At 44.5% G+C, this 274747-nt stretch overlaps 5 protein-coding genes across 9 annotated transcripts; 1 reads left to right on the top strand and 4 right to left on the bottom strand.

The window, feature by feature from the left end:
- Nucleotides 1-1853: 1853 nt before the first annotated feature.
- On the bottom strand, nt 1854-13599 carry LOC136167452 (solute carrier family 22 member 14-like). The gene is made up of 10 exons (XM_065935021.1): nt 13087-13599; nt 12274-12377; nt 11924-12078; nt 10796-10964; nt 7450-7570; nt 7078-7175; nt 6611-6825; nt 4825-4933; nt 4002-4205; nt 1854-2022 (listed from the first exon to the last, which is right to left on the bottom strand). Exons 1-10 carry the CDS (start codon nt 13597-13599, stop codon nt 1854-1856), a joined length of 1857 nt encoding a protein of 618 aa, XP_065791093.1.
- A 28596-nt stretch (nt 13600-42195) lies between these two features.
- OXSR1 (oxidative stress responsive kinase 1) lies at nt 42196-130252 on the bottom strand. Of its 4 annotated transcripts, XM_065933007.1 has the most exons (19): nt 129892-130251; nt 121757-121909; nt 111500-111612; nt 104663-104771; nt 97010-97151; nt 84722-84777; nt 75758-75867; nt 72916-73017; nt 70299-70432; nt 64669-64717; nt 63973-64038; nt 59212-59334; nt 55419-55454; nt 52559-52705; nt 50880-50944; nt 48611-48663; nt 46833-46901; nt 45308-45372; nt 42196-44904 (listed from the first exon to the last, which is right to left on the bottom strand). In XM_065933007.1, exons 3-19 carry the CDS (start codon nt 111512-111514, stop codon nt 44830-44832), a joined length of 1416 nt encoding a protein of 471 aa, XP_065789079.1. In that variant the 5' UTR covers nt 111515-111612; nt 121757-121909; nt 129892-130251; the 3' UTR covers nt 42196-44829. The 4 variants fall into 4 exon arrangements, with proteins under 4 accessions (XP_065789079.1, XP_065789077.1, XP_065789078.1 ...); XM_065933005.1 differs by lacking the exon at nt 121757-121909 and having other exon boundaries at nt 129892-130252; XM_065933006.1 differs by lacking the exons at nt 121757-121909; nt 129892-130251 and adding an exon at nt 120622-120661.
- A 22291-nt stretch (nt 130253-152543) lies between these two features.
- MYD88 (MYD88 innate immune signal transduction adaptor) lies at nt 152544-157359 on the bottom strand. Its single transcript, XM_065935241.1, has 5 exons — nt 156941-157359; nt 155414-155548; nt 154886-155066; nt 154624-154715; nt 152544-154353 (listed from the first exon to the last, which is right to left on the bottom strand). The coding sequence occupies exons 1-5, from the start codon at nt 157266-157268 to the stop codon at nt 154199-154201; spliced, it is 891 nt and encodes a 296-aa protein (XP_065791313.1). The 5' UTR covers nt 157269-157359; the 3' UTR covers nt 152544-154198.
- A 2265-nt stretch (nt 157360-159624) lies between these two features.
- On the top strand, nt 159625-184194 carry ACAA1 (acetyl-CoA acyltransferase 1). Of its 2 annotated transcripts, XR_010662943.1 has the most exons (13): nt 159625-159898; nt 160099-160192; nt 161154-161211; nt 178118-178197; nt 178497-178539; nt 180186-180284; nt 181056-181136; nt 182378-182568; nt 182719-182898; nt 183187-183242; nt 183352-183497; nt 183717-183895; nt 184057-184194. XR_010662943.1 is itself a non-coding variant. In XM_065933004.1 (12 exons), exons 1-12 carry the CDS (start codon nt 159728-159730, stop codon nt 183790-183792), a joined length of 1275 nt encoding a protein of 424 aa, XP_065789076.1. In that variant the 5' UTR covers nt 159626-159727; the 3' UTR covers nt 183793-184030. The 2 variants fall into 2 exon arrangements, 1 of the variants encoding a protein (XP_065789076.1); XM_065933004.1 differs by lacking the exon at nt 184057-184194 and having other exon boundaries at nt 159626-159898; nt 183717-184030.
- A 38-nt stretch (nt 184195-184232) lies between these two features.
- DLEC1 (DLEC1 cilia and flagella associated protein) lies at nt 184233-273071 on the bottom strand. The gene is made up of 38 exons (XM_065933003.1): nt 273048-273071; nt 267848-268309; nt 266697-266847; nt 252596-252706; nt 250368-250561; nt 249943-250163; nt 248437-248515; nt 225167-225254; nt 224485-224658; nt 223913-224049; nt 222079-222171; nt 220292-220382; nt 219497-219659; nt 218418-218610; nt 217590-217648; nt 216843-217011; nt 216515-216608; nt 216191-216321; nt 215923-216081; nt 212916-213055; nt 195658-195811; nt 195094-195204; nt 194050-194180; nt 193430-193621; nt 192440-192510; nt 191832-191983; nt 190009-190127; nt 189449-189519; nt 188547-188749; nt 188354-188461; nt 188131-188256; nt 187958-188052; nt 187729-187813; nt 187415-187624; nt 185698-185859; nt 184829-184982; nt 184464-184587; nt 184233-184377 (listed from the first exon to the last, which is right to left on the bottom strand). The coding sequence occupies exons 2-38, from the start codon at nt 268241-268243 to the stop codon at nt 184251-184253; spliced, it is 5238 nt and encodes a 1745-aa protein (XP_065789075.1). The 5' UTR covers nt 268244-268309; nt 273048-273071; the 3' UTR covers nt 184233-184250.
- Nucleotides 273072-274747: the final 1676 nt, after the last annotated feature.

The following is a 274747-nucleotide window of genomic DNA, read 5'->3' as shown; positions in this document are numbered from 1 at the left end:
AGGTAAAGAATCTGCCTGCAATGTAGGAGGCACGGATTCGACCCCTGGGTCGGGAAGATTCCCTGGAGAAGGAAATGATAATGCCCTGCAGTGTTCTTGCCTGAGAAATCTTACACAGAGGAGCCTGGTGGGCTACAGTCTACAGGGTCACAAAAGAGTCAGACACTACTTAACAACTAAACAACAACAATAACAGATAACTAGGTCCTGTCTGCAAGTGATTGACAAGCCCTGGCCACCTAAGGAATATTTGAGTGAGGCAGGGGTGTTCTAGATCTTCTGCCAGTCACATCTGTGGCCACCAACTCTTTCGACTCTGCCCCATCAGCGTCCAGACCCATGTCTTCCTCCTGTTCCCTGCTGCACTGGCTGAATCCTTCCAGCAAAGTAACGTGAGATGAGGCATTGAAACAGAGGAAATGTGTGGGCCATCACAGCTCACAGACAGGCCTCTCCCAGAAGGAGGAAGGGAGGCCTTTAAAATATCCTGTTGTCCTGTAAGCAGAAACTTTGTGAGATCTTTTTTCCCGGGCCTTTCAAACCCCTCTTTGGAGGCAATCCTGGGAAACTGGGTAAAGAACAGAGAAATCAGAAAATGATATCTTTATACATTTAGAAGGGATAAACAACAAGGCTCTAGTGTATAGCAGAGGAAAGTACATCCAACATCCTGGGATAAACCATAATGGAGAAAAACATTAAAAAAAAAAAAGAATTTGTATATGTGTATAACTGAGTTACTTTGCTGTACGGCAGAAATTAGCACCACATTGTACATAAATCAACTATACTTCAATTAGAAAAAAAGGAAAATGGTATTTTAAGATGGAGTTCTGGACACCAGCTTCTTACTGTCCTGAAGTTTGGGTGCCCTGCTGCCCTGCACTCCAGCCCCTGCCTGGGAGACCCTGAGGTTCCATGAAAACACTCCTTCCTTCCCACAGAATCTCTGGGGAGTTAGCACCTCCCTGCAAACTGATAATGATCTTCCAAATAAACTCTCCCAGGGAGGAGAGAGAGAGGAGCCCAGGGCCTGTCCCAAATGTTTCTAGGTCTGACCAGTGGATAAGGAATCCTGGGCCCCGCCTGGGGGAGCTCCTACAGTGACTGGGAAGGCAGACTCACCTCCAGGGCAGCCAGGACCGTGAGCTGGGGTTTGAGGATTATCCTAAGGGTGGTGGAGGTCAGAGGTCAGTCGGGATGGACTCATCAGGGAAGACACAGCCCTCCCCCCTCCGTGGGATGAGAGTGAGACAGGTAATCCCAGGAGGTGCTTATTTGGGAAAAGCAAAGGAAAGACGGCGTGAGAAAGCCTTGTGCCATGGCACAAAAGGGAGGCTTTCTCATTATTCCTTTACCCCTCCCTTGACAGGTGCACACACAGGGGCAGGCCTGCGGAATCTGTCCCCAGCCTGTACCTGAAGCAGGAAGCCCACCCACACCAGTGGACACCTAAGCTAAAGGATGTGGGCAGCATGGAGGTGAGTGGTACCCTTTCCCACTCCTGGCCCTCACAGACAAGACCCACCCCCACATCCCAATCAGATGACTCCTTGCTATCTCCAGAGGTCAGCAGAGACATTAAGGACCGCTCTCCTCCAGGCTTAGGCCCCTGGAGGCCCCTGTGTCCTCTGGACATAGTGAATTTTGACCTAGTCATCTCAAGTAAAACATGGTACCTTTATTGGAATGAATCATATGCTAGCTCCCTGAGAGGTGGGGCCATGTCTAAATCTCCAGGGCTGGCCTTGGAGCAGGACTGACCCTGCCGCCCAAGTTGGAATAGGCCTAGAATTCACAGCCCCATATCCAGCCCCTCAGCTCCCACCCGAGATCATCCGAAGGCCTGGTCCTCAGTCCTCCTCTCTGTCTATTTTTTCATCTTTAGATTGCAAAGATGGGCCGGAGAGACTATCTTGGTCCATGCTCGTCAACCTGGAGTTGAGAATGGTGTTCTTGGCCACTTCCTCCGTTATGTCGTCACTTAACATGTCCTCATTCGAGAGTTCCTCGCTTATGCTCCTGAAGAAACCATTGGAGAAAAAGTCTGAGCTGCATCCTTTTGGGAGCTGAGAAAACAGACCAGGCCTGGCTCTGCATTCCTGAGAGGCGGGGCTTTCCCATGCCTTGGTGGGTCCCCAGCCAAGCTTCTCCATGAGCCTAGGAGGGGTCCTCGCCTCCAGAATCAGGCCTGTTATGTCTCCCAACCCTAGTCAGACCCTTCACTCTTCTGCATCTTTGGGATGCTGTTTACCATCTTTATCACTGGCATTTACTGAGCACTTGCCTTGTGCCACTGTGCCAACCACTCTATTATTTATTTATTGAATTTTGTTTTTTGGCCTCACCACATGGCTTGTGGGATTTTAGTTCCCCGACCAGGGATGGAAGCCCAGGTCCTTGGCAGTGAGATCACAGGGTCCTAACTACTGGAATGGCAGGGAATTCCCGGCAACCACTTCATTCGGGTTTAACTTTCCCAATTTCTATGAGAGAGGAAGGCAAGGTTCTGTGTCTTTACCTCTCCATGCCTCAGTTTCCTCATCTGTAAAATGAGGGACAGTGACAGGACCTACCTGTCACTACTGCATGTGGTGATTTTTAGGACAAAGGTGGAAAGGCATGCAACTAGAACAGGCCCTAACACATGGGAAATGCTCCATACACGTTACCTCTTGTTATTATTACGTTATCATCCCATGTTGCAAATACTGAATCTCAGAGGTAGTAGGTAACCTCCCTACGCACATGCTAGCAAACGTTATCAGGGACAGAGATCCAGGCTCTCTGGCTCCGGAACCTGTGCTTTTAGTTACCGTTCTAATTAACTAAACACTACTATGTCCCTCTGCTGCATGCCACTCCCCCTCTCTACAACAGACCAAATGCCTATTCATCCTTCAAAGCCCTACTCAAATACCCCTTCTTCTGGGAAGCCTGCCCCAAATCCCTAAACTAGAGTTCCTCCCTCCTGGGGTTCCTATAGGTCCTGTATATTCCTGTGTCAGAGTCCATTGGTGAAAACTGTTTGCATATCTGTCTCCCTTGCTCAAGCCCAGGAACTCTTACCTTTGACAGCCCAGCTCTGGTACCATGCCTAGCTCAGAGGCTGTCAATGAGAGTTTGATAAAGGAGGCGGGAAGTAGGACGATGGTGGGGAGGTGAACTGAGGAGGCCAATGGCAGAGGCCCCTATGCTCTGAGCAGAGGGCACTGGAGGACATCAAGCAGCCTCTGCCCCTCTCTGTTGCTCAGGTCCAGGGAGAGAGTTGTGGGCTCTGCTGGCCTAAATCCGAGAAGGAGTGTTTCTACCAATCCTGACAAGCCTTTTCCAGGGCACTTAAGAGACCAGAGACCAGAGAGCCCATGAAACAAGTTGGGTGGAGCCCATTTCCCAAGCGGGGTCCTGGGCTACTGGGGCCAAGAGGCCAGAGTCATAAATCAAGACTGGGTCCCTTTGGTGACTTCCCTGGCTGTCCACAGGTTAAGAATCCACACTTCCACTGCAGGGTGCATGGGTTCAATGCCTGGTCAGCGAACTAAGATCATCCATGCTGTGCAGTGGTATGGTCAAAAAAAAAAAAAATCATAATAAAAGACTGGGTCCTTTTTGAGGAACTGAGAGTTCAGAAGGGAATGGAGAAGTACTCAGGAAGCTGATTCCAAGCCAGTCCCCTGTGCCCTGGGAAGGGAGGAAGCCCAGAGCATCGCCACGGGCATCACCCCAGTGTAGGCAGGCATCAGGGGCTGCGGAAAGAAGGTCTGGCCCACGCTGGGTCAGGAGAGCCAGACAGAATGGGAGCTGGCAGAGGCTGGGCTGGACCAAGGCAGGTGGCAGCATCCAGGAGAGCGAGGGAGTCTGCTGTGAGTAGAGAGTAGCCTTTGTGTCATAGGCCTTCTGGCAGCGGGGTGGCGATGGATAGTGTCTGACATGCTCTCATGGCCTACGGCTTAAAAACCAGGCCCTGTTCTGGCCAGAGTCTAGCAGCCACACACACCTACCTTGACTGTGGGGTAATGTGCTCCAGGGTATCAGGCAGGGGCTGATCTTGCTTTTCTGGCAAATTGGAGCAGTAGAACAAAGCCACGGAAGCCGAGAGGGAGCAGAGAATGATGGGTAGGATGTCAATGTTCTGGTGGATGAGTGTCACAGAAAAGATGCCTCCAGCCGCCCAGATCAGAGACACTAGACCCAGACCTGTTGCCCTGGAAGGGGAGGTGAGAGTTCATTTGGAGGCTTTTTGGGCCCAGCGACTGGACTGGTGGGAAAAGCAGCTTCCCCAAATCCCAAATTCCACACCCTCATCACCCTGCCCAACTCACTGTGCAACCTTGGAGAATTTAGTTCCTTGTTATTGCAAAGGTAGGTAGTAATTTTTTATGGAGCCAGGAGTGGGAGAATTATAAGACTCAAACACCATAGTATGGGTGTGTGAGGGTGGGTGGGGAGGGGGATACTGCAGCCATCATCAAGGGCTCCTCTGGAGAAGGGCCTGAACCCCAGAGTGGCCCAGACACAGTTTAGACAGTCAGTGGCAGTCAGGGACTGGAGTCAGACAGCCTAGGTCCAAGTCCCACTTGTGCCATCTGCTATCTCTGACCTTGAGCCAGTGCCCTTACCGCTCTGATTTCATGTCTGAATTAGGGGTGATGATGGTGTGAGGGGGACATTTTGGGTGAGAGTTAAATGGAGTAACCCATGTAAATTGCTTAGCAGCATGCCTGTCACCAGATGAATGCCCAACCTCAGCTGCTGTTATTCATCCTATTATTGCCCACCCCCAACCACACCCCGCCCCCACCATCATCCACCAGGCCCCCCTACCTGATGATGGTGGGGAGGAGTTCAGAAGTGTAGATGTAGAACATGGTGATGGAGGCGGCCAGGTTGAACTCTCCAAGCAGGGTTATCAAGATCACGAGGGATTTCAACTCTGGCCAGACAATGCAGCCACCTGAGTCTGCGGCCACCCTCCCGTTGGGGCAGGCGGGGGAGGCCTGCCCACTGGCCCTCCCTCAATCCCCCTCAGAAGGCATCTGGACAGTCCACCCCTACCACCTGGTCAGCTGGTCAGCAGACTCAGAGGAGGGTCAGTCTGCTAGAGGGAATAAGTACATCCGCTGGGAGAGTTGGTCAGTGGAGTGGGACCCCTGTGGGCTCTCAGGCCATCACCTACTGTGTGGACTCAGCTCTTGCATCCCTTCCTCCAGGCTCTCTGTGATCTTCCACATGTTCACCCAGATCCAGCGTCCCCCGCCCCACCGCCTGCTCCTTCTGGAGCATCCATTCAGCCCCAGGCCAGCATCTCGTGTGCCAGGCTGCCTGCTCAGGGCTCTCCCCACTTCTCCTTCATTCTCTGCCAGGTAGAGAGGGGCAAGGGGGCATTTAGTCCATGGGGCCTGAATGGCTAGACATTCCAGAATGCCCAACTCTGGGGAGCCAGATTATACATTGGAAGAGGCAGAAATGATCTCGGGAAACCCCATTCCTCAGGTCTAGGGGAGTTGAAACCCCCAGCTCACTGATCTGGGGCCAGGAGTTCCAGCTCCTCCCCTACTAGCCTCTGCGGGACCCTGCTCTAGGCCTCCTCCCCGTGCCCAACTCCGGGCCTGGCTTCACTTGGCTCTGGGATGAAATTGGAGACCTAGTTTTATTTACTGGGGATTTTCCTCCTAGTTTGTCTGGTTTCAGACAGCTCTGCTTAACTCCTTATAGACCCACATTTTAAAAAAGCCACTGAACAATGGAAACTGAATAATGGCTTTGTTTCTTCCATTTTGTTTTAGCCAGTCAACACTGCAAACAGCAGGAGAGGGAGAGAAAGGGTCCGGGTCAAGACACACAAAATTGCAGCCCCCAGGGAGAGTGAGGGAGCTCCATGAGGCAGATCCTGGACATAGCCTCCCCAACCCTGGCCCCAGAGGCTGAGGGGGCTCCTGTGGCAGCCATTCTGACCAGGTGAGTGAACGCTGACATCTTAATGTCCATATCCTCAGCCCTGCCACATTCTTCCAGCCTTGTGACCTGGGGCATATGCATCGTTCTAGGACTCTTTGCAATTTTGAAAATATTGAGAGTCCCCCCTCCCGTCTCCTTCCCTGGCTCTGAATTGACAGGTCATGGGGCACAGGACCCCCTTGAGAATGAGTGGCCTCCATGCAAGTATTGTTCCTGAGAGTTTGGCCCGGTGTTAGGCTCAATCTGCACTACACAGCTGAGTTTTTCCTGGTGAGGCTACAGATGACACAGGGCTGGGGTAGCAGTTGAAGACTGCCTCTGTTCACAGTTAATTATTGATGTGGGCAGGACTCGAGGGGAAGAAGGCTGCCCGCTCTCCTGCCCAAGGACGATTCCTCTGAACAGCACCTCTTCCCCTCCCAGGGCCCTGGGACCTTCCAGTGCCTTGTCCTGGGAGGCCCCTCTTCACCCAAGAGGGCAGTGCTCTAGAGAATGGTCCCTTCTCAGGAAGTGCTAGGGCCACTATAGGGCTGGCGGGCTGTGGATACAAGAGGCTGGATAGGGGCAGGAGGCACGAGGTAGGGATTCGAGGAAGCTAGAAGGTTGGGGGGTGCCATCAGGGAGGCGGAAAGAGAGGTTGTGGAGGCTGTACCTGATGGGAGCATAAGGCTAAGGAAGCACATGATGGCTCCTTGGAACAAAGTCATAATCAGGGTTCCTTTCCTCTTAAACTGCTCGAGGAGAAAGATGCAGCAGAGCCGGGCGGGCACCTCCATCATGCCAGGAATCACTTGTGAGAGGTAGATGTCCACGCCCAATTCCTTTATCTTGAAGCCCAGAGTGTAATAGTTGCAACCGATAGCAAACCTGGAATTCATTACCGGAAGAGAGAGACTCTCCGAGAAAGGCACACAGAAAGCCAGGAATGAAGACAGGCAGAGGAGAGCGTGGCAGGGTGGCCGTGGAGGACAGGGACAAACATGGAGATCTGGGTTCTGCGGGCTGCACCAGGGTTCTCAGGCCTTGCGCCCCCCACTGGCCGCCCAACATCTATTTTCTCCCTGGATCCCTGAACTGCAAGCCCATTTGCAGTCCCCACCGCCAGCCCAGGGTACTCACCATATGGTGCACATCACCAAGGTCAACTTGCGGAGGTACCTGTTGCTATAGAAGTCCAGGATAGAGGCCGAAGCCACCTTCTTTCCAGGCAGTTGCAACTACAGGACAAGCAGGACCAGCCACATGCAGGGCCAAGACCCCAGCTTGCTCCCCGCCAGCAGGACTCACGAGGTCCCCTGCCCTCTGCCTCCCAGGACCAGCCTGGCTTCTGGCTTTTCCCTGGCAGGGTTCCATTTTGCTGTCACTATTCTCCTCGAGCAGTGGGCTGGGGACATCCTCTGGGCCGAGGTCCCACCTGAAAGGATGAGGAGGGAAGAGGCCCCTACGTAGCCCCCCTCCCCGGGCCCCAACTCCAGGCCAGAGGTCTCTTACCTTATCCAGCAGACTTAAGGGAATGGTCTTTTTGTTCACAGCAGCTGCATAGCACAGCATTTGCTTGGCCTCCTCCAGCTTCCCTTTCATTATCAGCCACCGCGGGGACTCTGGGAGAATCCTGCATGGCCCATTCCTCTCTTACCCATCACACCAAGATGCCCCGCAGACCCGAGTTGGCCCCGTCCCAGCCTCAGCTGTGGACATTCCATTCCAGCATGAGGTGACTCAGATGTTGGAGGCTTTGAAGGTGACCATCATCCTCGGACTTCCATGCCCACCCCTGCCCAAGCCATTCGCAGTATCCACCACTGCCCAGTGACACCCCGGCCACTGGCTGCTTCTGCAGCACAGCTTCTGTCCCCCTCAGCCACCTCTAACAGCTATTTTCTACCTTCGGGGTTGTCCCCACCTGACATACTGAGGACATGTCCCTCTGCGTCCACATCCTCTGTTAGAGCCTCGTTCTCGTAGTTGGGGATTCTCCTGTTTCCTATCTCCTAATAGCCTGGAGAGTATGGGAGGCAGGACCCCAGTTTTGGCCGCAGGGCCCAGCCCCTTCCTGGGTGAATGGAACTCTCTACTCCAGCCCACTTCCTTCTGGTCACATCTCCCATTGCCTTTGACCTCAAAATAACCCTAGGTCCTTGGTTCTTCCTAACCCTTCCAAGTTGAAGAAGCTACACAGCTTAACATTTAAAGCACTTCTTAAGTGTCCTTATTTTATCAGTCTGTTAATCCTCTGCCCAAACCCAGATCTAGTATGACTATTCCCATTTTATTCTCAGCCTCAGGGCCTAGTGGCTTGCCCAAACTCAGAGGCAGAGCTAGTATGAACCCCAGTCCCCTGGAAAGGCACTCTTAACAAAACCTTGCCATCAGCCCCTGCTGAGTTTTTGTAACTGTTCCTCTTCCTGCCCCAGTCTGGACTCTGTGGCTGGTCACTGTACACACACACCCAGGACTCTAGAGACAACTTCATCCCCTCTGCCTGCCCCTGCTCCTGTTCCCCCTCCAGCCCCCCAAGGGGCCAGCAAGCAGTTACCCTGTTATCCTCCTCCATTCTAAGGCTACAATACTGTCCTCAAGTCATTAAACTGGGATGTCTCCAGAAAGATGGGAGATTGACCACATGCCTACTAAAAAAGAGGAGTGAGGGACTTCCTTGGTGGTCCAGTAGCTAAAATTCCATGCTCCCAATGCTTGGGTTTGAACCCTCGTAAGGGAACTAGTTGCTCAGTCATGTCCAAATCTTTATGAGCCCATGGACTACAGCCATGGGATTCTCCAGGCAAGAATACCAAAGTGGTTGCCATTTCCTTCTACAGGGGATCTTCTGGACCCAGGGATCGAGCCTGATCCCACATGCTGCAACTAAGAGTTTGCATGCCTCAAGGAAAAGGGAAGATCCCGCATGCTGCAACTAAGATCTGGCACAATCAAATAAATTAATAATAATTTTTTTTTAAAAGGAGTGAAAAAAGATACCAACCCTCACGTAGGAGAGATGGGAAGAAAGATTTGGCAAGCACATGAAGCCCAGAGTGGATGGGGTGGGCCGACTGGGTAGGCAACGCCCCCGCCGCACAGCTGGAGTAGCGGGGGGTCAGAGAACCTCACTCCTGGCTTCCGAGGACCCTGGAGACTCCAGTTCTCGGATGTGGAGTAGTTGGCACTGAAAGCATAGGAGAGGCTGAAACTAAGGAGGACTCCATGAGGACCCTGGGTGTGGAAACCTTTCTGTGTCCCCCGTTTCTTGTTTGTAGGGAACAGACTCCAACCTCCATAAGTGTCCCTGAATTCCAATGGACTAATTAGGGAAGGAGCAGCCAAGAAACAGCAGTGCAGATGTGGGGCAGGATCCTGGCTCAGCCTCAAGGGATACACATACCAATATCTTTTGAGTTCTTCATAAAGCCCCCAATAAATGGAAGCTGTCAGCATTCTTCATTCCAAAGAAGACTACCTAAGGCCCAATTAAAGGAACCAGAGAAGCTCATCAAAAGATTACTTGAGGACGTCCTTGGTGGTCCTGTGGCTAAGACTCTGTACTCCCAATGCAGGGGGCTGGGTTTGACTCTTGGTCAGGGATCTCACATGCCACAAGTAAAAAGATCCCATGTGCTGCCACAGATTTGGCACAAATACATAAAACAAACATGTGTGTGTGTGTGTGTGTGTGTGTGTGTGTGTGTGTGTTAATATTACCTGAAACCAGATTAGAGGAGTATAGGTCCTGCACATACCCTAATCTTATCAGCAACTCCGCCCTTGAACCATTACTATAAAACTCCTCGTTGAATCCTCTCGGGTTGGGACACAGTTTCTGGGGCAGGAGCCTGCTTGTCCCCCATTTTGTCTGGCAAAGCAATAAGGCTTATTCTTTTCTGTTTCACTCAAAACTGTGTCTCTAAGATTTGATTTGGCATTGGTGCACAGAGGCTGAGTTTTCAGCATCAAGGCTGAGGAACAAGGAAAATGAAATGAAAAAAATGAAATCAGAGAAAAAGGAAGAATCTAATATAGTGTGGAACTTTTTTACCTGAAATTTCAGCTGAATTCCTAAAGCTGGTAAAAATGTCTGATAACCTCACCTTGTAAAGAGAGGTGTTACCACCTTCAGGATAGCACTTATTATTTAAAAAAAAAACAAAAAACAAAAAAACCATGGCCCGGTGGCCATCTTCCTTTGCCAACTAGAAGGGCTAGAAATTTCCTGTTCGTGGAAGTGAGAGAGTCTTGAATCTCTTCCCCTCCCCATGTTGCTCATCTACTCATGAAAGACACAGTCTTCAAGTCATCTACTCAAGGCTGATGAAAGGCACAGTCTTGGAGAAAGGGAGTCTGTCCTTACATTCTGTGGCAAGATGATCATTGCTTCACCCAGCACTGCCAAACCCTTAACACGGTGATTTCAATTTACTCCCTCTCTGCCTTCTCTTCTGTGCCTCTACTTTTGCCACCTGGATGACTCTCTTTTTTTCAGTGCCTCCTCACTCCTCAACCTCCTCTGGCTCCACAGAAGCCACCTCAAGGTCACCAAGACCAACAGATGCTTCTCACCTTTCTTGCCTTCAACTCTGACCATTCCCTAATCCTTAAACTCTTGCCTTTCAACATTTTTTTCTTCTGGTTTTCTGACCACCTCTCTGACATCTCTTTGAGGATCTCCTCTGATGGCACTAATGCTGTGGTTCCAGAGGCTCTGCCCTTGGAGAGCCTTCTCATCTCATACACTTTCTCCCAGGGAAAATCCCATGCACTCCAACCTTCACGGACTCCCCATCCTCCTAGTCTCCAGCCCATCAGACCCATCCTTGTGTACGTCCTGTATTTGTTTGCTCACCAGATATAGCAGATGAGGGGGAATACAGGTGTTCCGCCCACCAGAAACATTAGCCGCCAGTGGGGAAGGCTGTAGGCAAGTCCTGTCAGGAAAACGACTCCCATGGAAAAAAAGCAGTGTCCCAGGATGAAGGCGTGGGCCCGGTGCATGCCCATTAGCCACTCAGTGACTATGCAGAGGACAAAATCATAATCAGCTCAGGGTTTACAAGGCTGCCCTCACACCCAGCCTTCTGAGATGCCCCAGCTCTGCTCAGAGACTGGCATTCTTCTGCCTGCTTGGGATCTGGGTCCAGAGACAGCACCTCAAAGCCACAGAGAGTGCCTCAGTGTGCCCAGGGCACATTGCAGGCCCCTCGCCTGAGCTCCCAACCACAGAGGTAGCCTCCACTTTGTTCTCAACCTGGCAGTTCCCCCTGAACACCTCCGGCCTGACCACACACCTATTACCGAGAAGGCCTGGTCCTGGGCACAGGACTTCACATGTGGCCTGACACACGCAAGGTGTCACTGTCCTTGTCTTGGCTGTTAGCATATCACTGCTTTGGCCACTTAGAGCTCAGCCTCTGTGGAGGACCCAGTTCCCTCTGGCTGGGACTCTGGAAATTTCCCAGTGAGAAGTAGGAGCGGAGTTCCCCAGCAGGTCTCATACAAGACCATGGCAGCAATAAATGTATGGGTGCATGGGAGTTTTGCATCACAGGTTGGGGGGTGGGGTGGGGCAGAAATCCCAGCTTTCTCACGTAACTACCGTGTGACTCTGAGCAAGTTGGTTAACTTCCCAAGGTTCAAATATCTTCCTCAGCTAAAGGAATAACAGAATAGCCCCTGCTGAATAGACAGTTGCCAGGATGAAAGGAGTCAGTACGTGCTAACTAGCTACCTGGGCTTTCTTAAGAGTTGAATAAGCATAAGCCATGTAGGTGAAGCAAGGAGTGTGAAGGGGGAGATGTGCGGGGTACCAGGGGGATGATGGTACAAGGGCAATGTGGGCACGGACTTCCTGGCATCCCTAAGCCTCCACTGGCTGCCAGGTTGGGCCACAACCCCAACTGTCCGGTGGGTTCCCAGCAGGTGCGCGCCGGCCCCGCCCCGCCCCCAGCGCCCCGCCCCCAGCGCCCCGCCTCACGCAAAGCCGAGCTGCCGATGGCGTATCCCATCACGGCCTGGGACACACAAAAGCGGAAGAATATATACTGGTTAAAGCTGCTGACAAAGGCTGTCCCGAAGCCGAAGATGGCCAGCTCCAGCAGCGACAGCAGGATGGTGGGGTAGCGGCCCAACCTGCAGGAGTGGAAGGGCGCTTGCGCCGAGACCATCTCTGCGGGTGGCCTCACTCCACACCCAGGACCAGATCCTGAGCCGTCCACCCGCCTCTGGAGTGCCCCTACCCTTGTGTCCCTTAGTTTGAGACTCATTGGCTCTGAATGGCCACGAAGAAGAAGGAGGGATGTCCCAGGGCCCAAAGGAAAGACTTACTTGTCAGTTATGAACCCGAAGATGACAGCCCCCGTCAAGAGCCCAGCCAAGAACACGGTATACGCGATTTCGTTGCTTGTTTCGTTGCCACACACCAAGTCAAACTGCGGGTTATATGCAGGGATTGGCCACAGGCCTCCACCCAGGGCCTTCTAGGTCCAGAGACTGAGCCTCCACCCAGGGTGGGCTATTAGGAAAAAGGGGCCAGGGACAATGGCAGGTAACTTGTGTGCAGCAGGCGTCATCTGTGTTACCTCTGCATCCCACCTACATCTAGCAGACTCGAGGAATTAGGCCTGGGGAGAGAGACTGGAGACACAGGCCAAGGAAGGGGATAGATGGACAGGTAACTGAGCGAAGGCCAGAAACGCCAAAGACTCTTTCCCAAATACAGACGCTAGGCTCCTGGCTAGAGAATCAGATTGGGCAGGCCTATGCTGTGAAAGGGCCAGGTAAGAAATTGTTAGGCTGAGAAGTTGTTAAGAGGTACCAGATCAAAGCTGTTCTTTCCCCAGTTCTCTAACTTTTGTGATTTCAGAAGGTGGAGCCACAACTCCAGCAGTTTCCTGGACGGATGGCAAACACGGCCACCTGCCCCTACCCCCAGCCCACTCTAGCTTCCTGGCTAAGATCGGTAAGCCTAGGACTGGGCAGAAGGAATCCTGTTCCTGCCCTGGCCGTGCCTCTGCTGGGTGACCTCGGGCCGAATGCTTTACCTTCGTGGGTCTCAGTTTCCCCCCCACTGTTCAGTGAGGGTGAAGGCACATCTCTGGGGACCCGGGGTAGCTTCAGGCAACTCAGGACAAGGCATACCTCATTTATCAGTGACCGCCTCTTGCTCTCAGGATAGATCCACCCATTTTGACATGAGTCTGTGTTATTGAGGTCAAATTGGATGATAGAATCCAGATCCCAGTCCACAGGCACATACATGAGGCAAGTCAGGAAACTGCCATTGGGTGCACGGGGCAGGGTCAGATTCATCTGCTCAGCCTCTGACAGGTTTCTGTCCACTGCCAGTATCCAGCTGGTGTTGCAATAGGGCTTTTGGGGTGCGAACATGAAGATATCAGCAAACATGAAGAAGGAGGACAAGAAGTTGGGAATGAAGCTGAGGGCCACCAGCCTCCGCTGGAATGTGCCAAACTCCCCCACCACATCCATGATGTTGGCTAATTTATCATCCTGGGCATCTATGGCCCTCAATCTCTGTAATAGCATATCCAGAGAACAGCAACGGGGGCTTTCTGCGCCATCCTGTTGGTGGAGGTTCCTGGGATGAGGATGGGATGTGAACTCTATCTTGAAGCTCTTTTTCTTTGCCATCTCTGCAAAGAAAGGATGCAGCTCAGTCTTCACTGCCACCACTTTTCAGAACATCAGAGACCAATGTGGGAGCCACTGGCCAGAAAGTGGCCTCTCTGGCTTGCAAACAGTTTGGATCCCAACCTCAATGGCATCTGTAGTTCCCTCCTCTGTTTTTGAACTTTCTTAATTTGTCCCCCATTGTCCCACCCATTGCTGACATGTAGAGTACTTAAGATTTTTTAGTGTGTTAGAAAATGCTCTGTTATCATCAATTCTGTTATCATGAATAGCTAAGACCTGAGGAGCTCGCCTGCAACTTCCCCACAGTAGAAACTTTGTTTACACACACAAACACACACACACACACACACACACGCACACACACACACACACACACAAGCCGAAGCACCACCAGTCTTGCAAAAGATAGAGGTCTCCGGGGATCATTGCTTTAAAAAAAAAAAAATGGCTTAGAAGTGGCCGTGAACTGAGGCCAAGGTGGGTGGCGAGAAGCCTTGGCTGCAGAGGTGGGGAACCAGGAACGGTGCCATGGGGTGCCAAAATGGTAGGGTATTGGACAGCAGTAGCGTGCCAAGCTGGAAAGGCAGGCAAAGGGCAAGAGTGAGGTAGCAAAACTGACTGTAGGGATATTACCTTGGAACAGCAGCAAGGGAGTGGGGGGACCTAAGCTTAAAGCTCTGTTTTGAGCAGAAACCCTCAGCAGGGCTGAAGAGATCTTGGGTTGGGGGACCACTTGGCTATCAGCAAATGTAGGTGCAAGTCTACTCAGATGGAAAGTTTCTCCAAGCTAAGCTGGCAAGGCTCTCACAGATTAAGATCAAGTCAAGGACTCGAAACAAATATTATCAAATCCTTGAGACGTTAAGTCATTCTGAGAGTAGGAGATGGAAATTACAATTACGGAGAAGGACCTACAATCAGAGGCAAATAGCAGATACCTTTGGAGTGAAGACACAACTTCTAAAGTTAAAAACTACTGAATAACAAGTTGTTGTTCAAATAAACACCCTAAAGGGAATATTAAAGAGATTCAACACAAAGATGAATGAGACAACAGAAGAGGACTTCCCTGGTGGTACAGTGGTTAAGAATCTGCCTGTCAGTGCAGGAGACACAGGTTCAATCCCTGGTCTGCAAAGACTGCACATGCCGTGGAGAAACTAAGCCCGTGTACAATTATTGAGCCTGTGCTCTAGAGCAAGAGAAGCCACAGCAAGGAAAAACCTGTGCACTGCAACTAGAGAGTAGTTCTGCTCTCTGTAACTAGAGATGCCTGTGCAGCAACGAAGATCCAGTGCAGCCAAAAAAGTAAATTAAAAAAACAAAAAAGAAGATAGACGATCTAACATGCATCCAGTTGTAGGCTCAGTGGGAGAAACAGAGAAGTGATATTTAAGGAGATAAAAGCAACCATTTTCTAAAACTTGAAAAACACAAATCCTTAGACTCAGGAAACAGCACATCCCACTCAGGATAAATATAAGAGAAATCCACTGTAACACAGCTGCAGAACACCAGTGACAAAGAAAAGATCTTCAAAAACATCTAGAGAGAAAATAGCTCAGTTCAGTCGCTCAGTTGTGTCCGACTCTTTGCGACCCCATGGACTGCAGCATGACAGGCCTCCCTGTCCATCACCAACTCCCGGAGCTTGCTCAAACTCATCTCCATCGAGTCAGTGATGCCACCCAGTCATCTCATCCTCTGTCGTCCTCTTCTCCTCCTGCCTTCAATCTTTCGCAGCATCAGGGTCTTTTCAAATGAGTCAGTTCTTCGCATCAGGTGGCCAAAGTATTGGAGTTTCAGCTTCAGCATCAGTCCTTCCAGTGACTATTCAGGACTGATTTCCTTTAGGATGGACTGGTTGGATCTCCTTGCTGTCCAAGGGACACTCAAGAGTCTTCTCCAACACCACAGTTCAAAAGCATCAATTCTTCGGCGTTTAGCTTTCTTTATAGTCCAACTCTCACATCCATACGTGACTACAGGAAAAACAATAGCTTTAACTAGACAGACCTTTGTTGGCAAAGTAATGTCTCTGCTTTTTAATATGCTTTCCAGGTTGGTCATAGCTTTTCTTCCAAGGAGCAAGCGTCTTCTAATTTCATGGCTGCAGTCACCATCTGTAGTGATTTTGGAGTCCTCCAAAATAAAGTCTGTCACTGTTTCCATTGTTTTGCCATCTATTTGCTATGAGGTGATGGGACTAGATGCCATGATCTTAGTTTTCTGAATGTTGAGTTTTAAGCCAACTTTTTCACTCTCGTCTTTCACTTTCATCAAGAGGCTCTTTAGTTCTTCTTCACTTTATGCCATAAGGGTGGTCATCTGCGCATGTGAGGTTATTGATATTTCTCCCAGCAAATCACTTCAGTATTCTTGCCTTGAGAACCCCATGAACTGTATGAAAAGGCAAAAAGATATGACACTGAAAGATGAACTCCCCAAATTGGTAGGTGTCCAATATGCTACTGGAGACGAGTGGAGAAATAACTCCAGAAAGAATGAAGAGATGGAGCCAGAGCAAAAATAGCACCCAGCTGTGGATGTGACTGGTGATGGAAGTAAAGTCCGATGCTGTAAAGAAGAATATTGCATAGGAACCTGGAATGTTAAGTCAATGAATCAAGGTAAATTGGAAGTGGTCAAACAAGAGATGGCAAGGGTGAACATTGACCTTTTAGGAATCAGTGAACTAAAATGGACTGGAATGGGTGAATTTAACTCAGATGACCATTATATCTAGTACTGTGGGCAAGAATCCCTTAGAAGAAACGGAGTAGCCCTTATAGCCAACAACAGAAAGACAACACATCATGAACAAACGCAGTCTTCTGTTAAGAAACAAAAGTTGTGGACAATATATTGGGAGAATTTTTTTTACTTTCTTTTTTGGAGGAATTTTATACTAAAACTGACCAAATCCTTTTTGTGTAAGATAAGACATTTGAACCATTGAGATCCAAGTTGTGATTTGAAGCTTGTTATATTTTTCTCCTTTTTTCCCAGCCTACTCTCCCAGCTTCATTTGTAGTTACAGTATTCCATCTACAGAGGGTTGTGGTCACCCTGGGTTACCTAACAAAACACTATGAAGTTTCATGTTTACATTTCTGCTCTTCTTCTTAGCTGCTGAACTTATGTATATCTGCCTGTTACATTTTTATAAGGGTGAAATGTTACCACTACTTTAATTACTGTTATAGAGAGCTTTATAATGTTGAAGAATCACTGTTTATGATTTTTGACTCTTCTTTTCTTTAAAAGAAACACAAGTTGTTAAGCAACCAAGGAAACCAGGAAGAGTGAAGAGTATCTTCAACATGTTGACAGGAAATAACAGCCAACCTAAAACTGCTTACTCAACAAAATTATCTGTCAAGAAGTAGAGTAAAATACAGTTATAGTCAAATGTTGAGGCAGCAACACATCTGATGGCACTTCTAAAGGATAAGGAGGAGGATATGCTAAATAAAACAAAATATGTATAAAATGCAAAATCCTTAAATAATACAAAAGTCAAGCAAATGGTTTTGGTGGAAATTGCCAGGCAGCCTAGTGGTTAAGACTCTTGAGTGTTCACAACCAAGAACCTGGGTTCAATCCCTGATCTGGGAACTAACATCCTGAAAGCTGTGTAGCATGGCCAAAAAAAGAGAATAGTTTGGAGCAGGGATATACAGTGTAGTGAAAAAGGAGTTCAGAAACTGTGTAAAAGAGGAACTCATTAATAAATGGGTCTTAAACCATTGGAAAAAAAAAAACACAAAGGATTAGGAGGAAGAAAATTATGTCAGGACAACCTGAGATGCAGTGTTAAGCAATCAGATATTCATTGCATTAAATAGTAAAAGCTCTGTTCAATTGTGGAATTAAAAAAACAAGATAAAATGGTGGGTAGCAAAATATATATGTTAGGATAGGTATGATCAGAACCTAGGTTATCTTAAAATCTTTCTATTGTTCAAGGTAAAGGAGAAAGATGCCAACATTTCAAAGTTATTTTTTTTTTTTTTGGCTGTGCTGCCTGGCTTGCAGGATCTTAGTTCCCCAACCAGGAATCAAACACGTGTTCCCTGTAGTGGAATCGCAGCGTCTTAACCACTGGACTGCCAGGGAAGTGCCTCAAAGTTACATTTGCATTTGATAAAAAATTTTAAGGATGACCACTATAATAGTGTAGCTAGGAAATAGTAGTGTAAAAAGATAGACTAAAAAAAAAAAAACACTTAAAAAAAAAAGAAAAATAAATAAAAAGATAGACTAAAGGAACAAACAAAACCCAAACAGTTCAGAAAAAGCGAAGAAAAGAAAAAAGAAATGTAGAAAAAGTGGATTTCAATAAATGTGACTGGAAGAATGAATCAAAGTACATTGATTATCACCAGTTAGTAATGCAGAGCCATGGGTTCCATGGGTTCGATCGCTGGTTGGGAAACTAGGATCCCACATGCCACAAGAGAAGCCCTCAAGGGCTATAACAAAGACCCCGCATGATGCAACTAAGAACTGACACAGCCAAATAAGTAAATAATGAAAACCACAAAGTCCAAAAAGAACGGTCATTTAAAAATATATATATAGTTGGTTTCAGCTTTCTAAAAATCAAATTAATATGCTGTTTTTAAACAGGGCAGCCAATATTTCCCCATTCTCCCAGAACATGCCCATTTTCTGTCTTTTATGCTTCTGTAATAAATCATAGTGCCCCCTTTCCCTCCCACAGGTGTCTTTACTTTGATGACAAATGGTCACTCTGCAAAAGTGAGAGTCGCTCAGTTGTGTCCCCATGGACTGTAGTCCTTCATGATCCTCTGTCCATGGAATTCTGCAGGCAGGAATACTGGAATGAGTAGCTGTTCCCAACCCAGGGGATCTTCCCAACCCAGGGATCGAACCTGGGTCTCCTGCATTGCAGGTGGATTCTTTGCCAGCTGAGCTACAAGGAAAGCCCACTCTATAAGAAGGTACACTTAAAGCATACAGTCATGAAAGGCTGAGAGTTAAAGGATGTAAAAGTTATATTAGGCCAACGGTAATCAAAAGAAATATAACTTAGCTATACTATTACAAACAAACCCATAAAGTATCATTTAGAATAGAGAGATTCATTATCTAAAGACAAAAGATTCAGTATACCAAAAAATTAAATATATATGAACCCAATAAATGTCTTCAAATATATAAAACAATAATGAGTATAACTCACAGGAGAAACTGACAGCTCCAATATCATATGGAGAAATTTTAATGTACCTTTTTCAAGGTGTCAAAAACTTGGCAAAAAAAAAAGAAACAAAAAAACTTGGCAAAGACATAGATTAATAATATAACAAGCTTAAATTAATGACCATTTATACAATTCTGCATCTAACAACTAGAGAATACATATTTTTCTCAAGCCTACTCAGAGCATTTGCAAAACTTTATCATGCACTAGGCAATAAAGCAAGCCTCGACAGATTTCAAAAAATCAGTTCAGTCGCTCAGCTGTGTTCCACTCTTTGTGACCCCATGGACTGCAGCATGACAGGCTTCCCTGTCCATCACCAATTCGTGGAGCTTGCTCAAACTCATGTGCATCAAGTCGGTGATGCCATCCAACCATCTCATCCTCTGTCGTCCCCTTCTCCTCCTGCCTTCAATCTTTCGCAGCATCAGGGTCTTTTCCAATGAGTCAGCTCTTTGCATCAGGTGGCCAAAGTATTGGAGCTTCAGCTTCAGCATCAGTCCTTCCACTGAATATTCAGGACTGACCTCCTTTAGGATGGACTGGTTTGATCTTGCTGTCCAAGGGATGCTCAAGAGTCTTCTCCAACACCACAGTTCAAAAGCATCAATTCTTCAGCACTCAGTTTTCTTTATAGTCCAACTCTCACATTCATACATGACTACAGGAAAAACCATAGCTTTGACTAGACAGACCTTTGTTGGCAAAGTAATGTCTCTGCTTTTTAGTATGCTTTCCAGGTTGTCATAGCTTTTCTTCCAAGGAGCAAGCGGTCTTCTAATTTCATGACTGCAGTCACCATCTGCACTGAGTTTGGAGCCCAAAAAAATAAAGTCTGACACTGTTTCCATTGTTTTGCCAGCTATTTGCTATGAAGTGATGGGACCAGATGCCATGATCTTAGTTTCCTGAATGTTGAGTTTTAAGCCAACTTTTTCACTCTCGTCTTTCACTTTCATCAAGAGGCTCTTTAGTTCTTCTTCACTTTATGCCATAAGGGTGGTGTCATCTGCATATCTGAGATTATTGATAATTCACCCAGCAATCTTGATTCCAGCTTGTGCTTCATCCAGTCCAGCATTTCACATGATGTACTCTGCATGTAAGTTAAATAAGCACAATGACAATATACAGTTTTGATGTACTCCTTTCCCGATTTGGAACCAGTCTGTTGTTCCATGTCCAGTTCTATCTGTTGCTTCTTGACCTGCATACAGATTTCTCAGGAGCAGGTCAGGTGGTCTGGGATTCCCATCTCTTTAAGAATTTTCCACAGTTTGTTGTGATCTACAGAGTCAGTGGCGTTGGCTTAATCAATAAAGCAGAAGTAGATGTTTTTCTGAAATTCTCTTGCTTTTTCTATGATCCAACAGACATTGGCAATTTGATCTCTGGTTCCTCTGCCTTTTCTAAATCCAGCTTGAACATCTGGAAGTTCATAGTTCACGTACCGTTGAAGCCTGGCTTGGAGAATTCTCAGCATTACTTAGCTAGCGTGTGAGATGAGTGCAATTGTGCAGTCATTTGAACATTCTTTGGCATTGCCCTTCTTTGGGATTGGAATGAAAACTGACCTTTTCCAGTCATGTGGCCACTGCTGAGTTTTCCAAATTTGCTGGCATATTGAATGCAGCACTTTAACAGCATCATCTTTTAGGATATGAAATAACTCACCTGGAATTCCATCACCTCCACTAGCTTTGTTCATAGTGATGCTTCCTAAGGCCCACTTGACTTTACATTCCAGGATGTCTGGCTCTAGGTGAGTGATCACACCATCGTGATTATCTGGGTCGTGAAGATCTTTTTTGTACAGTTCTTCTGTGTATTCTTGCTACCTCTTCTTAATATCTTCTGCTTCTGTTAGGTTCCTACCATTTCAGTCCTTTATTGAGCCCATCTTTGCATAAAATGTTCCTTTGGTATCTCTAATTTTCTTGAAGAGATCTCTAGTCTTTCCCATTCTATTGTTTTCCTCTATTTCTTTGCACTGGTCACTGAGGAAGGCTTTCTTATCTCTCCTTGCTATTCTTTGGAACTCTGCATTCAAATATGCATATCTTTCCTTTTCCCTTTTGCTTCTCTTCTTTTCTCAGCTATTTGTAAGGCCTCCTCAGACAGCCATTTTGCCTTTTTGCATTTCTTTTTCTTGGGGATGGTCTTGATCACTGTCCCCTGTACAATGTCATGAACCTCTGCCTGTTCTTCAGGCAGTTTATCATATCTAATCCCTTAAGTCTACTTGGCACTTCCACTGTATAATCGTAAGGGATTTGATTTAGGTCATACCTGAATCATCTAGTGGTTTTCACTACTTTCTTCAATTTAAGTCTGAATTTGGCAAGAAGGAGTTCATGATCTGAGCCACCGTCAGCTCCTGGCCTTGTTTTTGCTCACTGTATAGAGCTTCTACATCTTTTCAAAGAATGGGCATCATATAGATCTTTTTTTTTCTTCTTCTTTTTGGCTAGCTGTGTAGCATGCGGGATCATCCTGACCAGGATCAGGGATTGAACCCAGGTCCCCTGCAGTGGGAGAGTGGAGTCTTAACCACTGGATCACTAGGGAAGTCCTAGACCGATCTTCTTTTTTTTTAATTAGTTGGAGGCTAATTACTTTACAATATTGTAGTGGTTTTTGTCATACATTGACATGAATCAGCCATGGATTTACATGTGTTCCCCATCCCGATCCCCCCTCCCACCTCCCTCTCTACCCGATCCCTCTAGGTCTTCCCAGTGCACCAGGCCCGAGCACTTGTCTCATGCATCCCACCTGGGCTGGTGATCTGTTTCACCATAGATAATATACATGCTTTGATGCTGTTCTCTCAAAACATCCCACCCTCACCTCCTCCCACAGGGTCCAAAAGTCTGTTCTGTACATCTGTGTCTCTTTTTCTGTTTTGCATATAGGGTTATCGTTACCATCTTTCTAAATTCCACATATATGTGTTAGTATGCTGTAATGGTCTATCTTTCTGGCTTACTTCACTCTGTATAATGAGCTCCAGTTTCATCCATCTCATTAGAACTGATTCAAATGAATTCTTTTTAATGGCTGAGTAATATTCCATGGTGTATATGTACCACAGCTTCCTTATCCATTCATCTGCTGATGGGCATCTAGGTTGCTTCCATGTCCTGGCTATTATAAACAGTGCTGAGATGAACATTGGGGTGCACGTGCCTAGACCTATGTTCTGACTGTTGTTGTTTTAGTCACTAAATCGTGTCTGACTCTCTGCGACCCCATGGACTGTAGCCCTCCAGGCTTCTCTGTCCATGGATTTCCCAGGCAAGAATACTCAAATGGGTAGGCATTTCCTTCTCCACGGTCTCTTCCTGACCCAGGGATCAAACCTGCCTCTCCTGCATTGGCAGGCAGATTTTTTACTGTTGAACCACCAGGGAAGTCCCATCTTCTGACTATGATGTAATTAAATTAGAAATCACTAACAAACAGTTAATTTAAAATATATATTTCATACAGGTGTAATAAAGTTACATTAATCCATCACAGTCTGCATTCCATCCTGGATGCCTCCAGCTTTTAAATAATTTTTTAAAAATTTGTATATGGTATAGCTCATTCTTTGGGCATAAAGTTCTATGGGTTTTGACAAATGTGTGGAGTCATGTATCCACCATGAGTATCAGACAGACGTCTCACTGCCCTAAAAGAATCTGTTCTCCACTTATTAAACCCTCCTCTCTCCTCTGAAACCCCTCGCAACCACTGATCTTTTTTACGGTATATCTTGCTTTTCCTGCAGTGTCATAGATGTGGAATTATAGCATATATAGCCTTTACAGACTGGCTTCTTTCACTCAGCAGTATGCACTGAAGGGTCATTTACACCTTTTCATGGCCTAATAGCTTGTTGGTTTTTTTTTTTTTTTAATCAGTGAATATTATTTTTCAGTATACACATGTACTACAGTTTGCTTTTTCATTCATGTATTATTGAGGGATATCTCAGTTGTTTCCAGTGTTTGGCAGTTGTGAATAAAGCTGCTATAAATACTTGCATGCAGGTTTTTCTGTGGACATAATTTTCAAATAGGTTGTGTAAATACCTAGGAACACAAATGTTGGGTCATATGGTAAAACTGTGTTTAGCTTTGTAAGAAATTGGAAACTGTTCCAATGTGGCTGTACTATTTTGCACTCCTACCAGCAATGAATGAAAATTCTTGCTGTACTGCATTCTTGCCTGATAATTGTTTATGGGACTTTAGCCATAATAATAGATGTGTTCTTTTTTTCATTCTTTTAAACTGCAATTCCCTAATGACAAATAGGGCTTGCCTGGTGGCGCTAGTGGTGAAGAACCTGCCTGCCAGTGGGTCAGTAAGATCCCCTGGAGGAGGGCATGGCAACACACTCCAGTATTCTTGCCTGGAGAATCCCATGGACAGAGGAGCCTGGCATCCTGGCATAGCAAAGAATCGGGCATGATGGAAACAACTTAGCACGCATGCACAATGTCAAATAATGTTGAGCATCTTTTCATATGCTTATTTGCCACCATGTATCTTTTTTGCCCATTAAAAAACATTGGGATGGTTACTTCCTCATTGTTGAGCTTTGGGCTATTTGTATATTTTGTATACAAACCTTTTATTAGATATGTTTTGCAAATATTTTCTCCAGCCTGTGGCTTGCCTTTTTATTCTCTTAACAGCATCTTTTGCAGAGCAGAAGTTTGTTTTAATAAAGTCCAACTTATCGTTTTTTTTCTTTCATAGATTTTGCTTTTGCTGTTGTATCTAGTAATTCACTGCCAAACCTTTTAGATTTTCTCCTAGTTTGTCTTCTAGAAGTTTTATATAGTTTTGTGTCTATGACCATTTGGAGTTAACTTTTGTAAAGAGTACAAGATCTGTGTTTACATTAATATTTTTTACACTGTATTTTTGCATATGGTCATCCAGTTATTCCAATACCATTGTTGAAAAGACCATCCTTTCTCCACTGGATTGCCCTTTTCCCTTAACCAGTTAACTATATTTATGCAGGCCTATTTCTGGACTTGTCTGTTCTCTTCATGTTTCTGTGTATCTATTCTTTTGCCAATACCATGTATTTTAATTATGGAAAATTTTACAGGAAGTCTTAAAATCAGGTCTTAAAAGCCTCCAACTTTGTTCTTTCTTATTACTGTGTTGAACTGAATATCTATTAAAAGGTCTTTTGTCTTTCCATCTGAACGTTAGAATCAGTTTGCTGATATCTGCAAAATAGCTTGCTGTGCTTTTGATTGAGATTATATTGAATCTATATATTAGTTTGGGAAGAACTGATATCTTAACAATGTTTTCTAATCTAACAGAGTCTTCTAACCCATGAACATGTAATATACATATATTTTCTAAAATTTTATGAATACATATTTTAAGTTAATAAAAACTTTGAATATCTCAGAAGTCAAAGAAGAGATAATGAAAAATTTTATAATATGAAAAAGTTGAGTGATAATAACACAAATGCTTATAAGTGAAAATTATAAAACTTTATACCATTCATATCAAACTTATGGGTGATATAAAAAGTGATACTCTGGAAAATTTATAGTTTTAACTTGCTTTATAATAGAAAATCAGAAAGAGTGAAAATTAAAGAACTCTCATCATAAGAGAAAATAGAAAAGAACAAACCCAAATAAAGGAAAAAGATTATAAAGTTAAGACAGAAATGGAAACAGTGAACAAAAACAGCCAGATATGGAAACACTGTGTCCATCAATGGATGAATGGATACAGATAACATGGTGTATTTCATTTCACACAATGAAATACTACTTAGCCATGAGAAAAAAGGGAAATCCTGTCATTTGTGACAACATGGATGAATCTCAGGGGCATTAACACTAGTCAACAGATAGAGAAGGACAAATAACGCAGGGTTATCACTTATATGTAGAATTTTTTTTTTAAAAAGAGTCAGACTAGTGAAAACAAAGTCAAAGTGATTTCTGGGAGTGGGAGAAAAGAAAGAGGTTGGTAAAAGAATAATTACTTTCTACTATAAGATGAATAGGTCTGAGGATATAATGTAAAAACATGTGACTATAGTGGATAACACTAGATTGCATAACTGAAATCTGCTAAGACAGCAGAACATAAATTTCTCACGAAAAATCATAATAAATAAATAGGTAATGGATGTATGAACTAGCTAGATGGAGTCCTTTATACACACACACACACACACACACACATATTTATTTCTGAGTTTTCCATCCTGTTCCATTGATTTATATTTCTATTTTTGTGCCAATATCATACTGTTCTGATGACTGTAGCTTGGTAGTACAGCCTGAAGTCAGGAAGTCTGATTCCTCTAGTTCCATTTTTCATTTTCAAGATTGCTTTGGCTATTTGGTGGGGTCTTTTGTGTCTCCATACAAATTTTGAGATATTTTTGTTCTAGTTCTGTGAAAAATGCCATTGGTAATTTGATAGGGATTATATTGAATCTGTAGCTTGCCTTGGGTAGTATACTCATTTTGACAATACTGATTCTTCCAATCCATGAACATGGTATATCTTTCCATCTGTTTATGTCTTCTTCAATTTTTTTCATCAGCATCTTATAGTTTTCAGAGTACAGGTCTTTTGTCTCCTTAGATAGGTTTATTCCTATTTTATTCTTTTTGATGCAATGGTAAATGGAATTGCTTCTTAAATTTCTCAAGACTTAGTGACTGAAGGGCAACAACAAGCAAATATACTTGATAGCCCTTGGGCCACAACTAATGAGCCCCTGGGCTGCAACTACTGAAGTCCATGTGCCTAGAGCCTGTGCTCCACAAGAGAGGCCACTCACAGTGAGAATCCCACACTGCAATTAGAGAGTAGCCCCCATTCTCCACAACTACACAAAGCCCATACATAGCAATAACAACCCAGCAGAGTCAAATATAAATAAATACAATAATTTTTTAAAAACCTTTAAATTATAAATTTGACTACTCAAAAATGAAAATCGTGAAGTTAAAAAAAAAAAATCACACAACTGGGAGAATATATAACAAACATGCATCAGTGGGGGGGATAAAAGGATCAAGAATGTGTAAAGAGGCCACAAATCAATAATAAGACAATAGAAAAATGGCCAAAAGACATGAATGGGCTTTTCAATAAGAGAAAATTTAAACAAACATATGAAGAGATGCTCAATCTCTTTAATAACAAGGGAAATGCAAATCAAGACCATAATTTACACTTTGCTTGAGAAAATTTAAGAAGTCTGACAATACCCAATATCCATCTTTCTTACATTTCAGGCAGGAGTATTCATGGTTCCATTTTGGGAAACAATTTGGCATTGTCTCGTAGAGCTGAATATCCTCACACCTTGAGTGTGTGTGTGTTGTGTCCAACTCTTTATGACCCCATGGACTGTAGCCCTTCAGGTTCCTCTGTCCATGGGATTTCCCAGCAAGAATACTGGAATGGGTTGCTATTTCCTCCTCCAGGGGATCTTCCCCACCCAGGGATCAAACCCGTGTCTCCCGCGTCTCCTATACTGGCAGGCGGATTCTTTACTGCAGAGCCACCAGGGAAGCCCCAGCCTCACACCTTATGACCCAGCTATTCTATTCCCACTTGTATAGTCTGGGTAAACATTTGTACGCATGATCCAAGAAGAGTATCAAAACATTCTTGACAACACATTCCAAATATGAGAGGTGGGGGCAAAGAGCCCAAAAGCCCCATCAAGAGAGGAATGGATAAACTGTCATGTATTTCTCTAATGGCATGCAATACAGCAGTGAAAATGAGTAAGCTTCAGTTATATCTCTCAAGATTTGACCAGCCATTGCTGGATTTGTAGATACAAGGCACCATTAGCCAAGGAACTGTGGGCAGTCTCAAGAGGCTGGAAGAGGCAAGGAACTACATTCCCCACTAGAGCCTCCAGAAAGGAATACAGCCCTGTGACACCTAATTTTAGCCAAGTAAGGCCTATTTTGGCCTTCTGACTTGCAAGACTATAATACATCTGTGTTGTTGAAAGCCAGTAAGCTTGTGGCAATCTGTCACAACAGCAACAGAAAACCAGCAGAGTATGTACGTGTGTAAGGCTGGAGAGGGTGTCACGCGATAGAGGAGACTTCCTAGGGAGAGAGGGAAAGGGGAGTGAAGGAGGGAGGGACGGAGAGAAGCTTTGTTTTGCTCACAAAGATTTGGTTTGGGGCCTGGAGCCAGCTTCTCTGGTAGAGTGCCCTTTGGTGTCCCCCGAGCATCACCTGAATGCCCAAGAGGGGCCTGACAGTCTGCAAGAACCTGAAGCACTTGTTCCCAAAGGTCTCCCACCAGGCAGATAGGCCCCAGCAACTGGTTCCCAATATAAAAAGAGGAAACTGAGGCCTGGGACAGGGAGGTACAGCCAGGAGCAGCCCCCTTTCTGAGGGCAGGAAATGGCCAGATGCCACATCTTAGAACTCACGTTTTCTGGGAGGGCAGCCTGCTCCTTCCACAGACTTCCCACAGTCGAACAGGGTCCAGCAGGCTCCTATCAACATCTATACTGAGAATGCAGCCCCACAATTGCTGGGTGCCATCATAATCGAAACCCTCCACACCCTCCCGGCCCTTCCTCCCTAGAGACAGGACCACAAGCCAAAGCCAGGGCCCACTTGACCACAGTTCAGGCCCAGTCAGACCCTCGGAAGCGGAACCCTTTGGTTCCACGGTGTCCAGGGAGCAGTGTCACAATGGGGTGGGGAGGTCCCAAGGTTGGGTAGGATGAGGGGGAGCAGCATTCTACCACTGGTGCACACCTGGCCATAGGCTCCAGGGGCAGAAGGCGCAAGGCAGACTGGGAAAATCTCCACACGAGCCAGCCCCATGCCTTCATGCAGACTGTGCCCAACACCCAGAGCACCGGCCTCCCCCATGATGGCTCCACCCCCATTGTGGGAAATCCTCCCATCCTTCCAGGCACCACTTGCTAACCCCCAATCCCCAGGCCTAAGCAGAAAGAATGGAGAGGAAAGGCAGGGGAGGAACAGACCCTCCCCTCAGCTGCTCCCAGATCCCCACCCAGGGGAGGAGGGAGTGTAGGTTAAAGTTTTCTTGGTGGCAAATTTGAGGACTGGTCATAGGATGTTTTTTTCTTTCTTTGAGAGGAGGATGAGAAGCTATCTGGTAGGGGGTAAGAGGAAGTGGAACAAGCAGAGTAGACCTGAGAAATAGCCACCAGTGAGAACTGGAAAACAAGCTGACTTGAAAAGCTGGTAGGAATACAAGGTGCTGCTAAAGACTCAGGAGGTGCTGGTGACTGGATTCAGAGAAGAGATTGTCACAAGTATGATGCTCTGTAGCCGTGACCAGCTCTTGGGGTGTAAGCAGAAAGAAGGCAGACAGTTGGGCTAATGTGCTGCTATGGTTGTGCTAGTTGGACTGTCTTGTAAGGGAGGCCAGCCTAAGAGGTACTATGTGGGGATCCACAGGGAGGGGGCAGGAGATGAAGGAGGGTTCCAAGGAGTCATTTGCCAGCATGTTGTTCATACTAAGGAGCATCGCAGAGGTCCTGGGGTGATCACTGAGAACCCCTGAATATTCTTGAAGAAAGCCTAATTTTAGGAGCCTCCCAGGGCCACTGACTGATGATTAATCACTGCAAGTCCCAAAAGAACCAACACTAGTGGCCACCACATAAGAAGACTTCTGCCCCCTTCCCTTACCCTGCCCGGGCTCTGCAAGAGCCAGAGCTGCAGAGAATGAAAGGAAAGAGGGGCCTAGAGAGGGACAGAACCACGTCCTGCCTCTCCCCGCCACTGGTCCTGAGTGAAGGGCAGGTGAAAGAGAAGCTCTGAAGGGAAGGCAACCCTGAAGCTTTGATTCTGATGCAATCAGTCTCCTCTCAGATAGATCAAATGTCCTGTGGGTCCCACCTTATCCATTCAGGCCTGGTCCAGCCACTGGAGGAACCGCAAACTTCCCTTTGTCCACCTGCCTGAATGGGTCCATGACTTCAAGGTCTGGGAGAGGCCCTACTCGGCTGTCTTGCTCTGGGCTTGACTATGTTTTCAGGACAGGGGGAATCCCAGATGGAGGGAATCTGAGGAGCCATATCCCCAAAGAGTGTCAGAGGACAAGTTAAACCCAACACACACACAAGACTCTTAATTCAGAACAGGGTGCTGGGGGTGGGGCTTTGGGGATGAGCATGGCTTTGAAAGGAGGGAGGTCCATCTCGGATGCTTCTGAGATTGGGCCAGGCAGTGGGTGGCTGGCCCTGGGGCCAGCTCATGGGATATTGCCTCCGTTAGCAAGGTTGGTGGCGCTCACAGGTCCAGCCATTTACAGGGGAGTGTTTAGGCAGCTCTCTGATGTTGCCAGTCTAGCTTTGGAGACACAGTCACAGAGCTAAGTGCTGCTCTAAAGGCCACCCCTGGGCTGGAGATACTTTCCAAGGCCTCCAAATCCTTTTCTGAGAGCACTGCCTTCAGAGAGCTGGAGGAAGCAGAAGGTCATCATTGGCTATCTAGAAACTGATTCCATGCCTCGCCACCTCCTCCCCAATGTATGGGAATCGTGAAGGCTCCCTCTGCAACAATGGACAAGTGGTAAAGCAGAGACCTGGCCTTCAAGGACAGGGGCCACTGATGTGAGGTCCTGGGCTTCAGAGAGAGCAAACACCTCATTGTGGTCAGGATTCTTGCTCCAGGTCATCGACAGTGTCCTTCAGGGTCTGGCAGCAGGGCAGAGTAAGCTGGCCCCAATGGGGTGGCTGCCGTAGACGAGCACGAACAGGGACGTGTGATACTTGCCCAGCAGGATCATGAGTGGCATGAGGATGCCCCTGATCCTTGAGAAGATGCTCACCAGCCCCATGCCCATCTGCCTGTGGGAAGGCCAGCAGAAGCTGAGTCGACCTGGCCTCCCCTGGGTCCACCCCAGCTCCTCCCACAGTTCCACCCCAGCTCACGTCCTTGGAAAGCCCCGATGTCTCGTCTGGTCTCCCCAGGTGTGCAGGGTCTCCAGGCTTCCTCAAGTCCACGCAGCCTCCCTGCCCCATCAACCTGCACTTCTCCTAGTCCTAATGTGTGGCCCGCTTCTCCCACCTCCAGGCCTTTCTGCTTGCCGGCTGCACTCCTGCCCACCTATCCAGTCTCCAATCAAAGGCGGCACCTCCTGACCACCCCCTACTCCCACTGGAGACTTCCTTCTGAGCCATTCATCAAACCTGGACTCACACTGTATTTAGTCCTGACAAGGCCAGGCTATGGCCCCTGGTGTATCTGCCCTCCACTGCCCTCTGCACTCCCCTGACCTCAGCCAGCTCTGGACTCCATCCAGCCCTGCTGCCCCAGAGGCAGTCCTGTAAGTTCTATAAGTTCTGTGGGGAACAGCAGGGAGGGTGGAGGCGGGACGGTCAAAATGAGGGTATCAGGAACAGAGGAGCCAGGGTTGCACCTGCCACCCTTGCCTGATGGCAGTGGGGAAGAGCTCAGCAGAGTTCACATAGAAGATGGTAAATCCAGCCCCAAGGCAAACTTCCCCACCAGAGCCAGCACAAGCACCGCAGGCAGATATGGTGGAGGCTGCCCGTCAGCCACATGGAGAGTGGCCAGACCCGCCCCCTGGGCCCTGTCTCTGCCCTCCCAAACTCCTCACCCCGTGTGCACCCAAGCCCCAGACAAGTCCTCACTCCTGAAAAGGAAACAAGGGGTCTCGGTAGCACGGGGGTGTGGGCAGAGGTCCTGGTATTTGCTGGGACGAAGATGATGGTGATACACACGAGGCCACCCAGAACCAGAATCCCCGACTGACTCTACCTGCGACCCATCCATTCCGTTATAAAGATGCTGCAGTAGCATGCAGGCACCTCGACTGCTCCAAAGATTAACTGTGTTAAGTAGATATTCAGGCCAAAGTCCCCCAACTTGAGGCCCAGGCCATAGAATACCAGGCTGTCCACAAACCCAAAGAGTTCCAGAGTCCTCTCAGTGCCAGGGGATGAGACCCCAGCACACTCAGAAAGAGAGACTGCCTTGGCCAGGAGTCACAACAGGAGACAGAAGCACAGCCAGCAAGAGACCCAGTGGTACCCAGACAGCCACCACCCACAGGGAGCTGGCAGCCTTTTAGTTTAGGCCTCAGGGAGGGCTGTGGGCCCTGAGTCCACTCACCAGATGTAGAAGAGAATCAGGGTCTCCTTCCGGAGCTGGGGGTGTTGAAACAGATCTAGGGCATTCCCTGCGGGGCTGGTCTTCTCTGGGGCCAGCTGGGAGGGATGTGCAGAATGAGGGGCCAGGCAGGCCAGTCTGTGTGGTCCCATCAGGCAGGGCTGGCCCAGTGCTGCAAGTATCTGGCTCAGGAGCTCGGAGGAGAGTTTGCGCCTGTTGACCAAGGCTACTTTCTGGATCAGTTGTTTGGCCTCCTCTCCCCTCCCCCAGGTAAGGAGCCACCGTGCAGATTCTGGAGGGCCCTGTGGGTCAGGAATGGCTGTGACCTCGGGGCCTGCACTTCCCCGCTGTCCTAGCACACACACACCCTAAGGCCTCATAGGCTCCTTCTCCCAGACACCTCTCTGGCACCACCAGCCAAGAGGTAGTTTGCCTGGGAAATATCTCCTCACCAGAAGTAGAAGAGCAGAAAGACAGGTGCAGTACCAGCAATCTGGAAGAGTCTTCAGTTCCGGATGCCTTAGGCAAGTCCTGCAAGAGCCATCTGCCCCAGGGAGAAGGCGCACTGTGCCAGGACCACAGCCTGGATCCTCCACGAGGGCGCCACCCACCATGTAACTGGAAACGGGCAGAGGCTGAGGCTGGGCCGGACCCCACCCTATCACTCCCTGCCATCGTGAGATGCCACCAGGTCAGGGGCTGTGGTCCTGGTCCAGTTCAGGGCGTGTCAGTGCCACCACATTAGGTGCACGGAGCTGAGGCACTGTGGGAGTGTGGCCACGCAGGCCCCATGGCCTTGCTCTGCAGCTGATGGCTTCAGGGCCCAGATACTCACGTAGGGTGACGTTGCTGAAGGTATATCCAGTGATGGCTGCGGCCACAGAAAAGCATAGGACCATGTAGAGCTCAAAGCTGGGCACAAAGGCTGCGCTCACGCCGAGGATGGCGAAGAGGAGCAGCTGCACCAGGAGAGTGGCCGTGTGGCCAATCCTGGGGTTGCAAAGGGGCAGGCCGAGGAGTGAATCTATCTGAGGGGAAAGAGGAAGGGAGACCCAGCCCCAAGCCCTTTGCTGGGTGCTCTGTCTGTGGGAGGGTGCATGGCCCCAGCCGGGAGTCCCATTGCAGGCGGACAGGGCCTTACCTGGAGTCTGGTGAGAGGGGCCCTGGGGAGAACTAGACCCTGGGCCAGAATCCAAGAGCATGCTGGGTCGGGCGAACTGGTCAAGGTTCTTAGCAGTTGCAGAGGGGCCTGAAGATGAGCGCCCCAGTGAGGAGCCCAGCCACATACACCGACTGGGAGGTTTCCTTCAGATGCTTCCAACCACAGACCATGTTAAAATGAGGTGGACACAGGCAGATGTGAGCTCAGGGGTAGCTGAGGCAAGTCCTTTTATCAGCTAGCCCACGCGTGACAAACCTCTCAGGACAGAAGTGGGGCAGGGTCCCACACTGTGGATCAAGGTACCCCAGGGCAGCAGCTTTGTGAACTCAGAGTGCCCGACACGATTCTTAGAAGTGAAAGAGGGAATAGTGACAGTCAACATCTGTTTCATATCAGACTGCCAGCTCCAGATGGTTCACGCAATTCTTTTCAGTGATCTGTGTGAGGTTGTGTTTTTGGCAAGTGCTGTGGAAAAAGCAAGAACCATGTGAAACTCACAGGGTTCAAGGACTGAGGTGTGTGGTTCCCAATATATCCTATTAGGAAGTAACTGCACTTACTTGAGGATGAAATTTAAATGTTTTCTTTTGATTTGTGTATATATATATATATATACTCTGTTTTTTAAACATCTACTGAGTTGTTAGTACATAAATTTTTTTTTTTTTAGTACATAAATTCTTAAGTTGTTCTGTTTCTGTTTTATTTTTGCTGTTGGTGGTCTTTTTTTTACCCCACTGCATGGCATGAGGTATTTGATCCTTCAACCAAGGATCAAACTGGAAGTGCAGAGTCTTAACCACTGGACCGCCAGGGAAGTTCCTCTTCTTCAGTTGTTTGGATAAAATTACTTATTATATGAAACTTCTAGGTACTTTCTTTGGCCTGGAGATACCATATAAAATTATCAACCTACTATGGATGCACGGTTTAGGAACCCCTGACAATCACTAACTGCTTCTTCCTGACAAATGGGGCCTTTTCCCTGTAACCATGGCACTGCTGTGACCTGCTTGGGCCTTTCAGACTTTTCCCAACTGACTGCAAAATCCCCCTGAAACTCCCATCATTCTTGGGCAATCAGAATCCTAGGGAGCCCTCACACATCCCTTGAGGAAAGAGATTAGGATGCAGGAACATGAAACCTGTACACACACACACACACGGCAATGGGAGGGGAGACAGCCCACCTGGAGACTCACAGAACCTGACAATCCAGGTTCTGGATTGTCTGGAAATCCAAGTGAAGAACGTATGGGTGTCCATACAAACCAAGTACACATGTCCACAGCAACGTGCACACACAGCAATGGCATGTGACTGACCCCCGTCTGTGGGCCTCTCAAGGAAGTTCTGTGCCCCCTGCACACCTCTCAGCTCCACACACGAGTGTGTGCAGGCAGATGATGGCAGGTGAGCTCTCCTTCAAAGCTCATGGAGACAGCTTCACAATATTAATGCTTGCTGAGTGCTTACTCTGGATTGGGTACTATGCCAAGCATTTCACATGCATCATCTCACGTAATTCTAGCAACAATCCTTGACTTACTATATATAGGTTCAGCAGCTAGTCCTAGGTCCTAGAGTTGGACAGCTGGATGGCAGTGAGTTCAGACATCTTTGCTGCCCTGGACAGGGAGTGAAACTAAGGGAAAGCTAAGGTAATGTTTCCTGAGTGAAAGGATGAGTGAATGAATGAAAGAAGGAACCAATCAATACCTTCAGTTAGCTGAGAAGCCAATCTCCATGAGTTACCTAATCTTTAGCCAAAAATTAACCAATTCAGGAGATAATATTTTGCTCCTACATCTGTCTTGAAGGACGACTGTTACTTTTGTAAGAGTTTTAAGTGATCATCAAATGATGAATGGATTGCTTCTGAGAATGACGTGTGGCAGGACCGGGTGCTTGGAACTTGTTGTTCCACCCAGTTCTATCCAGTTTACTTTTTGTCTAGCCATCACAGATTGCCTCTGTAGTTAGATATTGTATAAAATAAAAAATTATGAATAACGGTCTGCTTAGTCATTCATTCTGTGTGACTTTGTTAGCTGATCCTCTGGTGTCTTGGATTTCCCATGTACATATGAAGATGAAACAGATTCCTTAGTACCACCTGGTAGGATAAAAGTAATTAACACGTACAACATAGGTAGGAAAGTGGCTCTGGTAAGTCAGTTCAGCTGAGGCTGTACCAACACAGCTTCGTGAGGCCCATGAAGCACACAGCTCAGGTCACATAGGCATCTCAGATACAAGGGGCCTTCGTGCTCTGAAGACGCGAGTGCCAAGCCTTGGGGCTCCACCACGGCTGCCTTCTCTGCTCAGTGGACACCATTCCTTAATCCTATCTTATCAAATTCTCTAACTCCCACGTGGGCTTATTATTCCCTCTGTTTCGCAGAAGAGAGAGGCCTGGAGAGGTGCCAAGACCAACCCCAGTTCACGTGCTGGTGTCATTTTGCAGACGGAACAGAGACGAAGAGGGCTCCAACTTGGGACACCAGGTGTCAACCTCCCCAGCCCTAATGCCGACGGTGGACAGTTCTGTCTGGGGCCTGCCACGGTGGACTGCAGAATCCCACCCCATTTCTTGGAGCACAACCCATCAAGTCTCAATTCGACTGTTCCAAACCATCAATGGCTCCCACTGGTCTCTGGAAGAAAGTCCCAACTCCTTGGCACTGGTATCTGAGACTCTAAGAGTTGGTTCTTGTCTCTTCCCAGTCCTCCGTGTATGTCAGCACTGCTCATACAGGCCGGGTGCTTTCATGCTCCAGACCCTAGAAACGGCTATTCTCTCTGCTTCGCGCGCCTTCCTTCTGTGGCTCCAGGACAGACCACACTGTTTTTGCTATTCATTGACGGTCCAGTGACCTCCGTGTTCAGAGGTTTGTGTGGACAGGGCTGGGAGTCATTTTTTTTTTTTTTTACCAAGGATGGGTACCCAGGAAACGTTGGACAGGTAGGCTGAGAAGGAGAAATGTACTCTGTCATTCATGAGCACACAATTCATAAGGAAATGTATTTTTTTTTCCTTCTCAAATCTGGATTATCTGTATTTCACTTTGCATGTGAAGTTGCCAGTTATAAATGAAACTTGGGATATTAGCTCAGAGAGGTCCCCAGATTCAGCGTAGCTTGTAGTGTAGCTTCTAGCCCTGCTTGTAGACTGGAAGCCAAGATGGACACCTCACACAAGGTAGCTCCACTCTGGAACCGAGTTTGGGGTTGTCATGTAGTTCGGGCCACAAAGTACCAAAAGCGTACATTCATTGGGAGTTGCAATCCTTGGGAGGGTGGGTCCGTGGAAGCATGTCAGGGAAGGGCCAGAGGGCCAAGGTCCAACACCAGGGTAGCAAAGACTAAGTTGGTGACTGAGGAGAGAGAGGCCCTTAGTCCTTGAGAACATCCCCTTCGTCCCATAAAACCTGCCTACCCCAAGCCCAGGCAAACCCAAGTTCCTGACACATCACCGTTTTCGTGTCACCAGGCCTTTCTTTTTCTATTCTCTGTCTACAGAGGCTTTCTCCTTTTCCCTGTTAACCTTCTTCTGGCCCCTGGGCACCCAGCTCACACACCAACTCCTTCAGGGAGCTGCCTGCCCATTCTCTCCCCAGGAAGAAGCGAATTCTAGCCTCAGAGTTCATTGAGCCTTTGTCCCTCTACTAGGAGTCCAGGTCTTCTCAGAGGTGAACAGGGTGCCTCTGTTCTGACTGTGCCTCACATACTGAGAACTCAGGAGCTGTTGGTTGGATAATAATTCCATGAACAGTCCAGCAAAGGCTGTGAACAAGAGCTAGGGTTGGCTCTGAGCACTCTGGAAGTCTGCCTGGGTTATAAGGATGGTGACACTTGGCTAGATGGGCAGAGGGTTTATGAGCACCTGTAGAGGTAGACACAGCGTCTAAGGATGAAGAAGATCAGATCTACCATCGGTGAGACACTGGGGAGATGAAGGAAGGGGCACTGAGGATCAGACAAACCCAGGCTGGGCTACATCCAGGGGCTAGCAGAGTTCAAGGTGACCTACTCCCCCTGTGGGGTGGATTGAGCGGGAAGATGAGGAAGAAGGCAGGACGACATACCCTCAGGCTGCTGGATACCCTGAATGAGAGTCCCAGGTTCACTGTGAAGTATGTGTGTTGCCCTTGCCAAGTCATCTCCCTATTCTGTGCTCCGCTCTACTGTCTGAGAAGCAAGCCTTCTTGCTCTGAGATGGCTGGAGTGGAAAAGTCTTTCTACTGATCTGCTGGGGCCCCTCCTAAGAGAACAGTGTTAGCACAAGCAATTGCTCAGATATGTGCAGGACAAGTCCTAGAGTTCTGCATGGCCTCCACCATCTCAGAGGCAAGAAGGCAGGCAGGAAGAGATTTAGAAAGAAAGGCTGAACGCAGGGAGTCCAAGGCAAGCAAGCAGGAAGGTAGACGAGTGGGCAGGGAAGGGGTAGGACTGCAAGATTAGTTAAACAAGGAAGATGGGTAAGTGGGCAGACACACAGGGAATGGGCTGAAAGACAAAGGCAAATAGGAAGGCAGATGCAAACCTAGGAAAGAGAAAGGCATGAGAACAGTTGGACAGGAGAGACAGGAAAGAAGGCCATGGGGCAGACGGGCAAAGGGACAGATAAAAACAGAGAGATGAATGGACAGATGGACAAATACCCCAGACAAAGGGAATGGATGGAGAGGTAGATGGGCCGACAGGCAGAGGACAGAAAGCAAAGCAGGCATGACAATGGTCATTCAGGCCTGGGGCGAAGGGACAGCTTCAGAGGCAGTCACACCAGAGACGGAGGGCAGAGCGGTGGGCAGAGCAGCTGACTGACTCAAAACACTTAGAAAGTCAGACTGATGTGCGGCCTTACCTCATTCTCTACGGACAAGGGCCTGCCTTCGGGATAGACTCAGCCCGCCTCACAAAGCTGTGTCTCATTGAAGCTGTGGCTGAGGATGTCCTCCAGGCTGACACCATCAGGGGACAACTGGAACATGAGGCAGGGCTCGGGACTGCCTGCAGCATCCAGGAGCAAGCTCAGGGCCAGGTGCTCAGCCGCGCTCAGATTCAGAGTCTGATTCCTGACCCAGGTCACTGAACAATAGTGGGCCTTGTCCAGGACCATGAAGACCTGGGTGAACATGTAGAAGGCAGTCAGGAAGCTGGGCACACTCAGCAGTATCAGCAGCTGCACCTGGAAGTGACCAAAGCTGCCCAGTTCAGCCAAGACCTGGGCAAAGGGAGCCATGGTCACTGGTCAGCAGCTCCTTAGCCGGGGCTACCAGCTAGCTTTGCAGCTCACTTGGGGTAATGGTGGCGGCTGCGCTAATGTTTAATCCAGCCTTGTGTGGCTCCACCTGTCACACCTCTGCTCCTGAGCTCAGGTCCAGGAATGACAGAATAGGATGAAAAAAACAGTCCACTCTGACTTGGAGGATCTGAGGATGTTTTCCGGACTGTGTGACAAGGAACTTCTCAGGTCTCGTACAAAGCAGCGAGCTCTAGTCAGATATTACGGTGTACAAGGACCACCCTCCTCCTAGCTGCAACATCTGCTACAATTCACACCAGTACAAACCCCTCCCATTATGGAAGAATCCAAATTCTGAGAGTAATTTCAACGCTACAAGGCAGTTGCTACTATACTTGACAGAGGGGGATATGTCAGCAGAGCAAGCAAGGACCCAGACTGCATGTTAACTCGGCCAAGAGTCCAACCAACCTGGTCTCATGACCCTGACCTTACTGTCTCCTGCAGTGGTGGTAGGCAAGAGTAGTAGTCAACCCAAGAGCAGTATTAAGGCCAGCAGACCCACCAAGGGCATACATGCCTTTTCCTTCAGCAACACAGCTAACACGTGCACCCTCATCTCTATCTAATTAAGGAAGAAACCATTAACACACTCCCACAATAAAAAGCAAATGCAAGCGGCCCCAGAGTAGACCCAACCACCCCGGGTAATCTCGGTGAGTACCGAAGGACAGAGGGCAAAACCCCACCCCAGCTGGGGGAGCCCCCATCTGGGGGTCATTCCTATAACCTTGCTGGAGTCAAGGTTAGGAGGGGGCACAGCGTGGGAGGTGGCAGGTCAGGATTCTTAACAGGAACCTCCCACAGATGAACGCCCCTTTCTTTCTACCCTGAGGGTCTTACTGCAGGTAGACCCAGGGCTTGGAAGGCATCTAATTATGGGAGGATCAGAATGATGGGGCAAAATAGACCATTAGGGGAAAATACATGCTTGGGTGTCACACTCACACTCACCTACTTGTTTGTGTAGCCCTCAGAAAGTCTTTTGTGTTTTGATTTTAAATTATTTTAAGAAAAGAGATGAGCAGAGGTGCAGGGGTGAAGGGAATGTGAGGCAGTAAGGTTGTGCAGAGCAGCCCTGGCTATCATGGGCCTGTACCTGCGGCCTGTGATTCAGTCAGTATGAAGGCAGGGTCCAGGCAGGGCAGACGCTGGAGGGCAGACGCAAGAGTCCACAACCCTGCACAAGAGGACACGTCTCTCTGCCCCCTCCTCCACCCTCAACTCCCCGCCAGGCTCCCCACTGTCGCCAGCCCCACCTCTGCTCCCTCACCTAGCTCCCTTGCAAGTTCTTGTCCTCAGCACAGCCTTGAATGAATTGCCCAGAAAGCAGATGCTACCAGCTGCCACTACTCACTTCGGGGCTCAGCCTTTGTAGGGAACTGAGGTGGAGACAGGAGCAGCCTGTGCTCAGTCGTCATCTCCTCTTTGATCAGGGAAAGGGTTCTGTGGTCCTTTCAGCTCTAAGGCTCCAAAGAGACTGGAGTTAGGAGGTAGGAGTTTGGGCTTCACCAGCGATTCACTGTGATCCGCCGCCTGCCCCTTCTAGCCCCCTGGCCTCAATTTCTGCATCTGTGTAAAAGGAAAGTTCGAACTAGATGTTCTCTAAGGATTATTCCATTTCCTGGTGTACGATTCTAAAATAGAGACAGATAAATGATGAGGAGACTCTGACAGAAGAGTGAGACTCAACCAGAGACTTTCCACAGTTGTTAACTACAGGTGCCCAAACTCCATTGGTTTCACTGCACTCCCAGTTCCCCTTTATTTGTTCTCTTAACCCTGCCCCTCTCCCACCCCAAGCAGTCTGCCAAAGGCTCCCCATGATGCTCCAAAGCCCACAACAGGGCAGTCCTCCCAGGAACGCTGCGGCCTCGCTGGCCTGGGAGGATGAGCCCCCAGGTAGCGTATGTGCTGCTCTCTGGCGTCTCCAGCAGTCTGGCCACCCTCACTGTCTTCTGGGAGGCTGTGGGGTAGGGCAGGACTGCTTCTAGCCCTTAAGGGAGAACCTGCAGCCTGCCTCTCTCCTCTTCCTCTCCTTGCACCTGTCTTTAGTCAATGGCACTGCTAAGACCAAAGAGAAGAGTGTTCTGATCACTGGAGCAGTGTAACTTGAATGGATACAGTCACTGGCAATCATCTGCCCGTAGGGTAGAGGGTGGTGTTTGTACATATGGTGCAGGGAGGGGAAAGTACTCCCCAGACATCACCTATAGGGATGCACTGGAGGGTGTCTCAAATCTCTTCCAAATTTGAGAATGACTCTGAATATTTATTTGGCTGCGCCATGTCTTACTTGCAGCACACAGGAGCTTTGGTTGCAGCATGTGGGATCTAGGTCCCTGACCAGGGATTGAACCCGGGCCCCTTGCACTAGGAGCTCGGAGTTTTAGCTACTAGACCACCAGGGAACTGCTAAGAACAACTCTAGTAAATAAAAACATGTGGTAGGAGTTTTGGTTTCTTGTCCAGAATGTAAACAGCTTAGCAGTTGTCACTTTGTTCTAGCAGGTAGAAAGCTGGACAAACCGAAAAATCAACAAATCTTCTTAGACCCATCAGGTCACAGGGCAAACTGCTCTCCCTCAAATTGGAGCCAGAAAGTTCAATACAGAGAATTATAACTTCTTGGAGCAGAAATCCACAAACTCAGACTTCCACAGCAATCAGTACCACAGTGAGAAAATCTGACTGTAACTGACAGACTGCTTGGAGGCCCAGGGTGGGTAAGTGTCTGAGGACAGTCAACACAGTATTTGAGAAGAGAGGTGCAGGACTGAGAACACCCGACTTCACTGTGTGGCAAGGCAAAAAGATCACACACAGAGATCAGCAGAACAGAACAGAGAGCCCAGAAAACACCGATCCAACTGATCTTTGACAAAAGAACAATGGCAATACAATGGAGTAAAGATGGTCTTTTCAGCAAATGGTGCTGGGATAACTAGACACAATAAAGTGAGTCTGTTTTCTAGTATGAAAGCTGTATTTATACTACAGTCTCGTAAGTGTGCAATAGTATTCTAAAAAAAATATACATACCTTTATTTAAAAGTACTTTAGGGACTTTCCTGGTGGTCTAGTGGTTAAGTCTTTGCCTTCCAATGCAGGGGGTGTGGGTTTGATCCCTGGTCGGGAAGGTAAGATCTCACAGGCCTTGAGGCCAAAAAAAATCCAAAACATAGAACAGAAGCTATATTGTAACAAATTCAATAAAGACGTTAAAAAAATGATCCTCATTAAAAAAAAAAAATCTTAAAAAAAGTGGGCAAAGGACCTAACAGACACCTCATCGAAGAATATACACAGATGGCAGAGGGGCATATGAAAAGACTCTCACACACTGTCATCAGAGCCCAAACCTAAAACCGTGACAACGCCAAGTGCCCGTGAACACAGGCATCAGAAGAGACTCTCATTCCCTCGTGGGAATGCAACATGGCATAGCCACTTTGGATGGTAGGCGGTCTCCTACAAAAAGACTACTTTTACCACAGAATCTGCCAGGGGGCTCCTTTATTTACTCAACCGAGCTGGACTCATACCCACATATTAACAAAAACATGCACAAAGATGCTTAGAGCAGTTTTATTCATAACTGTCAAAACTTGCACATAGCAAGTGAATGGATTAATAAACCGTGGCATATCCAGACATGGAATACTAGCCATCAAGCCACAAAAAGGAATGGAGAGACCTTAAGTGCATATAACTCTGTGAAAAAAGCCTGTTCTGAAAAGCCTGCATACTTTTAGGACAGTGAGACTATTCTCTGTGAGATCATAATAATGGGTACATATCATTATCCATTTGTCCAAACCCATAAAATATACAACAGCAAGTGAACTCGAAGGTATACTATCGACTCTGGGTGATAATAAAGAACGGATGTAAGTTTATCAATTCAATACATGTACCACTCTGAGGCAGGATGTTGACAGTGGGAGAGGCTGTGCCTGCCTGGGGCCAGGGGGTATATGGAAACTGGATACTTTCGGCTCAATTTTTCTGTGACATTAAACTACCCTGAAAGATAAAAGCCTACTTCAAAAAAACAAAATCACAAAATGTGCAGGGTAGGTGAGCTGATCCACAGGAGGAATCCATGAACTGTGGCCCTGAGCACAGCTACTACGAATAGGCAGAGGGGAGGAGCCTGGCTTCTGGACAAGACCTGATCTCGCTAAAGATGATGGGCAAGTGGAGAGGCCGTGTACTCTCGCCCCTGCCCTGAGCCCCCACACACCATGGTCACTCTTGAGTAGTCAGCACCTCCTCCTCTGTCTCCACACAACCCGTTTACCTTAAACGGAAATTCAATCAGCTATGATACCGTCAATTCCCAAGGTCCCAGGACCTGAGCCCTGAATTACCAGGACCTACCCCAAAGCAGTCCTGTCAAGGCTCAAAGATCACCTGTGGGGCAGGAGTTACTTACCCAGCAGGTGAAGAAGGGCTGAGAAATGGGAACAAGTTCAGCCTTGCTCGGAACTTTCCAAAAGAACTTCCCAAGGACTTGAATCTGGTATTTTTAGCCGGCCCAACAGCATGGGCAGAGGTAAACAGAAAAGGTCAGTGAGAGGAGTTCATGATGCCACCCTAACAAATTTACCTGGGCAGATTGTTCTCTTTGGGGATTTCAGCTTCCCCATTTGTACAATGGCTTTACATTGTTTATTAATACACCTTTTCACTTCCTGCTGCTCCCATCAACAGTCACCAAAGTGAAGCATCCTTACACCACCACAGACAATTTATTCTTTATTGATTAAAAATGAATGAAACATGCAGCAAAGTACAAAGTCAAAAAAAAAAAAGGGGAGGGGAGGTCAAATATTTTACATCTTCCATAATCTAGCATGTCATAAGGAGGAACCTCCATTTATTGATACACCACTATTCTGTCCTCCAGATTATTAAGAGTGTCAGCTGGCTCTAGGATTTGGTTCACAACTTAAGCAAAAAATCCCAAACAGATCCATGAATCATTTAGAAAGACCATACGTTTTACAAATAGCATTGGCACATGTTACCTTGTGCTAAGTTAGTCCCCCCAGGACCCAGGAGAGCCTAGGGGTCTAGGGAGAGAGGTGTATCGTGGACCACCACTCCCAGGAAGGAGCGAGATTGCTCACTAGGTCACGTGCTGTCTCACCTGCGAAGTTTCTGTTCACTCATTTTTTTTCAGCATCACTGCACATGCCAGCAAAGGGAGTCCACCATACATCATGCAGCAGAAGAAGTAACACTGTCCTGGGGCTTGGTGTCTGGCTCCTAATTCCCAGCAGGTCAAAAGATGAATGGAAAAGCAAGAGAAAGCCCCAGCCCACTTCAGTTCAAAAGTCATGCCTGTCCCACTGCAGCTCACAGGTAATGGCCAGCAGGAGAAACTCAACAAGGAGACGGGCTGCTGCTTACTTCTAGCCTGGGCTTTTGATCACCTCCAAAAAAAGCTAGAACAGAGTGATGCCGCTACCCTCTGGATTCAGAAATAAGCAGACTATGAAGGGCTTACTTGAAACGAAAATACAGACTCTAAGGTTAAGCCCCTAGTCTTGTGCCAAAGGGGACACTACATCTTTTCCATAAACTTATTCCTACCTTCCTGTCCTTTCCCCCTCAACACTCTTCTAAGAAAAGAAAAAAGAAAAGCTAAATATCTGTCCATCAAGCTGATCAATCTTCTGTCTCCAGGCTCAACAGGCTCCCTCCTTTTACCAATCCTGACAGGACTCTGGCATCTGATCCTCTGATCTATTTTCCTCCCAACCCTCTCATCCCAAACCATCCCCTCCCTTCCTCTCCAACACCCACCCCTTTCCCAACATGCCTTTGTATCCAGGGCCGGTGAAGAAAGCCCAAGATTAAAACTACGAGCTCAGAATGAAATTAAAACTGTAACAAGTCAGTTGTGGGGAAAGCTTTCAGAGGTGCTCCAAGAAAAAACTAGGTAAAGCAATCTTGTTATTCACAGACCAACAAAGATGAAAAGGGATCAACTGATTCTGTAAGAGGCAGCTCTCCCCTTTCACTGGGGCCAAAGCCCATCTTTTTGTGTTGTTTTAAGGCCAGATTGAGGATCTCTTTCTTTTGTAAAACTTGTTAGGGCTAATCTGCAGTTAGATAAAGGCTGACTGTGAAACAGTAGGAAAAAAAAAAATCAACCCCACTGGTGATTCACATATTGCATTATGAGTGCTCTTTTTTAAACCTAAAGAATAATTTATATTATTTCTGTAGAAAATCAAATGAACACTGTCTACTCATAAATCCTAAAAGTCACGGCACATGTGGTTTCACGTTCCATCTTGGGTCAGGTTCAGCACACAGAAGTGTGGACCCCCTCCTAAGGATCAGTGCAGGAGAAGGGGCAGAAGGCAGGCCTCTTTGGCCTAGGGCGAGTCTCCTTTATTGCTGTAGAAATCTCAGCTTTGCATTTCCTCATGACTCGGAGGCCAGGCAAATTGATTTTCACGGGAGGATCAAGGAGCAGTTTTTCTTCAGTTGTTTAAGATCTGAAATAAATACTTCCACACTGATATGAGTTATGATTTTTTTCCTGTTCAAAACACCACTGCTGGGGTAACTCTTGTTTATAAGCCGTTACGTGATTTTTTTCCCTAAAAACAGTCCAAAGTTCCGCTTTGAAGGGTCCGATGGCTGAAGTTCGATTACAGTCAGATGTTTTGCACCAGCTGAAGTTAAGGCGAGCAACCCTTTCTGGAGCAAGTAATGAAGAGGGGTGCCTGAGAGCAGCTTCAGCAAAACGCTTAGAAACATCATCAACAAAACAAGAACACAGTTTAGGTTGCCTCCTTCTGAGGCTGTGCTTTTTCCTAACGAAGGTTGCTAGAATTCATATCAGATACAAAAAAAAAAAAAAAAAAAAATCACTAAACTAAATTCTCTGGGCTCCAGCTGAACAATCAACTTTTAATTGCTACTTCAGTGGTAAAGAGATATCCCAAGATGCCCACATCCCGTCTGGTGTGGGAGAAGAAGCAGGATGAGGAAGCCCAATAGAGCTGCTACTTTCCACCCAGCGCCATCACTGGAGTAAGGCAAGATGAGCTGATAGACCTCCCTCCTGGGCCTTGAGGCACCCGGGCCACTTCTCAGATGGAGGAAGACAGGGGATGCGTGCAGTAAGTTTACTAACGGAACTCTTTAAAAGGGATGCTGGCCACTGGTGATCCAACTTTTCTTTCCCTGTGGGAAAAAGCAGGGATGATGGCAGGAAAAACATAAAAGAAAGACCTCTAAAGCTCCTAGCTGGGAGGTTTGTTGCTGGGTTCTTTGGCAGTAGTGGGTTTAGGCCAACAGAAGCAACAGAGACACGCATGTGTGGAATCTCCTTCAGCTGCCTCTTCCAGGGCTGTGTTTTAGCTGATGCTGAGCTGGGCAAATCCTATTAGTTTACCATCATCAGGAATATCTGAGCTTTCGACACCAGATGCCTAAGAACCAAACAAAATGAGAAGCTGTGGTTATTCACAAATAAAACTGTAGGTAATAATTACAACTGACATGGGGATTGTGAGAGAGGGCAGTTGGGGAAAGGTCTCTGGGATACAAACAGGAGGCAAATAAAGGTGCAGGTGGACTCTAGGTACAAAGGTGGAGTCAGACTGACAATCTCTTTTGAGAATAAACAGTTGAGGGCCTCGGGTAGGAGGCTTCCTGGGAGGGAGAGGGGAAGCGAGGCCAATGAAGAGAGACATCAGCCCAGGGCATGGGGAGGCTAAACAAACAATCACCAGCCTTGATTATTCTCATCACTCAGGGAATATGGAAGCTGGTCTGCAGAGGCTGCTGGTGTGGAAAAGTGAGATAGTTTAACAAGAAGGAAGGCATGAATACCAGTTTAAAGGTGACAGATCGATTTGACTGGGGTTCTTCCACAATCTTCTGCAAATTAGCTGCCACTATAATCATAAAAACAGAGAAAGTAATGACAAGTTACGTAAATCCACATTTCAACTATATGTTAACAACTCAAATGGTAGTTCAGAATCTCCTACATATAATCAAAATGCTTGCATTTAGGGAGCAAAATGCTCCCTAAACAAGAGGTGTTTTAAAATACAAGTCCAAGTAGCACAAATAAATCTTACCATTGTCAAATTAACTTTCTTTAAGATGCCGTATTAACTAAGGAACGACACTCCAGTTAAAGAGGTAGGACTTGCCTATTCATGGGCCAGAAGGCCCTAGAATGGGAATCAGCCAATTATGTGTAAAAATGACAGAGACACGTGTACCCCAATGTTCATCACAGCACTGTTTATAACAGTCAGGACATGGACGCAAGCTAGATGTCCACTGGCAGATGAATGGATAAGAAAGCTGTGGTACATATATACAAAGGAATATTACTCAGCTATTAAAAAGAATGCATTTGAATCAGTTCTAATGAGGTGGATGAAATTGGAGCCTATTATACAGAGTGAAATAAGTCAGAAAGAAAAACACCAATACAGTATATTAACAACATATATATGGAATTTAGAAAGATGGTAACGATGACCCTATATGTGAGACAGCAAAAGAGATGTAAAGAACAGACTTTTGGACTCTGTGGGAGAAAGCGAGGGTGGGATGATTCGAGAGAACAGCACTAAAACATGTTTATTATCATATGTGAAACAGACGGCCAGTCCAGGTTCAATGCACGAGACAGGGTGCTCAGGACTGGTGCACTGGGATGACCTAGAGGGATGGGATGGGATGGGGAGGGAGGTGGGAGGGGGTTCAGGATGGGGAACACATGTACACCCATGGCTGATTCATGTCAATGTATGGCAAAAACCACTACAATACTGTAAAGTAGTTAGCCTCCAATTAAAATAAATAAATTAATTAATTTAAAAAAATGACAGAGACTATTCATGGTTCACAAAGCCTAAACTATTTACTATCTGGCCCTTTAAAAGTCTGCTGACTTGTCCTACACCATGGTCTTTTCCTTCAGAAACATGTACCTGTGGCCTGACTGGGCCTGTTTTTACTTCCTGCTTTTTTTTAAGGACTATATCTGTAATGATTTTTTTCTTACCTCTTGGCTGCCCAAGGAGAGCTCATCCTCCAAAATGGATTAGATATGGCCAAGCTTACTCTAACTTGTGACTTCTGTCATTATTTCTATGATCTCCCAGAGACCTGGGTGAGCTTTCACTCACTATCACTGGGGGTAACAAAGCAAATTCAGAAGTGAGATTTTTCTTTTTTGTTAAGAAAGGAGCTACCCCCAACATCTATTTCAACAAAGCCAAGAACCATTCCTAGAACCATTCGACCTACTCAGTAGAATCAAGGCCTGATTTTCTAGATCCTAAGGATATAGGCAAAGAGACAAGGGCACAAGGGCAGAGTACAAAGTAGTTACCTATGACTAAATCCCTTCCATCGACGAGGCCAGCAGAAATGAGTTCCTGAGAGACACCCTCTGCTGTATCTGCAAAGACAAAGAAGAAAATGCTCCATTTTCTTGTGTATGCAAGTTCCTGCTAACTTCCAAAGCAGGTGCCGGCACGGCCAGACTAAAGCTAGCTGCTAAACCCACAGACCCAAGGTGGTGGTGGGGGGAGGCCTTTTTCCACACAGAGGTTTTTCCTACCACCAGGATTACCTCAAGTGAGGGACTATCAGAGGTCGAGCTAGAGGACGGAACTTGGATCAATCAACCAGAAGGCAAGTATGAGCTCAGTGTAAAGATAACATTCTAAATGACGGCATAGCTTAGATGGGGTCTTGCCTTTGTCAGAAGAGTGCCTGACAGTGATGCTGCAGAAGAAACTACTAGTCTGAGGGAAACCCCGGACCCAGCCCTGTGAGCTTGGGGATGTGACGATGTGTGTGTAACATTTCCTGGGATAATAACACAGAATGATTTAGTTCCAATTAAATCTTTTTTTTTTGGTCACACTTCAAGGTTTGTGGGATCTTATTCCCCTGACCAGGGACTGAATGTGTGCCCTTGAGAGTAAAACTGTTGAATCTGAACCACTGGATCACCAGGGTATTCCCCTCAATTAAACCTTAAGAAAACAAATTTTAATCACTTTTCTTTGGGGATCACACTCCTGTTTTTTTTTTTTTTTTTGGTCGTCCTTCTTTTTTTTTTCCCCCTAAAATCATTTTCTTCTGTATTCTGGTAGGCTTTCCTTCACATCCAGTCATTCGAGGTTGTACTATCTGGGTACATATAGTCTATGGGCATACAACTAAAAAACTAAGAAGATGAGGCAAGAGCACCATCAATTAACCTCATCTCTAACTGACTCCTTCCCAAGGCCTGAATACCAAGGCCCTCAGAGGGAATGAGAGGGCCTCTGGGGAGGGGCGTGCACACACTGTGCCGATGACCAGTGATGTGAGTGAGTACCTTAAAGAGCGACTCTGCCTGGCTTTAAGGCAGAAATCAGATACATCCTGTACATGTGCACTGTTCTCGTGTTCTCAGCACTTCAATGAGCTGCTCGTGAGACCGAGGCAGCGGGAAGACTACACATGGCACACAGGACAGACGCCCGATAGCTGTGAGCCATTTCGCAAATACGGATTCTAGTAACAAAGGCCAGAAAGAAAATAATAAACCTGGTCCCTGGGAGAGGTTCACCGACAGAAACTACGCGTGACGGGGCTCGGCTTCAGCTGGGAGGCAGGGGACTGGAAGCCTTGCTGTTTCCTTACCATCAAGGAGTACAAACATGCTCAGTAATAAGAGCCAGAATTCGGCACAGTGGCAGATCCAGCTACACCTCTTCTCAGCTGTGGGCACTGTAACCAGTTACTTCACTCTCTCTAAACCTTGATTTCATCATCTATGCAATGCGGACAATAATCTTTCCTTAGGGGCCATTTTGAAAATTTAATGAAATGCTGCTTAGCACAACATCTGCCATAGTAAACTGGAGCTATATTTGCTACCGCTTGTATTATACTATATTTTCTAAATGAGGTAGTTGTTAAAAAAAAAAAAAACAACAACAAAAAACTTCGTTTTTACTTTATTCACATGTACCCTCAACCTTTAGGCCAGGAACATTTGTATCACCCTTTAAGAAGAAAATATACCTAAAGGACAGAAACTTCACACACATTTTCTTCAAATGACAAATCAGCAGTTATTTTATTTTCAATGTTTTGATTTTGATGCCTCACCTCTCCCAGGAGTAAACTCAAATCGAATATCATTTAGTTCTTTTTTTGAATTCCTATGAAAAAAAAACAAAATGTGTAAAATAAATTTCTGAATTTATACATTCAGAGTCTGACTACATATATCAGGAAAACTATGCCAAGAGAAAGATCTTTCTGTCCAAAAGACCAGATGATCTGTCCTAATGAGCTCACACTGAGGGCTCAGAGCAAACAACTCAGGGTGATCATTTATTAATAACTGTCCTACAACTCTTTTAATCTATGTCCTTCACTGGCCAACATATGCCCATTCTCATCCTTACACCCAACAAGACGACCATATTAAACTAAGAGGAATATATGAAAGAGCACTGGGAGGTGTGACTAAAATGACAGAGGCGGCTCTTTTCCTCCTTATCTCCACTCCTACCCCCCGCCCAACCCCTCCGCCGAGGATAGTACCTTGCCCACCACTGGGGATCAGTCTGAGCAGACTCACAGAATGAAATACATGATGCGCCCTCAATTCCACAGGGGTTCAGAGGAGAAGGATAAAGAATATACAGATTGGGATAAAGAGGAGAAACTTTAGAAATACTAGTAGTTTTGTTAGATAGGATGTAATGGACAGGAAGGCTTTGGGAAGGGAGAGGAGATGGGGACAGGAATGGGGTCCATACTGGCCGGAGAGTTAATAAAAGGCTTCAGAGATTAAAATGTGACTGATGAGGGATAGTAACAGTGATTGCTCACCACACAAAGTACTGAGATTAACCAAGCTCCCTGGAGGTTCTGCTTAAAGATGGAAAATTAGAATACCATCCATAAAGGCAGATGTGCCTGATTACTTAGGACTCAAATCCATTTTATCTAAATAATGTAGAGGGCTTAGGTCTATCTGACACATGCTTGATGTTACTGAAATTGTGCTTAAAATACAGCTCCCCAAATCCAACACAACCTGCCCAACAGGGATTTTCTCCCTCACACCGCCTCTCTGCACTTGTCTACATGGACTTATACTTCACTGCATATCTATTACTAAAACTTGCTTTTAGCTATGCTAAGTACATAATAAAAATCAACTTCCAACACAGACTTGATTATTGCATTTCATTTTCTCCTTTTTCAGTGTCTTAGCGCAACAGCTTATAGTGCTGTACTTACTCTGCTTAATATGTAATTGTTCACCCTATTCTTTCTGAAAGCTGAATAAAATTAAGGTCAAGTGTTCAGTATCACTTTTGTGATGTGACTGTCATGCCAAATACAAACACCTTCAAAGATAACAATATGCTAAACTGAACTTCAAAGTCTTCATCAATGAGACTAAGACTCTAGCCTCCTCTTCCATAAACAAGTCTGGAACACAGTCCATTAAAAACCACCCTTCAAAAAGCTAACTGCATCACTTACAACCGTTCTCTCCCTGTCTGAAGCGTATGTCAAGTAACATTTCATACTCTATATTAACTGATCTAAGATTTTTAAAACAAAATTTTTAAAACAGACAAGTAGTATTCTTTGTACACAGTTAAAACAGGATGAAATTACCAAGACACTGTATGATTCAGAACGATGTGGGTTCAGATATACAGAATAGGCTTCTATAAAGAAAAGGTAGCCAAGTCTGCTTTCTTCACGTTCACGACATAATTTCATTGCTCTTAGTGGTAAAATCAAAATATTTTCCAAAGGGACAATTACAGAGTTTGGGACTGACATGGACACACTGCTATATTTAAAGCGGATAATCAACAAGGACTTACTGCATAGCACAGCGAACTCTGCTCAATGTTATGTAGCAGCCTGGATGGGAGAGGGTGGTTTGGGGGAAGAGCGCTTATATGTATACAAATGGTGGAGTCCCTTTGCTATTCATCTGAAATTATCACAACATTGTTAATTGGCTATATACCCCAATACAAAATAAAAAGTTCAAAAAAAATAAATAAAAATCTGAATTTTAACCACCTCTCCAAAAAATAAATAATTAGTTAAAAAAAAACCCAGAACATTCCCCAAATAGGTCCGGCCGCCTCCTCTCTAATTATGGTCATACTGAGATGACTAGGAATTCACATGTGGAAAGAGGAATGGGTCAATGGTAATTCAGGTCCTCACACTACTGCTATTATATCTGAGGGAAATAATACAGCTGAGAGCAAACACACAGAGTTCTATCCAGTAACTCTCAGGCATGCACTACGAAAAGGAGGAATAACTTCTGAAGAGAAATCAGCACATTCAGAGTATTCAGAAAAGAACAACAACAAAATGTCTTACTTACCGTAATCTTAGTACTAGACTGATTGGGACCTTGGTTTCTTGTGAACCTGCTCCTGAAGACAGAGCCTGAAAAGCATTGAAAAGTATAAAGTCACTGCCTGGAGTATTAAGTGTGGTGGTGACTGATGCTCGTCTAGAGATGAATCATCCACTTGGCAGCAATTTTCTTCACCTCCAGGTGTGGGCATCCTAGTCCCCAGGACTCCCTCCTGCAGGAGGACAAGCACCCTAAGGCAGCAGCAGTAGCTGAATGTCAGTCTGAGTCAAACACAAATGGAAAGATCACTGTCAAACTACATGAAATGCCATACACAGTCACATTTCAATTTTGCGTTTTCTAGAACTCTGTTCCCCTCTACAAGAGTGAAGAAGAAGACACTGGGTTTTTCCCTTGAAAAAACCCGCCACTGGCCATACATCTGTAGTAAGGTCTGAACTGGCTGCTGCTCAGGAAACCACCCAACCTGGAGGTTCCAGATCTTCAATCCTCTGAAAACCACAGAGCTGTCCCTTGCTTACTGGAGGACATACATTCTATTTAGGCTGTTTATAAAATGAATCCAATCTCATCAGTTTTCATAAGATGACTGTCTCCTTTCCCATATGATGGGCAGAAATGAAAAACTTAGGCAAAGAAAAGGTTAAATGTAGTCAGGACTCTGACTAACTGGAAACACTCAGATAGTGGTCTCCAAAGGCAGAGCACTGCTGGGATGCAGGTGAAAACATCTGAACTTCTATTTTTATTTCTTCCTACCTGAATTTTAGGAAAAAACAAAATAAAAGCACTGCTCCTATTTAACAAACGCGTAGACTCTGAACTCTTCCTCTCCCCACGGAGCACAGTCACATGCTGCAGACAGTACTGCGACTTCCCAAGGGAAGAGTGGTGGCTACATGGCAGGGGCGGGGGCAGTCCTCAGGGGCCCTCACCCCTCGGCACGCTCAGCGCCTTCTGGTTTAATAGAGGTCACGTGTGCCTGACTGGGTGGGCTCATAGATCACTTTACGACATGTTACTAAAATCACCCCCCACAAAACTTACAGGTACCTTAAAACGAGCAATGCAGGAAAACCATGGTTTGGAGGTAGTATTACAAAGATGACAGGAGAGCTAACAGCGCTCCCTAGTGGCAGCTGCATTCTGAACTTAAGCATCATCAGGATGCAATAAAAAGCTGACAAGACAGGGAAGCCCTTCTCGCTCGGTCCACTGTCCAAGCAGCGGACACTGTTACGGGAGGGTCTCACTGGGACAGTGAGTACACGTGTCTCGCCCAGCCTCCTGCAGCACTCCTGGAGCTCTCGAGGTGGTCCCTCAGGTGCCTAGTTGGCACACCCCGTGAGCAGCTCCCTTTGGGGGTGGGGGCAGGCACTGAGATCAGAAGAGAGGAAGGAGGCTGACAAGAAATTTCCATGCCCCAAACCTTTGCTGTTTGGGATATTGTCATCATTAACTTATTTTGGTGCTCAAAAAAAAAAAAACAAAAAAAAAACCCGTGTGATCTTTGTTAAACTCTCTTATCTGCATACATGTAAAACTGTGAGAACAGAATTTCTAACTTGTTTCAAAATCTACCAGGACATCATCCTTAGCGCACAAGGTGGTGTTCCACGCTAGCCTCCGCCTTCTTCTCCACCCAGAAGGCCAACCACGGAAGAAAGCGGTCCCTGCTGTACCTGAGCTGCTATCGCTGGCTCCGCAGTGGGTGGCAGGGAGACTTGAGTGGGCTGCGCAGCCGTCGGCCCTGCTGCCTGAGGTAGATGAGCAGAGATCTGTTCTGGAACTTGGAGTAAAGTACCCACAGGATCAGTTGTGGAAAACAGCTGTAACAATAACACAAGCAGTGCTGCATAAGCTGAGAGGAGAGGGAGGTAGGCCTGCTGACGGTCAAGCAGTGTTAGGAGGGGCGACCTTTTCAAAGTAGTTCTTGTGTAGCAAACTGGCCCATCTCTGCAACCTCAGTACACCTCTTTCAAATGGAAGTCAAATACGTCTATGTTTTTCTGCTTTTAAGAACTTTTGAGGTGTAAGTTTATGTCCCACTAAATCCACCTATTTAAGTATACAACTCAATGGTTTTTAGAAAATTTATACTTGTATAAATATCTCTACAATCAGGTTTCAGCACTTCTATCAACTCAAAAAAATTCTGTGTCCATTTAGAGTGAACTCCTACTCCCACATCTAGCCTTAGGCAACCACTGATCTACTTTCAGCCTCTATCAATTTGTCTTTTGTGGACATATCATATAGACCAAATCCTACAATATGCACTCTTTTTGTGTCTGGCTTTTTAGCACAGTTTTTTTTATCAGTCATGTTGTAGCAAGTACCAGTAGTCCATTTTTTTTTCCTTCTTCAGAACAGTAATTCTTTGTATCATATTTATTTTTAACTATATCTATGCCATCTCCTTTGCCCAGCAAAGCAGCACCTACAATATACAGACTTAAGTATATACTATGAAATTCTAGAAGCGACACTTTCCTATATTTGGGACTCTCCTTTACTTATAAAGAAAGAAAATCAACCAGTGGTTCCTTAACATATCTGAAATGCATTTCAAAATGAATGTGAAGCTTTATAACATTAAACATTATTTTGCATGTTTGAAAATTTCACAAATTTTAGTTATGTAACTTTGGGAAAAAAGATCAATGTTAAACACAAAATCAAGTTAAACATATTCAAAATTATAAGTTAGTAGGGAAAACAGTATCAATGCAATGGCCAAAATTTAGAGTTAAAAGAAAAAAATTAAAAGGGCAATGAGAGATCTAATAGCTGTTATAAGCAAAATCAAGGACACAAGGACGTATTAAAATTTTGTGTTCGCTGCGCTTCACAGAGAGGAAACCAAGTTACCTACTGGTTTTAATTTTTGATAGAAGAATAGAACTTTAAGATTAGTTTTGAAAATGCCAATTATTATTAATATGGGCTTCTCTGGTGGCTCAGATGGTAAAGAATCTGCCTCCAATGCAGGAGACCTGTGTTCAATTCCTGGGTCGGGAAGATCCCCTGGAAAAGAGAATGATAACCCACTCCAGTATTCTTGCTTGGCAGGCTATAGTCCATAGGGTCTCAAAGAGTCAGACACGACTGAGTGACTAACACTTTATTAATATGGAAGGACTTTTGCTGAAGCTGAAGTTCCAATACTTTGGCCACCTGATGCAAAGAGTACATCATGAGAAACGTTGAGCTGGATGAAGAACAAGCTGAAGTCAAGATTGCCAGGAGAAATATCAATAACCTCAGATATGCAGATGACACCACCCTTATGGCAGTAAGTGAAGAAGAACTAAAGAACCTCTTGATGAAAGTGAAAAAGGAGTGAAAAGGTGGGCTTAAAGCTCAAAATTCAGAAAACTAAGATCATGGCATCTGGTCCCATCACTTCATGGCAAACAGATGGGGAAACAGTGGCTGATTTTATTTTTTGGGGTTCCAAAATCACTGCAGATGGTGACTGCAACCATGAAATTAAAAGATGCTTACTCCTTGGAAGGAAAGTTATGACCAACCTAGAAAGTATATTAAAAAGCAGAGACATTATTTTGTCAACAAAAGTTCATCTAGTCAAGGCTATGGTTTTTCCAGTAGTCATGTATGGATGTGAGAGTTGGACTATAAAGAAAGTTGAGCACAGAAGAATTTATGCTTTTGAACTGTGGTGTTAGAGAAGACTCTTGAGAGTCCCTTGGACTGCAAGGAGATCCAACCAATCCATACTAAAGGAGATCAGTCCTGGGTATGCACTGGAAGGACTGATGTTGAAAGTGAAACTCCAATACTTTCACCACCAGATGTGAAGAGCTGACTCATTAGAAAACACCCTGATGCTGGGAAAGATTGAGGGCAGGAGGAACAGGGGATGACAGAGGATGAGAATGGGTGGATGGCATCACCGACTCAGTGGACATGAGTTTGGGTGGCCAGTAGTTGGTGAAGGACAGGGAGGCCTGGCGTGCTGCGGTTCATGGGGTTGCCAAGAGTCAGACAGGACTGAGAGACTGAACTGAACTGATGCAAAGAGCCCACTCATTGGAAAAGACCCTGATGCTGGGAAAGACTGAAGGCAAAAAGACCAGCAGAGGATGAGATGGTTAGATTGCATCACTAACTCAGTGGACATGAGTCTGAACAAACAGCTGGAGATGGTGGAGGGCAGGGAAATCTGGTGTGCTGCAGTCCCTGGGGTCGCAAAGAGTCTGACATGACTTAGGACTGAACAACAACAGGCTCCTCTGTCCATGGAATTTTCCAAGCGAGAATACTGGAGTGGCTTGCTGTTTCCTCCTGAGCCTAGCAGGCCACAGTCCTTGGAGTAGCAAAGTGTCACACTTGACTGAGTAAGCAGTAAGCATAAGGCAGGTCAGCCTAACAGGAGTCTGTTTAGTAGGATTTCCTATCACACCATTTGACTAGTATAAATTCCCATTCCTATTTAAACACATACAAAAAATGTGCTTAACATTAAAACCAAAACAAAAGCACATATACTTTAATGATTCAACAATCACAACTACTTACCTCAGAATTTGTTAATGATTCTTTCACTCTGGGAGACTAAAAGAAATACAAAAAAAGGAGGCTTGTTAACTGAAAACTCAGGTTACTTGTAGTCAGTTCCAAAACTGCACGGAATGGTGAAATGCAAGTCAACTCCATTTCATTCTGATCCATAATTAAATCATCGGTAACTCTAGTGAGTTTTCTGGAAAAAGAAAACTAAAATGATATGACCGTATTCTTTGTCCAGCTAGCCTGTAATGTATCAATATTAAGAGTTCAGAACTTGAAGTTTATAAGCAAACATAAAGGGACTATCAGGTAGTAGGGAGGTAACATTCTTCAAAGTACAATTCTTTCTACTAGTCATCAACATATTACATGTGTAATTTCTCACATTAAATGTAAACATTCAAGCTAATTATCCAATATATTCTTAAAGCAGAGTAATTCTGATTATGGACTTCAGTAAAGAAAACTTGAGCCAAAACTGAAAATTCTAATTATAATCTGCCATATGAAAATTTAAAGTTAAATTGATTTAGTAAATCATAAGTTACCAGTAATTCTGGATACAAGCACTGGAAAATTAAAAAAACAACAACATATCACTAAACAAATTCAATTTATGGTAAATTCTACCAAGTGTGAATGTGGATTAAGGTCAATTTATAGGTTTTTAAATTTTTCATTACCATTTTACTAATGAGAATCAAGGTTCATGCAATACCTAAGGTATCACACAGCAAGTATATGCCAACAAAAAAAAACCTTAAAAAAAAAACAACTTTGTTTGGAAATAATTAACTTACAGAAAAACTGCTAAAATAAGAATAATACAAAGAACACTGCCATACTCTTTACCCAGACTCATCCAATATTAACCTTTCTCCTTATGTGCTTTATTAGTGTTCACTTTCTTTCTTTTTATATATGTTTAATCAATCCTGTATCATTTGAGAATAAGTTGTATATAATCACGGCTCTTTACAACTGAATAGTTGTGTACTTAAGAATAGGAATATTCTATTACACAACTTCACTCTACTAAAATTATCAATTTCAGTAAATTTAACAATAATAGTTTAATTAACTACCCATAATCCAGCTTTCCAATGACTCGCTACTATCCTTTAGGGCCTTTGTTTTTCTAGTGTAAGATTCTGTCTAGGACCATGTGCTGCAGTCAGTCATCACGTCTCTCTAGATTTTATCTGCACATGATCATTTCCCCTGCCTAGTACATATTCTGAATAGACTGCTCCTATGGGTCGCAAAGAGTCGGACACGGCTGAGCGACTGAACTGAACTGAATTTGTGCTCTGATGTTTCTTCATGATTCAAACTGAAATGAATTCTACATAGTGATTATCTTCTTATGGTATCGTGTTTTAGAGAATCTCATGTATCCTGTGACCCTCATTAGTGATGTTAATTTTAATCATTGAGTCAAGGCATCTTGATTTTTCAGGTAGGGCAGTAGCTATTTTCCCCCTTGCAACTAATAGGCAATCTATGGAGAGATACTAGAAGACCATGTAAATAAATAGCCTGTTTATCATAGATTTCCCATTTATTTAGCACCCACTGATGATCTTTATGATGGCTGTAAAATGATGAATTTCCCCATGCACTCCTAGATTTACCACCACTGGCAGTTTATTGTAATGAAAAATCATCCTTTGCTCCCCATTTATTTATATATCTATGTATTATTTGTATAGGCCTGTTGACTCCTACTCTTTTAATGATTTATAATTATTTCTACACTTAATGATTTTGATGGTTAAATTCTCCCTACTTTGGCTAGTGGGAGCTCCTTCAACTTGGCTCTTATATTATTAAAAATAAAAAACCTTTTCTGTCACAACAAGATATCCCAGATTTATCTTATATTTTCTCTGTGTAAGCCCTGGAATCAGCCATTTCTCCAGTGAGCCTTTGTTTTTTAGTAGGGCATGGCATTTGAAACCAAGAGCTGAGCAAAAAGTGTGCTTACTCTTACTGTTTTTCTGACATTCTGCATACTCGTAATCTTTGATTAGATGCCAGACACTGAATTTCACCTTGTTGCATGATGCTAATTTTGTATTTCTATAAATCTTGAAGCTTTGCTCTGGAATACAGTTAAGCTACTGGAAACAGTTTAATCCTTCTGGATCCTGCTTTGATGAGTTTTAGTTGGGTCTGGAGCAGTGTTCAGTCTAGGTTAATATATTATACCCCATTACTGAGAACTCTACAGAATGTCCTGTGAATTTTAAATTTCTCCAGTCTGGCTGCTGTTTCTGGCTGTGTGAGTGCTGGGCACTGTTCTCCACATGGGTAGTTTTTTCACATACGGTAATCGATAACTATTCTGCTAAAGACTCAAAAGGGAAGCTCTAAGCTTTTTTCTCTGGATAACTCTCTCCTTCCTGGCACTCTATCAAATTTTATATGATTTCATTTTTTACTTTTATTTACTCAACTTGGGAAAACACTTTTCAAGCCACAATGAAAAGAATAATCAATCAAATAAAAGTGCCCCCAAACTGACCTGGATGTTAGAATCAGCAGAGAAGGACATTAAAATAATTATATTACATAACTTCAAAAAGTTAAGGTGAGACACGGAAGATGCAAAAGCAAACACCAAACTTTAAGTATCTAACAACCAAACCAAACACCAAATCACAACTCTAGCATTATGTCTGAGTTGAAAAAGAGATTGCATGGCGTTAGTAGCAGATTAACACTGCAGAAAGAAAGAAGGATGAACAGGCTAGCAATAGAAACTAGCAAAATGAAACTGAGGAAAAAAGAATTTTTAAAAAATGAAAAGATCAATGAGCAGTCAGACAACTTTAAGCCTAATATACATGTTATCTGACTCTCCAAGGTGGAAGGACAGAAAAAACTATTTGAAAATATGATAGCTGAGAAATTTCCAAACTTAAAAAACAGTGTAAACCCAAAGATTCAAGAAGCTCAATAAACCCTAAATATGAAATGTGGGAAAAAAAAAAAATCTAGGTATATCATAATCAAATTGCTCAAAAACATTCATAAAGAAAATAATCTTAAAATCAGTCAAAGTTAAAAGAAATGTGACTTGTAAATGAATAAGGTAAGTAAACAAGCAGATTTCACACTGGAAACAATGCGAACAAGAAAACTTTGGAACAAATTCTTTAAAATACAGGCCCATGTCATTTTATTGCCACTATGCTTTCTTTACTGTACTTTGTAGATATCATAGTTTGTTTATTTACAAATCGAAGATTTGTGGCAACCCTGAATTGAGCAAGTCTATCAGTGCCATTTTTCAAATGTTATTTGCTCATTTCCTGTCTTGGTGTCTATTTCCAGCAAAAACTAACACACTCACACTATCCAGGATATACAAAATGAAAATAAGGTACACTACTACTCTTCAGATAGAAGGTTAACAAATTTTAGGGACTAAGTGTCAACTGTTAGGCTTTCAAATTCACTAATCCTTTCTTTAAAAATGTCTCATCAGCCATTAATCCAATCCAGTGTACTTTCATCTCAGACATTACAGTTCTCATTTCTCAATTTAGGTCATTTTTATACACCCTAAATATTATCACAGTAAAACTGATACTGCAGTCCCTCTCTCCATGGAGATTTACTTGGGCTCCTGTTGTTAATAAGGTGTTCAAAATATTCTGTCTGTATTTTTTTTTGGTCTGTATTTTTTAATATTTTAGCTGGTTAAGCTGAACAGAACCACAGAATATAGTATTATCTCAGAGGCTTCAGACAGTAAAACAGAACTCTATAAAGCATATAGTTTAACAAAACATACCCTGAGTTGTGAAATTGCTGCTTTTCCTTCCTCACTTTCTTCATCAAACTCATCATCACTCCACTCCCAGCCACCATCTTCTGTCTTATGAAGACGGCCACTGGAACCTGGTACTCTCCGAACCTGCTCATTAGGAAGAGAGACATGGACTGAGCTAGTGTTTGACACTTATGGTACAGAAAAGTCAATCATATTTCTCTATCCTTCTATTACTTCAACACAGTAAGCAGATAACAATTTTCCCCATAAATAAGCTTTCCCATGTAAAGTCACATCCACCACCCTTCACTTGCTCTCTGGTCCTCATCTCCACTGTTTGTCTTTACTCACAACCACCGACTTTCCCTGTACTTTGATAGTCTGAGCCTGCACACCATCCAAATCCCTCTTATGTGAAGTCAGATGAAATCTGAGTAATGGCTTCATATCTTCAGACATCAAGAAAAAAATCAGGGCAGTTTAAGCGCCAAATAAATACATTCAGGATAAAGAAGATCATGGGTTTTGGGTTTTTTTTTTCGATTTTAACTTTTAAAATCACAATTATACTTGCCAGTTCAAGAGTGACAGCTGTGCAAATGTTAAGAAAAAGAGCAGTGCCCTAACTTTCATCTTCTTCCCCACAGGCAACCACTTTCAATTCATTTTAGTTTAGTCTTTTAGAATGTATATATATTCATCTCTCTGAGTAATCTGTTCTTATTATTACCCCTTGATTTTCTGGTTTTAGAAATTATCTATTGACTTCTTGCTACAGAAGATGAGAATTTAACCCTATTACTAATTCCCTACTCTTTTTTCAAGATACATTGTAATTTTGGGTAAATCAATTATTATTATTATTATTATTTTTTAGTTTAAAAATACCACATTTTAACACTTCTGAGTATTAAATGAAATTAACATTGGTTAAAGTACCTGGCAAATAGAAAGCACCTAATAAATGTTTGTTGATTCTCAAACTGAATGTCTTTGCAAATAAAAATGACAAATGCATCTATATGTAACTAATTTAAAACAAACAAATATAAATTATTTCACAGATCCTTTTAATGAACAGTGTTTCATCCTTAAGACACCAGTTCTTTAACCATTATCAAGATTGCTTTCAAAATACTTTAAGGCTCTGAAATAGATGCATGCATAATTTCAATACAATTAAATAAAATGAAACTACTCTAAATGACAGAAGTATATAAAATAAATAAGATCACCTTTATAACCTGGATAATGCATAGTAATTTAAACAATAAACCAGAATTTGTAAAATTCAACATGTACTTCTATATAACGGGCCTAACAATGCTTTTAAACTGATTGAGGCCAGTTTTCAAACAACTACTTAGGTCAAACTGTATTCCACACGGAAGATGTTGGCTTATTTTCAAGTTTGCCTTTCTTTGCAAAATTCAGTTTGTTTTCTAAAGTCAACATGTTTGGACTATATTAGACATTTAATTAACAACTTTAGAATTTTAAACTTTCACATAAAAAGCTTTATGAGGTGGTCCTCACTTTAGAAAACCTTTAAGAATATCACCCGTGTTAAAGTTTTCACAGTTACAAAAATGAGGGTTATTGCTGATGACAGGTCTTTCTCTAAAGAACTTCTCACTGTGGTGTACTCTATATGTACACCCAAGAAAACTTCCAATATGTCTTCTGGATAATAATTATGGTAAACTGGAAAACCCCAAAGGGAGGCTTTTCTATATGTATGAGAACAATATTTCCAACAAGAAGCCCCTTCATATAAATATATGAAGAATCACAAATTGATATATTTATGCAAAGGAAAATTATAAAATGCTTCATGATAGGCCTATATGAAACATTTTCTTACAGATTCTGAAAATATATCAACAATCATCTTATGTATGATCTTAGCATCCCCTCACTTTTTTTAAGAATGCCATCATTTTTGTTTCACTAGCAAGAGGGCTCTATCATGGCCATAAACGTTACTGACAATAAATATTTTCTGGTTTGTGTCTGTTTATTTCTGAGGGTGAATGACAAAAGGAAAACATTCTCCTTTCTCTCCCTCTCCCTGATAAATGGGTAAATCAAATGTTTATATAACATGATTATATAAACTATACAGTTGAACCATATATATTACAATTACTTTTCTTTCCTGCAGAACTTTTTATTTCCCGTGGAGTTAATATTTGCTTTCTTTCTTTAAAAAAAAGTTATTTATTTTTGGATGTGCTGGGTCTTCGTTGCTGCATGTGGCCTTTCTCAAATTGCAGCGAGGAGGGGGGATATTCTCTAGCTGCAGTGTGTGGACTTCTGATTCGGAGCACAGGTTCCAAAGTGTGGGCTGAGTAGTTGCAGCACATGAGCTTAGTTGCTCCATGGCATGTGGAATCTTCCTGGACCAAGGATCAAACCCTTGTTCCTTGCATTGGTAGTAGAGTCTTAACCACTGGACCACTAGGGAAGTCCTGCTTATTTCTTACTTGTCATATTTATCCCCAGATTCTCTCCCTGATTCCCTCCTCTGGTCATATTCATATACATTAGGTATTCATCAGTGTCATCTTCTTGAGGAAGCCTCTCACCAGAGCCCTGCGATCTGTTCCATCAGACTGACACCAGGTTTGATACCTCAGATCTCACTCTATCAACCAGAGGACTGTGCTTCCTCAATCACATGACTTTCCTATTCTTACTTTAAGCACTTACTCTACTATTAGCATGGTGTATTTACGAAAGCCATGCATTTCTGAACATAATTTGATTCCATTCCTACACTCCACTTAATAGTTTGCCTGGTAAAAAAAGAAAACACTTCTGGGTTAGAAAACATTTCTTTTTCCCTAATGTTCAACATAAAGCTCCATTGTGATGTGGCTTTCACAGATGCTACTGAGGTTCTTATGACTGTTGATTCTATCTGTAACTTTCCCCATTCTCTGGAAGGCTACAGGATCTTTTCACCTCCAGTATTCCGAGCTGACGCAATGAACATGAACTTGGGCAAACTTCAGGAGATGGTGAGGGACAGGGAGGCCTAGCATGCTGCAGTCCATGGGGTCGTAAAGAGCTGGACATGACTGGGCAATTGAACAACAGCAACAGCATTCTGAGCTACCATGGGAATGTGCTTTAGCATTGGTCTATTTCCATTCATTGTGCTGGGTACTTGAGCTCTTTCAAACTGGAAATACATGAAATTTTTCTTGAATAATTTTTCGTGATATCTTTTCTTCTGTTTTTCTCAGTTTTCCTTTTCTGGAACTCCTTTTACTTAAACATTGAGCCTTCTCAAATAACCCTCTAATGTTCTCATCTTTTCTGTCTCTTGGCTTTTTGGCTCTATTTTCTGGAAAATTTCCTCAACTTTACCCTAAAATCTTTGTAATGAATTTTTCCATTTTTTCTATAATGTTTTCAATTCTCAAGAGCTTTTTGTTGGTGGTAGTGCCATTCTTTAAATGCTTCTTTTCTTAAATTAACAGCTAAGACATAATTCATATAACATTGATCCATTTAAGGTATTACAATCCAATGATTTTCAGTATGTTCAGAGTTGAAAAACCATCTCTACAATCACATTTCAATCATTTTCATCACTCCCTCCACTTCCCACAAAACATCCCATACCCATTAGCAGTCCTACCCATTCCCTTACAATCTGCTCAAGTCCCAGGCAATCAATAATCTACTTTCTGTCCCTGTACGTTTGCTTGTTCTGGATATTTCACATAAGCAGAATCACAGAATATGTCTTTCAGTTAGCATAGTGTTTTAAAGGTACATCCATGTTATGCCATGTATCAGTACTTCACTCCTTCTTACTGCTGAATAATATTCCATTGTATAGGTTCATGACATTTTCTATATCCATTTATTAGTAGATGGGCATTCAGTTTGTTTTCACACTTTAGCTACGAATAAAACTTCCATGAACATTCATGCACGTATTTTTTTTTTTTACTTTGTTAGCTCATCCAGTTCTACTACACTTTATTATTTTTTTTTTTCATTTATTTTTATTGGTTGGAGGCTAATTACTTCACAACACTTCAGTGGGTTTTGTCATACATTGACATGAATCAGCCATGGAGTTACATGTATTCCCCATCCCGATCCCCCCTCCCACCTCCCTCTCCACCAGATCCCTCTGGGTCTTCCCAGTGCACCAGGCCCGAGCACTTGTCTCATGCATCCCACCTGGGCTGGTGATCTGTTTCACTATAGATAATATTCATGCACATATTTTTCTGTGTACAAGTTTTCAATTCACTTGGGTATGGCTAGGACTAGACTTGCTGGGTCATACAGCAACTTTGTTCAGTCTTTTGAGAAACTGCCACAAAAGTGACCACACCATCTTCCATTTCCATCAGTAATGTGTGAGGATTCCAATTTCTCCACATCTTTATCAATACTTGTTATGGTCTGTCTTTTTTGTTATAGTTATTCAGGTGGGTGTGAAGTGGTGTCTTCATTGTTTCTGTATGGTGGAAAGAAACTTCCCAACTTCCCAACTCACTTTGGTAGTTGCAAACAGTGATTTAACACAACTTAGAATTAATTAATTATGTACCATCCTTTTTCATTCCAGTTGAAAGCGGAGTACTACTGAGGCATAGACTATTGCTAAAAGAATATATCAAGCATGCTAAAGAAAAGACTGAAAGAAAATGAGTAATATTCATACTGTTAACATAGTATTAGTCAAATACACTTTCAAAATGCAAAAGTAAAACTTATAATTTCTCAGAAAAACTGAGTTAAATCCACATTTACCTTTTTAGCTCTTTCAGAAATGGTTGGTGCTCTCTGCAATATTTTTTCTTGAAGAAATTCTTTATTCTGGAGAGGAAAAATAAGTTTTCTTTTCATAAGAAGTTTTTACTGAACAAAAAAATTGACACAGAAATATTCACCACAATTAATGTGATACAGTAACTGTTTTTATAACGTTTGAGAAAAGCTTCTATTCTTTCATTCTGAAGATCCTTTATTATACTACTACCATGACTTTATAAATTGAGACAAAGCTTTAATGTATTGTATGAACCACCATCTATGAAAAGTTTGCTTTAACATACGTCCTTTGGGATTGTGGTCCCACATTTCCCAACTACAATAACATCCTATTTATCCCAAATCTTTGGGAAATGAGATGTTTACAAATTCAGTAATAAATCCTGAAATGAGAGTTCAGTATATTTCACAGGATTTTCCACAGATTTTATTTATAGTGGTAATATTCATTTTTCCTGTTTTAAGTTTTACCTGACACTTAAATTAACTTATAGAAAAATATATTTAACTTAAATATGAAAGACTGTCTAAATAATGGCCCCAGCAATTATTTGATCTACCATCACCCTTCCAAAAATAATCATCTGAAGGTAATGCAACCTCTGAATAGTAAACCTAATGTAGGTGTTTGAGGAAGATCATGTGAATACATGAAACCAAGTTAGAATGTCCTACCTTGGCTTTTTGGAAAAACTTGTGCCTTAACAGTTCTGCTGCTGTTGGTCTAAAACCAGAAAAGAAAGTTTTTATAGTTAATTGAAGTGGAATGTGGGTTTTCATCTTCAAAAATGAAAACATGATTTCTTGAGCATCAATATAAAAACTCAGAGCACTCCACTGTCCTTAACCTGCTAAAAACGAAAAAGGAAAAGCTCAGTACAAGGCATTGAATAGAATTTAAAAACTCAAATAGAAATTTTCTGGTAACAATGATTGTAGGCTCTTGCAAAAATTCATTAGTGAAATGTTTCTTTTAGAAGCATAATTTCTTAATGGCTTTCAATATATTTGCTATTTAATATTATTTCCCATGAAGTTGGCTTTATCTACTTTAAAGAAACAAAAAAATATATATTTAAACTGACAAATCGAGAACTGTGCTTCTTGCCACATAATTACCTGTCTCAACTTACGTAATTACATATTCTTAAAAAATAATTTCACAATTTCCTTTAAAAAACTGAAGATTCTAAGAGTAATATATAGTTTCCAAATTTAATCTAAACTTAGTTTTTAACTTAACTGTGCACAGTCTTACTTCATTTGAGTAAAGGCATTGTTGTTAACTTCACAAACTAGTATGAGAATAAAGAATAAACAATGCTACACTTAAGAAATTGGACCTAACTGACGCCACATACCTACTATGCAACGCTGAACAAGTCACTTCTTTAAGGTTCAGTATTACCTGGCTAAATCCCTAAAAGCAGTGATTTTTTTTTTTTTTTTTTTTTAATTTTTTTATTTTTCAGTGGGTTTTGTTATACATTGATGTGAATCAGCCACAGAGTTACACGAATTCCCCATCCCGGTCTCCCATCCCACCTCCCTCTCCACCCGATTCCTCTGGATCTTCCCAGCCCAACAGGCCCGAGCACTTGACTCATGCCTCCCACCTGGGCTGGTGGTCTGTTTCACCACAGAAAATATACATGCTGTTCTTTCGAAACATCCCACCCTCCCCTTCTCCCACAGAGTTCAAAAGTCTGTTCTGTACTTCTGCGTCTCTTCTTCTGCCCTGCATATAGGGCCATTGTTACCATCTTTCTAAATTCCGTATATATGTGTTAGTATACTGTAATGTTCTTTATCTTTCTGGCTCACCTCACTCTGTATAATGGGCTCCAGTTTCATCCATCTCATTAGAACTGATTCAAATGAATTCTTTTTAACGGCTGAGTAATATTCCATGGTGTATATGTACCATAGCTTCCTTATCCATTCATCTGCTGATGGGCATCTAGGTTGATTCCATGTCCTGGCTATTATAAACAGTGCTGCGATGAACATTGGGGTGCACGTGTCTCTTTCAGATCTAGATTCCTCAGTGTGTATGCCCAGAAGTGGTATTGCTGGGTCATATGGCAGTTCTATTTCCAGTTTTTTAAGAAATCTCCACACTGTTTTCCATAGTGGCTGTACTAGTTTGCATTCCCACCAACAGTGTAAGAGGGTTCCCTTTTCTCCACACCCTCTCCAGCATTTATTGCTTGTAGACTTTTGGATAGCAGCCATCCTGACTGGCGTGTAATGGTACCTCATTGTGGTTTTGATTTGCATTTCTCTGATGATGAGTGATGTGGAGCATCTTTTCATGTGTTTGTTAGCCATCTGTATGTCTTCTTTGGAGAAATGTCTGTTTAGTTCTTTGGCCCATTTTTTGATTGGGTCATTTATTTTTCTGGAATTGAGCTTCAGGAGTTGCTTGTATATTTTTGAGATTAATCCTTTGTCTGTTTCCTCATTTGCTATTATTTTCTCCCAATCTGAGGGCTGTCTTTTCACCTTACTTATAGTTTCCTTTGTTGTGCAAAAGCTTTTAATTTTCATTAGGTCCCATTTGTTTATTTTTGCTTTTATTTCCAATATTCTGGGAGGTGGGTCATAGAAGATCTTGCTGTGATTTATGTCAGAGAGTGTTTTGCCTATGTTCTCCTCTAGGAGTTTTATAGTTTCTGGTCTTACGTTTAGATCTTTAATCCATTTTGAGTTTATTTTTGTGTATGGTGTTAGAAAGTGTTCTAGTTTCATTCTTTTACAAGTGGCTGACCAGTTTTCCCAGCACCACTTGTTACACCACATTAACAAATTGGAAGATAAAAACCATATGATTATCTCAATAGATGCAGAGAAAGCCTTTGACAAAATTCAACACTCATTTATGATTAAAACTCTCCAGAAAGCAGGAATAGAAGGAACATACCTCAACATAATAAAAGCTATATATGACAAACCCACAGCAAGCATCACCCTCAATGGTGAAAAATTGAAAGCATTTCCTCTGAAATCAGGAACAAGACAAGGATGCCCACTCTCACCACTACTATTCAACATAGTGTTGGAAGTTTTGGCCACAGCAATCAGAGCAGAAAAAGACGTAAAAGGAATCCAGATAGGAAAAGAAGAAGTGAAACTCTCGCTGTTTGCAGATGACATGATCCTCTACATAGAAAACCCTAAAGACTCTTCCAGAAAATTACTAGAGCTAATCAATGAATATAGTAAAGTTGCAGGATATAAAATTAACACACAGAAATCCCTTGCATTCCTATATACTAACAATGAAAAAACAGAAAGGGAAATTAAGGAAACAATACCATTCACCATTGCAACAAAAAGAATAAAATACTTAGGAGTATATCTACCTAAAGAAACAAAAGACCTATACACAGAAAACTATAAAACATTGATGAAAGAAATCAAAGAGGACACAAACAGATGGAGAAACATACCATGTTCATGGATTGGAAGAATCAATATTGTCAAAATGGCTATTCTACCCAAAGCAATCTATAGATTCAATGCAATCCCTATCAAGCTACCAACGGTATTTTTCACAGAACTAGAACAAATAATTTCACAATTTGTATGGAAATACAAAAAACCTCGAATAGCCAAAGTAATCTTGAGAAAGAAGAATGGAACTGGAGGAATCAACCTGCCTGACCTCAGACTCTACTACAAAGCCACAGTCATCAAGACAGTATGGTACTGGCACAAAGACAGAAATATAGATCAATGGAACAGAATAGAAAGCCCAGAGATAAATCCACGAACCTATGGACACCTTATCTTTGACAAAGGAGGCAAGGATATACAATGGAAAAAAGCAGTGATTCTTAAACACTGCTGTGCATTATAATATCTGGGAGTTAAAAAAAAGTCCTTTCGACTAAAGAGATGAGGGTCATAATCTAGCTATGTAAGAACAAGAGAGCAGGTAGCCTAGGTTTTGTATCGCCCTCCTGGAATTCAGTTGGCATACCAGATGGGAACTGTTACACAAGAGAGAAATAAACTATCTTATAAATATAAAAAATCTCAGGCTGTTCCCTGTAACAGACAGCAGAATCTGTGGGGGCAAACTAGGATACAGTTTTTAAAGCTCTCGAGGTGACACCAAAATGCACTCAAGCTCGAGAACCAGGGCCTCAGAGGATTCTCATAGAAATTAAAAGAGAAAATAAATGTGGAAGGGCTATGCAAACTCAAAGTAGACATTACCATTCCTACTTTTTCATTCAGTCACAATTTCAGTATGTTTACCAGTTCGTACAACACTGTTTCTTATTTGTTCCCTTCTTATGGGCTCATTTCCTTCTTTCTAAAATACACTTCAGAGGAGTTCTTTAAGTGATAAAACATGACTGGAAAACTCAATTTTTGACTGAAAATTATTTCATGCTTACTGGTGAATGATAGTTTGACTAGATTTAGAGAATTAGAGAATTCTGGGTTAACAGTTATTTTCTCTCAGCATTGTTCCACTAAAGCGTCTGATCTTAACTGTTGTTGTTGGCTAAGTGGTTTGTCCATCTGCCTGCTATTCGTCAATTAGGTAATCTGTTCTCTCAGGCCGCATTTAAGACCTTCTCTTTGTATTTGTGTCCATTAGATTCATGACAATGTATACAAGTGGAAAAAGACGGATACTGCTTGGAATCTAGGACAATAATTCCTTAGCCTGAAAATACAGATATTTCATCAATTCAGAACATTCTTGGCCATTATTTTTTCGAACGTTGCTTCCGGTCCACAGTGTGGTGTTTCACTGTGTGTTCTGTAATTCTGGATTGTGATCTCTTCAGTGCAAGAATTGCAGGGACCTGGGTTTTGGAAGTAGTCTAACAGTGCAGTTTCTGATTGCTTCTGCCAGAAACAAAACTGGCTTAGTAATAACTGTTTTACTTTCTAATCCTGTGGATCCCTGGATAATATGTGTATAAATTCAGACTGTAAACCTGCAGCGTGTCCAAGTCAGAGGGCTTGATTATTCAGGAAAGATTTCTGTTGTGTTTCTGTTATAACAGATTTTTATTGTTGTTGTTCTTTGATCTATCCTTTCACTCAGGATGCAGACTTACGAATGTTCTAGCTTTAAGCAGAAATCTTAGCTCAAAATCCCCATATGGGTGGGCCCTATATCTCATTTTTAGTCCCCACTTGGAAGTTAAAAATCCAAACCAGTAGGTTATTAGAATGAATAGTGTCATACTGAAGGCAGCGACAGGATTAGTTTATAATAGTTCTTGGATTTACAGCTTCCTTATTAATTCTGGCATCTGAAGACCTCCCTTTATTACAGCTCATCTCTATTCTTGTTATTTAAGTTTGATAGATTTATCCAGAATTTCTAGCTGTTTGTAACAGAATTCTGTTATTTCAGTCAACTAATTTGGCAGAAGTAAGTGTTCCCTATGTTTTAATACCACTGTATTAAGAAAGAGGAAAAAAGTTCTAAAACCACAGGCTTGAACTTTGCTGCCAATTTTTCTTACCCTTTCCAATATTTCCAACAGTAAATTTTGAAGCCCATTAAATATACTAAAGACATGATCAAGGAAGTTAATTCAAACCTTTTAGTTTTGTTGAGCTTTAGAAAAGTCAAAATTAAAAATCTTTTAGTACTACGAAACTGAGTGGTCTACATACCACGTGAAACAGAAAAATATGATAGAGTGAGAACAGGGCCCAAGGTTAGGAATCAGGAGTTTTGACTGACCTCAAAGATAAAAGATTATATGCAATAATCTTTAACTTCTATACTTCTGTTTAATTCACAGATACACACATTAGATGATCACGTTTCTTTAACTCACCTGCCATTCAATATTTCTAGTGTTAACAATAAGCTATTTGATTTTTTGCTCTACTTAACTAAAATACCTTTCCAATAAGGAAGAAAGTATGACTATTTGACATTAAATATAGTATTTGCTATTTCCCTTGTTAATAAAATCGTAAAGAGCATTAAGATACTGGTTTACTTATAACTCTTAAATGCAAATTAAAAATAAGCCCTCCCACTAACATTGCAGCTCATTAACAAATACATTTATAACTCTAAGAAATTAACCAAGAAATAGCTTAACTATTTAGGGTGCACTGTATACTAAAAAGAAGGGAGAAAATAAATAATTCACTCATTTTCAATTTAGTATAATGGTCAGTGTAAATTTTTTCTAATGTTTAAGTTTAGTTCTTTTGAATTCTCTGCATACATATGTATGTATGCATGTGATTCTTAGCCTTTCCCAATGGTTTATATATTATATGAAGAGGATAAGTTTTATCTCATATTTTACCTTTTTTCTGGATCTTTTTGAAGGCACAATGAAATCATTTTTCTAAATGATTTTCCGTATTTTTTCAGCATTTCTTTATCTTGAACACCAGTTTCCAAAGAAGGAGGATCATTTTGCAGTGTCAGCATTAAAACCTGTGAGAATTTTCAACATAATGTAAACTTCTGAAGATTCAATAATCAAATATTGTGGCCACAATTTTTCAATACAGACAACCTCCAAACATCGAAGCAGATTTTATTATCTCAAAGTTCACATCTAGATCAGCTGTTTGGAGACTAGAGCTATTTAGGTGTTTTCCTGATAAATAATACCCTATAGACAGTTGGCTTCCCAGGCAACGTGCCTGCAAAGGCACAACTCTGTCAGCACTGTACTGTATGCACTTTAGTTGAAATCCTTCCTTCATGCCTTCTGTCCAATTCTTACACCAGCAAACTAAAAAAAAAAAAAAAAAAACCCATGGCAAAATTAAAGAGTGTGACCTTGCTAACTTTACCTATTCATAGCTCTATTTCAACTTGACCCCTTGTAACTTGGCCTTCTCTTCCCAGAACTCCTCAAAAATTTATCACAGCAATCACTGATGATGTACTAGTTAACAAAGCTATAACCTTTTTCGTTTGCATCCTTCCGACCTTCCCTGCAGCAATTGTCCATCCTGAATCTCTTCTTTCTTTGACTTACATGGCAACACACTATCTTGATGCACAGAGACGTAAGTAACAAAGGTCCTATTAATATGAGGCAATTTGGGGTGATTTTCTATACTGTTTGACTTTTCAATAAAGCATAACCCATTTTTCTAAGCACAAAGTCAAAACCAAAATTAAAAGGTTATAGTCAGAATTGTTATTTGCCATTCAGATTTAATTTATATTTACTAAAAGGGGATTACTAAGGTTGCAAGTATTTCTCATTTTGAGCAAATAGGTTAACATGTGTATGTCTGGCTACAACTTCAGGAGTCACTGCCTACAATAATATAAAGTAAACCTCATCTTTCTCTCTGACCTCCTTTCAAAAATAAGCCATTTCTTGGGCCTCAAAATAGCCTCCCACCTTACAGTTATAAAGAGTAATCCTTTTCAAAACCTTGTGAATATTCATTTACACCTAGCAGTCTTGACCTCTGGGAAAAAAACCAAGGCCTTAAAGTATCACTAACCTTTCACCCATCAAACATATAGGTTAAAAAATATATACACACGTTTTGAATATGGACATACAGAGAGGTTTTTCATATTATCCTTACTGATTTTGTCTCTCTCTACGTTCTTAGTGCCTTAAAGGGGACAGAGTAACATTTTAAAGGTTCTAAAATGCTCCAAGAACATAAATACATGAATATCACTATGACAAAAATTTACAATGGTGCTCACCATTTTAAACAATCATAAGGCATTTTGTAAAGCGGGCAAGCAAAACTATAAACAACGGCTAGAGCTACAAATAGACAGAATTCATGTGCATATTCTCACTTAGGGGTCACACAGATGAAAATGGTTGCCAACAGTACTGGCAGGACCATCTTGAAACACAAAAAACTCATTTATTACTAATGTTGGCAACATTAGGATTAATAACTACCATTTCGGGTAACTATTCCCTCAGGATGGGGGCTTCCCAGGTGGCGTTAGTGGTAGAGAACCTGCCAATGAAGGAGACACGAGAGACACAGGTTTGATCCCTGGGTCGGAAAGATCCCCTGGAGTAGGAAATGGCAACCCGCTCCAGTATTCTTGCCTGGATAATCCTACAGACAGAGGAGCCTGGTGTGCTACAGTCCATAGGGTCATAAAGAGTCAGACACGACTGAGCAACTGAGCCCACACACACACACACACACACACACACACACACACACACACTTCTTCAGGATGTAACAGGTCTTTAAATAAAAGATGCTTCAAGTCTTACCACAAAGCAAACTTCTATTCAATAACAAAGAAAACAATACATATGTATGGCACATGAACAATCTGCATGGATCTAACATATAAAAAGCACTTAAAAACAGTGGCTGACACAGATGAGTGCTCAATGAATGTCAGCAATAATTACTGTTAACATGGAACTCTTCCAACAACCTTAAGAGGTAGAAATGATCATCATCCCCACTGAGGCTGCTCTACACAGGTGACTGTGGGGGAACACACACTAAAAGGAGACAGATTAGATCCGAACATCAAACTAGCTACATAGTCAGGAGACGGTGGGTCATCGAATAAGAAGGTCAGCTACAATGTAAAGCTACCCAGTGTAACATACCAAATATCTAAGAGATTCTAACTGCTAAAGAAGTTAGAAGGAATGCAGGGCAGAATACGATGGATAAGAATGTCAAGTGATCCCACAAACACAAGAGCTCCAGATATGTGTGTTATTTACATGCAAATGGAGAACAAAATGCTAATATGAATGGCTGAGTTAGTGTAAATGAGAACAATTACTATTTTTATAAACTCTTACATTCATATAGTGCTTTTTAATACAAAAATACTTGTTCATATACTAATAAATCTACATAATTCTAAAAAAAGAATGTCAAATGAGGTAACCCTCTGAAAGAGAACTGAGACATGAGCTGGGATAGTATTGTGAATATAAGCCTTACCTTCATTGGCGGATACTTATGATAAGGAGCTGCCCCTGTGGCCAGTTCAATGGCTGTGATCCCAAAACTCCAGATGTCAGCTTTGAAATCATAACCACGAACCTGTACAGAACAGAGAGATGTACAAGATTACTTTTACCACCCAGGAGCACTTTCAAGATAGCTTCTAATATGTATCAAGAACCACAGACTTTAAGCTGATAAAATATAATCTAAAGTAGGCAAAAGCTAAATTTACTTGCTAAGAGGAAAAAAGAAAAAACTGAATGAATGTCTAGCATCAACGGGGAAATGGTTAAGTACTGTATATTCACTTAGAGAAACATCATACATTCAACTAAAAGCAATATTAATGAATCCTATATGAAAATATGGAAAACCACTTTATGATATAATATGAGAAAGCACTTAAGAAAGACGATTATTAAATTCTTCAGAAGTTTTGATACTATTACAAACAGGTATACAATCTATTAAAGAAAAAATTAGAAAGACCTAAAACAAAAATAAAAGTTTGACAGTCTTTTGTTTTCCAAATTTCCTATGTTACAATATTATTTTATCACCTTAATTTTTGGGGTGAAAAAAATTACATGGGTAAGAATATTTTTAAAGTTGCTAGTGTGAATATGTTGCCAAATTTCTCTCCTTTATACTGTCACTAGCATGTTATAAAATTAAATATTTTAATTTTCTATCCTAAGCAATATAGGAGGAGAAACAGGATTTGGGAGTGTGTGGTTTGAAACCTAAAATTAAAGCTCCATATTACATACTGCCTCAACATGGGGTAAACAGAAGGACCTGCAATGACCTAAGTGAAAGTTTCTTACCCCACTGTCCTCCCAAGGAGAATGTGCCCTAGGCCCCAAGCCCTGCTTATCAAATGATCAGGTGCAGTTCCTATTTATTCCTGAGTAGTAGGTTTCTGCTCCCTGCCAGCCCTCAGAAAACAAGCCAATCACACCTTCACAAGGAAACCAAAGGGCACATCGCTTTCTTGACACTACAAAGCCTGTCTCCTGGAGCGACTGTTCATTCCCTTCCTCAGTGCAAACCCATAAGGCATGCAGTGTCCTCTGCCTCCAGACACATGTACAAGCAAATAATAAATTGCAGCCAAGCTCATCAGGCCTGGTGTCAGGTACCTGCATGTTCAGTCATCTCCATAACCCTAGTGTGGGAAGTCCTGACCCACACTAGGGTCAATACAGGCATTGTAACAGAGTGAAAAGTAGATTCAGTTCTACATACAGAGTCTGACATAAGACGTTAATGTAAAACATCTACAGGGAGTTGGAATACCTACCCAATAGCTTAAAAAACAAGACTCGACTGGATATAATTCATAAATAATGAACAATGAACAGGTGGGAAGTAGAGACAGAAACAGCAAGTATGTGTAGTCAGAGAAGAGTCAGAGAGGAGGTGCTGGGATGCAGCATTGCTTAGCAGTAGAAGGGAAGCCAGGGAGAAGTCAGAGAAATGGTCTAATAAGCAGGAGAAGGAGGAAGCTAAAGATGCCAGTCAGAATGGCTGCTATCAAAAAGTCTACAAACAATACATGCTAGAGAGGGTGCGGAGAAAAGGGAACCCTCTTACACTGTTGGTGGGAATGCAAACTAGTACAGCCACTATGGAGAACAGTGGCTTAAACAGTGGAGATTCCTTAAAAAACTGGAAATAGAACTGCCATATGACCCAGCAATACCACTTCTGGGCATACACACCGAGGAAACCCGATCTGAAAGAGACCCGCATACCCCAATGTTCATCACAGCACTGTTTATAATAGCCAGGACATGGAAGCAACCTAGATGCCCATCAGCAGACGAATGGATAAGAAAGCTGTGGTACATATACACAACAGAATATTACTCAGCCATTAAAAAGAATACATTTGAATCAGTTCTAATGAGGTGAATGAAACTGGAGCCTATTATACAGAGTGAAGTAAGTCAGAAAGAAAAACACCAATACGGTATACTAACGCATATATATGGAATTTAGAAAGATGCTAACGATGACCCTATATGTGAGACAGCAAAAGAGACACAGATATAAAGAACAGTCTTTTGGACTCTGTAGGAGAAGGCGAGGGTGGGATGATTTGAGAGAATAGCATTGTAACATGTATATTACCATATGTGAAACAGATCGCCAGTCCAGGTTCAATGCATGAGGCAGGGTGCTCAGGGCTGGTACACTGGGACGACTCAGAGGGATGGGATGGGGAGGGAGGTGGGAGGGGGGTTCAGGATGGGGAACACATGTACACCCACAGCTGATTCATGTCATGTATAGCAAAAACCACTACAATATTGTAAAGCAATTAGCCTCCAATTAAAAAAAAAAAAAAGATGTGAGCAAAGGGGGAACAGCTTCAAATGCCACAAGGAGAATAAAACAAGGAGCAAAATATGAGCACTGGATTCTAGAATTAGCAGAGTTTCCTTCCATAAAGTGATGGGATGAGTGACATAAACTGTAGTCTGTTTGACACAACCAGGAAATAGGGATATGGGGAAAACTAGTCCTTCAAGAGCCATGTGTAAAAAGATCAGGTCATTTAACTTGTACTAAGGATATCACCATTAAATCAGTCTTAATTATACTATTCCTTAGGTTGCCTTTGTATAAATCTTGAGATTAACATGTCCTTTGCTAAGTTCTAGAGTTTGGGGTTTGTTTATTTTTAAGCATGATGCCAAGTCTTAGACAAGGAACAGAGGCATGTTTCCCAAAGGTAACCTAGCAGACCACTCAAAAGCAAACACTACTCAGTTTTTTTAATTTTGTAAAAAAACCCCAAATCGCTGTAAAAAGACAAAAGACCCAGTACCTGTTCCATAACTTCAGGCGCCATCCAGCAAGGGGTTCCAACAAAGGTTTTTCTCACTTTATTTCGAGTAATGTCACCACCAGTTGCTAAAAAAGCACTAACTCCAAAGTCTAAAACAGAATATAACCACAAGGGATTAAAAGTACAGTAACTAACATAAATATATAGGAAAATAATATAATGTAGTTATGGTCCTACGTACATAGTATGACCTTTTCTCGTTTTTCTGCTGAACTTCTTGACTAAATTAACACATAGCTTAATGGGTTCCTCATTCTATTCCTCTCTACCTCCACACATCATCTCAGATTTTCCTCCTTGCTCCAATCCATTCTTTTCATCTTCCCAAACTAAAACTCTATATCCATTAAACAATAACTCTCATTGTCCCTTTTCCTCAGACCCTGGCAACAACCATTTTACTTTCTGTCTCTAGTGGAACCATACATAATTATCTTTTTATAATGGAGTTATTTCACTTATCACAAGATCTTCAAGGTTCATTCATGTCAAAGCATGTGTCAGAATTTCCTTCCTTTGGAGGCTGAATAATATTTTATTGTATGGACATACCACATTTTGTGTATACATTCATCCACTGATGGACACTTAAATTGCTTCCATATTTTAGCCATGGTAAGTAATGCTGCTATGAAAATGCGTGTACAAATAGCTGTTTCAATAACTGCTTTAGGTTCTTTGGGGTTATATATTCAGAAGTGGAATTGCTGGATCATACAGAATTTTTATTTTTAACTGATTTAAGGAATTGCCCTGCTGTTTTCCACAAGAACTCTACCATTTTATGTTCCTATAAACAGTGAACAATGATTCTGATTTCTCCACATCCTTGCTATTTTGCATTTTTTTGATAACAGCTACCCTAATGGGTATGTTATTATCTCCTTCTAGTTTTGACTTGTATATTTTCCCTGATGATTAGTGATACTGAGCATCTTTTCATGTGCTTTCTGAACATTTGCATATCTTCTTTGGAGAAATGTCTATTCAAATCAATTTTAAAATTGATTTTGTTGTTGCCGTTGAATTTGAGGAGTTCTCTGTATATTCTGGATATTTTAAGTTTCTTGTCAGATACATGATTTGTAAATATTTCCTCCCATTCTGTGGGTTGCCTTTTTCATCTGTGGATAATGTCTTTAAGTGCATAAATTTTTAAAATTTTCATGAAATTCAATCTATTGTTTTGTCTTCTGTTGCCTATGCCTTTGGTGTCATATCTAAAAATCACTACCAAATCCAATGTCATAAAACATGTGCCCTGTTTTCTTCTAGAGTTTCATTGTTTTAGGTCTTTATATTAGAGTCCATTTTCAGTTAATTTTTGAATATTATGTTAGATAAGGGTCCAAATTCATTCTTTTGCATTGGGATATTTAGTTTTCCCAGAACCATCTATTGAAAAGACTCCTTTCCCCACTGAATGGCCTTGACACCCCTGTTAAAAATCATTTGATCATATTATACGAGGGTTTATTTTGGGGCTTTCTATTCTATTCCACTGGTCTTTATGCCAATTTTTATACCAACAACATACTGTTTCTATTACTATTGCTTTGCAATAAGTTTTGAAACCAGGAAGTGTGAATCCTCCTACTTTGTTCACTTTTTAAAGACTATTTTGGCTACTTGAGGTTCCTTAAGCTTACAATATGCATTTTAGGATTTTTTTTCTATTTCTGCCAAAAAAAAAAAGTTACTGAGGTTTTGACAGGCATTGCACTGAATCTGTAGATTACTTTGGGTAGTACTAACTTTTTTAAACAATGATAAGTCTTCTAATCCATGAACAGGGGGGATGTGTTTCTAGTTATTTACATCCTCTTTAATTTCTTTCAGCAATGTTTTATAGTTTTCATTGTACAAGTATTTCACCTCCTTGGTTATGTTAACTTCTAGGTATTTTAATTATTTTTGATGCTACTTGTATACAGAATTGCTTGTATTGTTCATTGTTAGGGTAGAAAATGAACTGATTTTTAAGTGCTGACTTTTTATCCTACTTTGCAAAGTTCATTTATTAGTTCAAGCAGCTTTTTGTTTTTTTATGTAATGTTATGCTTAGGATTTTCTGCATGTAAGATCATAGAATCTGCAGAGATAAGTTTACTTCTTTCTTTTCAGTCTGAATGTCTTTTATTATTTTTCTTGCTCAACTGTTCAATTTAGAACTTCCAGTACTAACACATTCTTCCCCTGTTCCTGAACTCAGAGGAAGAGCTTTCAAGTCTTTCATCACTGAGTATGATATTCATGGTAGGTTTTTCATATGTAGCTTTTACTATCCTGAGGAAGTTTCCTTCTGTTCCTACTTTGTTGCATGTTTCTATTATGAAAGAGTGTTGTGGTGGTGGTTTAAGTCCTGCCTGACTTTTGCGACCCCATGGACTGTAGTCTGCCAGGCTTCTCTGTCCATAGGATTCTTCAGGCAGAAATACTGGAGCAGGTTGCCATTTCCTTCTCCAGGGGATCTTCCCAACCCAGGGATCAAACCTGGGTCTCCTGCACTGCAGGCAGATTCTTCACCAACTGACTACAAGGGAAGCCCATGAAAGGGTGTTAAATTTTCTCATATGTTTGCTCTGCACTGAGATGATCATGTGGGTTTTCTTTTTCTCTTTGTTCTGGTAATCTCACGTGTAACACACTGATTTTCACATGTTGAACCACTCTTGCATTCCAAAGAAATCCTACTTGGTCATGGTGTATCATCCATTTAACATGCTACTGAATTTGATTTGCTACTAGTATTTTGCTGGAAATATTTACATCAATGTTTATAATAGATACTGGTCCATAGTATTATTTTCTTGGGTTAGTATCTCTGCCTGACTTTGGGAATAGAGTAATTTTGGACTCAATAAAATGAGTTAGAAAGTGTTTCTTCCTTTTCAAATTTTTGGAAAACTTTGAGGAAGGCTGTTAATAGTTCTTCTTTAAATGTCTGACAGAATTTACCAGTTAAACCACCGAGTCCAGGGCTTTTCTCTGTGAGAAAATTTTTGATTATTGATTCAATCTTCTTACAAGCTATATATAGGTCATTTAAGATTTTCTATTTATTCATGATTTCATCTTGTTAGGTTTTATGTTTCAAAAAATTTGCCCATCTAGGTTATTCAATTTGCTGGAGTAGAATTGTTCATAATACATCTTATAATCCTTTTAATTTTGGTAGAATTGGTAGCAATATCCACACTTTTGGTTCTGATTTTAGTAATTTGAATCTTCTTTTGCTTTTTTCTTAGTTTACCTAGCTAAAGGTATGTCAGTTTTTTCAACTTTCAGTTTCATCAATTTCTTCTATTGCTCTTCTTTCTCTATATCCTTTTCTCAACTCTAAATTTTGTTATTTCTTTCCTTCTGCTAGCTGAGGGTTCAGTTTCTTCTTTTCTGATTCCTTAAGCTGTGAAGTTAGGTTGTTGATTTGCTAGCTTTCTTTTTTTAAAATAAAGAATCTAAAGCTACAAATTTGCCCCTTAGCAACGCTTTCACTGTGTTCCATGAGTTCTGGTATGGTTGTGATTTTGTTTTCATTCATCTCTAAGTATTTTCTAGTTTCCTGTGTGATGTCTTCCTTCATCCATTGGTTGTCAAAATCTATTTGTCAATCTATTTTTGTTTAGTTTCCACAAATTTGTGAATTTTCAAGTCTTCTGTGGTTGGTTTCTAGCTTTACCTCAGTGTAATAAGAGAAAATACTTTATATGATTATCACTTAATCTGTGGCCTAAAAAATGGTCTATCCTAGAAAATGACCCTTGGACACTTCAGAAGAATGTGTATGCTCTTCTTACTGGGTAGAGTGCTTTGAATATGCCTGTTACATCTAGTTAGTCAATGAGTTGTTTAAGTCTTCTATTTCCTTACATTCTGTCTGTTCTACCCATTATTAAGACTGGAGTACTAAAGTCTCCAACTATTACTATAGAACTCTCTACAGTTCCTTTTAGTGTTCCAGAGCTATCTATAGTACCCTTCAGTTCTGTTACTTTTTGCTTCATATATTTTGCTGGTATGTTAATATGTGCATGAATGTTTGTAACTGTTTATCTACTTATTATATCTATTTAACCTTTTATTAATACATAATTTATTTCTTTGTCTCTTACAACCTTTTAAATATAAAGTCTATTTTGTCTGATATTAGAGTAGCCACCCTGTTCTCTCTGGTCACTATTTGCTTAGAATATATTTTCCCATCCTTTTGCTTCTAATCTATTTGTATCTTTGGATCTAAAGTGAGTTGATTATAGACAGCATATAGTTGGATCATGTTTTAAACCATTCTTTTAATTGGACAGTTAATCTATTTACATTTAAAGCAATTATTGATAAAGAGGGACTAACTTCTATCATTGTGCTATTTTTTTCATATGATTTAAAGCTTTTGGGGGGCTTCCCAGGAGGTGCTGGTGTTAAAGAACTGCCCTGCTAATGCAGGAGCCATAAGAGACATGGGTTCGATCCCTGAGTCAGGAAGATCCCCTGGAGGAGGGCAGAGCAACCCATTCCAGTATTCTTTTTTCTATTTAATGTATTTGTTTATTTGTCTGTATTGGGTCTTACTTGCTCCTGGGCTCCTCCAGTTGCTGTACATGGGCTGGAGGCATATGTGATCTTAGTTCCCCGACCAAGGATCGAACCTACATCCGTTGCATTGGAAGTTGGATTCTTAACCCCTGGACCACCAGGGAAGTCCCCACTCCAGTATTCTTGCCTGGAGAATCCCATGGACAGAGAAGCCTGGTGGGCTACAGTACACAGGGTAACAAAGAGACAAGACTAGAAGCAACTTAGCATGCATGTTAAGTTGCTACATGCAACTTAAAAACAAAACAGCAAAAAAATTTGTTCCTCATTTCCTATATTACTTATTTTGTACTTAACTTTTTGTTGCAAAATGCTTAAAATTTTTCCTCATTTTAAAAAATTTATATTCTATAGCTATTTTCTTTGTGGTTACCAAGGGGGTTACACTTACCACGCTGATGTTTTAACACTCTAATTTGCATTTACACCAGCTTAACTTCAATAACATACAAAAACTTTTTTCTTTACAGCACTATTCTCATCTCTTCAGGTTGTTGTTATCACAGAATTACATCCTCACAAACTGTGTGCTCAAAAACATAAACTAATCATTCCTTTAAATGCCTTAGTCTCTTAAATTATGTAGCAAAGAAGATGTGGTGTTACAAACCAGTGCTATTGTAATATCAAGTTTTAGACCAATAACTGTTTTCTGTAATGTGTTAGTCTCTTAAATTATGTAGAAAACAAAAAGTGCAGTTACAAACCACTGTTACAATAATAGTAGTTTTTTTAACATACCCACATATTTACCTTAATTGAGTTCTTTATTTCTTCATACTGCTTGGAGTTATTATCTAGGGTCTTCTCATTTTACCTTGTACAACTCCCTTGAATATTTCCTGCAGGGCAAGTCTAGTGGAAATATATTCCCTCAACTTTTATCTGGAAATGTCTTAATTTTTCCTTCACTTTTAAAAGCATCCTTGGTTGACACTTTTTTTCCGGAACTTTGAATACATTGTCCCTTTGCCTTCTGGCCTCCAAAGTTTCTGATGAGAAGTCTGCTGACAACCTTATTTAGGACACCTTGTATGTGATGAGTCACTTGTCTCTTGCTGTTTTTACGATTCTTTTTCTTTGTCTTTCTTAAGTTTGATTATAATGTGTCTCTGTGAGTCTCTCAGAGTTGACGTTAGCAAATCACTGAGCTTCTCAGATGTTTATATTGACGTTTTTCATTAAGTTTAAGATGTTTTCATCCATTATTTCTTCAATTATTCTCTCTGCCCCTTTCTTCTCCATCGAGGCCTCACATAATGTGGATGTTGGTCTGCTTAATGATATCCAAACAGACCCATCAGGCTCTATTCACTTTGTTCAATCATTTTCCTTTCTTTTCCTTGGAGAAGGAAATGGCAACCCATAAGTCTGTTCCTTAGACCTGATAATTTCCATATTCAAGATCATCAATTATTACTTCAACTAGACCAAATCTGCATTTAAATCCTTCTAATAAGTTTTTCATTTCACAATTCAAGTTATTGTACTTTTTCGCTCTAGAATTTCTTTCTTATTTCTTTTTAAGTCTTCTCTCCTTATTGATATTTAGATTTTATTAACAATTGTTGTTTCAAGTTTTTCCATATCTTTTAACTCTCTCAACATCTTTAAGATGGTTGTTTTAAAGTCTTTGTCTAATATATCTGCCATCAAGCCTTTTTCAGTGATGGTTTCCTTTCAATAGATCATACTTTCCTGTTTCACTGAATATCTTGTGATTTTTTCTTGCTGTTGTTAATGAAGATGGACATTTGAATCTAATAATGTGCTAACTCTGGAAACCAGATTCTTCCCTTCCCTGGGATTTACTGTTTTTTATTATTGTTTTGTTTTTTGGGGTTGCTGTAGGCTGTGTCTGTGTCTGGCCTGAGATGTAAACTTAAGGGCTTCTCAGATCTTTTCTGCACCTTTTCCTGAGAACAAACATTCACTTTTCAATTTTCCCTGCAAATGTTGTTTTTGTTTTGGTTTTGTGGCCACATCACATGGCTTGTGGGATCTTAATTCCCTGATGAGGGATGGAATCTAGTGCCTTGGCAGTGGAAGTGCAGAAGCCTAACAACTGGACCCACAGGAAAGTCCTGTAGTTATTTTCTATTGTCTTTAAGGTTTGGCTTCAAAAAGAGGAAGAGGAGAGAAATGAAGGAAGGAAAAAAATGCAATGGCCTGTTCAAGTGCCCTGGAAATCATGTGGAAAGGAGGAGCTGTAACAACAATGGCTGCCTGTCTCTTTGTCTGCATCTCTGTGATCAGAAGCTGCAACTAGTAACCAGAGCAGATGCTAGGATATTTAAAGGACAGGATTCTTTCTGCCCACCATAGCTCCTGCAAGTTGTGTGCAAGTTGCTCCAAAAACATATGCATAGCTGCCTGCCATGTGGCTGATGGGTAAGAAATCAGCAGCTCTGAAACCGACAAAAATTAACTGCAATTTACCTTCCAAGTCTTGTTCTAAAAGTTTCAAGCAATCAATAGAATGCAGAATTCCAAAATAGTTACACTAGACAGATTCTGCCAATTCTACTGTTGTCTAGGTGGGGAGAAGATTCTTGGTGCTTTCTACTCTACCATTTTCCTAGAATTCTTTCTTTTTTGTTCCTTACCATTTGATTTTGCCTCTCCACCCAATACAGCATTAATTGTGCCTGGTTTTGAACTTATGTAAATGGAATCACAAGCTACATATTCTATTTCGACCAGCTTCATTCACCCTGTGTTTTTATAATTTATTTAATGCTTCTGTATACAGCTGGAGTTTCATTCATTTCCATCACTATGTAGTATCAAGCTCAAGTGCGTGTGTGCTCAGTTGTGTCCGACTCTTCGTGAGCTCATGGACGGTAGCCCTCCAGGCTCCTCTGTCCCTGGGATTTTCCTGGCAAGAATATTGGAGTGGGTTTGCCACTTCCTCCTCTAGGGAATCTTCCCAACCCAGGGATCGGATCGAACCCACGTCTCTGGTGTTTCCTGCATTGGCAGGCAGATTCTTTGCTACTGAGCCACCAGCAAAGCCCATTATATAGTATTCTAAAGTATAAATTAACTACAATTTTCTTATACATCCTACTAACAAAAGGCTTGGTAATGTTCCAAACCTTCCATGCTTATTAGCACTATGGCACACTGAGGTATGAGTTTCTCTACACCATACATGTAGAAGCTAAAGTCTCTGGGTATGCGTATCTTCAACTTATTAAAATGTTCCTACTAGTTTATATTCTCACTATCAAAAGATGAGATTATCTCTTGCTTTACGTCCACACTGATAACCAGTACTGTCAGATATGTTTGCTACGTCAGTCAACATAACGTGATTTCCCAATGTTATTTTATTGCGCATTAATTGCTAACTAGTTGAGGTTGTACACCTTTTTACTATATTTATGTTTTGATGTCTTCATTTGAGGTTATTTGACTTTTGCTTAATTAGTTCTTTGTATATTCTAAATTTGAGCTCCTTGTCAAGTTATTCATTGTGCAAATATCTTATCTACTCTGTGGTATTGCTTTTTTACTTATTAATGGTGACAAACTTTTCTTCTTTTAATGAACAATAGTTGCTAATTTTACAGGAGTTAAATTTATCAATCTTTTTCTTTATGTTAGAACATGATATGGCTTAGTTAAAATATTCCCTTACCTGAAGACATGAAGATGTGTGCCTAAATTTTCTTCTAAAGCTGAAGAAATAATTCAAGGTTTGGGTAGTTATCTTCCTCCTGTCAAACACCTGACTGTTCCAGCAGTATGGGACCAAGCTGAGATTTTCTCAGATGATCTGCTTGCTCAACAGTCCTGCAGTTCAGCCATTCTGGAGTCTCACCCTGGGGGAGGGGGCATTTCACCAAGATACCAACACTGGAAGGCCTTGGACTCTAACTATTATCTCTTCAACTCTGAGTCTACCAAAAGTACACTTCCACCTCTCAGATGTGTCTTCCTAACTGGCAAATAACCCATTTCTCCCAGAAGAGAAGTATAACGTCCCTAAAGCATATTTTTTTTTTTTTCATTTCCTAAAGCACATTTATTAAACACAATGAAACTTCTTGACTACTTCTCCTTTAGAGGAAAGTTAAAGAATTGTATAAGAACCCACAGAAGATGACTCTAACGGGAGTTAGGAATAGATAACCATAGTAAGTTGTGGTTAGAAAATGCCTAAGACTGAAAATGAAGGATGAGTAGTGGAAGATACCTTGAGTCAGCAGGGATGTATCAACATAGTATGTGTGACCAGAGATGGTCCAGGGTACAGAAGAGAAAACTGACTAAGAAAACATAGAAGATAAGTAATGCTGTTCTATCAGCCATTAACCTAAAATAAAAAGAAATACTAATCAGTACCTGCAATCTGTACCGAGCCATCTTCTCCAAGAAGAATATTGCCAGCTTTCACATCTCTGTAAGGAAAAAAAAATACTTATTAAAAAACACTTATTCTTTGGAGTTACATAATTTAAGAAGTTCAATATATTCACCACAACACTGGTAATATTTAAATGCTTTAATGCAAAATTGCATTAAAGAGTATTAGGGCAAATAGCAGAATTTTTAAAATTGTCGTCACTTGTACTAAAATCCAAACACGGTAAATAGAAAGCTATGGTACCATATAGCTTTTACGAGTAAATCTGGAAAAACTCAAGATTATTAAATATTTGACTGAGATAACAGGGGCCAAAGAATGTGACCCTCACTCTCACCTTATCTACTTTTTAAAACACACTGATTTTTCTACACTTTATGAACAAAATTTTAAAATGATCAGTATGTGGCTGATAATAGGGACTATTCTATGCTTGTAGCATAAAGATATAAATTGTTCAAACTTATCTATATTCTTATTAGTAACTAAAACAACTCAAATAATACATAAATACATTTCTGTTATAAAAACCTAAACATCACTGAAAAGGTCAAAATCCCTTTTGACCACTGTTCTCAGGTCTAATATTCTCTACAAAGTTTCCAACCATTATCAGTCTAGTTAATAGAATATGTTCCTGCGACATATCTGGGCTTTTCTTCCAACATAAATGATATTGTACTATCCATTCAAATCTATAGCATGTTTTTCTCATGCAATCATGTGTCAGCAGAATCTGCAAAATTTACATTCCTCAAATCCTATGAGTAATCCATTTCTTTGATAATCTAGAAAAACTCTCACAAGGCACACAGAATGTACAAGGGGGGTGTCTATAGCACTGTCTGAAGTAACAAATCAAAAATGGTAACAATCTAGAAAGTCAACAGAAGCAGAAAGGTTAAATTAAATCTGTTACATCCATGAATTTATTAAAGTCAATCAACATGTTATGACTTCAAATGTCCTCTAACACATAATACATACTGCCAGTGAATACTTCAAATAGGATAGTGCATTTTGTATGCCACCATTAGTTACACACACAGAGGCATGAACACATCTTTCCATACACACCAAAAGGAGAGCAATGAATTTAGTTTTTTTAAAGGAGAGGAGTAGGACCAGAGTCAAGGGGAACAGTGTTTGACTGTCCTGTGGGAGTGGACTCACCTATTTATTTCATAATTAAAAATAAATATAATAGACAAACACAAGAGAGCCAGAACTTGAAGCTAAACCGAAAGAAAAGTGAGGCTAAGTCATGGAAGAAGGCCATTATTTGTCAGGAAAAGGAACCAGTGAAAGGACAACACATCATCTCTTCCCTGCCCTTCCCATCTTCTTTTCCCCATCCTTAGATAACCATTCCTTGGTAAATAATGAACAACAGTTTCACAAATGTTATGTAGCTGCATCACCATACCAAGAGTACATAACACTTTTCCTGAATATATACTGAAGCATAAAGAAATCATGTTACTCAGTATTTTTTAATGCTTATAAATGCAAGGAATTTATAGGACTTCTTCCCAGAGGCTGGCTTACAGTAAAGGCTGGCTCACTTTGTCCTACAAACTTAAAGTCTACACAATGAACAGGAGAGAACTGAGGATATTTCCTTCCTGTGGTGACAAAGACCATTCAACTAAGCCAACCATGAACCTTCAACTCCTTTTTCTGAATGACATCTAAAACTTAATGGAAAAAAACATACAGTTTAGTCACTTCCTCCTCTGTTTTTGCAGCAGGTTACAACATATAGTGTTAGTACAGAAGCTGATCCTCTTACAACTACATGAGAAGTTGCTGAAGAACTCAATGTCAACCATTCTACAGATGTTCATCATTTGAAGCAACTGAAAAGGTGAAAAAGCTTGATAAGCAGGTGCCTTACGAGCTGACCGCAAATCAAAAAAATCATCGTTTTGAAGTGTTGTCTTCTCTTACTCTACCCAACAACGAACCATTTCTTGATCAGACTGTGACATGACAAAAAGTAGGTCTTATACAACAACCAGAGCTGATCAGTTCAGTGGCTGAACTGAGGAGAAGCCCCAAATTACTCCCCAAAGCAAAACCTGTAACAAAAAAAGGTCATGGTGGCTGTCTGCTGGTCTGACGCACTACAGCTTTCTGAATCCTGGTGAAATGATTACATTTGAGATGCACTGAAAGATGCAATGCCTGCAGCCTGCATTGGTCAACAGAGTAGGCCCAATCTGCTCCATGACAATGCCCAATTGCATACTGCACAACCAACACCTCAAAAGTTGAATGAACTGGGCTACGAAGTTTTGCCTTATGTGCCATATTCACCTGACCTCTCGCCAACCAACTACTACTTCTTCAAGCCATCTTGATAATCTTCTGCAGGGAAAATGCTTCCACAACCAGCAGGAGGCAGAAACTGCTTTCCAAGAGTCCATGGAATCCCAAAGCACAGATTTTTATGTTAAAGGAATAAACAAACTTATTTCTGTTGGCAAAAATGTGTTGATTGTAATGGTTCCTATTTTGATTAATAAAGATGTGGGAGTGAAGTTGTGAAGTTGCTCTGTGGTGTCCCACTCTTTGCGACCCCATGGACTGTAACCCACCAGGCTCCTCTGTCCATGGGATTTTCCAGGCAAGAGTACTGGAGTGGGTTGCCATTTACTTCTCCAGGGAATTTTCCTGACGCAGGGATCGAAACCGGGTCTCCCCACATTGTAGGCAGACACCTTTACCATCTGAGCCACCAGGGGAGATAGGCATGTGTAGGATGTGTGGGAGCCTAATTACAGTGATTTAAAATGCATGGTCTAAAAAATAAATAAATAAATAAATAAATAAATAAAATTCATGGTCTGAAATGACAATTATATTTGCACCAACCTAATAGTGCATAGAGGGCATCTCTCATCTACTCATCAAATAGATTTAAATAACTAAAAAAAAAAGACAACCTGCTTTACATCAACTTATGGAGATAAATGAATCACTAAATCCATCCATCCATCCAACTAAACACTAAAATAAAACTTGGTTATCTCTGAAGAGATGTGGAGTAGCAAATCAATCAATCCAACTACATACCAAAACAAAATCAACTGTTCCCTCCTGCTATCCCAGCTCCCAACTGCCACCTCTTAACTCTGTTCCAAATATCAGACTTATAAACTAGTATGCTGTAACAAAATAAGACAACTAACTATCCATCTACATAGGAGACCAGTTAAACTACGACATACTATATAAACAAAATACTACAAATACTAACAAACATATGTGGTAATATGTTTATTTTGGCATAAATCTCTCTGAAAGGAATCACAAGAAAATGGCAAGAAGTAGTTCCTTCTAGAGCAGGATACTAGAAGTTCAGTGGAGGAAGGAGACTCTTTTTAAAAATGCTTTATTTTTTAGAACAATTTTAGATTTACATAAAAATTGAGAAGATGGTGCAGAGGAGCTCCCATACAGCTGTCAGCTAGTTTCCCCTATTATTAACACTGCACATTAGTATGTTCTTTTGCCATATTAGTCAATCAGTACTGATGCACTGCTATTAATAGGATGTCCTTCTAATGGAATTTGTATGATGTTTTCCTCGTGATTCGATTGGTGTTAAGAGTTTGGGGAAGGAAAACCAGTGAAGTGTCATTTTCATCACATTGTGTCTAGAGTACACAGCATTACCATGAGTTAGCACCACTGATCCTGAGAAGGCCTGCTTTTTTATCCTTTACCGTTCTGTACCATTTGAACTTTTAAGCCATGCATTGGCATTGTTACTGTTGTTCAGTCACCTAGTCATGTCTGACTCTTTGCAGTCCCATGAACTGCAGCACGCCAGGCTTCCCTGTCCATCATCAACTCCTGGAGCTTGCTCAAACTCATGTCCATTGAGTCAGTGATGCCATCCAACCATCTCACCCTCTGTCATTCCCTTCAATCTTCCCCAGCATCAGGGTCTCTTCCAATGAGTCAGCTCTTCCCAACAGGTGGTCAAAGTATTGAAAATTCAGCATTAGTCCTTGCAGTGAATATTCAGGGTTGATCTCCTTTATGATTGACAGGTTTGATTTCTGTGCAGTCCAAGAGACTCTCAAGAGTCTTCTCCAGCACCACAATTCAAAAGCATAAATTCTTTGGTGCTCAATCTTCCTTATGGTGCCTCTCACATCCATATATGACTAATGGAAAAACCACGGCTTTGACTATACAGATCTTTGTCAGCAATGTCTCTGCTTTTTATTTTTAATACACTGTCTAGTTTGTCAAAACTTTTCTTCCAAGGAGCAAGTGTCTTTTAATTTCGTGGCTGTAGTCACCGTTTACAGAGATTTTGGAGCCCAAGAAAATAAAATCTGTCACTGTTTCCACTTTTCCCCCTTCTATTTCCCATAAAGTGATGGGATTGAATGCCATAGTTTTCTGAATGTTGAGTTTTAAGCCAGCTTTTTCACTCTCCTCTTTCACTTTTATCAAGATGTCCTTCAGTTCCTCTTCACTTTCTGTCAACAGGGTGGTGTCATTTGCATTTTTGAGGTTACTGATATTTCTCTCAGCAATCTTGATTCCAGCTTGTGATTCATCCAGTCCCAAATTTTGCATGACATACTCTGCATATACATTAAATAAGCAGAGCAATAATATACAGCCTTGATGTACTCCTTTCTCAATTCTGAACCAGTCTGTTGTTCAATGTCTGGTTCTAACTGCTACTTCTTGCCTTGCATACAGGTTTCTCAGGAGACAGGTAAGGTGGTCTGATATTCCCATCTCTTTAAGAAATTTCCATAGTTTGTTGTGATCCACACAGTGAAAGGTTTTAGTGCAGTCAATGAAGCAGAAGTGGATGTTTTGTAATTCCCTTGCTTTTTCTGAGATTCAAAGGATGCTGACAATTTGTCTCTGGATCCTCTGCCTTTTCTAAATCCAGAAAATCCTTTTCTAAACCGTACATCTGTAAGTTCTCGGTTCATGTACTGCTGAAGCATAGTTTGAAGGATTTTGAGCATTACTTTGCTAGCATGTGAAATGAGCACAATTGTACAGTAGTTTGAACATTCTTTAACATTGCCTTTCTTTGGGATTGGAATGAAAACTGACCTTTTCTAGTCCTTTGGCCACTACCAAATTTGCTGACATACTGAGTGCAGCACTTTCACAGCATCATCTTTTAGGATCTGAAACGGTTCAACTGGAATTCCATCACCTCCACAGGCTTTGCTCTTAGTAATGCTTCCTAAAGCCCATTTGACTTCACATTCCAGAATGTCTGGCTCTAGGTGAGTGATCACACCATCCTGGTTATCCTGGTCATTAAGACCTTTTCTGTATAGTTCTTCTGTGTATTCTTGCCACCTCTCCTTAATTGCCTCTGCTTCTGTTAGGTCCTTATCATTTCTGTCCTTTATTGTGCCCATCTTTGCATGAAATGTTCCTTCAGTTTCTCTAATTTTCTTGAAGAGATCTCTAGTCTTTCCCATTATACCGTTTTCCTCTATTTCTTTCACTGTTCATTTAAGAAGGCTTTCTTATCTCTCCTTGCTATTTTCTGGAACTCTGCATTCAATTGGGTATAACTTTCCCTTTCTCCTTTGCTCTCTGCTTCTCTTCTTTTCTCAGCTATTTGTAAGGCCTCCTCACACAACCATTTTGCCTTTGTTTTTCTTACAAATGGCTTTGGTCATCACTTTCTGTATAGTGTTACGAACCTCTGTCCACAGTTCTTCAGGCGCTCTGTCTATCAGATCTATCTATTCATCATCAGCTCCACTGTATAATGGTAAGGGATTTGATTTAGGTCATATCTGAATGGCCTAGTGGTTTTCCCTACTTTCTTAAATTTAAGTCTGAATTTTGCAATAGGGAGCTCATGATCTGAGCCATGGTCAACTCCCAGTCTTGTTTTTGCTGACTGCATACAGCTTCTTCATCTTCAGTTGCAAGGAATATAATCAATCTGATTTTGGTGTTGCCATTTGGTGATGTCCATGTGTAAAGTCATCTCTTGTATTGTTGTAAGAGGGTGTTTGCTATGACCAGTGTATTGTCTTGGCAAAACTATTAGCCTTTGCCCTGCTTTATTTTGTACTCCAAAGCCAAACTTGCCTGTTACTCCAGGTTACTCCAGAAATTATTTCTTAATTTCCTACTTTTGCATTCCAGTCCCCTATGATGAAAAGGACATCAAAGGACATCCCCTATGATGAAATGAACAGAAGGTTTTCATAGAACTATTCAACTTTATCTTCTTCAGCATTAGTGGCTGGGGCATAGAGTTGGATTACTGTGATACTGAATGGTTTGTCTTGGAAAGGAACCAAGGTCATTCTGTCGCTTTTGAGATTGCACCTAACTACTGCATTTCGAACTCTTTTGTTGACTGTGATGGCTACTCCATTTCTTCTAAGGGATTCTTGCCCACCATAGTAGATATAATGGTTATCTGAGTTAAATATTGGTGTTACCCATTCAAAAGCTGTTTTCTGAGCTTCTGTCTTTTTAAAAAGCATTTACTTATTTTGTTGTGTCAGGTCTTGGTGTGGCAGGCAGCTCTTTCACTGTGACACACGCATGTTCTAGTCGTGGAGCACACGCACCAGAGCACACATGTAGACTCAGCAGTTGTGGTGCATGGGCTTCGTTGCTCTGAGGCATGTGGGAGTTTAGTTCTCTGACCAAGGACTGAACTTGAGTCCCTGCATTGCAAGGCAGATTTTTAATCACTGGACCACCAGAACAGTCCCTAAGCTTTTGTCTTAAGTGAAGAAACAGCAATCTCTTATCAGCAGAACCTATACTTTGGATGACTACTTTTACTGATCAATTAAGATAATAAATTTATGTTTCCCTCGTCAGACCAAAAATTGCAATCTATAGAACAGCTTCCAAGAGTAAAACTAGAGGAATACCATGAAGTTAAATGGTTCACTGGATAATTAAATACCAGTCTGTCCTCACACACAACAGGACAAATTGAACTTTGAAGGAAAAGATTTGTAACTAAGTATCTGGAAATCAATATAACAGTCTTTTTTTTTTAAACCTCATCTCAAAGAATATCAAGCAACCCACCAGCCCCCAGTTATATCCTCCAACCACTCTTAAATAGCAAGAACAGTAAGTTCTGTTTTTCATAGCTTGATGCCATTTCTCACATGTCACTATTACACCAAAGTTGCAAATTCCTTTTAAAATTAAACTTAAAAGTACAGAACAAGTTTCTCCCCATTACATTTTCGTGACTCAACAAACAGCATGCCATGTGCTACATGCTAAGTCACTTCAGTCATGTCTGACTCTTTGTAACCCTGTGGACTGGAGCCCACCAGGCTCCTTTGCCCGTGAGATTCTCCAAGCAAGAATACTGGAGTGTGTTGCCATTTCCTCCTCCAGTGGATCGTCCCAACCCAGGGATTGAACCCGTGTCTCTTACTGCCAGCTGCACTGGCAGGCTGCACTGGCAGGCTGGTTCTTCACCACTAATGCCACCTGGGAAGTCCAATAATAGGCACAGTTCAAGAGAAGAAATGAATCATAACAAAGCTGAAAAATACACTACATTTATGCATCTTAAACTGACTAAACATCTACCATTTCTGTTAAAGCTAACCCCTTTAAATAGGAAAAAATATTTGGGTACATAGATACAGAGAGAAAAGTGTAACTCTAATTTAGAGACCTGTTCACTCTAGTAGAAACCTCTAAAGCTTCGGGGGTCAAGGAGAAAACACAGTAGAGACAGTAGAGTAAAATTTTACACAGTAGAGTAAAATTATTTGACCTAATCCACCAGACTGATACAAATCTATCTGAAATAACAATTAGATTCTAAAGATATGGGAAGTAACAAAATCTACTGAAAACATCGATGTCTGCTTCCCAGTAAAACAACTTTCTCCTAACTTTCTCCTACTGAAGTCTCAGTGCAGCTCAGCTCAAGTGTAAGCAGGGTTTTTAGCCTTGGCTGCATACAAGGATCTCTGGGGAAACTTTCAAAAGTCCCAATGCCAAGGCCTCATCACAAATCACTTAAATGAATTTCTGGCAGTGAATCTAGTAATCAGTACTTAGTAAACTTTCCCAGGTTATTCCAATATGAAGCCAATGTTGAGGACCTCTGATTTAATGTATAAGAGAATTTCTATTGCAACAACACGGCAAACAGATTTTCATCACTTACTACACAGGCCTTGGCCCTAAGACACACCATTCCTCTGTGCCAAACACAAAGAAAAATGCTGGATAAATTAGGGGAGAATACTGTCACATAACTCAATATGAAATAAAAAACAGAAATCTTCAAGCTTCAGAAATGAAAAGGACAAGAGTAGAGCCGTCAGCCTTGGAGGGCTTCCCAGGTGGTGCAGTGGTAAAAAGTCTGCCAGCCAAGGCAGGAGATACAAGAGACAGGTATGACCCTTGGGTCGGGAAGATCACCTGGAGAAGGAAATGGCAACCCCTCCAATGCTCTTGCTTAGGAAATCCCATGGACACAGGAGTGTGGCGGGCTATAGTTCATAGCGTAGCAAAAGAATTGGATACGACTTAGCAACTAAAATGCAACAACACTGAGATGATCAAGATTTTATCATTCATTGTGTTAAAGTGGTATACTATACTCATTGACTTGAATATGCTGGACCATCCCTGCATCTTTAGAATGAAGCCCAGTTAATCATGGTGCATGATCCTTTTAATGTATTGCTGATTTTGGTTTGCTAATGTTTTGTTGAGGACCTTTGCATATAGGTTTACCTTGTAATTTTCTTATAGAGTCTTCGTCTGGCTTTGCTATGGTGGCCTTGTAAAATGAGTTTGTAATGTTTTCTTTTCTTCTAGTTTTTGGAAGAATGTGAGAAGGATTATATAAGTTCCTATTTAAATGTTTGGTAAAACTCACCAGTGAAATTATTGGTCCTTGACTTTTGTTAGGGAGTTTTTGATTACTGCTTTGATCTCCTTAGTAGTAACTGGTCTGTTTAGATTTTCTGTTTCTTCATGATTCAGTCTTGGTAGATTCTGCGTTTCTAGGAATTTACCCATTTCTTCTGCTACCATTTGTTGGTATATACCTGTTCATAGTAGTCTCTTAACGATCTCATATTTTTGTGGTGTCAGCTGCAATGTTTCCTCTTTAACTTCTGAATTGGAGTCCTCTCTTTCTCTTGGTGAGTCTAGCTAACAATCTGTCTTTTTAAGAAACCAGTTCTTCAGACTTTTGGAATCGGTGGGAGAAGGCGAGGGTGGGATGTTTCGAGAGAACAGCATGTATATTATCTATAGTGAAACAGATCACCAGCCCAGGTTGGATGCATGAGACAAGTGCTCAGGCCTGGTGCACTGGGAAGACCCAGAGGAATCGGGTGGAGAGGGAGATGGGAGGGGGGATCAGGATGGGGAATACATGTAACTCCATGGCTGATCCATGTCAATGTATGACAAAACCCACTGCAATGTTGTGAAGTAATTAGCCTCCAACTAATAAGAATAAATGGAAAAAACAAAAAAAAGAAACCAGTTCTTAGTTTCACTGATCTTTTCAACTGTCTTTTTAGTCTGTTATTTCATATATTTTCACTCTTGATGTTTTTATTTAATTTCCTTCTGCTAACTCTGGGCTTAGTCTGTTCTTTTTGTAGTTCCTTAAAAGTAAGTGATTTTAAAGATATCTATCTATCTATATATATTAGGTATACACATATCTCTTGTATTCTTCCACTCTTTCTGCCTTTGATTTTAATTGAGCATTTTATGTAATTCTATTTTTCTCTCCTCTCTTAGCATATTCTTTTTTTCCTTTTTTAGTGGTCTTCCCAAGAGTCTGCTCTATACATTTACAATGAATTCAAGCCCACTTTCATATAGTACTATACCACTTCCCTGAGTTTTCTTTTAATCTCATATATCCTGGAATGGGTATTATAATCTTGCAACCCAGAACTGTCAACAAGTACAGATCAAAAAAAAAAAAAAAAAAAGCTCTAAGCCTGCTCTCTGTGGCCAAAGAGGCACCAAACCTAGCAGGGACCTCATCCCTGATTACATAGCTGGACTATAGAGTCACAGGCTGACCAATTAGGCCAGAACCAGAGGTGCCAATCAAGATCAGACAGGAAATTTCACTTATTGTCCAATCTACATCTAGTGTAGACAGGTCCATGCTGCCTATACCAGCACCACTGACAGGCCCAGTCAATACCTCCCATTCTTCCACCCAGCAGCTGAGAGTGACCCAGGTCTGGTACCTTTTGCTCCTCTACACAGTGGCAATAGATGACCGAGACCCAGTGTTTCCCAACTCCTCACCCAGTAGCAAAAGGTGACCTAGAAAATGTGCCTTTCAAGTCCACAGGCAATACCAGAGAATGAACGGGAGCCCAACTAGCATCACGTGGCAGCCCACAAGATGAGCCAAAGGAAGTGTTCACAGACTCACAGGCACAGCCACTCTCTCCCACCTTCCACCTAGCAGCAGCAGGCCGGGCAAGTGCACTCTACTCCCATGGGTGGCATCAGCAGGAATCGAGAAGAGAGCCTCTAGTGCTACATACACAAAACAAACCAGAACACCACTGCAAGGGCTCTCAAAATCAGGGAAATTGCCTGTTAAAATATATTACTTCAATATATCATTATCTCAATAGGATCAAAAGTCTTCTAACATAATATCCAAAATATCCATGATACAATTTTTAAAAAGTATTCAATATACCAAGAACCAGAAAAAATTCAAAGGAAAAGACATCTAAGGGACTTTCCTGACAGTTCAGCGGTTAGGACTCTGTGCTCCGAATGCAGGGGGCACAGGTTCAATCCCTGGTGGGGAACTAAGCCCCTGCATGCCACATGTCATGGCCAAAAAGAAACAGGAACAGAAAGACTAATATCAACATGAAGAAGAATCAGATGTTGGGACCATTTCACAAGAATTTTAAATCAGCCATCATAAAAATGCTTCTAACATGCAATTTTAAATTCTCAAATGAAAAACAGAAAATCTCAGCAAAAAAACAAAAAATGTAAAAAGAACCAGATAAAAATTATATAACTGAAAACCTACACTAACAGAAATAAAAGCTCCAGAAATGGGTTCCAGAGTAGAATAGAAAGGACAGAGGATAGAATCAGCACACTTAAAAGCAAATCAAGAACATTTACTCAATTTGAACACAGAAAAAAAATAGGCTGAAAACCAAGCCAGAAGGATTATGGTACAATACAGGTTCAACAACAAAAGATCTAACATTTCCACCATTAGAGTCCCAGAAAAAACTTACCAAAATTGGTGAGGGCAAAAACCTAGATTGAAGAAATTTGGGAACCCCAAACTAGATAGACCTAAAGAAATCCACACTAAGACACATCATAATTAAACTTCTGAAAACCAAAGATAAAGAAAGCTTTTTTTTTTGCTAGGCCGTGCAGCATGGGGGGATCTTAGTTCCCAAACTAGATACTGAACCTGTGCCTTCTGCATTGAGAGCACAGTCTTAAACCACTGAACCACCAGGAAGTCCCACAAAGAAACAATCTTGAAAACAGCCAGAGAAAAGCAACTTATTTGTACCAATTCACATGACGGATTTCTCATCTGCAACCATGATGGCCAGAATTAAGTAACATATCTTTCAAGTGCTGAAAGAAAAGAAATGTAAACTACAAATTCTTATATCCAGGGAAACTATCCTCAAGAAATGATGGGGAAATAAACATAACTTCAAATGAAGGAAAACCAAAACCAAGGACTAAACAAATTTGTACTAACAGAATCTATCACCATTTGTACAGATAGCAATTCTTGTTATCCGTACACAGGGACTGAATAGATATAAAGAGCCAGAAATACTTGAGCCATGAAATGCTACATGGCTCTTCAAATGTTATTTTATTTAAAAAAATAACATTGGTTAATTTTAAAAGTTATTTTACAAAAGCTTTTAATAATTTCAAAAAACACCCAATATATAAAACAAATTAGAAAGGAATATTCCAAACTGTTATCAGTTGATTAAGGCAATTGACTCCTGGTAGGAAATTAGAAATTTATTTTTGGAGTTTCCAATTTGACTAGAGCATTTGTTATTTTTTAAATGTTTACTAGCTGTGTAACCACAGTGTATTGGAACTAATAATATAATACCAAGAGCCCTGCTAACACTCAGAGATTATGAGTAACTGCGCCAAAGAACAAGGAATAGCCTCAATGAAATGAAACACTACTAACTACTGCTGCACTTATCCAAAAGAGAGGAGTGCTATCTTTTACGTACCTGTGAATTTGTCCATTTTTATGCAGGTATTCCAAACCCTCCAGCACTTCTTTGAGTATTGTGGCAATGGTAGCTTCATCCAGGACTCCATTTTTATGTTCCCCCTTTGCCACAATGTGTTTAATAATATCTAGAACAGAACCTGAAAAGAGAAGAAACAGTTTTCCGTAATATTTTAACTCATTCAATATAATTCAGAGCCATTTAAAAATCAAAACACATGTAATTCTTCTCATAAACTTAGCTGTGTAGGAAAGGAAGGAAAAAATAGCAATATAAAGAAATATAAAAGTTTAAAATTAATAATATATTAATTCTACTCTAAAACAGAAAGCAACTTGCTAATATCCAAATAGAAGTGTTACACCAGCATCTTCTTGAGACATCTAATGAGAATTTGAAAAAGGTAATAGAGGATTTTTAAAATCACCTCTGAAGAATCCCTAGGTAAACCATATCTGTCAATAACACTCTAGCAAAAGATCTAACAAACCAATTTAGGTTTCTAACATCAGATTAGAGTATGCAACATTGTTTAAATAAAGATATAAAACACAACTGAAATGCAGGTCAAATGTCACATGTGTATGCAAACTAATTTAAAGGTTAAAATTATATTTCAGGTTAATAAGTAATAGAAATAAAACAGGTAAAGCAAAAAAATTATGCAAGGAATAAAAGTGGCAGTTCTCTTTAAATAAAAGCCTAGATGTATTATCAATCTCAGTCTTCCCAGGATGGGAAATGATACTCCTACTAAAAATCAGAGGGAGGGAAAAAACATCAACATAATAATTAAGGGCTTCCCCGTGACTCAGCTGGTAAAGAATCTGCCTGCAACGTGGGAGACCTGGGTTCAATCCCTGGGTTGAGAAGATTCCCTGGGGGAGGGCATGGCAACCCACTCCAGTATTCTTGCCTGGAAAATCCCCATGGACAGAGGAGTCTGGCAGGCTACAGTCCTTAGCGTCGCAAAGAGTCAGACAGGACTGAACAACTAAGCACATAATAATTAGAATCACAGAATGTTATCTACCATTAAAAAAAAAAAAGCTTGCTAGAGATCAGTAGGATTTCTGGCAGTACAATGGCCCATAAAGATCAGAGAACCAAAACAAAATAATCTCCAATATTAAAAATTGTGCCAAGGAGTCTGGAATATAACATAAAGTACACTGAAAAGACTGAATGTCCATTTCTTGGCAAAAGTTTCTATTGAAAACTTGCCCTGGTGGGTGTTTTTTATTGCACACACTTAAAAAGAAAAAAATATATTTCCAATAGAGGGAAAGAAGTGGTCTAGATGGAATCCTTGAAAACATGAGAGAACTGAACACATTTACTTCAGCTCCCACTGGAAATCCACTAACTTGATAAGCCTGATAAAAAGGGCATAAATACAGAATAAAAAAGAAAACAAGATAACAGAAGAGATACATCATTAATTTTCTGAAAGAGAGAAAGCAGAAAAAGTAACTTTGAGTATGCAGAGGGGGAAAACTGGAAACTTCAGTGCCTGCAGAGGAGGTGTATCAGTTAGGAAAACATAGATCCCTTCCCTTGAGTTCCAGAAAGGCTCAGAACACAAACACCTTAGACCACATATAAGGATGTGAGGAGGTACTGATGGAAAGGTTTGAACATGGGAAAACTGGTTGAAAGCTCCCAGATCCCACCCTCCCCATCCTAGAAAGCAAGGCAACTACCACGCCCCACCTCTAGCAGGAGACAGGCTGTTTCTTCTCTGTAAACAAATAATGGGAGACTTCAGATTCTTGGTAACTTTTTAAAGATTTTCTCCCTCTTTATTTCTGGGATTCATAAGACTATGATCCACAAAGAGGGGAACTAAGGAATAAGTTTTGTTCTGTTTAGTTTAACCAATCACACACTGACCCCCAGAGCAAAGTGACTATACCAACTGGCCAGGTATTTCATTCTTCTGAGAAATCCAGGCCACACCAAGAACTGTTCAGTAAGAAAACATATATATAAATGCCAACTGAATTAAATGTCTGTAAAGAATATCTAAAATAAGGAATGCAAAGGGAAAAACTCCTACTAGGAATTAAAATCACAATTTTTTCATTCAATAGTTAAGCCATATTATATGAGATCTTGAACTAGGTGCCACAGAGTATGTGTCCAGATCCCCAGAGCATGACTGCTGACTTTCAGGGACCTTCTAGTCTGGTAGATCAAAGAAATGGGGCAACAAAGACCCTGGGGCACATCAAAGTCACCAGATACACATTTTAAATGAGTCTGAAGCAGGAACTCCTTTTCAAAAATCTTAGATTTCTATTAATTTCACATCACCCAGTGATTAAAAGGGAAATTAAAGCAATGCACATTCCCAGATTATGCCCAGAATGGATATACCAAACAAGGCTATATAAGAAGCCCCTTCTTCCCTGGGATAACTTGTCTTTTCAGTTTTAGTTTCCCAACAATATGATTTTTATACGTGAGGGATGATCATGCCACTAAGATCTACATCCTTAACTGACAAATATTGGTCCTGGAAGGTTCCCCCTTCTTTCCAATATGATATCCTCAGCATCTTGCAGCATCTTACACAATGCCTACGATCCTCCCTCTTGAAATATAGAAATTATATATAATTCTTCATATAAACTAAGAGAAAGATGAAGGTATAAGCAAAAGAAAACTAACACTGGATGATTCAAATTAATATTTAAAGAAAAGGAACAATGAAGAAAGCCTATATCAGCATATAGAATACTATGTCCTTGGGCATAATCTGGAAGTGTTCTGGAGGGATAATCTCTTCTCAAACTTTAATACATTAAGAAATTACTTAGCAAACTAGCTAAAAATGCTGATTGCCAGATCTTATAGATTGCCATTCAAGAGATCTGATGTAGGGCCCAAGAAGTTGCACTTTAACAACCTAGACTGTCCACTGAAACCCAAGAATTTTTTAAAGTAAAAGCAAGTAAATTAAATAATGTAAAACAAGAGGGATTTGGTACAAATTTTTTAATAAAGCAAAAAATTAAACTGTAGATCATCTACTCCCCAAACTATCTCACGTCTGCCTTCACAGTCCATGGCACAGAACATTTTAAAAAAAGTGAAAAATTTTTACTGTCCAAGAAAATCATTACTAAACATTAAAATGATATTGAAAAAGTGGTGAAGCAGTTGCTAGTTCAAGACATTTGTTAAATCTGACAATTATAGCTCAATCAAATTAATCACTCAGTCAACATGTTTATTTCCTCAGTTTATTTTTATGGGAAAACACTCTAAGTCCAAAATTAATTCACCCATTTTAGTTACCAGTATTTTTACCAAGATTTAATCAATCTTTAGCCACTGGGTGCTGCTAATGTCTTCCTAAACCATATAAGTTTTAAAAGGAGCCAAAATTTGCTTGCTCTGAGTATTCCATTTCCGATCAGCAGACATACCCTCACTGTTGCTTGACCATCCAAAACTGGTCACTCACAATACCATGTATTTTTTACCTGGGTCATGCTCAGGGTCAAAGAAGTCCCATACTTTTTCTCTCTCAGAAGATGACAAAGATGAGAGCATTCTTAAATCACAAAGTAATTCACTAAGACAGTGAATTTAAATTAGATTTCTGCATTTCTATAGTTCCTCCCTTTAAAGCCTACAGATTCTTCTTTATCTTTTCCTTTCAGAAGCTTTCTTAATTACTTTGATTTCTAAAAATCCTATATTGCAGTTTGGTGCTAATAAATGGTAGAAATAGCTATTTAGATAGAAAGTGGTTCTAATTTCTAAAGATTAACCTTCTATACTAATAAATTTCAACATTCAACATGAGTTCCAACTATTTAATTAATAAAAGATAAGAATATCATAGGTATAAGAAAGCATTACAAAATAATTATAATAGGCACATTTCAACTTATTTTAACCATGATGTCCTCCTGGTCCATGGGCTTAAGAGTGCCAGTTGCAGTTCCATTTTAAAATTTAATTAGATTATTAAATTCTATATCAGTACAATGTTGCTAAGTCAAAAATATGCGTTTTAAACACTTTGGTTGGAAAAGTTAGTGTGAAAGGAAAAGTTAATATGAAAGAATGTAGCCTATACATATTTGTGTTAACTCTGGCTGTTTACATTTTTAAATTATTCAGATAGAGCCCCTGCTTCTCAATGGTCCCCACCTCTCACTCTCTCTGCTCTAGCTGTGATTTCCGTATCAGATCCCAAGACACACCACTCTCCTCCATCTTGCCTCCACGCACCATCAGTACAGCGTTCCCTCTATCGGGGTCTTTCTCCCATTTTTCCCCTGATACCACCTCCACATCCATGTCACCCAGCTAATTATTACCTATTCTTCCAGTCTTCTGAAAAACATCACCTCCTGAAGGTGGTCTCTATCCCATCACAGCCATTCTCCCTCAATAATTAGGTTCTCCTGATATTTGTTCCCATGATACCTGATACTTCTTCATGGCACTCTACACACTTATAATTATTTAATTACAACTTTTTCTTATAAGACCCATAAGAGTAAGGAACTGACTGACTGATTCACCAATGTATTGGTAATCAATAAGTATTTGATGAAAGGCATTTTAACTGCGCTATCTTGACAGTTCCCTCCTATTTAAAAAAAGGTTTTTTTGTCATGCTTAGTTCTATTTTTTGTTTTCTACATATTGCTTAATGTATCTCTTCAGTTTAAATGTGTTCACTTTAAAACTACAAAAGATTACACTTTCCTAAAAAAGATGCAAAATTTTTAATATTTTTAAAGTAAACATTTAGATGCAAGATTATGTTGACTCACAAAATTAAAAGTAATTTTTAAAAGAATTAATGCTTGGAACATATTTGAAAATTATTGTCCAGGAAATTTGCTGAGTGCTATGCTGGAAAAACTGGGCACCATCCCAGGAAACTTAAGACCTGGAAGAACAGAAAGGTACATTTCAAAGACATCCCACCCAGCTACATATATCACATCCTGCCTTGTGATCAGGACATATACTCACTGAGAGAGGAATGGGAATTCTTTAAAAACAAACCCCAAAAAAATTTTTAAGGCATTCTGCTTATAAGTAGCAGAAAGGATGGACTGACACACAGCTATGGATGAGAGAATCAAGTAGACAATTTATTCCTATTCATCAGAGGACTTTTTAGCAAAACATTAAAAACTCTGTATTACACATTTTGCAAATTACATATAAAGAAAATTATGCTATAGGTGATCAATAACGAAAGACACAGTATTACCTAATATTCCCATATCTGTCCATACTGAAAGAACCATGCTTGACCACCATCTTGAAAGGTGGTTGGTGTTAGCAAGGCTTCCAACCATCATATGAACAGGGCCTTATCAAAGCAATCCAGTTTCTCCAGTGTGTCACTAATGGGATTGAAAGAAAAAGGTGATTCTGGCTACACTGAAAAGCATCAAATAAAAGGGATCATTATTATCAATGACTAAAATTTCTTCTGCACCTACTACATGTCAGCACAGTGGTGGATGCTTTACACAGTCATCTCACTTTCTCCTCCCCAAAACCCTGAAATGCAGGAAAGGCATCCCATTTAACAGACAAGTAAATAGGTTCAAAGAGTTTGCCTAGGGGCATAACCACCAAGTAGAAAATCTAGAACTTAATTCTAAAGCCTACAGAATTTTCTTTAAAGCTTCTCTGGGGCAGTAAGGTGTTCAATGAGTAATGGTATTTAAATAACAAACATGGATTCTCTTTCCTGTAATCCTACACTACAACCGAAAATGGAAAATAATGCTCCCATGTTAAATATGTATGCAAACAAACAGCAAAGTGATGGGAAAGTTGGGCAGCTCCATCACTCACTTGTCCTATCTCGCCACATCATTCAAATCCATGATGTAGCAAAATGTCCAATTTAGTACATGGCATGGACTTCTGGGTAACCATAACAAAATTTTCAATCTATACATACCAAGGGTCCACTGTTTGCAATTAGCAATACTTACATTTTATTCTAAGGACTAAAGCAGAAATAATTGTATACACAATAGTGCAGGATACAGTACATAATTATGTTAATATGGGGGACCAAGATTTTCTGTGTGAGAGAAAAGAGATTCGAGTATAATTTTTAAAGTTTTAAAGGTCTGCAATGTTAAATCTGAATTGGAAATACTAATGTCAAATTATGATTTAATATCCTATATATCCAAGCTCTTCCAAACAGAAGCAGGGACAAAATAGTAGCAGTACTCAGATATCCAAGTTATGCTTTCTGAATACCACTCCCCATAAAAAGGATCAGGGCTCCTTAGAATGTTGGCTGATTCTGAGAAGAGGAACATATATGTGAACCATTTATACTGAACCAAAAATCAAGGTTATCAAAGATTGATGGATCATGTCAAAAGGACACCACAGTACGTTTGAAGAGACTTCCACTAACAAAATTTTGAATAACCTGAGCATCAAAAAAAAAAAAAAAAAAAAAAGAGTGTAACCGATTGAAAGGCACTGAATATGTGAAAAAAAAATCCTTGAGTTTATATAGTAATACTTCAAAAAAGAAAGCATCACTCAATGGGAAAAAAGAAAAAAAAATCACTGGCAGTGATAATTAAACTAATTCTTTACTGTGAAAATTGATCCTTAAAAAAACATATTTATCCTGTCTAAAGTGACTGCCCGCAATGCGGGAGACCCAGGTTCGATCCCTGAGTTGGGAAGATCCCTTGGAGAAGGAAATGGCAACCCACTCCAGTACTCTTGCCTGGAAAATCCCATGGACAGAGGACCCTGGTAGACTACAGTCCATGGGGTCACAAAGAGTCAGACACAACACAACTCAGCGACTTCACTTTCTTAAGTAGGAATTACAGTACAGAATAATCAAAAAGTCCCAGTTAATATGGGAAAGTTCCTTTCCAGCGAAGAATGCCACTTTATAAATGTTAATTAAAAAAAAGAAAAAATTACCATTCTGCAACTTCTGACAAAATAATTGATTCAAACAAGGACTGTTAATGGATATTAGAAATCATTAGATCAAAGACTTGGGGAACTGGATACTCACAGTGCCAAAGTATCATCCCAAAGACTACTTGCTAGCCGCAAAGGGAAATAAAGCCAACTTTTCCATGGAGAGACCTGGCTGTCATAATCTTCAGCAATCAAAATCAACATCACTATTTAAGAAACAACCAGACAGCAACTACTACTTCTTGACGTGATGCAATATGAAGTACACAGCACCACCTACAAAATACTCTGTCCAAATAACCCTTTAGGTCTAATTTTTAATTTGTAGGAAACAGAGGAATATAAATCAAGTTAAACATCACCAGGAAGAAATAACCAGAAAAATCCAGAATGTGGAACATCCTACAAGATAGACCCTTCAAACCAGACCTTTCATAAGTTTGTGAAATGGAAGAAAGGAAATAGGAGGGAACCATCCTAAATTAAGAGAAATTGAAGAAGCGTGACAACCAAATGCAACATGTAAAACCTGTCTCACCTTGTACACTAGTATTGTTAGATACTGTAATCCCAGTATCTCCTCAAATGCATGTCCATGAAAGCCAAACCAAAGAAAACATTTGTATTTACTTTCCAAACCATGAAAATTTCATTGTACAATGAAAGTGCATTTCATTGTACTCTACTCACCTCCACTTAACAGCTTCATGACTAGCCACAGCTCATCTTTTACCACAAAAGATGTGTAGTAAGACACAATATTAGGATGATGGCACTGACTCATGGCTTGAATTTCTTTCTACAAAGAAGAGAAAACATGGTAATTCATTATATGCAAGCCTAAAACAATACTAGAATTTACTGAATCCAAATTTGGGAATTCCAAAGACTATGTCACAACCTTTTTAGGATTTTCGTGGTTCTGATCTCTTCAAGAATGGTTAAACCAAAAAACCACTTTGTTTCCCTCAGTTCATTCTGATTCCTACTCCTTTCACTCATTAAACCAGTAATCTCTGAAACCAGAAATGTACCATTTATCACACCTTGGCACAGTACCACAGAGGCCTCCAGTGGGACACATTTTTTACTTCAAGGTGTCCCTGAAGAAATCTTGGGAAATCAGGTTTTACAGTCACAGAGAATAATTACTAATAAACAAAGAGTGGATTTTTTGTTTGGCCCTTTCTTCCCCCAAATAGCTTCATCTCATTTTTGTGAAATGATTAACAGTTCTCACTTTAAAGAGGCCATAAGCTAAATCAAAAGTAGAAACCTGAGCCCAAAGTCTAAGCTTATACTATTCTCAATTAATGAATTTAAACTGGATTTGGTGTGATAAGATGCTTATAAAAGTCCTGTGGTGCTTATCTTTCCTGTGTGATTATCTTTCCATCATTCTCACTGCCTCCACTGAAACTACCCTCAACACACCCCAGTCCTACGATAATAACTTCAAGAGAGCCATGTTGCTTCTAATCATGATTCAGCCTTAATAACTTCAAGATCCAGCCATAATATAACTTCAAGTGACCCATGCTGCTTCTAATTATGCACATTTAACCCTACTGTTCCCTCTGCCTAAAGTACACTTCCCTCATTTTCATCCAGCTAAAAAGACCAAATCACTCTGCCAATCTCAGCCAAAATACCACTTCCACCCAGCTTCCCAGCTTTAGTGACGTGTCCCTTCTCTTGGCTTCTAAGCTCCATGCACATCTTACATTATAATTATAGCACATATGTATGGATAGAAAATTGGATGCTTATTTGCCTGTCCTCCCCTGTGAAACTGAGAACTTCAACCAAGCAAGTACTTAAAAGAGGATTCCTACACATGGTGGGAATTATCATACCATACTGTAGTTGCCTGTTTATTTTTCTGCATCCCTCACAAAACTGTAAGCTCAATGAGAGATCAGACTCTGTATTACTAGCACTTATCATTGTGCTTGGCACACAGTCTACCCTCAATAAATATCTGCTGAATGAATGAAATCCTACAGCGCTTTATGCAGCTTTTTACTTATTGATGTACTTGACCTATACCCTTGGTATTTGTCCAGTAAGATCAACTGTGTAAAAGTTGCTCCAAATCCCTGATTCATAAGCAGTGTTCAACGAAAGGTATTCCTTCTCTTCTCATCTTCCCTACTCGAATGTAGGTCCTTTTATGGCAAGGACTTCGTTGTGTGCATTTTTCTACCCACTAGGTTACCAGCACAATCTTCTGTACTAAAAGCTAAGTAAATACAAAGGATAAGGAAGAGGAACTAAAGTAATAAACACCTGCCTATTGGCACAGTTATATAGGACTTGAATAGATAAGATATGTACACATAAGAGAGAATGTACAGGACAGCATATACATGCCGAATGAGGTAAATGTTACCAGAATTCCAGAGGAAAGAACAGTTAAGGCAAGAAGTCTTCACAGAGTGGGCGGGAACTACGTTTGTGTTTTACAAGATGTGGGATTTTATAGCAGTACAAGGTACAAAGCACATAAAATTACAGAAAAGAAGAAAAGGATGAAATATGCAAGACAGACTTTAGACACAGGAGTAAACCTGTCTAAACACAGGTCATGCTTTCAACAGAAATTTACCAAGTGCCTACCTTATGCCAGGTGCAGTACTAGTATAATGATGAACCTTCATGAAACTTACGGTCTGGTGAAGAAGTTAGACAAATACTAATTTACAATACATATGAATAAGGTCTGATAGGAGAAGTACTAAATACTATACGATTTCACTGAAGAGGTGAATTGTCCAAAATTAGGAGTGACAATCGGGGAAAGATTCCTATAAAAAGTTTTACTACACTGACATTACAACCCTGTTGCGTGCTTAAGCGTTCAGTTGTGTCCAATTCTTTGCGACCCCATGGACCAAAGCCCACCAGGCTCCTCTGTCCATGGAATTTCCCAGGGAAGAACACTTGAGTGGGTTGCCATTTCCTACTCCAGGGGATCGCCCAACTCAGGGATGGAACCCACCTCTTCTGCACTGCAGGAGGATTCTTCACCACTGAGCCATAGGAAAGGTCAACAATTAAATAGGGAAAATAAATATGTTTTTATGGGTTTTCATTGTTTAATTACCTGGGACCATATCGTAAGACCCAGGTAATTGTAACTGTGTTCAAGAATTTAGGATTCAACACATACCCCAATGTTTACTGTAGCCAGGACATAGAAGCAACATAGCTGTCCACTGACAGATGGATAAAGAAATTGTGGTAGGCCTTCCCTGGTGGTCCAGTGGTTAAGAACTTGCCTTCCAATGCAGGGGACATGAGTTTGATCCCTGGTCAGGGAACTAAAATGCCACATGCCACAGGGTAATTAAGCCTGCACACTGCAACAAAGATCCCACGTGCCTCATTCTGACTCAAATTTCACAGCAGCTTCCTCAACACTCATAAGTGCTTCTACTCCTAGTCATGAAAATGCCTTCCTGACAGTCCTATATGTCTGGAGTACCAGACCTTTGTCTGGAATTTTTAGTGCTCCACCTCAGACTTTCAAAAGCCATGTTTTCCTGACCATTGTTCACTCCTTTTTAACTCATTCATCTTGATTTCTATTCTTTGCCCTCTGGCTTTCTTTTTCCATTTTTTAAAATTTATTTATTTCTTAATTGAAGGTAATTGCTTTCCAGAATTTTGTTGCTTTCTGTCAGATATCAACAAGAATCAGTCATAGGTATACGTATGTCCCCTCCCTCTTGAACCTCCCTCCCATCCCACCCTCTAGATTGTCACAGAGCCCATCTGAGTTCCCCGAGTCACCCAGCAGATTCCCATTGGCTATCTATTTTACCTACAGCATTGTAAGTTTTCATGTTACTCTCTCCATACATCTCACCCTCTCCATCTCCCCCAACCCCCCACCACGTCTTTAAGTCTGTTCTCTAGGTCTGTTTCTCCATTGCTGCCCTGCAAATAAATTCTTCAGTGCCATCTTTCTAGATTCCATATATATGTGTTAGTACATGATATTTATCTTTCTCTGACTTACTTCACACTGTATAACAGGCTCCAGGTTCGTCCACCTCATTAGAACTGACTCAAATGCATTCCTTTTCATGGCTGAGTAATATTCCATTGTATATATGTACCACAGATTCTTTATCCATTCATCTGTTGATGAACACTAGGTTGCATCCATGTTCTAACTACTGTAAATAGTGTTGCAATCCCCCTGGTTTTCTAATTACTCCAACATAGTTGATTTTCCTTCACTTCACATTACTGAGTCACTCCCCAAGTAATGTTAATTTATCCATTCATTCATTCATTCAGAGTGAACAGTCTCTGCCATCAAGAAGTGCTCATCCTAGAACTAACAACTTTTCCATCTATAAAATTTTGACAGAATTTGTGTCTTTCTTTACATTGTTATTCCCTCAATTTAGAGTCTCAATATCTCTTTGTGCAGTCCAGTGTTCCTCAACCTATGAGATCCAACTCATATGGGTCATGAAACAAACTTAGCAGATCACATTAAAAAATAGACAAAAACAGGATAAAAAATCATAGTGCATTCCACATAATATAATTAAGAACTGTTTTATGAAAACGCCTCAGTTACATTAATATATATATTTTATCAACACATTTATAACGTTATTAGATAATATGCTATCCTTTGCTGATTTTAAAGCCCTACCCAGCAGGGTCTCCCTCTGTGCCTCTTCCAAGTCTTCCCAGCCCAGGTGGCCCAGGACACAAACATCTCCACAGAGGCCTCCACCTTCATAACAGGGAGTTCACATCCACCTTGCACTTCAGCATAGCACTCAAACTTTTCCGAGGCATTGTCACACTCTGCCTTCTACAGCAGACAAGGACCTTAACTCTTCAACAAGATGGTGAGCTTTAAGATAGAAGACATTTTAAGCCTCTTAATGGTCCCCTCAGATGTTTGTCCAATGAAACTGGTCCAAGCATTTAACGAGGAGAGAAAAATCTCAATCACCTGCATTCTATGCTTTTCCTAGAGCCTGTGAGTAAAATCTCTGGAGAAAATAGATGCAGTACTATCTGACAGCTGATTTTGTGATCACACTTTTTGCAAAGGTTGTTAGACAAGAAAACATTTTGACAAGAGAAAGGAGCAATATACCGCCTCCTCACTGGTAACTGTCACACACAATACACACCTGGAATTGGTTTACATCAGTATTCTCTGGAGAACCCAGAGCATCCTTTCTGCATTATAATGAAGGCAGTTTTGAAAAAAAAATCTTACAACCACAACATCAAAAGTTGAGTATGGTGAGCTGATAATTTTTTTAAAAGATAAATTGAAGGCCTTTGTACCTTTTAGATACAGAACCATTGGCACTTAGATCTCAAGTCCTAACACTACCACAAATACCACAAATCAGGCATTCTTTATATTTTTGATACTTGTTCAGGGTTGAGTGGAATCCTACCTTCATATGCACCAATTATTTTAAAGTCACTTTAAATCACTTTCCCCCATCTTTATTATTTGTTGATTTGCAAATACTATATATGCAATGTAAAGAGTTCTGGAATATGTGGGCAAATTTTATAAAGGTCTAACCAAATTTCTTTCCTTTCACTAAGCTATATCAAATTTGCATTCCTCTAAAAGTAAGGCCCTAGTGTAATAACACCAATATTACTTTCAAGAATGTCAAATGATATTTGAGAAGAGATGCTCTTTACACTTTTGAACTAAAATTTAATCATTTTATTAGTATTTTATGAAGTTAAAAAAAATAGTAGACTTGAGTCATAAAAACCTGATTTTTTAGTCCAGACTCTGTTGCTTATCATGATTTAATTCCCTCATCTACGGAGTGGAGCAACTACCTATCTCGGAGATGTTTCTGAGGTTAAGGTACACTTTAACGCCTAGTACTGAAAAGGTGTTTGCTATTACTGTTATATGAACTTAGTCAAGTTATTAAACTTTGAGCCTTAGTTGCTTTAGTCATAAAGTAGTAAATAAAAAGACTTTCATTCCTCTTTATACCATCCTTATGGATTATGAGGAGAAGGCAATGGCACCCCACTCCAGTACTCTTGCCTGGAAAATCCCATGGATGGAGGAGCCTGGTAGGCTGCAGTCCATGGGGTTGCTAAGAGTCAGACACGACTGAAAAGTAACTGGCAAATGATAGGAATTCATCTTTTCAAATTCAACTGTTAATACATGGATTAAAAATGCTGTTTTTCTTTAATAAGAATGAGTTTACAGTTCAGGCATCTTTTATGATCCCTGCAGTTCACATGTCCAAGTGGTGCTCCAAGGTCCTTGCTGGCAGCTGCAAACCCAAGTTCACCACATAATGTTTCAGTCAGCATCTCCTTCCAAGTATGTGTTCTCTCACCAAACGACTCAAGATCACTCTAGCAACCCAATTCTTCAGCTTCTGCATATGCATTACCAATTCCTGAAGAAATACATCTGCCCCATCTGCTGAAAATTTAATATATAATTATATTATCTCTTTATCACAGTTATACTACAAATTAAACCCAATCTGGGACAATGGAAAAGAATTCTAGACTGACAAATCATCCCAGTCCTAGTTTCTGCTCTTTCTACTATAAGTGTGCATGATCTTAGAGAAATTATTTAACAATTTAACAATATTAATTCACATTTGAGGGGTAGTTTATGGTTTTCCAGTACTGTACCATTTAATCTTCAAGAAAAACCTGAGGTATACAAAGCAGAAGCAGATAAATATACTTCCATTTTAAGCCAAAGAAGTTGAGGATTTGAAAAATCAAATGATGCGGAAAAACTATCTTATTTCGCTTGCTGATACTTACTACACACTTAAAACTACTCTAGGTGTCATGGAGTATAAAAGAACTGCCAAACAATCCCTGTGTTGATGGTTCTTAATACTGCAGAAACCTCATACAGCTGTAGATTCTCGGGGCCCCCTTTCTTCTCCCTGACTCTTGGAGGAGCCAGTGCTGCCAATGATGCTCTCAATCTGCATCAACGGTAAGAATGCAGATTGGTCCCACGTTCCTACAAGACCAAAGCCTTTTAAAGGATGCTCTATTTGACCCAGGAATCACAACTGCATGATACTATTTTAAAGAGAGAAAGAAGTAAGCAAGCATTGTTTATAACAATAAAGAGAACACAAAAATCACTCAATACCAGAGAACAGGTTAGATGAAATATTCAACAGAACACTACATACATATTGAAAACTATATTCATATTTATAGACATGGAATTCTATGATAAATTTCTTAAAGACAAGAACAAGTATATGACATTATCATCATAAAAATACAAAGATGACTAAAAAAAAATGTGTACTTATAGCACATTTAGTGTCAATCTCAGAATGAGAGAATTGTAACTGATTTTCTTCCTCTTTAGTTACTAGGATTTTATAAATTTTACAATAAGCAATATTTATTAATGAAGAAATCACAAGTTTATTTTTAAAAAAATAAAAAACTTCAAGTTATTTCCCACTCTAACATGAATATACAAGAAATATGAGAAGTGCATACCAGGAGTTCATCCATGCTAGTCTGACATTTCTCAAGGTTTATTCGTTTGATTGCCACCTTCTCCTTTTTAGGGGCACAATACGCTGCTTGGACCACAGCCGTTGCTCCACTCCCTAAAGATAAATAAATAAAACTAGTAAATAAAAAGACGCAGTGATTAAAACAAGACATTTCTGACTCCTACACAATTTAAGGGCACACAATTTAAACAAAAGAATAATTCTTAACTTGTTCAGACAACACTCAACAACAGATGCAGAGAAACACTCTGAAAAGTAAGGTGTCAGTAAAAGCAAAAGCCTTGACCATTCATAGAACTATCAATAAATACCAGCACACATACACCGAAATAAAAATTGTTAGACTTCTAGAAGTTCTAGAATATTATAGTATAGGCTCACATTTCCCCGCTCTTCTCTTCTAAATACAACTAAATATCGTAGAAGTAATTCAACAGACAATCATAAAGATAATCTGAAACAGACAGAGAGGTAGAAAGTAGACAGAATAGCTAAGGACCCTCAGTATGTGCGGAAAAGCATCACTGTGAGCTCCCTGGGTTTTTCTTTTATCTCCTACCTATCCACGAGTGGACACCAGAAGAGCCTGCCTCCTGGAACCACCAATCAGGATAGAAAGACAAATAAACAAACAAATGCGAAACATCCTTTCTGGACAAAGTACTGTGAAAGGGGAAGCTCAGTAGTGATCTATCTAGAAGATAGATTTCTCAATCCCCATCGGGACAACCCAGCCAGGCCGCAGCAGCAGCAGCAGCAGCGTCTGCACCCCACATCCAGAGAAGAGAAGACCAGATGCACCAAAGGGACAGCTAGTTCCCTGCCCCACACCCGGGGTGGGGGGTGGGGGGTTGGGGGAACTGAACAGACAGACACCCATCGGTCAGTCCAGGTAACACCTGTAGAGATTAAACAGGAGTCCCTGCAGGGCCAGAAGAATAACGCAGAGGAGAACAACACTGCCAGAACTCTGAAAACTCAATTATCACAGGAATTACAGAGCTCACAAAAGTAGGCCAGGACTTACACGCTAAGCCCAAGCAGAGTAACTGCCTACTAAAATAGAAATTTTAAATAAGATCAGAAGTCTCCTAACATTAATATCCTAAACGTCCAAAATATAATTTAAAAAAAGAAAATCACATTGTCACAACAAGAGCCAGGAAAAACACACTTGAATGAGAAGACAATCACACTGATGCAAACACCAAAATGAATCACTAGTTGGAATTTCTGACAAGAATTTTAAGCAGCCATCACAAAAATGCTTCAATAAACAGTTAAGAATTATCTGAAAACAAATTTTAAAAATATAAAAATGTCAACAAAGTTTTTCTTTTTAAGTACCAACTGGAAATTACACAACTGAAACATATAATTTCCAAAATTTAAGAAAAAGAAATCTTGCTGGAGAAAGCTCAATAGAAAAATAAAGATAACATAGGATAAATTTAGTGAACTTGAGGATAAAGTCAATAGTTTTACTCAATTTAAAACAGAGAGACTAAAAAAAAAAAAAAAAGAACAGAGCCTCAGGGAGAAATGGGATAACAGTAAAACCTCTAAAATCCCTGTGGTAGGCAGAATAATTAACCAACCCCCTCTCCAAAAATAACCACATTCTAATCCTTGAGACTCATAAATGCTAACATAAATGGTAAAGACTTTGCAAATGTTATTAAATTAAAATAAGGGTGGAAAGATTATCCCAGATCATCTATCTATCTAGGTGAGCCCAATGTGATCACAAGGGTCTTTATAGAAGAGGCACAGGAGTGTCAAGTCAGAGAAGGTGAAGCAACGAAAGCAAAAGTCAGAGAAATGGGACCATAAGCCAAGGAGCAAGTACTAATACATGCAACAACATGAATGAGCACTGAAAACACACTATGTGATATAAAGCCATCACAAAAAACCATATATTCTATGACTCTATATCTATGAAATGTCCAGAACAGGCAAATCCATAGACACAGAAAACAGATTAGTGGTTACCAAAGGCTAGGAGAAGAGGAGAATGGGAGGTTACTGCTTAATGGGTACAATTTCTTTCTGGGGTGAGGAAAATGATCTGAAATAAAACAATGAAAATGAATGCAAAACACTGCAAATATACTTAAAAAAAAAAAAAAGAAAAAAAAACATTAAATTTTATACATAGAAATGGTTCAGTCAGTTCAGTCGCTCAGTCATTTCCTACTCTTTGCGACCCCATGGACTGCAGCATGCCAGGCTTCCCTGTCTATCACCAACTCCTGGAGCTTGCGCAAACTCATGTCCATCGAGTCAGTGATGCCATCCAACCATCTTATCCTCTGTCATCCCCTTCTCCTCCTGCCTTCAATCTTTCCCCAAGTCAGGGTCTTTTCCAGTGACTCAGTTCTTCGCATCAGGTGGCCAAACTATTGGAGTTTGAGCTTCAGCATCAGTGCTTCCAACGAATATTCAGGACTGATCTCCTTTAGGATGGACTGATTGGATCTCCTTGCAGTCCAAGGGACTCTCAAGAATCTTCTCCAACACCACAGTTCAAAAGCATCAATTCTTCGGCACTCAGCTGTCTTTACAGTCCAACTCTCACATCCATACATGACTACTGGAAAAACCATAGCTTTGACTAGATGGACTTTTGTTGGCAAAGTAATGTCTCTGCTTTTTAATATGCTGTCTAGGTTGGTCATAGCTTTTCTTCCAAGGAGCAAGTGTCTTTTAATTTCATGGCTGCAGTCACCATCTTCAGTGATTTTGGAGCCCAAGAAAATAAAGCCTGTCACTGTTTCCACTGACCTGATGCAATGACCTTTGTTTTTTTGAATGCTGAGTTTTAAGCCAGCTTTTTCACTCTCCTCTTTCACTTTCATCAAAAGGCTCTTTAGTTCTTCTTCACTTTCTCCTATAAGGGTGGTATCATCTGCATATCTGAGGTTATTGATATTTCTCCTGGCAATCTTAATTCCACCTTGGGCTTCATCCAGCCCGGCATTTCACATGATGTACTCTGCATGTAAGTTAAAAAAGCCGGGTGACAATAAACAGTCTTGACGTACTCCTTTCCCAATTTGGAATTCTGTTGTTCCATGTCCGGTTCTAGCTGTTGCTTCTTGACCTGCATACAGATTTCTCAGGAGGCAGGTCAGGTGGTCTGGGATTCCCATCTCTTGAAGAATTTTTCCAGAGTTTGTTGTGATCCACACAGTCAAAAGCTTTCGCGTAGTCAATAAAGCAGATGTAGATGTTTGCCTGGAACTCTCTTGCTTTTTCAATGATCCAATAGATGATGGCAATTTGATATCTGATTCCCCTGACTTTTCTATTTTTTTTTTTTAATTAAGTTATTTATCTTAATTAGTCCCCTGCCTTTTCTAAATCCAGCCTGAACTCCTGGAAGTTCATGGTTCACATACTGTTAAAACCTGGCTTGGAGAATTTTGAGCATTACTTTGCTAGCATGTGAGATGAGTGCAATTGTGCAGTAGTTTGAACATTCTTTGGCATTGACTTTCTTTGGGATTGGAATAAAAATTGACCTTTTCCAATCCTGTGGCCACTGCTGAGTTTACCAAATTTGCTGGCATATTGAGTGCAGTACTTTCACAGCATCATCTTTTAGGATTTGAAATAGCTCACCAGAAATTCCATCACCTCCACTAGCTGTGTTCATAGTGATGCTTCCTAAGGCCCACTTGACTTCACATTCCAGGATATCTGGCTGTAGGTGAGTGATCACACCATCGTGGTTATCTGTATCCTGATCTTTTTTGTATAGTTCTTCTGTGTACTCTTGCCACCTCTTCTTAATATCTTCTGCTTCTATTAGGTTCATACCATTTCTGTCCTTTATTGTGCCCATCTTTGCATGAAATGTTCCCTTGGTATCTCTTATTTTCTTGAAGAGATCTCTATTCTTTCCCATTCTGTTATTTTCCTCTATTTCTTTGCATTGATCACATGGAAGGCCTTCTTATCTCTTCTTGCTATTCTTTGGAACTCTGCATTCAGATGGGTTTATCTTTCCTTTTCTCCTTTGCCTTTTGCTTCTCTTCTTTTCTCAGCTATTTGTAAGATATCCTCAGACAACCATTTTGCCTTTGCATTTCTTTTTCTCAGGGATGGTCTTGATCACTGCCTCCTGTACAATGTCATGAACCACCATCCATAGTTCTTCAGGCACTCTATCAGATCTAATCCCTTGAATCTATTTGTCACTTCCACTGTATAATCATAAGGGATTTCATTTAGCTCATACCAGAATGGTCTACTGGTTTTCCCTACTTTCTTAAACTTAAGTCTGAATTTTGCAAGAAGGAGCTCATGATTTGAGCTACAGTCAGTGCCAAGTCTTATTTTTGCTGACTGTATAGTTTCTCTATCTTTGGCTGCCAAGAATATAATCAATCTAATTTCAGTACTGACCACCTGGTGATGTCCATGTGTAGAGTCGTCTCTTGTGTTGTTGGAAGAAGGTGTTTGCAATGACCAGTGAGTTTTCTTGGCAAAACTCTGTTAGCCTTTACCCTGCTTTATTTTGTATTCCAAGGCCAAACTTGTCTGTTACTTCAAGTATCTCTTGATTTCCTACTTTTGCATTCCTGCCCCCTATGATGAAAAGGACATCTTTTTTTGGTGTTAGTTCTGGAAGGTCTTGTAGGTCTTCACAGAACCGTTCAACTTCACCTTCTTCAGCATTAGTGGTTGGGGGATAGACTTGGATTACTGGGATATTAAATGGTTTGCCTTGGAAATGAACAAAGATCATTCTGTCATTTTTGAGATTGCACCCAAGTACTGCATTTCTGACTCTTTTGTTGACTATAAGAGCTACTCCATTTCTTCTAAGGGATTCTTGCCCACAGTAGTAGATATAATGGTCATTTGAAGTAAAATGGTTAGTTTTATGTTATGTGACATATCTTGATCTCTTTTAAAAAGGGAATACTACTAACAACTTTAACTCATAATTCAACAACTTAGAAAAAAATAGAAGCAGGAATATTTTCCAGCTCATTTAATGAAACCAGTAATACAAACACCAAAACTATACAAAGACGTCACAAGAAATAAAAAAAACCTACAAATACCTCTTGTGAATTTAGCTGTAAAATCCTTAACAAAATATCAGCTAATTGAAACCAGCAACAGAGTAGTATGTATTCCAGGTATACTACTTTGGTGTAATATTAAAAAGAAACAAAAAGCAAATAGTGTAATACACTACATCAACAGGCTGAAGAAGAAAAGTCATAAGATCATATCAATTCATGCAAAAAACATTTTTTAAAAATCCAAGAGCATTCATGATTTAAAAAAAAAAAACCTCTCAGTAAACAAGAAATAGAGGGTAACTTCTTCAACCTCATAAAGAACTTCTACAGAAAAAAGTTACAGCTAACATCATACTGATGAAAGACTGGCTTCCCTTTAAGATTGAGAAAAAGGCAAGGATGTTCATTCTTATTACTCTTTTTCAATATATCACTGGAAGTCCTGGACAACACAATAAAGTATGAAAAAGAAATAAAAGGCATCCAGATTAGATTGGGTTTCCCTGATGGCTCAGATGGTAAAGAATCTGCCTGCAATGCAGGAGACCCAAGTTCAATCCCTGGGTCAGGAAGATCACATGGAGAAGGAAATGGCAACCCACTCTAGTATTCTTGCCTGGAGAATTCCATGGACGGAGGAGTCTGGAGAGTCCCAGTCCATGAGGTCACAAAGAGTTGGATACAACTGAGTGACTAACACTTTCACTTTCAGATGAGAAAAAAATAAATCTGATACTGTTTGTAGAGGTCATGACTGTCCACATAAGAAAAGCTTCTAGAACTAATAAGAGAGCTTAGCAAGGCTGCAAGATAAAAGATCAACCCACAAAAATCAACTGCATTTCTAGATACTAATAACAAAGTAGAAACCAAAGTCTTAAAACACAGTATCATTTACAAGTTCCCCCAAAACGAAACAAGAACAAGATCTGTATGCCGAAAATCATAAAATATAAAAGAAAACAAAAAAGACCTAAATAATTGGAGAGATACCATGTTTGTGAATTAGAAAAATCAATGAAGTAAAGATGTCAGTACTCTCCTAATTGACTTCAAACAGGTTTAGTGAAATTCCTATTAAAATCCTCACAAGGTATTTTGTACACATAGACAAACTTATTCCAAGGTTTATTTTTTTTTTTTCATTTTAAAATGTATATAAAAAAGGCAGGCCCTCAAATAATTAACAGAATAGTAAAGAAGATGAATGAAGCTGAAGGATACATACAACCCAATTTAAAGACATATTATATAGTTACAGTAATCAAGACAGTATGGCATAAGAAGAGGGACAGATACACAGACACACATACACATCAGAATAGAGAACCCAGAAATAGACTCACACAAATGTAACACAGTGATTTTTGACAAAGGTACAACAGCAATTCAACAGAGATAGGATAACCTAACAGAATGGCTAAAGTAAAATTTCTAAAAATTTTTAATTAATTTATTTTTGGCTGTGCTGGATCTTCACTGCTGCTCAGGCTTTTCTCTAGTTGCAGCAAGTAAAGATCCCCTTCCAGGGGGTCTCCCCGACCCAGGGATCAAACCCAGGTCTCTCATATCTCCTGCATTGGCACACAGGTTCTTCACCACCTCAACTTTACATTTTCTTTACTATTCTGCGCACACTGGTGCACAGACTTCTCACTGCAGTGGCTTCTCTTGTTGTGGAGCATGGGCTCTAGGGCATTTGGGCTTCAGCAGCTGTGGCACGTGGGCTTAGTAGTTACAGCTCCCAGGCTCTAGATCACAGGTTCAGCAGTTGTGGCATATCAGCTTAGTTGCTCTGCAGCACGTGGGATCTTCCTAGATTAGCGATCGAACCTGATCAGGAATCAGGTATTTCCTGCATTGGCAGGTGAATTCTTTACCAGGGAGGCCCTAAAAAAAATTTTTTTTAAGTGATAATACCAAAAGCTGATGATGACATGGTAAAACAGCATTATTATACATTGTAGGTGGAAATATAAAATATGGTATAGCCACTCTGGAAAATAGTTGGATCATTTCTTTTAAAACTAAAAAAAAAAAAAAAGAAAGAAATGAATTTGTACAACTTGGCATTTATATGCCTGGTATTTATCTGAGAGAAATTAAAACATGTTCACACAGAAACTTGCATATAAATATTCACAGCAGCTTTACTCATAATAGCTAAAAACTGGAAACTACCCAAATATCCTTTAAAAGGATAATGGTTAAACATATGGTACATCCACACAGAGGAATACCACTCAGTAATAAAAATGAACAAACTGTTGATATGCACAATTACTTGGATGACCTCAAGGGCATTACACTGAGAGAAAAAAGCCAATCTCAAAGTTACATATTTTACAACTCAGTTTACATGACACTCTTGAAATAACAAAAATATCAGCAATGAAGAATAGATTAGTGGTTGTCAGGGATAAGGGATGTGGGTAGACAGGTTGTGCGTGCGTGCCTGCTTCCATTGTGTCTGACCCTTTGCGATCCTATGGACTGTAGCCTGCCAGGCTCCTCTGTCCATGAGGATTCTCCAGGCAAGAACAATGGAGTGGGTTGCCACTTCCTCCTCCAGGGGATCTTCCAACCCAGGGACTGAACCCAGGTCTCTCATGTCTCCTGCATTGGTATGCAGGTTCTTTACCACTAGCGCCACCTGGGAAGCCTGGGTAGACAGGTTAGGACGGCTATAAAGGGGTAGCCTGAGGGACTGTGTGGTGGAATACAGTTCTGTATCTTGAATTTAGTGGCAGTTACACAACCATGAAAAAGTGAAAGTGAAGTCGCTCAGTCGTCTCCAACTCTTTGCAACCCCGTGGACTGTACCTCACCAGGCTCCTCCGTCCATGGGATTCTCCAGGCAAGAATACTGGAGTGGGTTGCCATTTCCTTCTCCAGGGGATCTTTCCGAGCCAGGAATTGAACCCAGGTCTCCCACATTGCAGGCAGACGCTTTAACCTGAGCCGCCAGGGAAGCCCAGTAAGGTAGCATCCTATACACACACCCTTTTCCCTTAACAGTATCCAGTGCGACCCCATGGACTGTAGTCCATGGGATTCTCCAGGCCAGAATACTGGAGTGGGTAGCGTTCCCTTCTCCAGGGGATCTTTCCAACCCAGGGATCGAACCCTTGTCTCCCACATGGCAGGCAGATTATTCACCAGCTGAGTCACCAGGGAAGCCCAACCATACATCTGTAATAGAAGTGCACAGAACCATACACACATGCACACAAATGAGTACAGTACACATATAGTTAGCTATGAGTAAGTTCCACAGATAGCTAAAAAAAAACCCTGCCTAAGCTTCAATCCATCTGTTAATCTTAATAATCTTCATACTCCATTTGCACAATATCACTCCTCAGATACTAAACCACAGCCACTACTTGATACTGTACTTCCTGACAGTGCAACACTTTAATTTACTTTCCATATCCCAGATGCAATTTAGTTTATCCCCATCTCCATGCCTCTGGGCAAGCCATCCACCTTGTTCCCTATATATTAACCCACACCTCCCCCTCCTTTTAAAGAAAGCACAATTCAAAACTCACCTAACTTCAGGAAGCTCCATGGAAAACACACTTAGATTCAAACTTTAGCTCCACTACCATTAGCACAGTAACTCTGGGATCTCTATATGCTTGAAAATACTAGTGATAAAGAACCCGCCTGCCTGCAGATTCAGGAAATGTAAGAGACGCAGGTTCGATCCCTGGGAGGGGAAGATCCCCTGGAGAAGGCAAGGCAACCCCCTCCAGTATTCTTGCCTAGAGAAGCCCGTTGACAGAGGAGTCTGGTGGGCTCCAGTCCATCGGGTTGCAAAGAGTCGGACACGACTGAAGTGACTTAGCAAGCATCAAGTGAAGCAATGTTCAATCAATGTCATTATTGTTCATTTATTTACCTATTATCTTAGATGTTTAACTGTCAAAAAACATAGCTGTGCCCCCCAAGAATTTGGCATAATGAAGGTTTATTATGCTTCTAAAGTATGTGAATGTTTATCAAAATATGTGAGGATAAATTATCCTCACCAACTCCCCATCTTCACCCATACCATTTAAATTGTAGCTTTTTCCCATGTTTTAATCACCAGTTCTCCTGCACATACAGTCTTGGACAGAGATGAACTGTAAACAATAAAAAGAAAAAAATGTGCAAATCATTAAACCTTTCCTCCTTCCTCTCTATTCTCTCATCTTCTTTCCAAATAAAAAGGTAATTTCACCAAAATGTTGACAAAAGAGGGTATAGGGAAGAAAAATATTGAAAGCATGTTGCATTTTATATGATACATTCTACTCAAATTTGTATTTTCTTAATGTAAGTACTGCGCGATACATATTTTCTCTTTCTCTTCTTTAGAGCAGGTTCCTTCATGAGGAATTTTTCAATCCTTAAGTCTACTTACTGGATATCAACCATCATTTTTTCTTAAACAGAATCAAATTAGAAACCATCAGGACACACTGCACATGTGCGTGCTTAGTCGCCCGGTTGTATCCAACTCTTGGCGACCCCATGAACTGTAGCCTGCCTGGCTCCTCTGTCAATGGGGATTCTCCAGGCAAGAATACTGGAGTGGGTTGCCATGCCCTCCTCCAGGGAATCTTCCCAAACCAGGATCAAATACAGGTCTCCCACAGTGCAGGCGGATTCTTTACCATCTGAGCCACCAGGGAAGCCCAAGAATACTGGAGTGCATAGCCTCTCTGTTCTCCACGGGATCTTCCCAACCCACGAACTGAACAGGGATCCCCTGCATTGCAGGCGGATTTTTTATCAGCAGAGCTACCAGGGAAGTCCATATTGCACATAGTAAAAGTAAATATTATCTATCAACTATATTTCAATAAAATTAAAATGCAAATATCATCTTGTAAAATTTTTATCTCAGTGTAAATACACACGCAAATATGTAAATGGTATCTGTTAGGAATGGTTTAGCCAAAGTGTGACAGTTACTGTTCTAATGCCCTCAAATAAGCACTGGCCTAATATGAAGAATAATATGGTGGAAAATAATTGTAAAACAATGTAAGACCATTTCCAATAAAGCATCTTAATTCAGAAGTTCACTATTTTTATATATTGTCCATCCTCCATACACCAACCCCCAGGTCCCCTCTCTTCCACTCTTCTGTCCTCTTTGAGCTGATTCTTTAACTGCTGTATTAGTGTATATTACATACCAGAATGGATCAAAGTGCAAAGTCATGACTGAGCTTTCTTCTGAAATCCTTCAAACTGGGTGATGTTATCCCTTGAGACAGAAAAGGAGCTGCCCAAAGGCATGAGGGGAACTAAAAAAATTTACTTCCAGTCTCTCTCCACTTAACTAGATCCTGAAATAAAGAGTAAGCAAAAATATGGATTTATTCCTACCTGTGAGGAAAAAATAAGTCAAATGAACCAAATCAACTGCAGATATTTTTCCCCCAAAATTCTGACCAACCATCACTATAACAGATAGGTATTATAAAGATTTTAAGTATTTTTTAGTAAGGGTTTACACAGCCACTAAAGAGTTAGTCCAGGCTGGTCGTTCAGAAAGATGACTAAGGCGTTTTCACCTGAACCATGGAAAGCACAAGAATAAACAATTTTGTAAACCTTTTTCTCAATCAGCCTTCTTGTCAGAGTCATAGTGAAAATTAAAACTCCTTTACAGAAACACCTGTAAGGGCAGTCATTATCATAAAAATCATGCTTGTTCTCCATACAAAGATGAAAATAAAGTCGCTTTGCCATATGCTCTGAGTAATTATTCAAGCAGCCTGATGGTTTTACAATGAATCATCTCTCTTGTTTACTCTGGTGATCTCTATCTCAATGGATAGTAACCCCATCTTTCCGGATGCTCCTGCCAAAAAATCTTGGATACTTCTCACATCTAATCCAAAGGCGTATCTCTAACTTCAAAATGCATTATACCAGCATCTGACCGCTTCTCATCATCTCCATTACTACCTCTCTCCCTGGGATAACCTCCCCTTCTACCCCCATACCCTCACAACACTATTTTCCACCTAGCAGCCTAGGTAATCCTTTTAAAACTTTACGTGAAGCAAAAGCCAGGACTTGCTAGGCTTCATACCATCTGATAGCCAGGACCATCCATTCCTACCACTTTACTCTCCCGATCCCTTCAACCTTGTTTCCCTCTGCTCCAGCCACCCCTGTCTCTTTACTCCTTAGTCACATAAGCATGTTCCTTCTCCAAGACCTTTGCTCCTGCTGTTCCCTCTGCTTGGAACAAACTTCCTGCAGATAACCACAACACTCACTTCTCCACCTCCTTCAAGTCTTTCCACAAATGCCATCTTCTCAGGAAGGCTTTCCTTGACCTACTTAAAACTCATCTCTCTCCCCAGGGGTTCCTATCCCTTCCCCTACTTTTATTTGTTCTTCATCATCACCAGATTATAAAGTCCATAAAAGAAGGGATTTCTGTCTGCTTTGCTGCTGTTATCTCTAGCATCCAAAATAGTGTCTAACACACAAAAGGAAGTAAATATTTGGTGAATGGATTAGTCAATCGAGTAGTAGCATACATTTTCAAGAAAAAAAAAATCTGCTCACTTGAGGCAGAACAAACACAAAAATATCATAAAAATCATGCTTGTTCTCCATACAAAGATTTCATGGGCGTTACTTCATTATTACCGTCATAAGCATTGGTTAACATTTATTGAGCTCTTACTTTGTGTGGCAAATGCTACGTTGAGCACTGTTTACTTGCATTTTTTTTTCATCTAATTCTCACAATAATTCCATGAGTTAGGTATTATTGATTTTACAAAGCAAGGCAAACAAAGGCAAGACAGGTCATTAATTACTGAGGGGCACAGAAGGGCCTAGAAACCTGAACTACATGATGTTTCAACACCATGCTCTTGACTGGTGGGCAACTGTCTCTTCAGATTAAAGCTAACATTTATTAACTGATTATTATGTGTCAGGTTAAATTATTTACTTGCAATGTCTTATTTATTTTAATTTTAAAAACCAAAAACAAAAAACACGAGGCCAACATTTTTAATTGCCTATCCAACATATAATTTTCTCTTCTTTAAAAACAGAACTTTGACCTATTTTGTCTGAAGTAATAATGTGCTGGATAAAAAGCGTCATTTCATTTGCAAATGGCCAAATGACACAGTTCTGCCCAATAAAATGGAAATGTAAGTCACTGAGTAAGGCTTCCAGGAAAGAAAGCCCTTTGAAAGGGAACCACCTGAGTTGTCACGTGACTGTCCTTTCGCCATATTCTTCTGGGCTGGAACACAGGCACAAGGCTAGAGGTGGAACAACTATCTTGCAACTCTGAGAATGCGAGTCACGTGCTAAGTGAAGAGGAGTGAAAAAGCAGGAGTCTGGGTGCCTCATGGCACCCAGGCTGCCACCTCAGTTTTCCTGTCATACAAAGGAGTCAAAAGAGTATTTTACTAAGCCACTATTATTTGTTTTCCATTACAGAGAGTCAAGTGCAATCCCTATTTGATACAACCCTATGAGGTTGTTGGCCCAATGTGGCTTCCTGAAAATGTTACCATAGCGAAGTCTTCCAATCAAGGGAGAAAATACACTAACCATTAAACATCACTGTATCAACAGAACATTATGTCTTTCACATTAATAGAGGAGCTACGGGTGGGATCCTGCAATCTGTACTTGGTAACTGATACTTTAGACATCAAAGGTGTAGCTAGTGAACCACTGATGAAAATTTAAATGTCGGGGATAGAGTAGAGAATAAACTTAGTGGGATGCCTTCACCAAAGTATCAAAGATTGGTGACTCACACCTTACTAAAAACAGATCTTAAAGAACAATTTTCTAAACCTAGGCTGAGGTAAACACTAAATATTTATTGAGGTTTTTCAAAATGCATGATAACAAAAGCAACATGGCAAAGCCTTTGTCAGACTGATTTCCCACTTTGCCAATACACTGTACTGTGGGCAATATAGGGCCTTACACAGCTGAACTACCATGTCCAGAACAAATCCCCAAAGCCATCTGAACTTGAATGAGATCTGGAAGTAAGAAAAAAAAAGATTCAGTGATGTTCCAAAAAACATTACAACAGATTCAAAATACTACAAGATTACAAGTGTTAGAAGACTTCAAATCATGTAGTATTTCACATTTTATGGCAGTACCAAAAAGTAGGAAATGGAAGGAGAAAAAAACAAAGGGATAACAATCATCAGTATGTAGTAATAAATACGAGCTAAAAGCTTCCTATAAACAATTACACTTGTAATTCCATACAACCGCCCCAGTGACAAATGTACCATTATCCCCATTTTACAGACAAAAACCTGAAACTAAAACTAATAAATTGCCCAAGATCAGATGGGTAGCAAGAGGTAAAGCCAGGATTTGAATCCCAGGTCAGTCTAACCCCAAAGTTCATACCCTTACAGTTGCTTCAACACACATCAAGTACAGCAGAACGCCTGGTCAGGAATTCTAACACAACAGTAGCGACTAGGAAGGAGTGCAAAACACTGAAAAGATAAATGATTACTGTGAGATTAATACTGCATCTTTTACAAGTAATCATACTTAAAGAACTTCAAACCCTTGCCAAAACATGCTTAAGATAATAGAATCTTTTAAAAGGAAGTTCTTTGAATTCCCAACCTATACTTTTTTATTATGTTCTAGGAAGGGAATTTTCTTTTCTCTATAGGATTCTGCTAGAAAATGAGGGAACAAAACAACATGAGACACTAACCCCACAAATACAGTTCTAAGAAACACATGTAAAAAAAAATTATAGTTCAAATAAATATACATTTTGATAAGAAAGGAGACACCATTATATTATTCCCTTAAAATAGAATCTTTGAAAACAGATATTCAAAAGATTTCCTCAAGTCTTTTTTTCCAGACTTTGATTATTTGTTTCCTGAAAAAAAGAGAGTATAATCTGGAGAAATTACAAAAATCCATTTTGAAAACTACTTAGAGCTTATTACAAAATACTGTATTTCAAACATTTCAGCATGGAAGCAAAGTTAGAATAACTGTACAGTGTTTTATTGGCCCCTGCTGCTTGTGCTAAGCTGTAGTTCAAGGAAAAACTTTTTTTCCTCCCTTTTGAGAAGATGAAGTGAGACACAGTGTATGAAGAGTGGAGTAGTGGAAGTACATTAGGAACTTCTAGGAACTTATTAACAAGAAATAAATCATTTAAAAAATGACAAAACAGGATACGCAAAAGAGAATAAATCTAACTAAAAGGGTTATCTACAAAAAATCTGCTCCAGTTTTTTTTCCCCCATTGTAAGGATATTTCCTCTAAGGTGGGATGATGACCACCATCTTTCAGTTACTTCCAAAAATCAATCAAAATGCAGATGCAAGGACAAGAATCCTGGATTAGGCAATAGTTGGACACCAGTACTGACTGTGCCCATAACTAGTTCTGACTTTGGACAAGTCATTTTACCTTTCTATGTCTGTGTCTTTGGGATTCCCAGGTGGCTCAATGGTTAAAGACTCTGCCTGCCAATGCAGGAGATGCACGTTCAATTCCTGTATCTCCTGCACTTATAATATCTCTAAGTCTTCCACTGTGGCTCACACTGTAACAAATCTGCCTGCAATGTGGGAGACCTGGTTTGATCTGTGGGTTGGGAAGATCCCCTGGAGAAGAAAATGGCAATCCACTCCAGTATTCTTGCCTGGAGAACCGCATGGACAGAGGAGCCTGGGGGGCTACAGTCCCTGGGGTCACACGACTGAGTGAGCATGCATGCACGTGTCTTCATCTGTAAAACCTTACCTCATGCCTTACAAAAAACTCAACTCAAAATACATCAGGGGACTAAATTTAAGGGCTAAAACTATAATACTTAAAAGAAAACATAGGAAAAAAATGTTTGTGATGTTGGGCTAGTTAAGATTTCTTAGATACAAGACCCAAAGCACAATCAATAAAAGCAAAAATCAATAATCTCTACCAAAATTCAAAACTTTCATGCTTTAGCAGACACCATTAAGAAAATGATAAAATTGAGAGGTGGGGAGGGAATGCTGTAATAAGGGAATTCCCTGGTGGTCCAGTGGTTAGCACTTGGCTCTTTCACTGTCATGGGCCACTTTCGATCTCTGGTCAGAGAACTAAGATCCAGCAAGTCCTGACTCCCTGCTGTCCCACCTTGCCAGAGAAATGAAAAGACAGAGTAAATATTTGAAATCGCGTATCAGGTGAAGGACTCATATTCAGAATGAATAGACACCTAACACTCACACTCGCCTCTATAATTTAGTGAGAAGAGAACAACCCAGTGGACAACCCAAGTGGGAAAAAGATTGGAATACACATTTCACCAAAGAAGAGATACGAAAAGCTAATAAATAAGCACATGAAAAGATGCTCTCCATCATTAGTCATTAAGGAAATGCAAAACAAAAATCACAATCAGATATACTTCCCATCCACTAGGATGACTTTAATCAAAAAGACAGACAACAAATGCTGGCAAAGATGCAGAGAAACAGGAACCCTCATTCATGGCCGAAGAGAATGTAAAATGGCACAGTCACTTTGAAAAATTTGTTCCTTAAAAAGTTAAACATATAATAAATCTACCATGTGACCCAGCAATTCCACTCAATAAAAATGTAACATGTTCACCTGAAGATTTGATACAAAATGCTCACAGCAATATTATTCAAAATAGGCAAAAGGCGGGAGCAATGCAGTGACCATCAAGTGTTATCCAATAAAAAGGAATAAGGTACTAATACAGGCAGCAATATGGATGAACCTCAGAAAACATTACTCCAAGCAAAAGAAACCAAACACAAAAGATCACATATTATATGATCATATTTATGGGAAAATGTCCAGGAAAGACAAATCTATAGAGACAGAAAGTAGATTTGTGGTTGCCTTCGGCAGGGGGTGGGAACAGGGAGTGACTGCAAATGGACATGAGACATCTTTTTGGAATGATGGAAATGTTCTAAAATTGGATTGTGGTGATGACTGAACAACTCTGTAAATTTACTAAAAAAAAAAAAGAAACCCCAAAAAACTATAGTACTGTACAGTTAAAACAGGTGGATTTTATGATATATAAGTTGTTTTTAAAAATGAAAAAATTTTATTCTATGTGAATGAAGCAAAACACAAAACACTATATATTATACAATCCCATTTACATGACATGTCCAGAAAAGGCAAATCTATGGAGTTGGAAAGGTTTGAGAATGCCTGAAACTGGAGGTAGGAACAGGGATTAACTGTAAATAGGCATGAGGGTTCTCACTGGGGTGATGAAAATATTCTAAAATTGGATTATACTGATTGGTGCACCACAATAAATTTACTAAAATCTTTTAATTTTACACTTTAAAATGGGTTAATTTTATACTAAAAAAAAAAATGGGTGAAATTATATCTCAGAGTAAAGTTGTTTTTAAAAGTAAGGTGGTCAAATCACATGAGAGTTCTTAACTTTTGGAGTGAGAAGATGACTAACCCTATCCCAGAGGGCTGAGCCTCCCTTTTGCTCACTCGCAGACACCCTATTGGTCTGAGAATAGCAAATCAACAAGTTTCTAAAGCGCTACACCCTTGTGCCACCTTAATACCAAAAGCATTAACAGCCACAATGCTACTCTCCACCCTAGAAAGACGTACACCTTACCAGAAAGGTAAAGCAAAATTCCTCTTCTAAAATGATGAGACCCCTTTTCCTTGCTTTTTTAGACATCATTTTGGAGTCTCCCACTTAATTCCTTTTTTCAATATGAAATTCTGATGGAGGTACTCAGAAGCAATCTTTAGAATGAACCAGTACAGATCAAAGATGCAGCATGTACTAAGAACCAGATCCATGAAGCAACTTAAGGAAAAAGACTGGATGTCTTCACATAAATCTTACCCCAGATTTGTTTTGATACAAGAAGCAAGAGGGGGAAAAAAAAAAAAAGAAAGAAAGAAAGAAATGTGACAAAGTTTCTCTCAACACTGACACAATGCAATAAACAGTCACTCCCCCCAACCCCCAAAACAGCTAAGGAGTTTTCAGCCACTCTTTGTTATAAAACTAATTTAGGACAGGATGCTGATCTAGCAAAGCAGACAATCTTCTTCCTCCAATACACAGGGGTCTGCTGATGTGCGTTGGATCGAGCTTCTGTTTAGCTAAACCCACTCCCTTTTGATTTCTAAGATCACTAGATTATTGTTGTCCAACAAATACTCCCCTTATCCCCAGTCCCCACCCTCCCCCAATCACTGTGCCTCTCTGAGAATTACAATTCATGTTTGTGCAAGCTTTGATCTCTGCCAGCTGGTATTCCCAGACCCCCTTCAAATCCATTCCACACATAACAGCCAGACCCATAGGATCGTATCATGTCTCTGCTTGGAACCCTCCAATAACACTTAAAATTTCCTAGGCTGAGAAGGTCCCTAAAATCTGGCTCCTCTCTTACCTTTCTAAGCTTACCAGTCTTCTTTCGGGTCCTAAAACACATCAAGCTTTTCCCCTTCTCTGGGGCCTTTGCATTTCCTCATCTCTCAGTAAGGAACAATCTTCCCTTTGCCCTCAAGACTCTTTTTCATCCTTCAGCGCTCAACTTCCATGTTGACACCTCAGAAAAAGCATCTTCCTTGAAATGGCCCCAACTAGGTCTCCACGTTATTCTCTCTCAGAACATCTTGCTTGTTTCCTGGCTAGCACCTGCCAAAACCTGTAATTCTTTTTATTTGCCTACTTATTTAATGTCTACCTCCCTGGCTGGCAAGTCAATTCCAAGCAGTCGTAAGTTGGTCTACGTCGCTCAGTGTCGTACCTGCAGCTTCATCTGGAGAGGCTCCCCAGTTCCGCCCAAGCAATGCCTGGCACTTCCCGGGGGGGTTCTCACGCGGATGCAGAACTGAACAGAAGCACCTTAACCTATCACCCCATAAATAGATGACCGAGCCCCCAACTGCAATACCCCATTCCTCGCAACGCCTTGTAAAGGCCTGTCCCACATCTTCACTTTTCTTTTTTCTCTCAGACACATCTGTGGCTCAGGTTCAAACATCTGTCGCCACACAAATCTCTGACGAGCCTCTCAGACCCCACCCCACCTCGCCGCACCGGCACGCCTCTCAAAATCCCCTCCACGCCTTGCAGGATCTGCACAAACCCCGAGCCTCACCCACGCGCCCTACCAACCCCCGGGCCACTCGAGCGCCCACGAATATCTGGGAGTCCTGCGCTCCCCGAGCTCCCGCGGGACCCCACGTTCCGGCGTGTCACCCGCCGCGCAGCGCGGCGCCTCCCCCTTCCGCAGCGCCAGCTCTCACCTATCACCTCCTGCAGCTCGTAATCGTCCCTGTTGATGGACCAGGGCAGGGCACTGGAGTCCTCGGTCATGACGGCGGCACGACACTCGGTCTTCCCGCAAACTCACTGACCTCTCTTTTCTCCTCGCCGCGCCTCTCCCCACCCCCAACCGCTGCCGCCGCGCCCCCACCAACCGCCTCGCGAACAGCCACGGGTCGGACGGCGCCTGGCGCTGGGTGGCCGCGCGGCAGAGCGGTGGGGGGCTCGAAGCACCCGCGAACCTCGCCTCTTTGCTCCTCTGCGGCCGGCACTCCCCTCCCTGGCCCAGGTCCCGGCTTCGGCCTCCACGGCAGCAGCGACAAGAGCTTCGCCTGGGCCCAGCCCCTCTGTCCCGCCCTCCACCTCAGCCCCACGCACTGGCCAAACTTTCCCTTCTCCCTCCACCTGCCGACACGCAGCGCGCTGACGTCACCGCGTCGGGCATGCCCCCCACCTCGGCCCCGCCTCCAGCTGCCATTCCAAGTGTGGCTGGATAAGCAGCGAGCAAGAAGGAAGCCCAAGGAAGACGAATTTGATATTGGAAGGAAAGAAATACTTTGAAAGGAGTTCAGCAAGGGCATCGGAAAGCCATAAAAGAGCCCAAAGTAGCAGAGGTAGTAGCCACACTAAACATGGCGACCAAAGGGCAACCTAGTGGAGGGGGCGGAGCCACTTCTGGCGGCGAGGGCACGTTGCCGTCTCCGTCGTCGCATTCATTGGCTTATTTGAGAAGGAATCAGAACGGCAGTAAGTGGATGTGGACGTCAGTCATAAATTAGTCCCGCCTCCACGCGCTCGGCGCGCTGTTCCGCGACAAGGCTCCGGTCCCTCAAGATCACGGGTACGCTACTCGCTTTGCACCGTTCTCCCAAGTGACGTCGTCACGTAACTGTCACACCCCCGAGACGTGCGAACGGCTCCGCAGGGTGTGGAGAAACCCGAGGGAGCAGCTGGGTGGGGTACCCTTGCGGTGTGGACGACTGCCAACTGGAATAAAAGGTCTCGGTCCACGGGACAGAGTGGAACCGGAAGCTCGCATCGTGACGACACTTTTTTCTAGGCGGAAGTTAATCCTACAGCGCCCGGCTCGGCCTTCCCTGTAACTTTACTGGATAGGGAAGGTGTTCTATCCGTTCTCAGCTTTGGAGCTCAAATGATCACCTGTCTTGGGGCATTGGAAGGTTGCCGTTTTTTCCCTGAGGCAACTGGGGCCATTAAGCTAGTGCTATTTGGCTCAGCAGATTTGAGGTCTTGTCAAAGACCTTGGCTTTTGTGTGACGTCATTGAACTTCAGTTTTTCTCAGGTTGTCCACTTAGTTCCTTTGGGGAAGTCAGTAAGATGAAACTGAAAGCCTTTGGTAAAATGGAGTGAGGAGTAGCCACGTGGATTGGGCTAGGTTTGAAAGTCTTCTCAGTTGGATGTCTTTCAGATCAATAGTAGTCATCATGAAAGACATCTTCACCCAAGCCCTTTCAGGCACCGGAAGCCCTATGCAGGAAATCCAGCGACCACGAAGCCAAAGCAGTCAGCTAGGAGCTGCGGCCACCAAGTTAGCACGTTTCCACATTCTTGGTGGGGTTAGAGAATGTTTCAGGAGGGGATCCTGAAAAGCTAATGTGATATAAAACAGGTGTAAATTGAGAGGCTAGAATATCCCAGTCACAGAGAAGTGCCAGAGTTTCCAAGTTTGAAAGCATAGCACAGGCATTACTGTAAAGATTGGTTTCAGCCGTTGACTACTGACAGCTTTATTGCCGTGTGTTGCGTTTTTCTTTTTGCAGGGTGAAGGGTGGGGGTCAGATCTATCAGGAGCTAAATATGATGATAAAGATTAGAGGTCTCAAGATTTGTACAATAGAAAGATCCATAAACTAGAGATTCTTAACTTGGGTTTATTGGCCTTGTGAACCATGAACAGCCTTCAGGTTTGTGGGGGTTTTGTGTTTTTGCACGCCTTTAAATTGTATGCAGAATAGTATATACTTCAGGGAGAAATTTGACCACCTTTTCCCCTTCTCTTTTTCCCCAGTGAAAAGGAGCTACTGACTTAAAAGTGAAAATCCAAGATGTTTATTGACCCACATTCTTGGTGATCGGGGTACTTATACATTGGTTGATGGGTTGTTTTCTACTTCTTCCAAAGTAGAAAGCTTGATGGTTTAGTTGAGCCAGAACCTGCTCGGCAGATCTGGTCATTTTATTTCCTCTATCTCCTGGACTTTCTCCATGTGGCCTGTTAGTTGTTAAGATCTCATGTTTTTAATGAGCAAGGAATGGGTGGCTGTTTGGGGCCAGAATCTCAGCGTATGAAGTATGTTCCATGTGAGAACACTTAGCATAAACACTGGGTGTAGAGTGGTAAACAAGGTGACTTCGTTCCTGTTGTCATGGAGTAGAGTCTAGGAGAGAAAAGGCAATGTGTGCTGTGTGCTCAGTCACTCTGCCTTGTCTGACTCTTTGTGACCCAGTGGACTGTAACCCACCAGGCTCCTCTGTTCATGGGATTTCCCCGGCAAGAATACTGAAGTGGGTTGCCATTTCCTCCTCCAGGGGATCTTTCCCACCCAGGGATTGAACCCATATCTCCTGCATTGGCAGGCGGATTCTTGACCACTGAGCCACCAGGAAAGCCCTGTAGACGGCATCAAGTACAGTGTGTAAAATCAGTTGAGAGTCACTGTCTGGGCTGAGAAGCTGGGAGGGAAATTATATTCATACTTCCTCTTCTTTCTCTGTTGTCTTTAAGCGGTTTACCTGCATCGTCCTTTGCTTTTAGCACCAGCAGGGTAGAGGAAAAAGGACTAATTTCAAGACTAGTGATGCCTTGAAGTGGTAATTACAGCTTTAATAGTTCAAGTTTTATAGACTTCTTAAATGAAAGAGAGTTGAAATCTATAAATGAATGTGTACCATATGTGAAAAACCTGAATGTAAAGAAAAGCACAGATTTAGGTCTCCTAAGTTGATTTTCTTAGCAGTTCCATATCAGTGTCAGGACCAACTATAAACTCCTTGAATCTTTCTCTCCCCTTTCCCCCCTCTCTCCATTATCACACGTCACATGTAGTATAAAGTCATCTCTTGTAAGAGGACATTTCATCCATTCCTCACATAGATGTGCTTCCCACCTCTGCACCTAGAATAGTCCCTGCACAGACACATATTCGGGCATGGTGTTGATTAAATCAATGGAGTTCATGAGTAGAGAAAATATGAACAAGCTAGGAGTCTGGAGCCTGGGGAGAATCTGACATCTCGGCAAATCCAGGAAAGGGACCAAGGGCATACATATTGGACTATGGTGACAGAGTCTCAGAGCCTGGAAAAAAATAGGTAAGTAAGAGGTTATAGTAGGGGGGAAAATCAGTCCATGCAGAAAGTAGAGTCTCAACATCAAACTGAATTCTGAGCCAGAGAGTAACTTCATGTTCGCCCAGGCTGGCACCATGACAGCTTGATGAACTCAAGCTGAATTCAGCAAAAGATGGGAAATATGTGACTGAGCTGCAGCAGGTTCCTAGGTACCTACTACTTTTGTAACATGATCTCTTAAAGGTGGAATGTGTCTAGAAGCCTTCATTAGAATGTTTATTGTAGTGTTATTGTAATAGGAAAAAACTGGAAACAACCTCGAATGAAGATATTTATTGATAGAGGAATGATAATTGCTTGAGTATATTATGTGAAGGGCTTCCCAGGTGGCACAGTGGTAAAGAATCCACCTGCCAATGCAGGAGATGCCAGAAACATGGGTTCAATCCTTGGGTTGGGAAGATCCCCTGGAGTAGGAAATGGCAACCTGCTTTAATAATTCTTGCCTGGGAAATTCCATGGACAGAGGAGCCTGGTGGGCTGCAGTCCACGGGCTCACAAAGAGTCAGACAACATAGTGACTGAGCACATATTATGGGGAACATCTCAGGATAAACAAGAAGCTCGTGTGCTAATGCTAGCTGAAGTAACAACCCCGAACTAAACTAAACTGGCTGGTTTAACCCAGAAGCTTACTTCTGACACACATAGTCCAGGACGTGTGTCCGTGGTCCCTTTGGTCCAAGTGGACAGTTTGCCTCCTTCAGGCTTGTAGCACCACCATCTTCTAGCGTCTGCAGAGAGTCTTCCTCCGGACCCTCTGCATTCAGCCAGCTGGTTATCTGAGAGGGAGAACACCACAGAAGCTGGCCAACTCTGGAAGTTGTGTTTGTTGTTTCTTCCCAGGTTGTGTTGGTCAAACCCGGTTGACTAACCACAAGTGAAATCAAGGAAACCAGGACATGGCCTCTCCTGTGCCCAGGAGGAAGCAGTGGGATTAGTCAGTATCTAGCCAATCTCTGCTACAACTAGTAGCTTTGGTTGCCGCCAGACCAGAGCTGCTGACACGTAGAAGGGATGTTCTCTTCTGCACATTTTGAATTTTGTAAATCCAAATATTACTTGTTCAAAAGAAGTTAAGGGAGGACTGGCAAAACTATGAGTCATCCATGCTGTGAAATATTACATAGCAGTTAGAAAGAATGCAGTAGGTCTATACATACTGGAGTGGAATGATCTATAATCCAGGTAAACAAGTTGTAGATAAATTTCTGCATTGACTTAGTTTGGGGGAGGATAACAAATTACCACAGAGTGGGTGGCTTAAATAAAATTCCTTTCTCACAGTTCTGGGGTCTGGGAAATCAAAGATGAGGCTGCTGGCAGATCTGATGTCTAGCGAAACCCTGCTTCCTGATTTGTAGACAGCCATCTCCTCATTGTATTGCATACGGCAGAGGCAGGAGCAAGCTCTCGTCTCCACTTAGGAGGGCACTGATCTCATTCATGAGCATTCCACCTTCGTGACCTATTTACCTCCCCAAAGCTCCACCTCCTAATATTACCACATTGAGGGTTAGGATTTCAACATATGAATTTGGGGCAGACACATTCAGTCTGTAATTTACATGTATATAAATATATGGAATAAGATCTGGGAGATGCATGTAAGTTATAGACTGAATGTTTGTGTCACCCCCAAATTCAAATTTGGCTTTAAAATTTTACCTGTCTGGTGAAAGTGAAACGATATCTCAGTTTTAATTTGCATTTTCTTAATTATTAACCAGGCTGGGCGTTATGTTCATGGGTCTCCAGAATACTTTCATGAAACAGACCTTAATGAATTGCTTTAGAGAATTACATTGCTGGTGTTACACAATATTATGTTGTTTTCTCCTTGCAGTTCAAACAATATACACAAAGCAGTACATATTTGATGATAGAAACAAACTAATAGAAGTGTACATACACGAGTGATCACACTGGCAAAGAAGTCAAAAGTAGGCACAATTGAATACAAAACAGTTTCAGGGAAACAAAACAGTTTAGCTTGGTGACTAGGGAAAAGGAAAGGGATGCAGTTAGGATGCGGTACCCAAGACTTCCAGGATTCGTTTACTGTGCTGTTTCTTAACTTGGTGATGAGAACAACAGTGCTCATCAACTATCCCTAGATGTCTGTGTGTCCTTTTAAAGTATGTTTCATAATTTCAAAGTTTGGTTTCTCATGGCTCAGATAATAATAATATACGTGGTACTCGACGATCTGCCCACCCCTTCTTTGGAGCTGAAGGAGACGTCCGACACTCTTCTCAGTCTGGTTTCACTGTACCTCCCTTTGTTCAGGCCCTTCCTCCTTCCAGGAATGCCACCTTTGTTCTGCTCCACCCATCCAGGTCTTACTGGTCTGCCAGGTTCAGCTGATGGTCAGCCCTCCCTTCCCCCCTACTCAGATCACTTTTTCTGAGATTGTTCCAGGCCTGAGGGAAGTCATGTGCATTTATTACCTCACCCAGACCATTTCTGGGCACTTAACCTGTACTGCCAGGTAACCATAGATTTCTCTTTTTGTGAATATTCTGTATTTCAAATTGGGTGGTAGATCACCCATGAGGAGTGGGGGATACCCTATCTCGCCAATAGAAGTAAAGGATTTGTGTGGAGTTTTGACCTTGGTAGTGGCGGTGGATTGCCCACCTTAAGCCTTGCCAGCATGATGACAGTCTAGAAATGTATAAACAGCTGCATTTCTTGCCTTTTTAGGAAAATTTTCAAAAATATATGTACCATTCAATACTCCACCTTAGGCAGGAGTTTCAGAATCTCTGAGTCACAGCTGTAGTCACAACATTGAAAAATATAAGTATCTCTCACTAAGCTCAGGAACTGAATAATCAGATTTATCTTCTAATAATTTGGTGTCTCGTGTTCTCTGAACTTAGGACAGCATGGTTCATCAAATTAACATAAATTCAGATAAGCCTAAGAAAACATTCATCACAACAGTTAAACTGCCTGTAATGTGCCAGATAGTGTGCTAAAGGATTATAAATGTATCCTTCATGTAGTCAGTAAAATAGCTTTGTGAGGTGTCTATGCCAGTTTTACAAATGAGGAAATGAACTCAGAAAGGCTAAGAAGCTTGCCTCCAGATATTCCTGGAAATGCTTAGCACAGAACCTGGCTTGTAAATGCTCAGTAAGTGATAGCTGTTTCTCCTCAGTTGGTGGGACTAGAGTGAGAAAGCTTTATGGAACGTGGGGTTGAGCAACAGTTCCAGCAGGTCTGCTTGCTCAGGAAAAACAGGTTTCAGTCACCATCATGTGATGTCATTCATATCATAGCATGACCTGATTTATTTTTTTTTAATCTTTTTTTAAATTTTTTTAATCTTTTAAAAATATATATTTTGTTCATTTATTTTTGGCTGTGCGGGGTCTTCGCTGCTGTGTGGACTTTCTCTAGTTGTGGTGATCCAGGGCTACTCTCTAGTTGCAGTGCATGGGCTTCTCATTGCAGTGGCTTCTCTTGTTGAGGAGCACAGGCTCTTGGGCTCGCAGACTCAGTAGTTGCAGCTCCCAGGCTCAGGAGGACAGGCTCAAGTGTTGTGGCACACAGGCTTAGTTACCCCATGGCATGTAGGATCTTCCCGCATCAAGGATTGAACCCGTGTCCCCTGCATTAACAGTTGGATTCTTTGCCACTGAACCACCAGGGAAGCCCCAGCACTACCTAATTCCTTGTTGCAATGTCTGGGGAAGGAAATAAAGGCTTTCTCTTTGATTCTCAGTGGATTGTGAAGCTTTGTTTGCCTGTAACATCCAACCTGAATGAGAGAATTTGGGGTTCAGACATACCAAAAGTGGAGCTCTGTATGACTGAACGTTGAGTCGGAAATTTCAGGACATCAAGAAATGGGGACAAAAGCACCCTATCAGGTATAGTGCGCATACATTTATGGACGGTTCTCCATGTGCTCAGCTGTGAGCAGTCGGCCAGAAAATGGGACTGTCCTCCGTCATCCGGGGGGCCTGGGCCTCAGGACTGATGTTAGTTCCCCGGTGAATGGCGGCAGACGGTAACAGAAGACGGGCTCTCTCCTGAGCGGAATCTAAGCTCTGTCCACGCCATCCAGCAGACAGGAGGTTTTATCAGATTCTTCTGCTTCAGTCTTTTGGGGGAGGTGACTTGTTCTCACTTAGTGTTAACTCACCCAAATCCGAGAGGGAAAAAAATAATTAAAAGATTTGGTTGCTTTGTGGTAACCGTTGTGGAATAGTTGGTGCTGTAACGGGCCTTCTTATGCATTTGACAAACGCTGGGACACGGCCTGAAAGCAGGAAAACAAAGAAGAACTGCCTGTTGCACAAGCACCAAGTTTGTCGTCAGAATGAAAAGCTGTTGCATCTGGGAAGAAAAAAAACCTTTCTCAATATGGAGTTGGGTAATTTCACCTGGTAACGTACGTACACATGGTGTGTTATTCACGTTTCACCTGGCAGGGAGACCCAGGAAAGAAGCAAATTTGGAGTGTGAAGGACTCCTTGGAAGGTCCTGGTAAAGCTTGTGCATGTGTATGGGCATATTCAAACATGGCATTCTACATTAAGTATAAGTTACCAGTCTGTAGGAAATATATGACCAGGAGCTGAGTGTGCCCACAAACTGCCTAGGGAAAAGGAATGGATCTTAGGACCACAGCCCCTGGATATAGAAAGGCTAGGGAAGGAATTTGCACTGTGAAGATTTAAGAGAGATGGGCAGACTTGAAGGCCACAGAGTAGAACATGCAACTGGCATGTTGGTACAAAGCATCCCAGCAAAAGGGTCTTAATTTTTCAGCAGAGGGACTTCGCTGGCAGTCCAGTGGTTAAGACTCTGCACCTCCACTGCAGGGGGTGTGGGTTTGATCCCTTGTCAGGAAACTAAGATCCCACATGCCGTGTGGTGTGGCCAAAACTTAAAAAAACAAATTTTTTTTTTAACATAAAATTCGAGGGATGGATTGTTAATATAATTGTCCCTGGAAGGGCCCAAATTCACAGTTTTCCTGCAGCCCTTATGTCAAAAGCTGTTTCTTACTTGCTCAGATCGTGGTTTTCCTTGTATACTGTAGGAGTGAAAACTCCCCTACCTGTGATGTCCAGACCATGAGGGGAAAAAGGAAGAGGAAATAAAAGTAGCACTGCCTGCAGGTATGTGAACAAGAGAAATGGGAGAGCAGGCAGGCAGGCGTGCTCCAGGGCCCTCATTTCTGCCGTCCATTCTCCCCAGCACCCCCCACCCTCAATCTTGAATGGGGGAAACGGTAGAAACATCTAAGACAGACAGGGCAACTATGAAGAATTCAGAATGTCAGAGGCTTGTGGGCTGCTTCCCCAGGTAAGACTTGGGGGAGGCTGCAAGCCGCCAAGAGAAGCCTTCCACTTGGTTTTGCATCATGTCCAGTATACTGTAGGAACGATAATGTAGCAGTGACAGAGGGCAGAGCCTAGGCCGTGAAAACCAGGATACCATATGCAGTCCCTCACAGCTTGTACTTGGTCCACAGGGAATCAGAAGCTTCCCTGTGCCCCATGACAGCACTTGGAAGTGCGTAGAGGTTGGTGTAGAGACTGGACGTGAAAAGGCCTGCAGAGGGGAGGATTTTATGGCTAAAGGCAAGTGGTTGCTACCATGGACTTCAGCTCTGAGGGCTGGCATCTCATTCTAGAGGCCAGATGAGGTGCACTGCATCCAGGTAAGTATAGCAGTTCAGGAAGGAGGCCAGGTGTTTCATGGCAGAACTAGAAGACCTCACAGGAACCCAGAGCAACACTTTCCTTCTACCGTGAGTTCACATTTGAACCTCTGATTTCCTGAGCTCCAAGACCTTAGTTGTTTTTTTTGAAAAGCTATGTATTTTATATCAGACTATAGCCAATTAGCAATGTTGCAATAGTTTCAGGTAAAACCACAAAGGAACCCAGCTATACATCTACATGTATCCATTCTCTCCCAAACCCCACTCCCATCCAGGATGCCACATAACACTGAGCAAAGTTCCCGGAGCTATACAGTAGGTCCTTGTTGGTTATCCATTTTAAATACAATGTGTGTATTCGATCCCATACTCCCTACCTCTTCTCCGCTGGCAACCATAAGTTCATTCTCTAAGTCTGTGAGTCTGTGTTTGTTTGTAAATAGGTTCATTTGTATGCTTTCTTTTTAGATTTCACATATAAGGGATATCATATGATAGTTCTCCTCTGTCTCCCAGATCTTCTTGGTAAGGTGAACGGGGGAAGAGAAAGAGACCCAAGAAACAACATTTACTTAAGAGAGACCAAGTTACTCTAAAACATACTGTTTGAACCAAATCATCTAATACTCACCAGCAAGCCTAAATCTCCCCTTGCCACCTAGCAGGATAGGGGCTTATAGGAAAGATTAGAGTACAGAAAACAAACCACGTTGTCTTCACACCTTGCAGTTACAGTGTGAGTTAATACGCATCCCTGCATAGGAAGTGTCCAGTTAAGGCCAGCCTTTTGGTGGAGCACATAGACCCTCACAGCCAGCATGGGGGCAGGAAAGGGGAGCCTTTGTCCAGGAGCAGTAGTGATTTGAAGCAGTTCATGGGCCTAGTGTTCATCTGAAAAGTGGGCATGCCCCACAGCAGAGCAAGGAGGAGACCATCAGTGGGCATGTTGGGACTGTGGTTGGCTGAGCGCAGCAGTGGGCTCGCAACAAACCTGTTTTGTCACTTAGGACCCCTTGGTTGCCAGTGACAGAAAACCCAAACTGCATTAAGGATGCTAGCATTCCTACTGTAACAGTAGCCAAAGTAGAAATCTACTTCTCTTATACATAAAGGTCGAGTATAGACAATTTTGAGCTGATAGTTCAACCCAATAATCAAGACCCCAGGCCCTTCTTATGCTGTGTCTGCTATCCTCAACATGGAGCTTCTAAGGGATTTCCCTGGTGGTCCATTGGTTAAGACTGAGCTCCCAATGCAGGGGGCCCGGGTTCAATTCCTGGTCAGGGAACTAGACCCTACATGCCTCAACTAAGACCTGGTGCAGCCAAATATTTTAAAACAAAACAGAGCTTCTAACTTCCACCACTGCACCCACATTCCTGCAGCATGAAGTGGAGGGAAAGTAGAGGGCACACAATTTTGTTAAGGTCGTGAATTATAAGCTGCGTATATCACTTTCTCTTTTTTTAAATATTTTATTGAAGTATAGTTGATTTTCAGTGTTGTGTTAGTTTCTGATGTATGGCTAAGTGATTCAGTTTATATATATATATATATATGCTTATTCTTTTTCATATATTTTTCTGTTACAGTTTATTATAGGGTATTGAATATAGTTTTTTGTGTTATACAATAGGACCTGGTTGTTTATCGGTCCTGTATATAATAGTTTGCATCTGCTAATCCCAAACTCAGTGTCTTCCTCATATATGTGAGCAACTCAATTCCAGAATCATATTTTAAGGCCATTGCTGATACCAATTATGGTACTTATTCAGTCCCAAAAGGAAGTAAAGGGCATGCTCAAAGTGGATTATTTGAGGAGAGTTTAATAAAGGAGCTGTTTTGCTAAGGCATGGACTGGGAAACCAAAAGGAATGTGCAATAGTCCTCTGTTGTCAGCCTCAGGAAACCAACCATCCCGAGGCCTGAAGGAGCAAGGACGCAGAGGGCTGCTGGAATCAGAGAGGGTAGGTAAAGGAGAGATCTACCTGAAAATAGCTGTGGCCTATGGTAGAAAGAAGTCAGCCCTCAGCAGCCCCACAAGAAAGGAGGCAAGGGAATAAATATCCCGACCTTATTATTTCCTGTGCTTCCACCTTCTACTTGTGCTGACAATTAGCCAATCCCAACAGAAAACCAGAAGGTAAGGGGAGCCTATTGATATAATTCTTGAAGATCAATATCCAGGGGCACAGAGCCTTGCAAAAAACAAGGGGAGGAGAAAACAGATAATAACTATCTAGAACACAATCCAAACTAGTTTAAACAAGCAATTTCCCAAAGATCAAACCAGTCAATCCTAAAGGAAGTAAATCCTGAATATTCACTGGAAGGACTGATGCTCAAGCTCCAACACTTTGGCTACCTGATGTGAAGAGCCAACTCATTGGAAAAGACACTGATGCTGGGAAAGATTGAAGACAAAAGAAGAAGGGGGCGGCAGAGGATGAGATGGTTAGATAACATCACTGACTCAACGGACTTACATTTAAGCAAACTCCAGGAGATTGTGAAGGGCAGAGGAGCCTGGCATGCTGTAGTCCATGGAATTACAAGAGAGTCGGACACGACTTAGTGACTGAACAACATATCTGAAAAGTCAACGGTAAGACTTATAGCAGGGGCTCAAAAGAGGCCATCAGTTTTTTCCCTCCATTCACAGGCTTCTTATAAGGGCAGGATCTCCCATCATGCTCCACGATGGCTCTAGAACTTACCTTTTTCATTCAAGGACAGTGGGATTTATTGAAGAATTCATTGGATCTCATTGAATCTGGTTGAAACATTTGGCATGCCTGAATGAACTGTGATGCTCAGCATCAAGGAGAGGTGTTGCTTGGTTTAGATCTGTGTCTGGAACTGGTGTTGGAAATCACGAAGCAAAATCACAGCACGGAGCCTAAATAAAGAGAAGCAATGTTGATGTTAGGTAATAAAAACACAGAGTACCCTATATCTCTCTTCCCAGATGTACCTAAGAATCACCTGTAGAATTTTATGAATTATGCCTGCAGTGGTGCCTGAGATTCCTTATTTCTAGCAAATAAGGATGCTGCTGGTATGATGCTGCCAGTCCAGGGACCACATTTTAAGTAGCGAGATTCTACAGCTGCACTGTATAATGGTGTAGCCACTGACCCTGTGTAGCTGTTGAGCACTATAAATGCGGCTGGTCTAACTGATATGTGCTGTAAGTGTAAAACACACACTGGATTTTAAAGACTTAATATGAAAAAAGACACCTAAAATGTCATCAACAGTCTTTATACAGATTCCATGTTGAAATGATATTTTAGATAGATTGGGTTAAATAAAATGTTAAAATTAATGTCACCTGTTTCTTTTTGCTTTTTTAGCATGGCTACTAGAAATTATAAAAATACATATGTGGTTCACCTAGTTCTGTTGAATAACGCTACGTTTGTTATCCAACTCGTGAAGGCGGTAATTCTCAAAAGTAGGTGAAGTTGGGGTTCTTCAAACATTTTCACTGATGATACTCAAGTCAGAAGAGCCTCATAAGGCAGAGACCTCATGAGAGTTAACCTCGTGGGCCTTTGGACTTGGTGCACCCTCCGGATCTTGTGACCTCAGGGTTAGGAATTTGCAGATTCAACTGGTGCATAAGTGCTTAGGACACAGGGACACTAGAATGGGCGAGGCAGGGTTTGATCTGAGGAAACAGGAAATTCTGGGGATCCCAGAATCTCTCCTGTGGCCAGCAGTTACTCCTTCTCTCAATTTTGTTTGTGCACTTGCCTAAAGCAGAAATGATCAGCTTGCTTATCAACTTCTCAGATCTATCCTGCACTGTAGCCTCTAAGCTAATCTTCTCTACCCTCTGGGTTTACCAGTCCTTTCCTGCTCAGACACATGTACCCTGTTACAGCCTGCATTTCAGGGGCTCCATACTGAACCTGGAGGGCTCTTATCCTATCAGCATACTCGCCCCTAGATGTGCCCCTCACTTTTCCCGTCTGTCTGTATCATTCCCTTACTGCTTGGATCTCCTCCTCTGCCTGGTCTCTACTCCACCAGTTTCGCCGCTTTTCAAAGCCAGCTTCAAGGTCATCTGCCTCTTACAGAGGCCTGTCTTCGGGTCTTACAGGACACATTGCCTTTGGCACAAGTCAGCATCTGTGCTATGGAAGGCTGTGTGGTCTGATTCTTGAGTTATCTGGGTTTTCCTGCATTTGTGTCTTGATTCATTGCCTGGGCTTTAAGTTCCCTGAGGCCAGAGCCCTGGGTAGTTTCTGTTTATATTCTGCTTTTGACCTGGACCAAGATAGTAAGCAGGTCCTCAAAAACAAAATTTGGCTCATTTTCTCAACACAGAATGCTGATTGAAAATCCACAGATTTTTACATATGCATAAATATATGTTGCCAGTGATCATTTTTATATTGAAAATAGTTCTTTTTAAAAAGCACAACGGTAGCTAGATGCTGATGAGGATGTGGAAAAAAAGAGAAAACTTGTGCAATGCTAGAAAAGTAAACTGGTGCAACCACTATGGAGAACAGTAAGGAGGTTCCTCAAAAGATTAAAAATATAACTGCCATATGGTCCAGCAGTTCCACTTCTGGGTATATATCCAAAGCAAATGAAACACTCTGTCAAATAGATACCTGCACCCCCATGCTTTTATAGCAGCATTATTTGTGTCAGGCGAGTGTATGCTCCTTTGTTCTTTGTCTCATCACAACAAAGATTTGGAGTGACGGACATTAAAGCCCTCGTCACGCCACAGCTGTTGGGTCTTGGACAGACCATGTTATAGCTCTTAGACAAATCAGTGTTATAGTTTTATTTTATTTAGAAGATAGCAGGAGAATCCATCTTCAAAGAAGAGAAGAGAGTGGAGTAGCACACCAGCGTGTGGGGTGGGGGGTAGAGAGAGAGAAACAGAGAGAGAAAAAGAGGGTACGCACGCGTGGGAGAGAGAGAGAGAGAGAAAACCCTTTGGCTCCTCTTTTTATGTTTTTTCTTCCCCCTGGGCCTGTCCTATGCAAATTGGGCTGAGGCAGGAGCGCTCTTCTACCTGAAGTCCTCACTCCGGTCCTCAGACCTTCCTTTGACCTTCCTCTGTTCTATTTTCGAGGGCTTTTCCCTTCCTTGTCTTTTAGCCACCGCCATTTTGGACTCCTTTTCCCTATTCTAACTACCTAACATTCCCCCCTCAAGAGGTGGGAGGCCCAATTCTTTGGGAATAAGGGCGTTGAGGTCTTTCTGGCTACTTCCTGCTGAACTGGGACGGCGAGGGGCATTGGGCCTCCCCTCTTGCTAGTCTCAGGCCTCGGAGTCCTTATAGCAGTGTCCATCTAAGGGTGACTGATGTTTTCCGTGGCCAGCTGTAGTTTTGTATCTTTGGTGAACTGGCACTGCATGTTGTAGCTTGTTGACCTGAGCAGAGACAAAACAGGTTAGACAATTGATAATGCATGGAACAATCATAAGCAGCATCAGTATGGTGTGACAAGGACTAGTAGGGACATTAGCCAATTCTAAATTCACATCGCCAGGGTGGCTCAAGTCTCTCCTTGTTCAGAGATCAGAAGATCTATCTCCTGTCTGTTTTGGAGTATTATTTGCAACAACCAAGATGTGAAAAAAAGTGTCCATCAATGGCTGTATGAGTGTGTTTATGTGTGGTGTATATATGTGTGTGTGTGTGTGTGTGTGTGTGTGTGTATACACACACGTTTCATCCATTAAAGTGCTTCTGTGGTGGCTCAGATGGTAAAGAATCTTCCTGCAATGCAGGAGATCTGGGTTTGATCCCTGGATTGGGAAGATCCCCTGGAGAAGAGAATGGCTACCCACTCCAATATTCTTACCTGGAAAATTCCATGAACAGAGGAGCCTGGTGGGCTACAGGGGGTGGCAACAAGTCAGACACTAACTGAGTGTTAGACACTCAGACAGTGAGTGACTAACACTGTCATCCATTAAAAAAGAAGGAAATTCTGCCATTTGGGACAACATGAATGGACCTTGAGGGCATTATGCTAAGGGAAATAAGTCAGACAGAAAAAGATAATTTATGATCTCAATTATTTGTGGAATCTAAACAAAACTAGACTCATAGAAACAGAGATCAGATTTGTGGTTACCAGAGGTGAATGTCGAGGGGAGGGGGAATTAAAGTGTTTACAATGTACAGACTTCCAGTTATAAGATAAATAGCTACTGAGGTTAAAATATATAGCATGATGACTGTAGTTAGCAGTTATGTGTGATATACAAAAAAGTTAAAACAGAGTGTATGCTAAGAGTTCTCTTTACAAAAAAAAAATACTTCTCTTTTGATCTATACAAAATGATGGATATTAACTAAAGTTACTGTTGTAATCATTTCACAAAATATATACAGGTCAAATGTACACCTTAAGCTTACATAGTGCTATATGTCAGTTATACCTTAATAAAACTGGGGTGGGGAGGACAAGATGGAAAGTTAAGCTTTAGGCATTGCATAAACACCCAGGAGCCTTTGTTTTTTACTTCATTTTTATGTTAAAATTTTTCAAGTTTTTTATCTTGAGATAATTATAGACTCACAGGAAGTTGCAAGAATAGCACAGAGAAGTTTCTGAACCCTTCACACAATTTCCCCCAGTGGATACATCTTATGTAACTAGAGTCCAGTATCAAAACCAGGAACTCGACATTGGTATAATGTGTGTATGTGCAGTACTTTGCCATTTTATTATGTGCAGGTCTGTGTAACCACCAGTACAATCAAGATATAGTACTATTAAACACCTTAAAACCTCCCTTTGCTACTTTATAACACACCCGTCCCCTTCCCCTGCAACTATCCCTGACTCCTGACAACCACTAATTGATTCTCCATCTCATTCATTTCCAGTAGAATTTCATTTTGATTTATTGAGAGTTTTTGGAGCATCTCTCTTCGTGTAGATATTTAGGTGTGGCACTGTATATATATATATATATGTATATATATATATATATATATATAACTTACCTCAGTTCTGCTTGGGTTGACCCGACCAGTTTCAGTGAGGGGTAGGAACCTTTCTTTAAGTCCATTTACTCTCCCCGGTTTATAACTGTCTCAAATATTTTCTCTATACAAATCGAGGTCTTCCCTGGTGGTCCATGGTTAAGACCCTGCGCTTCCACTGCAGAGGGCATGGTTTCCATCCCTGGTTGGGGAAGTTCCACATGCCATGCAGAGTGACAAAAAAGGAAAAAAAAATAATAAAAGATTGAGAATCACAACAGATGATATGTGAATACTCAAGATAGAGGACGCTAGACCGGACCTAGTGGGCTTTGATCTTTTTAGGAAAGAGGAAATAGAAAGGACCACAGAGTCCCTCCTCCCAGGCAGCAGTCACTTCATTTCTCCCTTTTGTTTGAGCAGATGTAAATACTTGAAATAGAGATAACCACAGTGCTTATCAACTTCTGTAATCTGCCCTGCACACAACTACTAACCTTTTGCTTAAACCATCAGATATGATTTAGAAAACTGAAGAGGAAACGGAAAACCTTGTATTAAAATATTTTTATTGTTTTGTTCTTCCTTCTTGGTAGTCCAAGATTCCTTTTCCGATCATTTATTTTTTGCTTCATAAACTTCTGTTAGCTATTTTTTAAGAGTAGAACTGCTGATGACAAATTCTTGCAGTTTTTCTTCATCTCAGCATGTCTTAATTTCCTCTTCATTCCTGATTTTCTCTGCATATAGGATTTTGAGTTGACAGTTCTTTTCTTTCAGCACTTGGAAAATGTTGTGCCACTTCCTCTGACTTCCTTGGTTGCTGATGAGAAATTTGACCTCATTCAATTTTTTTTTCCCCCATTATAGGGAAGTTGTCATTTCTCTAGCTACTTTCAAGATCTTTTCTTTGTCTCTAGTTTTCAGAAGTTTAACTACAATGTGTTTTGACATGGATTTCTTTGGGTTATCCTGTTTGGGATTTTATCAGCTTCTTGAATCTATAAGTTTATGTCCTTGCCATATTTGTAAAATTTTAGCCATACTTATTTGAGTATTTTTTTAAGCTCCACTTTCTTTCTCCTCTACTTTTGAGACTGCAATGACATAAATACTAGATATTTTCTTTAGTGGCACAGATTCCTGAGAGTGTGAATTTTTTTTGTCTGTTATCTCTTGTTCAGATTAGGTGATTTCTATTATTCTTTTTTTAAAAATTTATTTATTTTTTAATTGAAGGACAATTGCTTTCAGAATTTTGTTGTTTTCTGTCAAACCTCGACAAGAATCAGCCATAGTTCATTTTATTATAGAATTCATCTAGTAAGATTTTTACTTCAGTGGGTTTTTTTTCAGTTTTAAAATTTCAATTTAGTCCTTCATCTGTTTTGTCTCTTTGCTGAGATGCTTTTCATTTGTTTGAAGTATGTCTAACAGCTCACTGAAGCATTTTCACACTGGCTGCTTAAAAATCATTGTCAGATAATTTTAACATCTGTGTCATCTTGGTGTTAATGGCTGTTGGTTATCCTTTCTTGCTTAAGTTGAAATTTTCCTGGTTCTCAGTATAAAGAGTGACTTTCAGTTCTGGACATTTCGAGTATTGTGAGACTCTGGATAGATACTTAAATCTTCTGTTTTAATAGGCTCTCTCTGTCACCAGACCGATGCTGTCAGATAGAGGTCAAAGTTCAGGTTCCCAGCCCGGCCTCTGTTGACGCCCTAGGAAGCAGGGAGGTAAGCCTGTGAGCTTAGACTCTCAGCTGTCTTACCCTGTGCAACCCTGCGATCTGCAGCCCGCCAGGCTCCTCTGTCCATGGGATTCTCCAGGCAAGAATACTGGGGTGGGTTGCCATTTCCTTCTCCAGGGGATCTTTCCCACCCGACCCAGGGACTGAACCCAAGTCTCCTGCCTTGGCAGGTGATTTTGTTACCACTGAGCCCCCTGGGAAGCCGGCGGGGAGGTAGAGTTGGTGCCTAATTACTGCTGGGCCAGTGCAGGAGTGCAGGCTGTCCGCTCCGCCTGTGGGCAGACCACTCCGGTGGAGGGCAGGATGCCTTGCTAAGCGCTGCCCTGATGGCTTGCACCCCCGGCGGAGGAGGACGTTGCTGCCGGCCGTGATGCCGACCCTGCCGGCCAGGCCTCCTGAGCGCTCCCTGCAGACAGGAGCGGGGGCCCAGGCTCCTGGCTTGCCTCGACTGCAGGGTGCCGGTGGTATTACCTGCAGTTTTTCCTGTGGTTTGGCTGGAGTAGAGTATTAGTATCTGAAAGTATTCTTTCTTGTTAGGGTGCCCCTTCCTGGCTAGAAAGAGCAGGACTTCTTCCTTTTTTTTTTTCTGTCTGTACCCATTTGTTTCTAGGTTACTAGCTTCTCCGGTGCTCAGTCTGAGATATTCCAAGCAAAAAGAAAGACCTGGGAATCACCGCCAGGTCTTCCTCTGAGTCCCAAGGCCACTAGCCTGTTTACCCTCTCTGTCCTTTGAAGTCTTTATTTATTTATTTATATATTTCTATCTTGGGGAAGGAAATGGCAACCCACTCCAGTATTCTTGCCTGGAGGATTCCGTGTGCACAGAGGAGCCTGGCGGGCGGTAGTTCATGGAGTCGCAAAGAGCTGGACTTGACTGAGTAACTGACACGTTCACTTTCTTTCTAGTTATCTATCTATATCTCCCAGGGGGGGTTAAGCTGTACTTAACAGAGGGACAGAGGAGAGGTGTGTTTATTCCATATCTGGTACTTCCCCGGCACCAGAGTCCCCAGGGACTTATAGACCCTCTCACCTGGTGATCAGCAGCCAACGGGGACAATGTTCATCTGAAATAATGTCGACTCCCTCCTCCCGCGCCTCCCTGCCTGCCCCGTGGCTCTGCCTGTGTTCTGCTCTGTGATTCTGAATTCACCCTCCGGAATTTGAGATCCTTCCAGCCTGGTTTGAACAGGCATTCTCCAGTTTTCTACCACTTGCCAGTTCCTGGCCCGAGCACTCAGAATTCCCTGTCAGCCAGAGGCCCACAAAGGCTGCTTCTTGAGGGCAGGAACGCTATCTGTGCCTCCCAGGCTGGAGACTTTATCCCCTTGCAGGGCGACTGCTGCGCAGCCATGTCGCATCTCCCTTTTTCCAGGATCAGTAATCTGGTCCTTCTGTTGCAAATGTCATGGAGTTCCTGAGAATCTCTTTTAAGTTAAGGAGAAATATTTTATTTTTGAGTTGAAGAAAATATTTTCAGTGTGTTTATATTAAGACTCAAAACTAGTGAGTAATTTTTATTATTATTATTTTTTTTAGTGAGTAATTTTTTAAAAGTCAACCATCCAAGATGAGATTTTCAGATGTCTGGTAATATATTATCAAACTTTTCCTCCACTTCCCCACCGAGGCAGGAAACAATTATTTTCTTTTCTGTTTCAGTCATTCTTGATGAATGATTTTGAAATACCCACCTTAGGGAGATGCAGGAAGACAGACTTTTGTGCAGGTGGAGTAGCAGTGATTCTTGTATTTTTTAACTTTAAACATTTTTTTTTAATTATGAAAAATTTTAGACACATGAGCAGAGAGAAGAAATGCACCTCCAGTTTAATAACTGCTATATGGTCACATTTGCTTCATATAACCTTTGTTCTTTTTTCTAGCTTAATTATTTAAAGGCGAATCCAAGACACTACTCATTTCATAACAACATGCTTCAGAATTAGACTTTAACAAAGTGCTCATTTCCTTTATGTAACCACAATGCTATATCACATCTAAAACAAAGAGTGATAATTCTTTAGCATCATCTAGTACCCAGATTTCCCCAGTTGTCTCTTTTGTTAGTGATAAAATATCCATAACATAAAATTTACCACAGTAATCAATTTTTAAGTATATTGTTCAATATGCTTTTTTTGGGGGGGGAGGTTGTCATATATTTGTACAACCATCTCCAGAACACTTCATTGTGCAAAACTGAAACTCTGTACCCATTAAACAACTCTTTTTTTTCAAATAATATTTGAAATTGCCTTTTAAGAAAATTGAAATATAGTTAATTTACCATGTTGTATTAGTTTCAAGTATAGTGAGGTGATTCAGTTTTATGTGTGTGTGTTTATTCTTTTCAGATTCTTTAAACAACAACCCTTCATTCTCTCCTTCCCACAGGCCCTGGAAACCACCATTCTATTTTCTATCTCTAAGAACTTGGCTGGTCTAGATACCTTATATAGGTGGAATTATATAGCATTTGTCTTTTTGCAACTGGCTCATTTCACTTAGCATCATGTCCTCATATTGTAGCATGTGTCAGAATGTCATTCCTTTTAAGAATGAATACTATTCTGTTATATGTATATAACCACCTTTTGTTTATCCATTCATCTGTCAGGGGATACCTGACTTGCTTACTCATTTTAGCTGTTGTGAATAATGCTCCTATGAATATGGGTGTACACATGTCTCTGATATTAGCACCCTGCTTTCAATTCATTGGGGTTTATACACAGAAGTGGAATTGCTGAATCATATGGTATTTCTATTTTTAATTTTTTTGGAAATTGGCATACCACAGCAACTGTACCATTTTACATTCCTGTCAACAGTGCACAAAGGTTCCAATTTCTCTACATCTTCATCAACTCTTGGTATTTTCTGAGTTTTTAATAGTAGCCATCCTAATGGGAATTAAATGGTATTTCATTGTGGTTTTGAATTGCATTTCCCTAATGATAGCATCTTTTCATGTATTTTTTTTAGTCACTTGTATATCTTCTTTGGAGAAATGTCTATTCAAGACCCTTGGTCATTTTTTTTTTTAATGTGATAGTTTTGTTGCAGCTTTTTAAACTATTTTTTAAAACTTATTTTTGACTGTGCTGAGTCTTCGTTGCTGTGTGTAGGCTATTCCCTAGTTGCAGGGAGTGGGGGCTCCTCTCTAGTAGCGGTGCTCGGGCTTCTCATTGCGGTAGCCTCTCTTGTTGCAGAGTGCAGGCTCTCAGAGCACAGGCTTCAGTAGTTACAGCTCGTGGACTCTAGGGCATGCAGGCTCAGTAGTTGTGGCGCGAAGGCCTTGCTGCCTCGTGGCATGAGGGATCTTCCCAGATCAGGGCTCGAACCTATGTCCCCCTTCATTGGCAGGTGGACTCCCAACCACTGCACCACCAGAGATGCCCCCTTGCTCATTTTTTAATTGGGCTGTTTTCTTTTTTTGTTGTTAAGAGTTCTCATATATTCTATATATTGTCCTCTATCACCCCAAAACATCTTTTTCTTTTTTAAGTGTTTATTTATTTGGCTGCTGTGCCAGGCCTTGGTTGTGGTCCGCAGGATCTTTTTAGTTGCGTCAATGCAAGATTACAGTGTGCGGCATGTGGGATCTATTAATAGTTCCCTGACCAGGAATCAAACCTGGGGCTCCCTGCATTGGGAGGATGGAGTCTTAGCTCTTGATTCTGTGAAGAATCAAGCTTTTGATTCTGTCGGAACCCAGGTCCATTGTCATGTAGATTTGTAATCTTGTGTTTAATCTCTGCTGCTGCCTTCCAAAGCTTGCGTTGGATAATTGCAGCAGTGAAGTTTCTCTTTTGAAAAAAGAGGATTTCTCTGCCAAAAGTTCTTAGAGGACTAAGCCAAAAGTGAGAAGAGGAAGCTTTCTCAGTATCTGGGAACCTGCCTGTGGGGAGGTGGGCACTGGAGGAAGGTGGGAGGGGTGTGAGCATCAGATGAGAGTGAGGGGAGCACATTCGGGTCACCGTCATGACCGGAGAGAACTGGGGCTTTCCCCATGATGTAACGTGTTACCCAGAAGCCCCCTGCCATGACCAGGAGCAGACCCAGAGATTGTCCTCCCCACACCCCACAGTCGTGGGGATACCAGGCAGATCCCGGGGGCCCTGCTGGGACCACACTGAGGCTGTGTTCCCAAGTGGCCACTAGAGAGGAAGTTCTGGCCTTGGGGCTGCTCTGAACACAGGGGGCGTTTCTAGGAGTGCTGATGGCACAGGGGCCAGGCTGGGATGCCTCCAGCATCCACAAGGCTCGGGAGCCAGGATAGGGTAACAGAGACCAGGGAGAGAAAAGCTGAGGCCGCTGGTAATCTCTGGGCACTCTGAAAGATCACCGGGCTCATCTCTGGGATTAAGATTATGGGTGGTTTTTTTTTTTTCTTTATATTTTCCAATTTTTCTCAAGGGAACAGTAAAAAAGTGGTGCATTCTATTTAAAAACAGATCAACTCCTTTAGGATTAACAAAGACATGCCCCAGGATGGCCACTCTTAACAACTGAGTTTTCCAAGGATCTGTGATCTAGAATGGGGATCTTATTCAGACTCTCCTTGGAGCCTGGAAGAGCAGCCCTGTCCCACCCACACACGTGGCTGATTCCCCGGAAGGCCAAGCTTGGCAGAGGCAAGCAGTGTCCCCAGCATCAGGAGCTGAACTGCTGTTTCTAACTTTGTCTGCAGCCCTGGTGAGGCCTGGGGGAGGAGCCCCAGCCTTCAGGAAGCCCCTGCCAGACCCACTTGAACCTCCCCAAGGGACCAGTTTTTCATACCCGGAAGAGTCTTATCCCAGGTTACTGCTTCCATACTCTTTCCAGACACAAATGAAACCTGCTGCTCCCAAAGTAGAGACTCTTTATTATAAACCTAGGATACAGAAGGGGGCAATTACAAACGGAAGCCTTTCTCAGCTCTCGTTGACCTTCTCACAATGAATAGAAACAGGTTTGAAAGATAACCTTTTTGAAATTGTTGTAAAATATTCCCCAATATAAAAGGGGATAGGCACCTGGTAGCTAGGTGCTTCCTGAAAATCATGCAGAGTGGGGTCTCCAGACCCTCCTGAGACCCTGAGGAAAGGTGCTTTGCCCCCAGCCCTCAGTGAAGGTACAGCAGAGAAGACATACATTTGCTTTTAGATTTAGGGCTCTGGGTTCCATCCTGGGACAGAAACCTGAGACCATGACAGCGTCTCCTTGAAGGAGAGGTGAAGAGAAAAGAACAGACAAATCTCCCAAGGAGAGAAAAACAGCTGTCGCAGCTAACCTGTTGTGTGAGTTCAACAGCTCTTTTCCTTGCTCTGTGCTTCACTGAAGGTGTAAATGCTGGTACAGTGGGTCCTTTCCAGAATCTGGTTCCCGTGAAAAAGGAAAACAGAAAAAGAATACAAGAGTGTCCCATCTTGGTCCGGGGTTAGGATCCCCTTGTGGTGGGACTATCCCACCAGCTGTTTCTGGGAGCTGTACCTAGGGAAATGTGTGCATGAAGATGCCTGTATGTATGTGCGTGAGGGTGCCAGCGCATGTATCCATGTGTCTAGGCGTGTGAGCTTGTATGCGTCCATGTGCCCACAAGCTTCAGGGTAGGAGGCTCTTGTGTGGTCCCTGTAAACTAGTTCCAGCAATTTGGTAAGGCAGTTAAGCAATAGAAGACTGGTGGGAAAGTTCTCTCTGTGAGTGCGCCCAGGAAAGAAACACTTCCTGCCCACACCACCATGATGACCTAGCCCCCGAAACCAAACTTGATGGAGAGGCCAGAAGTCAGGATCCTGTATCGTGCAGGGCAGAGCTTGAGAACCACAGGCACTCAACAGGTGGAAGTGAAAGGCAGCCCCAGAAGCGCAGGCCAGACTCTTGGGGACTTACCACATTGAAGGTGGGCAGAGGCTGGGAGGAGTCAAAAAGGCAGATGAGAGGTGGACCCTTGGGGGATCAGGCTCAACGCAGGATCCCCCTGTGCAGGGCCAGCCTGCTTTGCCATCTGTCCCCTGGTGCAGGGGGAAGTGGGGTGTGAGGTGTGGGGCCCCGGAGCACTGTGGAAACAGATGCGCAGCAGCATCCTGGTCCCAGCAGTGGCCAGCTGGCTCTCAACCAGGAGACTCAAAACAGTGCTTCACCATTTCCCACAATGATTCAAACACAGCGACTGCCTGTTCCCCCCACCCTGCTTAGTTCTCAGGCAGAGAAACTGAGGCCCAAGACGGATGGAGGACTCAGAGCTGGCGCTTCTGGGCTTCCGCTGAGTCGCAGCTGCCTCTGGTTTCCACCATCCTGGCTGATGATCCAGCAAGTGGGCGCGCCACATGTTCTATGCAGGACATGAGAGGTGCTGTCCAGATATGGACCATGGCTGCGGCTGTGTCCATGGAGCAGGCATGTCCAGGGATTGAGAGGCCAGCGGAGCACAGATCCCCCCTACAACCGCAGGTGGAGGCAGGGGTAGAAGGACATGTACAGGCACACAGAGGCACGCACTCCCGGGGGTTCGGGCAGTTCAGGGCATGGACAGGGCCTTGGCGAGGCGAGTCCAGAACCAGTTCTGGGTGCAGGGATTTGTATAGTCACAGACTGTGATGAAGCGCAGGATGCTGGGGAACTCTTTCTTCATCGGCTTGTACTTGATGGGGATCAGTCGCTTCTGGTGGGCACCTGCAAGCCAGAGGGGGCAGAGCTTGCTCCAGGCTCCCCGCCATCACGGGGCTGCACCAGTCCTCCAGTCAGGGGTTAACAACAGCTCTTTCCCAACAAGCACCCCCGGTGCCTACTCACCCACACAAAGGGCACTCTTGTGCACACGCACTTAGGTGTGGAGAGACCTGCCTGAGTTCCCTGATGCTACATCCATGGCCCTTGGGGAGGGAAATCTGGCATCTTGAGGCCCTGCCCACTGCTCTGTGGCAAGGGCAGGGCTGAGCTCACCTGGAGAGAGGCTGAGTGCAAACTTAGTCTGGAAGTCACATTCCTTGCTTTGCAGGTATTCGTCGGAGACAACCACCACCATCCGACGGCACCTAGGGGAGAGTGGGCAGGCTACAGGCACTGTGGTGACCCACCCGGGGACAGCCTTGGGAGGATCCCACTGTGCCAGGCTAGACAGGGGCTGGCCGGGAGGACCCCAGCATGGGGATGCCTGGCAGGGCTTTGCACACCCACCCACTTGCCCTGCAGCCACATAGCCAACCTCTTCTCAATGAGTTCACTGGCGATGGACCAGACACAGGTGCCAGGCAGGACGTCACGGTCAGACACACACAACTTCAGCCGATAGTTTGTCTGTTCCAGCTGCCGGATCATCTCGTGGACAAACTCAATATCGCTGGGGCAGTAGCAGATGAAGGCATCAAAACACTCAGGCTTTTGCCCTGGGTGCAGAGCACAAAGGGGATGGTCAGAGCCCTCCAGGAAGGCTGGGGATGAGCCCAGTCAGGTGCCCCCAGCCTAAGCGACCCTGGTCCTGGAGCCTACACAATCGAACAATGAGTACCTCCTCTCCACCCCAGGCCAAGCCCTATGTTAGCCGTGAGCTAGATACATCACTTCTCATACTTGTAATCAGAGGTTGGACTATTACTATTCCCATTTCTTAGGAAGCTGAAGCTCAGAGAGATTAAGTGACTTGCCCAAGGTGCCACAACCCATCTGCTACCAACACTCATGTTCTTAACACCACAATGTCCTATGGCCCAGAGGGGCAGGACTGGGCCCTTACCCAGGGGGTCATCGCGAATGGTGATGCCTGTCATGTCATTTATCCGAGGGATGCTGCTGTCTATACAGTCCACCTGTAACGGCTTCTCAGATGCCTCCTGCTGCTGCTTCAGAATATACTTTTGGCAATCCTCCTCTGTAGGGAAGAGACAAGGTGTCGCCAGCTCCCCAAGGGTACCCCATGCCTTTACTCACAGTCAGGACCCAGCCCCGGCCCCACCTTCCTGGCTGTGTTGTACTCCAGGGCTTCTCCAGCCCACTGGAGCCATCCACAGTTCAACAGCTCTGAAAAGGAGAGCTCCCACCTGGCTCTGGCCATCCTAAAAGGATGTCACTGATGTTCTGGTTATGAGAGAAGCCATCAAGGTCAGGCTTGTGCCTCTGACCCATTTCCTGCCCCCACCCCACCCCTGCCTCTTAAGGCTCCTGAGAATTAAACCCAAGGTGTCCTTCTAGGATTCACTGCTGATAGGAGCAGAGCATGAAAGAAGCGCTCAAGAGACCTGGTGTTTCCATGGAATATTACTCAGCCATTAAAAAGAATTCATTTGAATCAGTTCTAATGAGATGGATGAAACTGGAGCCCATTATACAGAGTGAAGTAAGCCAGAAAGATAAAGAACATTACAGTATACTAACACATATATATGGAATTTAGATAGATGGTAGCGATAACCCTATATGCAAAACAGAAAAAGAGACACAGAAGTACAGAACAGACTTTTGAACTCTGGGGGAGAACGTGAGGGTGGGATGTTTTGAAAGAACAGCATGTATATTATCTATGGTGAAACAGACCACCAGCCCAGGTGGGACGCATGAGTCAAGTGCTCGGGCCTGGTGCACTGGGAGGACCCTGAGGAGTCGGGTGGAGAGGGAGGTGGGAGGGGGGATAGGGATGGGGAATACGTGTAACTCTATGGCTGATTCATGTCAATGTATGACAAAACCCACTGAAATGTTGTGAAGTGATTGGCCTCCAACTAATAAAATAATATTAAAAAAAAAAAAGAGACCTGGTGTTTATATGCAGCAAAGGGCAGCAGCCCCAACCAAAGAAGATATGCCTGTCCGTGGGCCACTGTCCCCGTGCCCCTGCAAGTATACTGTGTGTCAGACAGTGGCAGTACCCGGTGCATTTTCTAGGGGCCTGAGATTTCCAAGACTGTCAGCTTTCAGCCCCTTCCCTACCTATTGCTCTACTTGAAGCAGTCCCAAGCCCCCCAGAGAGGACCCGGATTCTGACTCCTGGTGAAAGCTTTGGTCTTAGTGGTTTCCTTCTGCCTTTCGGGGCCTTCGCCTCCCTTCTCCAGCCGCTGTCATCCCCGGTATTGAAAGAGGGAACTAGTCTTGCGCGGTTTCCCCTCTGCGGGCTGTCTCCAATGTCTCCCCTGCTACCCCCAAAGTACCCCGCCACCCCGCCGCCTCCAAGGAGGGATGGGTCCCTCCGAGGAGGGACCAGTGAGGCTCAGGTCCTTCATCCCCCGCTCCCACGTCGGATGTGAGGCCGGAAAGGGAGCTTCCTCACCGATGCTGGGTCCCAGGTCCATCAGCACGTCTTCGCGGCCGAGCTTGGCGAGCAGCTCGAGTAGACGGCCCACTGAGGCGCCCGGACGTCTCTGCCAGTCGTCCAGCAGCCTGCTCGTGGGGTCGGCGTACTTCTCCAGCTGCTGGATCTCCAAGTACTCGAAGTCCATCGCCTCCGCCAGCACGGTCCAGTCGGCCGCCACCGGCGCCCGCACGTTTAGGAAGAGCGACAGGCGGCGCCGCACTCGCATGTTGAGCGCTGCCAGGGGCAGGGAGGACATGGAAGGGGCCGGGAGCGCGGACCCCGCGCCGCGGACTCCTTCGGCCATGGCGGGCTACCCCGGGAGCCGCCGCGCAGTCGAGTCGCGTTGTGGGCCTGCGCTTCCTCCTTCCCCTTCGTCCACCCCGCCCACCTGGTCCCGCCCCGCCGGTCTCTCTTTCCGAGAAGCACCGCCCTGCCCTACAATCAGGAGCCCCAGTAGATGTGCGGAGGCGGGGGGCGCCCCATCATTGCCTTTGAGATCTCGGGGATCCGGGGATGTGGGGACCCGCAACCTGCCTTTTGAGGTGTTCTGAGCTCCACCTATCTGTCCACTAGGGTCTGGCGCGGCAGTGGGACGATGACCTTACTTCCGTGTTTATAGGAGAGACGGGACTTAATCTTTGGGAAGTGGGGGAGTTACCTTCTTTCCACTGGGGATCTGAGGGGTTCAGGCGGTGCTGCGCTCGAGGATGGCGGGGAGGGGGCACAGGAACATGCCTCGGTTCTGCCTCCCTCCACCCCCCGCAATTTGGGGGCGCACTCCTGCCCATAGGACTTTGGGGATTCCCTGGCTGTACACATGGAGATGGAGCAGGGAAGGGGCATATTTGCCTTCTGGCGCCAGAGGCATGCCACAGCCATGCCCTTCAAAAGTGGGGAGCACAACCCCTCCCTCCGAGTTTGAGGGTAACAAGACACCCCGACCTTAGGTGTCTGAGAAGAATCCCAGTATCACCCTCTGGGGTCTAGGGGAAAACATTGACATTGGGAGTCAAGCGGGCACCTAGCTTCGCTCTTTAGGAGTCAGGGGATACCTCCTGACCTGGGAGCTTTGGTTCATTCACTCATTCAGTAGGTATTTGTTGATCATCTATTAAGTGTCAAGTATATTTCAAGCACCTCGGATACAAAGTCTTTCCCTGCCTTGGTGGAGCCCCCAATCTAGTGGGGTTCATGAATGAACCAGTTCAGTTCAGTCGCTCAGTTGTGTCCGACTCTTTGCGACCCCATGAATCGCAGCACACCAGGCCTCCCTGTGCATCACCAACTCCCGGAGTTTACTCAAACCCATGTCCATCAAGTCGGTGATGCCATCCGACCATCTCATCCCCTGTCGTCCCCTTCTCCTCCTGCCCCCAATCCCTCCCAGCATCAGGGTCTTTTCCAATGAGTCAACTCTTCGCATGAGGTGGCCAAAGTTCTGGAGTTTCAGCTTCAGCATCAGTCCTTCCAATGATCACCCAGGACTGATCTCCTTTAGGATGGACTGGTTGGATCTCCTTGCAGTCCAAGGGACTCTGAAGAGTCTTCTCCAACACCACAGTTCAAAAGCATCAATTTTTTGGTGCTCAGCTTTCTTCACAGTCCAGCTCTCACATCCATACATGACCACTGGAAAAACCATAGCCTTGACCAGACAGACTTTTGTTGGCAAAGTAATGTCTCTGCTTTTCAATATGCTAAGTTGGTAATAACTTTCCTTCCAAGGAGTAAGCGTCTTTTAATTTCATGGCTGCAGTCACCATCCGCAGTGATTTTGGAGCCCAGAAAAATAAAGTCTGACACTGTTTCCACTGTCTCCCCATCTATTTCTCATGAGGTGATGGGACCAGATGCCATGATCTTAGTTTTCTGAATGTTAAGCTTTAAGTCAACTTTTTCACTCTCCTCTTTCACTTTCATCTAGTGGGGTAGGTGGGCACTAATCCCAAATTGACTGTAAAATTTGTTTTTTAAAAATGTAAATGTCTGTATATGTCTCTTTCTCCAGATAAGGGAGTCCTGTCACATCTCGGCAACTCTGTACAATCCATTCTCCTGCCACCCCAGAATCCCAAATTCCCTCAGTCTTCTCGAAAGACTTCCCAGGCGAGCCCAAGCGCGTCAAGGTAGGCTGTGGGGCACCTCGGAATTATCTTGGTCTCCCAGCCTGGGGGAGACATCAGAGAAGGTGAGGAAGGGAGAAGAGGAATAAGAGGCCTCGGCGCCTCTTTCCCAGGTAAGAAACTGTAGGCAGCGCTCCTGACAAACCCGCCATCTGTTTGGTGGTGGGCAGTGGGCAGGGTTGTAGGGAAAGGGACCCCCGGCAATGGTGAAATTTTCTTCAAGAAACGAAAGGTGCCCCTGCAAACACGCCTGGGGGTTGGCAGTAGGCGGGGCTGCAAGTGGAAAGGATTCCTGTTGGCGTTTCTGGGCGAGGCTTCAGAAAACTCCACCTCCCGGTTGGCAGGCCTAGGCTACTGTAGGCGGGGCTTTGAGTGAAAAAACCCTCTGGTGGCTAACTTTGGGAAGCTCGGCTTGCGGCTTGGGGCGGGACCTCAGGCAGGCTCGCCAACCAGAGGTTGGCTGAGGCGGGGAGATGGGCGGGACTTTTAGAGGGACAGGCCAGTCAAACCACTAGGTCTGTGGGTGGGACTTAGATTTCGGTGGGTCAGAGGTAAGGTTCAGCGCCTGCGTGGGCCACGGTCTGTCGGTTGCTGCCCTCTCTTCCTGGCTGGTTGAGGGTTTACCTGGCCGAGCTGCGCGATGCGGAGGCTGCAGGTGGTGCTGGGTCACCTGAAGGGCCGGCCCGCTTCGGACCCGGAGCCGCAGGCCTCCCCGTGTTTAGGCCTTGCGCGGCGGGCGTCCGCAGAGGATGTCGTGGTGGTGCACGGGCGGCGCACGGCCATTGGCCGGTCGGGCCGCGGCGGCTTCAAGGTGAGGCACCTGGGCTCGAGAGCCAGGTGTGAGATGGAGGCCCGGGGTGGGCTGGGTTCTGGCTCCTCTGTTCGTTTCCCTTCGGCGTCGGTGGCGGCTCTGCGCCCGAGCTGTGACCGCTCTGTCCCTTTGGGGGAGGGCGAGGCTTTGGGAGCTGGGGTCCCGACCCGGGATCCTAGCGGTCGCTCTTTCGGCTGTAGGATACCACCCCCGACGAGCTTCTCTCCGCCGTCATGACCGCGGTTCTCCAGGACGTCAAGCTGAACCCGGCCCAGCTGGGAGATATCTGCGTGGGTGAGTGCATTACCCTGGCCCTGCTCGATCCTCGCCTTCCCATCCCGTCAAAGCCCTCCTCAAACACCGCTCTTCATTCAGGCGCTTTCCAGGCGTCTTCAGTGAGGGGAATGGCGACGGACTGCACGCAGATAAGTGTAATCGTCTCTTAGGGCTATAGACTCCACCACCCCTCCCACCCCCGCGTCCAGGCACTTTTTGTGCCGGCTCCAAGCACATTCTTCTTATTAAGTATGATAGGAAGTAGGAATCGCAAGGGACAAACATCTCCACCCTAGAGTCTTGGTGCCGGGGTTTGAAAACACCCTAAGAGACTGGAGACTGGGTTTCTCTACATATCCTGATGTACTGTCTATGCCAGGGTAGAACGGAAGGAGCATCGAAAAACCATCCAAGTCCAGCTTTGCAGTTAAAAATAGACAAACTGCCTGGGGGATTTGCAGCAGAGCTTGGACCCGAATCTAGGGCCCCTTGACCTTCAGTCTAATCTTCCCCCACCTCTGTTCCCTCTGCGGAACCTAACATTATATGGTAAGAGGCTCATCACAGAGGTGCCACCCCTAGGTGGGGGATCACTGTTCAACCCCTGGAGTGAAGTAGGTGGAGGCCACTCAGGGAGGTGTGCATTTTCAGAAGCACTTTCCTAACTGACAGGACTGCCTCCTTTGACTTCAAGCTTTGCACTACATTCTTCTTTCCGTGTTACCTTTAAAGGCAGGCGACCTGTCCAGAGTGTGCTGATTTGGAAAAGCAGGGTGCATGGGCAGGGGGTCGTGGACCTCTCAGGGACTGGATCTAGTGTCTGACCAGGATACACTGCTGTGTAACTGGCTCAGCCTGCTCCAGACCTTGACATCCCAGTGGTTCTGAAGGAGGATTTGGAATGCCCCCTCTCTGGTCATCACAGCCGTACCTTAGTGCCCAGAGCACCGCCTGGCACTGACTACAGCTTTGTCCACAGGGAATGTGCTTCAGCCTGGGGCCGGAGCGGTCATGGCCCGAATCGCCCAGTTTCTGAGGTAAACTTTTCTAGTTCTTGCTCTGCGTTGGTTATTCAGACTCTTGCTTGGGCTCCGGCCCCAGAGAACTCAGCCTGCTGGTGGGAGAAGATCAGGGTCTGGTGGACTCCAGACACAGCCAGGATGCTTGGCACCCAGTTTTTCTGGATACTAACTTTCCCCTACTTTGAAAGGAGGGTGTGTTTACTGGTGCAGATCCAGGACAAATAGCCTTTGGGCCTGGAGCAGAAAGTTTGCTGTGGCCCAGTCTTTCTTAAGCCTAAGTCAGCTTTTTGCTTTGGCTTTTGTGTCAACTCTGCCCTTTTGTCAGGTAAATATTCAGGTTGGCTCACTGAAGAGAGACTCTGAGCTTTCGACATGCTAGTTGAGCAAGCTGGCATCTCCAAAGCAGAGCCCATCCACAGAGACTTGGGCATGGGCCAGAACCCAGGGGTTGCCCAGAAGGTATTCACCGTGGTGCATTGCCCTGGTGAATTGCCCTTTACCCCTTGTCCTAGGATGGGGGAGGAGCTTTAAATTATTTTCATGTGTAGATTTAAGAACCACTTAGCTCTCTAATGCCAGTTACACGGAGAAGCAATAATAGGAACATGAACTAGTGAAGGAACAGGAAAAATGAGAAAAGATGTGGAGACTAGGAGACATTCAGACTGCTTAGCCTAGAGTTCAGAAGATTCCTTGATCTGGCTCCAGATTTGCCTTCCAGTCTTATCTACATGCTGCTGCTTCTTTAAGCCACCCTGTCTGCCCACTTCTTTCCCTAAGCTGGTCAGTCTGTCCCCATGCAGTACTGTCCCTGCCGCCCTTCTCCTCGATGGTTAAACTCTGCCCAAACAGTGTCACCATTTTCACCAGACTTCCCTGAGCACCCAGGCTTAGCAAGAGGGCCCCTTCTTTTCCAGTCGGCTGGCTACATGCTTCCTTTTGATGGGCTTTGCTGTCTTGCTCTGTTGCTATAGATGCGGCTAGTTAATTCACTTTCTGTAAGTAGTCGGGCATCCTCTCGGACGCTGTATTATAAAGCATGTCAGCATCCCTCACACTGAGTCGGTGTTTACTGAACACTGGGTGGATTGGGTGAAGGGGCAATAACTAAGTAGTAGGGTGTTAGGGCACCTGGGAAGGGTAAACAGGCTCCAGGTGCCTAGGACATTCTCCACCCAAGAGGGTCTCAGCAAAACCTGGCCTGGACACCAGTCCAGAGGTTCCCAGCTCTGGTTACACACTGGAATCAGCAGGGTACTTTCACCCCGAGGTTCTGAGTCCATAGGTCTCAGGACTTTGTGCCCATGGCCAACTCAGATTACACTGGCAGAGGTGGCTCCACCAGCTTCTAGGGCTGAAACCAGTGTGAAAGCCTGGGGGAACCCACCAGAAGGAGGGATGTTAGAATACCTAGTACCTGTCAGGGTTCTTTGTCCAGCGGGAACAGGCTTTCCACAGAGAATTGTGGCAACATAAAGGCTGAGAGTAGGGATGGTTTCTGACCTCATATTTTAGACATTCTGTTTTTTAAATTGAAGCATAGTTGATTTACAATGTTGTATTTCTACTGTATAGCGAAATGATTCAGTTACACACACACACACACACACACACACACATTCTTTTTTAAAAAATATCCTTTTCCACTATGGTTTATCACAGGATAGTGAATATAGTTCCCTGTGCTATATGGTAGGACCTTGTTGTTTATCCATTTTTATATAATAGTTTAGATCTGTCAACCCCGAACTCCCATGCCATCCTTCCCCTAATCACCGCCCCCACACAAGTCTGTTTTCTGTGAGTCCATTTCTGTTTTGTAGATGAGCTCATTTGTGTCATATTTTAGATTCCACATGTGAGTGATATCGTATATTTGACTTCTTTGACTGACTTCACTCTGTGACAGTCTCTCTCTAGGTCCATCCGTGTCGCTGCATATGGCGTTATTTCATTCTTTTTATGGCCGAGCAGTATTCCACTGTATATACCTACCACATTGTCTCTATACACTCCTCTGTTGATGGACCTTTCCATTGCTCCCATGTCTTGGCTAAAATGGTGCTGCAGTGCACACTGGGATACATGTATCTTTCTGAATTATAGTTTTGAATGGATATAGGCCCAGGAGTGGGATTGCTCAATCACATGGCAAGGCTGTTTTTAGCTTTTTGAGTACCCTCCATACTGTTTTCCCTGGTGGCTGTACCAGGGTACATTCCCACGAACAATGTAGGAGGGTTCTGTTTTCTGCACGCCCTATCCAGGATTTGTTATTTGTAGACTCTTAAATTTTAATGTTTTATTTTATACTGGAGTACAGTTGATTTACAATGTTGTGCTCGTTTTGGGTATATAGCAAAGTTATTCAGTTATAAATATATTCATTCTTTTCCCATATTATTGAGTCACATTCCCTGTGCTATATAGTAGGTCCTTGATGATGTATTTATTTTATATATAGCAGTGTGTATATGTTAATCCCAAACTCCTAATTTATCCCTCCCCCCACCTTTCCCCTTTGGTAACCATAAATTTGTTTTCTAAGTATGTTTCTGTTTTGTAAATAGGTTCATTTGTATCACTTTTTTAGATTCCATATTTAAGTGATATCATATATTTGTCTTTCTCTGTCTGACTGACTTAGTATGATCATCTCTAGGTCTGTCCATGCTGCTGCAAATGGGATTATTTTGTTCTTTTTTGTGGCTGAATAGTATTCCATCATATATATGTACCACATCTTCACCCACTCCTCTGATAATGGACATTTTGGTGGCCTCCATGTCTTGGCTAAATGTAAATAGTGCTGCAGTCAACACTGGAGTACATGTATATCTTTTTTGAGTTATGGCTTTCTCCAAATATATGCCCAGGAGTGGGATTGCCAGATCATATGTTAGCTCTATGTTTAGTTTCTAAGAAACCACCATCCTGTTTTCCATGGTGGTTGTACCAACTTACATTCCTGTCAGCAGCATAGGAGGGTTTGCTTTTCTTCCTGTCCTCTCCAGCATTTATTGTCTGTAGACTTTTTGATGATGGCCACTGTGACTAGTGTGAAATAATACCTCATTGTAGTTTTGATTTACATTATTCTATAATGAGTATTGAGGTTGAGCATCCTTTCATGTGCCTCTTGGCCATCTGTACGTCTTCTCTGGAGAAATGTTTATTTAGATCTTCTGCCCATTTTTTGATTGGGTTGTTTGTTTTTTTATACTGAACTGCACGGAGCTGTTTTTGTATTTTGAAGATAAATCTCTTACTGGTCACTTTGCAAATATTTTCAGCCATTCTGTGGGTTATCTTTCATTTTGTTTATGGTTTCCTTTGCTGTGCAAAAGCTTTTAAGTTTAATTTGGTCTCTCTCTCTTTTTTCTTTCTTTTTTTTTTTTCTTCTTTTTACTTTGGGAAGTGAATCAAAGAAAGATATTGCTGCGATCTATGTCAGAGAGTATTCTGCCTATATTTTCCTCTAAGAGTTCTGTAGCATCTGGCCTTACAATTAGGTCTTTAATCCATTTGTGTTTATTTTTGTGTATGGTGCTAAACAATGTTCTAATTTCATTTTTTTATTAATACATTGAGCTGTTCAGTTTTCCAAGAACCATATATTGAAGAGTCTATCTTTTCTCCATTGTACATTCTTGCCTCCTTTGTCCTAGATTAGTTGACCATAGGTATGTGGGTTTATCTCTGGATTTTCTATCCTATTCCATTGATTTGTATTTCTGTTTTTGTGCCAGTACCAAAACTGTTTTGATTATTATAGTTTTGTAGTATAGTCTGAAGTCAGGGAGCCTGATTCCTCCAGCCCCATTTTTCTATTTTTTAAAAAAAATCATTTTGTAGCTGGTGATACACCACACGTTTATGTATTTGTTTGGCTGTACTGGGTCTTAGTTGTGGCATGTGGGATCTTTAGTTGCACCATGTGAACTCTCAGTCATGGCAGGCAGAATCTAGTGCCCTGACCAGGAGTCACACCTAGGACCCCTGCACTGGGTCTAGGTTCATTTTTTTTTTCTCAAGATAGCTTTGGCTATTCAGGATCTTTTGTACTTTCATGCAAATCGTAAATTTTTTTTTCTCATTTGTGAAAAATGCCATTGGTAATTTGATAGGGTTTGCATTGAATATGTAAATTGCTTTGGGTAGTATAGTCATTTTGATAATATTGAGTCTTATAATCCCAAAACATGGTGTATCTCTCTTCTGTCTGTGTTATCTTGAATTTCTTTCATCAGCATCTCATAGTCTTCTAAGTACAGTATAGGTCTTTTGCCTCCTTAGGTATTTTATTCTTTTTGATGTGATGGTAAATGGGATTATTTCCTTAATTTCTCTTTCTGATTTTTCATTGTTAGTATATAGGAATGCAAAAGATTTCTGTGTATTAATTATGTATCCTGCAACCTTACTGATTCATTGATGAGCTCTAATAGTTTTCCAGTAGAGTCTTTAGGATTTTCTGTGTATAGTATCAAGTCATCTGCAAACAGTGATAGTTTTACTTCTTCTTTTCCAACTTGGATTCCTTTTATTTCTTTTTCTTCTGTGATTACGTGGCTAGAGCTTCCAAAACTATGTTGAATAAAAGTGGCAAGAGTGAGCTACTTATTTTGTTCCTGATCTTAGAGAAAATTCATTCTGTTTTTCCACTGTTGAGAATGATGTTAGCTGTGGGTTTGTCATATATGGCCTTTATTATGTTGAAGTAGGTTCCACCAAGCCTACTTTTTGGAGAGTTTTTATCATAAATGGGTGTTGAATTTTCTCAAAAGCTTTTTTGGATCTATCAAGATGATCATAATGGTTTTTATTCTTCAGATTGTTAATGTGGTGTGTCACATTGATTGGTTTGCATATATTGAAGAATCCTTTGCATCCCTGGGATAAATTCCATTTAATCGTGGATTTATGATCCTTTTAATGTGTTGGTGAATTTGGTTTGCTAGTATTTTGTTAAGGACTTTTGTGTCTGTGTTCATCAGTGATGTTGGCTTATAATTTTCTTTCCTTTTTTCTTTAAATATTCTCTCTAATTTATTCTTTTTTTAAAAAATTTATTTATTATTGGACTTCCCTGCTGATCCAGTGGTTAAGAATCTGCCACCAGTGTAGGGGACACAGGTTCAATCCCTGATTCGGGAGGATTCCCTATGTTGCAGAGGAGCTAAGCCTGAACGCTGCAAGTATTGAACCCAGGTGTCTAAAGCCAGTGCTCTGCAACAAGAGAAGCCACGGCAGTGAGAGACCTGCGTGCCGCAACTAGGAAAAGCCCCAGCGCAGCAACAGAGACCCAGCACAGCCCAGAATAAATTAATTAAACAATTTAAAGATAAATCATAAATGTTTAAAGAATTTTAGTTTTGGCTGCACTGTGTCTTCATTGCTGCATGCAGGCTTCTCTTTGGTTGTAGTGAGCAGGAGCTGCTCTTCATCGTGGTGGTGTGTGGGCTTCAGTAGTTGCGACTTGCAGATTCCAGAGAGAGGGCTCAGTAGGCGTGGCCCACGGGCTTAGTTGCCCCACGGCATGCAGAATCTTCCCGAACCAGGGATCAAACCCGTGTCCCCTGCATTGGCAGGTGGGTTGATTTTTAACCATTGGACCACCAGCGAATTCCTGTAATTTTCTTTTTGTGGTATTTGTCTGGTTTTAGTATCAGGGTGATGGTGGTCTCATTAGAATAAGCTTGGGAGTGTTCCTTCCTCTGTAATTTTTTGCAAGAGTTTCAGAAGGATAGCTGCTAACTCTTAATGTTTGATAGAATTCACCTGTGAAGAATTCACTTCTGTTTGTTGGAAGTTTTTTAATCACAGTTTCAATTTCAGTACTTGTAATTGGTCTGTTTGTATTTCTCATTTCTCCCTGGTTCAATTGGAAGGTAGTACCTTTCTAAGAATTTGTCCATTTCTCCTAGGTTGTCCATTTTATTGGTGTAAAATTGCTTGTAGTAGTCTGTTATGATCTTTTGTATTTCTTTGATATCAGCTGTAACTTTTTTCATTTCTAATTTTATTGATTGGAGCCGTCTCCCTTTTTTTCTGAGTCTAGCTAAAGGTTTATCAATTTTATCAACTTTGTTTATCTTTAAAGAATCAGCTGCCACTCTCATTGATCTTTCATATTGCTTTCTTCATCTCTATTTCTCCTCTGATGTTTATGATTTCTTTCCTTTTACTAAGTTTGTGTTTTATTTGCTTTTCTTTCTCTAGGTGCTTTAGGCATAAGGTTAGGTTGTTTATTTGAGATTTTTCATGTTTTCTGAGATAAGACTATCACTGTAAACTTCCCTCTTATAAGTGCTTTTGCTGCATTGCATAGGTTTTGGATTGCTGTGTATTGACTTATTTGTTTCTAGGTATTTTTAAAATTTCTTTCTTGATCTTTTCAGTTATCTGTTGGTTGTTTAGTAACATGTTGTTTAGCCTCCATGCATTTGTTTTTTTACAGTTTTTCCCTGTATTTGATTTCTAATATCATAGAATGTGGCTGGAAAAGATGCTTGATATGATTTCAATTTTCTTAAATTTACCAAGGCTTGATTCGTGGCCCCAGATGTGATTTGTCCTAGATAATGTCCCTTGTGCACTTGAGAATAAAGTATATTCTGCTGTTTTGGGACGGAATGCTCTATAAATATCAATTAAGTCCATCTGGTCTAATGTATCATTTAAAGCTTATGTTTCCTTACTGATTTTCTATCTGGATCATCTGTCCCATTGGTGTAAGTGGATGTTAAAGTCCCCTACTGTTATTGTATTACTATCGATTTCCCCCCTTTTTTCTTAAAATTAAACTTTTTATTTTGAGATAGTATATTTGAGATAATCATATGCAGTTTTAACAAAGAATACAGAGATCCTCATGTACTTTTTTCCTAGCTTCTCCCAGTGGGAACATCTTGAAAAACTATTGTACAGTTTTCCAACCATGATATTGACATTGATACCATCAAATTACAGAACATTTCCATAGAACATTTCCATTATCATGAGGACCGTTTTATAGCCACACCCACTTCCCTTCTCACTCCTCTGCTTCCTGATCCTGGCAACCACTAACCTCTTCTCTATTTCTGTAATTTTATTTCAAGAAAGGTATATAAAGGGGACCACACCGATTGTAGCCTTTTGGAATTGGTTTTTTTCACTCAGCATAATTCTTTGTAGCTTTCATTCCGATTGTTCTTTAAGCCTGTTCCATAAGTTCCATAAGCCTGTTCCTTTTCATTGCTGAGTAATATTCCATGTTGCACGGGTAGGGCCCACCCTCCCCAGGGCTGCTGGACTGGGTACAGAGGTTAAGAGGGAACCTGGCCTTATCTTGAGGGCCTACTGTGAGCTAGTTTGTGTCCAGCACACAGCTGGAGCTTTTAAGAAGTGGTATTGATGCATTTCCTATCTCTCTCTGCCTCTAACAGTCCTTCTTGGAAGTAGAACATGTGAAGTACCATAGTTGTAGAGTTTGGAGCAAAATGAATTTTGTGAACACTCTTCTCATTGCAAACAGACATCTTTGACACAGTCTGGGAAACTTGAACATGGACTAAATATTAGATTATTTAAGGGTTATTGTTATTTTTTGTTCGGTGTGACATTGGCATGGCAGTTATATAAAAACAATGTCGTTCGTTGGCTTGGCAGGTTGAATGGGTTACTAGTGAGAGGACATTGCATCTGGGATTTGCTTTAAGCCCTCCAGCCTTGGGAAAGATGTGGGAGGGGTAGAAAGGAAGCTCTATTGACCAATGTTGACAATAGTGGAAGCTGGGTGATTCGTATGTGGGAGTTCATTATATTATTCTCTCTACTTCTGTGTGTGTCAGGACATTTCCATAAAAAAAGGCCTTTGAGTGTGCAGTGTCACTGAACCCACATTCCACAACTGGAGAAGGGTGATCTTGTCTTATTGCAGTGTCTGGTCTGTGGCTCCCGGTGGTTCGTTTGAAGCCAGTATTTAGCAGTTGTACGCCAGGAGACTCCTGGCTGGAACCAGTGTTGTGGAATCTCTAGCTGTGAATTGTATCAGCCTTGGTCATCCTGTCCTAGTGCTCTCTGCTTTGCATGTATAATTCTGTTCTTGAGGTGCCACCAATCTCTGCGGAAAAACTGTTTGGGGCTTCACGTAAGAATTGTTGCCCAGTCTGGGGTCGGTTCTGACTCCATCCCACGCCACCGGCCGTGTGACTTGCAGCAAGTCCCATCGCCTCTCTGGGCCTCAGCTGCATGGCTGTAAGAATGAAGAAACTGGCTGTGGTTTCCTGAGGGTTCAGAGTGGCAGGCAGGAGGCCTGGTGTGGCAGGGTACCCTCCATATCCTGTCTGGCTTTGGATTGGGCCATATGGGGAGGAGGGTGAGGGTGGAAGTGCTTTGGCTGACTTGACCTACCACAGCAGTTTCTGTTTCTTGACAGCCTGCATATGAGAAAGCTGAGGCTCAGAGAGGTTAAGTAACTTGGCCAAGGCTTCACAGTAGTGGCAGTGATGGAGGGGAAGTTCGAACCTGAGACTCTCTGGTACCATGCCTGCACCACGATGCCTCTCACAAGCAGGGTCAAGAGGACCCTCAGGAATTATAGGGAGGGTTTGTCCTCCTGTGAGAGGTGGTAAGCTCCCCAACTGTGTGAGTGTGCAATCTGGTGATGGACTGTCCCCAGGGTCGGGTCAGGCTGAGGCTGCCCAGCCCCTGGCAGGCCCCTCCCACCCATGACCGAGATGAGCATGCTGGCACCTCAGTTTTCACTGTCATGGCTGTTAGCATTTGCTTTAAACATTGAAGTCGTCCTGTGTTGGGTGCATATATATTTACATTGTTGTGTCTTCTTCTTGGATTGATCCCTAGATTATTATATAGTGTCTTTCCTTGTCTCTTGTACCAGTCTGTGCTTAAAAGTCTAGTTACGATATTAGATACTCTGATATGAGTATTGCTACTCCAGCTTTCTTTTGATTTCCATTTGCATGGAATATCTTTTTCCACTTCCTCACTTTCAGACTGTATGTGTCCCTAGGTCTGAAATGCGTCTCTTACAGAGTCTTGTTTTTTTATCCATTCAGCCACTCTGTGTCTTTTGGTTGGAGCATTTAAATCATTTACATTTGAGGTAATTATCCATATGTGTGTTCCTATTGCCGTTTTCTTTTTTAAAATATTTTTTATTTATTTTCGGCTACCTCAGGTCTTCGTTTTGGCAAATGGAATCTTCATTGTGAAATGAGGGCTTCTCTCCAGTTGTGGTGCATGGGCTTAGTTGCCCTGTGGGATCTTAGTTCCCTGGTCAGGGATCACACCCACATCCCCTGCGTTGGAAGGTGAATTCTCAAGCGCTGGGCCACCAGGGAAGTTCCGCGTCCCCACCTTATTGCCGGTTTTTGTAATAGTTTTTGTTGGTCTTCCTTTGTTCTGTTCTCTTCTCTGGTGGTTTGATGACTATCTTTAGTGTTGTGTTTGGGTTGCTTTTTCTGTGTGTGAATCTATTGTAGTTTTGGTTTGCAGTTCCCATGAGGTTTCGATATAGTGATCTATATATGTACAAAGTTAAGTTGCTGGTTCTTAATTTCAAATGTAGTTCCCATTTCCTTCAGTTGTACTCTCTTCTCATGATTGCTGATTTTTTAAAATTTATTTATTTGGCAGTGTCGGTCCTAGTTGTGGCATGTGGGATTTTTTGTTGTGGTGCTCAGGCTCCATAGCTGGGGTGCGTGGGCCTAGTCGCTCCATGGCATGTGGGATCTTAGTTCCGGGACCACAGATTGAACTCACATCCCCTGAACTGCAAGGCGGATCTCCAGCCACTGGACCATCATGGTTGCTGGTTTTGACATCCTACTTGTGTGTGGACGATTTCTTATTACTTTGTTTGCTTTTATTGGAGAGCTTTCCCATTTTTTAAATTTTCTTGTTAGGGAGTTAGTTGGTTTTGTGGTGCTGAATTCTCTTAGCTTTTGCTTGTCTGTAAAGCTTTTGATTTCTCCATTGAATCTGAATGAAAACCTTGCTGGGTATTCTTGATTGTGGGATTTTCCTTTTCATCACTTTAAATAGATTGAGCCACTCTCTTCTGATCTGCACTGTTTCTGCTGAAATAACCTTAAAGCCGTTGATAGCCTTGTGGGGATTCCTTTTGTATGTTATTTGTTTCTTTTTTAAATTTATTTTTTACTGTGTTGGGCGCTGAGTCTTCATTGCTGCGTGTGGGCTTTCTCTATTTGAGGCAAGTGGGGGCTACTCTCCAGTTGCGGCGTGCAGGCTTCTCTTTCTGTGGAGCACGGGCTCTAGGCTACGGGCTTCAGTAGTTGTGGCACACAGCTTTAGTTGCTCCGCAGCATGTGGGGTCTTCCCAGACCAGGAATGGAAACCGTGTCCCCTGCACTGGCAGGCGGATTCCCAATCACTGGACCCCTGGGAAGCCCAGGCAGCCTGTCTTCTGATGGGCGGCTGGGGCTGTGTTCCTAGAGTTGGCTGTTTGGCCTGAGGCTTTCCAGCACCGGAGCCTGCAGGTTGTTGGGTGGGCCCTGGTCTTGGTGCCTAAATGGGGACCTCCAGGGGAGCTCACACCAATCACTATTCCCTGGAGCCGCCACTATCGTTGTGCTTGCCTGAATCTCAGCCGGCGGGCTGCAGCCGGCCTGCGCCTCCCCCCAGGAGACCCTCTAAGGCCGCTCGGTGGGCCTTGCCCAGGTTCCTGTAAAGGGGCTGCTTTAAGCTGGGCCCCAGTGCTCATGAAACCGGCTGTGCGCCCTAACGGGGGGTCTCTGTTCCCCCAGCCCCGTGGAGCTCCTGCCCTCAAGCCCTGCTGACCTTCAAGGCTAAATGATCTGGGGGCTCTTCCTTCTAAGGCCGGCCCCTCAGATGGTCTTGGAGGGCTCTTTTATGTGGGAACATCCTGTGTAGTCTGCATGTGTTTAATATTTGTTGGTGCGAGAACTCTCTTTATAGTGTGTCTGCCACGTCTTTCCTTGGTGTGTGCTGGCCACTGTCCCCTCTGATAGGAGGTGTGACTGGCCTGTCAGGGCGGGGTCTGCCCCCAAGTGTTGAGCAGAGGCCCTCAGATCACTTCCTTAGCTGTGTTTGTGATATGCAGTATGAGGTAAGCGGGGCTGGAGCACTCCCACTCAGAGAGAAACCACTAAGGATTCCTATTCCAGAGCTGGTCACTGTGGGTGTGCTCTCTTGTCACCTTTCTCAGATGCCACCATGGCACCTCTCTCAGCCCCATCGTAACTGTGGGAACGCCACAGCTGGCCCTGGTGTCTCTCAGGCGTTGTTTTCACCAGGCCACCAGCATCCATCCACTGAAGTCAGGGCCCAGGTTGCAGTAATTATGGATCTGGACTCCCTGGGGGTGCCATGGAGCAGCTCAGACTCTGCCCTGGCCCCACCTCAGCGTGTGCATGTCCACAAAGTTCTCAGCTGCAAAAGCTAGACCTGTCTGGGCTGCAGGGGATGTTCTGCAGGCACTGAGTTCACAAAGCCCATTGTTGTTCAGCTGCTCAGGCATGTCCAACTCTTTGCGACCCCATGGACTGCACCACACCAGGCTTTCCTGTCCTCCACTATCTCTCAGAGTTTGCTCAAACTCATGTCCATTGAATTGGTGATGCCGTCCAACCATCTCATCCTCTGTCGTCCCCTTCTCCTCCTTCCCTCAATCTTTCCTAGCATCATGGTCTTTTCCAATGAGTCTGCTCTTTTCCAATGAGTCTTTTCCAGACTCCAGTGAGTCTGCTCTTCCCATCAGGTGGCCAAAGTATTGGAGCTTCATCTTCAGCATCAACCCTTCTAATGAGTATTCAGAGTTGATTTCCTTTAGGATTGACTGGTTTAATCTCCTTGTTGTCCAAGAGACTCTCTCAAGAATCTTCTCCAGTACCACAGTTTAAAAGCATCAAGAAGCCCAGCCTTCTTTATTGTCCAACTCTCACATCTGTACATGACTACTGGGAAAACCATAGCTTTGATCATATGGATCTTTGTCGACAAAGTGATATCGACACTTTGTCTCTGCTTTTTAATATGTTGTCTAGGTTTGTCATAGCTTTTCTTCCAAGGAGTAAATGTGTTTTAATTTCATGGCTACATTCACTGTCTGTACTGATTTCAGAGCCCAGAAAATAAAGTCTGTCACTGTTTGCATTTTTTCCTCTATCTTATTTGCCATGAAGTGATGGGTTTGAATGCCATAATCTTATTTTTTTAAATGTTGAGTTTTAAGCCAGCTTTTTCACTCTCCTCTTTCACCTTCATCAGGAGGCTCTTTAGTTCCTCTTTGCTTTCTGCAATAAGGGTGGTGTTGTCTGCATATCTGAGGTTATTGATATTTCTCCCGGCAATCTTGATTCCAGCTTGAGCTTCATCCAGCCCGGCCTTTCGCATGATGTACTCTGCATATAAGTTAAATAATCCCATCGTGGGGTGTAATCTGCTGTTGATGCAGCTCGGAGGAGAGATTGCAGCTCTTCCTTAATTGCACAGCCTCTGAGGCTCAGCTGTGGTTTCAGCCCCACCTCTACATGTGGGTCACTCTCTGTTCCCTGCTCCCAAGTCTGCCCCAGAGCACATTGGCCCACTCTGGCCAGGAGGGGCGTGAGAGCCTGTCCTGGCTGGAGCCCTTCCGGGTATCTAGGAAGGTAGGGTCGCCCCTTGGGAGAAAGGCTCAATGGCGGCCCCACCCTTTGCACATCACTCAGCAACAGGGCTTTGCTTGCATAGTGGTCCCGGCTTCCTCCATGAGCATTCTCGGTTGCAGAGAGCCTCACTCCTGCCACCTCAGGCTGTCTCCTGGCAGCCAACGGCAGTCTTCTCCCTAGGTCTGCTTTCCAAACCCCAAGTTCCAGCAGCCAGCCCCTGTGTGCACCAGTGGACGCATCTCAGGCTGGGGCGCAGAGGGCTGTGGCCGGACCGTCTGTGCAGGTCTGTCTGTCCTGCCTGCAGCTTGCTGTGTTCTCCCCCGAGTTTCCGAAGCCCCTCTTCTGCCCAGCTGATCTCCCTGCCAGTGAGGGGGCTTTGCCACATGCAGGAATCTTCTCTCCTTCAGCTCCGCCCTCGGGGGTGTAGGTCCCATCCCACTTCCTCTTCCTTTTCCCTTCTTTCTTTCTTCCTACCTGGTTATGTGGGGATGTGCTATCTTGCCTCTCATCCATGTGTCTTTCTGAATTTGAGTTTGTCTGGATGTGCACCAAGCAGCGGGATTCTTGGATCAGATGGCAACTGTATTTTCAGCTTTTTGAGGCACCTCCATACTGTGTTCCATAGTAGCTACACCAACTTACATTCCCACCAACATTGTACATCCTCTGTAGCATTTGTTATTTGTAGACCTTCAAACGATGCTCATTCTAACTGGTGTGAAGTGATACTTCATTATACTTCTGACTTGCATTTCTCTAATAATTAGTGATGTGGAGCATCTTCTCCTGGGCCTGTTGGCCCTCTGTCATACTTTAGACATTTCTTTTGTACTGGTTCTCTGTCCTGGCCACAGGCCCCCTTCTCTGTTCTTTAGGGCAACAGTCCCCAATCCTTTCGGCACCAGGGACCGGATTTGTGGAAGCCAGTTTTTCCACGAACTGGTGTGTGTGGGGGATGGTTTTGGGATCATTCAAGCACATTAAATTTACAGTACACACTTTATTTCTATTGTTATTACACTGTGATGTATAATGAGATGATTATATAACTCACTATAATGCAGAATCAGTGGGAGCCCTGAGCTTGTTTTCTTACAGCTAGACAGTCCCATCTGGGCGTGGTGGGAAAAAAGTGTGTTACTTATATCCAATCTACTCCATAATCTCATTTAGGTTGCTGTCACTGCAAAAAAACCCTGCTTCATAAAGATTGGATGTTGGGAATGGAAGCAGGTTTTTCCGTGCTTTTGTGGAAACCTCAGGATGTTCCGCCTTGATTTGAATCCAGAAAGTGTGGAGATTTGAAATTGTCTGAAGCATAACTTTTAAGGCCACCATTGTTTTCAGTCTAAAGCAGTTGATCCTCTTCTAGCACAATTTTCCTAGCTTATTCACAAATGGGTTGTGGATCCATTCCTTCCCAGTTCGGGGGTCTTTTGTGGTTGGGAAGTAATGCTCAGACTCTGTTGAAAGGTGAGATAGGTGATCATGCAATAGCTGAAAGAAAGAAGGCCCTAGCTCAGTCTGTTTCAAAATCTCTGCTAATGTTTGAAAAGTATCAAAAATCCCAATGTTCACTCATTGCCCGCATAACCCCGGTTTGACTTTAAATGCAGCCACTTTATCTGCTACCTTGAACACAGTTGTCATTCTACCCTGAAATGACAGATCGAATTAGTTGAGTAGGTTAAATACATCACTCAAAGTAGGCAAGTTTCGTGATCCATTCTGCATCACTGAAATGTGGTGACTTTTCCTAAGAGAAATTTCTGGAGCGGCTCTTGTAACTCTGGCCAGTGATCTTGTGTATAAGACATGTGTACTCTGAGTCCCTCTCCTCAGAGAGTTATGTGAACAGACATGAGTTGTGGGCAAGTACTTTAATGTGGCTGATAACTTAATCCCATCCTGCAGAACACTGTTAAGTTCAGGTGACTCTTTCAGATAGCCAGCATTTCCCTATGGATGATGCAGCGTGTAGACTCACATTCAGAAGCGAACTCTTTGACTTGAGTAGTGAAACCAGAAAGTCATCCAGCCATGGCAGCTACTGCATTCATGCATATATTGACACAAAAAGACCAATTCAGTTTTCCTGATAGGTAATCATTCAGAGATTTGAATTGTTCTGCAACTGTGGTGTGGTTGGCAACAAAAGGGCACATAACATATCCTCACACACATCCTCCTAAAAAATAGATTGCGCAGACAAGCACTTTGCCTTGTTGTCCAATTCGATAGACTCACCAACCGGGACTATGGACCACGGTGAGTCATTTATCCTAACAGCTGTGCTGGGCTCTCCTGGCGGCTCAGATGGTAAAGAATCTGCCTGCAATGTGGGAGACCTGGGTTCAATCCCTGGGTTAGGAAGATTCCCTGCGGGAGGGCATGGCAACCCACTCCAGTATACTTGCCTGGAAAATCCCCATGGACAGAGGAGCCTGGCGGGCTGCAGTCTGTGGGTTTGCAAAGAGGCAGACACGGCTGAGCGAGTAAGCACAGCACACAGCACAACATCCTCTAGTAATGTTTTCATCAGTTTGTCTCGTTGTGGCGCTGTCTGAAAGAGGAACACGTGCCACCATTTAAACGGCAGCCTCTCTCTAAAAGTTCACATCAGATGTCAGGCAGCATCAACTCGTCACCAATAGTGAAGGGCTTCTTAACTTTAGCTATAAGGTTAGCCACTACGAATGATGCTTGCAGTACAGGTCCATTTGATGAAGTGAGTGGTAGCCTTCAGTGATTGCTTCTGTTCTTCATGTTCGAGTTTTTTTCTTTGTTAAAATGCCAAAGGCTTGTCTGTCTGTCTGTACTCTTGGTTGCGCTGGATCTTCATTGTTGCACCCAGGCTTTCTCTAGTTGTGGCGAACAGGGGCTCCTCTGTTGTGGAACAGGGGCTCCAGGCACATGGGCTTCAGTAGTTGTTGTGGCGCACGGGCTTAGCTGCTCTGAGGCATGTGGGATATTCCTGGGCCAGAAATCAAACCTGTGTTCCCTGCGTTGTCAGGCGGATTCCTACCCACGGTACCACCAGGGAAGTCCCAAAGGCTTGTCTTTTAATGCAGGGTGCTTGGTCTCCATGTGGTGAAGCGGTTTTGAAGGTTTTTTTTAGCTTTGTTGGATAGCTGGTCACCGTATTTACAAAGCAGGCTTGGAAAATGTGAGTCACTTGTAATGAACCTGTAATTTAAGTAGGACTCTTGGTATTTTCTTTTAAATGCAGCTTTCTTTTTTGTTGGAAGTCTTAAGCATCTTCTGCTGTCTCATCATTGGGTCTTCCCACCTTTTAAAGAAGCCCTCCAGCGACATTTGTTTTCTACTGATTTTGGCTAGGGTTAGCTTGTGGGCTTATGAAAGCTGAGACAGGTGCATAGTGTGGGAAAGAGGCCCAGACGGAAGTGGTCAATAAAATAATGGGCGAGTCACAGGTGGACTGAAGTGTCAGATTTTGACTTAAAGCCTGCCACTAGATGCAACTTAACTGTCGCTTGCCACTCACTGATAGGGTTCTGATATGAATCTGCAGTTGATTAGTAATGGTCTCTGTGTGGTCAGACCTCTCTGCTAATGACAGATGTGTATTTGCAGCCACTCCCCACCCTAGCTAGCCTCACTGCCTGGCTCCACCTCGGATTGTCAGCCATTAGAGTCTTAGTAGGCGCGCACAGCCTAGATCCCTCGCATGCCCGCTTCACAGAAGGGTTTGAGCTCCTGTGAGAATCTAAGGCGGCCACTGATCTGACAGGAGGCAGAGCTCAGGCGGTAGTGCAAGCGATGGGGAGCGGCTGTAAATACAGATGGGTTTGAGTGAATATGGCACTCGCTTGCCAGCCTGCCACCCACCTCCTGCTGTGTGGCCCGATTCCTAACAGGCCAGGGACCAGTACCGATCCATGGTCTGAGGGTTGGAGACCCCGGCTCTAGGAGAAAGAGGGATGTACAGTTTTCACTTTTGAACCTTCAAAGGCAAGACAAGGCCCAGCCAGCCTTCTCTTGCCTTCAGACTGTGCTTGGCCCTGGTTGAGGAGGATCACTGGATGGAAGGGCATGTGCTTGCGGGACCCTGGGGGGTAAGCGCCTGCAGAGATGGGTGCGAACAGTGTGAATCGCCTGGAGTGCGGGCAGGGCCGCCTGTTGGTTCTCCTGGTTTTTCTGTCCGCCCTCCCCCAGCTCCCCCACAAAGGGGCGGTCAGGCTGGCCAGGAGCCCAGGCCTGCTTTCCCTGAGAGCCGGGCAGAGAGAGGCGGGCTGACTTTCCCGTCTTGCTTTCTGTTTCAGTGACATCCCGGAGACTGTGCCTTTGTCAACTGTCAATAGACAGTGTTCGTCGGGGCTCCAGGCGGTGGCCAGCATAGCTGGTAAGTTGTGACTGGGTGGGCACCCATGGCTGCCACCTGGCCTCGGTCCTGGCTCCATGGGCTCGGGTCAGCAGAGTGCCTGCCTGTGGGGCAAGCAGTAATTCCTGAGGACTGTGCCCACAGAAAGCGTGGAGGAGAGCCCCCCACTGCAGCCCCCCAGACTTTTCTGAGCACTCCTGGGTCTCCATCTCCGAGGATGTGGCTGAGTCCCCCTTAGAGACCAGGTGGGGAAGAGGCTCCTCTGTTCCCAAGACAGATGGACTCTGGGGAAGGATGTTTATAAAATGCTTTTGTTGCAGGTGGCATCAGAAATGGGTCTTATGACATTGGCATGGCTTGTGGGTAAGAATTTCTTTCTGCCGGAGCTTATTAACCAACTTGTAACAATGAAACTAATGTTCCTCTCCTGAATTCTCAGAGGCTATGATTTCATGCTTCTCCCTGCAGCCCTTTCAGGCAGCTGGCTGCGAGTTGGTTCCTACAAATTCTGCTTAGAATCAGCCCCCAGCTCTGGCTGTTTGGGAACCGGGCACACCTCTCAGCACCAGAGGAAAGTGGCTTTGAAGAGCTTTCTTGGAAATCTGTCAGGCTGGAGATGTGGGCAAGCATTTTGAGAAAACACAGCACAGGTTTCTCGTCTGTGGCAACCCTTGTTGATTCGTGATGGTTGCTGAGAGTGGAAAAAGTAGTTTTGGTTCCCAAAAGCCCAGGACAGCTGCCTGCTCTAGGACTAGCTTGTTCATTTAACAGGCTTTCTGTCCCCCGCCCTGTCCAGGGTAGAAACTTCTGCTGCCTCCTGGGCTCTGAGGGACATGGTCAGGTCTGTGGTGGTCTGGCCCCCGTCAGCTGTGACTCCTATTCAGCTGCAGCAGACGGAGCCCCGGTGTACTGGGCGGCACTCCGGGGAGGGGAGGCTGGGAGCGCAGGCCGCTTCGGGACTTCGGCAGGCTTGGGGGGCCGGCAGCCCCAGGATCCTGACCCGCTCCCTCTGCCTCTCACTTCCTCTTCAGAGCATTTTTTAATCGGAGCCCTGCCAGGCCATCTCGGAGCTGTGCCAGTTGGCACTGGCTGTCCAGCCCCATGTCAGCAATCGTAGATGAACCCAGAGACCACACCGCAGGGACTTTGGCCGGGCAAAGGCCACTGGCCAGGCTGCCCCCGGGCTTCTCGCTCTCTCACTGGAGGATGGATGGGGGTGTGTGTGGACTGAGGAGAAGGTTGGAGCCTTCATGGGTTTCTGATGGGGAATCTGAGTCCTCAAGCAGGTGAAAGACCAAATTACAGGGTTTAAGGATTTGGGCCAGGACAGTCCCCCATGTCACAGACTGACTGTTCCCCAGACTTTGCTCATGACGAGTGACTCACGATATTGTAGGTGGCAGTGGGCTCTGGAGCCCGACTACCTAAATTTGGTCCCCACTGACAAGTTAACTCGGCTTCTCTGGGTCTGGCATTGCTCACAGCGCTCTAATACTTGGGAGGATTTTTCAAATAGTGCTGGGCGCATGAAAAGTGTGCAAAGTTATGTGTTACCGCCCTTTGAAGCCTTATATTCTGCCACCTCCTGGAAGCCCTTTGTGACCACACTAACCCAAGAGCTCAGCCTTCCCCTCGGCTCCTAGCACCTCCTCCTCCAAACAGGTTGGCTTGCTCTTTGACATGTGGTTTTTAGAATATTATTGGTCTTGTCTCTCTTCCGGATTTGTGGCCCCTGAGGGCAGGGCCTGGGCTTGTTAAAATGTTTCCCCTACTGTGGCCAGCACTAGGCCACTTTCCTTGGGCTGGCTGAAGGAGCAGTTGTCTCAGGGGAGTGAGGCCCTGCCCGGGTGTGTGGGCTGTGCGGTGGTCCGGGGGTTGGGGTGGAGGCGGGGCTCGGCAGCCCTGCACCCCCAGCTGTCTGGCCAGCCCGGGGCGCCCTGGCTGTTTCCCAGCGCTTGCCGGCACCGAGCTGTCTGTGGGGAGCCTGCTAATCACCTCTTGCTCCTCAGGGTGGAGTCCATGTCCCTGGCTGACAGAGGGAACCCTGGAAATATTACTTCACGCCTGGTGGAGAAGGAGAAGGCCAGAGACTGCCTGATTCCTATGGGGTGAGTACCTGCCTCAGCTCCCTGCCTGGCCCGGAGCAGGCTTGGATCAGGAGCTTGGATCCCCTTGTAGCCCCCCGCCTCAGGCCTGGCTTGCTCTGCAGGGCCTCTGGGGCTGGGACTTCCTGAGGCCCCCAGTGCACTCTGCGCCCCTGGGTTTCCAGGCATGGCCCAGCCTATCACTCCCACCCTAAGGGGCTCAGTCACACAAGGCCTGATGGCAACTGCACCCCAAAACCTTGGCCTCAAAAGTTGAGGAAGCAGGAGGCATTTGCCCACCGGCCACGCCGGTGAGGGCACTGGGCCCCGACAGTGCAGCCTCAAAGACGCCGCCGCCGCAGAGCCGCTGAGCACTGCAGCCAGGGCCACCCCGGGGCCGTGGGCAGGGAGTCCTGGCTCCGCAGGGCGTGTGAGGGGACGCGCGGCTGCCTCCACAGCGGGGACCATCTCTGAGGGAAGCCTGGGCCAAAGGCCCCGCTGGGGCTCTGGGATGCGGGGAAGCTGCAGCTCCAGGGAGCAGAAAGCTGGGGGTGGCCTTCCCACGGGGACCCAGGAGTCCTCAGGAGAGTAGTTTCCCTTGAGGCGCAGAAGCTGGCCAGGCCGGGTGGCACCCCACCCACGCCCTCCTGGGTGCTGGTCTCTGGTGGACACGCGTGGAGTCCCAGCTACGGTGCCTCCTGCCTGTGCCCCTGGCGTCACTGGGACGCAGGTCTCCCCGCCATGTCTGCAGCCCCGGGCTGCACACAGACTCAGCGTTCCCCGCCCGTGTTCCAGGATAACCTCAGAGAACGTGGCTAAGCGGTTTGGCATTTCACGGGAGAAGCAGGATACCTTTGCACTGGCTTCCCAGCAAAAGTGAGTGCTGTCTGGTGTGAGATGCTGAAAGGGCTGGAGTGTGAGCGTTTGAGGCTGTTCTAAGTGGGCTTCCCAGGTGGCGCTAGTGGTAAGGGACCTGCCTGCCAATGCAGGAGACATGAGAGACACGGGTTCGATCTCTGGGTCAGGAAGATCCCCTGGAGGAGGAAGTGGCAACCCACTTCAGTATTCTTGCCTAGAGAATCCTATGGACAGAGGAGCCTGGCAGGCTACAGTCCGTGGGCTTGCAGAATCAGACATAACTGAAGCCATTTAGCACGTAAGTGGTGTCAGATGGAGCCGCCCTAGGCTACTGCTGGGCAGCAAGTAGTTTCCCAGCCTCTCCCTCCCAGGAGGGGAGGTGGACCAGGGAGGGCGCCACTGCACCCTCAGCACCACATCCCGTTATGGCCTGTTTACTGAGTGTCTTTCCCCCTGGTGAAGTGAACGGGCTGTGGAGGGAGTGGTCTCCAGCCAGGTGGGCCTCTCTGAGGCGGTGGTTCTTAGCCACTTGGGTTCAAGCTCTGATCAGAGAGTCGGGTAAAAGCTGTGGCTTCTTCCCCTGGGAATGCCCCTGGGCTTTTGCATATGATTGCAACAATCACCCTAAAATGCCGTGTGCTTTTACACTGTTTAAATACTAAGGTTTATCCAGTAGTTTAGTGTATGTCATTTTTATTATTTTTAAAATATTTATTTGGCTGTGCTGGGTTTCAGTTGTGGTATGTGGGATGTACTGACCAGGGATCGAACCTGGGCCCCCTGCAACCTGGGTCCCCTGGGATCACGGAGTTGTAGCAGCTGGACCACAGGGAAGTCCCTATGTCATTATAAATATGTGGAAACACAAGAAACAGATGGGATTGGGCTGGTGGGAGGGAACAGAAAAGTCGACAGAAGCCAGCACCAATATTCCTGGGGCTCCAGCCTCAGGTTGGCTTAATCCCTCTCGGGTGCAGGGCTCAGAGGGGAGCCCCCTGCTCAAACCTTCCCCTTGAGGATCTGATAAGGCTGATGACCAGAAAGGTCCTGTGAGGCCCTGGGCTCCCACTCCCCGGGCAGGAGGGGGACCCACAGCAGGCCCTCTGCATACTCCCTTTCAGCAAGTATGTCCCCGCATGTAGCTGCCTGAGATTGCACGTCTGTCCCAAAGGGCAGGGGGCGGGAGCCTCAGGGAGGTTACCCCAGGAAGGAAGGTAACCCCACGGGAACCTGAGCCTGGCTGTCCACGGTGCTGGCAGGGCAGCCAGAGCCCAGAGCCAGGGCTGTTTCCAGGCTGAGATCGTGCCTGTCACCACCACGATCCGTGACGACAAGGGCACAGAGCAGAGCGTCACCGTGGCCCAGGATGAGGGCATCCGCCCTGGCACCACCATGGAGGGCCTGGCCAAGCTGAAGCCCGCCTTTAAGAACGGGGGCTCTACCACAGCTGGTGAGACGGGGCTGGGGGTGGCGGAGGAAGGGGCTGCTCTAGCTGGATGTTCTCCCCTGGGTGCTGGGGTTACCAGGCAGGTGGATGGGGAAGGTGTGGACCACCTCAGCGTGGCCCCCAGGCACCCCCAACCCTGTGCTTTGCCTCCAGGAAACTCGAGCCAGGTGAGTGATGGGGCCGCTGCCATCCTGCTGGCCAGGAGGTCCAAGGCAGAAGAGTTGGGCCTTCCTATCCTGGGGGTCCTGAGGTCCTATGCGGTGGTCGGGGTTCCACCTGACGTCATGGGCATTGGCCCTGCCTACGCCATCCCGGTCGCTTTGCAGAAAGCAGGTAAGACAGCTCCTTCACCCCCGAGATTCAGACCCAGTTCCTGCTGCTCGTGCTGCTGCCTGAGGCAGGTGGGGGACAGGAGCCTGGGGTGGGCCTGCGGGTGCTGCAGAATGCAGGCGGCTGAAGACCAGCACCCCGACCCCCAGCTGGGCTCCACGCACCCATCTTGAACAAAGGCAGCCCCAGCAGGCAGACTACAGGCCATGGATGGGGCAGGGCCCTGGGGAGACTGAGGATCCCGCGAAGGGGGCTGCTGGCTCAGCTCAGGTCTTTCCCCCGGGCCTGCAGGGCTGACGGCGGATGATGTGGACATCTTTGAGATCAACGAGGCCTTTGCCAGTCAGGTGAGCCTTTGTTTTGCAGCGTGGCCTGGGGTCCCCAGTTGGAGCCAGGGGGCTTAGGGGCAAAGGGGACCAGAGAGGGGTCCGCAGCCGAAGCTTCACCTCCCCCCAGGCTGTGTACTGTGTGGAGAAGCTGAAACTCCCCCCTGAGAAGGTGAACCCCCTGGGGGGTGCAGTGGCCTTGGGCCACCCGCTGGGCTGCACGGGGGCTCGACAGGTCATCACGCTGCTCAACGAGCTGAAGCGCCGCGGGAAGAGGTGAGGCTGGCCCTGTGGGGATGCTGGGGGAGGTATACGTACCCCCGCATGCTCCAAGCTGAGGAGACGGGATCCTGGCCTGCAGCAGGCATCTGTCACCCCATGTGTGCACCTGGGGGGCAGGCTGGGGCCCACACAGGCCCTGGTGCACCCAGCTCAGCCTTCCTGGCGCGAGCTTGGTGGCCGTGCCTCCCCCCCACCGTATGTCTCCTTCCCTAGGGCCTATGGGGTGGTGTCCATGTGCATCGGCACTGGCATGGGAGCCGCCGCTGTCTTTGAATACCCCGGAAACTGAAGCGGCCCACATCGGAGGCGCCGCACGGGAGGGATGGCAAGTCAAGACCCCTGAGCTGATGTGAACACACACAATGTGAACAGCTGCCCCAGCACAGGAGCAGGTGAGGGGGCAGGCCCCTCCAGCTAAGACACAGAACGCTGGTCTGGGTCACCCAGCCCGCAAGGCCACCACGTGATCCCCGGGGGAAGGCGCTGTGGATGAAGAGTGCGGCAGACACAGTAAACGTGCGCTCTTACCTCGGTGCCTGTGGTTCTTCTGCAGGGCCAGTTCTCACTAGGCTGGTCCCGCCTCTGCTCACCTGAACACTGACTGCCCTGGTCTCCACCCGGGGGGACCTACCCTTGGATGAGCCCTGAGGACACAAGCGCAGGCCTGGAGGGGTCCCTCCATCCCAGGAGCTGTTCAGAGGCCCAGTAAACCACTCCCGAGCTCTGGGCCGTGTTTATTTCCGGGACTCAGAGCTGGTGCTGGGGGGAAGCGTATCTCTCGTCATACGAGCCGCGGCCCCGGAGCCGCAGGGCGCACGGCTTCTCTCCGAGCACGCCCTCCACCACCAGCGTGGACTCGTACAAGTCACAGCTCCTGTGGGAGGCCGGGGCTCACGTCAGGAGGGGCCCTAGGCCCCGGGCTCTGGGGGGCCGCGCCAACCAGGCAGAGGGGGGCCATACCTGGCGGTGAAGGAAACGTGGAGGGTGACGGAGGTGGGGGGCGCGTTGACCGGTCGTGCCTCCAGCAGCCCGCTGCTTGGGGAGACCTTGAAGGCCACGGGGTCCCTATCTGGCTCCTGCTGGCCTGCAGGATGGGGAGGACACGCAGGCGGCTCCACGCACCGCCTGCAGCACTGACCCCCGCCTCCTGGTGCCTCTGCTCCCGCCCACCACCCCGGGGGGGAACCCCCTGGGGGACCACTAAGGATGGGGTAAGTGGCCGACAGCGCAGCAATTCCCAGGTGGTCCGGCCCATCAGGACAGGGCCACAGGCCCCTTCCTGGGGGTCTCGATCTAGCGGAGTTGGGGAGGAGGGCCTAACACACCTGTCAGCACGGCCCAGTAGCTTCGGCAGCTGCTCAGGTTCATGAGGTAAACCTCCCGGGCCTGGCCCTGGTTCACGAAGCAGGTGCCGAAGTCCACCCAGCTGGTGGAGAGCTGCAGCTCGGGCACGGCCACCACGGCCCGCAGGGGCACCACCTGGGGACAGAGCCAGCCACCCAGGGGAGCAGCAGGGACACGGGACCCTGGACCCTGCCCGCCCTCCGCACAGCAGCTTCTGAGGAGCCCACAGGCTGCGCCGCCGCTGGAGGGAGGGGGCCGCGTGTCACCTGGGGGCTGCTGGGGGGGTTCCAGCAGCAAAGGGCCCAGGGAGGTGCCGGCTGCTCCCTTCTCCCCTGATCCAGCACCGTGGTTTCCGCGCCCTGGCCCGGTCACCTCCCTGCCTACCCGTCCCCCTTATCCAGTCCTCTGCTCCTCTTGGGCTCCCGGCCCTCTCACCTTTCCCCCCGGCCTCTCCCCTCAGAAGCTTGCGGGGCTGGGGTGTGGACCTTGTCATAGCCCACAGAACGAGGCCCATGGCTTTCTCACCTGGTGCACACATAGTCCCAGACAAGCCCCAGAGGCGTCCTCAACTGCTTACTGTCGGCATTGTCAGGCCATTCCCTGGGCCTGGTCCCCTTCTTTCTCCATTAAGCAATGTGCAGGCTTCACATGCCACCTCCTCCAGGAAGCCTCCCCTGGTTTTCCACCCTCCAGCACCCCACCTGGCTCTGAGCTCCTGAGGCCGATAAGGAGGGAGATGACGCCATCTCTCCATGTGCCAGATGATCGGGGTCGGTCCTCTGCTGACTCCACCTGAGCAGAGCTCAGCCCGGTGCCCCTCTCTACCGCGTGAGCCAGGCTGGGGACTCACCTGGGAGGTCTGGTTGCTGTACGCCAGCAGCAGGTTCTGTGTGAACACCATCTGCTTCTCTCCACTCGGGCTCTGCTGAATGTCCACTCCGGGCAGCATCTGGTCAGCCGGGAGCTTCTGATAGGACAGCAGCTCCAGGGAGAGCGAGAAGGACACGTTCACCTGAGCAGATTGTGTGCGAGCTGTCACCTCAGGCTGCTGGAGGCGGGCAGCAGCCTGCCCCCCTCTCCCCACCCCGGGGCTCCGTCCTTCCCTCCCACAGACCCTGCGGGCTCAGCCCGGTCCCCGCTCAGCCTGTGACCCAGCACGGCCTGCAGGCCCTGCTCCGTGCCCAGCAGCCGTCAGGAGCGGAAGGACCCGGGGAGTGCAGCTGTCCTCCCCTCGGGTGACTGGGGCTGTGTGCAAGCCCGCAGGCCCAGGGCAGGCCTGTGTCTGTCCTGAGGGCAGTGCGGAGCCCCAGCTGTTTCAAGCATGGGACACGGAGTCAGCTCAGCCTTGCTCGGGTCACCCTGGTGGCCGTGGGGAGAGGGCTGAGGTATCACTGAGGCCTCACGCGAGGGGCCTTGGACACATGGCTCCCAAACCCAGGTCTGTGGGCCTAGCTCCACAAGCTTACCCAAGGGACCTGTTAGGAATACAGACTCCTAGGCCCCGGCCCTGGCCTTCTCATCTCTGGAGGTGGGGCTGGGGAACAGTGTGCCTTATGTTTGTGGAAAGACGGTGGTGAAACCCTGCAAGAGGGCAGGTGAGCGGGGAGGGTCTGTGCCACGGGGAGGTGCTCTCAGGACCAGGACGTGGGCAGAGGGGGTGAGGGCAGGCTGGTGTGTCCAGGGCTCCTGAGTGTGTGTGGGCTCTGATGGCGTATCAGAGAGACCCCTGATACGCGTGGAGACCCCTGTGCAGAAGGTGTGCTGGGCGGTGTGTGTGGGAGAGTGACTGTGTGTGTGTGTGGGGGGGGGCGGTAGGGGTGTGTGTGTGTGTGAGAGACAGTGGGAGTGTGTGTGTGTGAATGTGTGGGGGATGGTTGCGTGTGACAGGTGTGTGTGTGGGGGAGTGAGGAAGTGTGTGGGATGGTGGGGGGTGTGGGGGGATGGCGGGGGTGTGTATGTGTGTGGGGAACAGTGGGTGTGTGTGTGGGGGGGGACGGTGGGGGTATGTTTGTGGGTGTGGGATGGTGGGTGTGTGTGTGGGGGACAGTGGGTGTGTGGGGATGTGCAGGTGCAGGACTGTGTGTGTGGGTGTGGGACGGTGGGGGTGTGTATGTGTGTGTGGGAGACGGTGGGAGTGTATGTGTAGGGGGGACGGTAGGGGTGTATGTGTGTGTGGGACGGTGTGGGTGTGGGACAGTGTGTGTATGGATGTGGGACAGTGCGTATGTGTGTGGGATGGTGGGGGTGCGTCTGTGTGTGTGGGACAGTGGAGGGGTGTGTGGGGGGGATGGCGGGGGTGTGTATGTGTGTGGGGGACAGTGGGGGTGTGGGTGTGGGACAGTGGGTGTGTGTGCACGTACTGGATGGTGTCCTGTCTCCCTGTCTGCCTGTCTGTCTTGGGAGCTGGCGCCTGAGTGTGTAGGCACGGCGGGCCTGGATGCCAGCGATGTCTGGGTCTGAGTGCAGCCCTGGGAGGCGCTGCGTGGCCGTGCTGTCTGTACACACACATGCGGGAACGTGAGAGCAGGGTGCCCCCCGGGGCGGGGACCGCAGACGCCGCCACTGACCAGCATGTTCTCCTGTGGGTGGAGCACCAGCTGCCTGCCCCGCGCTGCCGTCTCCTCCTCACCCTCCTGCTTCCAGCCGGGGGCCCGGGGGCGGCTCGCCCCCTCTTGAGAAACGGAGAAGGGCTTGGAGACCAGGAGCCGGAAGCAGTGAGGGATTTCCGTGGCGTTGGTCAGCTTCAGGTGGTGGGTGGTCACCAGCTCACTCAGCACCTGGCAACCGCAGGAAGGGGGGACTCAGACCGCGAGGCTCTGCCCCTGGAGGGCCGGTGGGGGGCACCTGGGTACGCGGGAGGGCAGGGCGGCTGCACACTCACCCCAGCGCAGGGCTGCTCCGGGATGAGGTCGCTGGCCTGCTGCCGGAACACCATGCTGCCGTCGTAGTCCCACTCCACGCTCAGCCTGCTGGCGACAGCCCGGGATTGGCCTCTGGGCCTCACCTGCCCCTGGCCCGCCCCTCCCTCCCGCGCCCATCCTCTTGTTCCCAAGGCCCAGGCTGGTCCCCAGCAGGGGCAGGAGGCGGGCCAGGCGGCCCTGCCGACTCACTGCGCCGGCCTGACGTAGCCGTGCAGGTCCAGCCTCATGGGTCCCACGGCAAAGTCCTGCTGGCGGCGCCTCCGGCCCGGAAGCTCCCTTTCCACCTACCGAGCCCAGGTCCCGTCACTAGAGTCCTGAGAAGTGCAGTGGGGGGAAGCCCTCCCCAGGCCCAGAGCGCTCACCTCATCGTCCAAGCTCAAGAAGCCCAGGGCATAGCCAACACACTCCACCTTGTGCAGGACGTCGGGGCCCAGCACCACGGGTGTGAAGGAGACGTGGATGGTGCTGCTGCCTCCCGCAGGGACCACCTGGCAGACAGCAGCCTCAGTGCTGGACACACAACCCCCCCACCCCAGCCTTGGTCAGGGGGATGTTCCCTGCAGCTCCCAGCCCCACCCCACTCACCACCTGCTTGGGGCTGATGGCGAACAGGTGGTCAGAGGGCGCCCCCTCGTGCCCTTGCAGGATGACCGAGATGATCTGGGGGGCGCCGGCACTGGAGCTGCCCTCGGCCTGTGGTCAAGGGAGTCACCGAGGCTCAGCGTGGGCTTGAGACCCGCTGACCCGGCCCAGCAGCCCACCCGCCACCCCTGCTCACAGACGGGGTGGTTCCGTGGCTGGACTCAGACTCGGAGGGACTTGGGGACCAGGAGGAGCAGCTGCTCTCCGGGGTCTCGGGGTACAGGAGGTCGTTCCCAGCATGGTCGCGCAGCGGGAAGGACGGCCCGTAGAACACCAGCAGGTCCAGTAGCCGGTCCTCCCTGTCCTCTGGAGTGTAGGTCTCCCAGTCCAGGCGGATGTCTGGGGCAGATGCAGGGGAGAGGGGCGAGGAGTAAGGAAAAGCAGACGACTCCTGCCTGGGCCTCACTCCCTGCAGGCCCCAGAGGCCACCAGTTCTCCCAGGCTGAGGCTAGTGGGGGCCTCGTTTCCCAATGTCACTTCCAGGCAATTCTTGTTTTAAGCCTACAGGCTCATGCCATCGGCTCCGTCACCCCTTGTCCTCCGGATCCCCAGACCAGCTTTCGTGTCCAAGTCACAAACCCAGGCCTCCCCATGCTCTCCCCCCAGAGCCGCTTTTCCTCCTGGCTTATTTGCTGACCTCCCAGGCCCTCCCACGTGGGCAGCCCCTACCTTCTCCCCCTCCACCCTTTAGCTCCCAGCAGGCAGCATAGGGGCCGCCGGCTGAAAGGAAAAGGTGTCCCCTGCAAGTTCTGTCCAACGCCAAGTGAATGTGACCAGGGCGGGAGTCTGGCCCGGGCACAGTGGGAGACACCAGGTCCTACAGGCAAGGGCAAGTCCTGGCCTCCAGGTGGAAGTGGCTCTGACGACCCCTGACCGGCTTGGCCACTCCGCACCTTGGCCCCTGAGGTCCTCTCTCCGTACCCCAGGCCCCCTGGGCTCCAGGGTCCAGGCTGTGGGCCATCAGCTGCCCTCCCATCCTGGCCCCCCACCTGGCAGAGCCTGTAGCAAGAGCCCCAATTTCTCTCATGAGCGTCTCACCACAGGGGCTGGAATTATTCAGGCGAACGATCCGGGTGACTGGGTCTCCTCCAGAGACCCGGGTGCCAAACCTGGAGGCAGGGGACCGGGATCAGCGCACGCCTCGCAGGCCGATTCACCTCAGAGAGGAGGGCAGGGAGGCCCACAGTGGGCTGTCTTCACCCCGGAGTCACAGGGCCCCAGGGCTGGGGGCCCACCCCAACACGACCCCCCAGTGAACCGTGACCCAGGGCTGCTCACTGGCCTAGTCACCCCCCTCTCCACTCTCCAACCGCCCTGACCAACCACAGAAACCCCAGTGAGGGGCCCCGAGTGCAGCCCTGACCTCGGGCCACACCGACTGCTCACTCCTGCCCCCCCGGAGCCCTCTGAGACGTGCAAATCATGGCCACGGCCCCGAGGCCTCTCTCCTCCGGGGTAGCCCTGGCCTGGGGCTTTCGTGCCGGCAGATACCAGGTGGCCCTGGGCCAGCTGGACAGCAAAGAGTCAGTGTGGATGGCCCGGGATGGAGGCCAAAGGGTTCCAGGGGTTAGAGGAGGGGAGGTGGGAAGGAGCAGTACCTGATGACAGGCTCCCTCTGGACCTGGTCAGTGGTGTAGTAGGTGGTCCTCTGGGAGCTGATGGGGCAGCCCACCACCACCATGTGCACCGGGATGACTGCTGGGGGCAGGTCTCCCACCTGCAAACACACACCAGTCCTCGGTTCCTCTCGTCCCCAGCTGCCACCGCATCCCCGAGGCACCTCATCCCCTCCTCCAGCCAGCCCAGGGTCTCCACTTGTGACCACTCGTCTCCCAGCCTGATGGTCTTTGGCCTCTTGTGGCCCTTTGGATGAAATTTCTTCATCTTTTAAATAGAAATAATGATTATCTTCCCCGCTAATCAAAATCACTTATTTTTAAAAATTTAACATAAGACTATATATTTACCCATCATCCTATCCCACCCCACAGCACGACTCACTGTTAGTATTTCAGTTAGAACTGTCTAGACAGACTTGTGTGCATAAAACACAGATATACATGAGGGGCATTCTGGGCATGCTTTCATTTTGGTAATCTTTTTTTCTTTTAACCACACACAATAATTTTACTAAAGAAGGTTTACGGCATTGTTTAACTGGCTGTGGGAATCCCAGTGTATGGATGTAGCCTGACGTTTTATCCGATCTTCTGGTGGACACATGTCTACAGTGTCTCCTCTCTGCCCCCCCCCCCCCCCATTATAAACAGTGCTGAGAAGAAAAATAAGCCTGGTATGAAACTTGTCTGTTCGTGCAGCCACTTCTTTCCTTGGGGCGACTTTAAATGTGTGTCCCCAGCGCCCTGCACAAGTGCCTCTGAAGGGCGGCACACGTTTCCCAGCAGCCCCCTTCCCTGCACCTCCATTGACAGTTTTAAACCTTGCTCATCTCACAAAGCCAGTATTTCCGGGTGCCTTTCATTCTCACTTCTTTTTCGTGGCCATGTCTTGCAGCTTGTGGATCTTAGTTCCCAGACCGGGGTCTGAACTTGGGCTGCCTGCCATGGAAATGCGCAGTCCTAACCACAGGACCACCACGGTCTTCCCCTTACTTCTGTAGTTAGCAGTGCTGGTGAAACACTTTTCGTGTTCACTGGCCACCCCTAGCTGTCATTCTTGAACTGCCTATTATGACCCTTTGTCCCTTGAGATGCTTGTGCCACCCCCTCTTATTGTTAGTTAAGAACTCTTTGTATATTAAGGTGATCAACCCTTTGTCATTGGATAGAACACAATTTAAAGCAGATAACTACCATAACCCACCTGTCCAATTTACTAAATAGTTCAAGAAAATCTGTGCAATAATTAAATGACATAGGACATGGAACATGTTTCACCCCTTCATCCTAAACTAGGAGCTCCCTACTGGCATGATCTGCTCTCTTATTCATCCCCATACCCCCACAGTCCAGGGGACCACACAGGAACCTGTATATATAACGTCTCAGTTCATGCTGAGTGACGGAGTCAATGAATGGGCTGACAGGGAATGAATGATGGCCTCACCAAGGCCTGGGTGAGGCTGTGGCTCTGGGAGGTCATGCCATCTCTCCACGCTTACTGCCCACTCTGAATCTCAGACTCTGGCCAGGGCAGGCAGCCCATCTGACTCAGCCATTCTAAGTGTGGTCCCTGCCTCAGGGGGACCTCACGGGCAAAGATGTGGGTGCTTCTCCTGCTCACGGGACCCCTCCTGCAGGAATCCTAGGGCTGCTGGCCAACGCAAAGGCCTATCCCAGGCTCAGTGGGCATCACCTTTCTACTTGGTGAGACCTGTGAGGCCGAGGACTGGGTGTTGGAGGAGAGCAAGCCTGAAGGTGGGGGCCAGGGTGTGGGTCCCAGGCCACCCGCCCACGCTTACCGTGCAGATGAGGCTATCCCAGTACTCCCCCCACATGTTGGCACAGGCAGTGAGGTTGATGCTGAGCTTCTGGTGGGCGCCCAGTACCCCCTGGGAGAGGTGGGGGAAGAAGGCTGCTCCTTTCCCATGGGACAGCATGCTTTCCATAAACTCTGCAATGAGACCCAGGAATGGGGATGTAGCCCCCTAGCCCTGGGCAGGAAGGAGGTCCCAACCCTCAAGTGTCAGCAAAGCACTGAACCAGACAAGCCTCCCTTCAGTCTCTCCCTGGTCCGCCGAAAGAGACCTTCCTCCGGCAAGCCTGGGGTCCAGGGTCCGGCTTCTCTCACCTGCTGTGAGGCCAAGTGGGAGCCCTCACTCCTAAGCCAGCAGCCACCACCCATCCCAAATCAAAGCCAGACCCTGTGCACAGGCCCTCTTCCTTAGCAAGAAGGTGGCCGTGTTCGAAAGAGGGGGTGCTGTTCGGTGGAAGCCGTGGCCATCTCAGGGACCCGGCTAGAAAGGACGCTGAGGAGTGACTCTCTGGCCAGGGTCCCCTTCCTGCAGCAAGTGGCACACATCCTCAAAGGCCCCCAAAAACCCTGCTGTGGCCGGGCCTGGGCTCTCACCCCACTGCTCGCGCTTGGCCAAGAGCTCCTGCATCCGTGCCGTCTTCAGTAGGGCGGGAGGCATGTCAGGGCTTGACAAGAGGGGACATGGAAATTGCATCAAGCCATCCAGGCCCTTGCCCAGACCTCAGCCATCTCCCCAGGCAACCAGCACACCCCCCACAACCCCTGGGTTCCCAGCAGAGGAAGGTGGCCCTGCTTCTTTCCCGTGGAGAGCCGGTCAGGGCTCCTCTTCACCTCCACCTGTGGTCTTTACTCCTTCGGCACCCTACCACCCGAAGCATCTCAGCAGCAGGCTGCCTGCCAGTCTCAACAAAATCAGTGCTCCAGGGAAGGGACCCCTGATCCGCAGGCTCTGTGCCCTGGTGACCCTGGGATGCAGACCCAATCCAGACTCCCGGCCTTTGCCCAGCCTTCTGCAATAGGCCGTCTCCAGTCTCCTGCGGACATCTATCCCGCCATTGCACATGCTGACTCTGCAGTTGACACAGTCATGGCTAGGGAACTGTTAGTGGCAGCCCCCACCGCCAGCCGTCAGAAGTTGCCCCCCACTGCCCCTACCTTAGGAAACCTGAGGGGAGGTGTCTACAGTGGGGTGTCGGCAAGCTGAGCTAACTTCTGGGATATAAATACTTCCAATGTGATGGATTTCAAGCTACAGCTTTGCTTGTGAGTGAGGTGGTGCCTCACTCACCTCTGCCCACGGTTGCCTCCACCTACAGTAACCTCTTCCTCAACCCCAGGACCACCTGGTCTATCCAAAGCCCTCGCCTTGGCGGCCCAGGCTGACCAGAAGGGGCCACACACCCCGCTTTCCTCTCGAGGCCTGGGAGGTGGGCAAGCAGGGCCCCCTGCTCCTTGCGTTTGGCCACATCTACGTGCGGACACCCTCCTCCACCGACTCATACCCACCAAAGCCACACACAGGCCAGCGGGGCAACCCCGGCTATGACCTCCCCGGGAACAGTCACTGATAACAACCCGACTTACGGGCTGGGTTTCTGACTCAGGCTGTTTACGGGGCTCCCGAAGTACTCGAACTCGAGGGTGAAAGGGGTCTGGATCGGGGAGCAGTTGGTCAGGAAGAGCTGGCGGTTCACGCGGGTCCGCAGCGGTACTGCCGAGCCGAAGTCCAGGAGGAGCGTCCCGGGGTGGCCTGGCCACAGCTCTGTGCTGGGAGCACTGCCCAAGCTCGCGGGCACCAGTTAGGTGCCACCCTCAGCCCTGCCCGGCCAGCCACCTCGGGCTGGAGGTGCCCAGCTGCCCAGAAATCAGGCTCTAAGCCCTCCTAAAAGCGCCACCCCACAGATGCACCCTCCTTGCCAAGACAGGTATCCCCGCCGCCGGCTCTCCCAGGCCGGGAGCAGGCTGCATGTCGCCCAGCTGCCCACAGCCCATCCCCTGCTGTTCCCCCGCACCATGGACCCCAGCCCCTGGAGTATGGAGAACGACCGCCCGGAGGGCAGGGATGGGGCGTCGGGGATCTCTCCCCACGGAGTTCATGAGGGGCCTTCTCCTGGCTGTGGGAATCAACTGGAAGAGGCTGGTTCCACAGGGAGGCCGCTCCTCTGAACGGCCGCCCCAGCCCGCAGCCCCGGCCCTGGGCTCACCTGTTGTCACTCTCCTCCTTAGAGACGCCGATGGCTACCTGCAGTCCCCGGGCCTTCCCTGAGATGCCCAGAACCAGTGGCTCCCTCATGCCTGACACAGCACAAGGGAGGGCCAGGTCGGTCACCGCTTCCTGCAGGGAAGGTCACCAGGGGCGTGTCACTGCGGGTAAGACCCCGGGTAGGCCGTGGCAGAGGGGCCTCAGGCGGCCTCCTGGGGCACAGCTCAACCCAAAGGCCTTGTCCAGGCTCATCTCTGCGGAAGGGCTCCCAGCCCCTCCGATGGGCCACCATCCCCAGACCCTCAGGAGGCCTGGCCCCTTCCTCAGAGCTCCGGGCTGTGACTCGGCTCCCAATATCTGGGCGTGCCCGGCTGAAGGAGACCCCCGCCAAGCAGATCTCAGGAGAAGCTGCACATTTATTCCGATGAAGCTGCTATCACAGAAGTCAAACCCTTCCTGCATGAGGTCTGCCCTGGACCAGGCCGGGGCCCACTCATCTGTGACCCTCGAGCTCAGGCTCCGCTGTGGAAGAAAGCCCCACGTCCCCATGCTCCCCAGAGAGGTACTGGGACCTGGGTCTGCGAGTCCCTGTGAGGAAGAAGCTGCTTTCTCCACAAGAACTGCAAAGGGAGAGCTGGTAAGCCCCCAAGGACTGAGCACGTTCCGCCCGATGGCCTTCCTGTGGGCTGAACCCAGGAGAAGCTGTGTCCTCCTTCTGAGGAACTGGGGCACTGCTCAGACTCCCCTGGAGCATCCAGCACAGGGGCATCTCTGGGCAGGTGGAAAGGTGGGCCCGCCTGTGCCACAGAGGATGCCTGGCGAGCGCTAAGGGTGGTGCTCAAGAGTTTCAGGGCCTATCCCAGCCTGCTCCAGCCTTCCTGACCCCGTGATCCTAGAGAGCGGGCCCAGCAGGAATGGAACCCCAGACCCCAATTCAAGAAACCGCTTCGGCCCAGGACAGGGGTCTGAGGCAGATCTCCCAGCTGGCAAGAATGCAGACAGCCGGGGCCTCCCGGGGCAATGCAGCTCCTGGCTCCACACTCACCAGGGTATGCGCAGTCAACTCCAGGCTGAGCTGGCGCTCCTCGCTGGGGCCCAGCGTGCCATGTCTCGGGGAGACTTTCACTGTGCAGACATCTGCTTGGAGCCCCAGGAGCTGGCAGACACACGGGCAGGTCAGGGGCTGGGCTTCCAGGATGAACCTGGGTCCTGACAGAGGGATCAGGACTGCTGCATGCTCTGGGGAGGCTGGCTGACTGGGGGCCCTCAGTGAGATCAGCAGGGAACAGCGCTCCCAGGTGGGGATAAACCACAGATCCCTTCTCCTCTCCTTGCCCATGCTAGATGGACCTCACGCCTGTCAGGGGGTTGCCTGGACTTAACAAAAGGCTGCCCTGGGAGGCGCAGGGTGACGGGGAACAGTGGGTAGCTGGCTTTGATGCATGCAGACGTGGTCTCATCCCCCCTGGTACACAGGGCAGGCTACAGAGTCAGCCCCCGGGGGCAGTGATCTGTTCTGGGTGGTGTCTGAGGGGCAGGGTGCCCCTCAACAAGGGCCTCTGGGGTTTAGAGCTGCAAGGGTGGGGCCTGACGGAGTGGGCTCACGTACCTTGCCCCAGTGGAAGCGGGTGGGCAGGAGCGTGCCATTGACGAGTATGATGGGCATCTTGGTGGGCACGCCCAGGTAGAGGTTGGTGACCTCCACCTGGCTGCTCCGCAGGTACACGTAGGGCTCCTGCACCTCAGCGTACACAGGAAGGTGGCTGGAACACGGGATAAAAGGCATACTCATCAGAAAAGAAGTAAAACCTACCCATGTGCAGATGACATGATAGTCTTTGTAGAAAATCCCAAAGAATCTATAATGTTAAAAACTCTTAGAACTAATGAGTGAGTCAGCAAACTGACGGGCTAAAAATCAACACATAAAAATCAATCACATTTTTTTTTGGCTGCACCGGGTGGCTTGTGAGATTTTGTAGTTCCCCAACCAGTGGTCAAACCTGCCGAGCCCCCTGCAGTGAAGCAGTATATATAGAGTTTTAACTACTGGACCCCAGGGAATTCCAAACTCAATCACATGTTTACAGGCTAACAAGCAACAGAAGTTAAAAGTATAATTCCACTTACAATTGCTCAAAAAATTGAAACAGACAAATATCTAATTAAACACATACAGAATCTGTGTGCTGAAAACTAAAAAACACTGATGAAAGAAATTGAAGATGACAATAAATGGAGAGGCATAAATCATAATCACAGATTAACAGACTCAATATATATGTCAGTTCTCCCAAAAATGATCTATTAGGTTTAACACAACTCTTATCAAACTCTGAGCCATGATTTTTGTAGATATAGACAAGTTTACTTGAAAATTTATATAGAAAGATAAAGGACCCAGACTAAAACAATTTTTAAAAAGATTAATAAAGTGGGAAATTACTGGATATTAAGACTTCCTAAACAGCTACATCAATCAAGGGAGTGTGTTACTGGTAGAGAGATACACAATAAATCAATGGAACAATGTAGAAACCTAGAAACAGACCCACCCAAATATGTCTGAGGGTATTTTTTTCCTTATGTAAGGAATGAGGATAACATGTATTTTGCTTTTTAATTTTTTATTTTGAAATAACTGTATATTCCCATGCAGCTATAACGACAGCAACAAAAATACAAAGGAATCCAAGTGTACTCTTCCCCCAATTTCCCAACAGTAACAGCTTGCATAACTACAGCACCATGTCACAAGCAGGAGACCAAGATGGATACGGCCCAGCAGTCTTATTCAGACCCCATGAAGTTGACATGCACTAATCTGTATTTACTCCTACACAATTTTATCACATGTAGATACCCATGACACCACCACAGTCGAGACACAGAATAGGTCCATCACAAGGATGTCTTCATGCTATCTTTTCTTCTTTTTAACTTTCTCCCTGGATCCATTTTTTTGCCATAAATTTCTGAGTCTTGTTCACTTTGTTCAATAATAAAGGACAAATAAATCTCTGCGATCTAAGTCACCCTGGCAATCTTCAAGAGTATCAAATAAGAATGGACTTCCCTGGCAGGCTACTGGTTAAGATTCCACATCTCTAATGCAGAGGGCGCGGGTTCAGTCCTCATTGGGGAAGATCCCACATGCTGCAAGGTGCAGCCAAAAAGTAAAACAACAACAACAACAACAACAAAATCGGAAAAAATATCAGGTAAGAAAAAACTTGTCCTTGTAAAAGCTATAAGATATCTTTGAAAATGAGGCTTAACTACAGTTATAAATACAAACATCTAACTACAGAGTCCCAAAATACACGAAGCAAAAAATGATAGGACTGAAGGGAGAAACTGATCACTCAAAAATAATGATTAGATGGCCGGGCAAAAAGCACACAAAAAATAACTCACTAATTATTAGGGAAATGCAAATCAAAACTACAATGAGGTATCACCAGTCAGAAAGGTCATTAACAGAAAGTCTACAAACAGTAAATTGTTAGAGAGGGCATGGAGAAAAGAGACCACCAGCCTATACTGTTGATGGGAATGCAGACTGGTATAGCCACTAGAGAGAACAGTATGGAGGTTATTTAAAAAACTAAAAATAGAATTACCACATGATCCTTCAATCCCGCTCTTGGGCTGGAGAAAACCACAATTCAAAAAGATACATGCACCCTAACGTTCACACCAGTGCTATTTACAATAGAAAGGACACGGAAGTGAATTAAATGTCCATCAAGAGAAGTGAATGAAGATGCGGTACGTATATACAAGAGAATATTACTCAGCCACAAAAAAGAATGAAATCCTGCCATTTGCAGCAACATGGATGCTAGAGATTGTCCTACTGAGTGAAGTAAGTCAGACAGAGAAGGAAAAATATATGATATTGCTTATATGTGAAATCTGAAAAAAAAAAAAAAAAAAGAGACTACAAATGAATTTATTTGCAAAACAAAAGTAGAGTCACGAATGTAGAAAGCAGATTTCAGGCTACCAGGGGATGGGGTGGGGGATACACTGGGAGCCGTGCCTGACACAGACACTACGATCTATGAAACAGGCAGCTAGGGAGACCTGCCGGAGAGCACCGGAGCTCCACTCGGCACTCCACGGTGGCCTTCGGAGGAAAGGAAGCTAACAAAGGAACGGAGTGGGTGTACCTGTAACTGATCATACAGCTCTGCTGTACGCCTGAGATTAACACAACACTGTAAACGTAGACATTCCAATAAAAAAAAAAGTGATTAGAGATTTCAGTGCCTTATTTTAAACAGTGGACAGAACAAGGAATCCCTGGGTGGTCAGTGGTTAGGGCTCTGTGCTTTCACTGCTCAGGGCTCAGGTTCAATCCCTGGTCAGGGAACTAAGATCCCACAGATTGCACGGTGTGGCCAAAGATAAATAAATAAATGAAAATACGTGTAAATTAAACAACGCACTCCTAAATAAGCAAGAAGTCAAATAAATAAAATTTTGGGCTTAAAGTACAAAAATCAGTGTAAAATACTACATTAATTTTTAAAAAAGGACAAAGGACATGGTCATTTCAAACAATGCAGAAAAAACATTCAGTGAAATCTAACATTCTTTCATGAGGAAAACCAGAAACTAGGAACAGAAGGAAACTTACTCAGCCTGATAAAGGACACCTACAAAAAGTCTACAGTTAATACTGGACTTAAAGGTAAAGACTGTTTTCCTTTTAAGATCAGGAACAAGGTAAGGATGGCCGCTTTTTAAAAAAATATAACATTTTGTTCAATGCAGACATTGACTTCATCTGTATATTTTAGAACCAGGGTGAGGATTCCCACTCTTGCCTCTTCCATTCAACACTGAACTTGAGTATTATTAGGTCTATTAAGGCAGGAAAAAGAAAAGAAAGGCAGATGTAAAATTATCTCTAAATGCAGATGACACAATCTTCTATTTAGAAAACCATTAGAAGTAACGCATCATCAAGGTTGTAGGGTACAAGGTCAAAATACAAAAAAGTATTTGTATTTCTACACATTAGCAAAGAATAATCATAAAGTGTGATTAAGAAGAATCCATTTCCAAAAGTATCGAAAATGACCCAATCCTTAGAAATAATTTTAACAAAAAAGTATAAGACTTATACACTGAAAATGACAAAACATCACTGAAAGAAAAGAAAAATGACCTAAATAAATGGAAATACATTTCCTGTTAAAGGATGGGAAGATTTAATATTGTTACGAGGGCAATACTCCCCAGACCTGAATGCAGATTCAATATACTCCCTATTAAAATCCCAGCTAGGTCTTTGTAGATATTGACAAACTGGTTCTAAAATTCATACAGAAATTCAAAGGACCCAGAATAGCCAAAACAATCTTGAGAAAGAGAAATGAAGTTGGGGAATTCATACTTCTTGATTTCAAAACTAACTCAAAATGGATCAGAGACCTAAAAATAAGAGCTAAGACTATAAAACTCTTTGAACAAAACATGTGAGTAAATCTTTCTGACATTAGGCGATGGTTTCACAGGTATAACACCAAAAGCATAAGCAACAAAAGAGAAAAATACATAAACTGGGAATTCACCAAAATAAAAAACTTCTGTGCTTCAAAGTACACCATCAAGAAAGTGAAAAGAGGGACATCCCTGGTGGTTAAGAATCCGCCTGCCAATGCAGGGGACACGGGTTCAATCCCTGGTCTGGGAAAATCCCACGTGCCGTGGGGCAGCTAAGCCCCTGCGGGCCCATGTGCCCAGAGCCTGCGCTCCGCAGCAAGAGAAGCCACTGCAGTAAGCAGCCTGAGCACTGCATCAGAGGAGCCCCCGCTCGCTGCAACGAGAGAGAGCCCGTGCACCGCAACGGAGGCCCAGAGCGGTCTAAATAAATGAATAAATCACACACACACACACAAAACCAGTGAAAAGACAATTCTCAGAACGGGAGAAAATATTTGAAAATCATATACCTAATAAGAGGCATGTATATAAAAAGAACACTTAACCTAAAAAAAAAAAAAGAATACCTGCATCTCAGTAACAAAAAGACAAATAACCCTATTTTAAAAACATGAGCAGAGAACTCAAGAGATAGTTCTCCAAAGAGGATCTACAAGTGGCCAGTAAGCTCCTGAAAGATGTTAAGCATTATTTGCCGTAAGGGAAATTCAAATCAAATCCTCAGTGAAATATCACTTCGCACACACCAGGATGAGTACCATTAAAGAACTGTTGTTGTTTAATTGCTAAGTTGTGTCTTTTGCAACCCCAAGGACTGTAGCTCACCATACTCCTCTGTCCATGAGATTTTCCAGGCAAGACTATGACAGTGGATTGCCATTTCCTTCTCCAGGGGATCCTCCTGACCCAGGAATCGAACCCATGTCTCCTACATTGGCAGGCGGATTCTTTCACTGAGCCAGCAGGGAAGTCCACCATTAAAGGAGAGATGGTCACAAGTATGGCTGGGGAAGAGAAGAAGTAGGAGAGCAGAGAGGGGAAGGATGGACAGTAGGCTGGGATTGACAGCTATCATACTTGCCCCGTGTATCATTATTATAATGAGATATACTATAATGTTAACATCATGACCTATTTGTGAAAAATTCTGAACAAAGAACAAGGAAGCAAATATAATGCTATTCCAATGAGAAAAAAACTAAAAGAAAGGGTGTAGTCAGACTAAGTGATAAAACAGAGAACAAAACTATTACTTAAGACCCCTGGAGAAGGCCAAGCAGAGATGCCTTGATGCAGTATGCAGGGCAGGGTGGGCTGAGGGGAGAGAGCAGGGAGGTATAACCCAAGGAGTGCTGGGAGATTAGTGCAGCTGGTTCAGCAAGGTTAGCTCCCAGAGCTCAGGCACTATGCCTGTGGAAGACTGGTAAATCCTGCAGCAGGATTTCCCCCACCCCCACTCTCCACGAAGAATGTAGATGTGGCCCTGGAAAGAGGTCACTGCAGATCCTGCAATAACACTGGGCTTCCAACCTGTTTTAGACAGAGAACGACCAAAAAGATCTTGTTTATGAAGGAAGGAAGGGACTGACTCGTGAAGCTGGCCAGTGTCGGTTTCCCTGACTGCTTGTCCTGCGTTGTCTTTCTCAAAGGCCCCTTCCTCTAAGGTTATTCCGGAAGCCCTGAGGGTACTCACGCACACTTCAGTCCTGGCAGGAGGACGCCCTCCACTCCTACACCCACTTACCCAGAGGAATCTGGTACCACCAGCTCCTTATGCAAACCAACTTCCTCCTCCAGAAAGGCAGGAGTGGGCAGCCAATGATTATCAGATGTAGAAGAAAAACCCAAGACAGAAGGATTCCAAACCAAAATGTGAGGAAACACAAAGTTTCCTTGGGGTAACTTAAGAGGGCTTTGTAAGACAGTGACAGACAGACAGAGAAATCCACTTGAATGCAGAGTTCCAAAGAACAACCAGGAGAGATAAGAAAGCTTTTCTCAGTGATCAATGCAAAGATAAACAACAGAATGGGAAAGACTAGAGATCTCTTCAAGAAAATTAGACATACCAAGGGAATATTTCATGCAAAGATGGGCACAATAAAGGACACAAATGGTATGGACCTAACAGAAGCAAAAGATATTAAGAAGAGGTGGCAAGAATACACAGAAGAACTGTACAAAAAAAGATCTTCATGACCCAGATAACCACGATGGTGTGATCACTCACCTAGAGCCAGACATCCTGGAATGCGAAGTCAAGAGGGCCTTGGGAACCATCACTATGAACAAAGCTAGTGGAGGTGATGGAATTCCAGCTGAGCTATTTCAAAACCTAAAAGATGACGTTGTGAAAGTGCTGCACTCAATATGCCAGCAAATTTGGAAAACTCAACAGTGGCCACAGGACTGGAAAAGGTCAGTCTTCATTCCAATCCCAAAGAAAGGCAATGCCAAAGAATGCTCAAACTACCACACAATTGCACTCATCTCACATACTAGCAAAGTAATGCTCAAAATTCTCTAAGCCAGGCTTCAACAGTACGTGAACCGTGAACTTCCAGATGTTCAAGCTGGATTTAGAAAAGGCAGAGGAACCAGAGATCAAATTGCCAGCATTCATTGGATCACAGAAAAAGCAAGAGAGTTCCAGAAAAACATCTGCTTTATTAACTATGCAGATCACAATAAACTGGAAAATTCTGAAAGAGATGGGAATACCAGACCACCTGACCTGCCTCCTGAGAAATCTGTATGCAGGTCAAGAAGCAACAGATATAACTGGACATGGAACAACGGACTGGTTCCAAATTGGGAAAGGAGTACGTCAAGGCTGTATATTGTCACCCTGCCTATTTAACTTATATGCAGAGTGCATCATGGGAAACACTGGGCTGGATGAAGCACAAGCTGGAATCAAGATTGCCGGGAGAAATATCAATAATCTCAGATATGCAGATGACACCACCCTTATGGCAGAAAGTGAAAAACTAAAGAACCTCTTGATGAAAGTGAAAAAGGAGTGAAAAGGTGGGTTTAAAGCTCAACTCTCAGAAAACGAAGATCATGGCATCTGGTCCCATCACTTCATGGCAAACAGATGGGGAAACAGTGACTGATTTTATTTTTTTGGGTTCCAAAATCACTGCAGATGGTGACTGCAGCCATGAAATTAAAAGATGCTCCTTGGAAGAAAAGTTATGACCAACCTAGACAGCATATTAAAAAGCAGAGACACTACTTTGCCAACAAAGGTCCATCTAGTCAAGGCTATGGTTTTTCCAGTAGTCATGTATGGATGTGAGAGTTGGACTATAAAGAAAGCTGACCACAGAAGAATTGATGCTTTTGAACTGTGGTGTTGGAGAAGACTCTTGGGAGTCCCTTGGACAGCAAGGAGAGCCAACCAGTCCATCCTAAAGGAGATCAGTCCTGAATATTCATTGGAAGGACTGATGGTGAAGCTGAAACTCCAATACTTTGGCTACCAGATGTGAAGAACTGACTCATTGGAAAAGACCCTGATGCTGGGAATGATTGAAGGCAGGAGGAGAAGGGGATGACAGAGGATGAGATGGTTGGATGGCATCACTGACTCAATGGACATGAGTTTGAGTAAGCCCCAGGAGTTGGTGATGGACAGGGAAGCTTGGCATCCTGCAGTCCATGGGAGTCGCAAACAGTCGGATACGACTGAGCAACTGAACTGAACTGAACAGAGAGCTACAGAAAAGGAACACTTCACAAACAAAAGAGCTTGGAACAGGGGCATCCATCAGAGACCTAGTCAGTGATCTGCAGGGCCAAGGACATATCCCTGCGAGGAGAAAAACCCCAAGAGATGAGTATACAAGGAGATGCTTAAATCCATGCACTACAGATCCAGCAGACTTGTGCTGGACTATGGTAGCTACTGTTTTTACTGTCCAGCAAGCTCTCCCAGTGCTTCTTTTGGAGCCAGATTCTCCCCACTGAGGTGTATGGAGGGGGCGGGGACCAGAGAGATCCAATCAGATTATATCTCTGGAGAAAGTGATTTCATTCTTCATGGAGGCTATTAAGCTGGGAGTGTGTGAGCCTGGAGCTCTAAGTGGCCCCCTTCCCTGAGACATTGTGGCCAATAGGGGAGAGAATGGCCAACAGAGAGGAGCTGTGTGGAAGGATGGATGCAGGAAGAGGGAAGGAGGGTGGAGGAGGAGCAAGAAGTAGAAGCCCAGACAAGAGGCTGGCGCCCCTGGATTTGGCAGGGCAGGAATGGCCAGGTATGTGAGCCGATGGTTCCCCTTTCCTGCCTAAACTGATCTATTTCCATCACTTGCAACTGTAAATATTCTGACTAATACAAGGTCCTTTAAGAAGAAAGAATACAGATAAGAACGGAAATAAGCAGAGACGAGAGAATAAAAGGCATTGATTCTCCCTGAGGAGAAAACAGACTTAATCTTGTTTAAGGACCAGGAGGAACCGTGCGGTTACAGCCGAGTGTGCAGAGACTCATCCTGAGACCCATGACAGCAGTCGTGGGAAAGCACGTTTGAACGACAGACTGCTGGGACTTTCCCCCTGTTGCTGGTTCAAGTACAGTCTGAAAACATCTGTGACTGTGAGGGCTTGGGGTGATGGGTAGTCTCACTGCCTGGAGGTGAAAGTATATGCTGGCACATTCTCTTCCGAGAATACATCAAGTACTCATGAGGATCTAAAACAAGCAGTTAGGTGTTTTTATGACAAAATACACGGCGGAACAAGTACAAAACAAACACACAGTTTAAAGATATATATAGAGATTAAAACAATAATAATGATAAGAACATCTGTGTTCCACCCCCATCCAGTTTAAGAAGCAAAATATTACCTCTGGTCAACTTAAGAAAAGGAATATTATGCTTCAAAATAGTTTGAGAAGGGGTGGGAAGAAGTGGGTGAAGCATGTGGATGATACAGTATTTGCAATGAATTGTTGAAGGTAGATGATGGATACACAGGGGCTCATTATCTGACAGGAGGTAGATAGGTCCCCCTGAGGGTAAACCAACTGGAGATTTATTCCCTATGGACTGAAACTCCAAGAGGAGACTAGCAGGACAATTAACGGAGGAGGCTGGGCCCTGCTCAGACCACATACTTTTCATTCCTGAAGTCAGGAGACCTCCCTGACCACACATGCACAGAAAGGCTCCTTGAAGGTCAAAGGGGAATGACGCTAAGCTAACATTGAGCCTTGCCCAGAGCACATATTTCTCATTCCTGAAGTCAGGAGACCTCCCTGACCACACATGCGCAGAAAGTTTCCTTGAAGGTCAATGAGATGTGTGCACACACATGGAAGGATCCTGAGATACACCAAACATGAACCAGGCACATCAGAATGATCGGCCCCAGGAAACCCAGAAGAAACGCCCCATAAAAGTAACTCAAATCATCATGAGGGCACGACTCAGGAACTCAGACTCTCCCTCTGAGTCTGCCCTTGTGTCTATCCACACGTACTGTACTCTCTCACCAAATACTTTACTTGCTTCACTACTTTCCATCTCTGTGGAAATTCTTTTCTCAAAGATGAAGGACCAGGGCCCTTGTCACTCTAGTGGCTAGGATCTGGGGCTTTCACCGATGCAAGGTGGGCTCAATCTCTGGCTGGGAACCCAAGCCCCTGTTCCAACTTGTTCCAGACCAAGGTCATCAGTGTTCAATTATACTATCCTATTAATATTTTTATATATTTAAGAAATTTTCCATAAGAAAAGAAGGAAGGAGGGAAGGAAGAAGAGCATGAGGGAGGGAATATCATTAATAACCTTCAAAACCTCCAGTGTGTTCCACGCAGAACACTATGGTATTTCGGTCATTTAAAATGCCACCTATTTTTGTTGCTGTTGTTTAGTCTCTAAGTCCAACTCTGCAACCCCATGTACTGTAGCATGCCAGCCTCCCCTGTACTTCACTATCTCCTGAAGTTTGCTCAAATTCATGTCCACTAAGTCAATGACGCTATCTAACCATCTCATCCTCTGTCACTCACTTCTCCTTTTGCCTTCAATCTTTCCCAGCATCAGGGTCTTTTTCAATGAATCGGCTCATCGCACCAGGCAGCCAAAGTATTGGAGCTTCAGCTTCAGCATCAATCCTTCCAATGAATACTGAGGGTTGATTCCCTTTAGGATTGACTGGTTTGATCTCCCTGCAGTTGAAAGGACTCTTAAGAGTCTTCTCCAGCACCACAACTGGAAACCATCAATTCTTCAGTGCTCACCCTTCTTTACAGTCCAACTCTCACATGGGTACACGACTACTGGAAAAACCATAGCCTTGACTACATGGATGTTTGTCGCGAAAGTGATGTCTCTGCTTTTTAATATGATGTCTAGGTTTGTCATAATTTTCCTCCCAAGGAGAAAATATCTTTTAATTTCATGGCTGCAGTCACCATCCACAGTGATTTTTGGACACCAAGAAAATAAAATCTGTTACTCTTTCCACTATTTCCTCTTCTATTTGTCATGAAATGGTGAGACTGGATACCATATTAGATTTTGTTGAGTTTCAAGCCAGCTTTTTCACTCTACTTTCACCCTCATCAAGAGGTCTTTAGTTCCTCTTCACTTTCTACCAGTGGTATTATCTGCATATCTGAAGTTGTTGATATTCGCCTGGAAATCTTGATTCCAGCTTGTGATTCATCCAGCCCAGCATTTCTCATGATGTACTCTGCATAGAAGTTAAAAAGACAGGGTGGCAATATACAGCCTTGGCATACTCCTTTCCCAATTCTGAGCCACTCTGTTGTTCCAAGTCCAGTTCTAACTGCTGCTTCTTGATCTGCATACAGGTTTCTCAGGAGACAAGTAAGGTGGCATTTCCAAGTAAGGTATTTCCATCTCTAAGAATCTTCCACTGTTTATTGTGACCCACACAGTCAAAGGCTTTCATGTAGTCAGTGAAGAAGAAATAAATGTTTTTCTGGAATTCCCTTGTTTTCTCTTTGATCCAAGGAATGTTGGCAATCGGATCTCTGGTTCCTCTGCCTTTTCTAAATCCAGCTTGAAGATCTGGAAGTTCTCAGTTCACGTACTGCTAATGCCTAGCTTGAAGGATTTTGAGCATAACCTTACTGGCATGTGAAGTGAGCACACTTGTATGGTAGTCTCAACATTCTTTGGCATTGCCCTTCTTTGGGACGGGAAAGAAAGCGGACCTTTTCCAGTCTTGTGGTCACTGTTGAGTTTTCCAAATTTGCTGGCATATTGAGTGGAGCACCTTAACAACACCATTTTTTAGGATTTTAAATAGCTCAGCTGGAATTCCATCCCCTCCACTGGCTTTGTCTGTAGCAGTGCTTCCTAAGGCCCACTGAACTTCACACTCCAGGATGTACAGCTCTGTCGGGATCCTTAATGGACCGGAACCTGGTGGTACGGAGTCGGCGATAAGAAAGTGAAAGAGAGAAAGAGAGAGGGAGAAAGAGAGAGAGAGACAAAAAAGACCCGGGGACCTAAGCTCTGATGGAGCAAAGGTGCTTTAATGATTTTTCTATGAGTATATATAGGCTACAGTACAAGAAACTTCTTTTGGGAATGATAGAGATCAGAAAACCAAATGTACAGCAACCGTTACCAAGGGAACAAGGGGTAATGTTAGTCACAAGGTCAGGGCACAATCCATATCTCAAGAAAGGGGAGCAAGACTAAGCAGTTTTGTCCTAAGGAGAATGTTTACTAAAGGAGACTCATGCTTGCCTCACACAAGGACCTCAGTCCCTGGGAGCAGCGTGCTGTTCCGCTTGAAGAGGGACAAAGGACTCATGAGAGACAGCACGTAGGCATCCTCCCGTCAAACATTCCCTGACACAGCTCCAGGTGAGTGACTACATCACTGTGGTTATCTGGGTCATTAAGACCTTTTTTATATAGTTCTTCTATATATTCTTGCCACCTCTGCTTAATCTCTTCTGCTTCTGTTAGATCCTTACCATTTCTATCCTTTATCACACCCATCCATGTGTGAAATGTTCCCTGGACCGCTCTGATTTTCTTGAAGAGATCTCTAGTCTTTCCCTTCTATTTTATTGTTTACCTCTATTTTTTTGCATTGCTCATTTAAAAAGGACTTCTTATCTCTCCTTGCTATTCTCTGGAACTCTGCATTCAGTTAGGTTTATCTTTCCCTTTCTCCCTTGCCTTCTGCTTCTCTTCTTTCCTTATCTATCTGTAAAGCCTCCTCAGACAATCACTTTGCCTTCTTGCATTTCTTCTGCTTGGGGATGGTTTTGGCCACTGCCTCTTGTATGCACCTTCATCCATAGTTCTTCAGGCACTCTGTCTACCAGATCTTGAATTTATTCATCACCTCCACTCTTATATATAATTGTATAATTATATACAATTGTATAATTGTATACAATATTTTTGTATACAATTTGCATAACTGTATACAATACAAAATTGTATACAAATATACAATTGTATAATTGTAAGGGATCTGATTTAGGTCATACCTGAATGGCCTGGTGGTTTTCCCTACTTGCTTCAATTTAAGCCTGAATTTTGCAATAAAGAGTTCATGATCTGAGCCATAGTGTTCTGAGCTACCTGGATCTGAAGCTCCAGGTTTTCTTTTTGCTGACTGTATAGGGCTTCTCCATCTTCGACTGCAAAGAATAAAATCAATCTGATTTTGGTACTGACCATCTGGTGGTGTCCATGTGTAGAGTCATCTCTTGTGTTGTTGGAAGAGGGTGTTTGCTACGACCAGCATGTTCTCTTGACAAAACTCCGTTAGCCTTTAACCTGCTTCATTTTGTACTCTTAAGGCCAAATGTGTCTGTTACTCCAGGTATCTTCTCTTGACTTCTTACTTTTGCATTTCAATCCCCTATGATAAAAAGTTTATTTTTTCTTTTTTTTGGTGTTAGTTCTAGGAGGCCTTCATGGAACTGTTCAACTTCAGCTTCTTAGGCATTAGTGGTTGGGGCACAGACTTGGATTACTGTGATACTGAATGATTTGCCTTGGAAAGGAAGCAAGATCGTTCTGTCGTTTCTGAGACTACACCCAAGTACTGCATTTTGGACTCTCTTGTTGACTATGAGGGCTACTCCATTTCTTCTAAGGGATTCTTGCCCACAATAGTAGATAAAATGTTCATCTGAATTAAATTCACCCATTCCTGCGCATTTTAGTTCACTGATGCCCAAGATATTGATGTTCACTCTTGCCATCTGCTTGACCACATTCAGTTTACCTTGATTTATGGACCTAACATTCCAGGTTCTTATGCAACACTGTTCTCTACAGCACTGGACTTCACTTTCACCACCAGACACATTCACAACTGACCATCATTTCCACTTTGGCCCAGCTGCTTCATTCTTTCTGAAGTTATTAGTAGTTGCTGTCTGATCTTCCCCAATAGCATATTGGACACCTTCCAACCTCAGGGGCTCATCTTTCAGTGTCATAGCTTTTTGTCTTTTCATCCCTTCATGGGGTTCTTGTGTCTCCAATACTGCAGTGGTTTGCCATCCCCTCCTCCAGGGGACCACGTTTTGTCTTGGGTGGCCCCGCAAGGCATGGCTCATAGCTTCACTGAGTTATGCAAGCCCCTTTGACATGACAAGGCTGTGATCCACGAAGGGAGCCACACATACACTCAACTAATATTTGACAAGAAAGCCAAGAACACCCTAAATAGACATTTTTCCAAAGGAGACATAAGAGATGGCCAACAGGTACATGAAAAGCTGCTCAATGCTGCTAATTATTAGAGAAATGCTAATGAAAACCACAATGAGGTATTACCTCACATCAGAACGGCTATCACCAAAAAGTCTACAAACAGTAAGTGCTAGGGAGTGTGTAGAGAAAAGGGGACCTTCCTGCACTGCTGGTAGAAATGTAGATTGCTTCAGCCACAATGGAAACCATTATGAAGGTTCTTTAAAGAATAAAAATAGGGTTACCATATGATTCAGCAATCCCACTCCTGGACATGTATCTCGAGAAAAGTCTTACATGAAAAGGTACATGCACCCCAATGTTCACCGCAGCCCCACTTACAATAAGCAAATAAATGTCCATCGACAGTTGAATGGATAAAGAAGATGTGCCACATACATGCAATGGACTATTACTCAGCCATAAAAGAATGAAATCATGCCATTTGTAACAACATGGAGGGACCCAGAGATGATTACACTAAGAGAAGTAAGTCAGAGGAAGACAAATATCATATGATATCACTTATATGCAAAATCTAAAAAAAAATGATACAAATGAACTTATAAAATCAGAAATAGACTTACAGAGAAAGGAAACAAATTTATGGTTACCAAAGATGATAGTGGGGGTGGAGTGGGGGGGGTGGAATAAATTCAGTTCAGTTCAGTTGCTCAGTCGTGTCCTACTCTTTGTGATCCCATGAACTGCAGCATTCCAGGCTTCCTTGTCCATCACCAACTCCTGGAGTCCACCCAAAACCATGTCCATTGAGTCGGTGATGCCATTCAACCATCTCATCCTCTGTCATCCCCTTCTCCTCCTGCCCTCAATCTTTCCCAGCATCAAGGTCTTTTCAAATGAGTCAGCTCTTCGCATCAGGTGGCCAAAGCACTGGAGTTTCAGCTTTAACATCAGTCCTTCCAATGAACATCCAGGACTGATTTCTTTTAGGATGGACTGGTTTGATCTTCTTGCAGTCCAAGGGACTCTCAAGAGTCTTCTCCAACACCATCGTTCAAAAGCATCAATTCTTCAGTGCTCAGCTTTCTTTATAGTCCAACTCTCACATCCATACAAGACCACGGGAAAAACCATAGCCTTGACTAGATGGACCTTTGTTGGGAAAGTAATGTCTCTGCTTTTTAATATGCTGTCTAGGTTGGTCATACACAGTACTGTATATTAAACAGGTAAACAGCAAGGACCTACTATACAGCACAAGGAACTATACTCATATTCTGTAGTAAACTGTAATGGAAAAGAATCTGAAAAAGAATATTAATATATAAAAAAGAATATATACACACACACATATATATATATAACTGAGTCACTTGGCTATACACTTGAAATTAACACAACACTGTAAATTAACTATTACTTCAATTTAAAAAATACCTAATGGGGAAAGGACACTCTTCAACAAATGGTATTGGGAAAAGTGGATAACCACTTGCAGAAAAATGAATTTGAACCCTCATCTTATACTACTCACAAAAACTAACTTGAAATGGATCAAAGACTTAAACATAAGACCTGATACTATAAAATACCCAGAAGAAAACACAGGGAACAAGTTTCTCGACATCTTGAGGAATGTTTTTTTGGATCTGACACAGAAAGTACCAAAAAACAGTAAGAGAAAAATGAACAAGTGAGGGACTTCCCTAGCGGTCCAGTGGTTAAGACTGTGCTTCCACTGCAAGGGGCGCAGGTTTGACCTCTGTTTGGGATCTAAATCCTGCACACCACAGGCCGTGCTGTGCATCCCACCAAAATAAATAAAATAGAAAGCCTATACAAAATAATAAACAAGTGAGACTACATCAAACTCAAAAGCTCCTTGCACAGCAAGAGAAACAGTGAACGAAATGAAAATGCAACCTACCAAAGCAGAGAAGTATTTGCACACTGTGGACAAAGAATGCGGTCTGCCATTTCAGTCAACAGGATGCTGCAGCCATCCAGCCGGCAGCCGCTGTACCTGTTCCCAACAGCGCACCCTGAGTGGGATTCAGGATAGAACTCCTGAACCCATTAAGATGCACATCAAAGAAATTATTTCAATAAGCCTAGACCTTTGTGTCTTCCCATTGCCAGGCAGCACAGTGGTAAAGAACTCAAATTTAAAAATGGGCAGAGGAACTAGACATTTTCAGAAAGAAGGCATCCAAATAGCCAACAGATACATGAAGAGATGCTCAGTATCACTAAGCATCAGGGAAATGCAAATCAAGATCACAGTGAGATATGACTTCACACCTGCTAGAACTGCTATCTTCAATAAGACAAAAGATAACAAATGTTGCTAAGGAAGTGGGGAAAAGGGAACCCTTGTTCACCACTGGTAGGAATGTAAATTGGTTCAGCCACAACAGAAAAGGTATGAAGGATCCTCAAAGTATTAAAAATAAAACTACCATCTGACCCAGCAATTCCACTTTTGAGTATATATCCAAAGGAAATGAAAACAGGATATCAAAGAGATATTTGCATCCCCATGTTTACTGCAGCATTATTCACAATAGCCAAGGTATAGAAGTGTCTTAACAGATGAATGGATAAAGAGAAGGTGGTTTTTGCATACAATGGAATATTATTCAGCCACAAGAAGGACATTCTGCCATTTGCAACAACGTGGATGAACCTTGAGGACATTGTGCTAAGTGAGGTAAGTCAGACAAAGACAAATTCTCTATGATCTCACTTATATCTAGAATCTAAAAAAGCCAAAAGAAAGAGAGTAGCACGGTGGTTTCCACCAGCTGGGGCTGGGTCAATAGAAGAGATGCTGTTTAAGGGTACAAATTTCCAACTAATATGTGAACAAGTCCTGGGGACCTAATGCGAACTATGGTGATTATGTACAATACTGCATTATATACATCAAAGCTGCTGGGAGACTTGATTATTCTCACCACAAAAGGAAAATATAATTACACAAAGCGATGGAAGTGTAAGCTAATACTTCAACGGCAATCATGCTGAAATATATAAATGGATCAGGTCAGTATTTTCTTTTTTTCCCTTTTTTTTGGCTGCACTGTGCAGCTTGTGGGATATCTCAGTTCCCCAACCAGGGATGGAACTCGTGCCCCACGCAGTGCAAGAGCGGAGTCTTAACCACTGGACCCTCAGGGAAGCCTCAGGTCAGTACACTGTACACCTTAAGCTTACACAGTGTAATGAGTCAACTGAATCTCAACAAAAGAAAAAAATCTGCCTATTATTTTGCATCCGTTCTCCTGCTGATGAACATTGGTTGTTTCCAGCGTTTCGCTGTCATTAACAGTCCAGCTATGAGCCTTCCAGGATGAGCGCAGGGCTCCCACTGCACACGTGTAAGTCTCTCTGCAACTACATCCAGAAGGACTAATGCTGGACCAAGAGTACTGTCACCCTTTAAGCAGGTAACAAAACGTCGTCCCAAGTGGTTGCATTCCTGTGCATTCCTTGAGCACACATACACTAGAAGGATACACATAACCCATAATACTACTGGTGAATGATCTCCAGGTAATAGATTATGGATCATTTTCATTTCCTCTTTTGTAACTTCTAAATGTTATAATATAAAAATCTTATCAATACCTTTAAATTCCAAAACGTCTACAAATACGTAACTACATACGCTATAAATAAACATGCCATGAATATGCAGTGTGTGTTTTACAGGCTCCCAGCATCCCCTTACCTCCAGGCCCCGTTCACCACCTCCAGCTCCAGGACGGTCTGCAGACGCTGGCAGCGCCGGGCCTCCAAGGTGATGCTCACTCTGCACTCCCTCAGCGGCTGTACTTGGCCGCTCGATGGCTCGATGTCGAAGGGAGACACCTGATGGGGAGAAGGGTGAGGAGTGGGGACTCTTGGAACTGAAGAACTGGGGGGTGATCATGACCAACCAGGGTCACCCCCAAGCTGCGCCCCCAGCCCCCTGAGCGTTTCCAGGGTGCGGAAGACAAGCGGATGGGGAAGCACAGATGAGCAAGTGCTCAGGATGAAGAGGAGAAGACGATGAAAACCAAGTCTCCAAGGAAAGGAGGTGGAAGGCAGAGGGAGGCGCCTTCGGTGTGGTTGCTCTGAGAGGTCTGCCCGCCCCGCTGCGCAGGTGCGGGTTAGAAGCTGTGGTTCCAAGGCAGGCAGGCCAAGCTCCCAGACTGCGGCAGGGCCCAGGCTTCTACGTGGTCACATATTTGTCCTTGCACTTCTGTGTCTTCTCGGGACAGCCCCCTCCCTCATATCCTCTGCTTTATTTCCTCTCTGAAACACCTAGAAAACAGTAACTGGTGCTCCTTTCCTAAGTTGTTTTACAGATGCTTAAACCACCACTAAACAGAAGAAGTTAACTACTTGATGACCATGAGCGCACAGTCCCCCATGAGCTGGAGCCTGAGGACTGACACCGTTAAATCGCTGTCACTACCTTGTCATCAGCCAGTCAGAGAACTGTGTACGAGCTGATCACATACTCTATAACCCCCTTTCCTCACCTGGTCTTTAAAAATGTTTGGCTGAAACCCTTCGGGAGTTCGGGGCTTTTTGAGTGTGAGCCACCTGTTCTTGTCTGGCACCTTACAACAAACGCTACGCTTTCCTCCGCCACAACCCAGAGTATCAGTAGATCGGCTTTACTGCATGTGGATCATCAGGACCCAAGTCTGGTTTGGGTAAAACCCGTGTGATCCCTTCCCCACATGGTCACCCCCTCACCTAACCCCCCACTGCAGTTAGTTCACATTTACCTGACGTGTCCACCTCCTGCCGGGTACCAGGCGCTAAAAGGGAAGGGAGAGGCTCGGGGACTATAGCGCCCCTGACTGTACGCCCCAGCACCCCTAGATAGGCCACAGTGGCTAGCAGGGTGTCACTGGGCACTGAAAGATCACAACCAGGAACATGACTTCTCTCTCCTCTCCTCCTTCCTTGAGACCAGGCCATGAATGAGTGCAAGGCGCCTGCCTGCAGGGTGACCTGGCTGCCGCTGCCCTGACCCACCCTGCCTCCCGCTGCCTCGGCAGCGGCGCGGTGCTGTCTTGGGCCCCGTGCCCTCTCGCTGCAGAGGTTTCACCGCCCAGGCACTGGGGGGTGGGGAGTAGGGCTGGCCTACACCTCAGGAAAAGTAGCTCTCTCTCCTGAGCTGTGGGTCCAAGCTTAGCTGGGAAGGGAAGAGCTCCTTTGTGTTCTTCGCTCATTGTTTTTCACATGCACTCCATTTCACATGGAGCCCAAGGTATGTGTGTGTGTGGTGGTGGGGGGCAGGCTTTGGTCTGGGGCTGGGTTTCTGGATGCTGACTTGGGCACATCCAACAAACCCCAATGTTCTCAATATTACTTTTGAGAGTTCACACGAATATACTACAGAGAACTATAGAGATTGCTACCAGCTTCAATTTGGACATAAATCTTAATACACCATGAAATTGACAACTACTTCAATTATAAAATGTAGTTATTCTTCACAGTGGGAGGAAAAACACAGACTGGGAATCAGGGAAACGGGATCTGATATGATTCTGCCACCTAGTAGCGGTGCGGCCCTGGGGAAGCCCCCAACCCCCTTTATATCTATCAAATGAGGACGTTGGCTGAGGTCCATAAGTTTCCAACTGCGCTCTGGGAAATCCCAGGGACTCCCCAGAAGTCCTAGAGCAGGGGGGTGGGATGTGGGGAGGCAGGATGCCTGATCAGGGGGCCTCTGGTTCATTCTCTACTGCAGATCTTGGGCTTCTGTTGAAGGTTTCATTTGAATAAGAGGTTACTGAGAACACCTGTCCCTGTCCAGTTCCAGTCTCTGGTTCCATGAGCCAGGCAGGGGGACCAGTGAGCCCTGGGGGTAGCCAGCATTAACTCTAAGCCTGTGGAACAGATCCCTTGGCGATGGTTTTGGCCACTCAATACAAAACTCTTCATTTCTCAGTTTCAGAGTGCCCAGTGGAGAAGCGGGGCTACCAGGTGAAGAAGAGCTTTTAAGGGGAAAGGAAGTGGGCAGCAGGACGGGGGACCTGGGTGAGCTGCAGCTAGAGGGAGGCTCAGACCCTCCTGACCTGGCCAGAGTCTCACAGGTGCAGCGACCGCTCCCACGTGTGAAGAGTGGGTGTGGTGAGTCAGTCATTTCCTCTGCCTGCTGGTGGTGTGGCTTGGGCTTGTTCAGGATTGAACATGGTGTTTAGACACGATGCCCTAATTTAGACGCTGACGGTAAATACTTAGCCACTTTTAATATTTTCTATTTTTAGGGAAAAAGGAAGTGTGCCATTTGAGAGGCCATGATTTTCCTTTTGGAGATGCTTAGGTTTGGGGCACACACTCACCACCTGGTGGCCGGTCCTCAAAACTGCAAGCATGATGCTTGGGAGGCTTGGAATCCCAGCAGCGGGCCCGCCCTTTCCCGGAGGCCCTGCAAGCTTCCCTCCTAACTCAGCTGCCCACTTTCTTCCTGACTCCGGCTACTCTGACAGAGGGAGAAACCCTTGTCCTATTTCTGTGTCAGAAGGCAGAGAGAGGAACGGGAAAATCCAGTTTTCGGGGTTCGGTCTGCTGTAGGAAGGATAGGGAATGGGGGACAGTGCCAGGCGAAGGTCACCAGGCAGGCTATTCCTCTCCCAGCCTGAACGCGCCAGCTTGGGTGCCAAGGTCTCACGGCTCACACATCACGCCTGGGGGCGGGGTGGCACCACAGGAGGCGGCGGCACTGGACTTACGTCCTCTCGTCTTTCTTGCAGGGAGGCCTGGCTCTCCTTCATGGCCCACGTGGCCGGGAGCTGGCTGAGGTTCCGGATCTGGATAAAGTTGGTGGCTTTCTGTCCCAGGCGCAGCAAACCAAACTGAAGGGCTGAGACGTCGATGACCAGGGCCGGCCCCTGAGGCACCCAGAGGGGTCGTCACGGGGCCACTGGGGTGTGGGCTTGGGGCCCTACCCCGGCCCCACCTTTCCAGCCCGCCTTAGCCGCCCGGCCCCATCACAGGCACCTTAAAGGCCGCCTCGATGTGCAGTACCACGGGAGAGGGTGAGTCTTTAATCTCACACCGCAGGTTCTGGCTCGTCAGGCCAGGGACACCCCCGGTAAAGTTCAGCTCAAAATTCTCGACCTCGCTGGGCTCTGGGAGAAGAGGGGTGAAGTGAGGCGGGGAGACAGGCAGGGGCGGCAGGCTCCCTCTGTGGCTGGCACAGATGTCGGGCCCCTCCTCATGTCATGGCTGGGGCTGGGCTGTGGCTGAGGCTGATGGTGGGGCCTCGAACTCCTGCCCAGGCTCTCCCTCCCCAGCCAGCACCCCCCGCGCTCCCCGCAGTACCGATGGTCCCCGTGCAGGGCTCCACCTCAATGATGTGACAGTCGCTGATCTTCCCCCACGTGTACCTGATGGCTGACTTGCTGTTGTTCCACATCTGAAAGACACACCCCGACCCGGGCTCCCTGGGAGGCTGTACTTGCTAAAGGATTGAGGGGTTTGGGACTCACAGTAGGTCCTCTCCAATCCCTCCCAGCTAATTCCCCGCCACTCGACAGCACCAACAGGGTTTGTGGGCAACGTATCAGGCCAAAGACCTCTGGACCCACGAACTTGTGCCGAGTTCAGCACCATCTTAACCAGCCCAGGCTGGGGAGAGACAACCACCTACCTTAAAATTCTTCTTCACGTTTATGCCAATATAGTTCTCCCCAGGGATGATGAGGGCATACGGTTCTAGGAGAACCTGGAAAGGTTCCACTGAGCCCTTCACCTCGATTTCCAGGACGATCACGTCATCCACGCAGTATGAGGGGTCCTTGGAGTTTTCCAAGTCCAAACTGAACAGAAACCCGCCATGAGCTAAGAGTCATTGTGTCCCCTATCTCTGGTCTTGTGAAAGGAAAGCACGCTCTGCCCACAGCTACCAAGCCCCCTGAAATCAGAGGTGTCAGCAATGCCCCGAAACAAGCGAATGCCTGAAGCTGTGCTGGCAGCTCAACCACAGGCCAGGACCAAGGTCCCTCCCTGTGTTTCAGGGACCACAGAGCAGCCGCAGCAGCCTGGAACTCCCCAGCAGCTGACTGGAGACCCCCCAGCGACAGCCCACTTAGGAAACAGTTGGCAGAGGTGCCACCAAAACCTCCCTCCATTAGTCACCACCCACTGGGGGCCACCGGTGGCAACCGTGAGCACGGGGCAGTTTCCAGGTTCCAGGGTGCAGAGTCAGAGAGCTGTTCCCTGCATGCAGAGCCTGCTCCAAGCCTGCTGCCAGGGCAAGGTGAGGAGCTCTCACCTGCCAAAGCCTGCTGGGGTATGGGGCTCATCCACTCAGTCCTGGGGCCTCCCCCTCCAGCATCCTCCCTGGGAGGGCAGGCCTGGTGCCCTCCCCTCAGCCAAGGGCCTGGGTCCTGCTCACCTCACGGGCTCTGGGACCTCCTCCAGCACCATCTGGAGCACACTGTGAAAATCCCTTGGCTGCAAGACAAACACAGCACCCTGAAGACGAAAGCCCGCCCCAGGGGAGACTCGAGTCACAGAAGCAATCCTCCCTATGGCCCGGCTGCCACAGACGCCTTCCTGCTTCCCTGTGGCCTCTCCCCACACTGGGGGAAACAGGGGCTGCCAGGACGTGAGCCCTGACTCAGAGACTGGGGGCCACTGCAGTCTCAAGACCGGCATGTCCACCTCTGCTGGGCCTGGGGGACGGGAAGGCCCTTGGCAGTGCCCTCAACGTGTCTGAAGCATCAAGCCTTCCTGGGACAGGCAATACCAGGGGCTGAATGATGGGCTGAGAGGCGGACCTGCTGTCTTACCAACAAAGGCCGCTGGGAAAGCCCCTCATGCTCCCCCCTTGCCTGTTATATACAGGGCTTCACTTTGGGAGTCGAGGGCTGTGTGAGCCTTGCCCTAGGGAACCCCACCTCACTGCCTGGAAGCTGCTGTGAGCTGGGCAGGAATGGTAACACCTTTGATGGAGTAGAAACATGGAAGACACTAGAGTCGGAGTGAGGCCAGACTTGCTCAGGACAGGGTGTGTGGGATGGGGACCAGGCAAGACGAGCTGCTTCATCCTGCACACCAAGCCCGTCCACTAGCCCCACTCTTGGCTAAGTGCTGGCCTTGGCAGGATACCGGCGTTCTCCGCAGGGTCAGCTGTGGCTTCGATGTCACCAAAGAACAGGGAGGGTGGGTGAAACCAGCATGACCCAACTGTGTGCAACCACCAAGACAGCCCCATTTGAACCTCTTGAGGCGAGAAGCTCAGGATGAATTCGTGGTCCGCGTGGGGGCTGAGAACGCCCATCTTGGGAGTGATGCAGAAGGCCGTCTCCCTGTCTGGCTGGTACTTGATGCTGTCTGCGCTGCAGGTTTCTCCAGGCATCAAGGACCGCAGGTTGGGCTTCATGATCTGCCAGTGGAAGGCCAGCTCCACGTGCCTGCGGGGGCGACCCTGACAGTAGGCCGTGGAGCCAAGGCCATGGCTGCTGACGGCAGGCGTGGGTGGGGTGGGAGACGGCAGGCGAGAACTGCTCCTTGTGCCAGGTAACAGAGTCTGTGTAAGGCCTGGGTCACGTGGACAGCAGGCCAGGAGGCACCCTGCGGTCTGCCCTGGCACAATGGCGAGGCTGAGAGGATGGTCAGAGAATAAATGGCAATGAGAGCTGAACACATAGACCTTCAGCTGTCTGACTTTGGGGCTTGAGAGAGCTCCCCTCATGGGCCAGGCAGGAATTCTCTGGAAAACTGATCCAGGTTAGGGATGGACCAGAGGATCTGGTTAGGGAAGGACTAGAGGGGCTTCCCCGGTGGCACAAGGGTAAAGAACCCGACTGCCCATGCAGGAGACATAAGAGACATGGGCTCAATCCCTGGGTTGGGAAGATTTTCTGGAGGAGGGCATGGCAACCCACCCTAGTATTCTTGCCTGGAGAGTCCCATGGACACAGCCCGGTAGGCTACAGTCCATAGGGCTGCAAAGAGTAGGACATGACTGAAGCGACTTAACACGCAGAGGATCTAGCACACAGTGCTCAATATGACTCCCTGCAGTGCTGGACATCGTGCAGACCTGCTCTGTTCAACATGAGAGCCACTAGCTACCCAGGCGCTGAGCACTTTAAATGTGGCTGGTGCCACTGAAGTGAGTTTTTCATTTTATTTTAGTTGATTTCCATTTAAATGGTCACCTGTGGCTAGCAAGTACACAGTGTTTGATGAACAGTGCACATCCGGATCCTCCCATCCTGTGCTCAGATTCAGGACATTAGGCCGGGTGAGGAGGGAGCAGGGTGTGTGCTGGGGTCCCGCACAGGCATCACTCACGTGGCGTTTCTAATAATCAGCAGTTTGCTGGCTGTGGACCGAAGGTTTTCAGGTTCAAAGCGTATGAAGTGCTGGGCTGTTAAGTCTGTGAGCTCTCCAGGCTCTGGCTGACTTTTCTCACCAGAAACATAGATCAGATCCAGAGCAACCAGCTGCCCGATTCCTGACAAGGTTAGGGGAGCAAAGTTTCACTAGGGCTGAAGTCAGGACTCTGGCCTAAGGCTGTCACAGGACCCAGGTCACCATCCACATGCAACTAACCGGCCACGATTGTGACCCCAGAAGTGTACACACAGGGGAACAGGGAGCCAACAGCACACAGACTCATGTTGTCACATTGTCACGGACCAACAGGAGGTGACTCTGCTAACCTAGCACGTAGTGGGCACTCAGTTAATGCCTGCTGGGTGAACTGGGTGGATGGTAGACAGACAGGTGCCAGGAAGGAACACGGCACCCAACAAAACGCAGGAGGATCCCCCCTCTAACTCTGCAGAAACCTACGGGCGCCCTGGCTGTTTCTGTGTGAGTCACTGGCAGTTCCCCAAAGCTCTAGGTGAGTTTCAAAGTGACGTGACAAAAGACTGTCCTCCAGGTTCCCACCTCTGTTGCGCTAGGTGGCCCCTTGGGACAGGCCAGAGGGCCACATTGGCGTGGGTCTCTAAGGTCTGGCCAGAGCAAGAGGCCCCCAAACCGGAGCCCAGTGCCCGGAGGCCGCAGCATTCCGAGCGCACCACCGCTCCCCTGCCCACAGCCCCGGACCGGACCCCCGCCCCGGGAGCGCACCACGCCCACCTGTGGTCACCAACTCCTTTATCTGGCAGTTGTCGCACACGATGACGAAGGTCTGCTCTGCCTTTCCCAGGCTGGTTGGGAGGAACAGGACCTGGGGAGGAAAGGGCTGTCCTGCAGCCTCCCGGGAAGGGGCTTCTTCCCCATCACCTCCTCCTCTCGACTGCACCCCCTGCCTCGGGCCTCCCCTCCTGGCCGTCTCCCTGGGGCCCAGCCCAGGCTCTGGGATATGAGGAGAGAATTCACATGGATGGAAATAAAAATGGCTCTTAAACATGTTTAACCTCACTCATGATCAAAAATGGAAACGCAAACCAGCCAGAAAAAGTTTGATGCCTCCTACTGGCAAAGAGCAGAAAGTTAGCGATCTTGAACGCAGTGACAGGATGTCTTCATTCTCTTCAAACTACTCTAAAGGGGCAGGGTAGGGTTTGGTGGGGAGAGACGGAGGAATATAAAGGCAATGAGGTTGGCCAAGAGTTGAGAAAAGTTGAAGCTGGGTAATGAGTACATGGGTGATCCTTAAACTATTCTATTTTTTTATAAGGGCTTTTTTGGGTGGTGGGGGGGTGCTTGGCCAGTTGGACTTCTGTCCTTTTTAGTGTAGTTGACTTACAATGTTAGGTTAGTTTCAAGTGTGCAGCAAGGTAATTCTATTATACATGTGTGTATGTGTACATACACACACACATATATCTATTCATTTTCGGTTTATTGGTATTATGACGATTATTATTTTGACTGAGCCACAAAGCTGGCAGAATCTTAAGTTTCCCGACCAGAGATCAAACCCATGCTCCCTGCAATGTAAGCACAGCCTCCTAACTACAGGATCACCAAGGAATTCCCTGTATATGTTTTAAAACGTCCATGATAACAGATTTTTTTAAAGTTTGATAACATATTGTGTTGGCAAAGACATGAGAAAACAGACACCTTCATATACTATTGTTGGAAGTGTAAAATAATATAATGCAAATGGTGGGGATTTGGCTACATGTACCATAATTAGAAGGGCAGAGGCCCTAAGTCAGCAAATGTACAACAAGGACTGTATCCTGCAGGTAGGACAGAGTGATGTATGTGTAAGCTATTCCCTGAGATGGCCAGAGATCATAAATAATCTTCACATTCATCAGCAGGAAATGGTTGACCTAAATTACAGTCCATACACACAGTGGAATACCATGTAGCTATAAAAAATGAGGTGTGGGAAGTACATGGTGCAGAACAGTGTGTAGAATGGGCAACGATTTGTGTGAAGAAGAAATGGAAACATAGGAAAGAAAAAACCATGTGCTTATGTCGTCATCACATACGTCTGCAAGGGCGCCCAAATCTGGTAAGGTTGTGGCCTGTGGGTGGCCAAGGAAGTGGGGGGAGAGGGAGCATTTCACCATGCATCTATTTGCATATTTTGAATTTTTAATCATGTGAATCTATTTATTTGGAAGTATGAATAAGTTTTCAAACAAACAACATCCCAATCAGTAAACAAAATTTACAGAAACCACCATGGCTTGGACCTGGGAGTGGACATCTGGGTCATGAAAACATGAAGGTGGGAATTCCCTGGCAGTCCAGTGGTTAGGACTCAGCACTCTGACTGCCAAGGGCCTGGGTTCAATCCCTGGTTGGGGCACTAAGATCTCATAAGCCATGCATCACAGTCCAACAAAACAAAACAAAACAAAAAACCCCACAGAGGCAAAGAAAATCAAGCAAGCAGCTGAGGAAGCAGCAACTGATCATAAAGAGGTGGGAATTCCTGCTACTGTCTCATCACCTACCTCCATGAATATGGCCTGCCCTGGAACCAGCTCAAACACCGACGGCAGGATCCCAAAGGGAGGCTGCTCAACAAAGCCGATGGTGACAACAGCCTTAAAGAAAGCAGAAGATGACCCAACAGTACGAAAGAAACTGTAAAGTCTCTTGCTCAGATGACCCATGTCTCTCCTCCAAACATCCATGTTGTGATTTGAAGGCTCTTACGGATCACCCAGTCCCCTGTTCATGAAGAAACTGAGGCTCATTCATTCAGCCAGCACTTACTCCACCTGCACCAGATGGGGTTCTGACGTTTAAAGACGAGTACGTCACGGAGCATCTGCAAAGAGCTGCCTGTTGGTCGGAGGTACAAGAAGACCACTGACAAGGGTTTCAGACGCAGAGCGGGAGGCGTGTGAGAAGGTCTCCCCCAGGAGGTGGGCTCCCTAGCACAGTCCTTTTCCTACTGCAGCACCCTGCGTGGTTCGTGCCGGCTTCTGTGGCTGCCTCCATTCCCAACCCAGCCCTGGCCGTGAGCTCCTGAAGGAAGCTGCCGACTTGTCAGCAGAGCTGCAGCCCCGATGCCTACACAGGAAGCCGCTAGCCCATGCCTTCAGGTCCCTGGCACGTGACAGCTATGAGTGAAATGTCTCAGGGAGCATGTGGTCTCCTGGATGCTTGTTTCCAGAGATGCACAGAAAGCAAAGTCTCTCTCCTCTGAGAAAGATAATGGTGTGCATGAGTGTGACAGTGTTGTCAGCACTCTGCTGCCATGGGGCATGCAGGGTGGGAGGGAGCCTGGGCAAACGGTGGGGCGGGGGCGGGCATGTACACACGCCCTGCTTCTCAGCTCCAGCCGACAGGACCATAGTGGATACTGGCCCAGGGCTGCACATCTTCCAGTGTTTCAGAGAAAGTGGCAATGTACATTTTTATATGATATCTCTCTATTTTTATTTTTTTTTTTTTCAGCATGGCATGCAGGATCTTAATTCCCCAACCAGGGATTGAACCTGAGCCCACTGCAGTGAAAGTGCAGAGCTCCACCCACTGGATAGCTAGGGAGCTTCCTGAAATCTGTCTTTAAGTATTGACTCAAGATATGTTTTTAAGCAATGCTGGATTTCCCTACTGACTCAAGACGGTGAAGAATCTGCCTGCAACGTGGGAGACCCGGGTTCAATACCTGGGTCGGGAATATCCCCTGGAGGAGGGCATGGCAACCCCACTCCAGTATTCTTGCCTGGAGAATCCCCATGGACAGAGGAGCCTCGTGAGCTACAGTCCATGGGGTCGCAAAGAGTCGGACATGACTGAAGGGACTAACACTTTCACTTTCAAGCAATGTTAGCTCAAAAATGCTTTGAGGCCCTGTGCCAAATAAATATGACCACCAAATTCAACCAAAGAGCTTCCAATTTGTAGCCTCTGCTATAGTCAAACATTTGCCACAATAATGACTTGACTGAATGACTCAGTGAATGAATGAATGAATACAGTGACATCCAAGACAGGCCTTGAAGGACGGGGAGAAGTGATGGGACCTGTCCAGGCCTTGAAGGACGGGAGAGGTGATGGGACCTGTCCAGGCCTTGAAGGACGGGAGGGGTGACAGGACCTGTCCAGGCCTTGAAGGACGGGAGAGGTGATGGGACCTGTCCAGGGTCACAGGGTATTAGGCGTATAGCAAGAACTTCAGTGCTATACTCTGTACCTCTTGATTCTTAAGGGACTGCGGCTATACAATTCTGTCCGCTGCGTTTCCAGCCCCAGGGGCACTCGAGCAAGTCCCTCAGGGGGGGTTACTGCATTCGATGAACTTGCTTTTTCCCAGGAAGCGCTGTGAGCACTCACCCTGAAGCTGGGCGGCGGCCAGCTCTTCTTGGGCATGATACAGAACTTGCCCACGCTGAAGCCCACGTTTTTGCAGATGAATCTGGTTATCTTCACGCCCCCAATGAGGCAGTAGCCGCAGTCCAGCTCAGGCGACACTGCAGCCACAGGGGAAGATGAGAGACAGCACGGGTTCCCCTGAGGGTGGACCAAGCTGAGAGCAGCTGTTGGGGGCGGGGTGGGGCGGGGCGGGGACAAGCCCCGCCCCTGCTTCCGTGGCAGCCGTGCCCCAGGACGCCACGTGCGTGGGCCTCAGGGTGTCCCCGAGCCAGTGCCGCCTAGGCTGGGGTCAGCTGGGCCGCGGCCTCCTTTCCTGATACGTGTCGCCCAGAGTCCGCCTCCCCCGGGGAAGTAGGACGGTCAGGGCCTAACTCTGGAGGAATGCGGAGGCTTCCGGCAGGTCCCTCCGCAGGACTCAAAAGCGCCTGCCCTAGGGGTCAGGCTGTGGGGTGCCACCCAGGGGCCCAGTGGGCAGGTGGTCCTTTAGAGGGGCACCAGCCCTCACCGATCCCCGGGGAGCAGCTCGCACTTACAGGTCAGCACCGGGGGCGGCCTCCGGGCCTGCAGGGGGATCAGGAGCGTGTGCGCTGACTGGGTCTCCACTAAAATAAAGTCCTCAAAATCCCCAAGGCAGTCAGGAAAAAACTGGACAGTGTACTGGCAGGTCATTCCAGGAGCCACCATTCCACCTTTTCCTGGGAACATCCCTGTGGGTGACAAAAGTGAAAATGAGACTCTGGAGACCAGGTAAAAATTCCAGGACCTGGGGTGGGGAGGCCAGTGATGGGGTCCACCTGGGATGGTCAGGGAGGGCCATGCCTGGCCCTGTGGCTTAGCAATTACTTTGTGGGCAGCAGACAGACACTTGAGCTTTCTAGGGAGCAGAGGGGACACGATCAGAGTTGTTCTTAAGGAGAACACCGAGTCACAGGAGCAGAAAGGCTGCTGGGAGGCTAGTGCTGCGGCCTAAGTGAGGAAGCAGGGTGCAGTGACGGTGAGCAGAGCAAGGACAGGACTGAACTGAGCTTGGGGGTACGATCCAAGGAGGACCTGTCAGGCTGGGGGAGGGCGCTCTGCTGGAGGGCAGGCGGGAGGCCGCTTTGGAGCACGAGGGGTGCAGCCTCAGGAGTCACCCGAAGCCCCGTGGGGACGTAATCTCAGGCAAGGCCAGCATACAATTTCAAGGATGGGCAGGCCACTCCACCCTGAGCTCACCCAATCCCAGGGCGAAGTAGGGCGTGGACGGAGGAAGGACTCGAAGGTGGCGGCTGGTGGATGTGGTGTTCTGCAGGGAGATCACCATCTATGCAGAGACAAAAGCGACACGTGTGGACACAGGCTATGAAATCTGGGGCTCACATAATAATATGGGAATGGGGTGGGGGGGGTGAATGAAATGAGCTTGGCCCCGTGTTGGTAACTGTTGAGCTGGTGAGGGGTCCATGGGGTTTCAGGTGACTATTCTATCCACTTTTGTTTGTTTTTAGAAAAAAAGAAACTACAAGGTAAGCATGAAGGTGGGGGAAGATCTGACCCAGGCTCTGTCCTGTTTAAAACCACAGCAGTGTTTGTTTTTAAATGTTTATTTTTATTTACTTGGCTGAGCCGAGTCTCCGTTGTGGCATGTGGGATCTTGGCTTTCTGACCAAGGATTGGACGTGGGCCCCCCACACTGGGTGCGCTGGGTCCCAGCCACTGGGCCACTAGGCAAGTCCCCAAAATCACAGCTATTGTTTATTGAGCTTCTCCTGTGTGCCTCCTTGACTTCCCAATGACCAGGGAAGTGAAGTGAAAGTCGCTTAGTCGTGTCCAACTCTTTTGGAAGGTGGGAACTACCTCTATTTTAGGGCAAATAAACTGACGTCCAAAGAGCCTCCTTCACTGGAAAGTAAGAGTGGTGAGAGTGAGCCCAGGACCCTGAAGCTCTGCCTCCTCACCTCTCACTCACTGCTCTTTCTCCACATAATCCATTTTTTTGTTGTTGTTGACCACGCCACGTAGCATGCAGGATCTTATTTCTCCAGCAACCAGGGATCGAACCTGCACCCCTTGCAGAGGAAGCTAGGAGTCTTAACCACTAGACCACCAGGGAAGTCCTCCGATATAAGCCTTTGAGCCACTTCTTCTCAAGGCCCCAGGGTGCTACCTGTATTCAGGGTTGTAACTGGGCCTCTCTCCATCACTCAGCCTATCCCCCTCATTAAACCCTGCCTTCTGTTCCCCGTCCCTCAGATCAGGAGACCCCTAAGGTCTCAGCACCTAGAACTGAATTCACACAGTGCTGACCCCCAACAGCACTCGGCACAATGCCCAGCAAGGAAGAAGAACTCCACGCACGCACACACCTTTGGCTCCTATTTTGCGAAATATTACACTGGGAAAAACGTATGAATTATAACAGGACAAGCCATTTTTCTAGCTTAAAAAGTAAAACATGAAAAACACAGATAAAGCCTGGCCCCAGCCCCACAGCAGATAACAGCTCCATAAATTTGAAGCATATCTTCATACTTTTATTCATAGGGGTGCATTCCTAAATCAACATTTAAGTCCATTTTTGGCCAGCACAACATACTGCCTCAATCCACCTGTGAACCAGATCCAAACTGGAGAGACCCACGTTATAATTTGTATTTCTCCAATATTAATGATGATGAGCATCTTTTCATAAGTTTGCTATTTAGGTGTCCTCTTGTGTGCTATGTCTGATCACAGTGTCCATTTGCCCTTGTGTACTTTTTTTTATTGACTTGCAGAAATTCTTTATATATTCTGGGCACTAACATTTTATAAGGTATATGTTATAAACATATCCAGTATTATAACTTGCATTATCTTTTGATGTATTACCTTTAAAATTTCAGTACACCAGGGGTCATCACACCCTACTTCCCACCTCCTAGAGCTCTGATTGCTGTCAGACTTGGGTAAGGGGGAATCAATTCCAAAATCACATCCTAAGGGTCTGCTGTTTTCAGGCCCTTCTGATGCCACAGTGTCACAGGCCAGGTTCCCCAGAAAGTGGAGTCTTGTATCAGCTTTAAAATTTTATGTAACATTTATCAACCTTTAGGTTCACTTTAGTTTATACTTTAGGGTCAAGCAATCTCACATCTGCTATATTTTCATCTTACCTTCTTGCTTGAGATCTTTGCTGGAAAGAATTTTGTTGAGGCTCTGGAATGAGGTAGGGATTAAACTATTTTCCGTATGGCAAGGAAACTAATTCCATTTTGCCTTTTCGTATCTGCACACATGCACAAACAGCCCTGGGAACTGTTCCCTCAATCTGGATTTTCCCAAATACAGGGCTAGCTTGCAGGGGTCACTATGAATCAAGGTGTTCATGACAGCAGCTGCCCTTCGTGTCCATGGAGGCACGTCTCTAGAGAGCCTTGCTCCCAGCCACACAAGCCAAACCCCTGACCAAATGAGGGGCAGGATCCAGCAGTTTATGAAGGGATGTCCCGTGGGACAAAATAAATCAATTGCACTGACCAGGGATCAGTGCAGTAACACATTCTCGTATTGGCTCTGCCTCCTTCCACCCCCTTTTCTCGCTCTTCCCTGGAATTGTAAACAAAAGCACATACGCTCACTTATGGGGAATCTGGGCTGTGACACTTGTCATCAGGAATCTAAAAACAGCAGATTCTGAGGATGTGACACCGGAGTTGATGTTCTCTTGTCTGACGGCAAGTGGAACTCTAGCTGCTGGGAAGTAGGGTACAATGACCCCTGGGATGCATCACAATTACTAAGGTTTCTTCCCCATGGTTGACTGAAATGAGGAGGTGCAGGCGGAGGGAGGTCAGGCACTGAACTGTGGTAGCTACAGCATGGTTGCAAGGCCTGGGCAAACAGTAATTGTAAGGATTGTGAAGGGGCTGGCTTTCCTTAAATGCACTGGAAGCCATAGAGAAAAAAAATGGTAGGCTTAGGGCAGCCAATTCAAGGGCCACCATGAAGACATTCCTTGCATTCCTGGGTTACACGCAATTTGTTCCTGGGGTATGTGTGTGCCTATGTGTGTGTTTTTTCTTACTTAGCTTTTTACTCAGTATTTCTGAACCTATGTTCTTTTTTTTTCTTTCAAATGTCTTTTAAAGTTACCAAAATATGGAAAGAAAATAAAAGAGAAAGTATGTCAAACATAATAAGCTTCTGGCTTACAAGGTATATAGATCTCCATTCCTACTGCAACTCCTTAGCCTCCAGAACTTGCAGCCCACATCCCAGTCTGCTCCTTAACTCAGGACAGATAAGTCCTCTCACAGCTCCAAAGGACAGAGGATGGGACAGCCCATGTTCTCCCCACACTGCCCAAATAATACATTATTTGTTTATTTATGCCAGGCAGCTTGTGGGTTCTTAGTTTCCCAACTAAGGGCTGAACCCACACCCTCAGCAGTGAGAGCACGGAGCCCTAACCACTGGACCCCCAGAGAAGTGCCTGAGTCTACATCTTTAGGCAAGACTGGCTATGGCTCTCACTGTCATACTTCCTTCCTTGGCTTTGGTTCAAGGTAGTACGAGGCTCTGTCTTAGTCTGAAATATAAACTGAGTGGCTTATGAACAACAGGAATGTACTTCTCACAATTCTGGAGGCTGGGAAGTCCAAGATCAAGTGGCCAGCATGGATGTGTTTTGATGAAGGCCCTCTTCCATTCATAGCTGGCCACTTCTCTCACTGCGCCCTCAAGGGGCGGGAGGGGCAAGGGATCTCTCCAGAGCCTCTTCAGAAAGGCACTAGTCCCATTCAGGAAGGCTTCATGTCCATGTCCTAAGCACCTCCCCAAGACCCCACCTTCTAATACCATCATCTTTGACAGTTAGAACTTCAACAAATGAGTTTTGGAGGGACGCAAACATTCAGACCATAGCAGGCTCATTACCTAAGGATGAGGATATGGTCTTTTTTCTAGTCTCTAAAAGTTTATATAAGATAGGGATTAGCTTGAATGTTTGGTGGTATATACCTGTAAAATGATCTGGGCATGGTGTTTCCTTCGGTAGGTTTTCTTTTTAAGGTATTTTCATCAAATTGGACAGGGCTCTACAAAGCTCTGAAAATAGAAATCCTGCCCTCTTCCCCTGCCTCCACACCCACCATTTCCCACACCCAGATGAAAACACTTTTTCCTCCTTTAGTTGATTATTTTGGAAATTACTTCCATGTCTCCAGATGGCATGCTAACTTTTTTTTTTTTTTTTTGGTTTTAGGTATTAATTATGAATGGATGATATGGATATTCTCTTTCCTCATATGGCAGCTTACTATATGCCATCCTACCTATCCTTCCTACCCTCATCTTCCAGATGCAAATTTTGTCATACTCATGGTTAAATCGGCTTTTCTGGGGGCTCAGCTGGTAAAGAATCCACTTCCAGTGTGGGAGACTCAGGTTCAATCCCTGAGTCAGGAAGATCCCCTGGAGAAGGGAAAGGCTACCCACTCCAGTATTCTGGCCTAGAGAATTCCATGGACTGTGTAGTCCATGGGGTCCCAAAGAGTCAGACACAACTGAGTGACTTTCACTTTCTTTCATGGTTAAATCAGTAATTAATGTTTACGTTACTGTTTGCTATGAAAAAATATTCACAGCTGAGCATGAAATTCTCTCTTGAACAATTTTTGTTTCTTCTGGAGCTAATCAACCGATTGTTTGCTATGTACTTATCAATGGTTTTTTAAAGTTTATTTTAATTTTTTTGGCCACACTGCATGTGGGATCTTAGTTCCCCAACCAGGGATCAAACCCACGCCTACTGAATTGGAAGGCGGAGTCTTAACCACTGGACCACCTGGGAAGTCTCTCCCTTACCAATAATTTAATCTCTTTCCACTACCCTACAAGGCTCTTCTCAAGCTGTCCCGGATGTATCAGGGACTCTGATCAGTGTCACCCCCACGGGTCAACTCCTCCTGTTCTGGCCTCTTCTAACCTGGACTGGGTCACCTGCTACACCTACTGCTGTCACCCAGGACAGGTCAACCCCTGTAGCAGTTTTCAGACACATCCACGAGTTCTTTGAACTCCTCCCATTGAGACGTGAGGTCTATGTAGCTTCCCCTCAAATCTGGGCCAACCTTAGGAACTCACTTGTACTCTATAGCAATGCAGAGGATGCAATGACTTCCTCTCCTACTGCAGGGGAACCTCCAAGGTTAGGTCATAAAAAGTGATGCAACCTCCCTCTTGCTGATAGGGAACTCACTTCAAAGCTCTCATCATTCACTTTGAGCTGCCTGATTACCCTGAGGCGGAAGCCCAGGCCACACAGAGAATTCACGTACAGACTCAGCTGACAACCAACCTCAACTACTTTGTGACTGAAAATGTCTCAGGTGGTTCCAGTCCCATCTTTCAGGTTACCCCCAGGCACTAACTTTTTCTAGCTAAGGCCTCAACCACCATGGAACAAGCCCTTCCCATTGGGCCCCGTAAGAATTTCTAATCCAAAAAAATTTACAGGCATGATAAAAATGGTTGTTTTAAGTTGTGAAGCTTTGGGACTTCTCTGGTGGCCCAGTGGCTAAGACTTCGCACTCCCAATGCAAGGGGCCTGGGTTTGATCCCGGGTCAGGGAACGAGATCTCACACATTGCAACTAAAAGACCTCGCCTGCTGCAACTGAAGACTCCACATGCCACAACTTTAAAAAAAAGAGAAGACTCTGCATGCCATAACTAAGACCTGGCACAGCCAAATAGATAAATATTTTTTAAAAAGTTGTTAAGCTTTGGAACAGCAGTAACAGAAAAGCCCCTTAACCATTACTAAGCTGGGCCTTTCCTTTACCAGCCTCCTATGTTGGATCTCTTGTTCCCCACATACCAAGCCTTCCTCTTCCTTGGTTTACTCACCTATATAGGGAAGCACGCTCCCCACAAGTTTCCTGAGAAAGGGTGCATGGGACATATATTTTTAAAGACTTGGAAAATTTGAAAATGTTCTTATCCTTAAACTGTATAGTTAAGCAAGGTAAACAACTTATGTACACAGTCATATTGCCCAAGAGATGCAAGGTGCAAATTTCTAAGAGATGTCACCAGATACAATTTCATTTCTAAACAGACTTTGGAGGACTTTGTTTCTCCTTTTGGGAGGCATGCTCTGGGGAAACTGGCCACTGTGCTCTAAGGAAGGGAAGAGAAAGTAAAGGATCTAGCTGATGTGGAGAAGCCTCAGGGAGAAGAGCTGAGGTCTCAGCCAAGAGCCAGCATTAACCACCACACATGTGAGTAAAGGAGACTTTGGCTCTGGTCTCTTGGCTGAGTCCCCAGACAGCGCACAGAAGAGAGAAACTCTCCTCTTTGTGTCCCCCTGATCAGAGAGTCAACTGCTATTTCACACTGTGAAGTCTTAGGGCAGTTTGTTACATGGTCATAGAAAGTGGAACGCTGGACATATTAAAAGAGACTCCAATGAAAGTTGCCCTTTAAAACCATGTCGGAAGGGACCACTTCAAGTACTCCCTTTCTCTGCTTTCTTCTGTCAAGTGCTTTTAACCACAAATGCTGATCTGAAGCCCCAGAATGTAATATATCTGAGTTGTATGCCTCCCACTGTATAAATACTCAGAATCCTGCAACTGGACAAAGAGTCACTGTGGTGATCTGAACTGGAGGCTCAGTAAACTATTAGATGCAGAAACTTTCACAAATCAGCGTTATTCCAAGATTCTTCAGATGACTGTGGGTGGAGGGAGCTACAGGCATGAAATGAGAGGAGGCATGATGGAATTAGACTGTAATTAGAGGTATCATCATGAAGTCATGATTTTAAATATATAAGCACATGGATATAGAAATATGCATGTATATATGTGTGTGTATATATATATATACACCTCTCTCTCTATATATGTGTGTGTGTGTGTGCACGCTTAGACGTATGAAATTGCTGTATTTTCGCCTCTAAACATTTTAAAGACTTAAAAGCAATGACACCCCAGTAGCAAACAGCAGATCTAGTGCTTAGATCTTGGTTTCTAAATACCATTCTCCACTAAAAGCAACCAGAGCTTCTGGAACTGATGCCAGAACTGGGACAAAGAGAGTACAAAATCAGCCTGGAACATCTTGTTCCAGAATGCAAGGAAGTGCTCAAGAAACTGCTAGGTCACATTAAAAGAACACAGAGACACTTTACAAGGCTCCCACTGGACAAATCTGGGATTCTTTCAGAGGCAAGATGGGTATTGACTTTAAATGAAATGATTCATTTTTAGCTAGATTAACATAAGCTTCATTAATTTGGATGACTCTAAATAGATGTGCCTGCACTGACAAAATGAACACAATACAACAGCCAACACGCTTTACAGTATGGCTACGTACTTTGAAAAAAAAAATGAAACAGCTGATTAATCATGGGGGGGAAACCAATTGCTTAATTTAAATTGACCAATCTTATTCTCTTGATTGGACCTACACTGACCCCAAAACTGGATACAGAATAGGTTCCAAATGTTTCTTGTAAGATTTACATTGTATTTGACACTGGGGTGTTTAAGTGCAGCTGTGGGCTCAAGATCAAACTGACATTCAGTAATGATTCTGCATCAGAGACTAAAGCCCTCAGGGTTAAATCCTCTTCTCCAGGAACTTCTGACCAAAATGGGGAGAACTGAGAAGTTTTTAATGAGGAAGACGGTGCAGGCCCGACCTGAGATAAAGACACCAATAAAGGACAGCCTGTCACATATATTCCACAATTAATTTCACAAGGTTTTCTGGGAAATTCATTTTAAAAATTCTGTAACTGTTTTGAAACCATCATTCAGACTACTTAAGAACAGACTGTCCAACTGGTCTCTTTTTTACCACCAAAATATGCAGAAAAGATTCACTGTTCCCAGGACTTCCTTTGTGGTCTGGTGGTTAAGAATTTGCCTGCCAATGCAGGCAACACCAGTTCTATCCTTGGCCCGAGAACTAAGACCCCACATGCAGAAGGGCAACAAAGCCCATGCACTGCAACTACTGAACCCATGCACCCTAGAGCGCATGGTCTGCGACAGGAGAAGCCACCGCAATGGGAAGCCTGCGCGCTGCAACTAGAGAAAGCCCGCGTGCAGCAACGGAGACCCAGCGCAGCCAAACATAACAACAAATGATTTTAAAAAGATTCACTGTTCTCAGACTATAGTTTTTTTTCCTCTCCCCTCTCAGTTATAAGCGTTCTCTTTGCCTTTGTTCACTAACGACAATGTATTGACCATTATTCGTCAATTAAGTATGCAGACCACTAATTCCTCTGTCAATGAGTTTTCAAATATATGAGTATAGTATACTCTGCAGTGTGCTGGCAAATGCTTAATGATCAGTTCTTGGGGTGGGGACAGCCCTGATTTGGTAGTGTTTGCTGATTTCAGTGGTGTAAAAACTCCCAATATGGTCAATTTCAAGACCAATGAGACATCACTGAGCAGGGACTTGGGAAGAGATGCGCACGGTCAGCGCTCATGAGCTAGTAGGACCTGGCTCCAGCACACCGTGGGTACAGGCACATCTCAGAGACATGGTGGTGTTAGTTCTACATTTTCTTACTTCCCTCTTCAAATTTAGTTGATGTCTTCTTTTACATCTTCACTTTTATCCTTCTGCTGTTCATTGTAGTTATTATCACTTTCACAAAATTTTTAAAATTAGGACTATTTCAAATATATTTTCAAATTTCTAGGCATAGAGTTGTTCATAAACCTCGTTATCTTTCTAATGTCTGTAGGATCCATAATGATGTCCTCATTTCCCCGATACTGGTAATTTGTACCTTCTCTCATTTTGATCAGTTTTGCCAGGAACTTACCAGTTTTATTAACCTTTTCAAAGAATTAACTTTTGGCTTTGTTGATCTTCACTATATTTGTTTTCTATTTAATTAAAATGCTTTCTTATTTTAATTATTTCCTCCCTTCTAGTTTCTCTGGGCTAAATTTGCTATTTTTTTTTTCTAATTTTTGAGACGTGTACCTTGATCACTGATTTTCAGACTGTGTCTTTTCTAATATATGAACATAAGTCTATACATTTTCTTCTAAGGATACCTTTAGCTACATCCCATAAGTTTTGGTGTTCCATTTAAAAATTATCATTATTTTCTATTTTCTAATTTCTATTATAACTTCTTTGACTCATAGTCTAGTTCAGTTCAGTTGCTCAGTCGTGTCCGACTCTTTGTGACCCCATGAAATGCAGCATGCCAGGCCTCCCTGTCCATCACCAACTCCCGGAGTCCACCCAAACCCATGTCCATTGTGTCGGTGATGCCACCCAACCATCTCATCCTCTGTCGTCCCCTTCTCCTCCTGCCCTCAATCTTTCCCAGCATCAGGGTCTTTTCCAATGAGTCAGTTCTTCACATTTTCACATCCAATACTTTAGCTCCGAAGTATTGGAGTTTCAGCTTCTCCATCAGTCCTTCCAATGAATATTCAGGACTAATTTCCTTTAGGATGGACTGGTTGGATCTCCTTGCTGTTCAAGGGACTCTCAAGAGTCTTCTTCAACACCATAGTTCAAAAGCATCAGTTCTTCAGTGCTCAGCTTTCTTTATGGTCCAGCTCTCACATCCATACATAACGACTGGAAAAACCATAGCTTTGACTAGACGGACCTTTGTTGGCAAAGTAATGTCTCTGCTTTTTAATATGCTGTCTAGGTTGGTCTTAGCTTTTCTTCCAAGGAGCAAGTGTCTTTTAATTTCATGGCTGCAGTCACCATCTACAGTGATTTTAGAGCCCAAGAAAATAAAGTCTGTCACTGTTTCCATTGTTTCCCCATCTATTTGCCATGAAGTGACGGGACCAGAGGCCACGATCTTATTAGTTTTTTTAATGTTGAGTTTTAAGCCAGCTTTTTCACTCTCTTCTTTCACTTTCATCAAGAGGCTTTTTAGTTCTTCATTTTCTGCCATTAGGGTGGTATCATCTGCATATCTGAGGTTATTGATATTTCTCCCAGCAATCTTGATTCCAGCTTGTGCTTCATCCAGCCCAGCATTTCCCATGATGTACTCTGCATATAAGTTAAATAGGCAGCGTGACAATATACAGCCTTGATGTACTGCGTTCCCAATTTGGAACCAGTCCGTTGTTCCATGTCCGGTTCTATCTGTTGCTTCTTGGCCTGCATACAGATTTCTCAGGAGGCAGGTCAGGTGATTTGGTATTCCCATCTCTTTCAAAATTTTCCACAGTTTATTATGATCCACACAGTCAAAGGCTTTGACATAGTCAATAAAGCAGATGTTTTTCTGGAACTCTCTTGCTTTTTCTATGATCCAACGAATGCTGGCAACTTGATCTCTGGTTCCTCTGCCTTTTCTAAATCCAGCTTGAGCATCTGGAAGCCCACGGTTCACGTACTGTTGAAGCCAGGCTTGGAGAGCTTTGAGGATTCCTTGGCTAGTGTGTGAGATGAGTGCAATTGTGCAGTAGTCTGAAGATTCTTTGGCATTGCCTTTCTTTGGGATTGGAATGAAGACTGACCTTTTCCAGTCCTGTGGCCACTGTTGATTTTTCAAATTTGCTGGCATATTGAATGCAGCACTTTAACAGCATCACCCCAGAACACATATAGTTGTTAATGCTTTATTTTGGAACATTAGATTTATAAGAGTTGCAAAAACAATCCAGGGAGCTCCCATACACTCTTCACTCAGCTTCCTCTTACATGACCATCTTGGATAACAATGACCAAGACTATTCAGAAATTAAGCTTGGTACAATATATTAATGAAACCACACAATTTATGTGGACTTCTCCAGTCTGTCCACTAACATCCTTTCTCTGTTCCTGGATCTAATGCAGGAACTCGAGTTGCATTAGACTGTCATATCTTCTTAGTCACCTCCAACCTGCGACAGTTTCTCAATATTTCCTTGCTATCCATAACCTTCCATGACCTTGAACCTTTTAAAGAGTACATGTCAGTTATTTTGTAGAATGTTTTTCTAGAATGTCCCTCAGTTTGAGTTCTCTGATGATTACTCCTGATTGGACTGAGATTATATTTTATTTTCAGGAGTATCACAGAGCTGATGTGTCCTTCCCAGTATATCAAGATTATATGCTATTGGTGCAGTTTATTAGTGGTGATGTAAACCATAACCATTTGCTTAGAGTGGTGTCTTCCAGGGCTCTCTACTGTACAGTTATTATTTTTCCTTTGTAATTACTAAATATTTGGGCAGAGACTATGGAATTATCTGTTTCTGCTCACACTTCTACCTAGTAATTTTAGCAGTTATTAGTATGTCTTGCCTATAGATTTTATAGTGTGATAATTACTGGTAATTTTTAAATTATCATTCTTTCTACATTAATTATAATCCTTTCAGAACAAAAAGTTGTCCCTTTTCTTCCATTTATTTATTCAGATATTTACTTATATTAGTATGGACTCATGGATATTTATTTAGTTCTTCAAGTTATAATCTAATACCGTTATTATTTGTTTAGTTGCTTGAGTTGTTTCTCTTCTGGCCATTGGGAGCTCTGTGCTCTTTTGACATGCCCTCTCCCCTACTTTTTTCCTTCCTCTGTCTCTAAGATTTCCTTACTTTCTGGCACCTAAAGATGCATTCATCTCCTAGTTCCTCTCCCTCAACACTGGAATCAAACAGTTTCCCAAGGAGCCCGGTGTTCTTTTTTTTTGGGAGAACAGTACATAGAAACCAAGATCTGGAGACAGCAGGCATGCTAAATGTTACTGGGATGTCATTATTTCTACCCCTCAATGGATACAGCAAGGAAACATATCCTGTGTACTAACCAACACATTCACATACATCTCTATTTACTCTTGTATTTATCCAATTATGTGTGTGTTACACTCCCCACACATACACACCCATATTTTTAAATCATGAATTCATATTTATACTTCCAAATACAATCTAGCAGTACAGAGTTCATTCTATCATTCCTCCTTTCATTATTTGTAACTTCTTTTTGCAACAGTCAAAAACCTAATTCTCATTCACGTATATTTTTTAATTTAAAAGGTTTTATTAGGTCCAGGATCAAGACAGCGGAGTAGAAGGACGCGAAGCTCACCTCCTTTCAGATATATCAAAAATACATCTACATGTGGAAGGATTCTCACAGAATATCTACGGAACACTGGCAGAAGACCTCGGACCTCTGAAAGGGCAAGAAAATCTCCATGGAACTGGGTATAGCAAAAGAAAAAGCAAGAAAGAAAAAAGAAAAGGAGAGAGAGAGAAAGGAATCAGAATGGCACCTGTGGCCAGGGGAGGGAGCTGTGAAAGAGGAAAGCTTCCTGCCTGCTGGGAAGTCCACCCACTGGCTGGCGGGGAGAACTGTCAGGACAGAGGGCGCGCTTTGGAGCCCTGGATGAGAACAGGACAGCTTGTTTGCAGCAGCTAGACTGGAGGCAGACCTGCACGGATGGCCAGCGCCTCTGCTCCACACTCCCCGCACGTCTGCTTGGTACGGGTGGGGGCTGGGCGGGGAAGCCTGGGTTTCAGAGATCAGACCCAGAGAGGGGGCTATGGGTGGGCTATGTGGAAACAGGCTGAAGAGGCTGGAATCCGATGCAACTGCACCTCAGAGAAGGAAGCCTGGGCAGCATCAGAGGCCAGGCACCACTGTGAGGGGAGGGGCAGAACCCATGCTGCAGCCTTTTTCCCTGCAGGAGCTCTCAGGCAGCAGAACTCTCAGGAGTGCGGTCCTGAGCCTCCCCCTACCCGCTGCTGCCCCTGGGCTTCAGGAGCGGTCTTCAGGAGCAGCCCCTAACTGCCACCACAGCCCTTGCAAACTCCAGGAGTGGCTGTGAGTCCACTCCCACTGTGTGTTCTGGGGGCACACCTGAGCAGCCACTGCCTCTGAGAGCTCGAGGCCCAGGCACCGGCTGCAGCATCATAACCCCCTCAACACAGGCTGAGAAGGGGTGACAGGCATCCATACTGAAAACAGTCCTTGCACCAAAAAAAAAAATACTAAACCCACACAAGCCACACAGGAACACTCCCACAGACAAACGGCCCTCCAAGACCACAGTAAATAGATGCTTTTCATAAACTCAGAGAGTAAGAGAAATATAAGTAAAATGAAGAAGCAGGGGAACCACTCCCAGTTACAAGACCAAGAGAATTCCCTTTCCCTGAAAGAATAAACAATGAAACAGACCTCTTCAGTCTAATAGACACTGATTTCAAAAAGGAAATAACGAAAATACTGAACAAATTAAGAAAGGGTATCAACAGAAATGCAGAGTATATTGTTAAGAGGAACTAGAAACTCTAAAGAGGAACCAAGAAAAATTATAAAACTCATTTCCGAGACTAAAACTGAACTAACGGCAATGAACAGCAGAACAAATATTGCAGAAGAACGAACAAGTGATCTTGAGGCTAGAATAAGGGAAATCACCCAATCAGGACAGCAGACAGAAAGCCAAATGAAAAAAATGAAAATAGGAGATCTATGTGATAATCTAAAGCATGCCAACCTCTGCATAACTGGGATTCCAGAAGGGCAAGAAAGAGAAAAGGGGATTGAAAATATATTTGAAGGAACTATGGCTGAAAACTTCCCAAATCTAGAGAAGGAAATGGATACCCAGGTACAGGAAGCACAGAGACTCCCAAACAAGGTAAACCCAAACAGACCTATGCTAAGACATAAAATAAAAACGGCAAAAGTAAAAGATACGGAGGATTATAAAGGTAGCACCAGTAAAACAAAGAGCTAATTACAAGGGACCCCCCATAAGGCTGTCAGCTGATTTCTCTACAGAAAAGCTGCAGGCCAGAAGGGAATGGCAAGATATATTCAAAGTCCCGGAAGGGAAAAATCTGCAACCTAGGATACTCTACCCAGCAAGATTATCGTTTAGAATAGGAGGGGAGAGAGAATTTCTCAGACAAGCAAAAACTAAAAGAATACAGCAATACTAAACCTATCCTAAAGGAAATAGTGAAAGGTCTTCCCTAAATAAAAAAGAAGAAAGAATCTATAGGAAAGAGAAAATCACAACTGGAAAGCAAATCACCCAAATAAACCAGTACATGTGTGCTAAATCACTTCAGTTGCGTCCAGCTGTTTGGGACCCATGGACTCTAGCCCTCCAGGCTCCTCTTCCATGGGATTCTCCAGGCAAGGATACTGGAGTGCCATGCCCTCCTCCAGGGGAACTTCCGACCCAGGGATCAAACCTGTGTCCATTATGTCCGTCTCCTGCATTGGCAGGTGGGTTCTTTACCACTAGCACCACCCAGGAAGCCCAAAACACAGATTTTTTAAAAAAATAAAAGTATTTTGGTGAAAGTGAAGAAACAACAATGAACAGCAAAAGGATGAACATGAAGATGTAAAAGAGGACATCAGAATCATAAAATGTGGGGGAGGACAATAAGAAAATGCAGATTTTTTTCCTTTCCTAGGATGTGTTTGAGCCTGTATGACTCCCAGTCTAAGGTAGGTAGATATAGAATGGGCTTAACAGACTTGAAAAACAGGATAATCACAAATCAGAAACATAAAATAGATTAACAAAAACAAAAAGAAGGCAACATAAGTATACTACAAAAGAAAATCAAACTACAAGAGAAAAAGAAAGGGACAAAGAAGAAACGTAAAATCAACTGGAAAATAAGGTTTAAAATGGCAACATGCATATCTATCAGTTATTACCTTAAGTGGCAATGGACTAAATGCTCCAGTCAAAAAACACAGAGTGGCAGACTGGATTAAAAAAAAACAAAAAAAACACAAGAGCCTGCAATACGCTGCCTATAAGAGACTCACTTTAGAGCAAAGGAAACACGCAGATTGAAAGTAAGGGCAGACAAAAGGTATTTCAGACAAAACAGACTTTAAAACAAAGGCTATAAAGAAAGATACCATATGATGAAAAAAGACAAGAGGAGGATTTTATACTCGTCAACATAAATGAGCCTAATACAGGAGTACCCAAATATATAAAACAAACATTAACAAACATAAAACTCCTAGAAAAGCTCATAAGGCAAAACATTCACTGACATAAACCATATCAACATTTTCTAAGGTAAGTCTTCCAAGGCAACAGAAATAAGGCCAAAAATAAACGAGTGGGACCTAATCAAATTTGCAAGCTTTTGCACAGCAAAGGAAAACTTAAAAAAAAAAAATTTGAAAAGACAACCCACAGAATGGGAGAAAATATTTGCAAACCATAGGACCATTAAGGCCTTAATTTCCAAAATATACAAAGAACTCATACAATTCAACAACAAAAAAACAAGGAGCCCAATCGAAAAATGAGCAGAAGACCTAATTAGACATTTCTCCAAGGAAGAAATGCAGATGGTCAGTCAATAGGCACATGAAAAGATTCTCAACATAGTGCTCAACATCAACTAATTACTAGAAAAATGCAAATCAAAACTACAATGAGGTACCACCTCACACCAGTCAGAATGGTTATCATTAAAAACTCTACAAATAACAAATGCTGGAGAGGATGTGGAGACGTCTCTGCCATTAGGAGAAAAGGGAACTCTCCTACATTGTTGGTGGGTGGGGATGTAAATTGGTACAGCCACTATGGAAAACAGTATGGAATGTTCCTCAGAAAACTAAAAACAGAATTACCAGCAATCCAACTCCTGGGCATATATCCAAACAAAACTCGAATCCAAAAAGATGAACACACCCGTATGTTCACTGCAGCATTATTCACAACAGCCAAGACATGGAAACAATCTGAATGTCCATTGACAAAGGAATCAGTATAGCTGTGGTGCTTATATACAATGAAATACTACTCAGCAATTAAAAAAGAACAAAATAATGCCATCAGCAGCAACATGGATGCAACTAAGGATTATCATACTAAGTGAAGTAAGTCATGAAGAGAAAGACCAATACCATATGATGCAACTTACACATGAAATCTAAAATATACCACAAATGAACCTGTCTATGAAAGAGAAATAGAGTCATGGACAGAGAACAGATTTGTGGTTGCCGAGGGGGTTGGGGGAAGGATGGAGTTGGAGGTCGGGGTTAGTAGATGTAAGCTATTACATACAGAATGAACAAACAACAAGGTCCTACTGTATAGCGCAGAGAACTATGTTCAGTATCCTATGATAAACCTTAGTGCCAAAGAGTATTAAAAAAGAAAGTGTGTGTATGTATAGCCGAACCACCTTGCTATACAGCAGACATAACGCAACACTGTAAATCAACCATAATTTTAAAAAATCCCCCAAATTACAAAATAAATAAAAGGTTTCATCAGTGTCAACACAAGTTTATGAAAAAATGACACTGTGTGTCCTTCCCTGAAATGTGCTAATTATGTATGTTTCTCTGGGCAATGAGTGGTTTCTTCCAACCATACAGACTCAAAGAGCCTACTCATAATCATTATACTGTACTTTAATTTTAACATTCATTTACATATACTTGCCTATATATTTAAACAGTTTGTATATTTAGCAACCTTTTAGAGGAACAGATATCTTTAAAACTGCTTGTAAGTTGTCACTCACCACCTTATCCAAACCCCTGGGGAAGATGGCAGACGAAAGGGAAGAGAAGGATGCGAGCTCAGCCCCTCTCACAAAAACACCCAAATCACAACTAACTGGTCAACAATCATCGATACAAAAAGCTAGAACCTACCAAAAAAGGGATCCAAAGACAAAGAAAAGACGCAATGAGACAAGAGGAGGAATGCAATCGTGATAAAATTAAGTCGCATACCTGCTGGGTGGGCAACCCACAAACAAAGCCGCTGGGAGGTACACACACACACACATTATGTTTTTATACAGCAAAATGGGGCTCCTTTCATTTGTTCTTGATTTACTCTGTACGAGGAGTAAGCAAGGCTAAGTGGTAGACCGGTATTCAGGTAATTCAGTCAACAGACCTACCATCTGTGAGTACTAATACCAAAATGGTTTACACAAACCTAGAATTAACCCCTGCCCATGTGGTTTTCAACCTGGTGGGAAAGATAAATTAGAGTGTGCCACGAAAGAATAAAGGCGGGAGGGGAAGACGGTCCCACACAGCCGGTGCTGGCTTCCTCTCCAGGCCCCACAGTGGGCACCTGCAGGTCCTGCAGAAATGTCTTTTGTCTGTCCCCCAGCAGCTCTCCCTTGCCCATTCCACGCCCAAAGTGAAAAGATGTTAGCTCTCTTTCTCTGAGTCTGCCAACCTCACCATCTCTGAAATGTGATGACCAGACACAGAAGTCCCAAACACACAAGTCCAAAAGAAACTGTTATGTTCAAGTAGACAAATGCTTTCTTTAACATTTAGCCTAAATGACTGGCATATCAGCGTGATTTTGCACACTGGATAAGAGTGGATAAGAGCTCCTAAAGAATTATGGATTTGCAAGTGCTCTTTAAACTGCAAAGTACAATGCACATGTGTGTGAAGGGACTGTCACCATTAAACACAGCTACCTTTATACCTAATGAACAGAACTGGTGACTCCCAAGCTTGGTCCTGACCTGATTCTCCAGGATGGAGGAAGGCAAGTATCAAGAGTGAAGCTGGGAAAAGGAATGAGGAAAGTCTCTACACACAGCTCTGGAAGCTCACTGGATATACTGTTAAGTGAAAAAAGCAAGGCGCAGAGGAGAGTAAGCACTGATGCTGAAGCTGAAACTCCAATACTTTGGCCACCTGATGCGAAGAACTGACTCATTTGAAAAGACCCTGATGCTGAGAAAGACTGAAGGCAGGAGGAGAAGAGGATGACAGAGGATGAGATGTTGGATGGCATCACCAACGCGATGGGCATGAGTTTGAGTAAACTCTGGGAGTTGGTGATGGACAGGGAGGCTTGGCAGGGACAGGGAGTGCTGCAGTCCATGGGGTCGCAAGAGTCATACACGACTGAGCGACTGAACTGAACTGAGGACAGTAAGTAGGAGACAGCGTTCAAATATACCTACGTATTTGCCTGTGGTTTCAAAAAGAAACAATGGAAGAACCCAAGCTAATAGAAACAGTCATCTCCAGGAGCAAGGAGAGTAAAAGGAAGAGGGGAAATAAATGGAAGTTTGAGGGAAGGTTTTTCTAAAGATCAGAAAATCACCAATAATAAATGCAGAAAAAAATAGTAGAATTAGTAGAAGTCACCATATTATAACCCTTAATTAAAAAAAAACTGATCTAGGCCACAGCCATCTAATGCTACTAAAGCATTAAATGAGAGGTTGGTAAGATCTTTATAAAGGGTAATTTAGGTTCATAACACCTGAAGCCATTCATCACTGATAACGGGAAAACCATGTATCACACTCTTCCTGATGGGATGCAGCAAGAAATGTACTCTCCCACCAAAGAAGTATTCTTGCAAAAAAAACAAAAAAAAATATTGAACATGAATCTAATCAAGCTTCTGCGTCTAACAAGTTTATAGAAAATATGGAGGATAAAAGAACATGCTTAACATCACCGTAATAAAGCAATTAGCAAGAGTCAAACTGAGACAGAAAGCAGAGAAGGACTCGAGGTCAACTCCTCTTACAGAAACACCTGAACCACAACTAACCACTGAACCACCACTGACAAAAAAGATTTGAACCTACCAAAAAAGATATTCTACCACCCAAAGACAAAGAAGAAGCCACAACAAGATGGTAGGAGGGGTACTTCCACCATAATAACCAAATCCTATACCCTATAAGTGGGTGACCACAAACTGGGACATAATTACATTGCAATTGAGAAGAGTTCTGACACCTGCTCCCCATCAGACTCCCCAGCCTGGAGTCTGGAGGAGGAGCTCCCAGAGCATCTGGCTTTGAAGGCCAGCAGGGCTTGAGTGCAGAAGCCACACAGGACTGCCAGAGGGCGCAAAAACGACGTGACACGTGCACTGGAACTCAGAACAAGGCAACAGCTCCTGGGAGCTTGGGCCAGGCCTACCTGTGGGTCTCGGAGGGTCTCCCAGGGAGGTGGGGATCAGCTGTGGCTCAGTATAGGGGCAAGGGCACTGGCGGGGGACACCCCAGGGAACACCCGCTGGTGCGATCCCTCCCGGGGGGCGTCATTTTGGCATTGAGACCTGGCACCACCCAACAGGCGGCAGACCCCGGTGCTGGGACACCTCAACAACAACAGGATGGGGACGCAGCCCCACCCATCAGGAGACAAGCCGCCTAAAGACAGCCTGACCCCACGGCTGCCTTTAACACACCTCCTGACACGGGCCTGCCCGTCGGAGGGACGGGACCCAGCGGCACCCGCCAGTGGGCAGGCACCAGACCCTCCTCCCGGGAGCCTGCCCAAGCCTCACACACCAGGGGATAGACGCCAGTGGCAAGAAGAGCTAGAACCATGCAGCTTGAGGAACAGTGACCGGAAACAGAAAGTTACACAAAAGGAGACGACAGAGAAACACAGCAACTGCTACACGCAACTCTAAGCCAGGAAACCGGGCCACCTAGAAGAAACGGACAAATTCTTAGAAATGCATAGCCTTCCAAGACCGAACCAGGGAGAAATAGAAAATATGGACTACAACTCATATGTACTGAAATTGAAACTGTGATTTTAAAACTTCCAACAGTCCAGGACTAGATGACTTCACAGGCAAATTCTATCAAACATTTAGAGAAGAGTCAACACCTGTCCTTCTGAAACTCTTTCAAAAAGTTGCAGTGGAACCAACCCATCTAAACTCATTCTATGAGGCTACCATCACTCTGGTACCAAAACCAGACAAAGATACCACATAAAAAGACAAGTGCGGGCCAATATAACTGATGATCATAGATGCAAACATCCTCAACAAAATACTAGCATATCAAATCCAACAATACATTAAAAGGATCATACATCATGATCAAGTAGGCTTCATCCCAAGCATGCAGGGAGTTTTCAAAAACCACAATTCAGGCAGTGTGATATATCACATAAACAAAGTGAAGAATAAAAAACGTACACTCATCACAATAGATGCAGAAAAGCTTCTGACAAAATTGAACACCCATTTATGAAAGAGTTTCCACTAAGTGGACACAGAGGGGAAACTACTGAAAGGAAAAAACTGAAAGGATTTCCTCCAAGATCAGGAACAAGATAAGGATATCCACCTTCATCACTTTTATTCAACATAGTTTTAGAAGTCCTAGCCCCATGGCAATCAGAGAAGAAAAAGAAATAAAAGGAATCCAAATCGGAAAAGAAGTAAAACTATCACTGTTTGCAGATGACATGATACTATACATACAAAATCCTAAAGACTCTACTAGAAAACTACTAGAGCTTATCAGTGAATACAGTAAGGTTGTAGGATACAAAATTAATACACAGCAATCTCTTGCATTTCTATATACTAACAATGAAAGATGAGAAAGAAAAATTAAGGAAACAATCCCATTTACCATAGCATCCAAAAGAATAAATTACCTAGGAATAAACCTACCTAAGGAAGCAAAAGACTTGTACTTTGAAAACTATAGGATGCTAATGAAAGAAACTGCAGATGACACAGATGGAAAAATACACCATGTATATCCTTGAATTGGAACAATCTATACTATCAAAATGACTATATTACTCAAGGCAATCTACAGAGTCAATGCAACTCTTATGAAATTACCAATGGAATTTTTCACAGAATTAGAAGAAAAGCTTTTTAAATGTGTATGGAAACACAAAAAGACTGAACAGTTAAACCGATTCTGACAAAGAAAAACAGAGCTGGAGGAATCAGGCTCCCTGACTGCAGGCTAGAATACAAAGCCACAGTAAGCAAAACAATATGGTATTGGAACAAAAACTGAAATAATCAACTGAACAGGAGAGAAAGCCCAGAAATAAGCTCATGAACCTATGGTCAATTACTCTACGACAAAGGAGGCAAGAATACACAGTGGAGGGACTTCCCTGGTGGTCCAGTGGTCAAGACTCTATGATCCCAACGTAGGGGGGCTGGGTTCAACCCCTAGTCAGGGAACTACAGCCCTCATACCACAACTAAGACCCAGTGCAGTCAAATAAGTTTTTAAAAAATAGAATATACAGCGGAGAAAAAACAATCTCTTCAATAAGTGATGCTGGGAAAACTGAACACCTACATGTAAAAGAATGAAATTAGAACAATCTCTAACACCATACACAAAAATAAACTCAAAATGGATTAAAGATCTAAATTTGAGGTTAGATATTATAAATCTCTTAACATAGGCAGAACACTCTTTGACATAAATTGCAGCAATATCTTTTTCAATCCATCTCCTACAGTAATGAAAATAAAAACAAAAGTAAACAAGTGGGATCTAATTAAATTTAAACACTTTTGCAGAGCAAAGGAAACCATAAAAAAAAAACACCCTACAAAATGGGAGAAAATATTTGCTAATGAAGCAACTGACAAGAGGTTAATCCCCAAAATATACAAAAATAGCTCATTCAGCTCAATATCAAAGAAACAACCAAATCAAAAAATGGGTGGATGATCTAAATAGACATTTTCCCAAAGAAGACACACAGATGACCAAAAAGCACATGAAAAGATATTCAACATCACTAATTAAGGAAATGCAGAACAGAACTACCAGAAGGTATCACCTCACCAGTCAGCATGGTCTTCGTCGAAAACTCTACAAGGACTTCCCTGGAGCAGTTAAGAGACCTCCTGCCAGTGCAGGGGATACAGGTTTGATCCCTGGTCCAGGAAAGAGCAGCCCCACTGGCTGCAACTAGAGAAAGCCTGCACACAAAAAACAAGACCTAGCTCAGCCTTAAATAAAGAAAACAGAAAACCTCTACAAGCAATAAATGCTAGAGGCAGTGCAGAGAAAACAGAACCCCCCTACTCCACTGGTGGGAATGTAAACTGGGAACACCATTATGGAGAATAGTATTGAGGTTCCTTAAAGCTAAACATAGAACAACCATATGATCCAGCAATCCCCCTGCTGGGCATGTATCTAGAAAAAATGTAATTCAAAAAGATACATGCACCCCAGTATTGACTGCAGCACAACTTACAATAGCCATGACATGAAAGCAACCTAAATGTCCATAACAGATGAAGAGATAAAGAAGAATAGATACCTAAGTATTAATAGAATGGAATATGACTCAACCAGAAAAAAGAATGAAATAACGCCATTTCAGCAACATGGACGGACCTAGAGATTATTGTCTTAAGTGAAGTAAGTCAGATAGACAAATATGACAAATAGCATATCATTTATAGGTGGATTTCAAAACCATTCTAAAAATGAACTTATTTGCAAGACAGAAACAGACTCAGATTCCAAAAACAAACTTACAGTTATCAAAAGAAAAAGGTAGGGGGAGGGATAAATTAGGGATTTGGCATTAACATACACACATTCATATAAAAAAGATAATCAAATATGGACCTACTGTATAGCACACTGGACTCTACTCAATATTCTATAATAACCTTAAAAGGAAAAGAATTTGAAAAAGGATGCATGTATACATATAACTGAGTCACTTTGTTGTACACCGGAAATTAACGCAACACTGGAAAACAACTGTACTCTAATATAAAATAAAAATTAAATTAAAAACAAACGTAAAGCTGGGGCTTCCCTGGTGGCTCAGTGGTGAAGAATCCACCTGCCAATGTGAGAGACATGGGTTCATCCCTGACCCAGGCAGATCCCACATGCCATGGAGCAGCTAAGCCCGTGCTCCACAGCTTGAGAGCCACAACTACCGAGCCCACCTGCTGCAACTGCTGAAGCCCTGGCGCCCTCGAGTCTGTGCTCTGCAACAAGAGAAGCCATCACAAGGGGAAGCCAGGGCACCGCAACTAGAGAGCAGCCTCCACTCTCCAGTGAGGCGGAAGTCTGCACAGCAACAAAGACCCAGCACAGCCAAAAATAAATAAATAAAATCAAGCAATGAGCCAAATTTAGACTGTAAGAAATTACAGTTTCTTCTACAGACAAACGGCATTTTAAAAAATAAAAGGATGGAGGAATTATTTTTTTAAAATGTGGGAAAAATAAGAGATACTCTAACCAAACGCAATGTTTGAATTCTGATTTAAAGAAACCAGTTATAAGTTGACTTTAAAAAAAATAAACGGATAAAAATCAGACATGAGTGGGTATTAGCTGATATTAAGGAATCACTGTTAATACTGCTGGGTGTGATGATGGTTATTCTTTAAAAGTCCTTACCTGGTAAGAGATACTCACTAAAGTATTAACTGAAGAATGACATGCTGTCTAAGCTTTCCCCCTTAAATACTCCAGTGTACGCATGTGCACACAGATCCACATACAGGAAACTGTGGGGGCAACAGATGAAACCAGACTTGCTGGATGCAGGTAGGTAACTACTGAAGCTGGGTGATGGGCTCATAAGGGAACGTGACAGTCTTTTCCCTAGTTCTGTGTATGGCCTGTGTGTGTGTGTGTGTGTGCATGTTTTTAAATTTCCACAGCAAAGACTTTTTAAAAATAAGGAAGCAGAGTGGGATATGTAAAGAAACCAGATTCTTACCTCATAAACTGGTCCAATTTCATAATCTGTGAAAAATCCGATGGAGGGTTTAGCTAGAAACACTGGAGTATCAGCACAGCTGTGGGAGGGCAAGGGAGGGTGAGAGAGGCTGTTAGTTTCATCCCTGTAAGTGATTCATGGAAAATAAATACATTCAAGCCATCAAAGAGACTGGCAACGCATCACCCTTTGGGTTTTACTGTTGGCAAAGCAGGTCACCAAACAATTTTATAGCAAGATTGAATATTTGTGAAGATATATATATAGCTACACATAGCACAGGGAAAACTCTGGAGGCTTAAACACCAATATTGTTTTTTTAATTTATTTTACTTTAACAAACCCTTGTGTCGAGGGCTGACTTTCAATAGATCGCATCGAGGAGCTGCTCTGCTACATACAAAATCCCGAACACCAATATGTTAATTGCATTTTTTATATAGGTGCTATTTTTTCTCAGCAAATCTTTTCATTTTTGGTTTTACTCTTTTCTTTTTGGCTGTACCAAGTGGCTTCTGGGATCTTAGTTCCCCAACTAGATCAAATCCAGGCCCCTGCATCAGGAGCACAGAGTCTTACTCACTAGACCACCAGTGAGGTCTAAGCAAATATTTTCTGTTTTTTTTTTTTTTTAAATAAAAACATTATTTCTCTAATAAATAAACATTAATAGCTTTTTTTCCCCCCAATCTATTTGGCTGTACCAGGCCTTTGTTGCGGCAGGCAGGATCTTTACTTGTGGCATGTGGGATTTAGTTCCCTGACAAGGGATCGAACGTGAGCCCCTGAATTGGGGAGCACAGAGTCTTATTCACCGGACCATTAGGAAAGTCCCACACTAATCATTTTAAGTCCATTAAAATTATGAACCCATGAAGCAAATCATTCCCTTTATATGGACAATTATTGAAATATAGACAAACGGCTTCCTAGGTGGCTCAGTGGGTAAGGAGATGCAGGTTCGACCTTCTGGGACAGGAAGAGCCCCTGGAGCAGGAATTGGCAACCCGCTCCAGTATTCTTGCCTGGAAAATTCCATGGGCAGAGGAGCCTGGCGGGCTATAGTCCACGGGGTCCCAAAGAGTCAGACATGACTGAGTGACTGAGCGCACACACTCTTTTAAAGAAAAATCACTATCTGTACTAGTTACTTGTCATTAAGCAGATTTTAAACATTTTTATTATCCAAGACACATGAATGTAATGGCAGGAGCACATGGCTATGGAGATGCCTCCCATTTGACCCAGGCTGTTCAGATATAAGCAAAGGGCCAACACTAACCCCTATTCCTCAAGAAAAGATCAGAAAAGCACAAACCCAGGACTCTGGGGATGTCCCAAGGCCACACCCGTAGGCAGCCCTGAAGCCCTGCTCAACTCGGATCCTGACCCCCTGGCCCCAAACCTCGGGGACCCTCCAGAAGCAAGGCAGATTCATGACCTTCTTTCTGCGCTTTCCTCTGCAGGGTCAGATTCTCTGCAAATACAAGTCAGGAAAAGACGCACCTCTCCTCCAGCTCCCCGTCCTGGAACTTGCCTATCCGTGGTGGCTTCTTGGGAGGAAAGAGAAGAGACTTGCCTCCCAATGGAGTGTTAGGAGGGAAAAAGCGAGGGTTTCTCAGGAAGCGGTTCCGATTCTCCATCCTGGCAAGCCGAAGCCGCTCCAGCTGCCTCTGGGGCACCCGTAAATGGTTCATCCAGTTTTTATTCTTCGGTAAACCTGTTTTCTTTGAAATGGGAGAAAAGGATAGAGTCAATGAGAGGCCGAGGGGCCGTGTGCATTGACATCTTGCTGATCCGAGACCCCCGATGGCCAAGGACACCCTCCTGTTTTGCTGTGGCTTCATTACGACGTGTGTCACCTGGAACCCCTTCCCCCTCATCATAGCCCTGCCCCCCACCCCCCCACCACACACTGGCTTCAAACTCACCTCGACGGCTGCTCTGGATCTGCGTTTGGCCTTAAAAGACGAGTCCCATGTGAGGCTGTCCATAGTATAGTCCGTCTCCTCTGCAGACTGAGAGGACATCTTCCTGCATGCGGGCTTCTTGGTCAGCTCTTTCTTTGGGATGGAACGTTTCTCAGAACTAAACGTCAGTTTTGAATATCCAGGGACAGAGACACCTGTGGCACCAGGAAAAACAGGAAGTTACCGGACCCAGGGGAGGAGGCGACCCATCCAAGACGACCAAATGAATTAGCAGAGGCACCGCTAGCTTCTTTTTTCTTTCTTCTAAATGTTTATATTTCCCACACCAGATGTATTAAATAACTGCCCTTCAGCGTATCAGTTACTCCTGGAACTTACTCTGTATCCTTGAGACTCTAGTGTTCACACTGTATTATCTGTTCATTTGTCAAACACGGCCAGGAACAGGAGAGGACCACTGTCACACATACACACGGACACATACCGCATGTGTGAACACGCTTTTAAAAGGCTCATATACACCATGGAATATTACTCAGCCGTTAAAAAGAATTCATTTGAATCAGTTCTAATGAGATGAATGAAACTGGAGCCCATTATACAGAGTGAAGTAAGCCAGAAAGATAAAGATCATTACAGCATACTAACACATATATATGGAATTTAGAAAGATGGTAACAATAACCTTATATGCAAAACAGAAAAAGAGACACAGAAGTACAGAACAGACTTTTGAATTCTGTGGGAGAAGGTGAGGGTGGGATGTTTCGAAAGAACAGCATGTATATTATCTATGGTGAAACAGATTACCAGCCCAGGTGGGATGCATGAGTCAAGTGCTCAGGCCTGGTGCACTGGGAAGACCCAGAGGAATCGGGTGGAGAGGGAGGTGGGAGGGGGGATCGGGATGGGGAATACGTGTAACTCTATGGCTGATTCATATCAATGTATGACAAAACCCACTGGGAAAAAAAAATAACGAAATAAAATTAAAAAAAAAAATAAAAGGCTCACATGAGAAATCAAAGTTTGTATTAGCTTTTTGGACTGCAAAATCATCTCCAAAAGGTTAAGTGAGGATATTCAACACTGCCAGCAGGAGAGCAGTGAAACCATCACATCTCCTAGCAGTGTCAGGTGAGCGCTCAATAACGTCTACTCAGTACTCTGTAATGACCTATATGGGAACAGAATCTAAAAAAGAGTGGAATATATGTATATGTATACTGACTCACCTTACCATATGCCTAAAAGTAACCCAGGACTGTAAATCAACTATACGCCAATAAAACTGATTTGAAAAAGAAATAGAACCAGATCCCACAGGAAAAAATAAAATCCTCAATGCATGTTAAATCCATCCTTATTTATTTGCCTAAGATAGTATTTGAAAGTTGGTTGGAAATTAAGTAGCTGAGTATCCCAGGCACTTGGTTCTGCTTCCTTCTTTCTGGCCTCACCTGTCAGCAGGGCCCAGGCTGTCAGTTAAACTCTCTCTTCATTTACATCCTCAATTCTCTGGACCCCCATCCTCCTACCCCAAAGGCTTTCTCAGCTCCAAACCCCCAAGCGGTCATCAGAGTCCCACTGACTGGGGCTGCTGACTAGCTTACCTTTGGAGCCTGGCACCACCAGGCTGCCATCCAGATGTTTGGTCACAGGATCTACAGGGTGATGCTCCCAAAACTTTACTTTCCAAAACTTTACCTTGTGTGCTTAAGCCCACAAGACAGCTTCCCACCGCACTCATTCTCAGAGGATCTTGCCTCCCACAGCACAGGAAAGTAGCCCAGTATCACATTCACACACACATAGCCTTCGCTGCTCCCAACCTTTCCTCCACACTCAAAGTCGCTCCTGGCCTGTAAGGGGTATGCAGAACCCTTAGGTCTGTGTTCTGAGCCCATGCGACACTTGCTCCCTTGCTCGTCTATGTCTGCAGATCCACCCTCTCGTGATTTATTCAACTACATTTTAAAATAATTTCACACCTTGTCGTTGGGCAACCAATTAGGGTATCATATTCCATTTTGAGAAGCTGAGACTTTTATCTCATAGGAGTCAGTAAGCTAGTAAGGAAGTGGCATGCTCAGAGCTGACCCTCCCAATAGCCATGACCACAAGATCTATGAACAAGGAAATGGCACAAAGGTGGCTGCTGTGGTCCTGCTTCTAAAGAACTTCCGTGGAATGGGATCAGAGGCTGGAAGGCAGTACAGAGGCATTACCTTTAGGTGCAGAGCAAAATGGCACTGGATCGCTGTAGTAATCATTCGGGCAGATCAAATGATGCTTCCGTAGCAACTCATTGTCCACACACCACCTGAAGATGGTCTTCACTACACAGAAGCGAATGAGAAAAGGTGTTTCAAGGCAGATTGATGCCAAAGAAACTACACTCAAGCTTTCTCCATCCTCCCAGCCTAAACCACCTAATAAAATTCTTTGGTGGTCATTCTGAGATTTAAGAAACTTACCAGTGAGTATTTAAGTTGGTCGCTTATAAGAGGCCAACCATTGGGCAAGGCTGTGTTGTGGTATTATTTGAGTCAAAATGTGGTTACTTGCAGAGAGGTCAATAAAAAAGAGTTAGGAGAAATAGAATAGATTGATGAGTGGCCCCAATTTTTCACTCTTCTCTGGCTTCACTCTTCACATGGCTAGAAGCCTGCCATGTGAGTGTGCAGTTCCTATTACTAGAGACAGAGCCCACTTCTTCACCCTTGATGCTGGCGGTATGATGTGCTTTGACCATGAGATGCCGGCAGGATTTTGAAAGGTGCTTGTGCAGCTGAGCCTTCCCTCTTGCGTGTTTGCCATCATCATGAGAAGAGCTCCTGGCCCTTCACCCTGGGCCCCAGCAGGAATCCACGTGGAGCAGGCTTGAACCCAACATGCGGCAGGGGGAACCATGTTCAGCTGGACGCACAACTGGATGTTGGTCTGGCCAGCTAAGCCCAGCTAGATCAGCCAACCACAAACCGACCAGCAGACACATGAGAGGAGATCTCATTTAATAGAATGGGAAGTTGATAAATAACATCATTGGTTGATGAGCACGGAAACAGTAGAAAAGGTATATTTTTCAGAGGCTTCCAGAAGAATTAGAGCTAAAAATGGCCATGTCTGGCAAGTGGACTGAAGTTGGGAAAGGTGAGGTGGAGGATTTTTTCCAACAGATTCTTTTTTTCAGCAGTGTTAGATTTGTAGCAAAATTGAGAAGGTACAGAGGTTTCCCACATATTCTCAGGACCCACAAATGCACAGCCTCCCCCTTTATCAACATCCCTTACAACTGATGATCCCTACACTGACATACCATTATCACATGAAGCCTGAAGTTTCTATTAGGATTCACTCTTGGTATTCTACAGTCTGTGGGTTTGGACAAATGTGGAATGACATATGTAGGTGAGGATTTTTTTTTCTATTTTATTAGAAGTTTTTCTAAACTATTGGGTTCTTTAAAACCATGTACACAGGACTTCCCTGGTGGCCCAGTGGTTAAGACTCTGCCTGCCGATGCAGGGGACATGAGGTTAACCCCTGGTCTGGCAAGATCCCACAGGCCATGAGGCAACTAAGCCGGTGCGCCAAAACTACTTAGCCTGCACTCTAGAGCCCGCGAGCCCCAACTACTGAAGCCTGCATGCCGAGAGCTTGTGCTCCACAACAGGAGAATTCACAACATTGAGAAGCCCATGCACTGCAACTAGAGAGCAGTCGCTGCTCACCCCAACAAGAGAAAGTCCAAGTGCACCAATAAAGACTCAGCACAGCCAACCCCACCCCCAGCAAACAGATGGGGGAACAATGGAAACAGTGACAGACTTTATTTTCTTGGGCTCCAAAGTCACTGCAGATGGTGACTGCAGCCATGAAATGAAAAGACGCTTGCTCCTGGAAAGAAAAGTCATGACCAACCTAGACAGCATATTAAAAAGCAGAGACATTAGTTTGCCAACAAAGGTCTAGTCAAAGCTATGGTTTTTCCAGTGGTCATGTATGAATGTGAGAGCTGCAACATAAAAAAGCTGAGTGCTGAAAAATTGATGCTTTTGAACTGTGGTGTTGGAGAAGACTCTTGAGAGTCTCTTGGACTGCAAGGAGATCCAACCAGTCCATCCTAAAGGAAATCAGTCCTGAATATTCATTGGAAGGACTGATGCTGAAGCTGAAACTCCAATCCTTTGGCCACCTGATGTGAAGAACTGACTCATCTGAAAAGACCCTGATGCTGGGAAAGACTGAAGGCAGGAGGAGGAGGGGATGAGAGAGGATGAGATGGTTGGATGGCATCACCATCTCAATGGACACGAGTCTGAATAAACTCTGGGAGTTGGCGATAGACAGGGAAGCCTGGTGCGCGGCAGTCCACGGGGTTGCAAAGAGTCGGACATGACTGGGCGACTGAACTGAACAGCCAAAAAAAAAAAAAGAAAAGAATCATGTGCACTACTACTTTGATAAAAATTAAGGAATAAATAGGGTGAATGGAAGACTTGAAAGTTTTCAAGCTTTGCTGCTTGTTCCATTAACAAACGTGGTGCTTTAAAGAGGACTTTCTGGATTTCCCTGATGGTCCAGGGGTTATGTGAACTGCAGGGGGCGCAGGTTATGCTTCCATTGCAGGGGAGGCAGGTTCAATCCCTCACTGGGGAACTAGGATCCCACAAGCTGCGCTGCAGCCAAATAAAGGGGAGGTTTTTGAATGTAGGGGATTACGGAGTGGGAGAGAGGTCAGGGAATTAATTCATCATGAAGAACTTCAGCCCACAGCACTGAAGCAAGGGACGCTTGTGACATGATCTGGACTCTGCTATGAAACTCAAAACTGCTCAGTCATCTACCCGCTCCTGTTTCTGGAGAACAGAGGCTTCCTTCCAAAATTCACCAAAAGCCTCTCATTGATCCATCCCAGAACCACAGCTGAAAGGGCCATTCTGGGCAAATGTGCAGCCCAGGCCTCTCCTCTGCAATACAGAGCCCTCAGCAAGGACTGGCAGCGATGCAAAACTGACACAGTCCAGCCCAGTTCCCAAGGACTTGGCAATGGCCTATTTGAAATATTAAAAGATAAGATAAAGCTTCCAGAAAAACGGCAGAGGCCATGTGGCAAGGAGATGTATCCTCTCTCTTCTGATACCGTTCCCTCCAAGGTCCTCCCTAGGCCGTGGGCAGTTCCGTGTCTGCAGGAGCGGGGCTGGTGGGGCACAGCTTGTTATCAGGGCTTTGGGAAGTCTCTCTCCACCTTGGCGTGGACCAGGTGAGCTCTGGGCACCCTGAACTGGCCTTGTGACCTCTTGTAGGAAGGGTGGGCTTCCTACATGGACCCTGCCCCTGAGCATGGCACTGCAAGGCATTGGCTGCTCCCTTTCCCAAAAGATAATGCAGATAAAATACCAGCAAGGAAAGGGAACGAAAGCACAGAACTTTCTGCAGGATTCTGATCTCTCTCCCTCTGTCTGGAGAATTTTCACGTTTTCCACCTTGTGACATTTGTATTAGCAAAGAGAGAAAGGTTACTTCAGTGCCTCAAATAACAATCATCTTCACAATCAATCATCCAGGTTACGAAAGAGGTTCTTGGGACACCACTTTCTGCCCTGAGAAGCAGAACCAGAAAGGTGTCCAGGGAACTGGATTAAGGTCTCTACTTCTGCTATTTCTGAAATAAAAAAGAGAAACCTTGGCAGCAGAAGGCTGAGAAACCAGGGTGGATAACGTCTGCTTATAACCTAATATTGCGTGCTAAGTCGCTCAGTCGTGTCCGACTCTGTGATCCCATGGACTGCAGTCTGCCAGGCTCCTCTGTCCATGGGGATTCTCCAGGCAAGAATACTGGAGTGGGTTGCCATTTCCTCTTCCAGGGGATTTTCCTAACCCAGGGATCAAACCCACAGCTCTTAAATATCCTGTATTGGGAGGTGGGTTCTTTACCACTAGCACCACCTAGGAAGCCCATAACTTAAAATTATCTGGGGTAAAAAAATAAAATGAAAGGCACTGGGAAACGCTCTTGGCTGATGACTGTTTCCCAGTTCCCCATGTTTTATTCCACTTTCATTAAAAGCAAACAAACAAATAATTAAGTAATCTACCCTGATCTCTAGCCAGAAGAATCCTACCAAAGACCGGGGACAGTATCTGACTCCAGGGACTTGGCAGATAGCAGACAACCAACAAATCCTCCTGAGAATCCACTACCAGTTATCTCTGCCTGAATCCACGACTGAGGGAGGGGGTCTGGCAGCTACACGACTGCTGCGGAGAAGGGGGAACAGGAGATACGGAATCTGCACGGGGTGCTCACTGTCTCACAGGGCTGAGCTTCAGCGAGGGCAGACCTGAGAGGGGACAGGGCCCCACACACCCTGGGGGAAGTCATCTACAACCACAAGACACCGCCTGGACAACAGGCCTTCATCCTCCTCCTGACAGAAGACAGAGATGGGCTTTGACAGCAGGCACAAGCCCAAAGTTGGGTCCCAGCCCTTTTCAGCTGTGGGAATTGAGGGAATCATCTGAGCTCCTCTCTCAACTCCTACACCTGTAAATGGAGAGAAAACCTAACTCGCAGGGTTGTTGGAAGGATTCAGTGGAATAACATTCGCAAAGCATCTTACCCATCACCTGGTCCCCAGCAGGACCCCATAAGTGTAAAGCTTTCTGAAGCCACTGTATCTTCTACCTCTCCCTCCCTGCAGGCCACAGACATGTCAGGTCTCCTCACCCTAAAAGCACTATCCCTACTGCCCTGGAAAATAACGATTTTCAGGGATGCAGGATGACAGGTCAAAGTCTTTGGGGGGAATATAAGGTACCAGAACTTCTTGGAAAAATGGCCGATTCCAGGTCTGGAGCAATAAACACACGAGATGAACCTGGAACATCTGATCATTTCAGAAAATAAGGAAATTTACCACAGGCAACCAGTGTTATGCCAACAGAGTCAGGCATCAACTTGAAAAGGCTCCAAGTGGCTAAAGATGGGACAATCTGAGCATCAACAGGACAATAAACATAACTAGCTATGAAATCCATGAGCTCATAATGATAGGAAAAACCAACCAACCAAACCTTTTTATTCATCTTTGGCAGATGTTAGGGAAACCAACTCATTAATTTAAAAACTGGCAGATAAAGGGAAAGAATTAATTCTGCTCCTATCCTGGGGTAATCAGAGTCATCACAGAGAAGTTTCTCTTTACAGAAGTATTTCAGTACCATTAGTATTATAATTTGTAACCCCTAATGAAACAATATATCTAGGCAAAAACTGGCAGCATCATGAAAACAAGAGATATCAGACACCATGCATCTCCTGAAGGGAGAACAGAGCACCATCTATGAATTGGTCTCTCTCCCCTTCTCCTCTCAAAAGTTGAACTTAAATCTCATAAAGTCTCTAGAAATAACTAGTGAACTGCAAGGAATACAGGGATCATAAGAACAGGTTAAATGATACCACAATGGTGAAATCACCAAAATCCAGACTACAGACAAATGTACAGAAAAAAATGACCCAATTTCTTTGACAAAAAAATTTACAAAGTATCAGAGAGATGGTAGACTGAAAAGAGTTCTTAGCACTGGTTGTTGGTGTGGGGATTTGATGAGGAAAAAAACATACTGGTCAAATCTGAGAATACCTCTTCACAAAACACTAGTCAGTTACAATCTAACGCGGAGAATTTAATGCGGAGACACGAAGGTGACCAGGTGATCAGGGCTAACATCACTTGTGCCTCTTGATATGCGGCAGTGAGAGGAGCCAAGGGCTGGAGGGCTGGGGCAACCAGCATCATCTGTATGGTGCTGCTGCCAAGCATGAATGGGGGTGTGGTCGCAAGGAAACATCAGAACCGCCTTAGAGAGTGAAAGGCTTCTCAAGAACTGTCAGGAGGGACTTCCCTGGTGGTCCAGTGGCTAACACTCTGGGCGCCCGACGCAAGGGGCCAGCGTTCGATCCCTGGTCAGGGAATTAGATCCCACATGCTGCAACTAAGATCAGGTACAGCCAAAATAACTAATTAAAAAAAAAACAAAGCTGTCATAAGAGAGGATCCTGGAAAAATGGGCGTACAAAGCACAAGGACTCTGTCTCCCCACCCAGACGCAGCTGCACTAGCAGAATCAGCCTAACTGAACATGGCATCTATTGAAGCCTTGTACTTCCAGGGGGAGGCCTGGAGAGACAACTGCAGTGAACTCAGCATAGGTGCAGCTACCCGCCCCTCACCCTCTGTCCCAGAGCAGGCATCTGGGCATGTGTTTCTGGGGCAACCTACACACAACCCGTGACAGCGTGGGTGACCCAAAAAGATGCTGTCCTCCAAACACCTGGGATCTGTGCTCCGACTGCCGATGACCACAGAGGCGCAGGCCTGAAGAAGCACCTCCCCACACTGGGGCGGGCCCCGCCTCCTCCAGGTGGGAGGGACTTCTAGGGAATTCAAATGGCTAGCACCCCCCTCCTTCATCTTTTTCTTTTCCCTCTTTTGAAAGCCAGATATTAAAGACTGAGACATTCAAAAACAACTGCAGATCAGGGAGAGATCCGAACAAGACCACATACACTCAGGGAAGGGTTCAGAAAAGAACCTTCAGATTATAGCTCAGGCTGAACTTTAGCACAGACAGCTGACAAAAACTAACAGACAAAACCAAAAACAATTACAAGATAACCAGCAAGCTCTGTGGATGGGGGAGAAGCTGATTTCTAAAGTCACATAATTATTAGAGTCAAATGTCCAGTTATCTAGCAACAAAAAAATAAAAAACATACAAAGAAATGGGAAAGTATGACCCATTCAAAGGAAAAAATTAAATCAACAGCAACTGTCCTTGAAAAAGACCTGACTGCAGTTATACTAGGCAAAGGCTTAGAACAACTGTCTTGAAGATGCTCATAGAGCTATTAATAAAAGAACACGTGGAGAATATCAAGAAAATGATGTACAAAACCACGTAAATATCAACAGACACAAAACCTATAAGGAAGGTAAAAAGACATGTTGAAACTGAAAAGAACACTAACTGAAATGAAAAATGAACTATTAAAGGGATTCAAAGGCATATCTGAGCAGGCATAAGAGAGAATCAGTGCACCTGAAGATAAAAAAAGGAAATTACTGAGTCAAAGGAAAAGGAAAAACTACTGAAGAAAAGTAAAGTGAGCCTAAGTAAGAGGCCTGTAGTCACCAGCAAGTGACTAACATACACATTGTGGGAGTCCTAGAAGGAAAAGAAAGAGAAAAGGGGGCAGAGAGGATATATCTAAAGAAATAGTGGTTGAAAATGTCCCAGATTTAATGAAATACATGAATATAAACATCCAAGAAGCTCATGAATTATCAGATGAACTCAAAGACTCATGTTGAAACACGTTATAATTAAATATTTGAAAGACAAAGAGAGAATCTTGAAAGTAGCAAGACAGTAGTGACTCATCACATTCAAAGATCCTCAATAAAGTTGTCAGTAGATTTTTCGACAGAAATTTTGCAAGCCAGAAGGCAGTGGGTCAATATATTCAAAGTGTTAAAAGGAGAAACTATTAACCAAGAATCCTATATCCAGTAAAAACTGTCCTTCCAAGGGATAGAGAAATTAAGACATTTCCTGATAAACAGAAGCTGAGGGTGTTTGTTACCACTAGACCTGACCTGCAATGCTCAAAGGAGTTCTGTAATGTGAAATGAAAGAACACTACACAGTAACTCCAAGCCACATGAAGAAATAAAGATGTCAATAAAGGTAAATACATGGATAATCATAAAAATCTTCTACATGATTTAAGAGACTAATACATTTAAAGGAAAAAAAAAAACTATTAAAGCTAAAACAAAAAAACAAGTTCAAAGTTATGTGCTAAGTTGCTTCAGTCATGACTCTTTGTGACTATAGCCCATGGACTATAGCCCGCCAGGCTCCTCTGTCCATGGGATTCTCCAGGCAAGAATGCTGGAGCAGGTTTTCACGCCCTTCCTCCTCCAGCATATCTTTCCAACCCAGAGATTGAACCTGAGTCTCCTATGTCTCCTGCAGTGGCAGGCAGGTTCTTTACCTCTAGTGCCACTTGGGAAGCCCCCAAAAGTTAGTATTATATTAAGCTAGTATTATCATAAAAGTCAGTATTATAGTGACTTCGGTTTATAGCTCCAAGTCTTTGTTTTCTACACAATTTACAAGACTAATGGATTAGTTGGTACTTCTGGGCACACAATGTATAAAGATGTAATTTTGTGACATCAACAACCAAAAGGGGCGGGGATGGAGCTGTAAAGAAACAAAGAATTTTGTATTTATTGAAGTTAAGCTGGTATAGATTCAAATGAGAATATTATAATTTGGGGCTTTTAAATGTAATCCCTAAGGCAACCACAAAGAAAATAGCTGTGGAATATACTCAAAAGAAAATTTAAAAAAGGAAATTTAAACATTTCACTACAAAAACTGACTAAACACAAAATAAGACAGTAACACTGAAGAACTGATGCTTTTGAACTGTAGTGTTGGAGAAGACTCTTGAGAGGTCCTTGGACTGCAAGCAGACCCAACCAGTCCATCCTAAAGGAGATCAGTCCTGACTATTCACTGGAAGGACTGATGCTGAAGCTGAAATTTCAATACTTTGGCCCCCTGATGTGAAGAGCTGACTCATTTGAGAAGACCCTGATGTTGGGAAAGACTGAGGGCAGGAGAAGTAGGGGACAACAGAAGATGAGATGGCTAGATGGTATCACCGACTCAGTGGACATGAATTTGAGTAAACTACAGAAGTCGGTGATGGACAGGGAGGCCTGGTGTGCTGCAGTCCATGGGATCACAAAGAGTTGGACACGACTGAATGACTGAACTGAACTAATGCAGGAGATGAGGGACAAAATAGATACAAGACCAAAAAATAACAAAGTGACAGAAGTTCCTCCTTATGAGTAATTTTTTTTTTTTGAGTAATTACTTTAAATGTAATTTGGGCTTCCCTGGTGGCTCAGATGGTAAAGAATATGCAGGCAGGGCAGGAGACCCGGGTTCGATCCCTGGTTCGGGAAGATCCCTGGAGGAGAAAATGGCAACCCATTTCAGTTTTCTTGCCTGGAGAATTCCATGGACAGAGGAACCTGGTGGGCTACAGTTCATGGGGTTGCAAAGAGTTGGACACGACTGAATGACTATCACTTTCTTTCACTTTAAATGTACATGGATTCAACTCTCCAGTCAAAAGACAAAAATTGGCAGAATAGACAAAAATACATGATCCAACTAGATTGCTGTCTACAGGAGACTCACTTTAGATCCAATGACTCAAAAAGATTGGAAATGAAAAGATGAAAAAAGATTTCCATGCAAATAGTAATCAAGAGAGGAAGTGGCTATACTAATAGAGAAAAAAGGCTTTTTAAATCAAAAAAGGTTACAAGAAGCAAAGAAGGACATTACATATCAATAAAAGATTAAATAGAGCAAGAAGATATAATAAGCATAAACATTTATACATCTCATGACAGATCATCAAAATAATGAAGTAAAAAAAAAAAAAACAAAATCAAAATAATGAAGTAAAAAATGACAGATCTGATGGAAGAAATAGATAGTTCTACAATAATACTGGTTGGACACTTCAGCACCCATTTATAGTAATAGAAAGAAGAACCAGGCAAAAGACAAGTAATGAAACAGAGGATTTAAACAACCCAATAGAGTAACTAGATCTAATGGACATATAGAACACTCTATCGAACAATAATGGCGTACACATTCTTCTCAAGTGCATTTAAAGAATTAATATCAATCCTCAACTTTTTCACAAAAAAATGAAGAGGAGGGAACACTTCTTATCTCATTCAAGAGGCCAGCATTACCCTGATATAAACCCAGATAAAGACACTACAAGAAGACCACATCTTAGAAAGATGGTAATGATAACCCTATATGCAAAACAGAAAAAGAGACACAGATGTACAGAACAGACTTTTGGACTCTGTGGGAGAAGGCGAGGGTGGGATGTTTCGAGAGAACAGCATGTATATTATCTATGGTGAAACAGATCACCAGCCCAGGCGGGATGCATGAGTCAAGTGCTCGGGCCTGGTGCACTGGGAAGACCCAGAGGAATCGGGTGGAGAGGGAGGTGGGAGGGGGGATCGGGATGGGGAATACGTGTAACTCCATGGCTGATTCATATCAATGTATGACAAAACCCACTGAAATGTTGTGAAGTAATTAGCCTCCAACTAATAAAAATAAATGGAAAAAAAAAAAGAAGACCACATCCATTATGAACACTGATGCAAAAATCCTCACAAAATATCAGCAACATACTGAAAGGATAGTTCACCATTATCAAGTGTGATCTATTCCTGTGATGCAAGGATGGTTCAACATACAAAACTCGATCAACGTAATACACCACAGTAACAGAATAAAGGGGAAAAGAGTCCCATGATCACCTCAACTGATACAGAAAATTGTTTGAAAAACTTCAGCATCCTTTCATGATTAAAAAAATAAACACAAAGAACTAGGGACAACCAGAAACTATTTCAACATAATGAAAATCACGGATGAAAACCCATAGCGAATGTCATACTCAGTGGTGAAAGACTTAAAGCTTTTCCTCTAAGATCAGGAACAAGGCAGGAATGCCTACTTTCACCATTAGTAGTAAACATAATACTAGAAGTTCTAATCAGAGCAATTAGGCAAGAATTAAAAGGCATCCAAGCTGGAAAGGAAGAAGTAAAATTATTATTGTTTGTGGGTGATATGATCTTGTAAGTTGAAAACAGTGGGATTCTCCAGTGGCTCAGAAGTAAAGAATCTGCCTATAATGCAGGAAACACAAGCTTGATCCCTGCGTCAGGAAGACCCCCTGGAGGAGGGCAGGCAATCCACTCCAGTATTCTTATGTTTTTTTAATTCATTTTTATTTGGCTGTGCCAGGTCTGATCTTCAATCTTCATTGCAGCATACAGTAGTTGCATCATGTGGGATCTAGTTCTCTGACCAGGGATCGAACCCAGGGGCCCCTGCATTGCAAGTCTGGAGTCTTAACCACTGGACCACTAAGGAAGTCCCCCACTCCAGTATTCTTGCCTGGAGAATCCCAAAGACAGAGGAGCCTGGTGGGCTACAGTCCATAGGGTCGCAAAGAGTCAGACATGGTTGAGTGACTGAGCATGCACACACGCAGAAAACACTAAAGCTTTCATACACACAAAAAACCTCTCTTAGAACTAATAAGTGAATTCAGCAAAGTAGCAGGACATAAAGTGAGCACACAAAAATCTGATGATTTTTACACACTAAAATGAACAATCTGAAAAGGAAATTATGAAAACAATTCCATTCCCAAGAGCACCAAAAAGGACACAATACTTGAGAATTAACCATGGAGATCAAAGACTTATATAATAAAAAATACAAAACACTGCTGAAAAAAAATGAAAGAGGACATAAATGGAAATACATTCCATGTTCATGGATTAGAAGACTCCATATTGCTAAAAATGCCGATATTGGGACTTCCCGAGGGCTTGAGAATCCACCTGGCAATGCAGGGGACCTGGGTTCGACTTCCACTCCGGGAAGCTTCCACATGCCACAGGACAACTAAGCCCATGCATCACAACTGCTGAGCCGGCACTCTAGAGTTCCTGCGCTAGCAATGAGAAGCCACTGCAAGGAGAAGCCCATGCAAGAAGCCTCTCTACAATTGGAGAGTAGCCTCTGTTCGCCGCAGCTAGAAAAAGTCAGTGCGCAGCAACGAAGAGCCTGAGCGCCAGGACAAAGACCCAGCATAGCCAAAATATTCTTTTAAAAGTGTCAGTACTACCCAAAGCAAAATATAGGTTCAATGAAATCTTTATCAAAATCCCAATGACATTTTTTATGACAGAAACAGTAAAACCCATCCTAAAATCTATTATGGAATCTCAAGGACTATCCAATAGTCAAAACAATTTTGAACAATCAAAGCTGAAGGACCTACACTTTCTGATCTCAAAACTTACAAGAAAGCTACAACAATAAGAACGTAGTACTAGCATAAGTGGACACAGAAACCAATGGAATAGAATAGAAAGCCCAGAAAGAAACCCTCATACATAAGGTCAGACGATTTTTGACAATGGCGTCAAGGCCAATCAATAGGAAAAGGACAGGCTTTTCAACAAACGATGCCAGGAAAACTGGACATCTTTATGTATAAGAATGAAGTTGAATCCTTTTGTAATACTATGTAACTCAAAATTAATCAAAGACCTTAAATCCAAGACCTAAAATCCAAGACCAAGACCTAATAAACTCTAGGAGAAAACACAGGGAGAAAACTTCACAACACTGCATTTAGCAATGGTTTCTTAGCTACAACACCAAAGGCACAGAGAAGAAAAGAAAAATCAACAAATTGGATTTCATGAAATTTAAAGATCGTGCACCAGAGGAAAAACGCAACCCACACAACAAGAAAAATATTTTCAAATCATATATCTGGTAAGGGATTAATAACCAGGATATACAGAGAATTCCTAAAACTCAACAACAATATGATGGATTAAGAATGGGCTTGAGGAGTGCTCTGCCCGCCCTCACTGCTGCTAAGATCAGGGTGGCCGAGAGAATCGCAGCCTTCCTCAAGAATGTCTGTGCCAAGGGACTGGTGCTGGGGGCATCCTCCACCAGTGGGGGCCTGCCTGTAATTCTGCCCACACTCAGCCCCAACACCAAGTACTCGGTCACGATCAACTGGGCCATACCCCACAAGTACCCAGCGCCCCTCTGAGACGATCGAACACGCCCAGCTACCCTCAGGACCCCCGGGGCCCAAGCCTGGGGTGGCTGAAGAAACTGTGAGCTCCTCTGTTGACAGGGAGAGGTCCCCTCCCCGATGGCTCCCAATAAATATGTGAAACTACCCCCCCAAAAAAAATGGGCTTCAAAGGCATTTCTCCAAAGAAGATACCCAAATGGTAAATAAGCACATGAAAAGATAGTCAAAATCACTCATCATCAGGGAAATGCAAAATTAAAACCACAATGAGGTACCCCCTCACACCCATCAGGATGGCTACACCCCCTCCCCACACACACAGCCCCACACCCACCACCCCCATCAAAAAACTAGAAAAGAAGTGTTGGTGAGGATATGGAGAAATGGGAATCCTTGTTTACTGTTGGTGGGAAAGTAAAAATGGTACAGGCACTGTGAAAACCAGTATGGTGGTTCCTCAAAAAATTAAAATAGTACTACTATATGACCTAACAATTCCCCTTCTTGACACAAAACCAAAGAACTGAAAGCGGGATATAAAAGAGCTATTTGTACGTCCATGTTCAGCATTATTCATAACAGCTAACACCTGGAAGCAACCCGAGAGTTCATCAGCTGATGAATGGATAAGCAAAATACATATATATAAACACAATATTATGTAACATATGAAGGAAGGAAATTCTGACACAGGCTACAATATGGATGAACCTTGAGGGCATTACACTAAGTGAAACATGCTAGCCTTAAAAAGACAAACACTGCATGATTCCACTTATTTGAATACTACTTAAAGTAGTCAAAATTATACAGACAGAACGTAGAATGGTGGTTGCCAGGGGCTGGAGGGATGGAGGGACTGTGAAGGTATTTTTAATGGGCGTATCAGTTGTGTGAGATGAAAAAGAGTTATGGAGATGGATGGTGATGATGTTTGTATAATGAATGCATTTAATACCACTGAACTGTACTCTTAAAAATAGTTAAGAGGGTAAATTTTATGTTATGTGCATTTTACCACAATTTTTAAAACCTGGGGGAAAACTCAATGGTCAAGAACATGAAAGACAGGAAACATTCAAAGAAGTGTCCCAAGTGAAAAGTCTAAAAACAAGACAAGACAGTGGCATGCAACACGGCTTCCTAGACAGGATGCTAGACCGCAGAGGAGAAACGGACGCTGTGGGGAAGCAGGTAAAACCTGCGGGCCATCTGTGAACTGGAGGATAACACTGCCTCAATGCTGACTCCCTGGCTTAGCGGGTTGTGTGCTGGTTATGTAGGTGAGAGTCCCTGCTCTGGAGACATGCACACTGGCGTGTTCTCGGATAATGAAACAACACAGGTGCAACTCACTCTCCAAACATTTTGAAAAAGACTAGAGAGGTTCTGTGGGTTACATTTTTACTTTGTTGGTAAGAGTCTTTTGATGCACAAGTTTTAATTTTCATGACGTCCATTAGTCTTTGAAAAAGATGAATGGGGTAATACAGTAATATATTAACAACTGGGGGGGTTAGGGTGAAGGGCCTAGAGAAGCTCATCATACACACCTGGAGGCATCTTGATAAAGGGCTCAAGGAACTGTACTTTGGCCTGGTGCATGGCCCGCTCTTTCTCCGCAAGGGCCCGTGCACTGGCCTGAATGATGTGTCTCTCCAACATTTCAACTTCATCCAGCCGCTGCTTATAGAGCTCCCGAATCTGGCAGGTGGGTGATCAGATGCACAGAAATACGGTGAGACAACACAGCTTTACTCAACCTCCCCCGAGCAGCACTGTTTCCCATGAAGCACAGAACAGTCACAGAACTGCAGAGACCACCCGGTCTAAACAGACAGATCTGAACTCTCAGACCCACGGAGGCAAATGGCTTAAAGCCTTTTACAGTAAAGTCAGGAACAGTGCCAAGTCTCAAGGAACAGTAGTCTCCTGACTACTGGCTTCTCAGTAAAGACATCTGTCATCTGAACTCTGAAATACCAAATGCAAGTTAACACACCACCTGTGGTAGACAGAGGGTTGTGTCATTCAGGATAGAAGGACCTGGCTGCAGGGAGCATAGTGAACTGAAAGCCTCCAGCTGTCGACCCCTTCAGAATTCACCTCAGCTGCTTGAAAGCATTCAGCTGAGACTCCTTTAAGAAAGTCGTGGACAGCGTGGCCAGCAGTCAGCCTTATCGGAGAGGACTCAGGACAGCTGCTTTCCTCCTTATACAGATAAGGAAGCCGTTCCAGAGACGGCATGTTTCCTAAAATCTGGGCATGCATGCCTCTCAGTTAAGATTGCGGTTTGTGGGACAAAGGCAGGCACCCCAGAGCGGACGTGACTTTTAGCTTTATCATCTCCAGGAAACAACTATTCTGCTTTCTGCTGTTTCACATATATATGCAATCGTGTGTGTAGAGATGTGAAGAGAGATAGGTGCTACAGATATACACCTTATGTGTGTAGAGCGTGTGTATTTGCCTGAGAGCGTGTATAGTGTCCTTCCACTACAATGTATGATATACGGCGGAACGGACTTGGTCTGCTCTTTCCCAGCTGCGTACCCCGTGCCTGGAACAGCGGCTGCACCCGACAGGGGCTGACACTTGTCGAGTGGCTGAGTCGCGCCCTGGGTCCCCAGCACAGCCGCAGACGCGACGCCGCCATCCCCTGGGTGAGCACGCGGAGAAGCGAGCGGGGCGCGGTCCCTGTTACCTGCTGCAGCTGGTCCACGAACTCTTCGTGCCGCGCATCCTCGCTGCCGCGGGCCTTGATCAAACTCGAGCTCACCTCCTCCCCTATCACCTCGGCGGTGTACAAGTTGCGGAAGACGCCGGTGAGCAAGTAGGAGATGTCTTGGGTGCGCAGAGAGGTGGGGCGCAAGCGCAACAGTTGCGGCTCGGGGAGCGGCTGGAGCGAGAGCTGCGAGACGAGGCGGCGCCGACCCCCGAAGCCATGGTGGAAGGACTCGGAATAGGCGAGGGAGGACAGCCAGGTGGACTGGCTGGGGCTGCGGATCCGGGCCAGACGCGGGGTGGGCGTCCACGTTGCCCCAGCGAAAGCGTAGGATCCAGACTCAGCCAGCAGCCTCTCTCGCTTTCCAGTCTCCATGGCAACTGAGACGCCGCTAACTCCCTGCCGCACTTCCACTTCCGGCCTGCTTCTTCCGCTTTGCGTCTGTTGGAGGGTGCCATGAAGCCGTCATCCTCAAGTATGCGCACGGCGGAGTCACCTTTACTAAGATGAGTTTAGTGTGAGGACCAACAGAGAAAGGGTTAATTGACACAGCCAGGTCCTTCTGGTTGCAAAGCGTCTCTATTTTGTCATGAACCACAAAGGACAGGAAAGTGATTAGCCTACAGAGAAAGCAAGTATAGTAGTGGGTTTTGGGTAGAAGTGAACGACAAGCAGAGATTTAGAAGAGTGAGTAGACTCGTCACCATTAGTGATCAAGGAAGTGTAAATTAAAACTACAATGCAGGGACTTCCCTGACAGTCCAGTGATTAAGACTTTGCCTTCCAATACTGGGTGTGCAAATTGGATCCCCGGTCTGGGAGCTAAGATCCCCCATGCCTGACAGCCAAAAAAAAAAAAATCAAAACAGAAACAATACTGTAACAAATTCATTGAAGAACTTAAAAAAAAAAAAAAAGCCTCCAATGCAGTACCTCTACGTGCTTAGTAGAATGTCAAGAAATTGAATGAACAAACAGGTGAACAAACCAGCTGAGTGCTGGTGAGGCAACTCAATGTCTCCTATATTGTGACAGGAATGCAAACTAGTATGCTGTGCTGTGCATGGTCGCTTAGGCGTGTCTGACTTTTTGCGACTCCAAGGACTGTAGCCCGCCAGGCCCTCTGTTCATGGGGATTCTCCGGGCAAGAATACTGGAATGGGTTGCCATGCTCTCCTCCAGGAGATCTTCCCCACCTAGTGATCGAACCCAGGTTTCCCGTATTGCAGCCTGATTCTTTACCATCTGAGCCACCAAGGAAGCCCAAGAATACTGGAGTGGGTAGCATATCCCTTCTCCAGGGGTTCTCCCCCACCCAGAAATCAAACTGGGATCTCCTGCATTGCAGGCGGACTCTTTACCAGCTGAGCTACCAGGAAGCCTATAAACTAGTACAGCAACTTTGAAAAACAGTTTGGCAGTTTCTTATAAAGTAACACAGCAGTCCCACACAACTAGGTGTTTTTCCAAGTGAAATGAGAAAGTTTGTGCCTACAAAACCCTGTACGAAGATGTTTATAACAGCTATATTCATGATCTCCAAAAAGTGGGAAAAAACCAAATGTTCTTTCTACTGGTGAAAAAAAATAAATTGTCGTACATCTATGCAATGGAATACTCTCAACAACAAATAGGAAACAGACTAGAGGTACACATGACAGCATAGAAGAATGTCAAATTCATTATGCTGAGTAAAAGAAACCATTCTCAAAAAGGCTACACATATATACTGAATGAGTCCACTTATAGGATACTCATTTATAGAACATGCAAGCCAGAAAACACATCAGTGGTTATCAAGAGTTGGTGATGGGAGCTAACGTTGGCTCCAAGGAGAATGAGGGAATTTCTTGGGGGGATGGAACTATTCACCAAAAAGGGTAAATTTTACTGTATGGAAGTTATACTTCAATTTTTTCAGTGAAAAAGTAAACAAGTAGAAGTAAGTCAGGAGAGAAGGAAAAATGGTACACCATGTAGAAAGACCCTATTGAGCTAAAACCAGGAGAGGGCCCCACTATGGGTGGAAATGAAAGAAGTTCAGGGGTGGAACTCAGAGGGTGGTGGAAAACTCCTAGGCAAAGGCCAGATCATAAAAGGGTTTGCAGGCAACATTAGGGAATTTAAACTTTATTCTGAGGACAGTAGGAGGGCATCAAGGGTCTGAAGCTGGGTATGTGGTGGTCAGCTGTATGTTGTACTGAGATCACTCTGGTTGCTATGAAACAAAAGACTGGTGGAAACAGGAGGCATCAGGGAGTTCAATCAGGAAACTCCCACTGGGGTCAGGAAAGAGGGGAAGGATGCTGGGATTCAGGTGAGAGGAATAGACTGGAGATGGAGCTAAAAGATGGGACTTGAGAAGACTCATGATGGTTGTAACGGGAGTGACAGAGAAAAGGGGCCAAGGACGACTCCCACCCATCCTGTGTGTGCGATCAGGTGGGTGATGAGATATCCACTGAGGCGGCGGGGAGAGGCCTGCACTTGTCAGGGCAGCAGTTTTGACATCACAGTGACTCATCCTCGCCATGGCACGACTGCTGCTCACAGGTGGTACAACCTTCCTCTTCTTACTACTGGGTGAGTCTATGTGTCCTACAGCCTGCAACCCACTTCCTGAGATGAGGCCCAGGATGCTTGCCCACGTATGTGGGCTACTTCCGGTTCTTGTGGTTGGGCCTGCCTCTTTCACCTCTGATTTCGGCATCGCTTCCATCCTCAGAGCTGGGAAGCCAGGGCCCCTGTTCTAGGCTGTGTACTTGAGAGCATCCTGCTCGCACTCTCCTGGAGCTGCACCCTCGCCCGAGTGAGGAGGCCATGAAGTCAACATGATGTGCCCCAAGCCTGTGCAAACCTCGTGAGCCCGCTAGCAGGGCCTGTGCAGGCTGTTTTTTAAGGCCTTCCTCTCCTGGCTGACTGGTAGCTACAGTAAGCGGTAGTGTGGGGAGGGGTGGAAGAAGAGGGCGTGCAGGCAAATGGGCTGGTTGGTCCAATTGTTTATAAACATGTGAGCCTCCCCCTGCCCCCACTGTGCAGTAAGGAGCTAGTAGAACAATCTGGGTGGTGGTGGGGACTCTGTTGTTCTAGTGTTAGAAGGGGGCCTGCCCAAACTGGGTGGTCTCCCCAGCCCCCTTCCCTGCCCTGGGAGTGACAGGACAATGAATTCTCGCCATTACCTTTGACCTCTCCATCCTGCCTCCAAACAACCTCAGAGAAGGTCACAGAGAGTCTGGCCCAGCCTGAGAGAGGCCTCCCCCTTTTCTCTGACCTTCCCATCCTCTGGCTTCAGCCCCCCTCAAGATCCTTCCAGGCCAAGATCTCCAGGAAAGCTGCAGTGACTCATCTGTGCTCATCTTCTTTGACTTTTCAGCAGTATTTGCTGCTGCCCAGTCGCTCTCAATAAAACACTGTGTTCCCTCACTCCCCACTTTCTTCTGTGCTTCCCCATCTCCACCCTCCTCTCACTCTTCTACTTGAATCTCCCTGCCTGATAAACCGGATTCATTCCTGATTTCGCTGTGCACAGCAACCACTTTCTCTTTGCTCTGTGACTAACTGAATGGTCCCAACCCTGCACCAGTCCCCTCGCCGGTGAGAACTTGGCCAGCACAGAGGGAACTTCTGAGCTCCCGTCTTCACTTCACAACCTGTTCTGCCGACCAGCATTTGTGTTTGTTCATCTCTGGGTTCCCACACATCTTTGACCTTTTACATGTTTTTTACCTTTAAAGTCAGAAGAGAAAGACAAATACCATATGATTATCACTTGTAGGTGGACTCTAAAATATGACACAAATGAACTTATCTAAGAAAAAGAAACAGACTCATAGACATAGAGAACAGACCTGTGGTTGCCGGGGGGGGGCGGGGGGGGGCGGGAGGGGTGAGGGGGTCAGAGAGTGATGGACTGCAAGTTTAGGGTAAGCAGATGCAGACTATTATATATAGAATGGATAAACAACAAGGTCCTGTATTGCACAGGGAATGATATTCAATATTCTGTAAAACCATAATGGAAAAGAATACCAAAAAAAGGTGTATATGTGTATAACTGAGTCAATCTGCTAAACAGCAGAAATTAACATTGTAAATCAAATATATGTCGATAGAAATTATTTTTTTACTTTGAAATTTCAAAAGTTATGTATCAGTATGGTAAAAATTCAAATAATACATAAAAAATAAAAAGTATCTTCCTCTCAATCTCTTTACTTGGGTTATTTCTATATCATTCTGACTATTATTTCTGCCTATACAAATGAAATGTTTACAAAGATATTTTTAAAAAGCACCAATGATATTAGACATTATGCATATTGTCCTGCAATTTGCTTTTTTTTCACTGCAACTCAAAGATGATGGTTTTGTTTTGTTTTATGTTTAAAAGATGCAGGGGAACACACTGTAATGGAAATATCAAGTTATATTTAACCAGGTCCCTGCTAGTGAACTTTACCTTATATAATGTTTATATACATAATATACAGATGATACAGAATTAAAATTTCTTGGCCAAGGACTTCCCTAGTGGTCCAGTGGCTAAGGCTCCATGCTCCAAGGCAGAGGGCCCAGATTCTATCCCTGGTCAGGGAATTAGATCCCACAGGCTGCAACTAAGAGGATCCTGCATGCCACAACTAAGACCCAGAGCAGCCAAATAAATAAATATTTTTTTTATAAAAAGAAACTACAAACCTTAAAAAAATTATAAAAATAAAATTGCTTGGCCAAAGCATATATATTTTTTAATATTTGAGATATTGTCAAATTGCCTCTTAGAAAGATTATCCAGAGTAGACTCCCGTTAGAACTATGTGAAGGCTTATGGGCATTTTCAACATGCTTTGAAGTATAGCCCAGAGTTTAGCTCCAGCCCACCTCCCCCTCTAAAACTCCAGACTTGTACATCCATCTTGTACCTGGCATCTCACCTTGGCTGTCTGCAGTTACCTCAAATGTAATGCGTCCACAACAGAGCACCCGCTCCTCCCCATTTCAGCTTCTGGGAACCACCTGCTTGCAACGGTTCAGGTCAAAAACCTAGAGTCCTCCCCGACTCTTCACAGCCCCTGCAGTTCAGTCCTGCTGGCTCTCCCATCAAAATGTATCCAGACTCCTCCCACTTCTCATGACCTCCACACCCACCACTGGAGGCTGACCCACCATTCACTCTCACCTGAATTAATGCAAGAGCCCTTTCCCTGGCCTCCTTGCTTCAGCCCTGTCCCTCCATGATACTCCCCGACCAGCAGCCAGAGTGATTCTTTTAAAATATGAATCAGGAAAAAAAAAAAAAAAATATGAATCAGGGACCTCCCTGGAGTTCCAGTGATTAGGAGTCCACGCTTCTGCTGCAGGGGACCCAGATTCAATCCCTGGTCAGGGAACTAGGATCCTATAAGCTGTGGGGTGGAGAGAAAGACAAATTAAAAAAAAAAAAAATCTTAAAAAATAGTACAAATGAACTTATTTACAAAACAGAAATAGAATCACAGGTGTAAAAAACAAACATGGTTACGGGGCAGGGGAAGGTGGAGTGGGGGCAGGGTAAATTGAAAGATTGGGACTCACATATACATACTACATATATATATAAATAACATATATATAAAATAGATAACTTAATAAGGACCCACTGGATAGCACAAGGAACTCTATTCAGCACTGTGTAATGACTTATATGGGAAAAGACTCAAAGAGTATATGTAATATTGATTCACCCGTGCTGAATACCTGAAACTAATACAACATTGTAAATCAACTATACTCCAGGAAAATATTTTAAAATCTTTTAAATAAAAATTAAAAAACATGAATCACAACACATCCCTTGTTGACTTGAAAACGTCCAAGTGCTCCCCATTTTCCCCAGAGTAAAAACGGCAGCCCGTAGCAGGCCGGCCAGGACTTGGTTCCCATTACTTCTCTGGCCTGTCTCACTCCTCCCGCCCCGCCTCTCTCTGCTGCCAGCACACCTCACCCATCCAAGTTTGTGTTTCTGGGGGAGGGATTGGGCAGGGCTGACTCTGAAGCATGTCTGGAAAGTTGGCATTCTTGGGTTAATCCTCTTGCCTCCCCAGGGTAGTGGTGGAGGGAGGGGCCGAGGGAAGTGACTTAAGGTGGGCACCAGCTCTGACGGTAGGTCTGGCCTGTCTCCAGGTCATCCCAGAAAATTCCCCTTACACCCACCCTCACACACACATCGGGGACAGGGAGGTCAGCTGGGGGTGTGAGACACCTGAAAGTCCACCATTAGACAACCCGTCTCTGGGCGGGCATGGCCACTCCGAGCCTGCCAAAAGCCCTATGAGTCCCCAGGATCTCAGGGCATCCTGCAGAGGTAACTGGGAGCTGGATTTAAGGGGGGTAATTTGGGCACCTGGGCAGGGCTGGGCCCACAGAGGTCCCTGGATGTTTAGGGCAGAGGGAACAGATTCCAGCAACTGCAATTCAATGCAAAGACTCTTGCGTGGCGACCCCAGCCCCCTCTGCACACAGACACACAGTCCCCACACTGAACAGGTTTACACACGGCAGAAGTAATCAAGTAGAATGCCTTCCCCTGGTAGAAGGGAGGGGCAGACAGGAGAGGAGAGGAGAGGAGAGTTTGGGGAGCTGCTGACCCACAGGTCAGAGCAACAGCCTGGCTTCTCTGAGCAGGGCGTGGCCCAGTCCTCTTTTCTGACTGAACCTGGCGGCATGTGCCAACTCTGAGTCAGCCATGCCCATCCGGCCCAGCAACTCCAGGCTCCAGAGGAGGCCTCAGCTTCTCTGGCCTGAGCCAGAGACCAGAAGAGGTCCTGCGTGCGACAGGTTTGCTGTGTGCAAAGGAAAAGCCAGGCTGCAGCCCCCACCAGGGGCATCAGAGAGAGAGGT

Source organism: Muntiacus reevesi, chromosome 4, assembly GCF_963930625.1.
Source record: "Muntiacus reevesi chromosome 4, mMunRee1.1, whole genome shotgun sequence".
In the NCBI taxonomy this organism is placed as follows: Eukaryota; Metazoa; Chordata; class Mammalia; order Artiodactyla; family Cervidae; genus Muntiacus; species Muntiacus reevesi.
Note: the sequence above shows the minus strand (reverse complement) of the source record. Positions and strands in the feature narration are given on the sequence as shown.

Coding starts and splice junctions, on each gene's coding strand:
- LOC136167452 (XM_065935021.1), bottom strand. CDS start 13,599: ATGGCAAAGAAAAAGAGCTTCAAGATAGAGTTCACATCCCATCCTCAT. Junction 4,934..6,610: donor TAGCCTTATGCTCCCATCAG/GTACAGCCTCCA, acceptor TTGTCTGGCCAG/AGTTGAAATCCCTCGTGATC. Junction 2,023..4,001: donor CACATTACCCCACAGTCAAG/GTAGGTGTGTGT, acceptor TGGTTTCTTCAG/GAGCATAAGCGAGGAACTCT.
- OXSR1 (XM_065933005.1), bottom strand. CDS start 129,961: ATGACCGAGGACTCCAGTGCCCTGCCCTGGTCCATCAACAGGGACGAT. Junction 104,772..111,499: donor CTAGCATGGATGAACTCCTG/GTATGCACTTCT, acceptor TCTTCTTTGTAG/AAAGAAATTCAAGCCATGAG. Junction 55,455..59,211: donor CAGCAATTTCACAACTCAGG/GTATGTTTTGTT, acceptor TATTTCTTTTAG/TCTCCCAGAGTGAAAGAATC.
- MYD88 (XM_065935241.1), bottom strand. CDS start 157,268: ATGGCCGAAGGAGTCCGCGGCGCGGGGTCCGCGCTCCCGGCCCCTTCC. Junction 155,067..155,413: donor CATTCGCGATGACCCCCTGG/GTAAGGGCCCAG, acceptor CTCTGCACCCAG/GGCAAAAGCCTGAGTGTTTT. Junction 154,716..154,885: donor AGTGAACTCATTGAGAAGAG/GTTGGCTATGTG, acceptor ACTCTCCCCTAG/GTGCCGTCGGATGGTGGTGG.
- ACAA1 (XM_065933004.1), top strand. CDS start 159,728: ATGCGGAGGCTGCAGGTGGTGCTGGGTCACCTGAAGGGCCGGCCCGCT. Junction 178,198..178,496: donor GGCGGTGGCCAGCATAGCTG/GTAAGTTGTGAC, acceptor CTTTTGTTGCAG/GTGGCATCAGAAATGGGTCT. Junction 183,498..183,716: donor CTGAAGCGCCGCGGGAAGAG/GTGAGGCTGGCC, acceptor CTCCTTCCCTAG/GGCCTATGGGGTGGTGTCCA.
- DLEC1 (XM_065933003.1), bottom strand. CDS start 268,243: ATGGAGACTGGAAAGCGAGAGAGGCTGCTGGCTGAGTCTGGATCCTAC. Junction 192,511..193,429: donor CTGAGTCAGAAACCCAGCCC/GTAAGTCGGGTT, acceptor CCTCTTGTCAAG/CCCTGACATGCCTCCCGCCC. Junction 187,814..187,957: donor GGCTACGTCAGGCCGGCGCA/GTGAGTCGGCAG, acceptor TGTCGCCAGCAG/GCTGAGCGTGGAGTGGGACT.